Source organism: Lycorma delicatula, chromosome 4 (assembly GCF_047948215.1).
Source record: "Lycorma delicatula isolate Av1 chromosome 4, ASM4794821v1, whole genome shotgun sequence".
Lineage (NCBI taxonomy): Eukaryota > Metazoa > Arthropoda > Insecta > Hemiptera > Fulgoridae > Lycorma > Lycorma delicatula.
The window spans coordinates 33748825-34030973 of record NC_134458.1 but is presented as its reverse complement, the minus strand read 5'-3'; the positions used below and the strand labels follow the sequence as shown (position 1 = coordinate 34030973).

At 32.4% G+C, this 282149-nt stretch overlaps 2 protein-coding genes across 4 annotated transcripts; both read right to left on the bottom strand.

Annotated features, from left to right (window-relative positions):
* Window positions 1-11874: 11874 nt before the first annotated feature.
* On the bottom strand, window positions 11875-45515 carry LOC142323247 (uncharacterized). The gene is made up of 6 exons (XM_075362632.1): window positions 45389-45515; window positions 42116-42193; window positions 38792-39017; window positions 26384-26475; window positions 22966-23931; window positions 11875-12253 (listed from the first exon to the last, which is right to left on the bottom strand). The coding sequence occupies exons 1-5, from the start codon at window positions 45506-45508 to the stop codon at window positions 22987-22989; spliced, it is 1461 nt and encodes a 486-aa protein (XP_075218747.1). The 5' UTR covers window positions 45509-45515; the 3' UTR covers window positions 11875-12253; window positions 22966-22986.
* A 13103-nt stretch (window positions 45516-58618) lies between these two features.
* LOC142323246 (terminal uridylyltransferase 4-like) lies at window positions 58619-191915 on the bottom strand. Of its 3 annotated transcripts, none has more exons than XM_075362630.1 (15): window positions 178218-178270; window positions 164072-164363; window positions 145946-146114; window positions 138266-138382; window positions 131542-131719; window positions 119191-119338; window positions 118713-118905; window positions 114565-114730; window positions 109349-109534; window positions 107958-108248; window positions 104611-104855; window positions 81337-81484; window positions 77037-77230; window positions 70799-71017; window positions 58619-59049 (listed from the first exon to the last, which is right to left on the bottom strand). In XM_075362630.1, exons 2-15 carry the CDS (start codon window positions 164323-164325, stop codon window positions 58870-58872), a joined length of 2688 nt encoding a protein of 895 aa, XP_075218745.1. In that variant the 5' UTR covers window positions 164326-164363; window positions 178218-178270; the 3' UTR covers window positions 58619-58869. The 3 variants fall into 3 exon arrangements, with proteins under 3 accessions (XP_075218745.1, XP_075218744.1, XP_075218746.1); XM_075362629.1 differs by lacking the exon at window positions 178218-178270 and adding an exon at window positions 191746-191915 and having other exon boundaries at window positions 58620-59049; XM_075362631.1 differs by lacking the exons at window positions 58619-59049; window positions 178218-178270 and adding exons at window positions 66817-66908; window positions 191746-191915.
* Window positions 191916-282149: the final 90234 nt, after the last annotated feature.

The following is a 282149-nucleotide window of genomic DNA, read 5'->3' as shown; positions in this document are numbered from 1 at the left end:
AGTATACAGTTCATTCAATAATTCATAACAAACTGAACAATCATGTGTAAGATAGTTTACTGATCAAAAAGAGACTTTATGTAATTAGAAAATTCAAACACTATCTGATTGAAGAACTTTTTTTTTCAGAGATCCATTACTAAGAAATAGAATCTGAATGAAGCAGGGGCACTCAGTTCTCTATTTAAGAAAAAATTCAAGATTCAACTATCAACTGATAAAGCAGCGCTAAAAATCTTTTTGGACAAGCATACAATTAATAACCAGTAGTACTATATACTCGATAAATTGAAGCCGACCAGCGACACTGAAAGGGATAACATCAATGGAGAAAAGGGGTGATTCTTATTTATAATGATTGCCTGCATACTGCTCAGTTGACACAAGATCATTGGAAAATTAGGCTTGCAACATACATCTATCCTATATGCCAGATCTCATCCCATCTGCTTGTTTCCAAATAGCTATTATTAAACAAAATACATCTTTTAAACTTGTAAGCAAGTAATTTTAACAACAATAACATATACTAGTAGAGGAATTGGAAAAGCATATAATTTTTAGCAAGGAATTATCTTGAAAAAAAGCAACATAGTTGAAAACTTTGCTGTTTTGAATAAATGTTGATAAAATATTCTTTATCTAATCTTTCTATAACAGAAATAAATCGGAAAACCAGGAAGTACTCAAAAAACATTTACAAAAAAAAAAATCATTTAAATCTAATCAGTTGCTTGTCAATAATTTGCAATTTTAAAGGATTATTTTTAAAAATTTGAATGGCTTTTCATGATGCAAAATCTGAAGAGAAATTAAATTGAAACAAATTTGATAAAAAATAACTTGTTAAATTTCATTATCTTGATCAAACTTTTCTTTTGTTACTTCTATATTCTGAATGGAGTTTAGCAAAAAATTCTAAATGAAAACAGTTAAATAAAATTTTAACTGACTTTCACACATTTAAAAAAAAAATTTAATGTTCCAACCTCTCTGGGTGAAAATTATTTTTATACAGCTTACTCAATTAGTTTAAATGCTGGTGAAAAATTAAAAAAAAACTATCATCAATGGAAAATATTTAGAATTTTGGGAAGGGTACCCTTCTATGTAATACAGAAGAACCGATACCCAGTGGAATGCCAGATAATTTGTAAGCTTAACAATAAATTATTTTACTTCATTTTTTAATTTATTAAGATTTGATAAACTAATTTTGTGAATTATGTACAAGATTGCAGACAGAAATGTCAGCTAATGTGTATAAAAATCAAAAGATGGATAACTGTACTAACATATTATTATATTACTGGGAGTGAGACAAATACATCGACTGGTGATGAAAATGACTTTTTACTTTGATGTTAAGTGGTACTAACAATGCACTGTATAATTCAAGTTTATTGAAGTCAAAAATATTCAAGTAAACTTTGTTACAAAACAGCAAGTAGAAATTATCAAGAATAATTTATAAAAAATAAACATCTCTAGTTTACTGTTAAGCATACTATTTTCCCCCAGTATATCCAGTTAGCTTGGCTGCTTTGATTCCAAAGCAACATCTTAATTACTGTTTGTTATAATTCAGTTATTAGCAGAATTTGAGGAGAGTGATGGATTAAAATAGCAATGCTGAAATGAAATGGGGTGAATTTTTATATACTGAGCAATAACATCAGTTTGTTATTTGATATGAAAATAAAGCTGATTACTTAGAAAAATTAAGTAGGTTTGTATGAATTACTACTTTTTTCAGTTACGTCAACCAGCTCTTGTTTAATATACTTCCTGTAGTTTAAATTTTCTGGTTTAAAAATTTTAAATATTTATTTGTGCATTAAAGAAAGAAGACTTAGGGTACACATTTCACAGAATTATAAAGAAAATTAACTTACTTGGACAATTTAGGTAAATAAATCGATTAGGCAGACCGACTGATCTGATGCTGACAGAGTCAGAAATTTTACTGCTGTGTATCTGAAGTAATATTGCTATTAGAATTATATCAGGTTAAATAGAATTCTTGATTGTTTTAATAATATAATTCCTTTCAATAAAGTTGATCCTTTTGTTGTTGCGTACATTCACCTTTACATGATGAAACAATAATAATAACTAGTCATCAGGCTCATTATTTCTAGAGTAAATGCCGATGGCAGTAACAATGACCTCAAAAATAAAAAAAGGTCTACACCATGCTGCATAATCAGTACCAAAATGAACTTACGAAAAAATCTATTATACTTTTCTCCTTTATTTAAAGACACAGTATAGTTCACTATTCTCATATATTGTCCATGAAAATAGATGAAATCATAATTTTTAATTCTCTTGGATCCTGTCATGATGAAAATATTTTAGTAACAATGAATAACTAAAAAAAATGCAATTCACTTAATTTAAAATTTACTTGTTTATAAGAGTTCCTACTCTTCAACCGAATAAGTTGCCTACACCACTTCTGTGGGAAAATTACCTGCTGTGGTTTTTAGTAGGCTTATTAAAAGTTATTTAATATATAAGCATACAGTGTCATAAAAGAATTACTGTGGGCAACCTGACACGAGACTCAAGTCATTCACAAAAATAGTGTTATTCTTCAGAAAAAATGAACTTACTGGAGAAGAAAGTGAATTATAGAATTGTTTCCCATTTTTATAAATCAACTTTCCATGCACTCTGAAATTCTTGTAATATTCAGTCTTACTAACAACACTTTCATCCTGTACATAATAGAAAGTAGCTATACAGTGAATATCATTACTCTTAGAAAAAGCAACTGTTGTGCAACTTACATCTCAAATGCAAAAAAAAAAAATGTTACAGCCATACAAAAAAAGAACAAAAACACCAGAATTTATAGTGTAAAGCAATATCAATATATTCTGTCTATGAGAGACAATACATTATGTACAATATTTCCAGTAGTAGGGAAAAACAGTTTCCTGCTTATATGTTTTCATTAAACTATGATGTTATAGTAGTTATTTGGTAAATGAAGAAACAGCAGGGTTGTGCTTTGAATTTTTTGTAAGTGTTTTCCACAAGATGAACTATTTTTAATGAGTGAATGAAAATAACTATTATGACGGCAGAACTTCAAGTTGCTGACTACTATGTAAATACTAGATGATACACTTGTATTTCGACTCCACTACACCAGACTGTACCCATAACTTCAACCCACAAATTATTACAATAAAATCATAATCCACTTACTGAAGATGTGAAAGAACTCTTAATATCCATATGTAAAAAATAATCAACAGGTTCTATGATAAAAAACAAGCCATTTTTATAAGAATAAATTCATTGAAATAAGTGAACAATTCTTACTTTCCCGGCTAACGATATATGCTGCTGTACCAATAACATGAAAGCATATAGATCGGTCAATAAATATCTAAAAAAAAATTGGTCTTTTTTTAAGTTTATGGTACCCTAAGCAGAAATTTAAAAAAAAATAGTTTTAATTAAATTGTAAATATTTGTAATATTCCAGTGCTCCTGAGTCCAAAAAATTATTTTAGTTAAAACTGACATTTGTGCTTATGTATGTTAGCTTGTATTGGGTCTTATAAATCTGGTCTCTGTTGACTGATTTTCTTCAAATTTGGTAAACAGGTACTACCTTTGAGGGTTTTTGGTTTGCTTGGCATTTCTCCTGCCACTATCCCATTTGGTTGCCCTAAAGCATAAGGTCGAATGTCTGTGCCACAAACGGCTACTGAGCCTTGAAACAGTCTAGCAACCAGTGTCCTAACTAGCTCCTAGAGCTAATCTAAAAGCGTGGTACCATACACCACTTGCTTGCGTGTCCCACCACCCACTTATCATATATCAGTAAAATGGGTAGGTGCACCCTGTCAACTATTAAAACATATATGGCTATCAATAATTAAATTTATATTGTCAAAGACAGCAATTTGCTGCCATGCCTAGGCCGCTGAATGCCAGCAAGTACCTGTCCACCATTAAAGTACTTGGAGCCTTAATCTGGCTGGTAGTCAGCCATATCTCTCAGTTAGCTTCTTGCAGCAACACGGTAGGAGTCTTTTCCCTTAGGTAAACTACTGATGTCAGTTAAACAAAGCAACCGCATCAAGGAACTCCCACATAGTCCGACAATGTGGCTCTTGCCACATTGACTCAGACCTTGGGAGTGGCCAATTTTCCCTTGACCACTAAGTCCCACGGTAGCCTGATTTCTGGTCCCCTAAGAGCAGGGCAGTTGAACATCATGTGTTCGTTCGACTGGATTTCCCCGCAGACACACAGCTCATCAGCTGCCATGTGGAACCAAAAAAAATATTGGTTTAAATTTCATGGTTAGAGAGCACTCGGGCTCCCTTACCCTTAAAAACAAAGGAGAGGCGTAACATCCCCAGATCCTGTATAAATCTGTACAAGGACCTTCCCTTAGTCGTGGTGTGCCATTCTTCCATCGCAACGCTGTAAAAGCCTCCTCCAAGGGCGGGAGATGGGCAACTGTTTGAAATTTAGAACCGGTGCATTGAGATCACTGTTCCGCTATGGTACAGGCCCAGTTCAAAATCGCATCCCAAATACCTTGGCCTCCCTGGCTCTTTGCAATTTCCACATGGCTCCCCGAACTTTCACCACTAAATCGATTGGGAGAGCCTTTCCCAATACAGTGGTAGCCTCGTAGAAGTTAGTTTAAAAACACCAGTGCATACAATTAAGGCTCTGCGCTGGGCACTCCTTAAATTTTGAACAAGTGCTCGATTTCTTTCCAACCTATGTGCCCAAACGGATGACGCGTAAGAGGTCATACTTTCGAAGACACCTTGGTACACCATATACAAATGACAGCCCGTAATCTCCTAAGCTTGTGCATCACAGAGATGGCGTCCACCGCTAGTTGCCTAATGTGGTTACTAAACAGCAACTTCTCATCAAACAAAACATCTGGGTACTTATGAACTTGAACTCGGCTGATTACACAGCCTCTATACTTAATGCAGGGGTTACAACTGCATGATAATTTGTCTGCACCCTTGAGAAGCATAAACTTCGTCTCTGGCACAGAAATCTTTAAATTTTGAATATCCATCCACTCCTCTGCGGTTGACAAAGCCGCCTGCACTCACTCTTCCAGCTGTGGTTGTGAGTTACCATGAATTAATAGGAGACAATCATAGGTGAAAGCCTGGTTCATGATTCCTTCTGGGAATGTCAGTCCCAAAAATCCGTTGGAATACCAGGTTCCACAGCAAGGGACCGAGAATGGAGCCCTGTGGGCCTCCCCTGGTGATGGATTTCTCCACAACTAGGTGCGTATCCTTAAACAGAGCCGTGCGATCAGACAGGTAGACATGTACTATGGCCTGCAGGGTTACATGAACTCAATTGCAGCTTTCCAACTCATAGAGGACATAACTCCAAACAAGGAAGGAAATGGTGCCTCTATGTCAATAAAAATTACCAAACATATTTACACTCTACTACCTTTGGGGGAAAAGAACATATTAAAATTTTGCAAAAATTGGAAAATGGGGATGCGGGTTCTTTGGTGGAAGTAAAATTTAAAATTTTTATTGGGGCACTTAGCAAAACATTTTCTCACAAAAGTTGAAGGTTTTTATCAATATTACAAATTACAAAAAATGACTGTATTTTTCTTTTTTTTTAGCTACATCTTGCTTCAGAAAAAAAGTTAAGAGGAATTTTTTTGCATCTATATTTTCTAGATCAATATACTTTCAAACCACTATAAAATGTTTTTGCCCACCCCACTCCAATAAACTGTGGTTACAAAAATTATTCTTTTAATTAAAAGTATGTATTTAAAATTTAAATGCATCTTGTAAGTTAAACAATGCATTTAAAATATAAAAATCTAAGTTTTTTTGATAGTACTTTTTAGTATTTCAAAAAAAAAAAATTAACAAAAAATTTCACCCTTCCTAGAAAATTACAACTTTGTTATTTAGAATTATGGCTGTACTTTTAACAATTTTAAAAAGTTTTTTTTTTAATTACACCATTTTGGGATTATTTTCTTAAAAAAATTAATTTTACCTGAATGCTTCCCCTTGAGTAAGGTAGTCTTCAAAATGAAAACATTTTTTCAGCAATCTCAAATTTTGATAAAAATATATTTTGTAAAAAATAACTTAATACTCCTCCTTCCCCTGGCTGGGAGCTCCCAAATTAAAAAAAAAAATCAAAAACATTTTAAAAAAAATTTGATTTTAATTTATTTAAATTAAATTTTAATGAATATATGAACAATTATGAAAGCCTTATGCATCAGCTCCAAGTTTTCAAAACATATTTTTTGAAATTGTGGCACTAATATTAAACATTTTAGTTACTGCTTTATTTTGTTGAGCATATTGGCTCCAAAAATTAAAAAAATCCATAACATTAAAATTTATTATGATACATTTTTTAAAAATATTTAAATGAAGAATAATTGAAGCTGATTAATTGAACATTTTTGAAACACATTCGTACGTCATATTTTTATTTTGAACTTTTATACTCATAAGATACAAATAGAGCTAAAATAACTGAATGAAAAAACTTTCTGGCTACAGAATCACCAGCCAGGGAAAAATTCCAATTCATAACTGGTAATAATCACAATTATAAAATCAAGAGGGACAAATCCTTTCCTCAAAAGGAATATTTTAGTACTGATATTCTCTTATATGGATCAGTAAACTACAAAATAATGTATAAAAAAAAAAGAATTATGAAAAATGAAGAGGATTTGTTAATGGAAATACAAGGGTGAATAATAGAGAAGACAAAAGTATTGCAGGTGAGAAAATTTATCAGCTTATAGGTAAATCTGTAATAACATTGTGCTGTTGTTTACTGTAAATATTAAGTTGTAGTTTTTTAATCTAATATAAGCTTACTATGTCATTGCAGCATGTGAAGCATCCATCCAACTGTTCTACAAGATTAACATATTTTCTCAAATGTATTTTATTTATTTATTAATGTTAAGAATAATATATTAATAGTAAGTTAATATACATCTGAAATCAATCACAGTTGAAGGTCACACCTCTTTTTTCTCATCTCTCCAATCTTGCTAATCGATCTGTCATAAATTTATAATTTTGTGATCCAAAAATTTAATTTCTACTTACAAATAAATAATATTTATATCTGACTGCTATATTAGAGAAATCAGTATAATTTTATACTTTTTAACCTAATAAATATCTGAAATTTAATACTGTTACTTTATTTTAGTTTTTTAAGTAAATTAAAATATTTTATATTTTTAGGCTATTCTATTTGAAGTTCAAGATACTGGACTTACTGCTATAAACAGCAATAGTACAAAAGATAATCTGAAACAGTTTACAATGATATTTTAAATATTGTTTATAATTTAGACAGATGGTCACAAGGATTATTTATTTTTTCATTGAAGACTTCCTCCAACAATTAATGATGTGAGCAAACAATTGAATGTAAAATAAGGAACTAACTGCACTCTAGCTAAGAGAAAGGTACAATTTTGTGCCTCTTGTATACATATAAATAAATATCCATGAAAAAAAGCAATAACATGAATCAGATAATGACTAATGCAGGATTACAGTATAATCCATAGAATCAGTGAAGATAAGAAAACCAAGGTAGATAAAAAAAACTTACAGAGTAAAAAAGAATCTTTTATTTTTGAACATTAAAAGATTAAAATAGTTATAAAAATAACAAATATTAAAAAACTTATCATGAAAAATGTGTCATAATGTTTAAATAAAAAATATAAATGAAAAAATCCAACAACTTAAAAATAACAATTAAGTTTAAACAAAAATAAGAATACAAATTAAATGTACTTGCTAATATAAAATGCTATATAGATACAGGCAATGTGTGCACATAATTTTGAAGTAACTGTGGGAGAAAGCTGATTTGCAAAATCATTTTTCTGCAGTGCACATAACGAAGAATTAAAAATATTATTGCACTGATAACTCAAGTATATACTGTATCCTTATTCTACATTTTCTGAGAATGTTTGAGCACGCATTACATAGTTATGCAATTATATAAAATGTACTGGTGAATGGCACAAATGTCAGTAATTAAAATGGAAATAACTGAAAAAATTTAATAAAACATACAAAAGCAAAGTATTAAATGTGTAAAAAACATTTGTATATAGATAATACAACTCTACTGTTAATAAATTAAATAAAGATAACTACTGAAATTATTCAGTATTAATGACCAATTTCAATATTTAAGCTGAATTGTTCATAGAGTTTTTCCTCAAGAACAAAAATAAAATTATAAAATGTATAATGAATATAAAAAGAGGCTATCCAATGGATATTCAAAAACTATTTCACTTCAATAATTTTCATCAAATGAAGTCTCTATAAACACAATATGAGCGCGAGATAAAACAATATACTGAAAAACATACATACACATTAAATTACATAAAAAATGGAAATTATTATCTGAAAAATTAAAACTATTCCAGGATTATTACAATTAAATCACCAATATTGTAAGATATTTGACATCAGCAATAAACCTCACTTCAAATCGATCCAGAAATTTTCCCTCACACTAAATGGAATCTATAAATGCAACATAAAAAAACCCAAACTAATGTGGTGAATTAATCATACAGTCAAACCTCTATATAATGAACCTTGATATTACAAATTTTTTTTACTGCACCATGACATTTTAATAAAACTACGCATAAATTTACCTCTGTTTAACAAAATGGTGACACTGCATATTAATATAATGCAGAATGTAGTAACATAAAGTCATTTTTACAAAATGTTTTTAAAAAATTACATTAAATTTAGTGCTTTGGACATCTCTACGAGTTTAATGTAGTTATTCTTTTGATTTCCATAACTAAATTGTACCTGTATACAAAGTATTGACAATAGTCAAGAATGATTATTTATTATTGAACTGGTACAGCAAAAATTCCCAAGATTCTCTTATAACCCATTAACAATAAAATTCTAATAAAAGATTTAAACACGTGTTCTGCAGTTACTGTCTGCATATACATTAAAGTTGTGGAATTTCCCAAAATCCATTAACTAACACAGAGCACCAAAATTACTGTGCAAACCTTTATTCATTTATCTACAGTTGTAGACCTAAATAAAATAATTAGAAAACATTTAACACATGCTCCCTCTATTGTTCAGTGCATACATATATGCATATTCGCAATAATTTTTCCTGGGATTCTCGATTTCATTATGTAGATGTATAAATATATAAATATTTATATATGTATAAAACCTTTATTGTTTACAATTTTAAATAGTTTTAGTTAATTATTTTAATTTAAATATTAACTTCAAGAATGGCTGGAATATGTAGAAACAAACGGTAGTCAAGCATTATAAATGTCTTGTGAAATATAGTAAAATAATGTGACATACATTTTGCGACCAATTATTTTAATTTTAGGGATGAGAAAAATCCAAAATGCACAGCAGTTTACGATACGAGATAATCCCAACAATGTACTGGTGCAATTTGTGTTTCAATTGTACTTCAATTTATAAAGTTCTATTTTTGTAATAAAAAGTATAGTTGAAGATAAAAAAGTATGTAATTTTCTTAAGTAGAAATATATATTCTTTAAAAGATTAAAAAAAATCTCAGAAAAAAATAATTTGGATGTTTTTAACATCGATTAACAGAAGATTTTTCTGAATACATAAAATCAATTTAACTTCAAAATTTTCTCATTAAGAAAAAATCACACACACACACACACACACACACACATATTAATTGAAGTTAAAATAGATATTTTTAATAGTTAATTACTTTATATATATATACATACACACAAATATATAACTAGCTTATGATACCAGAATCATATTTATAGCAATGCATGTCACCTTTTAAACTTATTAAAAAAAAATTATTTTCAGGCACACAAACTTAAATTTTAATTGGGTCATACTGCTCTAGTACAAAAGACACAGGTGTCTTTTAGCTAACTAAGCATACAGCTAACAACCCTTAAAATTTCGATTTAGCACTTTATTGTGTGCATGTTAATGTTTAAAGTTAATTAGATTATGTAGACAGGTTATTAATTGGCTTAGTTTTGTTTTTTAAGGGCAATCATTAAAATACATGATTAAACAGAAACATACACGCATTAATTGAATAAAGTCAATGGTTTGCTAAGGTTAAAAAATACAGCAATCATGGAGTAGCAATTTTACATTATATATAAACAATGCGTTTGCAATGCTTTCAAGTAAACAATAACAGATGGTTAATAACATCTCAGAAATATAAATCAAGTAACCTCCAAAAATTTAACAAAATTAATATTTTTCAACTAATAAGCAAATTTATTAACATATACAATAACACAACATGCATAAAATAACAAATTGGTAATAAGAATGTAAGTTTGACGAAGTAGACAAACTTATATATGTATTACTTCATATATACTTATTTGTTAAAAAACGTAATGCAAAACGAGCTCTCAAATATTAAAAGTTATTTGTTTCATTCCATTATAAAATAAATATTTATTACAAAGAGTAACTTTATAGTTGTGAAAAAAAAGACACAATTTGGTAACTTTTACTAACTTTTAGTGGTAACTCTTACTAATGGAACCATATTTCCAAATCAAGGAAATAAAACTCATGAGTCACATTTTTATTAGAAAAAACAATCTGGCAATAGTTTTGGTTGATATGTAAAATAACATTTTAATTTCGTTGTATTCAAGTAATTACTTTTTACAATGTTGACTGCTAAATATGTTTAGAGAATGACAAAAATTATGTCATATCCAGATTATTTAATAGAAATATAACATTTTCTATTCTGTAGAAAAGACATATTGCATCTTATATGATCTTTCAAATAGTAATCCTTTTTAAAGTAAAAATATTGATTTCAGTGATGTGAAACAGATTACAAGCATTTTTTTTTGCAATTAATAAACATTTAATATATTTTCCATTCATTTTGTAAAATACTTACTTTTACACATCCCAAATAACAGAAGACAATGGAAAAAATATAGAACAGGTCTAACCTCAGATAAATATTGAATAATAAAGTAGCAATCAATAATATGTCATGCCCAGGGCTTAAGAGTAAAATGAGGATTTAGGTGATATTGTTAAGCTTTGTCTACAGCAATATTTGATTCTATGATGCTAAAAATTAAATAAATTAGTAATTTGTTTGTTTTCCTTTAAAATTAGAACCACAAAAGGCCTCTTGCCATCACTTATTAACACCTTTGATGATTCATTTCAATCATTTTAATTTATTAATTAAATATATAAACCCCAAAAATGGCAATGGACATAACTGCCAGCAGCTTCTAACATATTATGCTGACACATCAAATAGTAAAATAATAATAATAATAATAAAAAAAATGAATAAAAATGCTTAGTTTAATTCAAGAACTTATTAAAAATGTCTATTTCAGCAGTCAACAGTTAAAAAAATAGCACATTTTATTAAAATTTGATATAGATTATGGTATCAATAAGTAAAATTTGACTAAAAAAATTTGTTAACATAACTAATGCAAAGTTTCAAAAGAATGAAAGCCTATTGTCAAAGTCTAGAACTACTAATAATTTTCATAAAAAAATATATTATCATTGTTTAACAAAAATTAGTTTTAAAAACATTGATATTAAATCTAGATTACCATATACTTGAATTAGATGATAAAAAAAAAATATATATATTTTTTTATATTTATAAAAACAATCCTATGTAATAATTAGCAATAATCAACATACTGACAATTATTATTACTTTTTTTTTAATAGAAAAAAATATACTCAAAATATTTTTTTCTATCTTCAGTTAGAAATTAAAATAATAACTTTACTATTTACAGAAACAGCCATTAAAATTAATTTGCGTTGTTCTTCAGAAAAAGATGTATGGGTGAACATTACAGCTAAATTGGCTGTTTAATATTTTTTTAGTGGTAAAAAATTATGTTTTTTGGAACCTAAAAACCTGTACACATGACGTGAATGTGTGCATATTTATTATATAATTTTAGCTATATACTTATAGATTTTTACTTCCATTTATATATATATATATATATATTTATATACTTTTTTGTCAAACAATAAAAATTATTTCTACTTGTCTATACATAAAAAAATCTTCTAAAGTATACAGAAAATCTTCTTCTGAAATATACAGCAATTTTATCAGAATGTTTTACATTCATGATGTATTTACATATCTGCAAAAAAAGAAAAGAAAAACATTTCAACACAAACAGATTAAAACATATCTGTCTATACCATTGCACATTACTGGATAGAGTGGTGAAAAAAATACTACAGTGGAATTCCTATAACTCGAATATTCAAGGAAACAAAAAAAATTTGACATATGGAAAATTTGAGTTAGAGAAACATACATGTTACGAAATTACTACCCACTGTAAATTCACTTACGTAAAATGTACAGCACTATTTAAAGGAATATTGCTTTTTTTCCATACACAGTTTTATATCACAGCAATATTATTACGTGACATGATTCAGCGTTATAAATGCAGTATACAGTACATACTACGGATTAGTATGCATGTAGTTAGCAAGTTAAAATTAACTTACCTGACGAGTATTCATTACCGCTGAAGACACTAAACAAAATGTAGCCTAATAAATACACATGAAAATACTGTACATTAATCACACTTTTTCTTTATTGCACAATCGTTAATGAATGAAAAATACAAAAGGCTATAACTTAATATGAATAGTAAAACATATCACTGTTGTGTATAAAACACGGTTCAGTTTTAAAATCAAGGATTGTGTTTTTAAAAGTTTCAGATAAAACAAAAATGACATTAAAATTATAAAAAAATAAAATAAAAAGTGATGGATTGGCTCTTTTGTAAAATTATTGTTGCTAGAACAAAGATTTTTACTAATAGTTTGTTCACATTCTGACAAAATAACGAATTGTGGGTTTTTAAATCCAGCTTTTTTAAAACAGTTAAAAATTGTTAGTTCAAGTCACATCATTCCAAGATTTTATAACTTACCATAGACAATGAACAAAATTAATTTCTTTTAACGTTTTCATTATAATCCTTTACCTTAAAATTTTGTATAATGCCCTGATCCATTGGTTGGAGTTTAGAGGTAACATTGGTGAAAAGAAAACATATTTTATCAATAATAATTCCTGAGGAAACGATTTTGGATGTGGCGGCCAGTTGTAAATAAATAGAACATTCTTTTTTTTTTTGAATGATAATAATGATCTGATTTGAATAACCAGTTTTCAAAAATTTCAATAGTAACCCATGCTTTTCTATTGGTTTTGTAATGAATAGGCAAAAGTTTAACATTAGCGAAACAATGCGGATTTTTCGATTTACCAATTATGAGAGGTTTCAATTTTTCTGTCCCCGACATGTTTGCACTTAAAAGAACTGTGATACAGTCTTTACTTTGTTTCCCACGGCAGCATTTATCACCTTTAACAGTTTAAGTTTTGTCAGATAAACATTTATAAAACAGTCCAGTTTTGTCAGCATTAAAGATGACCAAATCATTGTATGTGCTCATAATTTCTTTTAGTGTACTGTTTATCCAAGTATTACAAAATTCTTCATTTACAGTGACACTTTCACCACAAATATTTTAAAAATTATTCCATGCCTATCTAAACTTATTAAGCCAACTGAACTAGCTTTGAAATCTGTAAAATTAAACTGTCTTTCAAAGTGCTCGGCTTTTTCACATAAATTTGATCCACTGATAGGTAAATTTCAATCACGACTATAGCAAATAAACCCAAACATACGAAAACTATGCATATGAGCTGGATGGTTATAAAGAAACACTGACAGAAACTTCATATGACAAACAAGTTCCGGTGAATATTGATGTGTGATGTATAAGATTTCGCTTCCCTCTTTACTGTATGTTGAATCTTCCTTTTTTGTTATTGCATAGTAATGGAAGCGAATCATGCTTGTTTCACAATTTTGAACTGAAAATAAGATCAGTACTATAGGCCTAATGTTAAAATTGTTTTTTGTAATAACTAATCAAATTTTTTACTTTGACTTACAAGATTTTAGTTCGAGTTAAAGGAATTTATTTATGATAACGTAATACAATATGGCCAGGAATTAGAATAAATTTCAAGTTGTAGAAATTTTCAAGTTATAGTTATTTGACTACATTTCATAAAAAAATAGATTTAGATGTTTTAAAAGTTCATTTCCTCCTCTATGAATCATGAGACCTTGCCGTTGGTGAGGGGGCTTGAGTGCTCAGGGATACAGAGTAGCTGGACCGAAGGTGCAACCATATCGGAGAGGTATCTGTTGAGAGCCAGACTAAGGAATGATTCCTGAAAGAGGGCAGCAGCTCTTTCAGTAGTTGTTAGGGGCGTGAGTCAGGACGACTTAAACGGCCGTATCAACATCACTCAGTCCTCTGAGTACTGCGCAGCTGAAAGCAATGGAAAACTACAGCTGCTTTTTTTCCAAGAAAATGTGGCTCTGCATTTTCACATATACAATAATGGAGGCGCCTTCCTTGGTAAAATATTCCGGAGGTAAAATAGTCCCCCGTTCGGATCTCCGGGTGGGGACTACTAAGGAAGGGGTCACCAGAAAATTAAAAAATAACATTCTACGAGTCGGAGCGTGGAATGTTAGAAGCTTAAAAAAGGTTGGTAGGCTAGAGAATTTAAAAAGGGAAATGGATAGGGTAAACGTGGATATAGTAGGAATTAGTGAGGTTCGGTGGGAAGAGGAAGGCGACTTTTGGTCGGGTGACTTTAGAGTAATTAACTCAGCGTCAAATAATGGGCAGGCAGGAGTAGGTTTCGTGATGAACAAGAAAATAGGGAGGAGAGTGGAGTATTTCAAGACGCATAGCGATAGAGTCATTGTAATAAGGATAAATTCAAAACCTAAACCGACAACGATTGTTAACGTCTATATGCCTACAAGCGCCCATGATGATGATGAGGTAGAATGTGTATACGAAGAGATTGATGAAGCAATTAAACACGTAAAAGGAGATGAAAATTTAATAATAGTTGGAGATTGGAATGCAAGCATTGGAAAAGGCAAGGAAGGAAATATAGTGGGTGAATACGGGCTGGGCAAAAGGAATGAAAGAGGGGACCGACTTATAGAGTTTTGCACGAAGTATAATTTAGTAATTGCCAACACCCAATTTAAAAATCATAATAGAAGAATATACACTTGGAAAAAGCCAGGCGATACTGGAAGGTATCAGATAGATTATATCATGGTTAAGCAAAGATTTAGAAATCAACTCGTTGACTGCAAAACTTACCCTGGAGCAGACATTGATAGCGACCATAATTTGGTGATAATGAAATGTAGATTGGGGCTTAAAAACCTGAAGAAAAGGTGTCAGATGAATCGGTGGAATTTAGAGAAGCTTGCGGAAGAGGAGGTAAAGAAGATTTTTGAGGAGGACATCGCTAGAGGTCTGAGTAAAAAAGATAAGATAGAAAATGTAGAAGAAGAATGGGAGAATGTTAAAAAGGAAATTCTTAAATCAGCAGAAGCGAACTTAGGCGGAATAAAGAGAACTGGTAGAAAACCTTGGGTTTCAGACGATATATTGCAGCTGATGGATGAACGTAGAAAATATAAGAATGCTAGTGATGAAGAAAGTAAAAGGAACTATCGGCAATTAGGAAATGCTATAAACAGGAAGTGCAAACTGGCGAAAGAAGAGTGGATTAAAGAAAAGTGTTCAGAAGTGGAAAGAGAAATGAACATTGGTAAAATAGACGGAGCATACAGGAAAGTTAAGGAAAATTTTGGGGTACATAAATTAAAATCTAATAATGTGTTAAACAAAGATGGTACACCTATATATAATACGAAAGGTAAAGTCGATAGATGGGTGGAATATATTGAAGAGTTATACGGAGGAAATGAATTAGAAAATGGTTTTATAGAGGAAGAAGAGGAAGTTGAGGAGGATGAAATGGGAGAAACAATACTGAGATCTGAATTTAAGAGAGCATTAAAAGATTTAAATGGCAGAAAGGCTCCTGGAATAGACGGAATACCTGTAGAATTACTGCGCAGTGCAGGGGAGGAGGCGATTGATAGATTATACAAACTGGTGTGTAATATTTATGAAAAAGGGGAATTTCCGTCAGACTTCAAAAAAAGTGTTATAGTAATGATACCAAAGAAATCAGGGGCAGATAAATGTGAAGAATACAGAACAATTAGTTTAACTAGTCATGCATCAAAAATCTTAACTAGAATTCTATACAGAAGAATTGAGAGGAGAGTGGAGGAAGTGTTAGGAGAAGACCAATTTGGTTTCAGGAAAAGTATAGGGACACGGGAAGCAATTTTAGGCCTCAGATTAATAGTAGAAGGAAGATTAAAGAAAAACAAACCAACATACTTGGCGTTTATAGACCTAGAAAAGGCATTCGATAACGTAGACTGGAATAAAATGTTCAGCATTTTAAAAAAATTAGGGTTCAAATACAGAGATAGAAGAACAATTGCTAACATGTACAGGAACCAAACAGCAACAGTAGCAATTGAAGAACATAAGAAAGAAGCCATAATAAGAAAGGGAGTCCGACAAGGATGTTCTCTATCTCCGTTACTTTTTAATCTTTACATGGAACTAGCAGTTAATGATGTTAAAGAACAATTTAGATTCGGAGTAACAGTACAAGGTGAAAAGATAAAGATGCTACGATTTGCTGATGATATAGTAATTCTAGCCGAGAATAAAAAGGATTTAGAAGAAACAATGAACGGCATAGATGAAGTCCTACGCAAGAACTATTGCATGAAAATAAACAAGAACAAAACAAAAGTAATGAAATGTAGTAGAAATAACAAAGATGGACCACTGAATGTGAAAATAGGAGGAGAAAAGATTATGGAGGTAGAAGAATTTTGTTATTTGGGAAGTAGAATTACTAAAGATGGACGAAGCAGGAGCGATATAAAATGCCGAATAGCACAAGCTAAACGAGCCTTCAGTAAGAAATATAAGCTGTTTACATCAAAAATTAATTTAAATGTCAGGAAAAGATTTTTGAAAGTGTATGTTTGGAGTGTCGCTTTATATGGAAGTGAAACTTGGACAATCGGAGTATCTGAGAAGAAAAGGTTAGAAGCTTTTGAAATGTGGTGCTATAGGAGAATGTTAAAAATCAGATGGGTGGATAAAGTGACAAATGAGGAGGTATTGCGGCAAATAGATGAAGAAAGAACCATCTGGAAAAATATAGTTAAAAGAAGAGACAGACTTATAGGCCACATACTAAGGCATCCTGGAATAGTCGCTTTAATTTTGGAAGGACAGGTAGAAGGGAAAAATTGTGTAGGCAGGCCACGTTTGGAATATGTAAAACAAATTGTTAGGGATGTAGGATGTAGAGGGTATACTGAAATGAAACGACTAGCACTAGATAGGGAATCTTGGAGAGCTGCATCAAACCAGTCAAGTGACTGAAGACAAAAAAAAAAAAAAAAAAAAAAGTTCATTACTGATTTCTATTTAAACAAATAGTTATTACTAAGGTTACCTGCTTGCTGTCTACGTTAGAGATAATTCTTTCAATAATTATTTAGGAGTAGTGAAGGGAAGGGTTGAAATTCTATATGCAGAATGATTCAGGAGGAAAGGAAAAAAAAATTGGGAACTGACTCTAGAGCTTGAAACAAGAAAGAAGTACATATAAACATTTCAGAAAAAGCTTTGTTATCAAGTTACAGCTTGCAAAAAAATTCACCTGGATTTCAGTTCCTTCTGGTGAAATAAAGTCAAACTGAAATTTTTAAAGAATTATATAAGGGGTAAACTTCATGATTTTTGATCTGAAAGATCGAATAAAACAGGTTACAGAACTGTATCTCCCTATTTTTCATGATATCCAACGCAAAACTGAAAAATTTAATGACAGTAACAGGTTTTTATAAGTTTGAAGTACAATAACTTTATTAAATGACTAATAAACACATAAATTTTATTATAACTTATAGAGAATTTAATTCTGAGAAAATTAATGTAATAAAGTTTATAAAAAAAAAATCAACTTTTCTTAATAAAAACAAAACTTAACAGAAAAATGTTATGAATTTGTAAGACTTAAAAACAGCTGTTTTTAGTACAATAAATATAGACCTTTGAAAAGTTAAAGTACTCTTAATTTACTTAATATATATATATATATATATATATATATATATGTACTGTGGTTTATACAGTATTAATTTAAAATAAATGTTTGAAAATTCCACCACTGGCATCTATGCACTTTTCAACTTGTTTCCTTTCATTTTCTGATGAAAACCTAATGATATGTTTGCATTTCCTAATGAGGACAGTAGCACTGAGAATGTGAGCTATCAGTTCAACATGTGTGTCTTTCTATTTCCTGTTTAGCCTCCGGGAATTACCATTCAGGTATTACTTCGGAGGATGATATGTATGAGTGTAGTCTTGTACATTCTCAGTTTGACCATTTCTGAGATGTGTGGTTAATTGAAACCCAACCACCAAAGAACACCGGTATCCACGATCTAGTATTCAAATCCGTATAAAAGTAACTGCCTTTACTAGGACTTGAACACTGGAACTCTCAACTTCCAAATCAGCTGACTTGGGAAGATGCATTCACCACTAGACCAACCCGGTGGGTTCAACATGTGTCTACTTTTAACTTGTATAACTCAGATTTCATCTATCTCCATAAACAGTAACCTAAGGGAGTAAGGTCTGGTGATCTAGGTGGCCAATTGACTACGCCTCTACATCCAATCCATTTACCAGTAAATTTTTACCAGTAAATTTTAAGAATTGTCTTACTTCATTCATTAAATATGTTGATGATCCAACAAGGTGGTACAAGTTGATAGTACATTTCAATTAGTTTTACCAATAAGAAATTTTCAGGCACTGTCAGAAATTCATAGCTTAAAAATTCCAGGTAATTTCTGTCCATCCCTAATATGAAAAGGCCTATTCATTAGTTGTTGATCATGCCACACACCAAATGTTCACAAAAAATTGTTGCTGGAGATTTGATTCGACTACGACTACAGAATGTGGGTTTTCTTCGACCACTGATGTGAATTCAGTGTTGTTTATGCCATTACGGGTAAAAGTAGTTTGTCCGAAAATAGTAAGAACAAAATTAAGTGGTAATAATTATTGCTAATCCATTGACAAAACTGCTATCTTCTAGCATATTCATCAAGGTGAAGGTATTGAACTTTCTTAACATAATTACACATTTTGTGAGCATGTAATGTCCTCCATACTACGTTGTGGAATGTTGAGTTTGTAGAAAGTCTTTGCACATTCATTCTAAGACTAAGCTGTATCACCTTTTCCCTTTTTCCCCTTTCAACACCATATACTGGTAGATGTTACATCAGCTCAGGGAAATGTACCATTTTCATGAAGATTATTAAAACTTCTGCAAAATATTTTATAATTTGGAATTACTCATCCAGGATAGCTACACCTGTATTCTTCCACTGCAGCTGGAGCACTTCCATTGCAAAAGCTGTACACAAACATCATAACAGACTGTGAATGAGTGAAGATGTGGCTTTTTTATAAATAATTCAAAATGGAACTTTACTTTTTTAAATTCAGATTCAATCAAAAAAATATAGGCACAGTTTAGAGTACAACAAACAAAAAACACTGCATACATTAATTTTCAAAAATAATTAAACAATCAAAACTGGGTTAAACAACTAAACCATCTATGTTTATGATTATCATATAACCACAATTTTATGATAATAATGAATATTCAAATTTTTTTAATTCAATAATTTTTGTATTAAAAACAGCTGCTTTTAATTTTCACACAATCTTAATATTTATCCATTAGTTTTGTTTTTGATAATAAAAGTTTATCTAGTTTTTTTTTTGTTTCTTATGGACTTTTATCACATAAATTTTCTCAGAATTAAATTTTCTATAGGTTTTTATAGTAAAATTTACACATTTATTAGTCATTCAACAACACTATTGTACTTCAAACCTAAAAAAAATGTGTTTAATGTCAGCAAAGTTTTCTGTTTTATGACGGTTATCATGAAAACACAATGAGATAGAGTTCTGGAACCCATTTTATTTGATTTTTCAGGTCAAAAACCATAAGAAACCATGAAGTTTATTCCTTATATAATGCCTTACAATTTCAGTATGATCTCATTTCATCAGAGGCGGAACTGAAATCTAGACACATTTTTTCACTAGCCGTAACTCAACAACAAAGCAGTTTCGGAAATTTGTTTGTATAATTTTTTCCTTATTTCAAGCTCTAGAATCAGTTTCCAAATTATTTCCTTTTCCCTCTGTATATATATTTTTATTAATGTTTTGGTACATAGAAATTTTATTCATATCTTTTCTTTGTATGATGTAGTAATCAGAGTGACGCTGATACAGCAAAATCATCAAAAAATGGCCAGCCCAAAAGAAAACAGAAATGGACAGAGACTCATTGATCTCTGCAGAAACCACAACCTAATCTCGAAATCCACATATTTTAAGAGGAAACCTCAAAAACTGGAAACACCCTGACTACAGTGAAGGAGAATGGCAACTAGACCAGGTAATCATGGACAAACACCACCACAAGGAAATTTACAGCATAAAAGTCCTCCGAGTAGACACAGGCTCATATCACTATGTAGTCAAAATTAAAATTAAATTTATTTCCCAAAAAAAGAAACAAAACCAGGCTCTGAAAACTAAAAGAAAAATGGACCCTACACAACTAATCAAGAATGAAAATTACCATAAAGCAACCAAAAAAATAACAATCACAGATAAACTCAAAGATCTAGTTAGCAACCTTAAACAAATTGCAGAAGAATTATAGCCCCCAAATCCTGTAAAAACATCAATGGTGGAATAACGAATGTGACGAAAAGTGAAGAAAAGAGATCGAGAGTGGCTATTTCACCAATCCCAAAAATCATAAATCTTCTGAAATCTAGTAAAACAAAGGAAAAAACGACCCGAACCCTACACAGAATAAAAAGACATACTGAAGACTTTAATAAAACAGTTGAGAGCCTACTACAAACCTTCAAAAATACAAATCCCCAACCCTAGTAATAAAGAGTGAAAATGGTAACTGGCCCATAACAATAAAGACAAGATGGAAATCCTAGCTAAATATTTCAACAAACGCCTAAACTTCAACACCACCACAAAACATCAAACCTCCCACAATAAAAAAAGTCTACCAAGCACTGGGTGAGATGAAGTTACAAAGCAGCAGGAGAAGATCAGACTTTTGTAGAGATCTGGAAACATGCACGAAGATCAGCAAAAATTGCCCTTCATTAACAGCTTGTTAACATCTGGATGTCCAGTGTTTGGAACTACCAAACACTGGACAACAGCTCTCATCCATCTGCTACATAAAAAAGGAGATAAAACAGACCCTAACAATTACAGGGGAATCTCACTCCTAGACACAACATACAAAATTCTTTCAAGAATCATCCTCAACAGGATTGGTTCACAACTCGAGAAATAACTAGAATACCAGGGAGGTTTCAGACCCTGTAGGAGCTGTCCAGACCAAAACATGAGTCTCAAGCTAATAATGGATTACAACAGGAAAAGAAACAGAGACATGGTGATTACATTTGTAGATTTCAAGAAAGTGTATTACTGCATCCATAGAGAATCCTACTAAAAATTCTAAGACATGTCAGACTACATAACAAATTAATAAAACATGATAATTCACCCTCACTCAAAACAAACTGTCTTGGCTTCGATGACGAATTGGGACTGCTAGCAAAGGATATCAAAAAGCTAAATCCAGATACTAGAACTTTAAAACATTACAAATAAAATTGGCCTCAAAATATTATCCAAAAAGACAGAAATAATTCCTCAAAATCCAACATGATTAAAAGAAGTAAACATAAATAGTAATAAAATCAAAACACTAACCCAATTTTAATATCTTTGAGAAATAATAAAGAACAACCTAAATGAAAAAAACTTTGATCCAAATAAGAAGAAACAAACTAGCTAAAGCTCAAAAATTAACTTGGTTCACTTACAATAAAAATGCCTATCAATAAATGCAAAAATAAGACACTACAACATAGTTATAAAACCAGAAGCCACTTATGCAGCAGAAACACTTTTCCACCTGAACAATCAAAGACAGACTCCAGAAAATCAAAAGAATTGGAAAAACCTACATCAATAAAAAGTACCAGAAAGACAGGGAATTGTGTTATGTACAACAAAATCATATACAAAGAGTTAGAACCCATCACTGATACCATGCGTAAGAGGAAACTAGGATTCTTTGGACATATCATGAGGATGCAAGATTCAAGACTTCTGTAACAGCTAGTACAGTACAATCTCAACTGGAAAAACACCAAGAGAGGATGCAGATGGATCAGAGTAATAAGAGAGGATCTGAAGGAAATTTGCTTTACACCAGAAGACATCACAGATAAAATAAAATTAAACAAGAAAATCAAGAACAAAAATACTTGTTTCATATTCACAAGATGAACATTTTCAATGCTAAAAAAAGGCACAAAGAAAAGAATGTATGAAAAAGTACTGGGAGAAATGCAAGGCCTGAACAGTTCCATTGAAGAGACTTGGATAATGGACTGACTAAAGTGATCCTATGCAGTCATAAAAGATAATAATATATGTACTGTAAAAGTACATATATTAAATCATTTATTTTCTTTTTGCATTTTTGCTCCCTTCATAACATTAAACAAATAAAAAATAAATTAAAACATGTTAACTTTTTAACCCCCCCTTCATAAATGACTTTATGTGGTGGCTGGCTCCCATTACATTTGTCACAGAGATTTTACTGCATTAAGTATAAAATATCTAATGTTAAATAAATTAATGAACATGATATATATACCTTATTTACAAAGTGCTGTTCCTATTTACTTATGAGATCTCTATTTTTCTTAATAGAATTTGTTTGTTTTACATTGCCGTTTACTGCTGAATTTCTTTCTGGATGTTGTACAGCATTATTTCTTATGGTCTGTCGATCAGATGGTATCTGCATTGTGGAATGAGGAACTGGACCCATATTATATTCACTCCTATCATTAACTGCTATGTAAGGTCGAGGACAGTTTGATGATCGAGCATGACTAAAAGGTGGTATTCCGACAGGTCTCACTGACGTTGGCCCAAAATGATATTGTATAAGTGGTGAACCACTTAACATTACTGAATTTCCTGGTCCTCTGTACTGTCTAAGGTTATCTAATCGTTGTGGTGGTGCATTATTAAATCTGAATTGTTGAGGAATAAGTGGTGGTGGTGTATTACTACAATATCTAGGCGAACAAAATTGTCCAGGTGTGACAGATTTTAGAAGTGGTGGAATAAATTTTTGAGGTAGACTGACATTCTGTGGTGGAGTAGGATTAAACTGTACATTTTTCATCACAGTTGACTTGTTTTGTTGGAATCCTGGATGGTCATGATTTCTCTCTGTTAAAGTGACTGCATCAGAGGAAGAAGTAGATTTATGGAGCTGGCTTTTGTTTAATTCTTTTCTTGTCACTTTTGTCTGTTCATTGGATTCTTCACAGGCCTGAGGTTTATTCGGCTTAGTATGTACATTTTTCTTATGTGTTACATCAGTCTTATAAGGTTTATTATCTGACCCTCTAAAACAACTGTTTTCTTCATTAATCTTTCTCTCTCTGTTTTCATCTTTCTTATTTTTACCTCTTTTCATTTTATAACGACTGTGACGTTGCTTATTTTTTGAACAGTCTCTGGCTAAATGTCCAATAACTTTACAAATGCGACAACCTCGATCATTAGGAGGCTCTCCTTCTGGAACGTATGAGTCAAAGAATATTTCCTAGAAAAAATGAAAGAAAATACATAGTTTATAAAAAAAGAAAAGAGTACCAATTATAAGGTGAGAACAGAAACTCTTGATTCAACATTAAGTAGCTGATGACTGATCAAAATGCACTGCATAGAAGCAGGGAGCTCTATGTTCATGTGCTGAGTGCCTAAAACTGTACATCAGATAAACAGTTTCATCACTAGCTTCATAACCTTTCCTTAAACTAATTGATTTTAAAAAAAATTATGTGATGAATCTAGTTTATTTATTACTGGAATATATGGCAAAGAAAAATGAATAATTTTACTGGCAGAAAACAGTATATTGTAAGTAGACGTTCTGGCCAATTTATGGCTCTGCAGTCTTATAAGTAAAGCAGCTCTTTTAACAATTTTATAAAAGTTGTGTTAGGTATAAATCATCAAACTTTTTAATATTTATTTTTTTGAGGTCACAATAAAGTGAGTGACCTTACTTTGACAGCAATATTAGTGGGTAGTTGGGGAAGGAAAAATTTACTTACACATATACAGCAATCCTGTGTCACTAACAGATTTTTTATATGAAATTTTGCTAGATGGGAATTATAGAATAAATAAATTTAGGTATCACAACTGCTTTAAAAGATACTAACTGCAATGGAGTAAATTTTAGAAATTTGTTTATTGCAATAAAAAACTGTGGAAATTTATTCATCTTATGTTGAAATAATTATAAAATAGATTGTATTACCTAAAAAAATTATTTTAATTAAAGAAATAAAATCATCTACTTTAAATATTGTCAAAGAAACTACGGAAAAGATGTTGTTCAAGTCATTAGAATAATAGAATGAATAGCAGATTACTACTGATGATGGAAATCATCATTACACACAAGGTTAATGGCAAGGGATATCAAGAAATTCATAACAATGATATTACACAATTAGAAAACTGAGGGATATCTAGAAAAACTTTATAATGGATTAATCAGATGATTTTAAATTATAAAAACGAGTTTAAACCAGAATTCACTAAAATAAATAAATCTTTTATTTGATTGGAACACGATAATACATTATATTATGTAGATCACATTAAGAGTGTGAATGTCAAGTTTTTATTTAATTTATTTAAATGCAAACATGCTATTCTGTTAATTTGAATAATCAGGTGGAACACAAAATACAGCTGTCAGCAACAAGTAACAAATTCATTGTTAAGTAACTTAAACTTATAGTTAACAAATACCATTTTATGCTCTCTTTCTTATTAATTTTTCCTCTTTTCTGTACAGGTTGCATAATTGGGGAAAAAATAACAGAAGTCCTTTAAATGAGAAATTTCTTCTAAAAAAGCAATAGTAAAAAAAAATAATCCTGTAAAAAACATGAAAGAACCTAGAGATCCTTTTTCTACATATCTATAATTTATGGTTTTCACATTCAAACGATTGAGAACAAAACCACCATGAATAAGCAAAGGATTACTGAAGTTGTACTGTGGTATTCAAAAGAAACAGTTATACAGATCAAGGCTATAATTACATTTGTAAAATAAATACTTGAAATCATCAATAAATAATATTAACAAGTAATGGGTTACAAATAATTTATTGATAGTTGTTAAATAAATACATGCATCAAAACATACAAACAGTGTGTAAGATGTCTTTAAATTATATGCGAAGCCATATATTCATTTCATCCCAGTTATTGGCATGTCAGTTCTAAGGAGGTTAAAAAACATAAGATAACACTGCTATACTATATGCAAAGAAAGATAAAGCCTGGTTTTAGAACTGTCCATGCAAGTGTAACAACAAAACAAAAAAAAAACTGATACATAGCTTACTTTAAAGCTTATTTTCCGAATAAAACAGTATCTGATTTTCTGTTTGTTTTTCATGTAAGTTATTTTTACACTATATGTGTAATTTGCAGTACATAAAATTGCCCTTTGCTGGATAGCAATTATTGTGTATATTTTTAACATTCTAGTCATTTCAGTTTTCAAGTACAAGGAAATAATAACATATAGATAGAAGCTACACCGCTACAATGTGCTAAAAGAACAAATATATTTTTACTAATGACACTCCTATTACTAAATGTAAAATGCAGTAAAAGAACAATGTTGAAAGTTTCACAATGCTGCAACTACATAAGCGGAACTGAGAAGCTAAGGCAAGGATTTCCAGAACAGTTTCATTACTAGTGAACACCTATATCACTTTTGTAATAGGGTGTTTTTCTGTTTAGTTCTACGTAGCTCTTGACTTAACCAGCTGCAGACAGCCGCACCATGATTCTTCTTTTTTAAAATTCATTTTATTGTGTGCGAGTGTATGTATATATATATATAGTTTATACATAGGTATGCATAGGTTTATACATAGAGATGTAAGAAAGGAACATAGAAACACACATATGTGTTGTGCACTCAGCAAGACTAGGAAATGAGAATTAAAATAATCTAACCTCAAGTTTATTTTCAGCAGGGGCTGGTGGTGGTAACAGTCGTCCAAAATGACATCTTGCACCTTGAAATTGCCTCAAAATATGTATATTCACTGTAACACAGATATCAAGAAAATTAACATATCTCTGAAAATTAGCAGCAATGATTACCACTTCTGTTTGTACAGTTAACAAAAATTAATAGGAACATGTTCTAAAAAAATCTATTTTTATATAATTTTGCTAAGAAAAGAAAGTTTACAAGAGTGCAAAATAAGCCTAATAGGGCTTATGTTGCACTTACGTTGTTAGACATATTCTAACAGTTTAAGTTATCTTAAAATGAATTGTATATATAAAAAAATTAATTTTACACATCTTTTATATATTTTAATATAGATTAATTGTTAAAAAAAATTCATTTTGTCAAAAATCTTAATACTTTTTGCTTCAACTTATTATTGCTAAACCAACATTCAGAAAACCGTTAGATTTCATTACATATATTCCTAATATACTGAGTAGGATAGCCACATTAATATAGCAGATTTTTATTTACATTTTTGAATAACATATACAGGCACTTTTTCCTGTAGAAAAGATTAATATTTAAACTGACATAAGAAAGTCACACGATGATAAATTTTTTTGGTAGTTATTTCTAGAAAAGTTGGATAAAATTTAATAAAGACTTTATTACGTTCTGTGAAAGAATTTTTTAAATCAGTCTTCTATTCACAGGCTACAAAACATTGCTATTAAAAAATCTGTTTCGCTCAGACATATGTGCCCTTAAAAAAGAATCAGACATACATGCCCCCTCTTAAAATACATTGAATTTTCTTTCAGCACTACTTGCTGTTTAGGTGAAAAAAAAACAAAAAACAATTAGTTTAGTTTCTTAGTGTTATTTAATTCTGAATTCCGAATTAAACCTACTACACACTTTTATAATTAGTTCTGATGTATAAATTTAATGTATGCAAGGGTATATTTTGTGAATAACTGAACATTAAAAATTTCATTATAATGAGTTGAAATGATTTCTCTCTCAGTAAATTAATTTAAAAAAAATTAAATTGGTAAATTAAATCCAATTTTATCAAAATTAACTTACTACAAAATCCTTTCTTAGCTGAATAATAGAAATAAGAAATGAAAAATATTAACAAATAAAATAATAATAAAATATATTAACAAATCTGAAAAAAAACAAAGTCGCATGGAAAGGTAAATTTATTTTAAAATGATAAAATTAAATGTGCATCGAGCACCAAACATTGAGTCAAGGGAAAAATGAAGAAAACCTAGGGAATAAAATTTCATTTTATGTTATTTATGGACTGACTATATCTGTGAATATGAAAGGAGGGATACGGGCTTATGTTCATATTTATGAATGATTACAATATAAAAGATTTAAGAAATAATGATTAGGTAAAAATATTAATCAGTTGTAAATAACAATAATAATAATTGAACAAAAATAGTATTTTTTCATATCTGCTATGTAAACAAATGTCTTTTTATAGATTATTTTTTTTACCTGTATCAGAGTTATGTAGTACTAAAATAGTTGTGGGAAAATCCCATGTACGATGACACAATTCTGCCTTTTTTTTCATTCGCAATGAGTCGGAGAAATGCCATTTATGTCTCCCCTCATAAATGGGGGAGTGTCAGACTCGCACCGGTTCAGCTAGACGTTATTAAGAGCATATATATTCCTGAACCCTACTGACTAAAACTCCTATCTCATCGTACCCGCCCACCCAAAGCCAGATCAACATTTAAGCAGTTACTCAACTCTGGGAGGTCCTGCCTCTAATCAGCAAGGAGTAGCTGCTCCAACCAGTGTTGGGTCTTGGTCTTTTCTGCTCAAGGGGTTAAGAGTCCCACCGCTTCATCGTCGCTGCCCATCCAGGAATGCCCATACGAACAACTCCATGGAGGGCTATCCCAACCCCCCTCGCTCCCTTCACTTTTATCTGTATTTGGCGTTAATCTTCACCCCAGTTTCTAGCTTGATCTTACTTGGTCTTTAGTATGTCAGTGGTAACTTCGACACCTCCTCCCACTGAGCTCGTCCTCTTAGCACATATATTCAATGATATTATCTGGTGTCAGCAACCCCAGCCCATAAAGATGCCTATTCTGATCCCACCTATGACAGTTGTAAAAGGTATGTTCAGCTGTATCTTCTAATCTGCAGTATTAACAATAAAGTGTCCTCCTTCTTTTGAACCTAAACAGGTAAGAGGAAAACCCCCAGTATCCCGTCAACAGTTGTGCATGCCAATAAGTGGGTTCACTATGTTTCCTCCTCATCTATGGCAAGAGCTGTGGTATTAGGCGTTTAGTCCATCTGCCCTTATTCGTCTCATCCTATTGCATCCGCCATTCCCTCAGCAATTGCTCCTTGATCATTGATTTGAGGGATTCCCTCTCGTCTCCGCACCACCTGTCTAGCCCTTAATGTCACTGGGGGTATCCCAGCTATAACTTCAACTGCAGGTCCGGATATAGTTTGATATGTGGCAGTTATTCCTATTGCTGTTCTTCTTTGCAGCAAGGTTAGACGATTTGCATTCCTCTTTTTCTCTAACATTGAGGACCACACAGGGATCATTTACAAAATTATTAATGTAGCAACAAATAATGCTAATTGCCTCCAGTTAGCATGTGGACCCCTTCTAAATGAGAATAACTTACTAAGTTCAGTTATCCTTCTCTCTGCATATTTCTACATTTCTTTCACATGGGTAGAGAAGAGTCCAGACCTTTATACCCATACTCCCAGGTAATCTGCACATCAGGAGCCGTCCACTATCATCACCAACTCCTTCACTTTTCTCCTGCCCACTACAGCAAGTACAGACGTCTTGTTCAGGGCCAGAGATATTTTCCTAGTTCTAAGTCACTCACTTATTCTGCATACGGCACTATTTGCAGTTTCCTCCACCTCATTTTCATTATGACCTGCCACCAACAGTCCCAGGTCATCTGCATATGCAAGCATGCGACTCTCACCCGCAAGCTCAGTTCTCAAGAGGCCATCATATACTGTGTTCCATCAAATTGTGCCCAATACAAAACCTTGCGGCACACCATCATACATATTAAATTCAATGGGCCCATCCTCAGTGTCTGCAGTCAACTTCTGTTTTGACACGTAGCTGTTTAGTGTTGATAGCAGGTATTCACTGATACCCCTGTGCCTCAATTAATCCATAACAACTGGCCATGGTACACTGATAAATGTGTTTTTCACGTCAAGTAAAATTATCAATGGTATCTGCCTACTGCGCTGTGTGCCCAGTCCATCACATCTATTACTGCATCTACGATGGACTTCCCCTTAGTGAATCCATATTGATTTGGGGATAGCCCACCCTCAGCATCAAGCTCATCCCCTAGCCTTTCAACAACCATTCTCTCGAACAACTTACCTAAAGTATTAATTAGACACAGAGGTCTGTAAGCAATGCCCTCACTTGTTTTTGTGCTCGGTTTTGGGAGGAGGATCAATCTGGCCTCCTTCCAGCATCCAGGGAACTTGCAGTCCGTTAATGCAGCATTCATGGTATCAAGAACTGTCCAAGGGCACCTTTCAACTAGACCGCTTTTCACTGCACCAGGACCACCATCAGGTCATGGGCTCCTTTTCTTATTGATTCTGGCAGCAGCCCTGTTCAAGTTACCTATTATAAAGCACCGATCATGGGTGCAAGGAATCTCCGTTCTTTCTGTTTCCTCCAGCAGAAAAAGGAACAGTACAGCCCTTAGTGTCTGGCCCCCAGAGAGGTTTGGGAGTCGCCTACCAAATTTCTTTGTTAAAATCTGGTACCTTTAGTCCACGGCTTGTCATCTAACTCGTTAATGAGTTCTTTCCAAGCATCGGTCTTTGCTTTCTTTATGGCAGTTCCAAGTCTCTTTCTGGCCATTCAGTATTCTTCAGTCTCAGCCTCTGCGTTTCCCCATCTGGTTTGTTGCATAATTCTCCTTAACCACCATGCTGATTTTCTAAACGAGGCTATCTCCTCTGTCCACCAATACGCAATCTTTTCTATGAGTCTCTAACCCACAGTTTCCCTCTGACATGCATTTTTTACCAATGCCTTCACATCTTCTGATCAGTTTTCCTGTGCTGGCCCAACTCCACTGCGACATGATCAGCTATCCTCTTAATCTGAACTTTGTTGGGCCTCCATTGGCTTGAACGTAGGCAGCGCTGTTGATCACATCTGACAGGTAAAACTATTGGTATGTAGTCAGAATGTAACTCTTTGTCCAAAACATGCCACTCTGTTATTGTCAGAACAATTCGTTCTAAAACAGCAGTTACATCTACAACTGAGCCCTTACCTCTACCTATACATGTTGGCACTCCTTGGTTGTTCAAAACTTCCATGTCCATTTCACTAAACACATTGTTCCATATGTATCCTCTGCCGGTAAACCTGAATCCCCCATAGTTCAACACACTATGCATTCAGGTCACCGGCAAGAATCACTGCCTTTCTTGAATTCCTGATATACAGCTCTAGTTCAGCTATAAAATCTTCATATCTTTCTAGATCACAGTTAGGCGATATATACCCTGAGATCAACATATATTCGGCAGTTCTAGAACTACGAAACTATCTCTTGCTATTACACAATGAACTACATGTGTCCCAGAAACAACTTCTATAGTCGCATATTCACACTTACCCACTTGCCATGATCCTGTGGAAACCATCCTCCTGTTCGGTTCCACCACTATTAAGAAGTCAACTCCACTTGCCAGTGCTGCAGCCCAAACTAAATTGTGGGCAGCCACACACCTGTTCACATTGATTTGGAGGCACTTCATGTTTTCACCTTACAGACGCGGCTGCCCATCTGATGACTGCTTTCATTACACACCAGACATTTGATATATGTTCACTGCAGTTCACTTATTTGTGTCCCTCTGCTCCACAGTTAAAGCAGCACTGACTGCAGTCCAGGCCATTACAGTTTGAGGAGTCATGACCCATCCCCCAGCACCTGTAGCAGTGCTCATCAGATTCCCTGAGTTGGATCCGGCAGAACACCCACCTGATCTTAATTCTATTTTCTATTAGCTTCCTGGCTATCTTCATGGAAGTGATGACCGTGGCATTCAGTCACACTGAACACTGGTCTCACAGAAGTGTCACTAAACTCTCCCACATCACTAATGACCTGAGGAACCACATGCCAAACCTCATCCACTATTGTCCCAGCCTCTATATCCTTTATTTGGACTACTGCCCTGCGGCCTACCCTTGACCACAGATCTACTTGTAGTTCCCCTGACTTGTGTATCACAGTTTTAAGCTACTCAGCTTTTTGGGAACCATTAACCCATAATTGCAGCTCATTTTTGGAGCCCTTTCTGAAGAACAGGATCTCCCCTGCATCCTCCATGGAGACAGTTTGTTTCACTGTTTTAACTAGTCCATGTAGGATTTCCCTGCTGACTTTATTATGGTGCCACTGTCCTTCACTGGTGGCGATTTTTTAAGTATACCTTGTTTCTTTTTCTTTGTCTCATGACTTATCTCCTAGTGTGCTGATGGTCTCTCCCAATCGACCAGCGGGGATAACAAAGGTAATTCACTTGCCTTCCTTAACAATCCTCCTCAAGGTCACCAGAACATGTCAGGCACCTCTCCTTCTTGTTCTCACTAAGCCAGTGTATAGTGTACTTATTTTTTATGAAGTTGGAGACATCATCTCCTAACAAAGCCAAATTTTCCTTCATGATTACCCCAGGTTTAATGACACTGCTTAATATCCCCCTTTGGTGAATCAGAATTATTCCTCATAGTGACCAAGTCACGAAATTGACAGACATCATCAGCAGCAGAAAGATCTTTCACAACTCGTATAGTCTTAATCTCAGCAAGCCATCTCCTTAGGGCTATACCTACAATCTCTGCATCTGTCAGCTGACCTTCTAACAATAACCGGATCTTGCTTGCTAGATCACTCTCCATCATCTGGGAATAATGGTCAAGGATATGCCTAGCATAGTCCTTCAACTCCTGGTTACCTCGGAGGTGGACAACAAGACTGAACAAAACTTGAATTTCCTCCATTAATTGTTCCAAGTCAGAATCATCAGATACATCACAATCTGTGTTAGATTTCACATCTTCAACCTTCCATTTTAATGACATCGACATATCAATCTCTTCTGTAGCTGCTGTGTCCTCCTTTGGAGTCGCTGGAGATGGGGTTTAGGGCATGTCCACCGGCCTGATGATTGCCCTCGTGCCGTCAGATGTAGAGGGCCGCAGATTCCTTCAACCAGAGCTGCCCTCTTCACTTCCTTTTTACTGGTCCTCTTGCTTGGTAGAATTTCCGACATGTAATATAATAATGATATAGAAATTATAGTAACCAATAATTATAATTATCAAATAATAATCAATAATCATAATAGAAATTAAATTCTATTATGACCTCAGTAAATGTAGCTTATTTAATCAAGCTACTAACTGAAGCTATCACTCAGATAACACTATCAGTACCACCAAAATATGGAAAATAAAATTAATAATTAATTTTATTTTCTCTCCAGATAAGATAACACTAACTTATTGAAATGCTGTTTATAAATTTCAAACGCAAACAATGTTATCAATAGATAACCATCATTGCCCTCCAAACTTGTATATAATTAATCCACCCGCGCAAGCATGGAAGTCTAGCAACAGGTGACAATAGCCCATATTACCAAAAGTAATATTAATAAAATCGATAAAAAAATCAGTCCATTAACCAAAAAACTAAGTTTATAAAAAAAACGCTTCCGATAAACCAATCACAATATCCGTCGCACAATCCAGTAAGAAAAAGCCAATAAATCAATCAAAAACATGGAAAAATGCAGAGTGCAATAAACACAACCTCAGTCGGCACAGTCCAACTCACTTTTCAAAAGTCTGCCTGGACTCACTCGAATGAAATAAAGTTTTAGTACTGATATTTTTAACTTGGCCATCAGTGAAGAAAAAAACCAGCATGTATACATATTATTGGAAAAGAAATGTCTATGTCAAAAGTGTAAAAAAATTCATCTAGAAGGGTAAATCTTATCTAGGATTGATTAAAAATTAAATCTAAAGAGGCTTTCTGAAAGCTGATTTAGTAGTAATCATACTTACAGCAAAAAATTGATCATGTTTTTAATAAAATATCTTTTTTTGTAATCTCTGTAATACTGTAAAACTGGTAACATTAAAAAAAAGTTCTGCTAATTCTTATTATTGGCCTGAGTAAATGTTTGATAAAATTAAAAAAAAATTAACCTATAATTAACAATGTGGTGTAGACTGTATATATGGGTCAAAATCAGAAAGGTGAGCACTTTCAGTTATAAATTTTCAAATAAACAAACTTATGTTTGAATATTAATTTTAATTTACAAAATAAGCACCATATATGTTCTAAAATTATTTTGAAAATGGTCAAGCAAAAAAGTTATTCTTTTATAGTAATTGCATAAAATTGTGAATGTGGGACAAATATTAGTAATTTTGGGAACGGTTTTTAAAAATTAAAAAAATATGATGTTTAGAATGTAACACTAAATAATTATTTAAAATTGTAAAAATGCAATTATTAATCAGAGAAAATGGATATTGAAATATAAAAACAAATCTGTATGGATTTTTGTAAAGCTAATTTCGTTAAGTTATACTTAGTAGAGCTCTGAGATGTAACTTTGATTTGTTTTTCACCATAAGAGGCTAAGTATTTAAATCATTTGTAGAAGTTGTAAGTTGATAAAATATTTATTTATCTTTTCAGAAATTTTAACTGATATGTTAATAAATACTGAATTACTTGATTTTTTCCAAAGTTCCTGTAATTGACAGTGAGTGATGTTCCCTCAATGACGACAGCATTCTCTGAATGACAATTATGATAAACAGTTAAGATTGTAATTTTAAATGGCACAAATAATATACATCTCTGCAAAATCAAATCTTTATTGTACTTAGGAGACACTGGTCAATTGCAATATATAAATAAAACTAATAGAGATCGAAAGTTGACATCAGTCTTACAAAAATAGAGTATTACACTTTTACACTTGTACAATCTAATAAACTATGACAGTTTTTTAATATGTGTATAAGTATTTTTTAAACATCTATTATAAACAAACAAAATCCTTAAATTGGTAAAGGATTAAAAGTAAACAGAAATCAAAAAGTGTTTACTTCTCAAAAATACCAATGTCTTCTTGAAAACAGTAAAAATCACATCTACCTTTTTTCTGTAATTGAGAGTCAGAAGAATTTTCACTATTTGGTCAAAAGCAATACACAAAACATATTTTTGTTCAATTTTAAACATCTTGGCCAAATTACGCTGGCAATATAAAATGGTGACTTTTACATCACCATCTTCATCAACTGAGGTGCTTGCAATTGCAGTGTATCTATATGTAATGGTTTTTTTTTGGTCAGTACGTTTATGAACAAAAATGTAATAGGGCAAATTAAATTAGGATGTAAATTTTCCTTATCCTGGTCATAGGTTGTATCAGCATGAAGTTCGTTTTCATGTTAATGGAGTTGGTCCGAAAGCGTTTGCAAATCTTCATCTGAGCTGCTGGAACCATACACATCATGGAATGCTTGTTCTATTGAATTTCAAAGACAGTAGTTCTTGAGAAACATCCATGTCTATCTATAGGAACTTATGGTTCTTTATTTTGGATAGTCCTTGCAAAAGCTTCCAATTTTACTATCTTAAAAAATCTTCACATGCTGATACAATGATATTGATACGTCTGATGCTTTCTGCCACGTTATTCAGGTTACATTCATGATTCCAGGTATGGCATCCAATTTTTCAGCTACTGAGTTCTTCACAGCCACACTTTCATCATTGGTAACTTCTTGAATTAAAACCGCTGACTTTTCAAAAAATTGATAAAATCTGCAGCTGTTTGGACATCTTTTCCTTTTAAAACTTAATCATCAGCTTTCTTCTTTAGTAAGCCACATACACCATCCACGGCCATTTACTTTGTCCAAGCTGCGGATGTAATTTGTGGAAAATGGTCTATCAGAGTTTTTATCCATAAGTAAATGTTTGTGCGGTTTTGATGCTGCAAGGTAGGACCATCTAAAAATATATGAAGAATCAAGACACCTTCTCTTGCACTTATGTTTCTGTAGAAAAGCTTTAAGTGATCCCCTAACAGCATAGGTCTGATGGTCAAGATTACTGCTCACAGTTGCAAACGTGCCAGTCTATAAATTCATTATTTTTCTATAAAAGCCTGTGTGGATGATAAGTTGGCCTTTAGATGCTTCAAAGTGTGTAGACTGTATTTCTTTCACATATTTAGTCATATAATTTTCAGTAAAATCTATTTGTACCGTAATCTGTGTCTCATCTACAGCACCTTGAACTTCTTGTTTTGTCTTAAAATTTTTCGTTCATGCCATAAACATGTTTTTTCATATCAAAGATATCTTCAACTATGGATTTTTTCAAATCTTTCACTGAGCTTGTAACAGTGACTTTTTTTAGTAACTTCAAAACTTTTTTCTCTCCTTTTATTATTCTGTCTTCTTTTGTCGCTTGTCACTGACAATAATCTACTGTATCTTCATTGCTGCCGCAGTCCAATTCAGTTTTTCCACAAATCAAACATGTACTGAACATACAATCATACGAGGCACCTTCACAGCTGTATGCTTGAATCAATGTTGATGTAGAATTGTATTCCAGTTCACTCAATCTATTCAGTTTGTTCAGTTTGAACTGAAAATTTTCATGTTTTATGCATAACCAAGTGTCGCGATCTTTTTGTTTGGAAGGCACAACTCAATATGGCTTTTCTTAAAAGAGTAGCATAGGACAATTTGATTGCCGTTTCAGTGACAAATTTAGCATGTAAATTCTTTACACTCTCTAAAAGCAAACGCTTTTTGTTTTCCTCTTTTGACAGTCTTTTTTACCAGGACACATACTAACGTCATCTTTAAAAAAAAAAAATACTTAATTTTCTCATAAACACTTTAGATCAGGAACGTTGGACCACTTTGTCAGAAACTAAAATATCTCTATTGTCCTTGACCTTCGACAAAAAATTTTGGGCTGCTCTATTAAAGCGATATTTTTTAATTCGATTGCCACTCATGCACTTCTGAAATACCTCCATTTATTTAGATCAACGTTTTTCTTCGCTTCTCTCTTCGCGTGTCGTTTATTTCTCGTAAGTTTTTTTTTGGCAGACTATGTTTCATTGCATATTGCTGATTTGAGTTTTTTTGCTGTTTTAAGTTCTGTATGCCTAAAATTTATTTTCGTAGTTTTTCTTCCTAAACTTCTTTGTGATGCATAAGAACCAGGATTATTTTCGGTTTCATTGTTAGTTTCTCAAGGGCTATTATTTAATATATTTGCCAGCAATCTTTTTTTTCCTTTTTTTAAAATAATTAATTTTTTTATATTTCTGTGAATTTTTCTTCCATAGTTTTCTCTGTTGCCTTTTCTATCTTTCAGTCATTTCACTTATAGATTTTTTTTTTTGGCTTTTTTTCTTTGTAGTATTCTCTGTCTTTTTCTTTTCATTTCTCTTTGCTAGGATGTCATTTTATCTAGAAATTTGTGTTTGGCCTATTCTGTAATTTTAATTTTAATGAAATAGGTAAAAAAAATCACATCTTTTATAAATAATTACAATAACTTAAACAGATTTCTATTGCAATATCGATTTTTAATTTGCAAATATATATTTTAAACATAAAGTGTATGAGCTGTGTGCTTTTTATAATTTTAGTTAAAAAAATAAATATATAAAACCACATACTCCTACAGTTAAGTTTCATAACACATTTTTGTAATTGTAAGGCATACCTCAGGATTTTAGGTACAAAAAAGGAACTAATCTTGATCAAAAGATGCAAAACAGATCACAACTAAAATATTTGATCACTGATTTACAAAAACAGTATGTTCCAGAAGTTTTTGCCTAATTGAATCAATGTGACTTACAATTTAGGGATAATTTACCAGCAAGAAAAATTGCTGCTGAATTTTGTAATTTTATCATACTTCTGTGAAACAGAGTTAATGAATGAATGATTTAAACTTGTTTTACATAATAATAATTTTAAAAACAGAATAGTTCACTAATAAAAATAAAGGACTGTACGAGTATATAAAAGTTCCAATTTTAATTTTCAAGCAAAAATCTACAAAATAGGTCTAGTTATAAAATGAGCAAACTTTCATGTATACAAAAAAAAAAAATAAATTTCAGTTGTATAAAGAAAATTATGTCAGTTACTAAAAAAAAAAAAAAACTATGTAAGAAAGTAATAATGTTGCAATAAAGCACAAGAAAGGTAGTTTACTTCCATTCATAATTAGAAATATGTTGACATCATTAGGGATTTTGAAAGAAATGTCTGTTTTTAAAGTTTTGACATTTTTCCTTGTTTGGAATGTGAAAATAAATTTGACTGCTACATTCAAAAACAAAAAAATGTACAGCAACAGTACACTGTGAAGAAAGTTTAGAACTAAATACAAATTTTAATCAGGAATAAAAAATGTTTCAGTAGTTTAAGCCTTTACTAGTAATAAAGGTATTTCAGACATACTGGCCAAAATACAATAGCAGTATGATAATTTGCAGATTCTGAGAATCAAAGGAATTTGTTTCTCCTTTGGAAAAACTAAAACTGCAGAACCATCAAATTCAATTTGATTGTTTTATCAAATTAAATTTTTTATCTCCAAATTTATGTTTCTGGTAAGTGTTTTAAAGCCGATGTGTTTACAGCAATATTGATACAGTATATTCATAGTTTAGTACTTATTTCTAATAATTTTATTTGAAGATTTAGTTCTAATAAGAAGTAACAAAGTACGCTTTAGATTATAAGGTAAATCTCAACTTCTACGGGCAATTAGAAAAAGGGTGTATGTGTGTGTACACACTTCCACAGAAGTATGTTGTAACATACTTCTGAGGTAAAGTGCAGTGTATTATTTTAAGAACTTTGTATCAATAGGATCAAGTGGAGGCATGTACTGTATTTCATTGGCCAATCTTTTTTTTCATAAAAAAAAATAATACGAACATGTGTTATTGGGTTTATCAAATGGAAATTGCATGCGCGTGTGCATGCACATAAATACACACACAAAATGTGATAAATACAAATTAAGGAGTTACATATACCAATAACTGTACACCAGCTAATTCATTAATGTGAGTAGTAACAAATTATAGCTGGAAATGTAAGCAACCTTACTAAAAATACATAAATAACTGCAGTTAAGTCATGAGACCTTTTTATAAAAATAATAGTATTTTCTCATCAACTCTGGCAGCAGTATAATAAAATAAAAAAAAAATAATAAAAAAAAATGTTAACTTACTACTCATCGATAAAGCAGATCCCAAGTTATGAGAGGAATTAAATGGATCTTCTATTGCAATGTTCATTGTATTGAAATTTTTGTTTTCTTTAGTTACTAATCTAGAAGTCCGAATGGAAATAACATTATGGACAAAATCAAATTCTTCAGTATAAAATCTTAACATCTCAATCCAGAGTTGACCAGCTGTTTTTATATTTTTTCTAAAACCATTCCATACTTTATGCTAAAAAAAAGCAAAAATAAAATAAATATGGTTGTAACAATATCTTAATATGATATCCACAGTCAATTCATTTAGTAATAAAGAGATTTATTAAAACTATGAAGGAAGACAAATTATAACACACAAAGCAGATATTAAAAATTCAAAATTTATGTAAAAAAGTAAAAGAGAAGCACAGTATAGCTGAGAAGATAAACCAGTCGACTGAATGATGACAGAAACCATTTAGTAATACACATGAAACAACCTATTTACCGTTCAAACATTTTTTTTGCTCTGTTTAATGGAGAATTTAGGTATTTTAAGTTGATCTTTTCTAGCAACAACTAAACACTTATCTTTTGAAATTTCTATTTTATAAAATCCTATTTAACAGTATTTAATCTCTTATGACTTTGATGAAAGCTAATTACAAATACTGCCTGAAATTTATGAAGTAAATAAGGAACAATCTTGTATATATGACATTACAATCACGATTTCTAGAATAGTTTTGCCCAGGTAAAATTTTAAAGAAATATATGTTTGTTACTCAGAAACATATCTCCTTCCTTCTCAAATCCAAACTGCTGTGTGCTTTGAAAACATGAATTTAGTTAGCTTCTGTGTGACTAATAACTGTTTCCACTTGCTCTGGATTCTTCACTATTATGTTCTATCTATGTTAATACATTTTTTACAATTTTGTTATCATCCAAAATTTTAAAATCCACATACATTTTATCAGTATTCAACAAATTCTTCACCTCCTTTACTTTGGTTATTGTATGACATTATTATAATCTGGTCACATGTAAAAATAAGAAATTCATTATCATTTGTACTAATTTGTTCCTAATCAGTTTCTATATTATAGTCTAATTCAAACAGACAACGTAGTTTTTTCTGATCTTGTTATATTTGAATCAGAAGCTAAACTCATGCATGCAATGAGCGAATTGCAGCGATGCAATTCGCTGCTGCATACTCTTCAGCGATTTTAAAAATGCCAACTTTTATTGTGTATCACTTTCAAAATTCTTTTACGCTTAATTCATTTTCTACTGACAAAAACTTTTTAATAACATTTGATGATTTAAATTGCTTCTCAGTCCCATCTGTTGAATGGACTGCTGTGTTAACAAGAAAGAAGTGTCCAGTTATTCTGTTATAACCTTTTAAACTGTAAATCACAGGAACTTTATCCAACAACTGCTTATTAAGGTAAACACTTTGATACTAAATGTGATCCATACGAGTCACAAAAGTTTAAAACTGAACTTGAAATATCTCTCAGTTCATAGACATATTCTTTTGTGAACAAGAGATACATATTAAATTAAAAAAACAGGAATGGCATAAAAAATATTGCTCTTTTTGTTCTGGTTTGGTTCCATCCTGATTTTTTGTGTTATACTAATAAATACCCAGTTTGAATTTTAAAAATAGGAAGATTGGCTTTAGATATAACATTTCCAAATAAGTGTAATCTGTTAGATAGAGAGCAAACCTGATGCATGCAAGTTAGCCTTCAACCTACTAACAAATATCCTGTTTCAATTTTGAAAATTGGACGATTGTTTGCAAGAAATTATAAAAGCACCCCACTGCACCTCCCAAAACAGTGCCCCAGGGGTACCCTGTTTGTTACCAGTTGATGATGAATGGTCTAGGCCTTGCATCACCTAATTAATCAGTCTACCTTAACAAGCAGTCCCCCATGGGAAGCCCATTATTATTAAGAGATCTTTATTAAACAGACATTTTTTAAATTTATTTAATATTTTATTTAACATAAATTTAATTCTGTTATTTTTGTAATATTATTCATGTGATTGATTCTAATCATTCAGTTCAAACCCAGCTGACACAGTGATAGAAACTCACAGTTCATTGATTCAATTCATAAAAATTTAAGCTTCAACTGGCAAATCTCCACTACTACATGTGCATTTATATATTTATATACTCATATATATATACATATTTATATTGCCTATGACACTCCTGGTAATGTAAGGATTCCAATGTGGGGCCATACATCTAATTTGGTTCAGCTGTTGAGCTGCTACAGTGGAATGAACATAATACATACATACATACATATGTACAAACATACACCCTAAATATACTATACTCCTTTTTAGACAGTCATGTAAAAATACAACACAGGTAAGCACTTAAATTATACAGAGTGCAATAATGGGTACCAAAATAAAGGGAATTTGCAGACAATTTTGATGATTAACAGAATCTGATGTATACTAAAGTGATGGCTAAAAGAATTTTTAATGCACTTTGTAAATTAAGCTTAAGTAGAACATACACTTAATATATGTATGTCAGATTGTAAATTACTGAACTACTTTGATTTTCAAAGTTAGAAATTTCTGTTCCAACACTACTGCTTATATATTCAAACCCAGATTACTGTTTGTTTTATTTTAATGTAAATAAACACAAATACATGTACATTTACAAACTTTTAACATCATACAGTACTAGAATATAAATAAAGAATGCACACAAAAATGCAGTGATTGAAGTATAAGAATCTAAATATCTTTCAATAAAATGCTAATGAATATTTATACTTCTTTTATAACTATTATTTCTTATATGAAAGGATAAAAAAATTAATTATTATTAAAATAAGCTAATTTTTAACAGAATAAGAAATGCTCAATTGAACAGGTATTAGCACTAAAATTAAGTATATGTTGCTGGATTATGATGTATAATGGACTGAAATAGATAAAACATAATTAATGTTACTTCCCAGTACAACAAAAATATTATAGAATAAATTCTAATCTTATAATAAGCAACAGTTTCACATATAGACATATGTACATTATTAACCAATAATTTAGTCTATACATTGTATGGAGTAATATTAAAAAATAAGTGAATGCAAAACAATTTATCTGTAAATAAAATGTTAAACAGATATATTTAATACACACATGCATTTTTGCTATCTTTATACGAAAAAAACAGATGTATTGAAACTGAACTCATGCATTCATAAATAATTATTAAGACCTTGATTAAATGAAATTTTCCTAGACTATAACTCCCATGTAAATCATGGAACTACCTAATAAGATTATACATACCAAATTATCAAGATCTTGAAAAAAGTAAACATTACAGCCCTCAAGAGTCCTTTCAGTAGCAGGAGTTCCATCATCTAACTGCAAAAATAAATAAAAAGTAAACTGAACAGTAAAAAAATGATACTCAGCTATAACAATGGAACTCTGACGAGAAGTTACAGAAAATAAACAATATGTTCCTCATCCTCTTTTATGTGAAGGCAACATGTTAATTTTAACAACCATTTACTACTTCACAAAGTAGAGTGCTATATTACCAGACAAAATACCTGTTATGATGAGGTTCAATGGTGATAAATAATAATATAAATTTTGTAGTAATGGTCGAATTTGACATTTAATGACCTATTATACATTATAATGTAATGTTCATGAACATAATGTTGAACTTTGCTTGCATAAATATAATGTAGCACATCGAGTTTGCAATATGACAGAATGTATATATATGTGTTTGTTCAATATCAGTCAGATTAACTACAAAAACAGCATCCTGAAAATTAAGTAATTTATTTTGAATTTTATAGAAAGTATTTCATAAATTCATCAGTACAAAACCAATCCAAATCAATTTTTAAAACTTACATTTTTTACTGTGTTCATTATAAAATATTTTTGTCATTGCAGTCCATCTCGTATTTTATTCATAAGCTACTCATGCTGTTAGGAATACACATGTAAGCAGACAAGTAGAGTAACATAACAAAATGTACTGAAATTTTGTTATGTTACTCTATCATACTACTCATATGTAACTTTGAGCTGCTTTGAGAGCAATATACAGAAGTGTTCAATTTAAATGAGGCTCCATCACCAAGTAGTTTATACTTTATGACTACTTTTGTTAAACAAAAAAATATATTGGTGCGAGATGGGTAAAATAATGTGGAAGATATTGGTATGACTGGAGCTGGAGTGGAGAGGACTGTATACTACAAGCACATTTGAATATTGCCAGTCTGTGTTGACCATTGGCTTTTGAACAAGGTTGTGTAATTATGTGTTATTTGTTAAAATGCGGTTACCTGTTGAAGAATGTGTATTTGTGATGGAAACTTATTTAGAGATGAAATCTCATGTTGTGTGTTGGTGAAAGTTCAGAAAGAACTTTAAAAAGGAAGTTAGTTAAAAAGATTTGTGAAACAGGTTCGGTGTTAGACCAGAAACAGGTGCCCAACACAAATCAGTTTTAACGACACAGGTTGAAGAGGGCATTACAGTGACCATTATAAGATCTCCTCATAAATCTTTGCAGAGACTAAGCTTGGCAAGGAACATTTCACTAGGTTCAGCCCACACTGCAGTGAGGAGAATGCTGAAATGTTATCGTTTCTAATGTGTATTTTCCATGAGCTGACTAATGCTGATTATGCCAAAAGATTTCACTACTGTCAATGGTTCAAGAATGTCATTAAAGGTAACATTGGCATTCTAGATCAAGCACTTTTTAAAGATGAAGCATGGTTTCATACCACGTGGATCTGGGGTACTGAAAATCTGCACATTTTCATTAAATCTACCCTACATTCACAAAAAAACAGCCGTATGGTGTGTGGTTTCAAAGTGACGAATAACAGGACCCTTGTGTTTTGAAAAAATTGTGGATGCTGGTGTCTATCAAAAGATTATCCAACAGTTCATAGCCTTACTGCAAGGGGATAAACATGAGTACTGGTTGCAACAGGAAGCTGGTTGCCACTTGCCGTACAGCTCGATCTACTATGGAGATGCTCAAGGATTTTTTCAGTGGAAGAATCATTTCTAAACGATTTTGGCCACCAAGATCCCCTGATCTGACTAGTCCACACTTCTTTCTGTTAGGTTACTTAAAAAGAAATTGTTTATAGAAGCAATCCCCACACCTTGGAGGTGAAAACAAAAATTACCAATACCATCCAGGAAATAGATAGGATACAGCTAACAAGTAACCAGGACATCATCACTAGGAATCATTGATGCTGTGTATGACATCAATGATACTGAACACATTAATCAGAAATAATAAAACATTTAAAAAAACTAATGGCCTCTTAACAGAAAAGATCCTGATGTAAGAATTGCTAATTTTTTTTTTTAGTATTTAACTAATGATATGATTTACATTACATTGTAAAACAAAACAGAAAATCTGTATAAATTAAACCAAAACTAAAAAAAAAAAAAAATAAAAGAGAAAATGTTAATTGCCAACTTCTTATATCATTAAGGCTTTTCTTTCAATTGAACAGTAAACCATCATCTGATAAGCATCGTCAAAATAATATTTTATATTCATACTATTTTATGTAAAAGAAATAAAAATAAACTTTAAAAATAAGAAACACGAAAACCGCAAGGAAGAAATGAGCATTTTGAAAAATAAGTTAAAAATTGCCAGGATAAGATAATTACTTTAAGTGATGTAGAAAAAACCTTTCTGAGTGATGGGACAATATCAACTAATCCAAAAGACAGCTGTCTGAGCTCAAATAACAGTAATATGAAATATTATAGACATCTGGCATGTCAATAAGTCATTAGTGCTCAAGTTTTCAAAGATTTAGCTAATTTATAATGAAATCCGTATATAAAAAATATTTAACAAAAAAAAAAAAAAAAAAATAATAATTTAAGTCCATTTACGAATATACTATCATTTAAAGATTGTTTAAGACCATTTCAGCCCATTTTATACCTGGATTTTCTCTTCTGCTGCTACACCTACACTCTCCCAACTGTCCTTTCTTGCCCACTCTAAGGATTAAGGGAAAATCTCCACCATACCAGTGCCAAATGTTCAAATTTACCACCCCTGATGAAGGTGCAAATTTCAAGTGCCAGGAAATATACAGTTTAGTCTGTGCTCATTTTAGTAGAATTTTTGATGTTTTTACAGATGCAAGCTGAACTCTACCATCATTGAAATTGACCTCAAAAATATGACTTAATTCTCACTGTACAGGTGATATATAGTTCTGCCCATTTATTATGTTGTTGTAATGTTGATAGGTATATGTTTGACTAATGTTGTCATATGATCTGATGTAGCTGCTGGATAAGCTGCCAATGGTCATCTGTTTGGTTGAATATGGGCTAAGCCAGGTGTATGAAATGACAAGGGTTGCTATTAGGAAATGAACTGGAGTTTGTGGACTCAGATCATTAGATAATATGGTAAAATGTCAGGAGTTTACACAGGCCTCAATCTTAATTAAGAAAGTCTCTAGTTAGTTCATCATATAAAAATTTTCATTCTCACCATTTGGTTAAGATGATAATTCAATGTTTTTGTACCTGCTTCCTATGAACCACCAGTGCGGCAAGCGAGGAAGAATGAAATGCCAGTTTACACCAATGAAAACTTGTAGTTGATGTAGTTGGGTCTTGGAAGAGAAAAGTTGTTGGAAGGCTCATAATTCATTCTTTGTTCCCAAGTTAATTCTATTATCAGAATAAATATTTTCCTTATTTTGACATCAAGAAACCATTCTTTTATGAAATTTAAATCTAGAATTTTTTTTTGGAGAGATCTGGAACTAGTTCTAAATGTATAGCTTTCATAGCCATTCAAATAAATAAAATTACATATGCCTTGGCAGGAGAAGATTTATGCTGCAAGACTGTTCGATACAGAAATGATCTGTAGAAATACACACCACTATTTATGATTGGTAAGGAAGGTTTGAATCCTTTCCTTCTCCTATAAATTGGAATAATGTTCTTGTGGCCAGAAAAGGAGCTGACATAGTTCCATATGTAACAGTTGTGAATCTGTATGTATTCATAGATTCAGTTTTATTATTACACCTATGATGCACTGAAAGTCTCTTTGGTTATCTTCTACTAGTATTTTCTGACACATGTACTTAATATCCAAACTGCATACATAAGTATGAGTACAAAGGTTACCAATATAGTAGTTAGATCTCACTAAGCGGTAGGAACAATCATGTGTATGTAATTTAAATAGTTGTTGATAAATGTTTTTGCTTACACATCAAATACTACTTGTAGTCTACTAGTAGAATTGCAATTGATTATAGGATGATATGGCAAATAATAAGCATGGATGGCTCTCTTTCTTCTTTAATTAATCCCATCTTGTCATTCTTTAAATACTCTTTTAAAAATTCAGCATAATCGTGTTTAAGTCTGAATTTTAAGCAAATATCTGTTGTACAAAGACAACAAACACTTGACAGCTCGGTCCCTAGAATTTCCTAAAGTTGTAGTTGGGACAGAAATAAATGGTAACTTCACAACAAATTTACCATCTGGTAGGCATTTTGTGTTTAACCCATAAAGCTGTTCACAAATTTCTTCTTCGTATGATTTTATTGTCTTGCAAGGAATCTCTTCTATCTTCCAAAATTTTGGGGATGAAATCTTCTACATTGTTTTCAACAGAAGGCTCAAGCAGTGTTGCAGTTGCTGAATAAATCTTGAGTGGTACAGATAGAAGTGATCGTTCTGCTGATCACCTAACCAAAGATTGTGTCTTATAACAGTAAATTAACTAAGCTTCACGTCTATCTCTTAAAGTATTGTAGAAAATCTCTGCACTCAGGAGTACATCAATTCCTCTACATTGGAACAAATGTTCACAGACAAATTATTCAGGGGATGTCAAAGGTTATATTTATTTATGGAGGAAGCCAGTAGATTATTTACAATTTTCTTTAAAACTAACAAATCTAAATCTTCATAATCAGAGAATCTGGTTTTAATTGTAGTATATACTGAAAATTTAGATGAAGTTCCTGTATTTACAATACTTGACAATAATGCTACCATTCTTGATTGTTTGAGGCCAAGATTGAATGCAAGTGATAAGGTAATAAAATTAAACTGACTTCCACTGTTTTAATAAAACATGACAGGGAAAAGTTGGGCCTTGAGAGTCTAATTATGATAATAGCAGTGACAAGAATTACTTCATTGTTATTTATAATGGTAGCAGTAGTAGGCCTACTTTTTAGGTCTAAAGGCTTTGGTAATGAGTTTGTGAACTGTCAATATACAATTTAGAATGATCTAATTTATGCGGTATTTACAAAAAATGGACTTTGTTTGTATAGTTTTGTTTTCTGGTTTCATGCCATTTATTCAGATTATGTTTTTGGATTTGCTCATAATCTTGAAGAGTTACAGCTTGTCAATTGAGGGTACGTACAGTAGCATGATCTTCGTTACAGACAGCGCAAATGTACTTTGAGCTATTTAATTGTATGGCACAACATTTTATTTAATGAAGCAAGGTATTTTTTGTTCCCATGAAACAACTATCTCTAAGCAGAAGTGTTATAATACTGGCTGTCCTGATGAACTTCTTAATTTGTACATTGTTCATATAAAAATTGCATGCGTGTGTTGAGCAAGAAGAGTCTAGCCTGAGAATTAAATGATTTAGCATAAGTCACCTCATCCAGATTTGTACTTCCATTGTTGATATACAGTCTTGTTTCGTAAGCTTCCCACTGGCCACTAGTTTCTGAGTCAAATTTTTTGGTTATTAAAAACACTAATAGCATACATTCATCAATAGGCTCACGTAAATTTTTTAGTGCAGTACAGTGGTTGGAAATTGTGTCATAAGATTTTTTATTTTGAAAGCTTAAGGTTTATCTAACTGTTTAAGTTTAATATTCCCTATATATGAAATTTAATTATTACACTTTTGTTTTGGAATCGTCTTATAAGAGTGGTCCATGTCGAGTTATAATTAGCAGCTGAAACTTTCATCTTCTTTATTGTTTTAAGTATTGGTCAAACAAGATTGTAAATAAAAGAATTTTTGTTAATTTGGTTAAATTGTGCATAATTCAGACAAAAATGTCAAACACGTCTGTAAATTCATCATATCTTCTGGAAAATTTATGTAAAGGTAAGGTAGAGAATTGCAAATGATCAAAGATTGATTTATTGTGAAAATTGTGGAAAAGAATCAGCTAATTTGGTGGTGTCTTATGTGGCTAAAATACTTACAAGCTTAAATTTCAAAATAATCGCTCTACACTTTAACATATACTGCCTCACTAACGTCACTGTCTTCTCAGGGTTCTCCCAAAATTTTGAAAGTGATTTTCCCAGACTTTAACCAACTATTTTCAGAATTTTCTCAGATTCCGAGAAATATTCTCAGAATAACCATTATTTAGATGATATCTAGCAATATTTTTCCAAACAATGTTTAAAACAGCTCATAATTGAATTATTACTTCAAAAACCCACTATGTGCAATGACATTCATAAGAGTTTTTGAAATGAACGATTCAATTATTATGATTTTTCAACTTGGAAATTCAAAAAACTAGTGATATTTTCCCACATCATCAATACACAATTAATCTCAATGTAATATGAAAAATATATTTCACAATAGAAGTGTTTTAATTTTATTCACAAAAATAATTGGGGATGGAGAATAGACAAGTCTTAAAATATCTCTCAGTAAAAATGTTTCTAAATGCCTCTACTTGATTCTAAAATACTCTCACTTGACTAGAAAATTACTCGAGACCTTTAAGTACTCGCACACCCATAATATACATATATATTACACCAGCATGAATACTTATTCGTTGTGCAAATTGTTAAGATATGTATTTGAAATTTGCAGCCCTGCTTAAAAAAATCCATTGAATCTAGCCGATTTCATTTCAATGGAATCGGACCTTTATCTAATAGACCTTTATCTAATTTGAACAAGATTTGGTTGGTTGCCAATTGAAGAAACATGTTGAATCCACCCGAATGTTTTGAAAAATCACTAATTAAGGCTAGAACACTGTCCAATTCAATGAGATTTCAATAACATTTGATTAGATTCAATGGCATTTTTTAAGTAGGGAGTAGAACTCTTAATTTGTAGAATTAATGTTAATAATATAATAATAAGATTATTTTCCGATGATTGAAGCCTCTTCAGTAAGGAAAATAAATAGTCATCTTTTAGTAATTTTTCTGCTCAAATAAAGTTTTTCAAATTTTCCCTGACATTTTACAAATTTCAATAATTTCTCCAACTTAAAGTGATTTTTCAAAACCTTCCCAGACTTTCAAGGCTTGGGGAACCCTGTTTCTCCTGAACTGACTGGATTTCAAATTGAACTGCAATAAATTGCAAAATAAATATGTTGTACAATCAAACAAGATTAACATAAAAAAAAATCTGGAATTTCTAAGAAATGGTTTGACATTAATGAATGTAAATTAAAATTTTTAAGTCAAAGATTTATCAACAACTTTCAAATAGCAAGAAACAATAGTAATACTAGAATTAATAATATAGCACAGAATTAAAATTAACTTTATATTTAAGGCATACATAAATTGATATATATTCAAAATACTTAATATGTTCCAAAATACAGTAATTAACTCGTATAAATATATATATTATTATCTATAAATATATAAGAAATGAACTAAATAAATAACATTGATTAGATAAAAGTGAAATAAGGAGAATGCCAACTCTTGTGAACTGTTGACATCTTGTTGAATGGAAATTCAATTATAATCTAGCAGCAATTGACCAAATTACAATAATGATTTCGAAAACCCAAAACATATTAATAGCCTAATAATGATAAAAAAGTACAATTAAATAAAACAAAAATATTTTTTGAATATGTAAAGCCTAAAGGTAATTCAGTTTCAATATTCTAATATAATGAAGTTACAGCTTGTAAAGTCTTGATTAAACTTAATTGAATTACCTTAATTTTATTAATGAAAAATTAATAACTTACCTTTGTCTTAATTTCCCTCAGTTATTTTTACAAAGAACTAAGTAAATGTTAATATATGTAGTGGTATACGTTGATTAAACAGATTAAATAAAATATTAAGACAAAAATTTAGCATAATAACATATACCTAAAATACAGTATTATATCCCTGATACATCCAAAAATATTAAGCGAAAGAAACTAAACAAATAGCTTACAGTAATAATAATTACAAACTAATAATTAAAGAGGCTTGTGTAAAATCAGATACTGATTCCAGTACTGAATGAAATAAATGTTTACTTACAAGAAGACTGATGTTATGAGTAAATTATTTACATATTAGTAATATTTGCCTGTATATTGAGAAACCGAACTAGACTATGGGGATGGCACTTGTAGGTCAGTGAAGGATTTTGATGTCAAAACTGATAAGTAGCAGACACTTGATGTGTATGATACACCCTGTAGTTTCAGAAAAGCTATAGAATGTTTGCACTTAAGTAAAAATTTAACACTGCACAGTTTTTTATATACATCATACATAAGAGATTTTACATTTAAAACAAACAGTTTAATGCTCTTCACAATCTCGTCGCAGTCACCAAATGATTATGTTCAGAATAAAGCTAGTTAAAATAAGTTCATTTAGCTATTGCATATTTATTTAACATACATTTACAAATCTATTTCTTCAAAAATTATGAAAAAGTAAATAAAGTACAAAAGCAAATGTTTGTTATACATTACAAGGAATACAAATATTAAAAATTGCAATTAATTGTTTCATTTAAAAGAATTAGTTACAATTGTAATGTAATCTGTATATAATGTATACAGTACCAACACTAAGCTAACCCATCTTACTCATACACTCTAAGAAATTGGAGAAATCCCCACCACATCAGCGCTGAAAGTTTAAAGATGTTTATTGCTACAGCAAGTATTCACTGTTTTCTGAAAACAATTCTGTACTATATGATACTAATACATCTCGATTCCCCCCCGAGGGGAGAAGATCCTGCCAATGTCGCTCTACACCACCCCCTCCATTCCTTGCCAGTAGTGGCTTTAAGAGAGTGTACTGTATGATACTAATACAGTCAAATTCCTGTAACTTGAAAATAAAATTATATGATTAATAAAATAAAAAAACCAAGTTCAACATTAGGCCTATAATACCGATCTTATTTTCAGTTCAGAAATTTGAAACAAGATGATTCACTTCTTTTACTATGCGATAACAAAAAGGATGAATCAACATACAGTAAAGAGGGAAGCGAAATTTTATACATCATGCATCAGTATTCATCGGAACTCGTTTGTCGTAAGAAGTGTTGGTCAATGTGTCTTTACAACCGTCTTAGCTCGTATGCATAGTTTTCATATGTCTGTTTGGGTTTGTTTGCTACTGTAAAAAAGGGTGTTCTTATTCTTTCCTTACAACAATTGTTATGTGTTTAGTTTTTGTACAATTAGGTTCAATTTGGTTTGTTGTATTTACACTCTTTCTATTCTTTTTTTTTAAATGAATAGAAATTTAAAAACACCATAATTAGATGATAAAATAAGGCTCATAATGGAAGTAGACAAGGGAAAAAAGAAGAAAAACGTGATTGCATCGGGATTCGGTTTACCACCCAATATGCTTACGATTTACAAAAACCATGAAAAAATTTTGAAAGATGCAGCCTTTGTAACAGGCGTTATCAAAATGGTAAAGTCAGTCAGGTACCTTGTTGAAAAAAGCATTTTAGAGTGGTTTAAAAACATTCGCCATCAAAATTTACCTATCAGTGGACCAATTTTACATGAAAAAGCAGAGTATTTTGTGAGACAGTTCAATTGTATGGATTTCAAAGCTGGTGTTTTGAGTTTGCTTAATAAGTTAACTTTTTGGGTTGGTTTAATAAGTTTAGAGATAGGCATGGAATAATTTTTTAAAATGTTTGTGGTGAAAGTAAATGAAGAAGTTTGTAATACGTGGATAAACAGAACAGTAAAAGAAATTATGAGCACATACAACGAACCGAACATTTTTAATGCTGATGAAATTGGACTTTTTTACAAATGTTTACTTGGAAAAACTTTAACTTTTAAAGGTGATAAATGCCATGGTGGGAAACAAAGTAAAGACCGCGTCACAGTTCTTTCAGGTGCGAACATATCAGGGATACAAAAGTTAAAACTCTTCTCTTAATTCTCTTAATTGGTAAATCAAAAAACCACATTGTTTTGCTAACATTAAAGCTTTGCCTATTCAGTATGAAGCCAATAGAAAAGCGTGGGTTACTAGTGAAATCTTTGAAAATTGCTTATTCAAATTGGATCACTATATCATTCGAAAAATAGAAAGATTGTTCTATTTATTGACAACTGCTTGACACATCCAAAATAGTTTCCTCAGGAATTGTTATCGATAAAATGCGTTTTCTTTCTACCAAATGTTACCTCTAAACTCTAACCAATGAATTATAAAAATTTTAAGCAAATGTACAGGAAACAGATCATAATGAAAACGGTTAGAGATGGTTGAAAAGAAACAAAAAGCAGAAATTAATATTCTTCATTGTCTATGGGAAGTTAAAAAATCTTGGAATGATGTGATTCAGCCAACAATTTTTAACAGTTTTAAAAACCCACAAAAAACCGTTATTTTGTTGGAATATGAACAAACTAGCAGTGAAAACCTTTGTTCTAGCAACAATGGTGGTGATGACGATAATAATGAATGGCAGTTACCGATGTTTTGCAAGTACCCAGTGATGTAACTTTTCGGGATTATGTTTCTATAAATGAAGATTTGGTAGCAGCCGAATACCCTACTGACAAAGATATTGTAATCAATATAATTAATGCAAAGGCAAATGGGAATGACACCATAGGGGCCGATTTGGATAGTGACAATGATGAACTACCCTGTGTATCGCCCCCAATATTAATGGAAGTTATAGATAATGTTGAGTTTATTCGAAAATTTGTTTACTCAAAAGATGATGTATCAGAATCAGTTTTTCCACAGTGGCAGATAAAGAATAGTGGTTGACTACAATGTATCAGAACAAATGTCAGACAACTCTCAATTTTTTTAATTGATTTTAATTAAATTCATTTTTTTTACAAAAGAGCCAATATTCTTCACCTTTTACTTTATTTTTATAATTTTAATTTTGTTTTTATTTTATTTGAAAAACTTTTAAAAACACAATCCTTGAATTTATAACTGAACTGTTTTTTTTTTATATACAATACAACAGTGATATTTTTTACTACTCATAATAAGTATAGAGTTTTGTATTTTTCATTCATTTACAAATTTCGTGCAATAAATTATCAGTGAGAAAAAATGTGATTAATGTACAGTATTTTCATGTATATTTATTAGCCTATATTTTATCTAGTGTCTTCTGTGGTAATAGAATGCTCTTCAGGAAAGTTAAGTTTAACTTAATTGCATATATACTATATATATGTACTAACCAGTAGTACATACGGTATACTGTATTTATAATGCTGAATCATATCATGTAATAATATTGCTGTGATATAATAAGACTGTATATGAAAAAAATGCAATATTTTCTTAAATAGTGCTGTACATTTTACATAAGTGAATTTACAGCGGGTAGTAATTTCTTAACATGTACATTTATTTCTGTAACTCTAATTTTTTCTTTATTCCCTTGAATATTCGAGTTATAGGAATTCCACTGTATATTCTTTTTTTTCTAAAATGAATGACACTACGAATATTTGTTTTTAATTCTTACACTGCTTATTTCAAATATTTATAAAAGTGATTCATATAAAATAGTTTATCATCTTCGATTTACATGGACTAATATTTATCACTTGGAAGTTATAAACAAAGTTATTGACAATCGCAGATTTGATAATTAAAAAAAGTTAAAATTTTACCCAACTTGCAAGTTTTACCAAGTTACCTTAAAATGAACAGATTCATTACTTAAAAATTTCCTTTATCAGAAATTGTGATTCACAAATTGGTTATCTAAAGACTTGAATAAATGTATTTTAAAATTTTATAAGGAAAAGTTACTATGAGAAAACCAATTGTCACAGGTCCATTGAACTATAGAAGAATTTGATTTGTTCAGGATAGGAATCACCTGAGAGTGGAAAAATTTTCAACACCCATAATCCCTACACACCCTTGAATTACATATGGAAAAAATTTATAAAGGATATCTGAACTGTTCTTTTTATCAAAATATGTACATGAGGAGTCCCCCTAGGGATCCGCTTACCCGCTACAAATGGGATCAAGGATTTTTAGCATCGTAATAACCAAAGGTGAAATACTGCTAATCATAAAATATAAAAAAATGCACTTTATCTTAAATAAATTTAAAGTTGTAAATTTGTATTTAGTTTTCTGAAATCTTTTCAATTACTGAAAAAAAGCTGATTCTTTGCCCTCTAGGGCTTCTCCCTAGTCCCCTCTGTAATTGGGTATCAAATCTCTGTAATTGGTGGCATTCACATGTTTCAAGTCTCTTAGCAACTTCAATTTACAAAAGTGAAATATTACAGATACTGCAATATCCTTGAAAAATATTTGCAACATTCTTCAAAATGTTTTTATGTCTAAAAAAAACAAAATGATGTCTTACTATTGTAGATGTCTCATGAGGATGGATTTGGGGCACTTAGCTCCCTCCATTAACAAAATAAAAGCACTGTAAGACAGTTTGACAGTTTGTCTTTTACAAACTGTCTTCTACCTTCAGTAAAAAAAAAAATAGGTATTAGCCTCTTTCCCTATAACAACCACTATCCTCTCTCAATTACAACAAAATTTCATTTGTTTTTTCCCAAGCATGGACATGTTTTTAACATTCAAACTAATTTTTTTTCTTCAATGCGATATAAAAACCTCTATGAAATCAGATGTTGAAAACCACTTGTCATCGTACATTCTCAATTAAAGAAAATTGAAATATTTTGATCTTTTACCACTGTTTCTCAAAAGTTCTATTTTTGAATGCAAGCAACAAAAAAAAACTGTCGCACGATGTGGTCCTAACACCTTTTGATATTGGAAGCTTAAATTTTGTATAAAATTATTAGAGATGATTAATTATTAATGTGTAATTTATGTATATATTCCTTTCAGTAGTATTTTCATGCTTTACCATAAAAAAAAATCCTGTTAACTATTTGTATTTAATTCTGTACTATTTTGATAGTTAATTTTTTGCCCATCGACAGGGTAACAAATAATATAATTTGTGAGGAGTTAATTGAACATTTACAGGAGGATCCATAAAAATGCTGTGATGTAACTTTCTCCAACTAACAGTTTACACATGATTCTTCCTGCATGTAATAAATTTAATTAAAATTAAATTTCTTAGTAATGTTTTATGGGGAACAACATTTATTGCTTCCATGAAAAGGAGATAATAGTGCATGACCATCGCCTAGATGAAACCAAGTACTCCAGCTAGGTATAAATAAAGATTCTTACAACGTTAAGCATGAGATATACTGAACATAAAAATTGAAGTGAAAGAAAAGAATGAAAAGAGAGGGTTCAATGTACAGCTTACTCAGTTTTCTTTTCACAGATGTTTCCTTCTGTTCAGTAGAAATGAAAGAGAGACAACATACCTTTGTCATGTATGTAGCCAGTGATGGAATCAAGACATTTGACCAAGACACTCAGTATTCATTCCTGATATTTTAAGTCAGTGTTCTCAACCCGGGGGTTATGGTAATATGAAAGGGAGGGGGGTCGCAATATTAGCCTATAACTACACATGAACAATAATCATTTTATGAAAAAAAAAATCATTTGATACAAACATTTCACTTACATTTATAAGTACAAATGTAAACAAAATAAAGAGATGGTTGTGTTTGTTTTTCATTTAAAAATTTCTCTATATGTGGATCTATGTTAGAAATGCACAAAAGCAATTATTTTCAAGTTATAAAAGATGATTCCTACATTTAGTTTTTAGTGTAATCATAGACGAAAAACACTTTTCAAACAGGTAAGATGTGGTGAAAGGGATTAATATTTTTAATGCTTCTTTGACTAAATTTCCATATTCACTTCGACAAGCAAGCCAAAACGTATCTAATTCAAATGTATTCAAACGTGAATTGTAGTTGTAATGTTTAAAGTCAGACATTTCGTTGAGCTGGTCATGAATCTCAACTGGTAACTTAGCAGCTGCAATGTTTTCACCAAATGGATTCAGTACCCATCTCTTCGAGAAATTTTTTTATCTTCTGGGAAATACTGTCAGTTAAATTTTTAGCTCACACAAATGCATCTTCATGATATCAAAACTTTGGTGAATAGTAGTGTCTTCTTCATCTAAATTTTTCTCATTATAATTGGAAGTGAGTGGAAACTTTTGAAAATTTTTGCTTTGAAGGCAAATAATCCAGATATCAAGCTTCTTAATGAAGGCATGGATTTTGTCTGTCATTAATAGAATGTTTTTGTCATGTCCTTGTAAATTCACACTCAAGTTGTTTAAATGTGAAAATACATAGCTAAGTAAGCCAACAGCAACATATACTCATTATTCTATAAAGCATTGAGAATGGCGTTTGTTTATCCTGACTTCTGTATGGAAAAGAGATTTTTTCTTTTCGCCCATTTCATTGCATAGTTTCGCAAACAGCCTTTTCTGTAATGGTTGACTTTTAACAAAATTAACCATTTTTACAGCTTAACAAAGAATTTTGTTGGGATTTCCAGCATATTTTTTGTGACAAGAGCATGTCTGTGAAGGAAGCAGTGCATCCATTCTGCCCTTGGCTATCTTTAATTTTTTCAAGAATCCACTGTTCTTCTTGTTATTGTCTTTGCACCATCATTACATACTGTAATACATTTTGACCAATCTGTTATATTTTTAGTAACTTCATAAAAAAAATCAAAGACACTGTCCTGTTGCATGACCATGTACTGATTTGCAAAACAGCAAATTTTCTAATTTGATTAATTTGTCCCTATCGTATTCATAACTCACAGAACATAACTAAGAAATGTTTGTCACATCTGTTGATTAATCAAATTAAATACTAAAAAATTCACTTGAACTCTTCCTGAATTATCTGATCATAAACATCAACAGCTATGTCATCAATTTGCCTTGATACTTTGTCATTAGAAAGTGGAACCTTATTCAATTTTTTTGCTTCTTCCACGCCTACTAAAACACTGATATACCATTGCAGCAGGCAATATGAGGTTTTCTGAGATTGTGTAGGGTATGGACGTCTTAGCTACTCTTAATGCTGCGAGATAAGACGTTTCATGTATACTTTAACCAGTATGGCTTGATTCACAAACAGAAGCTTGTTGATACCTCAATATATGTAATTTTCTTTCAAAAAATTCCAAGAGTTTGCTTTTATGAACAGGATGTTTAGTTTCTAAGTGTCAAATTAATTTTTATAGCCTCAAGCTTTCATCACAGAGGAGTTGAAAGCGAACAATACATTGTGGCTTTCCATCCAATGAAGTGAAAGCATAATTTAAATAACTGTCATTGTACAATCTTGTCTTTTTACCCATTGATTCACTGGATGTAGATGACTCACTTTGTTTTTTCACAAATTTTCTACTTTACAGAAGAATCTAATTAAAAAAAAAAACAAATAACAGTTACACCATTTGACCACATACTAAACAACCAAAACCTCAATTATCTTCAGCAAACTACTCTTTTAAAAATTTAAACAAAAGTACCAGACACATGCTTCACATCTGAAACTAAACTGATGTTCTGCAATCCCTTACGGCACTTTTATACTGCTGACAGCACAATGTGTTCAAACGTATCACATGCATGTTTCAACATGATGGTCTCACAGTGAATATTATGCAAGCAGATCAATTAATTACGAGGAGCATGTGCACATCCAGTTAGAACCAGTAAATTGCTCATATTTGTTTACTTCCTGTATGCATGTTCATACCATTCGCTATCAACGCAGCTATAGATAGTTTTAACTAGGTTTCATTGGGCTGAGATTGGGGAAGATCGTGAAATAGTCATTATATAATTTTAATTTTTTGGGGGTTGTGGAGTTAAAAAGGTTGAAAATCACTGTTTTAAATGATTGATGACACACACAGGTGATTATTTTAAGTCGTATGAAGTTCATTTCTATTAGTTTTATTTCACAAATTAAGAGGCATCCTGACATTTACTAGAAAGGTTTAAACCCTTTTGTTAGAGTGGATTCAAATACCTTATCTCATACAATAATGGAGTAAAAGTCTAAAGATGTTTAAATTTTGAAATCTGATGTTAAACACATAAAAGTTGTTACCGCACAGAAAATCTGATGTTATAAGCTGTATTCATTGTTCAGACACTGTAAGGCTTTACTTGAGGGTAAAGAAAATATAAGCAACCTGTACCAATTACAAACATTCTTACTGACAACAGAGGACATGTAAAAGATTGAATGTGACCAATAAGACTCAAGCCTTACAAATTCTTCATGTATGTTCAGGTGATGTGAACCGTGTCTGATGCAAACTCATTTTAGGCTGTCGTCTATCTATATTAATCTTTATTTGAACATTTTGATATAAAATTCATTTAATTCATAGAATCTGATATGAAATGTGTTGACATATTGGTTCCTTTTATTGATCTGATTATCAGTTAAACTAAAAAGTCAATCTTTGGTTATATAATAAAGTTTGAAGTGAGAAAACTCAGAGCAAATAGTTTTGTTTTATTTTTTATTTTATACTGAATAATAATAGGCTGTACTGCATAAATTATTATATTATATTAAGCGATTCTTTTTTTAATAGTAATAGTGTTCAAAACAGATATCAGTTACTAAAATAGAAAATTAATTGGATATGGATGCTGAATCGCTTTGAGTAATCTGAAAGCGATTTCAATTAAATCCAAAGAGTGGGAATAAGATTGTTAAATTAGGATTACCTATAAGGGGTTAAAACACAACAGAGCTGAATATAAACTTCAAAAAAGATAATTCACAGAAACTACTTTGGCTATATAGCATGTTTGTCTATGTTTTTAATGTGAAGTAAGAATGACTTGCCTCTTGTAAAACAGGAAGAACCGGTGGATCACATCGTTGCAAGAAATATATAACCATAATGGTATATCCATATGAGGATAAGCTACCTCTTGATGCATATCCTATGTCACACACTTTTGCAAATTTTTTCAACATAAAACCAAGTATCTGTTTGGAAAAAAAACAACCATTCTTTATTCACTTTATTACAAATTATTATCTTAAAGTATCTCTAATTTAGTTATTTTACAATATATAATGCATATTTATGTTAATATATATTTAACACACTATTTTCTTCCCTGTCACTTTTCATTAGCTTTTCTTAGTGCTTATGAAACATTTCTTGGATAATTTTTTTACTTATGACAGAAATAACTATTTAAAACATTATTACTTCAAAGTTGGCAATAAAATAAGAGCTGATCAACTATGCACAATACTGTATTAGTATTTAAATCATTCTGTAAGGTAAATACATTAAGTATATTGGGTACTGTGAACTGAGCTGTCATTAGCAAAAGTTTTCTGTGAATTTTAGTTTGGCACTGAAGTAATAATAATTTCATCAATAACAGCATCATGTTGGACAGATCATTTGTAGCTGGTATGAATACAAGGTAGTGAACTTATTTCCTGAAGATTGTGAAAAGTTGCAATAATAATAAAAATAATTATTATTAGCATTAATGATAATCCTAAAGCTGTTGTAGTAGAATATGAAATACATTTTCCGAATCGCAGGATTCCAGATCCCAAACAATTAGCACGACTTCATAATCTTTGGGAAATAGGTTCATCACCTAGTATTCGTACCAGCTATGAATGATCTGTCCAGCATGATGCTGTTATTGATGAAATTATTATTGATTCAGTTCAGTGCAGTCCAAGCTCAGTACATGACATCTTTAATCAAAGTTTCACATTCGACAGTTTGGAGACACATAAACAAAACAAGTTTTATCCTATCATAAACAGTCAGTTCAACATCTACACCCAGGAGAAGGTCCATTTCACTTGGAGGGAGTTCTGCAACTGGTGGAATACAAATCAACATCTTTACAAGTATGTTTTGTTTAACGATGAGGCAAATTTCACTTGAGATGGCGGCAACAACTTATGCAATGAGCATATATGGGCAGAAGTAAATTCTCATGAAACAATAGAAGGCAATTTTCAATACAGATTTATTGTCAATGTATGTTGTGGCTTTCTTCACAATCAGCTGTTTGGACTGTTCATATTACCTGACAGCTTAAATGCTGAGGTCTACTTGCGCTTTCTTCAAGAATTGCTGTAGCTGCTTGAAGATGTTCCTCAGCATTCAGACACAAAGTATACTTCTAGCACAATGGTGCACCTCCCCAATTCCCTTGTGTCATCTCTACTCACTTAAATCATTTCCCTAATAAATGGACTGGTCGTGGAGGTCCTCATTCCTGGCTACCAAGATCACCTGATCTAACACCTTTGGATTTTTGCATCTAAGGATGGATGACAAATATTGTATACAAAACAAAAATACATTCTCATGAGGAATTAATTGTCTACATTATGGCTGTGGCTGAGCAACTTAAGGACAGCCCTGAAGAATTAAAAAGAGTAACAAAAGCAGTACAGATGCATACCAAGAAATGTGTTGAAAATGGTGGGCTCATTTTTGAACATTTATTTTAAACTGGTAAATATAATGCACTTTGGTGTAGTGTATCATTTCTAAATAAAATTGAAATTTTTCTTTGTTTTATTCAACTTTTCTTATACCATTTTGTTCAGAATTAAACTCTTTACAAGTTTTGTTTAAAAGTTTTATGTGTTTATTACCCATTTAACAAAGTTATTGTATGTCAAATATTAAAAACAGGGTTTTTTATCCCAATTTATTGATTTTAACTCCCAGATTTCTCAAAAACTACTGCAACTATTTGAAAATAGTTCTGGGAACTATTTTATTTGATTTTTCAGGTCAAAAACCAAAAGAAATCATTAATTCTGTCCCTTAATTAACATTCTAAAAAATTTCAGTATGACCTCACTTCACAGGGGTAGCTGATATCTAAGCGAAATCTCTCACTAGTCATACTTGCAAAGGAAGCATTTTAGGGCACATGTTTATAAGAGCTTTTTTCATTATTTTCTTGAGTAGAGTAGGTTATGAACTTCTTAGAACTTTGTGATACACTTTGTATGTAATATTTTTCTAATATATTTAATTTTGTCATTTTCATTTACTAATTTCTAATACTTCTAAATTTGTGTTAATATCAGAAATAGAATGTTTATTGTTTAATAGATGGTCTGCCATATTAGATAAATCTAAGATATTATTTTTGTAATTTCCAAAATGTTCAAGAAATCTAGTTTTAAGGACATATTTCTTTATCCTACACAAATACCATCACAATCATTAAATTTAATTTTATAAATTCCACACAGATTGTTTAATTTACTATTAATTTTATTTTTAGAATATTTTATTATGTATTGCATGCTGGTTTAAATAGTTTTTTATTGTAAGTTTTACTAATGTCTTCAATGATCTTATTAATGTATAAACACTTTATGTTTTCACTCTTTTGTGACTTATTATGTAATGATTGTAAGGCAGTTACTTTGTTTTGATAGTTGTTTTTTGACGTTTATTTCATTATTTGACTTTTTTTGTTATTATGGGTATATTTGATTGCTCTATTGATTTGGTGGTTCATCAAGAAAATGAATATACTTGAGAAATATTACATTTATGAATATATACAAAAAAATAAATTGATGAACCATCAAATCACATTTGAAGATGATTTAATTAAAACATAAAATACAATCTAATGATTGGCAGTAATGAGATTAGAACAAAGGAAAATATGATGGTTTAAATATTATATCATCCAGCATAGGACAGCAGAATTTATGTATTCGTCCATACTTCAAAATTTATAAATCAGTAACAATTTCTACAAATTTAATAACAATTTATTTTAATGTAATTATACATATACTACCAACTGAAGATATAGGATCCTGCAAAAATTGATTCTTGGGATTAATATGATCATATTTAATTTATCTATTTTGTGTTTTGGTGGTTTAAATTTAATTTAATATATATATTATTTTACTGAAATTAATCTTTTAAAGATTCATATTATTCTTCTGTGTTATTACATTATATTTAAATTCCATTAAATAAATCGCCTTTCAATTTGATAAACCAGTAGAGTGTTTGCGGGAGAAATTCTTATAAAAAGTTCTTATAAAAACAGACAACACTCATGTAAATTAATATATAATTATTATTTTAGTATTTTTATTGTGCAATAATGGAATTATTTCAATCATGATTGAGGATGTGGGATCCCGCGAAAGTACGTTCATGAAAAATTAAGGAAAGATATGTTTTATCTCGATATTCTGTACTAGGTGGTTTATTTAACAGTACCTAAATATATATATATATATATAATATAAAACTTATGTATTTACAGTATTTTGGTGGTTTAAATTTCATTTAATAATAAATTTTATTAGCACATGGTCAATATTTTAATGAATTTGAATTTCAGAAAAAAAAGTATATATATATATATATATATATATATATACACACACACACACACACACACACATGGGCTTCAGTTTTCTGGAACGGAAAAAGATAATTTGAAAATACTTGGATTTTATTAGGGAATTAACCTGATGTTCACGCCTCCACATGGTACACCTGGATAGGAGAGGGATGTAGGACCTCTCTGAAATAAAGGAGAAGAACTCTTGAGTGTTACTACTCAGTTTACTGTGAGAATACAGGGTAACCCACCCTCCTAAATAAACTTCAACCTTTAGGCATCATGGAAAAGTCAATCAATCTGATAACTACTCCAGGGGGTAATCTTAAAGGAGAATCCCTCACCATACATAGTGCAACTAGGTCTTCAGATTCTGGGGAGCCTAGAACCTCATGTTCAGAAGTATCGAAAATACCTGGAAAACCTTCAAACGCACTTACTAGACTAAAAACTAAGATAAATCACTTCCTGGCAACGTTTAATGTAAATATACTCTTACACAGACTGACAAGCTAGGTGCAAAAAATATACATATGAAATATTTTATTAAAATGAAATAGTAAAAACAAGTAAGCACTACAAGAAACTTGATTTAGGGTTGAACTTCATATGGACTCAGGAAATTACAGGATTTACAAAGGAAAACTAGCCATCACAAACAGTGGTGGAGTAACCAATTTAGGAACAGCTTCTGCAGTAAGAAAAAACATCACAGGAAGCATAATTAATTTTTCATCTGTATCAGAAAGATTTCAACACTATCCTTCAGGTCAGGAAATAAAGGATATACTCTCATAAGTGCACACATCCCAGTGAATAAGAATAATAAAGCTAACCCAGATAAAGTAGAAGTATCTTGGGAACAATTAGAAGACATTACATCTAAAATTTCACATCACATCAAAATTTTATTAGGTGATTTTAATACCCAAGTAGGAAAGGAAAAGAAATTTAGGAACATAGTGAGAGACTATCCAGCCCACAGAAGAACAAACAAAAACAGGGAGACTCATCGGCTTCTGCAGAATCTTTAATCTGTAAACTGATGACAATGCACTTTAAAAATATGCTTAAGAACAAGACATGGGTCGCACCTACTTCCAAAATAGAATTTCAAATGGACCATGTCACTATAACCAGGAAAAATCAAAAAGAAATAATGAATACCAGAGTTAAAAAAGGACTAAACATAGATTCAGATCACTACTTAACAATAATTAAAGTAAAATTTCAACCCAATAAACCCAAATCCAAACCACTTAAAAAACCAAAATAAATACAGAATAAATAATATATACAGATAAATAAATACCCAGAATACCTCAGCCATAAAAAAGTGTAACTAAAAAGAATAAATGAACCAGAATTAGGAACAGACTGGAACAAGATCCAAGACAATTTAACAAAAAAATCAATGGAAGGAATTGCAGAACCTAAAAGAAAGCCCAAGCACAGATTATGCAATAAATGTGACAAAAGTGCTAAATAAAAGGGTGGAAGCATGGAACTCCCATAAAACAGAAGAAAATTGGAACAATTTTAAGAAACAACAAAAAGACATGACGAGAACTATCAGAAGAATAAAGAGGCAGCACAACATTGCTCAACTGGAAAAGATGAAAAAGACTTCAAGCAGTACAACACTAGGGATTTTTACAAGACCTTCAAAGAAGAACTCTAAGGATACCAACCTGCGAGACTACTATGTTTTAAAAAGGATAACAGTGAACTAGCCTTAAGTAATAAAGAAAATTGCGATATTGTAGCGAAATACTCTCAAAATCTATTAAACTGTACAATCCTTAAAGAATTATTAAATTCTGAACTAATAATAAACCCAATCCAGATTCAGAAACCCCCACAGAACAGATCATTAAGACACTGAAAAACAATAAAGCATCTGGAGAAGATGGAATAATGGCGGAAATGTTAAAATGGGGAGAAGGGAAAGTAGTAAAGATGCAACAAATCTGTGATGAAATTTGGAAAACCAAAAAGTTGCCGGGAGAATGGAAAAGCACCCTCTGCACAAAGGAAACAAAACAGACAGCAATAACTATAGAATCTCCCTCCTACCAGTAGCATATAAAATTTTATCAAAGGCCCTCCAAGATAGAATCAATGAACAAACGGATTATCTAATTGGTGAATATCAGGGAGGATTTAGGAAGGGCAGATTATGTGCTTAATAGATTTCAACCTTAAGAGCATTATAAGGCTTAGAGCGATAACTGGCAAAAATACAGTAATAATATTTGTGGACTTTAAGGTGAATAACTCCATAGATAGAACAACATTATTTTAAATTTTAGAAGAATTTGATATAGACAGGAAGACCTGAAAAATTTCAAAACAAACTTTAACATGTACAACCTCCAAATTTAATTCATGGGCAAAATTTCAGAAGCCTTCAGAATCACGACAGGAGTTAGGCAAAGGGATGGACTATCACCAACGCTTTTTAAGACTGTACTGGAAAAAAATCATCAGGGAATGGCAGACAAAACTAGAAAGAGAATATTGAAGAAATAAGACTGGGACCAAAAAAAAACAACCTAACAGTAGACTGCCTGGCATTTGCAGATGACATAGCACTTCTGACATCAAACATAGAAGATGGATGGATAATGACTGAGAAACTACAGGAAATTGCACAAAAAACTGGACTACAAATCTCAATCGAAAAAATAGAATATATGGAATGGAAACACAAGAATGAAAAATATCTAGAAACAAGATACGGCAAGATCAATAGGTTCAAGAGCTTCAAGTATCTTGGAAAATGGATTCAACCAAATAGACTGGATAAAATGACATATACAAACATGAATTAAGAAACTGGAAAAAGCCTTGGGAAAAGAACTGGTACAACAAAAAAAGTATATCTGTACAAAGGAAGATAAGACATTACAACACTGTCATCAAGCCAGAAGGATTATATGCTGTAGAATGTTTATCCATGAACAGAAAAGGGGAAATTACGGAGATCGAAAAGTGGGAACAAAGAATACTAAAGAGAAAATTTTAGGACCACGGAAAAACAAAGAAGGAGAGTCGTGACTACGGAGCAATGAGGAACTCTATAAGAAAACGAAAACTTTCACAATGATGGCAAGAAAACAAAGAACTAATTTTATAGTCACCTAAAGAGGATGGACACAATCAGGCTGATGAAATTAATTTTTGATATCTTATGAAACTCAGAAACACAACAAACTGGATTAAGGAAATCAGAAATTATCTGGGTAAATGGGCATCCTGGAAGAAGATAGCTGACAGGAATGTTTTCAGGAAAAATATATAGATAATTGGAAGCAATTTAAACAACAAAAAGGTACATGGGACTGATTTAAAGTGAACTGATGAACAGAAGAAGGCTAGTAGTGAGCGCATGAAGAAAATGTGGGAAGCAAGAAAGATGAAACTCATCAAGCCAATCTTCATCGTGGTCCAAAGAAGACCTTAACACTTCAAAAAAAAAAAATTATATACATACATCATTGATCCTTACTGTTTTATATCATTCAGAGCTCAATCAAATTAAGATCTCAGTATACAACTGTTCTTAACTCAGATATTTTCTTTTCTTTTTCAAATATATCATCAGGTATTTTTCTGTCTTCTGCATTCTTACCATCAGTTCTATTTTTATTTGCTTCCAAAGGTTTTCTACTATCTTCTAATATTAACATATTTACGTTTATTTTTCAGAAATTGTCTTTTTCCATATATGATGTTAACTTTTCATGAAAACATTTTTTTCTACATTAAACCATTTCTACTGTGACCAGTTTTCTTTTTATGCTTAAGATCATCAAATTTATTTTAATGCATGCAATCAAAAACCCCTCCCTAAGTTTTCTTGTCACTCATCTTTAGTACTTTTACATTTCCTATATTTACCCATCAATTATAATCTTTTTTCCTACACACTACCTTATTTCTTCCTTAAATCCCTTTACTGCATTATTATTTCTTTTTTTTTTTTTAATTTATCCATTTAAACCAAAATTCCACAACAGCTAAACTACAAACAGTATCTTCACAATCTATTATTTAAAATTTTTGGTCAACCATTTTGTAACATATTAACATTATCCTTTACCTTGTGGCCTCACCTGCATAAGTCTCTTTCATGATTTTTAAGCGGGTGTTTGTATTTTACAAGTTCATATTTTATAAAAACTCTGAATCTTTACTTTCTCTAAAGCCCAAACTCCTTTACTATTCCCCCCTGAACAACAGCATTCTGGTCTCTGATTATTAAGCTATTATATTTTTTTATTGTTAAGTCATTTTCTGCTAAAAGTGGACATACAAATTTGTAGCAATCTGACAGGTTCCAGTTTTGAATAGGTCATAAATAAAAAAAATCTTCTTATTATGTTTATTGCAACATATTTGCTGTTTTACATTATCTTTTTATTATTAGTCCTTTTTCAATCTTTATTAGCTGTTGCTTTCCTGAAAAAAAAAAACAAACTCCTACTCATCTTTTTAGTTTTATCTCACTAATTCCTACTGCAATAAAAGATATCCATTACTCATTTTCAATTATTCAATACACCATTCCTGTTAGTTTTGATATCCTATGCCACATCTTTTATATTTACTAATGACTTCATCTTTGAATAGTCCAAACACTGAGATCCGATCATGGGACTATTCTACCACTAGAATATTCTACTCAATGAATGCTGCTGTATTTAAAAAATGGAAGAGAATGAAGAAAATATTTTGTTGGGAATCACAGCTCTAATTTTCCGTTTTCAGTCACACAGTACTTAAAAGCCTGGTAATGTAAATGTTTAAATTTCTGAATAACCAATCAAATATTAATCAACCATTGCTGTAATCAACTAATGAAAGGCTGCTTCTCTTCTTTAGGAATTTATGCAACCGGCTTCTTCATAGGTACAATTATAACAGCAGGTTATCCGGTCTCTAATTATAACAGGTACATAGGTACCTGTTATAATTAGAGACCGGATTATATGCATTTGCATATTAAGGCCATTCTCACCGGTTACTGCATATTTTCCTTAAAATCTAGTGATTATGCATATTTTCGCTATATTTACAATATTTTTTGGTAGGGGGCCTAGTTAATAAATGAAATCTTACATTGTAGCTGACCAAACCTATTAGCCAGTTGACTCTTGGAGCGCACTTAGCAGCCACACGTCTATTGTTTTGGTAGGATAATAATATTATTATGAGAAACCCACTGGGTTGGTCTAGTGGTGAATGCGTCTTTACAAATCAGCTGATTTTGAAGTTGAGAGTTCCAACATTCAAATCCTAGTAAAGGCAGTTACTTTTATATGGATTTGAATACAAGATTGTGGATACCGGTTTCTTTGGTGGTTGGGTTTCAATTAACTACACATCTCAGAAATGGTCGACCTGAGACTATACAAGACTACACTTCACTTACACTTGTACATATCATCCTCATTCATCCTTGAAGTAATACTTGACAGTGATTCCAAGAGGCTAAACAGGAAAAAAAATATTATGAGGCTAAGTAAAACACAGACTCATGTGAGACAATGACGGACGATACGATATTGTTGATGTGTTGATTGCAACAGTTTAGTTTTTATTTATTTGTGCAAAGTTTAATGTATACCATGCCTCCCGAAAAAAAGTGTCTCTTCGTGGATAGGTTACACACGACGTGAAAAACATTTGCATACAACGGGAATGTTTTATATTGTCGAGTTTACGAGAAAAATATTTCTTACACAATAAAGTTTCAAACTGACCAACATGTCAAGACAAGTCTTCAAATCGCAGGATTGCAAAAGCTCATGACAACTTATAACAGTGGCAAGTAGCAGTGATTTCACTATCAAAGGTAAACAAAAAACCACTTTAGCATGAAGTGTTGCTTACAAGTAATACTCTTCACAAACTTACAGATTCTACCTTCAAACATTTTTTGCGAAAATATTGTTTGAATCAAAATACACCAGATTAATCAACATTGGGTAAAGATTACATATCAAGAATTTACCTACATGTTCTGGAAGAAATACACAATAAACTCAAGGATAGCATTATATAAATTCCAACTGATGGAACTACCAACAGTTGTAGCCATTACATTGCGAATTTAATTGTCTGTGCATTAAAACTAGAGCCTGCTCTTCCTATTTGGTACCCTGCAAAGACTCTGAAAAGACAAATCATTCTACGATCGCCAGATTTGTAAATTAAGGTATTAAAAAAATATTTCCTGAATCTTCTGCAGATGAAAGAGTGTTTATATTTTTTACTATATGATCAGGGCAGCCAAAGCCCTCCAAGTATTTTATTCCAATTTGATTCATGTGACGTGCTTTGCTTACAGAGTACATAGACTCGCTGAAGTATGATCCACATTTGGGAATGTAAATAAACTAATTTCATCAACAAAGAAAGTGTTTTGTAAGGCGCCTGCTCGCAATAAGGCCTATAAAGAAAAACTGCCAAATGTGCCTTTACCTCCTGAAACAATGGTTACTCAATGGGGAATGTGGATTGAAGCTGTACTGTTTTACAATGAACATTTCAAGGTCATCAAAGGTGTATTAAACGACTTCGATTGTGCAGAGGCTATGGCAGTTTGTCCGTCCAAGGAAGCATTTAATGATTCTAGTATAAAAACAAAACATAGCTGTGATTAGCACTCATTTTTCCCACACACCTGCAACTATTAAAAAGCTTGAAACTCAAGGTTTGGCGTTGCCTGAATCTATTCAGTTAATGAATAAAATCTGCCAAATGAACTCTGTATTGCCAGAGGTATTCCTGTGTAAACTTAAAGAAAAATTTGAAAACACTTTGAGCAATAACCTAGGCTTTGATCCTTTGTGTCAGACTGATAGTTTTATTAATGAGATGGATGAACTTTTGCCAGAAACAATAAGTGCTAACATAGCACCCAAATTCAAATACTGCCCAGATACCTCAGTGGATGTGGAGTGATCCTTTTCAACTTATAAAGATATTTTGTGTAACTGAAGGCATAATCTTACAAGTGAACATTTGGAACAATACCCGACTGTTTATGTTTACAAAAGTAACAAAATGTTAACTAATTGTTAATTATATTAAATTTATCGATATGTTATTCAACTACTTACTAATTGTATGCTGATTTTGAAATAAAAAAACTAAAAATGACTATTTTTTTTATTATTTAAAGTTGCATATTTTGATACTTTTCATGCATATTTTAAGCTTTTTAAGTTGCATATATCCACTCTCTAGTTATAATAGTACCATCAGTATGGCTGTCTGCTTTCCAAGACATACACACACACTTGCTCCCTGAATGATGATGAATCTTATGATTTCAAGAGAAAGGTATTTATCATATTAACACTCTCAAGGAGATCATCTTAGCACAAACAGCTTGCATGCAGGCTGAGGTTTGGAGAACATGATTCCCTACTCATATTGACACTGAATATATAGAATCTTGTCTTCTGTAAGTTCGAGAGAATGGTGGTTTGAGGTAGCATCACTATTCAAATCTACTGACTAAATGTATTTAATTACACAATATAACAGATGATCTTTGAGATATATAAACATTACTACATTTTCAATCACAGTTCAGCCTTGCTCTTTTCTCTGTTTGAACAGTGACAGAAAATTTAGAATGAATGAACCTGTGCTGCAGGTAAAAAAATACAGTTACAAAAATAAATAATATTAATGAAATCATGCAATGATTTACACTTGTGGAAACAAACTGATGCTAGATGATTTGAAGTTGCCTTTTTTAATAAATGATGTACAGGTTGTACAATAGTCATACTTAGTGATTGTTTTTTACGAAATATTTATTGACAATTTTTAGTTTTTTAACCTGATTGTTATATCCGATGATATCAAAAATTACGGAGCACTGAAGTCTGTGATAATTATGTATTATGATTACATTAAAATCACTGTGTTTACAGTCGTGAACATGTAGACTAGTCTTAAGTTTAGTCATTTTTAAGAAAAAGTAGTCAAAACTCAACTCTATATCAAAAGCAAAAACATTGTGATTAATATCTGCTTAACACGTAAGTTGTAATATTTATATTGATTTCATACACAAAAATAATAGATTTATAAAAATTTTGTTGCTCTACCTTTTTTATATAAATTCAAATAATAAAAAAATAAATAAATCTATCTGATTTCTAGAGACTTGCAGGAAGAAAATATTTTCTTTAATTGTATAACATAAATTATCATTTACATGCTACTTAAAACGACAACAGTATATAAATTCACACAAATACACAGAATACTATATAAATATACAATATGAGTTATACTTTAATGAACTTCAAAAATTTAGTAAAACTTACAGGTGCACGCTCATCAATTTTTGAGTAAGTCAGTAGAAGTTTGGAATTTACTTGCGCGACTTCATTATAAAGACTTATGTCTCCTTCTAATTGAGTAGACTTATGAACAAATTTTACAATTGGTACTCTAGCCGTAGATATTGGGCATAAATCTTTCATTTCCTTATAATCATGGAGATGTTCACACAGTTTTTTAATTAAATTTGATTTGTCCAACCACTGGAAAAAAATAGTTAATTTATAATTAATTAAACAGAACAATGTTAATAATGGATAATATAAACAGGTTTAAAATTTTCATAAGAAGAGCCATATGAATAAGTTGTCTTAATGCATTCCATATTAATATTCCTTAACTCAAAACCTACTCTATTATTTAATGCAATTTAGCGTATATCATAAACTCAATAATGTGCAAACTACTGACAATCGCTTACTGATCTTTTTAAATTGCTCAGTACATGTTAAATTATACTGATGGACAAACAAATTTTTTTTAATGTTTTTCTAAATGTGATACCATTTCTTGAATTGCTTTTTTGCGTACATTACGGATCTGTAAATGCAATTTTTCTATCACCCTTAGTTTTAAATAAATAATGCTTAAAAAAAAATTAAGGGAAAATATAATTAAAATCTATAAAATTTGTAATTTTGCATGGTCATACCTGTGTTAGAATGATTTTTCTGATGCTTTTTTTTATAAATAGCCTCAGGCACATCCTGGATTAATGTTCAACAGTAATCGGCTAGCGAGTTAGTATTCCATCTCCCTTTATAGTGGCTTTCCATCACAAAAATGTCTTTGTGGAAACATTCACTGTATTTGTCACTTATGTCTCCAAGGTTGTTCAGGAAAAAATCCAGATGCGAGTGGAGGAAATGTATTTTCAAAGAAATATTACATCTCATAGCTCTATATGAAGTAAGAAGTTGATTAACAATATCATGGTAATTGTCGGATTTTTGTTTGCTGAGAAAATTTTAGAAAATATTTTTAAATGAAGCCCAAGCTGCACTTTCTACATTATTTAACATCGAGTTAAATACATAATCTTTGACCAACTCTCTTATTCGAGGACCAACAAATATTCCTTCTTTAATTTTTCCTTCACTTACATTCAGAAATTTCTGCCTTGTGTACAAAAATCTGGGACTATCCTCGCTTTTATAAAATTTTTCATTAGTCCTAGCTTGATTATTATTTCCATCAATAAAGTAGTGAGAAAGTTCTTTCTGTCGGCTTCAAAAGTCAGAAATTTTTGTATTTTTATGAAATAAATTCCAACCTTGCAGTCTTGATCCTAACAGTTCAGCTTGATTTTTTGATAAATTTAAATCCCTAACAAATTCATTTAATTCACCTTGTGATATAAGATGTGGCTTGGAAGTTAATTCAAAATTAATATCATTGTTGTCTTCTTCAGTACTGCCTGATTCTTCATTTCTGCTTTTGAAGCATACATTTACAGGTGGCTCAGGAACTGGAATAATTTCACTGTGAGGTACAGGCCTGATTGCAGATTGCAATGAAGGATATTTTACAGTATGTTTAGTGTGTTTAGAAATTCCAGACACACTTGTTAAACAAAAGTAACAATCGGTTATATGATCCTTTGGTTCACGCCAAACCATAGGTACACCAAATAGCCTTCCATTACCTTTCAGCCATCCTCTTAAATATACAGAAAAATTAGTGCATACTATATGAGGAGCTGATGTCTTATCTTCATCACCAATTTTACACTGAAAGTACAAATGATATGCTTTTTTAATTAAAGGTGTAATGTTTTTTCTATTTGATTTTACAGTAAACTTACCACATACATAACAAAGGGCATCCACATCATTTACACAATTTCAAGGCATTATGACACTGCACTGTTAACAAATTTAAGACGCAATAAGACTGTACAAAATTAATTCATTCCTAAATACAATGCTTAATATAAACAACACAGCTGTGTTCAGCTACATATTTTGATCTGCACAGATATGATTAATCTTGTCCATGAAGGTTCACTCTTCAGGATTAGATATGACGTCATAATATATGAATACGATATGATTTAATTTTTTGTGTAGTATTATTTATAGCTTACAAATTATGTTAACAAAAATTAAACAATAAAAAATGAACTAACAAAATACAATATAGGAGCTTAAAATGCTAACTACATGTTGAAAAATGAAAAACATTCTTTAATTAAAATTAACATTTTTTTCAAAAATAATGGGTGATAGAAAGATTCTCAGTTCATATTTGTTTTCTGCATCCAAAAATAGATTAAAATCATGTATCGCGTGTTAGGAAACAAAAATTATGTTTATCAGTGTTAGGAGATGTAGAAAAAAACCACGCAAATGTTTACAAAAAGTATTTACGTGCACACTTGTAATTACGTGTAAAATTACAATTAATATTTACAGCCATCTGTTACAAAACACTATGGTTAATTTATAATTACACAGAATTAAGTATTACCTAAAAAAAGAGAAGAAATTCAGTAAAATAAACAAAATAAAATTTAGTAAACTCGCTTAGTGTTTCAGTTGTACTAGATGAAAGTTTCTTCCTGTATGAAAAACTACTTTATAAGATCTATGTAGTAAAAAGTTGATATTTTTTTTCTATTGATCTCAAATTCCCTTAACTATATAAGATCTTCATTAACTTGTTTAGGCTGTAACAAGACCGTTTACAGTTTCCTTAATAGAAAAATTCTGTACCAAATTAAAAGTGTTAAGAATGACTGGGATTTGAATACATAAATTTCTGGCTGAAAGGCAGAGTTTATTTTACTGTGTACTACTACTTTGCCGTGGAGATCGGCAGGTCAATAATGATATGTTTCATTTTTTATATTAGTAGGTGCTGTCTTATGTTATGTTACATCAATTAAAACTTCCCATTATCTACATAAATATCAGTAGTATATTTTTCTGCATTATGTACCAACTACATCATGTATCAAATAACAGCCACTTTTAACAGGTTGTCATTAAATGTGCAAGCTTAATGAAACATTAAATCACCCTGGTTTGGAATCAAAATATGTGGCAATAGCTGATTGTTTTTTAATTATAGCTGATCACTGCATTATTGACAAGCGGTAATGTTATAGTGACTTTTAAAGAGAGCATTGTTTGGAATTATTTATCATGGAATGTTGGTCTGTACCAGAACATGTATTTGATGTAAATTTACTAATTAAAATGAACTCAATTTTATCTAGGATGAATTTAAGAGACATTTTAATAATGAAGACATGCCTTCTATACATTGTTTTATTATTGTAAGTTAAAAACTGGCATGAATATAGGGAGAGAGTAGAAGATTCATTTTCCTTGTTAAAATGCACATATATGTGCATATCTGAGGTTATCATTCAAATGCAGTTGAAAAAGAGGCAATAAAAACAGTGGGAATTAATTAATATATATAAATCTGGAGGGTAAAATTGCAAAATTATCTTCTCCATATGAAGCTTTTTTTTAGTAAACAATATTTAAGTTGACACATCAATTGGGTTATTAAGAAGTGCAATTATTAGAAGACAGATTTTGAGTAAATAAATCACACAGTTATAAATGGCTCAAGAAAGCATACACCCAGGAGGACTGACAGATGATTTCTCTAATAAATTTAAAAATCACACATAAAAAGCTAACATAGATTCATTAATTGGTTAAATAGTTTTAAATTGCTCAACAGAATTATTTGGTACAACTGTCTTGAGGATGTGTTGGTTCTGGTTTATGGCCCAACACTGGAGAATACTGCAGAACTTTATACAAAGTTAACTCCTCTAATGGCTGCTCATAAAATACACATAAGAATTGTGAACTTTAGGTAGCCGGCCTGGGGTTAACTGCTTAATAAAGTTAACACATATCAGCAGGAGTTAATCTAATTTTTTTAAATGAGGTTGACTATTTCTGTTTTAATCAATCTGGAAAAAACTGGCATACCAGGATGATTATCTTTATTTATCTTTAACAACCTATTTCAGCAGTGATATTAAATAAATTATGCCAAATTTAGTAAGTTAGTGGATTTTTACTCTGTTCTTTGTTTATTGATGGTGTGCCTGAGAAAAGGCAAATATCCAACTACTGTCAATAAGAAATAAGAGCACATTTCATACGAGGAACATTCAATAATTAACGAGACAAATTGATGTAGTGAAAAAAAAAAAATGGTTCATTCATGAAAATGAAACATTTAAGGGCCAAGTTAGCAACCTTGGGAACCTATTTAATAAGCTGTTAAGCATAATTAATCTAAACATAACCTCTTTTGTTGATTTCAGAATGTCAGCTCCACTTGAAACATGTATGCCGGAAGAGTAACATTTAGTGATATGATTTTTGTTATCAGATGGTGTGAAACTGGTGAAATTTACTCATGAATGTTGAAACAGTATGGTGAAGTGTTTAAACCATAGTAACTTGCATAAGTGGGTGGAACAGTTTAATTTGGGCAGAACAAGTGTGACTGATGTCCACTGCTCTGGAAGACGAGTTGAAGTTTCGACTACTGCGCTGAAAAATCACATAAATTATTTTATTCGTGAAGACAGGTGAGTTAAAATTTCCCAAATTGCTAGTTTGTGCAATATTAGTGTTGGAACTGCGCATTCAATCATTCATGATGTGCTGAATTATCACCAAACATGTTCGAGATGGGTTCCAAGATAGTTAACTCAAGCCCATAAATATACCCAGATTTGCATTTGTTCTGAACTAAAAGAATGGTTTGAAGTGGAAGGTAATGACTTTTTAGATTGTATAACCTATGATGAAATATAGATACACCATTTTGAGCCTGAATCAAACGGCAAAATCTTGAGTAGAAACATCTGGATTTGCCTACCAAAAAAAATTAAAAACTCATGTGTCAGCCGGTAAAGTGATGTTGGATTCAAAAGGCCAAATTTTTAATGATTATTTAGAACAACATACTGTGAACAGTGAGTACTACTCTAACATGCTGCAACAGAAAGTGAGACCCGCAAGGCGCACTCTCAAAAGATGTGATTCTCTTGCATTATAATGAGTGCCTCCACATTGCTCAGAGAATGGGAGAAATGCTCGAGAAGTTGGGTTGGGAGGTGTTGCCACATCTCCTTGCAGCCCAGACATCGCCCCGTTTGAGTTTCATTTGTTCAGGTCGCTCAAAGACTTTTTACATGGCAAGAAGTTCAATAACAAAGTGGTCAAAAAGCAGTTCACAAATGGTTCAAACAGCAAGACTTCTATGCTTTGGGAATCAGAAAGGTGGGACAAGTCTAAATGTTGCTGAGATTATGATGAAAAGTAGTGTTAAGTTTCATTGTCACTGAATAAATAATTTTTTCTCTACATAAATTTGTCTTATTAATTATTAACAAGTCAAATGAACATCCCTTGTATTTGTTGTTTAGGGATGATGTAATTAAAATTTCTCGCATGAAAACAGAATTAAGAGATTCACAATCTAGACAATAACTGTAATGACTTGAATGATCTGTTCGAAAAGTATTTGACAGTATTTTTTCTTGAGAAGAATTTTAATGCAAACAGTGAAACTCTGTATTTAATGTCCATGTATGATTTTTGTAACTTAATGTAGCACATCAGATGTTGTCCAGTAGCTGTTGTGTGAGTTAGTGTAACAAGTACTTTTTGTAGTTATATTTTGTGCATAATGATGGAAGTTGTTAAACAATGTTACTGCAACAAGCTCTGTAAAAGGGTTGGAGATTCTTGAAGCAAATCAATCTGAAAGCTTGGGCAAGCTTTTAGAAACAATGCTATGAGAGTTACACAAATTAAACAGCGGTTTAATTTCTTCCAGAATGACTAAACTTCAATTAGGAGTGTACTGGTAGGACATCAACAATCTGAAATCCAAATATCATTAACAACATCTGCTGTTTGATACTGGAAAATTACCAACTGACTTCTGAGAAACTGTAAATGACACCAAACTTTGTGCCGAAACTGCTATTAAATGAACATAAAGAGATTGATTTTGACGTTTCAAGTGACATACTTACAATTCTATATCACATTTAATGTGCAAGGAAAAAACAATTTTGGAAAATTAGCATTATAGTATATTAAAATCTATAATATACATTAAACACTATTACTACTATTATTATAAATACATTAAACACTATAATATACATAAAAGTAATTACACATTAAGAAAAGTTTTTAAAAATATTACGTACAAAACAAAACTTTTTACCTCTTTTCCAAAATTACACTTAGGAAATGTCAGGCAAATATCTAAGTCTGATCGCTTGAACCCAAACCCATTAACTGATGAACCAAATAGAGTCAGTTTCACACCTACTTCACAAGATCTAACCAGGTGATTTTCTATATTCTTTACAATTGCATATTTCTGCTGAATTTCAGCTTCCGTAGGTCGATATGTATCTAAAAAAAAAAAACATACACAATAAATTTCAAAATTAAACATTCAAATTAACTCTGTGCACCAAATAAAAAATTATGTATTTTGATACCTATTATATATTTTTGAGAGTTCATTGTACAACAATAATGACAAAAGCTATTCCTGTATGATGAACACTATGTACTAAGTACAAATACATAAATTATAAAACTGTTTTAGTTATTCAGTCACAACTGAAGTACATGATTCAACACTCATAATCACTAAAAATCTGAAAGATATTCCAACATAATTTTTATTTACTGTTAATTCTTCACCATCATTTATGATTAAATATTATTTCTAAAAAAAATATATAGCATTTCACAAATATTAAAAACAAAGATTACATAACTGAATATCAAGCTTTTAATGAATATGATTTTTTTTAGTAATCAATAATAAAAGTATGCCTTTTAAAAATCTTTACTTTTCATTTAGGAATAACAAATTATCTTCTTATATTTACTTTTTGCAGACTTTTCAGAAGAATTAAACTGATGATTTGCAGTACTGTGATAGATTTAGCTTGAAAAAATCTGTCTTTATAATGCAACTCAAGCCTTGCACCAAGCTAATTTAACCTCACAAATGGCAACTGCTGGTCACACCAATTTAAAGCCTGCTGCTTAATTGTAACTATTGAGCTATTTACAGTTTTTCTGATCAGACTTTATTAAGTACTGTGCCTTTTAATATATGCAACACTGATTTTTTAAAGTCAAAGAAAGTGAAGTTAACAGCAAACAACCATGTATATTTTCGCTGGCCTCCGTGGCCCGAGTGGTAGTGTCTCGGCCTTTCATCTGGAGGTCCCAAGTTCAAATCCCGGTCAGGCATGGAATTTTCAGAAGCTACAAAAATTGTTAATCATCTCATCCTCTGAAGTTATATCTAACAGTGGTCCTGGAGGTAAAAAAAAATAAAAACCATGCATATTTATATTTTATAAATAAAACCAGAAAACCATATATTTATTTTATAATTTTTAGTATTCTTTTTTAATAATTTTTTACATTTTATTATACTATATAGTTAAGATAGCGAGTAGGTTGTAATTGAGAATGCATTTTAAAGACTTTGTAAATGCAATTATTTACTAGAATAACTAGGGTCGTGCATATTTTTGTAAAATGTAAGCTCAATGGACAGCAAGATGAAATTTGATAGCTTAAAAAATTTATTAATAATGATTTGTTTTCAAATTATATGGAAATTATTTTCCTTGGACACTAAGGCACACAGAACTGTAAAACTTTTTCTGTGAAATAGGTATAATCATTGCACATTATAATGAAAATAAAATATAGAATATAGTAGCCAGTATAAAAATAATAAATTTTGTCCATAACATAAATTATTGTTTATCCATCATGCACACTATTTTAAATATTCATATAATAAACTGTAATGAACATTTAAATATTCATTAACTTAACCAAATATAGTAAATTAAATTATTATATATATGATTTTAAGTACATAAACAAAATATACACAATTTTTTAACACTAGAACAAGAACAGAGTCTTTATTAGTCTGCCACGCGCATTTAGATGGTTCAGATGTGTTCTCATTTCATGAAGGTAGGCTATTACTATTTATCCAGTTTTTCAGTTGGTTTTTACAGCTCAGTTGTGATTAATTTGCCAGTGTTGTAGTTTTATTTCAGTTACAGAATATCTACTATGAAAAGCCCAGATTTTCAAAAGCATATTAAAGCAATTCTTTATAACATGAACAACTATTTTAAACACAACTTGTGTATTCTAAACCCAATATGATAATTTAATTAAAAAAGATTTTTACATCTGCCAAGAAGTTACTGGGACAGTATATTATCTGTCATTATGTATAGTACAGAAGATTTGTGAAATAATTATATCTGACATGAGGATTTTCATCATTTCACCTACTGGAACTACCTAAAATCATACTTCATATATTTTCTAACTTTTATGCTATCAATTATATGAGACTAAGTCAATTATTATCCGCAATTTAGTTATATTTTTGTTTATGTTGGTAGTACTCTTGTGTTGTGTAGATTACGCATGCGTGGTTTAATTGCTGTTATGTCTGTCCAGGTTTGATGCTGCTAGGTTAGTTCCATTATTGCTGCCCTGCTGTTAACCATGGCTGCTCTGCTTTCTGTTTGCACCAAAGAAGAGCAACGTTCAGTGATCCGTTTTTTATGGTCGGAAGGTGTATCAGGGGCTGAAATTCATCGAAAACTTTCAGTACAGTATGGGAACAGTGTGTTGCCGCAATGGAGTGTCAACAAATTGAAAAATTCAAAAATGGTTGCACAATTGTTACGCACGACGAAGGAGCCAGACGACCGTTTACCGCCACAAATGAGGAAAACATAGAGCGTGCACGTGACATGGTTTTCTTACAGACGAGTAACTATTGATGAAGTGGCACATCGTCTGCAAATTAGTCACGGTTCTGCCTATGAAATCATCCACAACAGATTTGGGTTTCATAAAGTTTCCGCAAGATGGATCCCAAAACAACTCACACAGTCGCATAAACAAACACGCTTGGACATCTGCCAAAAACATTTGGATCGCTATGGTAATGAACGGGACATCTTCTTAGAAAGAATCATCACTGGTGACGAAACATGGATCCAACATTACGAGCCGGAGAGTAAACGATAGAGTTTGGAATGGAAACATCCAAATTCACCCTGCAACAAAAAGTTCAAGACCCAACCATCCGTAACAAAACTGATGCTTACGGTTTTTTGGGACTCACAAGGCCCAGTACTGGAACATTATGAGAAAAGGGGCACAACAATAAACAATGCGCGTTACAGTGAGATGCTTACTGCCAAGCTGAAGCCTACAATTCAAAGCAAACACGGAAGACTGCTGTCGAAAGATGTTGTGTTGTTGCACGACAATGCCTGTCCACATACTGCTGCCCACTGCTGAAACGCTCCAGAAACTCAACTTTGAAGTACTGGCTCATCCTTCGTACAGTCCTGATCTTGCTCCTTCTGAAAACCACTTGTTTGGTCCACTCAAAGAGGCATTAAGTTGATTTACCTCGGACGAAACAGTGAAAGAAGCGGTGCATTCCTGGCTCGCAGCTCAACCGAAAACCTTCTTTTATGAGGGCATCAGGAAGCTTGTGCAACGATGGACCAAGTGTGTTGAAATGCAAGGGGACTATGTTGAAAAATGATGTACATGTAAGTTTCCTATTTGTATTGCAATAAAATATTTAACTACATTGTGGATAATAATTGACTTACCCTCGTATTATTTTTTATTCTACATACTATCTCACTCTAATCAGTATTTTTACAATTTCCTTGTTTCATTTCTACTAGTATGTCAGAAAAAACTTGAATACTATATATAAAATACTGTATAACAAAAACTTTTTTGTAACAGTTTTAGTTCAAACTGCTCTTCCTATTCATTAAAGTAATATAATAATTTTCTTGACATCAACCAGATACATACACACAATGAAGTGTAAATTAATAACAATAATGCACCACTTTTAACATTTTTGGAAGGTTATGGAAAGGGTGCAATATATATGAGAATATCCAACACCAACTTATACTTCAAATCTAGTAAAACTCGAACTTTATAAAAAATGACCAATTCATGTTATAGTTCATACAAAAATCTCTGCTGTGACAATGAAATTTGCAATTTTAGGCTTGTTAACTAATATAAAACATATGAATATAATAATAAACATGCAATCCCAAAAGAATTATCTATTAGCTGTGAAATGCAATTCAATTTTTACTGCATATAAACCAAACATATCTTATATAGTGAAAGTCTAAGCATTTTTGCCTATAAATTTCACACTTTTTAATCAGAAATTAAACTTGTATATCGATAATTCTTTTTCATTAAAGAATTGTAATTTCTACAGAAGTTGATCTTTTAATGCAGCATTTATTTCCAGAATACTATTTATGAAGGCCTAAATAGTATCACTAGAAATTAAATTCTCTTTTAAAATTTATTTATGAAAGTCTAAATAGTTAAAAGAACAAAGGATTAGATTACAATCTTAATATGTACAGCCTTATATTATAATCGATCATTACCATAGATTTTGTGACACAGACGATTTAATACATCCAATGTAAAATTATCAATAGGTGGCAATGGATCCAAAGGTGGTAACTTATCGCATGGGCAATCAACACTAATGTGCCCTTCCTTTCTACATCTAGTACAAGTCAAAGGTAAGGTCTAAAAAAAGAGAAAAAAACCAAAGTTCATAAAAATGAAATAAACAAGTGGACAAAAAACTGATTACTAAAACAAAAACTAAATGAACTCGATAATATAACAACTTTACAAATCACAGGAAAAACTAATAATTACAACTTAAAATATAAGAAGAATGAAATAAATAAAGGGAAAGGTCATAAATCATCTGTTATTTCATGTTGTTTAATTATTTGGACTCAAATCTTTTTTATTAGATCCTAATTCTTTAATTGTTAACTTACACTAATTATATTAAGCTTTTTTAGTTGCTTCTGTTAATATTTCAAAAATCTTTACTGTTTTTATTATGTAATTTACATTATAAACACTGCTACTTTAGCAAACAGTAATAACGTAAGTGTTTAATTTTATATTTACTAATAATAAAACATATATAAAAACTTATATTTATGTTTTTAAAATAATTTAGTTCTTTACAAAAAGTAAGGTACAGTATTCAATATGTTTTTCTATGTTTACTTATTTACACTATTTAAAAAGCATTCTTATATTAATCAGCCTTATTTTTTCCAAAATGCATTAAAAGTTTTACGTACTCCACATATCTGCATGGGTAGTGTCAAGAAAAGTTCATTGTATTATATTCCTTTTAGTTAGAAAAACATTTCCAAGTAGTTAATAAGCTAAATAATTAAAAATTTGATGACTCGACTTGCCAAGAAAAGTACAGACAGGACCTTCCAAGATATGAGTGGAATGAATGGAACATCATGGCAGGGCTCTCATGATGGTAGAGTCCAAAGGGAGTTATGCAAGTGTACAAACCAGTAAAATTCACTTGCTTGTAAACAAACTAGTTTTGTTAATAAGCTTATGATTCTGCATCTGCTCTGTTACATAATACTAGCTAATGGTATTAATAATATATATAAACGTTTTAGCGATTTAAACCCACAACTTGTAAATTATGAAATTACATCTTGGTGTAAAATTAAATGAGATGAAATATCACAGTTTTCAAAGTCTACAAAGATTTTACTCAATTTATAACTAATCTATTAAAGGAATAATTCAAATGAAAGTAAAGAGGGAGAAAATATCAGGGTTCCCATTAAATTTTAAGATTTGTTTTTCCTGACCAATTTAGTAAAACTTTCCTCAATCTCATTATTATGCTTTCGCTGTTTACTCTGCAAAATAAATAGATTTTTTTTTGCAGCATCCACCATCCCTATTATTACATTCATTTTTAAAGTTAATTTTTTAATTATTTTTTTCAATATACATGTAAAATTAGGCTAGTTTTTGTGATAAATTATTTCAGTAAATTTCATTGTAAAATACAAAAAACAATATTCAATAAGTTTCTTAAAAAAAGTTTCGCATAAAAATGAACATCTGTGTAACTAAAAGTAACACAGATAAGAAATAAAAACTAACTAAAGCAATTTTTAAAAATAATTTACTTGCACCTAAGATTGCTAAATATTTTTCACAAAAACTGGCCTACATCATTTTGCAATGTAAACAAAAAACAATGTTTAATAACTTGGTTTGCATAAAAATGCTAATAAACACAGATTTCAATTTAACAAAAAAATTTATATATATATATCACATCTAATGGAAAATTAAAATCATTGTGACCAAAAGTAATACAGATAAGAAAACTAGAACAGACACCTCATTTTGTATGGAAAACAAACATTAATATTTACTTGAAAAATATTTGTCATTATTATTCTAGCATTATAAATCTGTTATAAATAGGTAGTGCAAATTAGCAAAAGAAGAGTGGATTAAAGAAAAGTATTCAGAACTGGAAAGAGAAATGATCACTAGTAAAATAAAGCATTTAGGAAAGTTAAAGAGAATTTTGTGGTAATCTCATAATGTGTTAAGTAAAGATGGTGCACCATATCAGAAGATAATACGAAAAGAGAAGGTTGATAGGTGGGTAGAATATACTGAAGAGTTATATGGAGGAAATAAATTAGAAATTGGTGTTATAAAGGAAGTCAAAGAAGATGAAAAGGAAGGTACAATACTGAGATCTGAATTTAATAGGGAATTAAAAGATTTCAATGGCAGAAAGGCTCCTGGGATAGACTGGATACCTGCATAATTACTGTGCAATGCAGGTAAGGAAGTGGTAGATAGATTATACAAACTGGTGTGTAATATTTACAAAAAAGAGCAAGTTCTGTCAGACTTCAAAAAGAGGGTTATTGCCATACCAAAGAAAGCAGGAGCAGATAAATATGAAGAATACTGAACAATTTAGCTTAACTACTTATGCATAAAAAATCTTAACTAGAATTCCGTACAGAAGAATTGAGAGAAGAGTGGAAGAAGTGTTAGGAGAAGACCAATTTGGTTTCAAGAAAAATATAGGGACAAGGAAAGCAATTTTACTGCTCAGATTAATAATAGAAAGAAGATTAAAGAAAAACAAAACTAGCATACATGGCATTTGTAGACTCTGAAAAGGCACTTGATAACGTAGACTGGAATAAAATGTTCAGCATTTAAAAAAAATTAGGGTTCAAGTATAGAGGTAGAAGAACAACTGTTAACATTTACAGGAACCAAACTGCAACAGTAATAATCTTGAAGAACATAAGAAAGAATCATAAGAAAGGATGTTCCCTATCCTATCACCAGAAATCGTAGCATCTTTGTTGCTACGATTTCTGGTGATATAGTAATTCTAGCTGGGAATAAAAAAAGATTTAGAAAACAAACAAATGAATGGCATGGATGAAGTCCTACACAAAAAAATAAACAAGAACAAAACAAAAGTAATGATATGTAGTAGAAATTACGTAGATGCACCACTGAATATAAAAATAGGAGGAGAAAAGATTATGGAGGTAGAAGTATTTTGTTATTTGGGAAGTAGGATTACTAAAGATGGATGGAGGAGTAACAAAAAATGACAAATAGCACTGGCGAAATGAGCTTTCATTCAGAAATATAATTTGCTTACATCAAAAATTAATCTTAACATCAGGAAAGCATTTTTGAATGTATATGTTTGGAATCTAGCTTTATATGTAAGTTAAATTTGTACAATCGGAGTACCAGAGAAGAAAACATTAGAAGCTTTTGAAATGTATTGCTACATGAGAATGTTAAAAATTAGACAGCTGGATGAAGTGACAAATGAAGAGGTGATGCGGCAAATTGATGAAGAAAGAAGCATTTGGAAATAACTAAAAAAAAGACAGACTTATAGGCCACATTTTAAGGCATCCTGAAATAATTGCTTTGATATTGGAGGGACAGGTAGATGGGAAAAATTGTGCAGGCAGACGTTTGGAATGTGTAAAACAAATTGTTAGGGACGTAGGATGTAGGGGGTATGCCGCAATGAAATGACTGGCACTAAATAGGGAATCTTGGGAGAGCTGCATCAAACCAATCAAATTACTGAAAAGAAAAAAATTCTAGTGTATTTGCAGAATGCCATCAAAGTATGGTGCAAGGCCATGATTAATGACATAAGAGCATTTAATAGCTACAAACTGTTATTTTGACGCTATACAACTATCAGGAAACACAATTTCAAAAGTTACACCATCTTCACATGAGCTTGATAACTTATTTTGTCCAACATTAAGAACCCACATAATCTCCGCCTTAGAAACATCTTCATAATGAAAAGAGGTAACCGTGTTGTCATTTTACATAAATGAAGTCGAGGATTTAAATATATCATTTGCTGCTGAAATGCTATAACTTTGATCAGAAGATTCAGGCAAAGAACATACAGATGTATCACGACCACCATTATCACAACTGTTGATCAAAGTTAAGTTATATTTTAGTCTGCTGAGTTGAAGTACCAATGGGAGATAAAAAGGTTTTCAGTTAAGGCTGATAACTCCTTATCTTCATTATTTCATTATGCTACTTTCCTTTATTGGCCCATACTGCCTAGTCCAAAATGTGTTTTACACACATCAGAAAAAGCATGATACACGTCTCTACCTCTTCTCAACCGACTGAATTCTGGGTGTAAGTTTATATCTAACCACTGGTCATTGAACAGAGTCTTTTTAGATGCCATTTAAAAGCAATTAATTACCTAAAATACAAAAAAAAATTCATGGTGGTTTGAGAAAAATTCCAAGAAAACAGTCAACAACCTTTAAATTTTTAATAGTAACTTTTTGTTAAAATTTCACCAATGAAAAAATTAACTACAATTTGGAATATTCCTCCTTTAATATAAAATAATAATTGAGGAATGTAAGTAAATGTTAATTAAAGGCTGCTTGAAACCTTTAATTAACACATGTAAAGGCTGCTTGAAGACATTCATGGTACCTGTGGGAACCATGAATGTCTTCTGATTGTTAACAGTATTAAAGTAACATGTAATCAACTGTTACATTAAAAAGAACCTAACACATAAAATTTATATTCTCTTTCAGCAGATACAAAGCACAATAAATCACACTATGTATGGATTGTTTATACCAACAATACCGGCAAAATTATGAATTAAAAGATAAAATTAAAAAAAAAACAAAACAGTATATTAGTTCTATTTTACATTATTTCAATAATGTAAATCATTATTGATTTACTTACTCACTTTACACTTATTCTTATTCACTTTCTTCTTTTCCATTTTAAATAAATAAATCTAACAATAATTTTTTTTAAAGAATGCTGAATTAACCATAAAGTTTCTTCAACAAAGACAGTACCCAGAAAGGTACAAACAAACATTTATTCGTAACTTTTGTCTGGATTAACAAAAGTTACTAAACATAACCATAGCTATCAGGAAAGTTGCAACAATGTACCATTATCATAGTTCTCACAAGATGTCATATCTCTTTAGAACATGCTGTGCATGGAACTTACTTTGGTCAGACCATTACAACCTTGTTTAAAATATTATATTTTACAGAAATATACATAGTGTATGTTTCTGTATCTTTGTAAAGTAGATAGTAACCATATCTTACACTATAATATAGAGTAATTTAAACAAAGATTGATTCACTGAAATGATCAAAAGTGAACCTAAATAGAATAACAAATCTTTCATAAATTAACATCCTACATATTAAATACCTATCACACATTCCTGGATATAATCAAAACAAGAAAAAATTCTGAGCTTTCAAGATAGCAAAACAGTCATCTGTTTTCGCAGGAGTTTAAACTGGACAAAGACTCTTTGTTTCCAAGCATTCTTTACAAATTTGCGTTTAAAGCACTGATAGATAATATCATAAGCAGTCAGATATTCAGGAAGGATTACACTTTGGAGTGGCCTGATCTCTATTTTTAGTAGTTACTCCAATTGTTTTTAGTATACTTGTATGTCTGTATTGGTTAATCAATAAAAAAATTCTATTGTGAGACAAGACTCATACAGCAATTAAATAATTTTTCATTGTCTTCAGACTGGTTTGATACAGCTCTCCAAGATTCCCTATCTAGTGCTAGTCGTTTCATTTCGGTATATTCCCGACATCCTACATCCCTACCAATTTGTTTTACATATGCCAAATGTTGCCTGCCTGCACAATTTTTTCCTTCACCTGTCCCTCCAATATTAAAGTGACTATTCCAGGACGCCTTAATATGTGGCCTATAAGTCTGTCTCTTCTTTTAACTATATTTTTCCAAATGCTTCTTTCTTCATCTATTTGCCACAACATCTCTTCATTTGTCACTTTATCCACCCATCTGATTTTTAACATTCTCCTATAGCACCGCAAAAGTTTCTAATCTTTTCTTCTCAGGTACTCCGATCGTCCAAGTTTCACTTCCATATAAAGCTACGCTCCAAACATATACTTTCAAAAATCTTTTCCTGACGTTTAAATTAATTTTTGGTGTAAACAAATTATATCTCTGACTGAAGGCTCGTTTCGCCTGTGCTATTCAGCATTCTATATCGCTCCTGCTTTGTCCATCTTTAGTAATTCTACTTCCCAAATAACAAAATTCTTCTACCTCCGTAATCTTTTCTCTTCTTATTTTTACATTCAGTGGTCCACCTTCGTTATTTCTAAATTTCATTACTTTTGTTTTATTCTTGTTTATTTTCATGTGGTAGTTCTTGGCCAGGACTTCATCCATGCCATTCATTGTTCCTTCTACACCTTTTTTACTCTCAGCTAGAATTACTATATCATCAGCAAATCATAGCATCTTTAGCTTTTCACCTTGTACAGTTACTCCGGATCTAAATTTTTCTTTAACATCATTAACTGCTATTTCTATGTAAAGGTTAAAAATTAATGGTGATAGGGAACATCCTTGTCAGACTCCCTTTCTTATTACAGCTTCTTTCTTATGTTCTTCAATCATTACTGTTGCTGTTTGGTTCCTGTAAATGTTAGCATTCTTCTATCTCTGTATTTAAACCCTAATTTTTTTAAAACGCTGAACATTTTATTCCAGTCTATGTTATTGAATGACTTTTCTAGGTCTATAAATGCCAAGTACATTGGTTTGTTTTTCTTTAATCTTCCTTCTACTATTAATCTGAGCCCCAAGATTGCTTCCCTTGTCCCTATATTTTTCCTGAAACCAAATTGGTTTTCTCCTAACACTTCTTCCACTCTCCTCTCAATTCTTCTGTCCGGATTTCTTATTAAGATTTTTGATGCATGGGTAGTTAAGCTAATTGTTCTGTATTATTCTTCACATTTATCTGCTTCTGTTTTCTTTGGTATCATGACTATAACACTCTTTTTGAAGTCTGATGGAACTTCCCCTTTTTCATAAATATTACACACCAGTTTGTATAATCTATCAATCGCTTCCTCACCTGCACTGCACAGTAATTCTACAGATATTCAGTCTATTCCAGGAGCCTTTCTGCCATTCAAATATTTTAATGCTTTCTTAAATTCAGATCTCAATATTGTTTCTTCCATTTCATCCTCTTCGACTTCCTCTTTAATACCATTTTCTAATTCATTTCCTTAGTATAACTCTTCAGTATATTCCACCCACCTATCGATTTTGACTTTCGTATTATAAATTGGTGTACCATCTTTGTTTAACACATTATTAGATTTTAATTTATATACACCAAAATTTTCCTTTACATTCCTGTAAGCTCTGTCTATTTTACAATGTTCATTTCTCTTTTCACTTTTCTTTAATCCACTATTCTTTCGCTAGTTTGAACTTCCTGTTTATAGTATTTCTTAATTGTCGATAGTTCCTTTTACTTTCTTCATCACTAGCATTCTTATATTTTCTATGTTCATCCATCAACTCCAATATATCATCTGAAATCCAAGGTTTTCTATCAGTTCTTTTTGTTCTGCCTAAGTTCGCTTTTCTGCTGATTTAAGAATTTCCTCTTAAACATTTTCCCATTCTTCTTCTAAATTTTCTACCTTATCTTTTTTACTCAGACCTCCTGTGATATCCTCTTCAAAAATCTTCTTTACCTCCTCTTCCTCAAACTTCTCTAAATTTCACCAATTCATCTGACACCTTTTCTTCAGGTTTTTAAACTATAATCTACATTTCATTATCATTAAATTATTATCGCTATCAATGTCTGCTCAAGGGTAAGTTTTGTATTTGACGAGTTGATTTCTAAATCTTTGCTTAACCATGATATAATCTATCTGACACCTTGCAGTATCATCTGGCTTTTTCCATGTGTATATTCTTTTATTATAATTTTTAAAGTGGGTGTTGGCAATTACTAAATTATACCTTGTGCAAATCTCTGTAAGTTGGTCCCCTCTTTCATTCCTTTTGCCCAGCCTGTATTCACCCACTACATTTCGTTCCTTGTTCTTTTCTAATACTTGCATTCCCATCTCCAACTATTAAATTATCATCCCCTTATATGTGCTTAACTGCTTTGTCAATTTCTTTGTATACACACTCTACCTCATCATCATGGGTGGTTGTAGGCATATATATGTTAACAATCGTTGTCAGTTTAGATTTTGATTTTATCCTGATTACAATGATTGTATCGCTATGCATTTTGAAATACTCTACTCTCTTTCCTATCTTATTGTTCATTATGAAACCTACTCCTACTCGCCCATTATTTGAAGCTGAGTTAATTATTCTAAAATCACCTGACCAAAAGTTGTTTTCCTCTTCCCATCGAACCTCGTAATTCCTACTACATCTACATTTATCTTTCCATTACAAATGATAATTTTTATAAAACTTAGAAATTTGATGCTATAAAAACAAAAACTTATGTATACTCTACATTTGTATAACATTGAAATTATTTACAAGAATGTACCTTCATTTTTATTCAACTTCATTGTTTCTATAATATTTAATATCTTTAACATCTCTAAAAATATTTGAAAAAAAAAATCACCCTGAGTCAGGGCATTTATGTTTTATAAGGTTCATAAACCTTTTTTCTCCTTGATTTATGAAATTGGTCTATATTATAATAAATTCTTTCTTTCCTAGTTTATTACAGAACACAGGTTTAAGATGATCTCTTCATTAACAAACACAGATTTAAGATGATCTCTTCATTAACATTAATTTTATAATATCATACAACACTATTTCGACACCTGATATTTAATATTTTTCTGAATCACCATCAGTACTCAATTTAAAGGTGAGTATTGATCCAAGTTCAATGACTTAATTTTGATTATACAGAAGTACATTTCCTATAGAATAGGTATTTTCCTATTTGCTTTAATGACTCCATTAGCCAAAGAGATTAAAAATCACACTATATTAAAAATGTATGGTCATATCTCAATGGAAGCGATGGTTTTTCATTACATGTACAGCTGCTGTACAATAATTCTTGTCTGATCTCCATGTATTTTCTGACTCAAGACAACAAAAAGTGAGTAGTATATAGATTACTTCTTCCTATAACATCTTCACTTCACATACACAAAAAACAAGTGATATATAAATTACCTCTTCCTATGACATCTTTACTTCACATATAACAAGCAGTTTATAAAAACAGTCTTTAACACAAATAAAAACTTTTATGTAACAATATAAATTATAAGAAAGATGTTAGATAGTTCAATTAAAATTTTTATATAACTTGACAGTAAAATATTTTTACCAGATTCTGCAAAATATTCTGTTTCAAAAAGATCTTAATGTCTATTACATTTTAAACATCCTCCAAAAGGTAAGGGTGATTCTCGGTTCTATATTCTACACAGTTCATATGATACTAAAATGGCTAAGAGGCCTACTTAAAATCAATACATACAGTATGTCTGAAAAGTTCCCAAACTAAATTAAATAAAAATACAGATTTAAAGATATTTACATAGAACCCTTCTCTAGTTTAACACTCATTGCAGCACCAGTAGAGCCCATCATACGCACTGGAGAAATAACTTTATGGAATCGCCTTCAACTGCTCAGTGCAAGCCCTTTGGATGGCCAGAATATTGTTGAAAAAGCAGCCTTTCATCTTCAACTTGAGTTTTGGGAACAGAAAATAGTCTGCTGGAGCCAAGTCGGGTGGGATAATATGGTGGATTTGCAGCATAATAACATGGTAAAACTGTTGCCATGTGTGCCGGGGCATTGTCAAACAAGAGAGTCGAACTTCCCAGATCCTAGTACTCAGGCTGGATTCGATGAATATGATGCTTCAGGCATTTCATTACTTCCAGATAGAATTTAGAATTCATGGTTTGATCAGTTGGGGCAAATTCATTATGAATCAGGCCCCTTGAGTTGAAAAATGCAATCAACATCGCTTTCACTCTTGATCTTTGCTGCCTGACTTTCACCGGTCTTTGTGCTCCAGCACTCAACCAAACAGCAGATTGATGCTTCATTTGCAGATCATACATGAAGCACTAGCTTTCATCCCCAGTTACAATTGTTTGCAAAAAATCTGGGTCACTATCTGTTTGGTTTAAATTCAGACACTCAGCGCTGCCTTTGGGCAGCTTTAGTATTAACAACATTCAGTATTCTTGTTTGTCGGAGTTGAACAGTGTTAAGAGTAAACATGCATGCCAGTACGGCCTCTGCATCATAGTAATATAGTTTAGTATTGTTAACCTTATAAATATAGGATAGTTAGTTCTCAATCAGTATGTAATTATTTATTTATACAGTTCATTATTTTGCTATAACATACAGCCTCAGCTATACATATTGGTCCTCCGCCCGGATATTTTTTATGTGTGTGCAGAACATAGTTTGCGTTTATGTTCTTAATTCTAGACTAGTGCGTAATAATATCAATAAGAAGTGCGGTTAATATCCATGTGTAATACAGTAATTACTATTACAAGGGACAGTCTTCGCGGCGCCCGTCTATTCGACTTGGAATGCAGACATCAACCTCAGTGCTAAGTAAACAGCCACTTTGTCATGACCTTCAAGTCAGGTTAGCTGCTGCAAGTCTCTTATTTTAATTGTTTCAGATAAGTAATAACAAATTGGGAATTATCAGCTCCTTATTTACATTCCTATCTTTGATATAGATTTACATCTACATTCCTTCATCATTCACATTATTATTTCTTACTTATTTATTCCATCCATATTTTCGATATTTTTAATAAATATTAGTTCCTTATTTTCCTAGAAATCTTTAATTTACGTTGATAGTTATAGACCATATCTTTAAGTATTTTATAAGAATTATCATTATGTCTCTTGAAGTAGAAATTACAACTTTGAAAAAACAACTAAGAGTATGTAAGGCTCAATTAACATGCATAAAATCATTTAGCGATAAATGTAATAATGAGACACAAAAAAGTAATATTATAGTTAGATATGATGCAATGCCAAATATTTTAGATAATTTTAATAAAACACAGAGTTTGCTAGAAGTACAGGACGAGAAAGATTACGATACGCATTTAGAAGATAGGTTAGATTTTGAAGACAATTATTATGAAATTAGGGCGCAAATGGAAGAATATTTAAAGGAAACATCAGTTTCAGAAACCCAGCACTTCAACTCACACCACTCTTGCATTAACGAAAATAAACCTTCAGTAAAATTACCAACGATCAATTTACCTCGTTTTAACAGTATGTACGAAAATTGGATGCCTTATGCAGATGCATTCAAGGTATTGGTTCACGACAATAAAGACGTTAGTCCAATTCAGAAATTCTACTATCTGAATTCTACATTGACATATGAAGCAGCTCAATTAATAAAAAACTTAGCTGTTACTGATGCTAATTACCCCGTTGCTTGGAAATTGTTACAAGACCGATACGAAAACAAGAGATTGATTGCATCAGCTCATGTTAGAGAAATAATTAATATTAAGTTAGTTAGTAAGGAAGACGCCAACGAATTGTGTCAGTTCATCAATACGGCGATTAGTAATTTTAATGCTCTCAATGTTCTAAATATTCAAACACCAATTCATGAAATAATTTTAAGTCAACTGTATATAGATAGATTAGGTGCAAAAACCAAACGAGAATGGGAATTAAAAAATTCTACACAAGATTTTCCATCTCTCAAAGATCTTTTTGAATTTTTGGAAAATAAATGTCAAGCCTTGGCGGCTTTAGCCTCTTCAAGCAGTAATAAACAAAAAACAGTGGATGAATGGCAAAAATATAAACCTGTTCGACATTCTAACTCGTATGTTGCTACTGAGTCCAAAGTATGCGAATGTTGCACTCAACCTCACACTTTATACAAGTGTTCGAAGTTTAGTAATTTAAGTGTTTCTGATAAATCTAAATTTGTTAAGGATAAGAAGTTATGTTACAATTGTCTTAGATTAGGTCATTTAGTAAGGAATTGTTTCCCTAGAGGCTATCGAATTTGCAAGCCAAACATCACACCTCATTACATATAAGTTCACAAAATAATTTGTTTAAATCTAATAGCAATAATGATTCAGATTCAAACCAGAAAATTTCTAGTTGTTCGCAACACAGTCCAGCTTCACATCATAGCTCTTCTAACACATATTGTTCGCTCAAATCAAGAGTGCAATAGAATATTCTTCTTTCTACAGCGATTAAGATCCAAGATAGTCAAGGAAGATTACAACCATGTAGATCCTATTAGATTCAGCTAGCTAATCAAACTTCATTACTGAAAACTGAGTTGAATGTTTAGGTTTAAGAAAAATTCGTCAGTCAGTTCCAATTATGGGTATAAATAATACTCCTACTAAAACAAATTATAGTGTAGACGTACAATTATTTTCTACTTATAATGCTTTTAGTGCAAATATTTCTTGTTTAATGTTATCACAAATAACTAGCAATATGCCATGCAATGTTATGAACTACAAATCATGGAATCTGCCTGCGAATTTAAAATGATCTGATCCGGAATTTTATAAACCAGGAAATATTGACATGTTAATAGGCTCTGAGCTATATTTCCAAATTATGAAATGTGTTAAAAGGGTAAGACCAGGTGGGTTTCCAGTTATCTTTGAAACTGAATTAGGATGGATTCTATCAGGAAAATACCTCTTCAAGTCCTCAAACCACATGTTTAACATTAACAAATGATCAGCTGCAACAACAGCTTAAATAATTTTGGGAATTAGAAGAGTTGGTTGTTCTATGCAAGGCTAAGGAACAAGACGAGTGTGAACAGTATTATCGGAACACAACAACCCGAGATTCTTCAGGTCGTCTTATCGTCAGACTTCCTCTAAAGCCAGATCATTTACCTTTAGGAAACTCATTCGATCAAGTGCTAGAGAAAAGGCTTCAAAGGAATCATTCACTTCGTCAGGAATACTCAAAATTTCTTCAAGAATATAAGGAACTCGGTCACATGAAGCCAGTGCCTCTTCAAGGAAATGATTATAAACAACAGTTCTACCTTCCTGCCGTTTTTAAGCAAAATAGTACCACAACTAAACTTCGGGTAGTTTTTGATGGTTCAGCTAAAACATCCATGGGAAGTTCTCTTAATGACATCCTAATGGTTGGTCCTACTGTACAGCAAGACTTATTTTCGATTACGGTAAGATTTAGAACCCATGGCATTGCGTTTACAGCAGACATTGAGAAAATGTACCGCCAAATTAAAATTCATCCAGAAGATTGCAACTTACAACGCATTCTTTGGCGGGATTCACCAACTGATCAAATTCAATGCTATGAGCTTCAAACGGTTACTTATGGCACTGCCTCAGCTCCATTCTTGGATACAAGGTCCCTACAACATCTAGCAGAAGAAAAACACACGTACCCAACTGCAGCCAGAATTTTATGTCGTGATTTCTACGTGGATGATTTAGTTTCTGGAGCTAATGACATCAACACAGCTCTGGCAATCCAATCAGAGTTAATAGAATTGTTAAGGTCTGGTGGATTTCAACTGAGAAAATGGAGTTCTAATCATAAATCACTTTTAAATTCATTACCTTAAGAACTTGTAAATACAAAAACATCAATTCAGCTTGAGAAAAAAGATAGCAATCAAACTTCAGGCTTTAAGTGGTTTCCTCAACCAGATGTGTTTTCTATTTCTTCCAAAATTCCACCATTTAAAGACGTAGTAACAAAAAGAGAAGTAGCGTCTACAGTAGCTTCCATTTATGATCCAATTGGTTTCTATTGTAATAGAAATCCAGTCCTATTGTAATCTCTTACAAAATATCTTTGCAACGATTGTAGCTTAGTGGTATTGGTTGGGATGATAACTTACCATCATCATTGCTCCAGAAATGGCATGTTTTGGTGTCACAACCTTCTTTAATTGATGATATTAAAATAAATAGAAGAGTTATTATCAATAATCCTATAGATACTGAAGTTCACGGTTTCTGCGATGCATCACAGCATGCATTTGGTGCTTGTCTGTATTTGTGTTCTGTCAATTCTGAGGGAGAGATTTCAGTTCAACTACTTTGCTCGAAATCTCATGTCGCACCAGTGAAAACCGTCAGCATACCATGGTTAGAGTTGTGTGGCGCTTTACTGTTGTCAAAATTGTTACGAAAAACATTACCAATCCTGAATTTGTCGATTGAAAGGGTTCATCTTTGGATGGACTCCAAAATCTGTTTGGCATGGATCTCAGCTCCCGCATCGAAGTGGAAAACGTTCGTTGCGAATCGAGTTTCGCAGATTCAAGATGTAACAGACATCAATCACTGGAAATATGTCGCTTCGTCAGACAATCCTGCTGATCTCATTTCCAGAGGTTCCAATCCAGAGTGTTTAAATAAAGGCATCTGGTGGTGTGGACCAATCTGGTTGTATTTACCCTCCAGTTCTTGGCCTAATTCAGACAGTTATGATGTTCAAGATATTCCAGAAGTACGACAAACGGAAACTAGTTTGACATGTGTTTTTCCACCAAATGACGATTTAGTTTGTAAGTTTTCAAGTATTTCTAGATTAACACGAGTAGTTGCCCTATGCAAGAGATTTATTTATAATTGTCGTAATAAAAAGAAGAAAACAGGAAATCTTAATACTGCAGACATTCAAGATTCATTACAAACATGCATCTGGATGGTACAGCAACAAGTATATTGTCAAGAAATTAATGATCTTCGATCAATTTCTACCGTTCCTAAAAAAGTAAGCTTCTTAATCTTCATCCTTTTCTCAATGATCGTAACATAATTCGAGTTGGAGGAAGGTTGAATAATGCTGATATTGCGTATGATATTAAACATCAGATTATTTTGCCACCAAAACACCATCTTACGATGTTGATCATCAAGGCTGAACATTTGAGGTTATTGCACGTTGCACCTCAATTATTGTTAGCTTCACTAAGACTCAAATATTGGATACCACGAGCTCGAAAGGTAATTAGAAGTGTTATTCATAACTGTGTAAGATATTTTCGATTTAAGGCAGCCTCGGCTAATCAATTAATGGGTCAGCTGCCCAAACACAGAGTAGAGATTAGTCGTCCTTTTCTTAAGAGTAGACTATGCGGGACCATTTCAAATCAAGTATGGGAATCCGAGAAGTAAAATATAACAACCAAATGTTATGTTGCAATTTTTGTGTCTCTTGCAACTCATGCTATTCACATAGAGCTAGTCAGTAATCTTACATCACAAGCCTTCCTCGCAGCCTTAAGACGTTTCACTGCAAGAAGAGGTCACGTCGCCAACTTGTATAGTGACAACGGCACCAATTTTGTTGGAGCCAACAGCGAGTTAAATTCATTGAGGAAACTCTTTCACGATAAAGAATTTAATACAGACATTGAAAATTATGCTGCCAAGTCACGGCTCAAATGGCACTTCATACCAGCTAATTCACCTCATTTTGGGGGCCTGTGGGAAGCAGCTGTGAAGTCAATGAAATACCATCTCAAAAGAGTCATAGGTAAAACTTATCTAAATTTCGAAGAATTTTCTACCCTTTTATCCGATATAGAAGCAAGCTATCCTCAATTCTAGACCTATTTCTACTTTATCCGATGACCCTAGCGATCCATCTTACTTGACACCTGGACATTTTCTTATTGGTAATCCTTTAATAGCACTACCTGAACCCAATTTGTTAGATATAAAATGTAACAAGCTTTCCAGATGGCAGCAGCTTCAGAAGATACAACAGAGTCTTTGGTCACAATGGTCTCACGATTATCTTCATGGTTTGCAGCAGCGCAGCAAGTGGAAGTCACCCTCCGAAAACCTTCGACCAGGTCTAGTAGTGCTAGTGAAAGAAGACAACTTACCACCTCAATTTTGGAAAATGGCTTTAATGGACAGTGTTTTCCTAGGTAAAGATGGTCTAGTACGTGCAGTTCAGTTGACAGTAGGCAGCACGTTTTTCAAGAGACCTATTACTGAACTTGTGCCATTGCCAATAAACTGAGACAATGTAATTAATATTGATCAAAGATCAACCTGCGGGGAGTATGTTCGGTTTAAATTCAGACACTCAGCGCTGCCTATGGGCAGCTTTAATATTAAGAACATTCTGCATTCTTGTTTGTCAGAGTTGAACAGTGTTAGAGTAAGCATGCATCGGCCTCTGCATCATAGTAATATAGTTTAGTATCGTTAACCTTATAAATATAGTATAGTTAGTTCTCAATCAGTGTGTAATTATCTTTTTATACAGTTCATTATTCTGCTATAACGTATAGCCCATTACACTATCAAAGTTTCAACGATGTCTTGACGGCAAGAAAGACACACCTGTTTTTGTTCTTTGGTTAAGAAGTGTGGAATGAAATGAGAGCACACCTTTTGGTGGTTTATTTTTTGTTAGAATTGTACGTACCACATCTTTACAGATGTTTAGCTCTTCTGTTACAGCCCAAAGGGTAAGATGAGGTTGTTTGAGCAGGAGCGCACGCATTTTTGTCGTGAACATCTGTTGACGGCCTTCCACTTCGTTTGCTGTCGCCCAACAACTCTTTAGTCTTTAAATCGCTTCAACACGTGTATGTTATAGTACGAGATGCGGCTTCATCACCAAATGCTTGCTGCATCATGGAATAAGTTTCAATAAAAGTTTTTTGAAGTTGAACATAAAATCTTATTGCACTACTCTGTTCCATGTTGCAAGCTCGCAGAAGATCACATGAACACAATGTATAGGGTTGAATATAACTCAAGACTGGAGTGACAAAACATGATGAAATTTTGTACACACACTTGTCAGACATCATTCTATATAGTACGTTGGTTGTCAGAGAAATGGCGCTACTTATATCGACTACAAAAATTTAGTTCACAAATTTTTTAGACCTATTGTGTATGCTTATATATATATATATATACATATGTACGAACACACACAAATAAACCATAATCTTAGTTTATCATTTTATATTTTGTTAATATCATTGTGGAATTATGAATATGACCGCCATAACTGAGGCTGAGAAAGCAGCAAATGAAACAGTTCAAGAAATATGGTCAACTGTATCACTTGCTGCCTTCTCAGCTGCAGTTATGGCTAAAACGATATAAGTCTCTGTAAGTTATGGTTAAGTAAACAATGCTATGTCAGGAAAACTTATCAACAATTAGTCACTACTGAAAGGAATAAATGTATTTTGTAGATATGGAAAAAGCATTTGATTATGTCAAAATGGACAAGCCTGTGGAAATATTAAAAAGTAGACTGGAAAGATAGCAAGATTGATAATTGTACCTGTTTACGCCATTGCGTAAAGTTGCGTTATTTCCAATGAATTCAAAGTTAGGGTTGGGTCTTGCTGTTGCTACAGGCTTGGTAAATTTATTACTCTGTTTCGTATGGGCTTGTCTCTTGTATACTCTTATAATAGGCTTGCTTTGGTTTTTGTTTTCGTTTTCGACACTTCTGGCGCCGGCCAGACTGTCTGTTTCTGTCATTTATAGTATTCATATCTCGCATTATTTATTGCTGCCTTCACACACCCTTTTTCTTTCGCTCTCATACTAATACATTCACACATCTCTTGTCTTTTACACACACTCTCTCCTGTCCACTGCCTAGGTTTGGTTTCCCCCTCTTTTCATTCACACCATTTTTTTGGTAGAGTAGATCAGACATTCACCATGTGCGGTCGACTGTGACCTTTCTCTCTCATACTTAATGTTTAAATACTTTCATCGTATTCATACTCACAAACGTTGTGGTCATTCTCTCTTGCTCTTCTTCTCGTCAGCTTTTTGTGGATTTCGCAGATTCCTATGTTTCGTCTAGCCTCATCTCTTTGATAAGTTAATTTTCAAATTCAGAATATTACATCTCTGATGAAAGTGTTTCAATTACTACAAACCAGCCAATTCCATCAACACCGAATCTTCTCCAGCTGCCTATTACAATTTTATCGATGCAGAATTTTCTCCAAACTCATTACTGAGACGCCACTCATTATCTGAGATGCCACGTCCTGTTCAACTTCTGTATTCTTGATATGCCATTGGAGACTACGCCTAGGATTAACTGTATGTATTCATATGTACTTTCATTCACGAGTTCATCTTTTGCTAATATTTATGTGTGATACAGGCAAGTTCAAATTATTCATTATTATTTATATTAAACAGTTATGTTTTTAGTAAAATCAGTGAAATACTCAATTTATTGTACATTTTATATTTGAAATTCAAGACTGACTTATACAACCATTTCTTCATTCAAGTATAGTGACGCCAGGTGGCTTAGTTAAAGGTTATGTTATCATTTTTCATGTGAAGCACATTTTATATGTTAGTAAATGCCAACTATCGTTATTATCAAATCTACTTGAAATTAAACACTACTTCAGAATTATAAAACATATGTCTGACATATTTCATATATTATTATTAATAATATTCTGGTTGTTCATCAAAAGTTTATGTTCAAACGTCAGTTACTGAGAGTAAATTACCTTTACTTGAAATGATTATTGTAATTAACTCTATCATTTAATCTAATGTAATTTGTTAATCGCCGAGATTAATTCTTATCTATTCATGTGCTGAATTCTCATTACTCTTCTTATATTAATCTAAAAATTATATCTCCTAAAGTGAAGTCGTAATTGTGGGCTTCTCTGTAATTATTGTAATAATGTATTTAGCCACGTTTTTTAATGCGATATTTTCAAATTGATTATTTGAAACATGTATATTTATGTTTTTGTCGCTTATTATTAGAATTGATATATTGTTTCAGCCGATATTATTCGCATAAATTCTGTATAGACTTAAGTTAAATTTGCCTTGTAATTTCATCTTATTTCGTTTAAGTATATGATTGTAACAAAGGTGTTTTATATTCCTTTGTTTTTCAGGCTATGTTCAATTGTAGATTTTCAAATTGATTATTTGATATATGTATTTTTATGTATTATTATTATTCATATGTTGAGTTAAATTGATATTTCTTGTATAAATTCTGTATAGAATTAAGTTATGTTTATAGCATATTTGCATTCAAGTTTTTAAGGTTATGAATCATAACCTCCTCTATGAATCATGAGACCTTGGCGTTGGTGAGGGGGCTTGAGTGCTCAGTGATACAGAGTAGCTGGACCGAAGGTGCAACCATATCGGAGAGGTATCTGTTGAGAGCCAGACTAAGGAATGATTCCTGAAAGAGGGCAGCAGCTCTTTCAGTAGTTTTTAGGGGCGTGAGTCAGAATGACTTAAACGGCCATATCAACATCACTCAGTCCTCTGAGTACTGCGCAGCTGAAAGGAATGGAAAACTACAGCTGCTTTTTTCCCAAGAAAATGTGGCTCTCTGCATTTTCATATAGCAATGATGGAGGCGCCTTCCTTGGTAAAATATTCCGGAGGTAAACTAGTCCCCCGTTCAGATCTCCGGGTTGGGACTACTAAGGAAGGGGTCACCAGAAAATTAAAAAATAACATTCTACGAGTCGGAGCGTGGAATGTTAGAAGTTTATAAAAGGGTGGTAAGCTAGAAAATTTAAAAAGGGAAATGGATAGGATAAATGTGGATGTAGTAGTAATTAGTGAGGTTCGGTGGGAAGAGGAAGTGATTTTAGAATAATTAACTCAGCTTCAAATAATGGGCAGGCAGGAGTAGGTTTCATAATGAACAAGAAGATAGGGACAAGAGTAGAGTATTTCAAAATGCATAGGGATAGAATCATTATAAGGATAAAATCAGACCTAAACTGACAACAATTGTTAACGTCTATATGCCTACAAGCGCCCATGATGATGATGAGGTAGAGTGTGTATACGAAGAGATTGATGAAGCAATTAAACAGGTAAAAGGAGATGAAAATCTAATAATAGTTGGAGATTGGAATGCAAGCATTGGAAAAGGCAAGGAAGGAAATATAGTGGGTGAATACGGGCTGGGCAAAAGGAATGAAAGAGGGGACCAACTTATAGAGTTTTGCACGAAGTATAATTTAGTAATTGCCAATTACCACCCAATTTAAAAATCAGAATAGAAAAATATACACTTGGAAAAAGCCAGGCGATACTGGAAGGTATCAGATAGATTATATCATGGTTAAGCAAAGATTTAGAAATCTTTGCTCGTGAAACTCATTGACTGCAAAACTTACCCTGGAGCAGACATTGATAGCGACCATAATTTGGTGATAATGAAATGTAGATTGGGGTTTAAAAACCTGAAGAAAAGGTGTCAGGTGAATCGGTGGAATTTAGAGAAGCTTGCGGAAGAGGAGGTAAAGAAGATTTTTGAGGAGGACATCGCAAGAGGTCTGAGTAAAAAAGATAAGGTAGAAAATGTAGAAGAAGAATGGGAGAATGTTAAAAAGGAAATTCTTAAATCAGCAGAAGCGAACTTAGGCGGAATAAAGAGAACTGGTAGAAAACCTTGAGTTTCAGACGATATACTGCAGCTGATGGATGAACGTAGAAAATATAAAAATGCTAGTGATGAAGAAATTAAAAGGAACTATAGACAATTGTGAAATGCTATAAGCAGGAAGTGCAAACTGGCGAAAGAAGAGTGGATTAAAGAAAACTGTTCAGAAGTGGAAAGAGAAATGAACATTGGTAAAATAGACGGAGCATACTGTAAAGTTAAGGAAAATTTTGAGGTACATAAATTAAAATCTAATAATGTCTTAAACAAAGATGGTACACCAATATATAATACGAAAGGTAAAGTCGACAGATGGGTGGAGTATATTGAAGAGTTATACGGAGGATATGAATTTGAAAATGGTGTTATAGAGGAAGAAGAGGAGGATGAAATGGGAGAAACAATACTGAGATCTGAATTTAAGAGAGCATTAAAAGATTTAAATGGCAGAAAGGCTCCTGGAATAGACGGAATACCTGTAGAATTACTGCGCAGTGCAGGTAAGGAAGCGATTGATAGATTATACAAACTGGTGTATAATATTTATGAAAAAGGCGAAGTTCCGTCAGACTTCAAAAAAAGTGTTATAGTCATGATACCAAAGAAAGCAGGGGCAGATAAATGTGAAGAATACAGAACAATTAGTTTAACTAGTCATGCATCAAAAATCTTAACTAGAATTCTATACAGAAGAATTGAGAGGAGAGTGGAAGAAGTGTTAGGAGAAGACCAATTTGGTTTCAGGAAAAATATAGGGACAAGGGAAGCAATTTTAGGCCTCAGATTAAAAGTAGAAGGAAGATTAAAGAAAAACAAACCAACATACTAGGCATTTATAGACCTAGAGAAGGCATTCGATAACGTAGACTGGAATAAAATGTTCAGCATTTTAAAAAAAATAGGGTTTAAATACAGAGATAGAAGAACAATTGCTAACATGTACAGAAACCAAACAGCAACAGTAATAATCGAAGAACATAAGAAAAAAGCCGTAATAAGAAAGGGAGTCCGACAAGGATGTTCCCTATTTCCGTTACTTTTTAATCTTTACATGGAACTAGCAGTTAATGATGTTAAAGAACAATTTAGATTCGGAGTAACAGTACAAGGTGAAAAGATAAAGATGCTACGATTTGCTGATGATATAGTAATTCTAGCCGAGAGTAAAAAGGATTTAGAAGAAACAATGAACGGCATCGATGAAGTGCTACGCAAGAACTATCGCATGAAAATAAACAAGAACAAAACAAAAGTAATGAAATGTAGTAAAAATAACAAAGATGGACCACTGAATGTGAAAATAGGAGGAGAAAAGATTATGGAGGTAGAAGAATTTTGTTATTTGGGAAGTAGAATTACTAAAGATGGATGAAGCAGGAGCGATATAAAATGCCGAATAGCACAAGCGAAATGAGCCTTCAGTAAGAAAGTATAATTTGTTTACAGCAAAAATTAATTTAAATGTCAGAAAAAATTTTTTGAAAGTATATGTTTGGAGTGTCGCTTTATATGGAAGTGAAACTTGGACAATCTCTGAGTATCTGAGAAGAAAAGATAGAAGCTTTTGAAATGTGGTGCTATAGGAGAATGTTAAAAATCAGATGGGTGGATAAAGTGACAAATGAAGAGGTATTGCGGCAAATAGATGAAAAAAGAAACATTTGGAAAAATATAGTTAAAAGAAGAGACAGACTTATAGGACACAGACTAAGGCATCCTGGAATAGTCGCTTTAATATTGGAAGTACAAGTAGAAGGAAAAAATTGTGTAGGCAGGCCACATTTGGAATATGTAAAACAAATTGTTAGGGATGTAGGATGTAGAGGGTATACTGAAATGAAACGACTATCACTAGATAGGGAATCTTGGAGAGCTGCATCAAACCAGTCAAATGACTGACGACAAAAAAAAAAAAAGTTATGATTTATGAAAAAGTCTAGTTGTTTTTTCTATAATTAAAGTCCAATTTCTTTTGGCAAATACGAGCTGTATGTTCTTTTATTTTTGTTAACTTTACCCAACAGTACCTAAATCAAAAAACAGCTATGAAAATAAAGGATGCATGAACAGAATGGTTTTGGACTAGCAAGAAGAATAAAGTGAAGGTGCTCTACAACCTTATTAAATACGTATGTTAAAGGTTGGTTAAAAATGTTCTTTAGGAAGATGAGAAAGGAAAATAAATTGTAAAAGGTTAACAGTAATTCAGGAGATGTAGCACAAACACACTCAACAGATAATTTTAAAATTAAAAAATGTTATGACAGAATATGAAAACTAAAGTAATGAGGAATAGAAAAAATAATCAACTAACATCTCCATGAAGGAAGGAATATTTAACAAGTAACTGTATATTGGAAAATGTTATCAGAAGATTATAAAAAATATCATGCAGAAATATAAATTACTATTAAGAAAGGTGGAGTTATACCTGAGGAAGCATCTTTTGAGTAATAGAAACATAAGTTTCTATATGTATATGAAATATAAATTCTATGAAAAAGAAAAGCTGAAGCATTTCAAACACAGGCATATAGGAGATTGGAAAAAATTAAATGGACAGAGAAAATAAAAATGAAGCAGTGAGAAGGATAACAAACACAGAAGCTTAATCTGACAATTCAGAATAGAAAAGACAACTGGTTGATATATATTGTAAGAGAGGAAGGGTTGATTAAAACTATGCAGAAGATTACAGATAATCTAAAAGGAAATAGGAGCTATCAGGAACTCAAATTTTAGCTGGAAATAAAGAATAAGTCATGCTGGTAGGGACTTGCCTCATGGTAGATAATCATATGATGATGATGTCAATTACTTCTAGTCAAAGATTTCCTACCTGAAGCCCTCAGGTAATTACAGACACACATACAAATTACTTAAACAGCACTAGTTTTTAAGCAGTGGATTACAATACATTATTTTAAAATGAAAAAAATAGTTACCGCGCCATTTGTGAAATTCATTGTATTAAAATTATAATCAAGAATTTCTGATTTTACAGATCCAAATAATAATTCAGCACTCTTTTTAAAAATGAACATCTTTGAATACAAATTTTTTTTATCCAGGGGCACAGATTTGGATTTATCTACAATTTGGATGTTTTCTGAAACGATGTCAAAAGGATAAGGTACTCTCTGCATATGTCCAACACTGCTCTTCAATTCTTCTGCTTTCAGATGATAATCTAAAAAAAAGAATAGAATTTGTTAATTTTAAACTGGCTGTAGCACTTTTAACATGTTCTTCATTACTTCTCTGCTTAGCAGATAATATGCAGTAAGAATGGCTCTATATGATGTATGGCTATTAAACAACAAGACTAATGCTGCTACAGAAGAACTGTGCATGTGCCAAATTTGTACGATCGACAGCTGTGTAATGTAAAGCCTTCTCTTTCGATTGTTGCCACTCCAGTTTCTGTAGACATATTAAGTCTGGCCATGGCCTTTGTTTGGATAACATCTGTTTTTTTTGTTTTGCTGAAAAAATGATAAGTGTTTTATTAGAGCAAAGAACTGTTATGAAATTTCATATGAAACTTGAAAAAACCGCTACTGAAACTTATCTTTTATTTAAAAAAAACTATATAGTAATGAATGTTTATCATGAGTGTGGTTTTTGAGTGGTTAAAGTGTTTCCAAGATGGCCAAGAAGACGTTGAAGATGATGTTCATGTGAGTTGCTGAACATCAAAAATATTGAAAAAATTAGTAATCTGATCCGATCTGACAATCGGTTAACTATTCTTGTCTTTATTCAAGGTCCTTGCTGAACTCTGTGAAAAAATAAGAAAAAACGACCTGAATTGTAGAAGAACAAGTCATGGGTTCTTCATCAGGACAATGCACCGGCTCACACTGCACTGTCTCTCAAGACGTTTCTAGCCAAGTATAACACCCCAGTGTTAGACCATCAGCCTTATTTGCCTGACCTGACACCATGTGACTTTTATCTGGTCCCCAAGATCAAATCTACATTAAAAGGAACAAGATTTCAGACTGTTGAAGCTGTGAAAGAAAAAGTGGCATGTGTCATGAAAGTGCTCACAGAAGACCTCCAGCACTGTTTTGAACAATGGAAAATCGCATGGAGGGTTGTAGGGATAGAGGAGGGGTGTATATTGAAGGGGATAACTAAATATTTATAAATTTAAAATAACATTTTTTACAGCACTAGTCTTGTTATTTAATAGCCACACCTCGTATGTCACTGTCATAGCATAGTTGACATTTACACAAAAGCAGATGCTGGTGTATATATTAAACAGTGGTGGAAATTTCAAGAATTTGTTTTAAGTCCCTACACAAAAACAAAGAATTCTATCTTCTGTTTCTTTTTTTATTATACAGTATTTTGAATTTTTGTTTTGTCTTAATGAATGAGATAAATATAGGTATGTTCTGTAATTAGCCGTTTTCCCCAAGATGTGATTTTAATAATAAATTAGAGGACTGACTTAATTTTCTTTATTTTTCATTTATGACAAAAATTTAGTTTTTAATTTAAGATAAAAAAGTACTTGAAGAATGTAATATTCCACCATGTTCTGTTTTCATTGTGGTTTAAAGCTGTTACAAAGATAAAAATTTTACCCTCACTTCTATTAATGAATGTGTTAAATGAATACTTGCTGCCTTTTATCGGCTCCAATACCTGTATTGTTGGATTTAGAAATAAATAAGAACAAAAAAGGTCTAAAATAATGGATTCTACCCTAAAATTCAGAAAACATCAAAATAACAATTTTTCCCCAAAATGCAGTCATTATTTATTTAAATTGACAGTAGCACTTGTAACATGTTGTGTCTTTGTTGTAGCATCGGAAATGCAGATATTATTTATTTATGAGGGATATCTCTAAAATAAAGACCGCTGGGAAATTTCTCTGCTAAGGTTGGCGAACCTGTGTTGTTCATGGACATGCTAGTAATGTACACACTGCGTTGTTGTCTGCAAGTTGTTGCGTTGTAGTATCTTTGATGACGTGTGAGTTGTTACATTATAAAATTAATAGGCAAATCGATGTTGACGCCGACTGTGAAATACGTGGAGTTATATGTTTTTTAGACCATCAAAATGTTAAGCCATCTGAAATTCATAGGCAGTTGGTTAGTTGCTGTGTACAATGATAATGTAATGAATGAAAGAAACATCTGAAAATGGTGTGAAAGGTTTAGAAATAACAGAATTAATGTACATGATGAAGATTATTTGGGGAGGCCCTCGATAATCACCGAGGATTTGTTGAAACATGTCGATGATGAAATCAGAAAAGGTCGTCACTCAACAATTTCCGACCTGGCCCTTCTTTTTCCTGATGTTTCACAAGCTGTTATTGGTCGCATTGTTCATGACCATTTAGGCTTCAGAGAAATTTGTGCATGTTGGATGCCACATGTCTTAACAGAACATCTCAAAAAAATCCGAATGGGATCTGCTTTGGGATTTTTGACATGTTACACAGAAAAAGGTGATGAGTTCCATAATTCAAGTGTTACCGGCAATGAAACATGGATTTTGTATTACACACCAGAGAGAAAATGGCAGTCAAGTGAATGGTGTCATCCTTAATCACCAACCAGACCAACAAAGGTCAAGCCACAGCCATTTGGACGTAAACTAATAGCCACAGTCTTTTGGGATCGGTTTCATGCCATGTGAAACAATTATAAATGCAGAAGCCTACTGTGAAACTCTACATAAGTTATGGCGTGGACGGCTTACCGATGGTGTTGTCTTGCTGCACATAATGCACGTCCACATGTTTGTAAGTCCAACACATGATTTACTGAAAACATTTGGATGGGAAATTTACAATCACCCACCAAACAGTCCGGACGTAGCTCCTTCTCATTACCATTTATTTGGGAAATTGAAAGAATTTTTGAGTGGTAAGCAATTCGCGAGTGATGATGTACTTAAAAATGCTGTTAATCAGTGGCTAAATGGACTGGCGGCAAAATACGAAGAGAGTATATTGAAGCTGGTGTATCACTACAATAAATGTATTAATTCATGGGGTGATTATATAGAGAAGTAGTATAAGGTAAGTAGTTTAGGAGAAATAAAAAATATTTATAAAGTTTTCAGAATAAATTTTTTTTTATAATGATACGGTCTTTACTTAAATTAGAAGTAAGAATTTTGTTCTAAAATTTTCTTTGGTTTGCCTAAAAATATTATATTTTATAAAACTTCCACATAATAATATAATATATAAGTTTAATAACTCTCCATATGGACAGAGTACATATTTCCTGAAAATAAAGAAAAAAGAAATAATTACATTCATGTGAGTAGACTTCTTTCTTTAGTATTTCCGCAGTTTCTCCAGAATATAAATGTTTGTTAATAGCAATGATTAATTTCACAGTCCAATCCATACAATCAATATATGGCATAAAATAATCTTGTTGAGGCAAGAATGAATCTGGGAGTATGTCGCCACATACTGGCCCGCTTAGTGTCTGTGGAATGTTGAAATATTTCCAAGTTGTTTTCAAACAGTGCTGAATGTACTGTAAACTTTTCAAATTATTTACACTTTTAGTGAGGTTTCGTTTGGGAGAGAGTGGATCTGTAATAAAAAAAAAATAGTAATAATAATTATGTGAAATGAGCAATAATATAAAAAGCAGAACCCAGCTTAATTTTAACTGAAATGAATAAAACATTTATATGACTAGCTTAATTACACAAAACTTCTGTCAGTCTTGATAACCTTCCTGAAATAACAATGTTTTTTAGTTTATGCAGGCTCTATTATTAGACTAAATCATTATATATAATGATTTTTATGCATTTAGATAAAAAATATAAAATAATAAATATTAAATAAGCCAAATTCAATCATTTATCTGCTATTCTGGAAGTTACCATAACTGATACAATAAAATAAAATTTCTCAAAACATGAACAGAATCATAGTGTCATGTAGAATAGGGCAAGACCTAGCTGATGCATAATAGAATTCAATTCTAAGATTTAATTTGTCTTATAAATTGATGTTGAAATGTGATTCTGCACATAACAATATACACAATAATTTACATTAACCAATATTTACATCGCTTAACACTATAGTATTTAGTCATTAAAAAAAAACCTGTTACCAACGAGTATATCTTATGGACCACATGATGGAAACAATTTAGTTTTACACTGCATTACACCTTACTCTTTTCTGCAATACATTAACAATTAAAAATAATGCAACAAAACTGATGCATTCTTAAATGGAAATAACCAAGGAGAAAACCAATAATTTAATAGCAAATTTTAAACTGTTTACAGTTTCTAGTTAAGTCCAATGGTATGAGCTGGTCTGAAAAAAAATTTGTCACATGCAGATAGAATACAAGTGGAGATAAAAAAATTAATCCAAGATCTAAAATCTGTTTTGTCAAATTAAGTATTGCGTTGCTTTGACATGAATAAAAATATTTTGTGACTTTTTATGAATTTTTTTGTTTTACCAATATTTAAAATTCAGTTATTATTAATCTCTTTTCTTATGTAATAACCTATAAATACTTATTAACAATTTTATATAGAAATAAGACTAATTAACAGGAAGGTTCTTCAGGGATGCTAATCTTGACATTGTGCATATAGCATAAGTCAACTAAAGAGATATGTTAAATTTTACATAAAACATGATGAAAAAATAATACATACCAATCACACCATAACGATGAAGGTTACCGAACCAGCCTTTATCTTTACGTAAAATAACAGCCTTTTGATTTATAGCTACAACTCTTTCATCAAATTCATAAGCATAAAATTTTAACATGCCACTCCACAATTTTTCAAGATTTGACAAATTCAATTTTTTCCACTTCCCTAGCAATAATTTTACTACTGTAAAAAAAAAGAAAAAACTGATTTATAATATTTATAAAACCTCTAGTTTTGAAAAACCTGTCTGATAAGACCTAACACATAAATAAAAACATTAAACTAGTCAGTTAAAAAAAAAAAAAGCTATAAAATATGTATTAGTAAAAAGAAGCCCCGCTTTGACCAGTAAGACCATAGCCTTAAGTTTACCTTTTAATGCGAATCACTGGACAAGAAAGTAAGACCCTAAACAACTCAAAGGGCAGGTTAATAGAAGGTGCAACAGCATGATACTGCATACTGCAGGTGGAGTCTGAATGGCAGACAATTGTGTCTGAATGACACAATTTCCATGGCAACTGCTGTAGGAAGGTATAAAGAAGGAAAAGGGAAATGGACCAGTCAACCAATCAATATATTGTAGAATCCTTGCAAGGAAGTATAAAAAATAAATTATAATCATAAACTAAACAATTTAATTTCAACAGCTTTAGTTTTGAGTTCCAAAACATAAAAAAAATGAGTTATTTTTAGCTGTTTCAGCCCTTTATGCAATGCAAAAGCAGATTCAATTTTTTTTATCACATTAAATAGCTGGATCAGTTTCCATAATTTAAGTGGTTTCCTGGTTTGTTTTGATTCTGATACTATATGGTCACATTTTTCTCCAACAAGCTTTTAACATGTTTATTCCGATTTTCATCCATGAACATTTTATATATTGAACGCATTGAAAATATTGACTTATTAGATTTTTTAAAAGAAATTTGCTACTAAAACGAGCAAATTATATTTTATTTTGAATGCTGAGTAAAATGTCATCAAGAACATTCTAGAACTAGATAGGAGTATTAATGATAAAATCACATTTTATTTTCATAATGAATGAAATCCCTGGGACATAAATTTTCATGATATTATCTATTCATTTTATGTATACAATTTAACACAATATTATAACTTTATTCAGTGCCGAGGCCTGCCAGATGGCAAAACACTTATCATCACCTATGTATCGAGGCATATTTACTAGGGGTTTCCTTCTTCCCTTATATCACCCTTCCCATACTTCTGTTCTTAAACCCCCTCCAGGATCTTTGCGTCTAGAGTCCTTCTGGACCCCGACCCCTTCCCCGCAACATTTTTTGGACCCCAAAAAATTTTATTGGTTTTTTGGAATATATAAATAACCCCCTGACCGCCATACCACGGCTTGTGGGGTGTCAAAATACTAGGAATGTAGATTACCGTAAAAATACAGGATGCAGCTTTGGACCATAACCAAGGACAGGGGATGTGAGCAAAGCTCTTCTGGGGTTCCTGAGGTGCCAAAGCGGATGTTAAAGGCAAAAAACGTATTCATCAGGTTTCATCCGAGGAGGAAGAGCAATGGCAGGTCTGAAGGAACTTACTAACCATTTAGGATTGGCCCTACTAACACTGAAGCAGAACCTGGGTTCAGGTCTTTCGAAATACATCCACTAGTCACGAGAAAGAAATTGCTGCTGTTTAGCTCAAACAGCTGTCAGAGGTGTCCCTGCCATTAACTATGGTTACCCAGGCCACCCAGACTGATGTACATAGGGAGACTGAATTAGACAATATACTGAAGCATGAATTGACGGACGCAGTTACTAGACTTAAATCTATGTAGGTGGCCAAATGTGCTTTTAAATAAAGTCAGACAAGTTACAATACTTGAAGAAGAAGGCGGTGATACGTGCCACTTTATTGACTTAGCTCGTTCTCAAAGAGCTGATAATGACTTGGAAGACCTCTCGATATAAACCTGGTGACATGGGTAGAGATGTATCTTCTATTATGGGGGACGACATTGAGTCTCAACATAGTAAATATAGGGTTTACTACAATGTAGCAAATGGTGATCGTGAGACTGCTGCATCTATCTTGAAATCATTAAGATGGGTATTGACTAGTTCAGCGTGCCAGTATTTCTTCTGTCGAATGGCCCGATTGGTACTGCAATTAGAAAGATGCTGTTATACTTGTTTCGTAAGAATGAGCCGGCAGCAGTTGTGACGCCGAGAACTGATACTTCAGGTCGAGCAAGGTTGAGGTGTTCCTCTGCAAGGAGGTCGACGCCTTCGGTTGGCGACAGCAGGGTGGTAGTGGTGGTTTGCTCCCAGGGCAAATCCTACGCAGATTTGCTGAAAGCTATGAAGACATCCATCACAAAAGAAGAGGCTGGCGAAGTCCTCTCCCTGAGAAAAGGGAGAAACTTCAGGTTTGAATAAAGGGACATCAACAGGCAGAGCAGTTTTCTGCTACACTCCGCAACAAGGCCGCCGAGCTCCAAGTGGATATGCAAACCCGTGGCAACAGAAGAGCAGTGGTGGTCCACATCAAAGACATTGATGTGGACACTACCGGAAAAAAAATCAATGATGTGGCTGCTGATATAATTGGCAGACACAAAGACTTTAGAATAGCATCAGTTTGGTGGGTGTTTGGTGATACCAGAAATGTTACAGTGGTCACGTCTTTTAGGGCAGCTACCAGACTGATTGAAAGAAGAGTAAAAATTGGCTGGGTCCATTGTCAGGCCTATATTAGGGTCAACAGTGGTCGCTGCTTTAGGTGCTGGGGCTCGGGGCATCGTGGTTGACTTGCTGATTCCTACAGAATCTAATAAGCATATTGTTGCCAGAAATAACTGGTGCGCAGATTCTAATGAGTTGTCTCTATTCAGGATGTTAGTGGTCAATTTGGGTGGCAGTTGTTTCGACGCACATCATGGATAATTGCTGTTGAACTGGCACATGCAATGGTTATTGAATGTTACATATCACTGAATTGTGATTTACTTGAATACGAAGAGTTCATTGGATGGATGCATGATATAGTTAATAAATCTCCCAAGAAGGTTACTGTATTGGGAGATTTCAATTGCAAATCTGTCTTGGCGGGTAGTCGGTAGAGAAATCGCCGGGGTGAGACTTTGGCTGACTTCATTCAGTCGGCTAATCTGTACTGTATGAACCCTGACCTTCAGGTTAGAGGTCATTCCACTGTCCTTGATCTGACAATTCTAGATGGCCAATGGGATTATAATTTGTGTACCTGGAGCGTTCTGAGTGACGAGACAGTCAGTGATCACTTTGCCACTAATTTGGAAGTTGCGGATCCCTTGTTCCAAAATATCAATCGAAGACCTTTGCATTACACACAGCGATAGACAGACATGATAGTTTTGAGTTTTGAATGTTTCCTCGATGATTTGTTGATGATTTTTGGCCAACTCCAGATTTGCTGCAAGAACTAATTAATCAAGAGTTGGCGAAAGTCCCTTATCGCAATATTGGGTTTCAGCCAGCTTATTGGTGGCAACCGAGATTGCTGACCTATGACTGGTTTTCCAGCACCACAAACCCAAGAAGCAGACACTTAGGCCTCATGGTGGTGAGGCCTATAAAGCCGCAGAACTAGCTTTCCAAAGTAGATGTCAGCTTAGTTATAAAATCAAATGTGCTAAGAGGCACAAATGGCGGGAGTTTTGCCATGATCTGGATAATGATCCATGGGGACGGGCTTACCAGATAGCAATGAAGCGTTTTAAGGCACAGGCAGCTCACCAGGTTGCAAGATTGTTTCCTTGTGTACCACAACAGGTTACAGAGATGACAGAATGTGAAGTTAGATGCTTCACTCTTGATGAATTGGTCGCTGCCGTTAACAAGCTAATAGAGAAGAAGTCCTGGTCAAAATAGAATTTCGGCATCAATTCTTCAGAGCCTAATTCTCAAGGTTCCTTGGCAAATGCTGGAGATTACAAACTATGGACTGGTGACAAAAATCTTTCCAAAATGCTGGAAGGAGTCTTGGCTTGTTTTTTTCCAAAACCCAAGGAGAGAGATCTGCTGGTAGAGTATCGACCTCTGTGTTTGATTAATAATTTCGGGAAGGTGGTGGAGTAGATGCTGGTATCCTGCATAATGGATGAACTCAACGTGGGTGCTGCCATACATGATAATCAATTCGGGTTTTGGCCAGGGAGATCAGCAACACAGGCTGTATGCAAAGTGGTGAAATGGGTGTCACAAGTTGATAGTGGCACATGGAGAACCCCGGCGCATACCCATGATGATATTGCTTGATGTTAAAAATGCCTTCAGGTCCTTGCCCTGGGATGTCATCATGTTAGCTTTAAGACTGAAGGGCATCAGTGCATACCTCCAGATGCAAATCGGCGAATACTTAAATGAAGGTTATCTGTGGATATGGATGCAAGTTCAATCAGATTCCAGACCTTCGGTGGAGTCCCACAGAGCTCTGTTCTTGGCCCACTATTGTGGGTAATTGTATGATGAGGTGCTTAGATTAAGATTACCAGGGAGCACTGAATCTGTTGCATACGCAGATGATCTTGCTGTCCTAGTGGATGGCAAGACTGAAGAGATTCAGACTCAGGGTAATGAGGCTCTTGCTATAATTAATTTATGGATGGAGGAACATGGACTCTGTATGGCACCTGATAAGTGTGTATATACAACACTGACAGGAAGGAATAATTAGACCAATTGATCTTTGTCTCGCTAACACACCTATACAGCGCAGGGACAAGGTGAAGTATTTGGGTGTTATCACTGACAAATCACTCTTATCAGATCAGGGTTGTAATAACTCTGTGTTCTTAATAATTTTTATTAAGAACATATGTAATAATATTGAAAATTTTCATATTATTATATGGACATATTCATGATGGCACTAATAACTTACCACTAGTAGTCCCCAATTCACTGGTGAATCATTGCCTAGCATACCTGACTGTTAGCTATATGAGTACTTAGGTTTACTAAATAATAAATCTTTCTTTGCTTATTTATTTTGAAAACAATGAATAATTACAGTGAAAAATTAAATTATTAGACATTTTTTACATGTTTTAATGATGAAAAAATTTAAGAAAAAAAGGTCTTAGCTAGGTATAGCAAAAAGAGATATAAAAATAAATTTATAAGTGGAAGAGAAAAAACCTTTAAGCCTGATTACATAAGGAAAATAAGGATCACAATTATAATTTTATTAACCTTTTGAAGAATCCAATTCATCCACTTTGCCTTCAAAATATTCACACAATTCTTCTTGTAATACTGGCAGAACAGGAGGATCACACTGCTGTAAATAGTGTATTGCAATCAGGTATAAAGTAAATCCGGGCCATGTGCCATACTTAGGAGAATCAACCCTACATATCTAAGCAAAAAAACAAACAATGTATCCAAATAAAAATTATTAAAATAACTAATAACATTAACTGTAGATAACATAGTCTTTAACCAAATTTGATATTGCAAATAAAAATATTTCACCACTGTTCAACACTTAAAGATACTTTCTTCCCTATTCCTGACCACTACAAATGATTTTCAGACACATCTAACAATGGAACTATTATATATAACATTTTGGATAGCTTTTTAAATTTCAAATTCTCCACTTTCTGATGAGTAATTAGATAGGAATCTTTTATATTATGGAAATGGATTCAAAAATAAATTTTATGAAAAAAAAAAGAAGAATCTATTGGACTATTATTATCCTTTTAGGTTTTGAAATTCCTCTTGCATATAATATGGAGTTTAAATCTTTATCATCTAAATAATTTTCATTATTGCATCCACTTCATATTATATTTAACAAATATTTTCATCGTTGGTAAAAAACAACCATCTGATATTTTAATGATGGTAATATACACAAAAGCAGAAACACCATTAGTATTTTTACTGTTATAAATTGAAAAAATAAAAATCACTATCTAGTAGCAGAAATACAAAATACATTATTCTTGGAATTCCTTACATCCTGTCAACAAGTGGGCTCTATGTACTTATAAAAAAATTTAAATGACTAGCTAAATAGGGTAAAAAAAAGGAAAAACACTGAAACCTGCTGAAAATCTTTCATTACCAAAATACTATAAGAATGGTGAAGACCGGGTCAAATCAATGACTACTTTTTTTTAAAGTCACTAACTACCAGATAGATACTCAAATAAATAAATAAATATAACATAGGAGGTGATAAAATTCTGCATAGACATAATTTAAGTAAATTACATGCTCTAGAAATAATCATGTTGCATTACTGTATGTTCATAATTAAGATTAAAGCCACACACTGTCTTTTGTTAAAAATTGAAATTCCTGATTTTTTACTTTACCTTAAGAGCGCAGAATCTCTACTACACTTGTGTTTTATCAATTTACCTAACTGTTAAATCTATAACAGTGGTTGGTGATAAAAAACTCTGTGATCAAATGGGAAATCAGATTCTTTTACATATGTAATAAAAAAAAAGCAGAAGGAATAGTCTATTGAATAACAATTAAATTTACACTTTGAATTATATTCCAGCTGGACAGCAGGAGAACTACTAATTGCACAGCATGTAATAAAACAAATAATAAGTACTGCATTATGTTATTGTAGTTTAAACATTTTTATTTTACATGCAGTTAACAAATAAAATACAGACATCTCTCTTTAAATAAATGAAAATTTATATTAAATAGAAAATAAGTACTTAAAAGTTGTACCATTCTATTGGTCCTCATAATAATAGACACTGCTGGAATCAATTTCAAAAGATTTTTACCCACTTTAGCATTTCCAGCGAAATGTTTTCAATATCTTTCTTTATACTATGCATAGTATAATTCAATGAAGATGGGTGGTTTTGCAATGTAGAAACAATTTCTAAGTAACCTCACAGAAAAAGGTCAAGAGGTAATATATCAAAACAGAGTGGCCGATTCACATCATAAAAGTATGGTCCTTAGCATCTCTGCTGTATGTAACGTTTTGCTGAAACTGCATATTCTCTCAATTATGTATAACACTGCATTTTGGGGAAAAGAATTTAAGTAGATCATCAAGACAATGAAAACATGACCTCTTACCTGTTTGGGTGCATAGGGTGAATATGAGTAGAGCACTTCTTCAAAATTTAAGGAATGCCCAGCGCAGAGCCTTAATTGTATGTACTGGTGTTTTTAAAACAACCTCCTACGAGGTTACCACCGTATTGGGAAAGGCTCTCCCAATCGATTTAGTGGTGAAAGTTAGGGCAGTCATATGGAGATTGTGAAGAGGCTGGGAGTCGAAGGTGTTTGGGATGCGGTTTCGAGCCAGGCAGTAATGGATTGGAACGGTGATCACAATGCACCAGATCTAAATTTCATTCAGTTGCCCATCTCTTGCCTATGGAAGAGGCTGCAGAGCCTCGTGATGGAAGCATGGCAGCTGGAATGGGACACCACGACAAAGGGAAGATCCCTGTACAAGTTTATAAGGGATCTGAGGGGATGGTATGCCTCGAGTTCATTTTTAAGGGCAACTCACCAACCATGTTAATTTGAACCAATATCTGTTTCGGTTCCACCTGGCAGCTAATGAGCTGTGCATCTGCGGGGATGTTCAGTCAAATGAACACCTGATGTTTGACTGCCTTGCTCTTGGAGGGGGGGGGGGCAGAGACTGGGCCACCCTGGAACTTAGAGGTCAAGGAGAAAATTGGCCACTCACAAGCAACAAGTCAATATGGGGAGAGCTGCATTGTCGGACTGTGTGGGATTTCCTTGATGCGGTTGCTATGTTCAACCGACATCAGTAGTTTACTTAAGGGAAAGACTTCTACCGCACTGCTGTCGGAAGCTAACCTAGAGATATATGACTGACCACCAGCCAATTAAGGCTCCAATTGCTTTAATATGGTGGACAGGTACTTGCTGGCATTCAACGACCTAGGCGTGGCAGCGAATTGCTGTCTAGACGAAGTAAATTTTAATGAATGGATGTCATAAATATTTTTAATAGTTTACAGGGTGCGCCTACCCATTTTAGCAAATATATGACAAGTGAGTGGTTGGGACATGTAAGCTGGTGGTGTATGGCACCACGCTTAGTCTGCTCATGCTGTTAGGTAAGCTCTAGGAGCTATGTTAGGATACTGGTCGTTAAACTGTTCGAGGCTCAGTTGCCGTTTGTGGCACACACATTTGGTTTTATGCTTTAGGGTGACTGAATGAGGTGGTGGCAGGAGAAATGCCAAGAAAACCAATCAAGACAATGGAAAAACGTTTTAACAGTTAATTTCAGAGTATGCAAAGATTTAGAAAAGAAAGGCTTAGAAAATTAAATCTACGCAAAGGTTGCTGATGAAGCTGTAAAGGAAATTTCAACAGCTAAGTAATAGAAATTCTACTTTCAAACCACACAAAGATGAAATTATGGTTCACCAGGGAACTTCAGTATTGTCCAAAATTTCCGGGTTGATTTGCAATAGTTGCACACAGAGCTATTTATATCTATTTGTAGATACAACTACATTTGCAGGAAGGGAAATTTAACTCTGTAAATATCTTAGAAAAGTTTGGTCTTTTTTTTCTTTTTCCTGTTTAGCCTCCGGGAATTACCATTCAGGTATTACTTCAGAGGATGAATGAGGATGATATGTATGACTGTAGTCTTGTACAGTCTCAGTTCGACCATTCCTGAGATGTGTGATTAATTGAAATTCAACCACCAAATAACACTGGTATCCTTGATCTAGTATTCAAATCCATACAAAAGTAACTGCTTTTACTAGGAACTCTTGACTTTCAAATCAGCTGATTTCAGAAGACACGTTCACCATTATACCAACCTGGTGGATAGAAACATTTAGTCTGGGCAAATTCAAACTCACAGCTTCCTTCAAAAAGGTTTTTCTTGGACTTTTAATAGCATCATTTAACACATACTGGTTTCATCAGTATGACAAATGTAGGTTGAACTGTTGATTTTTTGAGTCTGAAATTACCGAATACCAATGGGCGCAGACCCAATCAAACTGCTCATTTTTTGTCAACTAGAGAACATACTGGAAACCAGTCATTCATTCAAGAGCAGAGCTTCTAAACAGAGCAGTCTACAAAACCCACACAGAGTTACTGAGAGACTTTGTTGCAATCACACTATTTAATCAGACTTTGAAAATATATTACAAATGTGCAGAAGCTACCACTCAGTGATAAATTACCATTATATGGCTATCATGCCATATAATAAGAAACAAACATGTGAATATATAGAACCAAAAATGTTTTTCCTCAATCCTACTTATTTAAATTAAAACAAAACAATAAAAGCAGGTAAAAAAAAGAAATGAGACATTTTTTAACTTATTTGTTACCTTGCCCCAAAGACGAAATAAGCAAATTATCATACAGGCTCGCTCATCAATTTCGGTATATTTTAATATCAGATTGGATACCTGTGCAGTCACTACTGTACTAGGACTTATTTCACAAGATAAGCCAGTTTTTATATCAACAAATTTCATCTTGATGATCTTGTTACTGGCACTCCGTGTGACTACAACATCTCTAAAAACAATCAACATATAGAAATTAATATAAGCAAATAAATAAATCTTAAAATCAAATTTCAGTTAACAAGCCAAGATTAACTGATAAAACTAATAAGGCTATCATTTCAGCAAAAATCTCCAGTTTTCTTTACAATTAAGCAATCAGAAGGAAAAACTACACAAATTACAAATAACAAACAGGCATCTTATAAACATATGAAAAAAATAGACTTTTCATGTAATCATATAATTAAAGCAATGTATACTTTTTAATTTAATTAATAGAATGTTATATACTAACCTAAATTTATTTTTATCAGAATCTATTAAAGAGTGAACCAATTCAAATGCTCCTTCCAGATTTGACTGGGACTTGATCAGCAAGTTAACCTCACTATCCTTCAGTCCAAGCCCATGTAAAGATGATCCATACAAGGATATTCTACAATCTAGAAAAATATATAAACAATGAATTTTAAAACACTGCCATTTACATTACAAGAAAGTGAGTATTACTACCATGTCTTCTCTTACTCAACATAAAAAATAATAAAGTAATCCAATTGTCTCAACAAGACGCAAGTCAAACTTTTAGATTGTCACCAGTTTACGCCTACACTAAAAACTATGGTAAATATGCTTTTCCAAGGCAAACTAAGCAGTTATTTTTAACCCCATTTTAGACTAGGATCTATATATATGAAGACCACTATATTTTTTCAATAATACCATGAACTGATATATCAGATTTTCATCATCAATGCCATAATATTGTTATTCTTAAATACACTCACTTAATGCACGTTTTTATCATCAAAATAATCAGCAATATTAAAATAATGCCCTGGTATAAATTTTAATTAGGTTAACAAAGTTTCTTTGTTATATTTGTGCAGTGTGTTACACTACACATGCTAATTTGCTTTATCAGCTGTTTCAGCAGTGACCTAACCGTGTGCATAACCCGAGTTATGTATGTCAGTATTCAACTAATTTTTGTTTATTTTCTTACAACATACTTTATTCTAGTCAAGTGTAATTCACAAATTAAAAGTTAAAAAAATTATTTAAGTGCATGTAAGTTAGTTACATTCTTTTTTTTTTTTTTTGGTCTTCAGTCATTTGACTGGTTTGATGCAGCTCTCCAAGATTCCCTATCTAGTGCTAGTCGTTTCATTTCAGTATACCCTCTACATCCTACATCCCCAACAATTTGTTTTACATACTCCAAACGTGGCCTGCCTACACAATTTTTCCCTTCTACCTGTCCTTCCAATATTAAAGCGACTATTCCAGGATGCCTTAGTATGTGGCCTATAAGTCTGTCTCTTCTTTTAACTATATTTTTCCAAATGCTTCTTTCTTCATCTATTTGCCGCAATACCTCTTCATTTGTCACTTTATCCACCCATCTGATTTTTAACATTCTCCTATAGCACCACATTTCAAAAGCTTCTAATCTTTTCTTCTCAGATACTCCGATTGTCCAAGTTTCACTTCCATATAAAGCGACACTCAAACATACACTTTCAAAAATCTTTTCCTGACATTTAAATTAATTTTTGATGTAAACAAATTATATTTCTTACTGAAGGCTTGTTTAGCTTGTGCTATTCGGTATTTTATATCGCTCCTGCTTCGTCCATCTTTAGTAATTTTACTTCCGAAATAACAAAATTCTTCTACCTCCATAATCTTTTCTCCTCCTATTTTCACATTCAGCGGTCCATCTTTGTTATTTCTACTACATTTCATTACTTTTGTTTTGTTCTTGTTTATTTTCATGCGATAGTTCTTGCGTAGGACTTCATCTATGCCGTTCATTGTTTCTTCTAAATCCTTTTTACTCTCGGCTAGAATTACTATATCATCAGCAAATCGTAGCATCTTTATCTTTTCACCTTGTACTGTTACTCCGAATCTAAATTGTTCTTTAACATCATTAACTGCTAGTTCCATGTAAAGATTAAAAAGTAACTGAGATAGGGAACATCCTTGTCGGACTCCCTTTCTTATTAGGGCTTCTTTCTTATGTTCTTCAATTGTTATTGTTGCTGTTTGGTTCCTGTACATATTAGCAATTGTTCTTCTATCACTGTATTTGAACCCTAATTTTTTTAAAATGCTGAACATTTTATTCCAGTCTACGTTATCGAAAGCCTTTTCTAGGTCTATAAACGCCAAGTATGTTGGTTTGTTTTTCTTTAATCTTCCTTCTACTATTAATCTGAGGCCTAAAATTGCTTCCCTTGTCCCTATACTTTTCCTGAAACCAAATTGGTCTTCTCCTAACACTTCTTCCACTCTCCTCTCAATTCTTCTGTATAAAATTCTAGTTAAGATTTTTGATGCATGACTAGTTAAACTAATTGTTCTGTATTCTTCACATTTTTCTGCCCCTGCTTTCTTTGGTATCATAACTATAACACTTTTTTTGAAGTCTGATGGAAATTCCCCATTTTCATAAATATTACACACCAGTTTGTATAATCTATCAATCGCTTCCTCACCTGCACTGCGCAGTAATTCTACAGGTATTCCGTCTATTCCAGGAGCCTTTCTGCCATTTAAATCTTTTAATGCTCTCTTAAATTCAGATCTCAGTATTGTTTCTCCCATTTCATCCTCCTCAACTTCCTCTATAACACCATTTTCTAATTCATTTCCTCCGTATAACTCTTCAATATATTCCACCCATCTATCGACTTTACCTTTCGTATTATATATTGGTGTACCATCTTTGTTTAACACATTATTAGATTTTAATTTATGTACCCCAAAATTTTCCTTAACTTTCCTGTATGCTCCGTCTATTTTACCAATGTTCATTTCTCTTTCCACTTCTGAACACTTTTCTTTAATCCACTCTTCTTTCACCAGTTTGCACTTCCTGTTTATAGTATTTCTTAATTTCCGATAGTTCCTTTTACTTTCTTCATCACTAGCATTCTTATATTTTCTACGTTCATCCATCAGCTGCAATATATCGTCTGAAACCCAAGGTTTTCTACCGGTTCTCTTTATTCCGCCTAAGTTTGCTTCTGCTGATTTAAGAATTTCCTTTTTAACATTCTCCCATTCTTCTTCTACATTTTCTACCTTATCTTTTTTACTCAGACCTCTTGCGATGTCCTCCTCAAAAATCTTCTTTACCTCCTCTTCCTCAAGCTTCTCTAAATTCCACCGATTCATCTGACACCTTTTCTTCAGGTTTTTAAACCCCAATCTACATTTCATTATCACCAAATTATGGTCGCTATCAATGTCTGCTCCAGGGTAAGTTTTGCAGTCAACGAGTTGATTTCTAAATCTTTGCTTAACCATGATATAATCTATCTGATACCTTCCAGTATCGCCTGGCTTTTTCCAAGTGTATATTCTTCTATTATGATTTTTAAATTGGGTGTTGGCAATTACTAAATTATACTTCGTGCAAAATTCTATAAGTCGGTCCCCTCTTTCATTCCTTTTGCCCAGCCCGTATTCACCCACTATATTTCCTTCCTTGCCTTTTCCAATGCTTGCATTCCAATCTCCAACTATTATTAAATTTTCATCTCCTTTTACGTGTTTAATTGCTTCATCAATCTCTTCGTATACACACTCTACCTCATCATCATCATGGGCGCTTGTAGGCATATAGACGTTAACAATCGTTGTCGGTTTAGGTTTTGATTTTATCCTTATTACAATTCTACATTACTAACAAGTTACATTCTAACAAGTACAAAAGTTGCAGTACAGCCTATTATTTCAGAAGTTGTAAACAAAATGAAACATTTGGATACACCAATGTAAATTAGGTATGGGGGCCCACCTTTGGGGCATAACATAACAATGGCTGCCATTTTGAATCGCCGTCCATTTATTTAAATGGGAAGGGGGTCAAGTGACGTATCAAAACAGAACAGATTGAGTTTTTACCAAGAATTCATTTCTGCAATCAGATTTCACATAACTTTTACAGTGTAGGAGTTATTGGCATCCAAAAGTTTGAAAATCTTATTCTTTTGCAGGTAACATATAATGGCTTTGACGAATTGAGGTGATCCTGATGACTGATGAACGAAGCAGTCGAGTTGTAGCAGATTTCAACAGGCGCCACCCTGAGAAATTGGTGTTAGTTGTTCCTCCATTCTGTGTATTCTTCATAGCAACAAATGGCACCCATTTAAGATGAAAATGCTGCAAAAATTTTCCAAGGATGACTCAGACAGACATATCGAGTTCTGTATGTGGGCATTTTGTCAATATCAGAACAATCCTACATTCCCACAGAATATCCTATTCAGTGACAAGGTAATGTTTTATGTCAGTGACGAGGTGAACTGGCAGAATCATCAACATAGGTGTGATGAAAATCCCCACTGGACTGACCCATCCAATGTTAAAATGCTTAAATTATGGTGTGTGGGTTATGGGGTACCCATGAAGCTGACCAGTCTTCATCGATGAAACCCTTAACTCCAAGCAGTACTTGGACATGCTGAGAGACACTGTCTTTCGTTTCCTTTTAAATGAAGATGGAACATTCCCTTCATTTTTTCAACAAGATGGTGCTCTGCCACACTTTGGGTTATATGTTCATCAGTGGCTCGATGTCCAATTGCCTGGACAATGGATTGGTCGGCATGGCCCAGTGCAATGGCCACCAGGTTCACCCTACCTCACACCTACGGACTTTTATTTGTGGGGACATTTGAAGCAACTTGTTTAGGCAGAGAAGATTCATGATGTTCACCGTCTGCAACAAAGAACTATGCTGTGCTGCACGGAAATCGCACCAGAAATGCTTCTGCGAGTGTCTGCTGACTGGAGTTATGCATTCAACAAAACGATCGATATATTGAACACATTATGTTGCCCTCCAGTGTCAATTTTGGATGCCAATAACTCCTACACTTTAACAGTTATATTGTTTTGATATGTCACATGACCCCCTTCCCATTTAAATAGATGGATGGTGATTCAAAATGGCGGCCTTTGTTGTGTTATGCCCCAAAGGTGGGCCCTCATATCCAATTTACGTTGGTGTATTCAAATGTTTCATTTGCTTTACAACTTCTGAAATAATAGGTTGTAATGTAACCTTTGGACCACTTTGTATATTTGGTTCGACATAAATATTTTGTTGTTTTTCTTGATTTTAAGCCTATGTACTGTAATTATAACCAACTTCAAAATAGTTTTTATTTATAGTACATTTTTAAGGTCAATGTAATAAAGTTCTAACAATTTAGAATGATTCAGAGAAATGGGAAATTTGTGTCAGAAGCCCTGAGTGGTTGTCAGCACTGAATAACTCATAGAAGCCTCACACCATCTTTCTATTTAATTATCATGGCTGCTTGAAATGGTGCATAATCAGCTTTTGCCATCAAAGCTTTTTATAAAAATAATAAAAGTGTGGAGGCTGTGCAGAGTGAAATTTACTGTCAATTTAATTTAGGATGCTACAATCATTTACCATCAGCACATGAAATTAACACATAGCGTATATAATTTTGAGGAAAAAGGTTCACCAATAAAAAAGAAACCTCCCGGCAGTGTGCTGACTGTTCCTACACCAGACAACATCAAGACTGTTCAAGCTGCTATCATAAGAAGCCCACACCATACAATTCATCATCATCAAGCAGTATCTTTACAATTCAAGTGTTTAAAGAATACTTTGTTGCAGGACTTACTTTACAATCTGTACAAGTTGCAGATCTTCCAGGAACTGAAACCAAACGAACATATAGTGTGCTATCAAATTTGTGAACGAATAGTTGTAAAGATGAATGAGGACAGTGACTTGGTTAGTAAATAAACTGTGGATATTGGATGCAGTCCATTTATACCTTAATGGATTTGTTATTAAACAAAATTTTTATTTTTAAGCACAACAAAACCCTACACAGCTACACCAGTGCCTGCTACACAACAACCAGGTAATGAAGCAACCAGGAATGAATGTGTGTTGTTCTATGTCGGCATAATAGGCCTTAATTTTTTTGAAAACTACATTGGTCTAATGACTATAGTCACATCAGATCAATAAGTTATCATGCTGAAAAGCTTTGTTGTGGAAAAACTACAGACATTTCCACAAATTATAGACAACGCTTGGTTTCAACAAGATGGATCAACATCACACACAGCACGAATAATCTTGATGGTTGTTGTAGACCAGTTGTTTGGCAACTTTATAATTTTGAGAAATGGTGACATTCCTGGCATCCCAGGTCCCCTGATTTGTCAGTGTGTAATTTCTTCTTGTGAGGTCACCTTAAAAGCAATGTGTATAGTAGTCGATCTGATATTAAAGAACTAAAAACCAAGATCAATACAGCAACTGCTGAAATTCCTACTGAAATTTTGCATCAAACCTGCAGAATTTGACTATGAGACTGCAGGAACGCCCTTGCAGAGCACCTGTAAAATGTGATCTTAAAAAAATTAATTTTGTGTGTATAGTCATAAATGCCTTGCTTTTTTTAAATTTAAATGTTAAAAATAAATTTAATATATTTATTTAAAAGAATACTTAATTTTCAAAATTTCCCATTTCCCTTAATCACCTGTATACATGCAAGTGTGTATGAAATCACAAGATTGATGTCACCCACTACAATTTCCCCCCACAATAAACCTTTTCTATGGCCCCTGTTTAGGATGAAAAAGAATTTTTTCTGTCTTATATTTTTCACTGTAACAAAAAATACTAATCTTCACCTTTTTTTTATTGCAAAAAAATCCCTCTTTGACAAAGCAGCTAAAATGTCTTAAACTATACAAAAAAAAAAAAAAAACAAAATGCGGGTTTTAAAAGGGTTAAGCTATTGATACAAAATTGAACTTGCATCACTCTGAGACTCTGGGTTAACCATTTAATCATATGTACGCATTACATTGTACTACCTTTAACATAACATCCTTTTTAAATTGATAGTACTTTGTTAAACTGGAGGGAAAAAAAACAATTTTTTTTCTTTAGGATAAGAAAGTATGGCATTATTATGATATAGCAGAGTATATTAGTTATGATCAAATAAAAGTTAAAAAAGGTTTCTGAACAGGTATCATCCAGTCATACATTTTACTAGACACAGTAAAGAAGAATGTTCCAAAAAGTTTACCTTTGACATTATGAGCGAGTGGTAATCCTCTTGTTAAAAAATCTTTAGGCTTTCCAAGAATTCTGATACTTTGGACAAAATCTAATTTTTACAAACACTGACACTTGATAACATGTAATTTGACAGCTAAAGGAAAAAAAGATGTGGTTTTAATTTGTTTATAGTGTAATTATGTAATTTGACAGATAGTTTTAGTTACATTATGTTTTAGCCAATGAGTTTAAAGATTGCTGATGATAGTAATAATAATAACCCTCAGGGATGGTTTTATAATTTGATAGGAGGCCCTTAAATTTGTTGATACTGGTGACCCAGGTGAGCCGAGCAAGTTGGTTCTGTGCCTGGATAAGACATCCCAAGTTTCTGATGTCCACAATCTCTTTCTAATTTGAAAGCCATCTACACTTTTGTTTACGGACATGAAGCAGGACTGGTGCACACCAGTAGGTGTGTCAGCAGCTTATCAATGGTGAATCCTTTGCTCAAATAACATACAGTAAGGCGTCAAATGGTGTATCAGTTACTGAGATCACAATCAGTCCATACACATAGTGGATTCCTTCCGAGGATGGGAACAGCTGTACCCCTCCACAGTAGACTGATGAGTTGCTACCTGGATCATCTTTATTTTTACATGTATTGTTGCTTGCAACTGTTGGGTGACCATCCTTGCAGAATGTGGTCAGAAGAGATTTGAATGGACAATGAACATACTTCCTTTGACTTGCCAAGTTTTACATATAGATATTTTTTGTAGGCAATTCTAACGCTAGAGATTTTCACAAAAGGGGTACTTATTTGATCCCAAAGATTTTCTATGCATTGGATAATTCATCAAGATATAGGCCTATAACCTGCCTTGTACTATTTATAATATACTAATATCTATCCTGCAGGCCAAGGTCAATGAATATCTGTAAGGCATCAGATAATAGTGGAGGATCAAAGAGGAAGGTTGCAAAGTGATATGGCAAAGAGGAAAATTGGCTGTATATGGCATATGTTGATTACAAGCGTGCTTTAGACTCAGTCTCATACTCTTGGCTTTTGGAGGTGCTAGAGGTGTACAAGGCTGTTCCTGTCATCATTAAGCCTTTGGGTAGAATTATGGAGAAATGACAAACATGTCTTCAGCTGTGCACCCCGAATAATGCCCCAACCAATATTGGAGATGTAAACATATGCTGAAGAATTTTTCAAGATGATGCCGTCTTGATTTCCCTTTGGTTTTGCTTGGAACTAAACCCGTTACTCACACTGTTGCCAACTGTTAATAAGGGTTTCCAGTTACGCCAATTACAATGTTCTCATGTATTTGGATGACATTATGCTTGTCTTTGACAATGATGGAAATTTAAAGAGGCTTGTTAAGCTGGTTGTACGGTTCAATGTAGATATACACATGAGCTTTGGTTTGGACAAATGTAAAGCTGGTTGTATGGTTCAATGTAGATATATGCATGGCCTTTGGCTTGGACAAATGCCATGTCAATGCAATAAAGATCCAATAAATATATTTGCAGTTCTACTTGTTACATATAATTCTGGTTTTGTAAAGTGGACAAAAACGAATCTTGAGGGCCTAAATTGTATCTTGCAGATGATGTTTACAAAGTTCCTTGTGCACCATCCAAGGAGCCTGATTAATCAGTTTTAATGATCCAGGAAGAAATGTGGTAGAGAGTTTTTGGTTTTCTTGAGTTAATGCAAAATAGCTGCAGAACCTCAGGAATTTCTTTAGAGAAAGCAGTGTTGTCCTTAGCTTACTCCACAGGAAGGTGTAAGAAGTGATATTCCCTTAACTCCACTACAGCTAAATGAGGATGATTTCCAGCCCTTGACCAAGGCCCACACAGTTGATGAGAAATTGGATGGATAGAGGAAAAGAGCACCAAAGTAGATTCATTGTATGCCTCATGCATTATGATTTCTTTCAATGGCTAGAAGGTGAAGGTTGTTTGCCGAGACCAAGAGCCATGTACTTGCTACACATGACAAAGTTGTCAGCACCCTCAGTAACAGGAAACATGTAATGAAAGGCCCTATGGTTACCTCAGAGCTTTGCTGTATGTGTGGCAAAATGAATGAATCCACTGCACATAATCAGCAGTTGTTAGCTTTGTCACCAAGATACTAAACAAATCATCAATGTGGCCAAAACACTACATCAGCATATACTAAGATTCCTGAAAATACCTGATTCTTTAAAATACTTTAACCTGACTTGATACTTTTAAATTCCGTCCAGTACTTCCCATATACTCCTGTATCTGTGCTTTAAAACATTAGGTGTTTATTATAACTGTGATTCTCATAAGTCAGTGGAACATAATTGATCTGACAGACAAGCAGGTAAAGATTAACCTGGTTATAGATGTCACTATTCCACTGGAAAACAACTTGAGGAGGAAATATTGTGAAAAGTTGAGTTACAGAGATGTGGTAGATCAAATGAAGATCTGGGACCAGAAAGAGGTATACATTGATCCTGTTCTGCTGGGTGTGGTTTCATACTTGTTTCATGAATCATTTAAGACCCTCGGTATTCCAGCTAGCTTATTCTTACTAATGCAGAAGGCTGTCCTCGTGAACATCTGTAATAAGTAAGGAGAAATATAACATCTGATCCTAGCAGCTAGCTTGTAGATGATATGAAACAAGAAAATTAAGCCTAAGCATAATGTGATACCTCTTTTTGGATAATTATTGTCTCATGTCTCTGTAATACCATAAAATTATAAATGCAATAGAATCGTTTTAAGCCTTACAATGGGAGGTTAAAGTGCTAAAAATTGGTTATAAACCATATGATGGTGGTGTAATAATCTTAAAGACGAATACGAATAGTTTTATATCATTTTCTCCCCTTTTCTCTTAACCAATGCAATATTGTTTTATTTCAAGAATTAGGTTTTTAAAAAATAGAAGCATCCATTTTTATTTTTTAACCTGAGTTTTACATGAATGCAAAACAAAAAATATTTTAATATGCCTTGTTACCTAATAAATCTTTTTCTTTGTTCCTGTCCAATTTGGGAATCATTTGTTTAAAAGGATACAAATTATTTCCAAGTAATAGCCATTTTGGCCAGGAATGGTTACTTTTAAACATTGAAAAAGTTTTTTTTTGCGAAGTCGGTAAGAAAATCTTATCCTAATTGCTGCCAGAAAAAGGTTGAATGACAACAACCAAACTCTTTTGTTGTGTTACATAATGAATGTATCAATTTTTTTAACATATGAAATGTTCAAAATAAAATGCAGGATTTTTTCTAAGCTTTAAATACACACAGCAAACAAAGGGACCAATAACTTCAATTTATTGCACTATTAAAATTATCTATTAAAAGCATGACTCTTATTTCTACAACATACTGGGAAAAACATAAAAACTACAAATGGTAAACGAACCACTGAGTATGGGGGGGGGGGGAGGATAATCTAGAAATAATTCCATTATCCATTTACCTGAAGTTTATACACTTGTAGATATTTACATTTTCTCTTTTGATAAAATATTAGTTGAAAGAATAATAGGTCAATATAAAGGAATTTTTGTAAAATTAATAAGCTGGGATTATCAATAAAAAATAATTCTAAAAATTTGCATGTTTTCCCCACTTACTAACTGACATGGAAGTATTAACTTATTTATATACATTCAGTTAGCAGATGATGTTCAGAATTAAATGCTTATGTATAATTTGCTGTTTTTTAACTGTAATTTTACAGTGAAATTATTTATTTATCCAAAATTAATTTTTGCAAATAATGCCATCATCTGAACTTGGACCATGGAAGTTAGCATCCTGAAACTTATGTAATTAAGTAGTTTGTACAGGAGTTTCAACTATCAAAGAATTACTCATTTTTAACCATAAAGGAACAGTACAATCATTCCTTTATGATTACTGTTCACACGTTTTAAAATATCATCAATTAAATGGGTAAGAAATTTAACAAATGGTACTTTCAAACCTCAAGTAACTTAGGTTGCGTGTGAATTATAACTACTAAGGAATTTAATATTTTTTAACCACAATTTGTAAGTACATTACAATTTTTTATTGCACTCACATTTTACAAATAAAGCAATGTCCAAAAGAGCATCAGCTAACTGAACAAGGAAATTACCATGTGGTAACCAAAGTTTTTCAGTAATTAACTTTGTTTGAATTTTAACTATCAAGGAATTTTCAATTTTTTAACTGTAATTGAATGATACAATTAATTTTTTTAATTTTAGAATGTTTTTGAAACATTTAGTGTAGAAAATATAATCCGTTAACTAAACAACGAAGTTCGGAGATGATAATACAAATCTCAAACAACTAAGGTTACATATGAATTTTGACAGCCCATGAATTTACTTTTTTTAAATCATAATTAATCAGTACAGTTTTAGTTTTTATATTTTTACAAATAATCTCATGTTGAAAACTTCATTCATCTGCTAATTGAATATGGAAATTAGTAGGCAATATCATGAGATCTTGAATAATAATGGTTTGCAATAGCATTTTAACTATTCAGTAGTTTCCCATTTTTTAACTATTTAACCATTTACATGATTGGTACAATATATTATTCGTTTTTTCTTCTAAATTTAATTTTGAAAAGATTTCACTCATTTACTTCTTGATTCAGTTAGCAGATTTTATCTTGAAACTTAAGTTAATTCTGATTGTGTATGAATTACATCTATGTTGTAATATCATGGCTTTTATCCATTATCTAGCCTTACATTTAATTTTTTAACCGTCAAAGTACCAAACAAATTTGTTGGTAAACTTATCTGTTAACAAGGAAGTTACAAATAGTATTTAAAAAATCTAATTTAATTATGATTGTCTATGAATTTGAACTAATGAAGAATTTCCTATCTCTAATTCATTAATACATTTTGTTTTTTTTTTATCATCTTCATATTTTGAAAATAGATTTCTGTTGTAAAGATCATTTTTTAGCTTGCCAATGCTAATTCCTAAATTTTGTAATTACTCAGAGCTTTCTATATATTATAAATATATACATAAATATTTTACTTTTAAGTCATATTCTGAAATGTGATTAGTCTCACAGACAGGAAACAAATCTATATATCTTGATCAAATAAATATAAAGTAATGGAATTCACTTTCTGTTCTCACCACTACATTAAACTTGAGAAGATATGCTAAAAACCAAGCATGGGATAGAATTTGTTTCATGGACTCATCAATTATAAATAGACCAATAAATTGGGAATCAAATCATCTTTCAAAATTTCCATTGTTTTCTTGATCAGAATATTATATCAAAATATATTAAAACTTAAATAAATTTATAGAACCTCATTTTTCAATTTATTCATCCAGATCAGTTATTTTTAACACAAATAGTGATGGTTGTTGTAATTTAATTAATCCTTTTAAAAACTCCTTTGTTAAACTGTAAATAATTAAAACAAAATCATAAAGAATCACTACGCATTAGTTCACTAATTATTAAAAACCACAATAATAATATCTAATTATATATAAAATCACTACCTTGCATTTTAATAAAAACTATACTGCTGATGTAATCACAAATATTCTTTCTATCTTGAAAATTGTTACTGCGTATGCTATGAAGGTGGTACATGTCCTCTAAAACAGTACATAATTTTTGACTGATCACAGCTGGTAATTTTGGCATTTCCTCAGCAGATCTTCTTGAATAATGTTCCTGGAAAATGACAAAATGTTACAGTTGAATATATATAAATTGGTATCAATAAATGAATGTCCAATACAGAAATCAATGGAGAGGTGCTTTTTGATTCTTACATCATATTTAAAAATATCCTGTATTGTACCATGGTGATATTGGATGTTTTTAAACGTGACAACAGTATACACATGCTGGGCTGATGTCTTAATATTTTTTGACTATACATAATTTTAAAAATGTGTATTTTATAATTAAGTTTGCTGATGATAGAGCTGTTGCTCTGAAAGTACTTCAGACAAATAGATAATTGTTCTTGTTTTTTATGAACTGTATCTGGTAGTATAAAAGTAGTATGAGAATTACTTAATAATTATTTGATGCAATGATCGTAATGTTCAATAAAATAATAATGTAAACATTTAACACAATAACTTTAAGTCTTAATTAAACTCAAAATTAAGAGAAAAGAAGACCTACTGATCAATAGAACCTCTTAATTTGTGAACACTGTTTACTCTTTACACTAGTTGAAATTCATTTATTATTACCACTCTAATAAAATGTAGTGGATATAATGTTTAAATAAAAATTTATACACAAGAGAGAGTAATTTATAAAGTTACTGGCATTAATGATTTCCTGCTTTTAATGATATTTTTTTAATAAAATTATATTCTCATAAAATAATATACTATTATTAAATATACTACTATACAGTTGTTCGGAAAGTCTGGAAGTGGCTTAATTAAAGAAAACTGAGTGTTACTACATTACCAGAATAAATGTAGTTGATCACTCTTATCAAAGAAACTGCTCTGAGTTGTGTTTGAGATTATTGTTGCCATCTTAGATCTCCATTTTAAATTCAACTTTATTTTTTTACATGGCATGGTGGTCATATTATAGATGATTTCAATGTAGATTTAAACAGGAAAAACTTTAGTGAAAAACTCGCATCCATAGATATTCATATTTTAGATATTGACAATTACAGTGTCCAGATTGGGGTAAAACAGCCACCACAACCTCTATTCCAGATAAATATTTTCGGTAGAAAGGAGGATAACTCCATATCATGCAACATTGAAATTTCATACTAGAAATGATTCTGCAAATTGTTTTCCAAAAGCTCTTCTAATTTCTTAATTATCCAATATTTATCATTACAATATTCCACAACAAAATTCTAAAAATACGAAAAAACAACTGATTCACTGCATTTATTTATTTAAGTAATTATTAAAAAAAACCTATTTTTAATTATTTACAAAAATTATTTTTTCAAGAAAATTAATAACATAATAAAAACATTCTGAATGTGTATTAAAATCGCAACAGATGTTCAAAGTGGCCTCCTACTTGTTGATAAAATCCTGTATGCATGTAAAAATTACATACAGCATTCTGAATTGATTTTCATGAGATTTCAGCAGATTCAATTTAAATTCTTTAGTTCTTCCAGATTCTCTGAAATAATTTTATAAATTTAGTATTTCAAATTTCCCCAGAAGAAATAGTCTAATGGACTTAAATCTGGTGATCATGGAGGCCATTTGATTTGTTCTCTCCTACTGATCCATCTGACTGGAAAAATATCATTCAAGAAAGTGCGAACTTGAAGAGAATAGCGAGCAGGAGCTATTTCTTGCTGAAACCATGAATTTTAAAATTTTGTCATAATAATTTGATTTCAAAGCATACCTTCATACAAGTCAGTAGAGCCCGTCAAATGCTCTGGAGAAATCACTTTGTGGGATCGTCTTCAACTGCTAGGTGCAAGCCCCTTGGATAACCGGAATGTCATCGAAAAAACAGCCTTTCATCTTCAACCTGAGTTTCAGGAACAGAAAATAGTCTGTTGTAGCCAAGTCGGATGAATAGAGCAGGTGGGATAAGACGGTGATTTGATTTGCGGCGTAATAATGTTAAAACTGTTGCCAAGTGCGCCGAGACACTGTCGTGCAAGAGAGTCCAACTGTCCGGATCCCGCTACTTGGGCTGGATTCAATGAATGCAACGGTTCACATGTTACATTACTTCCAAACAGAATTTAGAATTCACAGTTTGACCAGTTGGGGCAAATTAATGATGAATCAGGCCCTTTGAGTTGAAGAATGCAATCAACATCATTTTCACTCTTGATTTTTACTGCCTGACATTCGCCGGTCTTTGTGCTCTAGGACTCAATCAACCAGCGGATTGACGCTTCGTTTGCATATCATACATGAAACACCAGCTTTCATCCCCCGTTACAATTGTTTGCAAAAAATTTGGGTCACTATCGGCTGTTTCAATGAAGTCTTGAGCATAAGACACACCTGTTTTTGTTCTTGGTCAGGAAGTCTGGAACAAAACGAGAACAAACCTTTTGGCGGTTCATTTTTTCTGTTAGAATTGTATGTACCATATCTTTACCCATGTTTAGCTCTTCTACTATGGCCCGAAGGGTAAGATGAGGTTGTTCGAGCAGGAGCACGCACACTTTCACAATAATTTTGTCACTAACAGCTGTTGATGGCCTCCCGCTCTGTTTGTTGTCATCCAACAACTCTCTACCATCTTTAAACTGCTTCCACCATGTGTATGTTGTAGTATCAGATGCGGCTTCATCACCAAATGCTTGCTGTATCATAGAATAAGTTTTAATGAAAGATATTTAAGTAGAATACAAAATTTTATTGCGCTTCTCTGTTCCACGTCGCGAGCTCACACAAGGTCATATGAACACAACGTACATGGCTGAATATAACTCGAGACTGGAGTGACAAAACGTGATATTTTGTAGACACACTCGTCAGACATTGTACTACATAGTTCCTTGGTTGTCTGAAAAATGGCGCTACTTGTGTCAATTATAGACATTTAGTTTGGGAAGTTTTCAGACCTACTGTGTATGTTTATTGACATTTCCATTCAGCATAAAAGTACTCTCATCTGAAAAGACAACAACTGTTATGAAGTTTGGGTTCTTGATAATCCTGTTCATTGTAATTTCACAAAATTCAACACACTGATCAAAATCATCTTCCAATAATTCCTGATGCAGCTGAATTTTGTAAGGCTTTATGTGGTTGTCAGTCAAGACTTCATCGATGGAGGATTTGTTCATATCAAGGTGCCTAATAATCAAAATTGAGATGTGAGGATTCTCCGTTACCTTTAACATGACATCTAGTTTTACATCTTCATATAAAGTGGATTTAGGTCTGCCAAATTTGAAACAATTTTATATAATTCCATATCCCTCAAATATTTGTACTATTTTGTACACTGTTGATTTTGCAATCGGAACATGATCAGGAAAAGTGTCATTAAATAAATTTCTTACTTGGTCATACAATCTTACTTGATTGCCATACCCATGCATCATTAGAAGAGTTATCTGTTCCTACTCACCGAGTTTAATTAGCTTGAAAATAAAATAAAACAAAAAGAAACATGAATTACAAAACTAGATAAACTAATTAATTAATGAAATAATAAACATCAGAAACACTAACAAGAAAACAAGATTAACTAATTCATAAATTCAACAAGGAAACAGACATCACACTTACTGCTCACCTATTCTAAATGAGAGAAAATGGTAAAATTAAACTGCACAAAAATGAAGCTGTTGCCAACCATGCAAAGTAAAATTTTTGAGTTTAATTTTAAAATAAATATTTATTTAATAAAACACTTCAATTTTTATTTCTGAAATAATTATTGTTTAATTAAAATTATGATGCATTCTTTCAATAATTTTACATAAGTCATCTACCATCTTCTCTAATTTCAAATAAATAAATGCAGTTAATCAGCTGTTTCTAATTTTGTTATCAAATATCATAATGATAAATTTTGAATAATTAAGTAATGAGAAGAGATTTTGGAAGATGGTTTGCAGAATCATTTCTAGTATGAAATTTCAATTTTACATGATATAGAATTATCCTCCTTTCTACCAAAAATATTTATCTTGAACAGAGGTTGGGGATGGCCGTTTTACTCCGATCTGGACAATTTAACAGTCAATGTCTAAAACATGGATAAGGCTATGGATGCGAGGTTTTCACTAAAGTTTTTCCTGTTTAAATTTACATTGAAATCATGTATAATATGACCACCATGCCATTTAAAAAAATAAAGTTGAATTTAAAATGGTGGATCCAATATGGCAACAATCTCAAACACAACTCAGAGTAGTTCCTTTAGTTTCTTTGATGCAGTTATCAACTACATTTATTCTGGTAATGTAGTTACACTCAGTTTTATATAATTAAACAGTTTCCAGACTTTCTGGACACCTGTTTACTATATATACATATCTTTATGAAAATTCAAATAATTCATCAACGTACTGGACCACTGTGCCAATTAACCTCAAGCAACAAATTAACCACCAAATACAGCAACAGAAAAGCGTAAAAAATTAATACCAAAAGTCAACTTTCATGGGATCCCAGATCATCAGTCAGTACATAATTCTACAATTACATCAAAAAACAAATAAAAATTTAAGAGAACATAAATCCTAAAACTTTGTTCATATTTTTTGTTCGAAGAAAAACAAAAAATATAAAATTAAAATAAGAAATGCAATTTTTTCTTACCAAAGGTAGGTTTCAGTTTCACTTTAGTATATGTGAAGTAATTTAATTATTCATGAGTTCTTACACACTTGAAATCCAATTTGAGCAACTTGCTGATGTTTTGTTACAGTAATTTACAGGTTGTTAACTGATCTAGATGATTATCTTACTTGGTAGAAGATGAAATAGAAAGATAAAAAGTGAAAGCTTCTGAAATTTTAGGTGAAAAAACCAACTTTTTATTTTCAAAATTATTACTTTTAATAAAAATACTACAAACCTTTCTCATTTTTTCAATGCTTTAATTGAGGAAACTGAATATATATTTTAATCAGCTATCAGTATAGCCAACTAATAAAATAAAAAATTTTCTAAAATAAACTTAATTTTTCACATTTTTTTGAGAAGCTGATTTTTTTCTTCAATTTTTTGTAGTATCAAAAATACTGATTGAAGAAGGCTTGGTTTAAAATACATTTTCTTTTCCTGCTTTGATCTGTTTCATTTTACATAAAAAATATTAATCTTAAACATATATTTGTTTTCAATTGGCTTTTCTTGTATCAATTTCCTCAAAATTAAATTCTCTACAAATTTTGATGTAAGTTTTATCTGTTTATTGGCAATTTAAAAAGTCATTTTTTTATGTCAAACCTAATAATGTTTTCTGACTTGAATTTTCTTGGCTTTACAATTTTCTCAGAAGCTACAAGTGACATATTTTTTAGATTAGGAATTTATATCTTTTAAAAATAGTTTTGGTAAAAATTTTCAAACTCAGTTAACTATTTTGATTGTCTCAGTTAACTATACAAACTTTTGCTTTTTACCTTTTTTATTTTGTAAACTTAAATTATTTTGTACACCAGATTGTTTTTTGTATCAGGACTGCATTACACCATCTCTCACTAGCCAGCAAAAATCATTGAGTTTTGATATAGTGGACTGGCTACTTAGTGTAGTTTTTTATGATTTTATAATTTATACATTCTTTGTAACTTAATAAATAAAAATATATGTAGAATAACGATTTTTATTTAGAATATAAAATAAGTCTTAAATATGAATGAATAAATTATTTAGAACAAAACCATTAATAATTTAATAACTTCCACATGATGGATCTTTCTAGGTAAAAAAGTTTAATTTTGAAAAGATCATCAACTAAAGTTGATCTAAGAATAGAAAGACATCTCTTGAAATGAGAGTTCTGTTTATTACTACATTATTAATTTTTTTTTTTTTAATTTACACATATGCATTTATTTTCTCATATAAAATGCACCATCAAACCTAATGCACGCCACCTTTTTTTACACACAAAATTAAAAAAAAACAGTTTTCTAAGAAAGTTATAGAAAATTCAGAAAAAAATAATTCAAACGTCTTTAATATTTATATTCAAATACAAGTAATTATAAAAAATGATTTTTAATACATAACAAAAAATTTACCCGGTATTCTTAAAAATATTATGATATGTACAAAATAAATCAGTCTTTAAATTATAAAATGATTTGAAATAAATGATCAGATGTACAGATAGTCTTTTCTTACTCAGGAATGTAATCTTCTGAAACAGATTTAACACAACATTGTCGTAAACACTGCTACCATTGATTATGTCATCCTCAGCATTATTCCACAGAATGTTGTCTTCTGTTGTATCCAGTGTATTTGAAATGCAGGATTTTTTTTAAATAATTTTTTAACTGAATAAAGAGGTTGAAAACCAAAGTACACATTGATTCTAATGCGTACTCCAATTTTTTAAATTTAATATTTTTTTAAAAAAAGGTGTACACTATAGTTGAGAACGCACAGTAGATTCTGGGAAATTCAACTAAAAATGCATAATAAAAAACAAACTAATATTATTTAATATTTTGAATTTGTTCTTTTTAACTGCTGTTTCAGAACAAATCAAATATGCAATACAACTAAACATTGTAAGGAAGAAGAGGATCTACATAAGTAATACAATTACCTCCAATTTTAATAAATGGTTTTTATTATTTATATGTTGCTTTATAGTGTTATAATCACGACAGAAAGTTCTGCACAAGCCACACTCTATATTTTCATCAGGAAAGTTAATTTTTCTCTGTAACAAAAATGAATGCTTTATAATATAAAAAATATGAGGTGTGCTATTAAATAATGAGACTAATGCTGCTACAGAAGAACTGCGCATGCGCCAAATTCATACAACCGACAACTGTGTAGCATGAAGCCTTTTCTTTTGATTGTTGGCACTCCAGTTTCTGTAGACATATTAGTCTGGCTGTGGCCTTCGTTTGGATAACATCTGTTTTTTTGTTTTGCTGAAAAAATGATGTGTTTTATTAAAGCAAAGAATTGTGAAATCTCACATGAAACTTGGAAAAACCGCTACTGAAAATGATCTTTTATTAAAAACAAGTATATGGCAATGAATGTTTATCACATGAATGAGTTTTTGAGTGGTTTAAGAATTTCCAAGATGGCCAAGAAGACGTTGAAGACAATGATCAAAATTCAAAATGATGATTTTTTTCGATATTCATGGGATTGTATACCTTCACTGGATTCCTGAAGGTCAAACCATTACTACCTTGAGGTCCTTGCTCAACTCCACGAAAAATAAGAAAAAATCACCTGAACTGTAGAAGAACAAGTCATGGGTTCTTCATCAGGACAATGCACCGGCTCACTTTGCACTGTCTGTCAAGACGTTTTTAGACAAGTATAATATCCCAGTTTTAGACTATCCACCTTTTTTGCCTGACCTGGCACCATGTGACTTTTATCTGTTCCCCAAGGTCAAATCTGCATTAGAAGGAACAAGATTTCAAACCACTGAAGCTGTGAAAGAAAAAGCAGTACGCGTCATGAAAGAGCTCACAGAAGAAAACGTCCAGTACTGTTTTGAACAATGGAAAATTAACATGAAAAAGGATAGAGGAGGGGTGTTTATTGAAGGGGATACCTAAATATGTATAAATTTAAAATAAAATATTTTACAGCACTAGTCTCATTATTTAATAGTCACACCTTGTATATTTAATTTCCTTTTAAACATAAGTCTTAATTTAATACAATGCTTTCTAAATATTTCTACCAATAAACTAGAATGCACTCAAGTATGTACATGGTGTTACATGCACAATTTAAAACAATTTATTAATGGCAGGTGAAAACTGCTTTTTCTGTCCAACTAAAAGTGCAATTAACAATAAATTCAAGAGGCAAAGAAATATTCAAACTGTTGTGCGTATTACCATCTTTCATGCTATGACAGAGTGATTAAATCTAATAATGCTGGACCCCTTAAGTGTTATGTTGTGATCAACCCCCTCACAATCTGGAAGTCAATGTAATTCAGTTATTGATCGTGATTTTCTTACTCAACTTCAGTCACTTTGGAATAATATCAAACCTCAAACAAAAAGGATTTATCTACTCATGTTGACAAGCTTGAAGTCAACATTATGGATAAACTTTTCAAATCACAGAGAATACAAACAAACATGAGGAGCATATTGTTGATGCCTTTAAGAGAATTAATATAATTAGCAAAAAAGTGGATGTCCAAAGTGTTAAAATGGAAGACATACTTCATCTGAACTATTTGAATATAAGCACGGAGAAGAAAATGCGATAATTTATAATGTTCCAGAATCACAAACCATAACGAAGACAAGATTAGTTTGTTAGCTTCACTCGATGATGCTCCATACAATGCCAATCAGATTAGTATTTATTGCCTTGGTGTTGAAAATATGAATAGGATTCATCTGCTTACAGGTGTTCTTAAATCAAAAGAGCAAGCATCATGGATTTTAATTAACTCTAAAGAAATTGACCAACCAAGTACAAAATGTATACATGCTAGAACTCCAAGGTAGTGTGGTTATTTTCAAAGATTGTTACATGAACTAGACAGAAGGAAGAATTCTGGAAAATCCAAACATATCATCAAATACATCAATGGAATTTCAAAGATTATTGAAAAGAAAAATAAGCCATCAAAATCAACCAAAAAAGGGTCAAATCACTTACAGAATAAACTAAATATCTATTAACTGAATGTACACAGTATTAAAAATAAGCTAGCAGAATTCAAATCCAGTTTTTATACATGTTCAATTGAATACAATATAATTGCGTTTACTGGAACCTGGTTGGATAATACAGTTACTCAGAATTAGTCAAAGCCAGTAACAAAACTTATATGGATAGAAATTTTAGTTCTAATAAGTGTCAAGGTGGTAAACTACTACTTTATGTTAAAGTGTCTCTTCAAAGTCAAATATGTCAAGCAAATAATCATGGTGCTGAATCTATTTTCCTCAAACTAAACTACGTGGCAAATAAATTAATTTTTTAGCTTAGTGTATATGCCACCGTCTGATCAAAATAATAATGATGTTTATTTAGACACTTTGAATTATTATTAAACCCTTGATGCAATTTACGATGCACATTCTGATTGTTCATTTATCACAAGTGGTGACTAGTCTACCACTATTGATGGACTACAAAAAATGATCTAACTGTTGCTTAAGGCCAACCTACATCAGAACTGGATAATCAGAAGAGCAGCTTACTGATAATCAGTAAGTTGTGTTGTGGAAATTGTGGATAAGTGCCATTATAAACAGTTAATTACATATGCTAAAAGAAGTTGGGAATTTTTTGGATCTGTTTTTCATTGACATTTTAGATATTAAGTATGAAATCTGTTTAGATCCACTTTGCATTAGTGATAGTTTCCACAATGCTTTCTCAGTTTCTGCTTGATTTAATGTCTGTTCTCCTTTGTTATTTAAAGAAACTGTTTTTTATTTTTAAAAAATGAATTTAATTGGTTTAACAAAAAAATATCTGAAACTATTAATTGAAATGGATTAAAGTTGAATATTTCTTCTAGCCAGATTGATAAAAAAGTATATAAATTTTACAGTATACTTTATGAACTTATAGCTTGCTGCAGTCCTACTAAAATAATTACTTCTTCTAAATATCAATGTTGGTTCAATTCAGAATTAAAAACAAGCAGTAAAACTGTAAAAAAAACATGATATTTATAAAGAAAATCCATTTGAATATACTTATAGAGAATTTAGTATCTAAACAGCAATTTGGAATAACCTTTCCAACCTAGCCTTATAAAATCTACATAAATAAAAACAAAAATGAGATTAAATGTAATCCAAATAACTTTTGGAATTTTCTGATACCAAAAATAAAAACAGTCATTTTGACCTGACAGTGTTTGTTACTAAAGTAAAATTTCTGAAAATGGATTTGAAACTATTTGCGGATTACTATACTCTAATGAGTCATCCAACTCTGTTACTGCCAATAGTACAAGCGAATGTGATGATTACTTATACAGTAGCTCAATGTTGATGAGTTTTATCAAACTAACCAAAGAAAAAAATATTATGAAACTGCAACATTTAAATGAAAGCTTGAGCACTGGCCCTGATGGCAGTTTATTAAGTAGTTTAATACATTTATCAAACCTCTTTTACTCATTTTTAATGAATCACTTCTACTTGGACAATTTTCATTTGCATTGAAATGGTCTTTTTTTACTTCTGTTTTCTAGAAAGGTGACTACAAATTCTGTAATTATTGTTATATAATATTTAATCTTATTTTTGCTACTTTAATTTTGTTTTATTCAACACTATTGTTGAAGAAGATTTATTGCACTTTTTAAGAAATATTATTTCAATAAAACAATATGGGTTCATGGTCAGTCATTCTATTTGTATAAATTTAATTGCATATACAGAATACATTGTAAAAAGATTCAATTCCAATATTCAGGTTGACTATGTTTATACCAACATGAAATCTGCTTTTGATAAAGTCAATCATGATTTACTTTTAAAAAATATTCAATTAAGGAATTATACATACGGTATTATATTGGACAATCATTCTTAAAAAATTGTGGAAGGTGACCCACTGCATCACTGTCGTCGAAATTGCATCAGAGGTGGGCACAAGTGTTGGGAGTGTACATACAATGTTGTCAGACACTCTTGGATACAACAAAGTGTCAGTGAGGTGGGTTCCAGGGTCATCTCACTGAGGTACAGAGAAATGTCTGGAAAGACACTGTCAACGGCTTCTGAATCACTTTGAGGAAGATACAGGTATTTTTGGACTGTATTGTGACCTGCAATGAAATGTGGATCTACTACTATACCCTGGAAAACAAGAGAACAATTATGGTGTGGAGGAAAAGTAGAGAGGAGGCACAAGCAAGGCCAAGAAACACTTATAAGCTGGAAAAGTTCTGGCAACTGTTTTGGTACTAAAATGGTGTGCTGCTGATTGATTTCCAGCAAGAACAAAGGATGGTAAATGTGGCATACTACTGCCAGTAGTTGGAAGACATCAAAGCTGCTTATTGCAACAAACGATGCCAGCAACAATTTGCGATGTCCTCCTCTACAACACAAGGCTGCAGACAGCAGCTCAGATTCGTAAACTCGCTAAAATTCATTGGACACCTCTTGAACACCCATTGTACAGTCCAAACTTGTCACTGTGTGATTTTCATATGTTTGGTTTGCTGAAAGAAACTTTAGGAAGGGAAAAATTCAATGATTTTGAATTTTATTTTGTGCACGTATTGCCACAGTCAGGCAATACGTGCACAATTGGTTGCTGGGGCAGCCATCTTGTTTTTTTTAATGAGGGGATCAGGAAGCTATCCAGTGGAGAAAATATTATTTCTGTAGAAGGAAACCAGGTAGAAAAATAAGATAATTTATTGTAATTTATCTAATATCAATAAAGCTATATAAATAGATTCCGGTTTATATTTGAATGACTCTCACGCAAAACCTTAGTAAAGTTTATTTTGACATGCTTTGGAAATATGGCCCCCGAACACTGAAATATCAAATTAAATGGGAAGGGTTCAACACAGATTTTTCTGAATCTATTCCTATTGCATCAGGAGATCTACGTGTTACTTCGAACATAACTTTACTGAGATTTTAAAAATTCTGAACTTTTGTACTATTAAATTATATTAAAGATCTACTATTTTTATTCAAAATTGTAAAATCACAGACTGAGTCATCAGAACTGTTAGGTTTTATTAATTGGCATGTAACTGCAAGATAATTAAGACCAATAATATTATTTTTCATGCAAAGTTAGATGTGATGAATTATCCAATAGATGTTTTACTAAGATTGTGTTAGTACATTCTATGTGCAGCGACACTGACTTTATATGTCATCCTTACAATCTTTCAAAAATGTAATATGAGTTTTTTCATTTGGATAACCAATACTTCAACTTTACAATGTATTAATTATAACTTTATACATATTCATAAGTTTAACTATACTATTTTGATATACAAATCAAATTATATGTAAAAAGGGGTATTCACACATATATTCTTCAAATAATTAAACAAATAACATAATATAGTAACTTTATTTCAGTGGTATTTTATACAGGAAGAATACTTTTAAGAGTAATATTTTTACTGTCATAAACAATACACTATTAAACATGCTGTAGTGTTTCAGCACACAACTACCAAAAAATCATTCAGCCAATAAAATACATAGCATACTGTACAGATTTGTTGGGGATGGTCTTTTTGGTCATTGAAACTGAATGGGAGCTAATCATTGTCAAGAGTTTAATTAAAAAGAAAAGTTAAGAAATAAATTAAATATTAAAAAACACGACAGCTGAAAAAAATAAAATTGTTGACAAATATTGCTCTTTTAATACAGGATAATCGAAGAGGATGCAGGTGACAATTTTTATATACATATATATTTTACAAATTCTTTAAATTTATTTAAACATATATATATTTATACAGCCTATGACACTTCTGGTAATGTAAGGATTCCAAGTGTTCATACATCTAAATTGGTTCAGCTGTTGAGCTGCTACAGTGAAACAAACATACATACATACATACACTCATTTTCAGGCAGTCGTATAAAAACACTAGTTACATGAATAAAATTGATCATTTAATCTATCGAACGATAGACTTGAAAAAATCTATCAGATGAATGAGTCGTTTTTGAATAACTCACATCTCAGTGCTTCATTCTGAATGATTTGGAAACCTCGTATCTCATACATGAGATGAAAGTTATTCAAAAACAACTCATTCATCTGATACATTTTTTCAATTTTTTAAAATTTATTTAAGCATATATACATACTTATACAGCCTTTGACACTCCTGGTAATGTAAGGATTCCAACATGGGGTCATACATCTAAATCGGTTCAGCCGTTGAGCTGCTACAGCGGAACAAACATACATACATAAACCCTATATACATTATACTTCTTTTTGGGCAGTCGTGTAAATAAAAAAAGGGATTATTAGTAAATATTTAGCAATAAAATTGTGGTGCACTGGGTGATTGCACACGGCTCGCTCTATGACTTTCTCCTGCTGGAAGCAGTCCATTGCCAATTAATTTATAGACATTTAATTTAATTTCTAAGAGTAGATTATTTTTATTTATTAATAAAAGAAAGGGATTATTAGTTAATATTTAGCAGTAAAAAGAACATGCTTACATGATCGAACATATTGCCAATCAAAAAATCATAAGATTTTTCTTAAATGTTTATAAACAATAAATAACAACAGTAATGATAATTATAAAATAGATTTTCCTACCATAATTCATTCATTCATTATTGTAGCAGATCTTTAATACAACTATTTTCAATACAAATAAATCAATACTGAAAATACTAAAATCAGTTTGGCCATTGAGCTGCTACCGTGAAACAAACATAATTACAAACATACACCCTAAAAACATTGTACTCCTTTTTATATATCTTTTAAACTGATAAATAATTCAATAAAATATTTAAATGATAATAAATTTACACCATGGGATAAATTTAACATGAGTAGCATTTATATAATTGTAACTAAATATATATCAGTAGACTAATAGATAATTTAAACAAGGATTTTTACATTTGAGAGTTCAGAAAAATAAATCTTTTTCAAATGTTGTTTATCACTTCACAATAGTATGCAATAAAAGTTAAGAGAATATCTAGAGATAAATAAAAATATTAATGTGTTAAACATTTAAAATATTACATTTACAAATATCAACACACTTATAAATGAACAAGTAAATTTTGAACACAAACTATTTAAACTCCTATTTAAACCTTCTTTTATTTTTTATTTTTAACCTCTGTGACCACTGATGGGTATTACTTCAGAGGATGAGACGAATGAAAATTTTTGTAGCATGTGAAAATGCCATACCCAGGACCTCCGGATGAAAGGCCAAGACGCTACCAATTGAGCCACAGAGGCCAGCAAAAACTGACTCACCTGGTTTAATTCAATTGGTCATAACAACTACATGAATTTACACACAGTGATGGTTATGAGTAACCTAGTATAGTATTTTATGATAGACCCCCAGATTCTAAAAGATGACATAAACTGGCATGTTTGTATTAACCTTGTTATTTTGATGTGTTTGTGGGTGGATTTTTATTAGTTACAACACAATACATAAATAAATAAAAAATACACACGTATAATTACATCTTTTCACACAAATAATGTCCAGACATAACCAAGTACCATGCAGCAGCAACAAACAACAGCAAAACAACAATAATAAAATTACTTGTCCAGTAAGCGGCTGTATACAGTGTACTCTCTTTATGTACTCAAATCTAGGATCATCAATACTCTCAAGTGAATCTTTACATGTTCTTATGTTCCTACCGGTCATCTTTGTGGAACGATTGTCTTCATTATGGAATTGTTTTCTATTTGTTTCTCTCTGTACTGAGCTGAAACACAAAAAAATATTTTAATTCATTAAAAAAAAGACCAACAAATTTATACCATACACAAATGAACATGTTGAACAATTAACAAGTAAGTCTTGCATTAAAACAACAAACTGGATTCCTTTTGATCAGAGGTTCCACATGGAAAATTTTGCAGGGAATATAGTGCTTTGGGAACAGAAGACTATGGACAAAGCATAAAATAAAATAATCATTCTGCAATCAAACACAGGCATATTCCGTACGCTTAGTATAAAACATTCCTTTATTGATTCTTTTCTTTAAAAAGAATCATACATATTTTCAACAGCTCTTTTTTATCAATTAGCATTTAATTTATCATTGTTAAAACACGGTATTTAAATTAACAGCAATACTGCTTTGTTTCTTAGAAGATGATACAAAATGATCAATGTTTTTTTGGAATCCAAAAATAATGAGGATCCATTTATTCTCCTTTAGACTGAAGGTTTTCTACAGGAATCTCTCGAAGTAAGAAATAATCTTAAGACATACACTAAAAGTTTATAGTAACTATTTTTATCTAATTACAACCTGCAATATGAAGGACAACAATTCCCACTCACAGATGCTTGAAGAGCATTTTTCACCTTAATATCATTCCACTAATGATTATGTTAAAGAATACTTAAAATACCAGTTATCTACTTTTAAGTCTTTATTGTTCTTTAAAACAACTAGAAGGTAGAGTCGGGAAACTATAATAACTGAATTTTTTTCAGAGTATGATTGATCATCAGGCTGAGCAGATAATTTCAATATTATTGGTGAAAAATGTACTGGAAGTATATATAAGTATCTACATTTCTATTTTTCATATTGCTGGTTTGTAATTAGCTACAATATAATTCCAGTACTCCTTTATTACATGTCTAGGTTAAAAAAAAAGTTTTCCATTAAAGTTATTTCAAATTTTTGATCCTAACTTTTTTTTCAGGGATTTACATAAAATGAGTTCTGCGCAAGTAAAGCATGGACAGTTTTGTCAGACAATTGGGAAAAAGCAGTAGTATCCCATTTGGAATTTCAGAAAGTATTACAATGATTAAGTTTATGTATTTTAATTTAGCAGTTTTCATTGTTTTGTTTAAATGAATCCTGAATAATTTGAAAAATTTATTAAAATTTTACAGTGGGGGGCATGGTTAAATTGATACCACTGATTTTTTAGCCTTTACTCACCTCCAACAACAAAAACTTTTAAAAGGATCACACATTTTGATCCACAGTTAGCACCACACATTTTTCTTACTTTGAAAAGGGGCTGTGATAGTAAGGGATCCTGAACCAATTTGACATCACAGAATCTTTTACATGTCATATGTTTTGAAAATAAAAGTTTGACATGACAAATATCAATAATAGAAGTTAGGAAGAGGGCTTAGGATACCTGTCTTCAATGTACTCAAAATTATGATATTATAAATCTCTTTTGTAGCCCCTAGGAACAGACCAAAGAATGGATTGAATATACCATTTGTCAATTTTTATTTAAAGGAGGCTAGAGGCCCTGAGACTCAATTGTACTTGAAAACCTTTAACGCCATATAGTCTGAGTTTCTTACTTATCTATACAGATAGAACATTTTGGAAAAAGAACTGTTAATAATGCCAATATTTCAATATCTTTTTGTTCATTAAGGAAGGCTAGGAGAGGTAGAAACCCTGAAAATGAAGGCGGTTTTGAAACTTGCATTAATTTTCCTTGAAAGCAGACTGCATTTTGAAAAATAATGGTTTGCATAAAGATTTTGTAAATTTAATGTACTTAGAAGTCTAGGGTGCCTGAAGGTGCAAGGGAGCCATAATTCTGTAACAAATTTGAAATTCTTACTGATGCACAAAAGCAGAAACATTTTTAAACAAACAGTTTGAATGTCACAGAATATCAAATGTTGATAGTTTTGAAAGGTACCATTCCTGTACCTCTTCCTATTTAAATATATTCAGACTGGAAACATTTTATTTATTAGATATATTTATCATTTACGTTGTTAATAGTTCTCAAATAGTTTATAATATAGTTATTAGGTTTAAATGTTCTATTATAGTTCTTCATTGTTTATTTGTTCAAGTTTCTGTTATTTTATTATTATATTTATATTTAAAAAAGTTTTTAGTTTCCTTATCATTTAAAATTAAAATTCATTCATTCATTAATTTAAATTTAAAATTCAATTTTTTCCTTATTGTGCAATGTTATCTTGTTTCATTTTTTGATTTTCTGTGATAGTACTTATAAATTAATTCTTATAACTGTTTAGCCACTTGATTTAGGTATAATAGTAACAAATTCAGATTTAAAAAATATCACTTATATGTCTAACCCATTATATGAGAAGTGGATCAAAAAGTAAGTTATATCCTTGCTGTGTGGTTGAACTGAAAGGATAATTTTTTGTGGTGGCAGCACTGGTTGTGTTGTCTTTACCTTCCCCCAGCAGCAATTCTGTACAACATTCAGTACATGTGTAGTGTTGTTATTAATATAGCGTGTCCTCTAGAGGTTTTGTCCAGCACAGAAGTGCATTCTGTAGTCTGATTTTTGTGAGCAAAAAATTACAATTGCTGTGACATTTATCACCAAATTGTTGAGGTATACAGTGAGAATCAAGTGTCACACCTCATGATCACAAAATGGTGCTAAATGTTCAGAAACTGAGAACAAATGTATGCTGGGCATCCTTCAACTGTAAACACGACGGGTAATGCGGAACGCGTAAATGAAATGATCTGGAGTAACTGGCGCATTAAAATTAGAGAAATTGAAAGTGTACTTAACATCAGTTGTGGTAGTGTGTTTGCGATTATTCACGATCAGCTTGGTTACTGTAAGATGCGTGCACAATGGGTGTCACATCTGTTGACTGACAACCAGAAACATGAACATTTTGCATCTGCTCTTTCTTTTCTTGAAACAAGTCATCACAAAGGATGAGAGCTGGGTGCTTCATTAGACTATTGAGACTAAACGAGCATCACATAAATGGAGACACAAAAATTCAATGCAGCCAAAAAAAAAGTGAAAACATCCTCACATGTTCGAATGGTTAAGCTGACAGTCTTTTTCAATTATGAGGGAGTTGCTTACAGTGAATTTATGCCCCGAGGAACAACAATCAATGCTGAATCATACTGTGAGACTTTAAAAAATTGTGTAAAGACATTAAAGATCGAAAACTCAGAAGATTGAGTGATGGGGTAGTTTTTCTTCATGAAAACGCTGTGTGACAAAGGAGTTACTGCAAAAATTCAAGTGGGAAGTGTAGTCTCATCCGCCTTACATCCCTGATCTAGCACCCTGCAACTACTACCTGTTTCGTCCTCTCAAGCAAGACCTAGGAGTGGAACTTTTCATTAATGATAATGAACTGAAGGAAGCAGTTCTTAAATGGTTGAAGAAAATTGGACAAAACTTTTATTAGAGTGGAATCGAAAAACTTATGACAAGGTATGAATTGTGTTTAGAAAAACTTGCTGATTATATCGAAAAATAGATAAAAATTTTTTGTTCAATAATAAAAAAATTCTTACAAATATGTTTTTTTCATAGAGGGGGGTGTAACTTACTTTCTGATCGTACCTCGTAGTACATATTACATGTACCATATGCCATGTATTGTTTTTTTTTCCAAAATGTTGCATATATATTTCATGACAGATAAACGTACATAAACAGTATTATGAATACATAATACTTAATTTGAAAATAAATATAATTTCCATTAGTGACGTTTCTGATTATTCTAATTATGTTGTTAACAAGATAAATATTTTCACAATTGCTAATTATTTTTTTATTAGCTCTTGGGTTTTGGGTGAATCTTGGGAGTACTCTCTTATTGTCACTGCAAACCATTGTAGTTGTATTGGTGGTTTATAGGTTTTTTATTTTCTTTATTAACTCAAAATAGTTATATAATTTTATGTTTTAATTTGATTTACGTTCTTAGTATTTTGAACATGATTTTGGTTGAAACAGCTGATGTTTTAAAGTTTATTAGAAGCTGTAATGGCATGGTCCAGTTTATGTATTTCCAGTAAGTGTGTAAGATATGAGGCTTACGGTCAGTATGGATTTAACCTTGTGATTGTTTTTTTTTTTTTTTTAATATTTACAGGCATCGACTACTAAGGTCATTAGCCCTCATCACATTCTTAGAAAGAAGTTAGTATCACCATCAGGATCGTCATATGTAAGGGTGTAAAGGGCCCTTACATTTTATTTAAAAGCACAAAACTACACAAAAACATTAAGACACAAACAACAAAGACAAACACAACACTTACGGGGTGTAAAGGGCCCTGATATTAAAATTTGAGATAAGGTTCTCATAAGACCATGAAATTAAAAATACAACTTATCAATACCATTTCCTTCTACCAGTCTCGTTTATAGTTTGTTTAAGCACCCTTGGGGCGACCAGAACCGCCATTGAGCAGTATATCAGTCGCGTCAGGGCGCCGTGGCAGTTGACTCCTCCTTATAAATAGGCTACAGGCATAGACCACGCCCACCCATGGCTCGCGCCCTCAGTTTACCCTTGAGGGTCCCCCATGCCATCATTGGACACACCCCGACTCACTGCTCTTGAATGCAGACGAGCCAGGACGGCCTAGGCAAGAGGGCTACCTCCCGTCACTACACGTGCCACGCTTCGACACTCCCATATACATAATGAATTCCACTTAGAGATTCTTTACACAGCTTTAAAAATTTTCCAACTTTTACAGACTTCTAAGAAGTCCACTGGCGTGTAAAAATGCAACTATCTTTTCTTCATTTCCATTGTCCAGATCAGCAGTAATGTCACTTCTTAGACGGAACCTCTTTCTGAGGCCCTCATATATTGTACACTCTTCTATTAGATGCTTAATTGTAAGTGTTTTATTACAAACACCGCACATTGGTCTCTCTTTGCCGGTTAACAAATATGAATTTGTCAATCGCGTGTGACCGATTCTAAGTCTGGTCACAGCTACTTGTTCACGGCGAGTCAACTTAAAGTCGCTTTTCCATTTATATGGAGAAGTTTTCACTGAGTTTAATTTTGTATTTAAACTCCTCCAATCAGTATTCCATTTGTTTCTTACGATGTTTGTTAGACAGTTTTTAACATCTGCCACTCTTACAGGAAATGCATCCAAATCATCGCAGATTGTTGCCTTTCTGGCAGCTTCGTCTGCGCTTTCATTACCTGTAATACCAGCATGCCCTGGAGTCCATACAAATACGCATCGCTGTCCTCGTTGGTTTAGAACATACAAAATGGACAGGATGTTTGCAATTAGGACATCCTTAATGTTCTTGTTCCGAATTGCAACAAGTGCACTTAGAGAATCGGAACATATTAGCACTCTCTCTTCGCAATAATATTCTATGTAGTGAAGAGCTTGCTGAATGGCAGTAAGTTCTGCCGTGTAGACACTGGCCATATCTGGCAGTTTCCAACAATGTGCTTCTCCATTTATATATATGGAGCATCCAACACCATGTTCGGTTTTAGAACCATCAGTAGAAATTCTAATATGTTCTTTGTAACTACTGATGGTTGCCAAAAATTCCTGTTGGATGATAACTGCTGGCTTCTTTTTTATTTCTCCCTGAGAGAGATCCAACCTTGTATTTACCGCTGGCAAAAGCCATGGCGGTATTTCTCTAGTAGAAATTGCTAATGTCTCTGGAATAGCAATTTCGTATTTCCTTTTTAATTCGTGGTACCTAATTCCGGCTGTTCTGGAATAGGTAGCACGACGTTCGTATAATGCAGCCATAAGATGTTTGTTGAAAAGTTTGTTATTTATATGGGCAGGAAAAGCCCATATATTTGCTGCGTATCTTAGCAAAAGGATCTCTCTTCTATAATGCAGTGGCAGTATTCCGGCTTCAGACAATAGACTAATCGCCGGACTTGTGCGGAAAGCACCTGTCGCATATCTTATTCCGCTATTTTGAATAACGTCTAACTTTCTCAAATGCGACTTCCTAGCGGATGAATATACAATACATCCGTAGTCTAGTTTTGATTGAACCAATGCCTTATACAATGTCAATAATATCTCTTTATTTGAGCCCCAATTAATGTTCGATAAACATTTAATAATAATGTTTAGGGCTTTTTTGCATCTAACACTCAAGTCCTGTATGTGTAGTCCCACGTAAGGGATTTATCCAATACTAGTCCTAAAAATCTCACGCTGTCTTTATATTGTATTGGACCATTGCTAATTTTCAACATTGGACTTTGATGAGGAATTCTCTTCCTACAGAAGTGTACACAACACGTTTTTTCTGGTGAAAATTGGAATCCATTATTTCTCGCAACTTCATTTAGAGCGTTAATCGCCCGTTGCAATTTGTACTTCACCATAGCAGTCTTGTTGCTGGCATACAAGACTGCTATGTCTTGATAGATGATTTGGCAATTGCCAAATCATCAACATAGACGCGTTTGCTGATTTCTACTGGAATGGCTAATATCAATTTATTAATGGCGATGGTAAACAAGGTACCGCTCAACAGCGAACCTTGTAGTATGCCATTTTTCAACATTCTTTCAGATGAATATTCATTTATTGACACGTACTTGGAAGGTACAGTAATTCACACAGTTGCTGAGCAATACTGGCAGATTCCCACAAATGCCCCATTCATGTATCTGAAGCATTACTCCATGTCGCCAGGTCATATCGAAAGCCTTCTGAAGGTCAAAGAAGACTCCAACACAATATTTTCTTGTAATAAAGCTGTTATATATAATATTCTCTAAGTTGATCATTTGATCGGTGGTAGAGTGGTATTGTCGAAAACCTGCTTGATATGGTGATATCAGGTTTTCTTTTTCTAAAACCCAAACGAGTCGACTATTAATCATTTTTTATAGTATTTTTCCCATAGCGCACGTCAAGGAAATAGGACGATAGCTATTGGGATCTGTTAAATTTTTCTTTTTCTTTGGTACTGGACAAAACATGAGCCTTTTTCCACTGCTGCGGTTACATTCCATCCTGCCATATTTGATTATACAGTTCTAACAGTCTGCGTTTTGCAGTGGTATTCAGCTGCCTAGTCATATTATAATGGATTTCATCCGGACCAGCAGCTGTGTTGCCTGCTTTCTCCAACGCTTTCATGAATTCTTCCATTTTAAATGGTACATTATATGAGTAATTATACTCAGTACAGAAATTTAGTAGACCTTCAAGTTCTTCTTTTTTCGCTAGAAAATCTTCTTCGTAGTTAGCCGTTTTGGTGGCTTTCTCGAAGAGATTGGATAATAACTGCGATTTCGTTTGGAGTGTCCTTAATTTCGTCTTCATCTTGAAGGCTAGTTATGGGTGCAAAATTTTTACGCCTACAAATCGCCTTCACTTTCCTCCAAACATCTGATGCAGTAGTGGTTCTGTCGATGGATGACACGTATTGCTGCCAGGATTGTTTCTTCGAGTCTATCATGAGGCGTTTTGCATATGCCCTGTATTTTTTAAAGGCAATAAGATTCTCTGTGGTAGGACGTTTCTTAAAAGTGTTATACGCCCTTTTCTTTCTTTTAATAGCTTCACTTATTTCATCGTTCCACCGTGGAACGGGTCGTTTCGTAAGTTTCCCAGATGTTTTGGGAATGAATCTCGATGCCGACTCAAGTATTGCATTTGTTATAGCGTCGACATCGTCCCTGATAACTCCAGTTGTGTCAGGGAGTATCGTTCTAGCTGTGAAGCTCGTCCAATCTGCCTTTTCAAACAACCATCTTTTAGAGATGGGATATATTTTTCTTGTAACATCAGTTACAATTTGCACCGGGAAATGATCGCTTCCATGCAAATCGTCTAAAACATGGAAGCTGTACCTCGGTGCTATCGATCCGCTTATAAGTGCAAGATCTATACAGGACGTCGATCCATTTCTGGCATTGAAAAAGGTTCCTGACCCGTAATTTAAAAGAATAAGTTCAGAATTCATAAGAAACCTTTCCAATTCTCTTCCGCGGAGATCTACTCAATTCGATCCCCAAAGAGAATTATGAGCATTAAAATCACCCACCAATAAGACAGGTGGGGGAAGCTCAGATACTAATCGCGCTATGTCATCCTCCTTCCAATCAATATTCGGTAAGTATATGCTGCAGACAGTGACCTGAAGCGGACGCTTCATTCTAATGGCGACCTCTTGTAGGTTTGTATTTAGAACAACCGCTTCGGTGGTAGCTCTGGTCGATGTTAATATGGCTACTCCACCTCTAACTCTAACATTTGGCAGTTGATCTCGCTGAAATATGTTATATCCTTTTAATTTAAAATTTTCATTTAGGCTTAAATGTGTTTCTTGCAGACATATACAAATCAGGTCTACATTATGTACCAAGCGTTGGAGCTCATGGATGTTTGAAGAACATCCATTGATGTTCCATTGTACAATCGACTCGCTAAGTTTAAATTAAATTATAGTCTGGGTTTGCCTTTCGGCCATCCTTTTTTCTTTTTTTTCTCCATACTGCGAACAGCATCGTGTTCGTGGAGAACGTCGTCGCCCGTATAGCTTCCAGTCTTCTTATCAGAGACAACAGAAGCCGCCGAGAACAACGGGCATGGATTGGTGCCGGTTTCAGGCGCCGATTGAGAGGCGGCAACCTGGTCAACCCCCGACATGGGAGCAGCACCGGTCACCACCTGTGGAAGGGTGGACACTCGCCCCCCCTGTGAAATTTTTTGTTGCCTCTGTGGTTTAGAGGCCACCTCAGGTTGTTGCTCAAGGCCTGCGGGCGTTAACAATCTTCTTTGCTTTGAAGTAGCTGACCTTTTGCAGGGTTTTACTTCCTGTACAGCTACCTCGTCTTGGTAGACAGGACAGTTCCTGGATCTACAAGAATGTGCTCCCTTATAATTGATGCATGTAGGAGGCTCTTTACATGGCTCTCCCTCATGCAACTCATCGCCGCACAAACATATTTGTGGTCTCTCACATCTGACAGCTGTGTGGCCAAAATGTTGGCACTTGAAGCATCTCATTGGCTGCGGGACAAATGACCGCACATCCAGTCGATGTATTCCCGCTCTTACTTTCTCCGGCAAAGTAGGCCGGTTAAATGTAAGAACATGAGATGCTGAAGGTAGGACTTCGCCATTCCTTCTCATGTTCAATCGGCGACACTCTATTACTCCTGCGCTGCTAGTTCTTCAACAATTTCTTGCTCCGAACAGTTTAAAAGATCCCGACAGACAACAACACCCCTTGAGGTGTTGAGTGTGCCATGGGGATCAACACGTACAGTCAATTCTCCTATTTTTTTCAACCCTAGGATCTTTTGCGATTGAATATCATTTACAGTTTCCACATGAAGTCCTGTGAAGGTTTTTCTAATTTCTTTAACAGGGCCTCCAGCACATTTATTTATTTCTCGAGCAATGAGGAAGGGACTCACTTCAAGAAATTACCGTCTTCCTTTGTGATTATCAAATATTTCGGCTTCGGAATGTTGCTCTTGAAAAAAGCTTTTTACACGCTTTTTCTGGCCGCAACTTCTATTCTTCAAGATTCTGCACTCTTACGACGTTTCGCCTCGGGCGAAACAGCCGGTTCTAAACGAGGGTGTTTTCGTGAACCCTCTGCCACGTTTGATTGTTGTTCAAGATTACTCATGTTGTTTATCCCTTCTGTAGCAAGGCTAGCCGCCGGGGTACACCCCCACTCCAGGGCTACCAACCTTGGAGGTCCAATCTGGTACTCTGGTGGAACTGGCATATGTCCTGGCAGAGAGTGGATGCGCAGTCTCTGCACTGACTCCAGGCTCCTACTCACCAAAGCTTTCAGAGCTCCCATGCACCGACATACATGGGCACCATTGCCACATGCTTGCCATCGCAGGGGGCATGTGGACAACGGAAGGGTCTCTGTTACACCTGCAATAACATTGACCCCGGCCGCCACATCACCAGCTCTAAATATGGTGTGAGTCCATTTCCAAATCATTAGTAGAACATATCCTGCAGGTGGCCGTAAATTCCAATCCATATGGTGACCTGAAGGTGAAACAGGTCAAAAGAAAAGCATATCCGAGGAAATTACTCGGAGCCCCGTTAGCCAGCTATATGTATTGTACAAAAGTACAGCTGTTGCCGCCCTGGACATGGAACGTAGATGTTGTGTTCCAGACGTGAGGATTATCTACCTCAGGACATGTTTTATGTTATTATAATTAAATGTGTCTTTATAAGTGGTTAAATTTTTCACTATATAAATGCATTTGTTGAATCTACTATTTCATCAACATTACAAGTACTTATTAACTTCATTAATATACTTTTCAGTGTACATAATTATGGGTGTGCCTGTTTTTATTCTTTCAGATTAATGCCATAAAATGACATTATCTATTATTTGTTTTTTAATCATTCCATTTTTAAGTTTATATCATTTTTATCTTCTAAGTCTATATTTATACTGAATGTTTCATTTTACAGTGTAAATTTATCTTTTATCAATGTATTTAAAATTTACTAGTATAACATAAGCTAGTATAACATCTTTAATAATTCTATTATTATTTGACTTTAAACGAATTAATCAGAATTGCTTTATAAGTACTGTTGAACTTAACAGTTTATCAATAATGTTAATATTTATGACTTAAAAATTTTTTTTTTTTGTAATACAGATAATTTTTATTAATATCAACCCATCAACAAATTCATTATCTCTATATTTCTTATAAAGTAAATTTTAAATATTACATGTTTCTCATAATTACATATTGTTTGACTAGGTATGTTAATTATCTACATGGAATTTAAAATTTATAATAGTCTTTTCATTAACGGGTGTTTATTACTTCTGTGTAGATCTAGGCAAAGAATTACTTTCCTAGATATAATAATCTATCAAAAACTAAGAAATCAGAGTTTATAGGAAATAAATAAATAATGTTACAATACATAGTGTCATACTGTTAAACTGTCTCGAAAAACAGGAATATATCATAACATGTATCATCAAGCATATATGCATATAAAATTAATTATTTTTAAAATCTGAATTTGGAAACCTAACACATAGAACAAAAAGCTAAACAAAACATTATTTTTATTTATAAATAATGAATACAGAAATTATGGTAACATTTAATATAATAGGACAACACAAGATGAAATGTTGAAATATAAAAGAAGGTTAAAATAAGTACAATAATAAATCAGACAACTCTGTAAAAAAAATAAAAACCTACTTTTTTAGTCACTTGACTGGTTTGATGCAGCTCTCCCAGATTCCCTATCTAGTGTCAGTCATTTCATTTCGGTATACTCCCTACATCCTACATCCCTAACAATTTGTTTTACATATTCCAAACATTGCCTGCCTGCACAATTTTTTCCATCTACTTGTCCCTCCAATATCAAAGTAACTACTCCAGGATGCCTTAATATGCGGCCTATAAGTTTATCTCTTCTTTTAACTATATTTTTCCAAATGCTTCTTTCTTCATCAATCTACTGCAACACCTCTTCATTTGTCACTTCATCCAGCCAACTAATTTTTAACATTCACCTGTAGCACCACATTTCAAAAGCTTCTAATCTTTTCTTCTAAGGTACTCGGATCGTCCAAGTTTCACTTCTATATAAAGCTATGCTCCAAACATATATTTTCAAAAATGTTTTCCTAACATTTTTAATTTTTGATGTAAAAAAATTATATTTCTGACTGAAAGCAAGTCTTGCCTGTGCTATTCAGCATTTTATATCACTCCTGCTTCATCCATCTATAGTAATTCTACTTCTCAAATAACAGAATTCTTCTATCACCATAGTATTTTTCATTCTTTTTTATATTCAGTGATCCATATACTTCATTTGAAGCAGCAAGAGTGTCACATTTTATGTCAGTCATAAGCTTTTCAAGAGTATTTGGTTTGTGAGATGATATTAGTTGATAACAGTATACATATTACATGACTGTCTGGGATAATTACAATTCAGTAATGAGCCCACAACATTGCACCTAATAGCGATGTATAATCTTAACTAATTTACTTCTTTTTGCATTGTATTCATTCATTGTAAATCCCAAGTTGTGATTAGCATGTAGATAATCTGCAATTTCACAAACGTAGTGACATCAATCTATTAATTTATTAACATGTGTGACAAGCATTGTTAGATATGAGAAATGCATTCTTCTCTGATGCAGAGAGTTGTGTGTATTGTTATGTCTATATGCTATTGTGTTTGATTAACCTTTCTACCAAGCTGTTCATTTTTTTTTGTCTTCAGTCATTTGAATGTTTTGATATTGCTCTCCAAGAATCCCTATCTAGTACCAGTCGTTTCATTTTGGTATATCCCGTACATCTGTAACAGTTTGTTTTACATTTTTTTCATCTACCTGCCCCTTCAATATCAAAGCAACTATTCCAGGATGCCTTAAGATATGGCCTATAAGTCTGTCTATTTTTTAGCTATATTTTTCCAAATCCTTATTTCTTCATCAATTTGCTGTAACACCTCCTCATTTGCCACTTTATCCACCCATCTGATTTTTAACATTCTGCTATAGCACCACATTTCAAAAGCTTCTAACTTTACTCAGGTACTCCAAACATCCAAGTTTTACTTCCATATAAAGCTGCGCTCCAAACATATACTTTCAAAAATGCTTTCCTGATGTTTAAAATAATTTTTGATGTAAGCAAATATTATTTCTGACTGAAAGCTCATTTCCTCAGTGCTATTCGGCATTTTATATTGTTCCTGCTTCATCCATCTTTAATAATTTTACTTCCTAAATAACAGAATTCTTCTATTTCCATAGTATTTTCTTGTCCTTTTTTATATACAGTGGTCCATATACTTTTATTTCTACTACATTTCATTGCTTTCATTTTGTTGTTCTTTATTTTCATGCAGTAGTTTTTGCGTAGAACTTCGTCCATGCCATTCACTGTTCTAAACCTTTTTTACTCTCAGCTAGAATTACTTCATCATCAACAAATTGTATCATCTTTATCTTTTCACCTTGCACTGTTACTTCGAGTGTAAACTGTTCTTTAACATCATTAACTGCTTCTTCTATGTAGAATAAAAAGTAACAATGATACGGAACATACTTATCTGACTTCCTTTTTTATTACTGCTTCTTTCTTATGCTCTTTGAAGCATAAGAAAGTAAATCCTGTAAATGTTAGCAATTGTTCCATCTCTATACTTGAACCCTAAATTTTTTAAAGTGCTGCACATTTTATTCCAGTATACATTATCAAATGCATTTTCTTACTCTATAAATGACATGTATGTTGGCTTGTTTTTCTTTAATTTTCCTCTTACTATTAATCTGAGTGCTAAAATTGCTTCCCATGTCCCTATACTTTTCCTGAAATCAAAACAATATAAAAGCACAAAAGCTATATAACATGGCATTTAAACCTAAGGAGTATATTATTATGTATCTGAGACCTACTTAATAATATAACAGAAAAAATGTATAAATAATAAATTGCTATTCATAAAATAAAGTTCAAGAAAAGTGAATACATGGAGGGAAAACCAACAAAGGATATTTGAAGCAAGAAGCAAGATTTCTAAAACATATGAGGAATACAAAGCACAATAATATAAGAACATATTAAACATAGCTGAATGACTAACAAAAAAAAAAAACACATGAAAGGGGAAATGGAAACTTTTTAAGTAATAGAATTAATGAACTCACAGGCACAATATAAGAGAATCCTTTGTTTAAATCAGTGAAGAAAAGACAATAGATCTCATTCTAAAAACACTATTATAATGAATGCTGATAATTTAATTAGATCATACATTAAATTTTATAAAGAAGTATACCTTAAATTTTAACTATATTTTGTAATTTATTACAGTGCATTCCATTTAACTGGTCCATACACAATTTGCCCCAATTAAGCAGCTGTCACTTTTATGCAGTTATATGCATATTTATAGTAATAGATTCGGTAGCTGTTATTATACTGTATTAAAAATAAAACACAAAATAGTAATTTTGAACTCACTGTTTTCAATGAATAAAAACTAAATCTTACATGAATCTTATATAGTACAGTACTCTACAGTTCAGAAATACATATAATACAATACATAATTACAAAAAGTACAATACATATTTACATGTGATTAACGTTAACATACGAGGTGCTACCCAAAAGTTCAGGGAATTTGAATTCCACGCGCGAACCATTGCGGGTACAACCTGCTGCTGCTAGATGTGGCTAACAGTACTCTTTGTGAATCAGTATTCCAACAGCTGTGACGGTGAGAGGCTGCATTGTTAACTTTCATTAGGTAGTGTAACGTGTTTTACTGCTTCGGCAAAGTTCTAAATGCAGATTTTAAAGAGCAATGAACCTGCATAAAATTTTGCTTCTTGCTTAAAAAACTGGTGCAGAAGCATTTGGTGACAATGCTATGAGTAAAAGTAAAATTTTTTTGTGGTACAAACGATTCAAAGATGGACGAACGACAGTCGATGACGATGAGCGTTCAGGAAGACCATCAACAAGCACAACAACGAAAAACATTGCGAAAGTGCGAGAGGCTATTGTTGCAGATCGTAGACAAGCAATCCATGATGTTTGTGCAATCGTACAAATGTCACATGGGTCCGTGCAACGCATCTTGTCGGACAATTTGAACATGAGACGCAATGCTGCAACATTCATACTGAGACTGTTGATAAGCGACCAGACTGTATGATAAGCATACCTGTCTGCAGTGAATTGAAAAATTCAGCCAAAAAATTCCCCGCCCACCCTATTAGCCTGCCCTTACCCTGTGCGACTTTTTTCTCTTTCCGAAAATAAAATTTCAATTGAAAGGCCATCATTTTAACACAATTGAGGAGATTCAGGAAGAAACGCAGGACGTGCTTCGAACACTTACACCTGCAGACTTACAGGGATGCATGGAATCATGGGAAAAATGCTGGGATCACTGTATCAATGCCCAAGGGGATTACTTTGAAGGAGACAGTGGAAATTATAAGTTATGGTAAGCTATTTTACTTTTATGGTAAAATTCCCTGAACTTTTGGGTAGCACCTTGTATGTAAATGAAGATATAATACAGTACAGAAATACTATAATAAAAATTAACACCAACTCTATCTGTTTAAAAATTACAATATAAAGTAGGCATGTACAGTGTACAGAAAGAACAAAAATTCAGTATACTGAAAATGAAATCTTAAGTGCTAAGTGTTCACATTAGAGTACATATAAACTATACAGAGATGGTTAGGCTACTGAAATTTATAAAATTATAACAGTCAATAGAAAATTTACTTACATGCTACTGAACTTTTTTGAAAAAGTAATATAATTTCATATGTTACCTTACATAATTACATAATTTCATATTACCTTACATTGAATGTTAACAAAATCAGCACAGTCATCCAATACATGCAATGGACTAGCCTCAATTTCTTCTTGCATAAAAAATTGTTGCAACCCACTGATGATAGCCTCCTGGATAGTTACTTTCTCCAACTTGGGTTCAATGTCATCAACATTACTTTCTTCAACAATTGTATTTACATTTTTGGATTTAATTTATTTAATTATTGTGTCCTCACATTCCTCTTCTTTGTAATAATTAAGGTTTCCATAGATGTGAGAAAAATCATCATTATTTGTAACAAAATGCAACTCTGTAGGTTGATCTTCAACCATGAATTGATTTGGTGTTTCAGAATCGGAAAGCTTCAAAGCGCAGTGCACAAAGCAGTTATTAAATGTAATGCTGCTCATTTGTCACCAACTACCAGCAGCAAACTGTATAACTTGCAGAATGTTAATTTTTACACCGATTTCTCTGGCAATTGACTTCGATTAAAAAATAGTTGCTTCAATTTTTTTAACAATGTGCCTAACTAATCTTCTAAGATACAGTGATTTTAGACGCTTCATGAAATCCATATCAAGTAGCTGCATCAAATTTGTATTTGGTGGGAGAAAATCTAACTCAATGTTTTGTAAACAGTTTAAATTTGGATGTCATGAACAGTTTTCAACAACCAGAAGAATGTACGTGAATTTCTTTTTAATTTGGCATACTAATTCTTAAGCCATTCTGTGAAAACTGTGCTGGTTATCCATGCGTTTTTATTATAAAAATATTCAATTGGTAACCTGTTAATTCAAAGTCCTTTGAAGCAGCATGGTTTTGATGACTTCCCTACAAGTAACAATTTTTCTTGTCATTTCTGGACATATTTGCGCAATACAACACTGTCAGATGATCTAACACTTGTTTGATTGTGAAAGTATTGCATGTTTGATAGTCAGTGATCTGTCTGGCATAGCCCTATGATAAAGCTCTGTTTTATCAGCACTGTAAATGTCATCTGCAGAATATTTTTCATGAAATCCAGCTAGTTTTGTTAACTCCCAATCTTCAGCACTTTCTACAGTGCAGTCTTAAATTTAACGTTGTGCCTACGCTTCCAATGGGACAGCAATCCATCTGTAGCTTTAAAGTCATCGTAATTTCATTTTTGAGATAATTTTTCTGCTTTACCCCGAAGCAATGAACCACTAACTCGTACATCTCATCTGTTAGACTCAAAACCACTCATTAAATCCTTCCTCAACTTCTGGATCCTTACCTTCCTGCTTTTGTTTCTGAGATGTACCCAGCTCTCTTTCTTTTCAAGGCCACTCTTCTTGTATTTTGTCTGCATTTTGTAATAGACGCACGTTGTTAATTTTGGAACTCCAGTAATCTCTGCCAGCTGTCGTTGACTGGTGTTTGATTTTTTATTAGTAAAGAAACTTTTTCAGCTAATGTCAGATCTTTCTGTGGCATATTCATAGTTACAGAAGAAAAAAAACACAAATTTTAAAGTAAAAATACATAATTTACACAAAACAAAAAAATAATGAAGCGTTCTACGAAAGAGTATGAAAACAGCATGCACTAAATAAAAAATATGATTCCATAAAGTAAAACGATAAAAACTACGTTATTCCTTAAATACAATGGCGACAATGAATACGATACAAACAAAACAAAAAATGCATGTTTCTTAGTAGGTGGCAGTCATGAAAATTCATGAAATGTCACACCTCACATGTTGTTTGTTAGTTCATTCACATCATTCTTTCTTGACACTCTACTCTATATATCTTACTGACAACAAACTTATTAGGATTCCAAACAATCTCTGCATAAAAATACAAGTGACATTTGGACCGATTAATCAGCATGTTGCCCTGTAAAAGTGAAGTAAATAATCATCTAATTTGATAAATTGTTTGTTTTTTTAAATTTTGCCTCATTTAATCGGAATGCACTGTATATTGAATTAGTAATTTTTTAAATTTAATAATTTTACAAAAGAACTGGTGATAGTGGTACCTCTGAAAATACTTCATCAATTTAAATAAAAATGAAACATTAAAGGTAAAAATAGCTTCTCCTTAAATGTTTAATATATAAATGAGTAAATCTGGATAACATTATCAGCATAATTAACATCATATGGAGTAAAATTCCTACTTACAAAATTATAGGCTCCTCTGTATGCCATATTTAAGATATTATTAATATACAAATTAAAGACAAGATTTCTTTTAGTAACTGATTAACAATCCTTAATTCAACATTTTAAACATTACTGGTCAAGGAGAGATTTAGTTTTTTTCCCTTTGAGTTGATAATAAATAAGACTTTCTTATACAAATTTAAAATTAAGATTTTTATTGAATTTTGTATTTTTTATAGTATTACTGTGTAATGCAACAATGATGTGAAACCTCTTAACACAAAAACAAAAAGTTAATTAAATAATCTTATTTTTAATTATTAAAAATTCCTTTGTTTAAAGATGCAGCTTGCCATAAAAAGATTGATATCACATAATAACTAAACATTTAATTGGGCATGAGCAAATTAATAACAGCAAGCAATACCTTTCACATCTCTCTGAATTGTCATCTTCGAAATTTTCAGAATTTTGAGAAAAATTATTATTCATAGTCCTCTTAGGAACTGCTCCAGTCTCCTGGATTCGTAAATGTTTTATCAGTGCATTCCCATCTCCAGCAGAGTCACCTGCTTTATTAATGTTATTAGATTGTCTACTTTCACCAGAAGTTTGTCTGCCAGCTTCATTGAAGCCTAGTAGCATACCATTCACAGCAACACCATGTGAAGCAGATGCCATTCTTTTTTAAAAGTGCCACTGCCTTTAATTTGATACAACTGTAACAATAAAAATAATAACAGGTTTATTTGCAAAAAAATATTAATAAAAGGGTTATAAATAAATCTTATTTTAAGAGAAAATAAAAAAAGACAAGACTGCCCAGCTGTAGAATAGTCCTTCCCTTAAACATCTAATTATTATTTACTATAAACAAGAAGTGCATACTAGCGAAAAAAGAGTGGATTAAAGAAAAGTGTTCAGAAGTGGAAAGAGAAATGATTACTGGTAAAATAGACGGAGCAAACAGGAAAGTTAAGGAAAATTTTGTGATACATATTAAAATCTAATAATGTTTTAAACAAAGATGGTACACCAATTTATAATACAAAAGGAAAGGTCAATAGGTGGGTGGAATACATTGAAGAGTTATACAGAGGAAATGAATTGAAAATGGTGTTATAGAGGAAGAAGAAGTCAAAGAGGATGAAAGGGGAGAAACAATACTGAGATCTAAATTTAAGAGAGTATTAAAAGATTTGAATGGCAGAAAGGCTCCTGGAATAGACGAAATAACTGCAGAATTACTATGCAATGCAGGTGAGGAAGTGATTGACAGATTATACAAAACTGCTATGTTATATTTATGAAAAAGGGGAAGTTCCGTCAGACTTCAAAAAGAGTGTTATAGTCATGATACCAAAGAAAGCAGAAGCAGATAAATGTGCTAAATGTGCAGATAAATACAGAACAATTAGCTTAACTACCCATGCATCAAAAATCTTAACTAGAATTCTGAGAGGAGAGTGGAAGTATTAGAAGACCAATTTAGTTTCAGGAAAAGTATAGGGACAAGTGAAGCAATTTTAGCGCTCAGATTAATAGTAGAAGGAAGATTAAAGAAAAACAAACCAACATAATTGGCATTTATAAACCTAGTAAAGGCATTCAATAATGTAGACTGGAATAAAATGTTCAGCATTTAAAAAAAAATATGGTTAAGTACAGAGATAGAAGAACGATTGCTAATATTTACAGGAACCAAACAGCAACAGTAATAATTGAAGAACATAACAAAGAAGCTATAATAAGAAAAGGTAGTCTGACAAGGATGTTCCCTAACCCCATTACTTTTTAATCTTTACATAAAACTAGCAGTTAATGATGTTAAAGAACAATTTAGATTTGGAGTAACAGTACAAGGTGAAAAGATAAAGATGCTATGATTTGCTAATGATATAGTAATTTTAGCTGAGACTAAAAAAGATTTAGAAGAAACAATGAACGGCATGGATGAAGTCCTACACAAGAACTACCGCATGAAAATAAACAAGACAAAAAGAAAGTAATGAAATGTAGTAGAAAGAATGTAGATGAACCACTGAAAATAGGAAGAGAAAAGATTATGGAGGTAGAAGAATTTTGTTATTTTGGAAGTAGAATTACTAAAGATGGATGAAGCAGGAGCAATACAAAATGCCGAATACCACAGGCAGAACGTGCCTTCATTCAGAAATATAACTTGTTTACATCAAAAATTAATTTAAACATCAGGAAAACATTTTTGAAAATATATGTTTGGAGCGTAGCTTTATATGGAAGTGAAACTTGGATGTTCGGGGTACCTGAGAAGAAAAGATTAGAAGCTTTTGAAATGTGGTGCTATAGGAGAATGTTAAAAATCAGATGGGTGGATAAAGTGACAAATGAAGAGGTGTTACAGCAAATTGATGAAGAAAAAAGCATTTGGAAAAATATAGTTAAAAGAAGAGACAGACTTATAGGCCACATATTAAGGCATCCTGGAATAGTCACTTTAATATTGGAGGGAAAGGTAGAAGAGAAAAATTGTGCAGGCAGGCAACATTTGGAATATCTAAAACAAATTGTTAGGGATGTAGGCTGTAGAGGGTATACCGAAATGAAACGACTGGCACTACATAGGGAATCTTGGAAAGCTGTATCAAACCAGTCAAATGACTGAAGACAAACAAAATTATTTAATTGCTGTATGAGTCTTCTCACAATAGAATTTTTTTATCGATTAATCAATACAGACATACAAGTATATTAAAAACAATTGGAGTAACTACCAACAATAAAGATCGGACCGCTCCAAACTGTAATCAGCAAATCTTATAAACAAAATTACAATCTATATTAATTAATTTACAATTTAAATTCATGGCTTTAATAAAAATCTAATAAATGGGACTCTAATTTTCTATAATTAAAAGCAAATGATAGTAAAACAATTTGACAGTTTCTTGTTGTTTAGATATTGCATAAAGCTTCTGGTTCTACTGAACCCCGACCACATAAGCCTAAACTCTGAACTAACACTAAGCAAATGGCTACATAGCGGTAGAAGATGATCTCGTAAACAAATCGCTTTCTGAATATATGTAAAATAGAATCCCAGAAAGTACAAAAATATTTGACTTGCTACTCCAATCTCAAAAATGTACTACATAAATCAGAGTAATTTTAGGAAGTAACAAGTTTACTTGTTAACACTAATTATTTTAAATGCACTCTCACAAACACCATGTTCATAAAGATAATAGTGTAATTACAATGATATTAGAAGATAAATATTAAATGATTTTTTTTAAAATTATTATCATCTCTTATTAAATCAAAATGAATTTACCCATAGAGATATCTAATTTCCCTTTAACATGTGTAAGATATAACAAATGTAACTAGCTAAAGATTGTAATTTACAGCTGTGTGAACTTTGAAACTTTTGCAAAGTGTAAAAAATGGAAAATAAGTTGGTCACAATAAGTTAGTTATCTTATCACAAAACCAGCTATCTGTATATCTTTCCCTGAAGATTTGTCTGTCATTGAAATATAATGAAAGTTTTCATTTGTTGTTTTAAATGTTTCACTGTATAGAAGCATTATCTATATTCTCAACAAAACCTTGAGAACCAAAACCAATCTACAAAAAAACTACCATTACCTGAGCTCACTTATTGTCACAACGAAGTTAAATGTTTTATACATTCAATTGTTTAGAGGAAAGATTTGAGGACTTCTGAACACAATAAAAAAAAAGTTAATCTTTTGTGGCTTTAACATTTTTTGTTTTTACAGAAAAGTAGATATTGCTGCAGTGTTTTTCCAAGAGACCTGTACTATCCACATCAAAGAGTCTCATCAATAACTTTTGCAAAATGTAAAGGATAACCTTTGCCACTTTTAAAGTTTGCCAATGCTGGCAGATCACTGTTTACTTTAATAATGTGCAAACTGCAGCACTTAATAAAAGTTTTTTAACTGGTCTTTGCTGGTATTAATTATGGATGAGGTAGATGAACTTAAGACAGCTTTTAACAAAATACTATTATATATATTCTAGTGCTTTTTCCAAAATAATACTGAATTTTTTCAAAAATAATACTGAAAGAAATCCTTCTTTCTGTCTGGTCTTCCAGTCATATGATCAACTACTTTTCTACCTACAATAAAGTTGAATCTGGTACATATGACAGAATAACTTTTATATACTACAGAGTGGAGGATCCAATGCTTTGTGACATTTTTTCCTGTTTTCTGCCTAATAGTTCTAATTTAATAAAAAGCTTAAAATACCCTTTTTTCTAATAAAGTATAATGTAAATGTAATTATGTAACAAAAGGTTTTATCAAAAGATATGTGGAATTTTTGTTTCCTCTCAAAAAATCTTCATTTATTTATTTATCAATACTGATTTGGCCACCTTTAAAGTACTCCTTTTTAGATATAATAAATTTGTGCCAACGCTTTTTCCAATCTTCAAAGCACCTCTGGAATGCAATTTCCAGTATGGCATTTAGCTCCTTCGGCGACTCTGTTTTTATCTCTTCAATGCTGGAAAATTATTGTCTTTCATGGCTTTTTCCAGCTTGGAGAGTAGGAAGAAGTCACAGGGGATCATGAACAGCGAATAAAGAGGCATCATAACAATGTTGTTTTTGGCCAAAGATTCATGAACAAGCAGTGAAGTGTGAGCATGTACATTATCATAAATTGTTTTGCTACAAATGCAGGTGTTTAAGTAATTCTTATCGACTCTCTTATAATGATTTGGTGATTGTCCATAATCATTTTCCACTTTTTTGACACTTGTCATCGGTTGTTGATGTGCTGGGAAGTCCAGGGCGCTCATCATCTTCAATGTCTTCACGATCCTCTAGGAAACATTTGTAACACTTGTTTTATTCATAGAGGAATCATCAAAAGCAATATTCAAGATTTCCAATGCAGTGCTGCACTTTATTTCATTCTTAAGGCAAAATTTAATACAAATTCTTCCATTTTTTCCACAAGTTAAAAATCAACGACCATACCAAAATACATGTAACCTTTTGACAGCCAGCAATAAACTAAGAATCCAATATAACATATGTTAGGGACAGGTGTACCAACACATCAATAAAAACATTGTAACAATTGGACTTATAAAGCCTGGAGAATTAAAAAATTCAGCAGATTTTTTTATTACCTAATACCTAAATACATATTCTGTATAATGTAAAAATCAAATTGTACTGTATATTTACTGAGGTTAACTGATTAGATTAGTCATAATTTTATAGTATTAAAAATAAATCTATATGAACACAAAAATTAATATACTGTATAAAAGAATATTGAATAAGTTAAATATTTTTCTACTTAAATTCATATATAATTATAATAATATATATATATATACACCCATTTACACTATATCCTATTGACCATGCTGAAGATAAATTTTTCTCAACATATAATTATGTAAACACTTAAAATAAACATATATAAATTAAGGACTATGGTAATTAAATTTTCTGTCCTTCCTAACCTTAACATTTCTGACTGGACTGAATAAAGTTTCATCCACACAATCTCATGAGTCAGGCCATGTGTATGACTGTGGTCTTAACATGTTGGTAATGTGAAACAATGTATTAGCAGCAAAATAGAAAAAAAAATAAATTTTTTTGGGGATTGCATATCTAATGTACCATAAATCCCTTAAAAATACAAGAATGAATACATAATTTTATGAGGTACTTTATACTTTAACAAGATGAAATACAGAAACGGAAACATTTTTTTAAACATTCAAAAACTGAAAGAGAATGAACAGAATAAAAAATAGAGGAAAATGCTACGTTAAAATTTTACTATAAAGTAAAATTGTATATAAAATAAATATTATTATAAAGTTATTTTTATTCAGAATCATACCACAGACGATAACAAATATAATTTAACAATAATGACAATGTCTTTAAAATTTTCTACACTGAAATGGCTGATTATTACACAATTTACACAAATGTACGGTCAGAAAACTGTGCAATTAACTAACTTGTAGTACTTGTAAACCAGCAGTAATGAAAAATTATATTGGTAATTACAATCTCGTGCAATAAGCAAAGTTTAATACAGAGGAAAACATTTTATAACACAAAATGACTGGGATGTCATTTTATTTATGATAAAGAAAGAAAGAGGGAGGAAGGTGAACAGTATGTATTGTGTACATACACACTTACATATGAACAATTTGCTTAACTCTTTTGATTAATCTTTTGGCTGTGAGTGAAATGGGTTTGAACCAGTATAAATATGAGATTGGGGCTCACATTGTTCACAGCAAGTCACAAGCATTCTGAAACATATTTTAAAATTACAAACACAGTATCGTTTGTTCTTAAAACATTATACTACATTACAAACACAGTATAAATATACTGACATGTTTTTTGACCTCAAAGTGGTTGACCTGACTGAATAAATGAATGAATGACACATGTGATTGGTAATGAAAGGAAGGCAATTTTTTTTATGAACAGCTTGTGGGTGAATACGAGCTGGGCAAAAGAAATGAAAGAGGGGACCGACATATTGAGTTTTTGCATGAAGTATAATTTAGTAAATGTCAACCTCAGTTTAAAAATCATAATAGAAGAATACACACATGAAAAAGCTGGTCAATACTGCAAGGCATCAGATAAATTAAATCACGGTTAAGCAAAGATTTAGAAATCAACTCGACTGCAAAGAATATCCGGGAGCAGACATTGATAGCGACCATAATTTAGATAATGAAATGTAGATTGGGTTTTAAAAACATGAAGAAAAGATGAACCAGTGGAATTTAGAAAAGCTTGAGGAAGAGGAGTTAAAGATTTTTTAAAGAGGGCATTGCAAGAGGTCTGAGTAAAAATGATAAGGTAGAAAATATTGAAGAATGGGAGAATGTTAAAAAGAAAATTCTTAAATCAGCAGAAACGAACTTAGGTGAAACAAAGAACTGGTAGAAAACCTTGAACATCAGAGAATATATTGCAGCTGGTGGATGAACGTAGAAAGTATAAGAAGGCCTACAGACAAATAAGAAACACTATAAACAAGTACTGCAAATTAATGAAAGAAGAGTGGACTAAAGAAAAGTGTTCAGAAGTGGAAAGAAAAACGATCATTGGTAAAATAGATGGAGCGTACAGGAAAGTTAAGGAGAATTTTGTAACTTGTAAGTTAAAATCTAACAATGTGTTAAATAAAGATGTACACCGATTAATGATAAGTGGGTGGAATATATTGAAGAGTTATATGGAGGAAATGATTTAGAAACTGGTGTGACAGAGGAAGAAAAAGAAGTCGTAAAGGATGAAATCGGAGATACAATACTGAGATCTGAATTTAATAGAGGATTAAAGGATTTGAATGGTAGAAAGGCTCCTGGGATAAACAGAATAACTGTGCAATGCAGGTGAGGAAGTGATATATAGATTATACAAAACTGGTGTGTAGTATTTACGAAAAAGGGAAAGTTCCATCAGACTTCAAAAAGATTGTTATTATCATGATAACAAAGAAAGCAGGAACAGATAATTGTAAACAATTAGCTTAACTACGCATGCATCATACATTTTAACTAGAATTCTGTACACAAGAACTGACAGGAGAGTGGAAGAAGACCAATTTGATTTCAGAAAAAGTATAGGGACAAGGGAAGCAAGTTTAGTGCTCAGATTAATAGTAGAAGGAAGATTAAATAAAAACAAACCAACATACATGCCATTAAGAGACTTAAAAAAAGCATTAGATAACGTACACTGGAATAAAATGTTCAGCACTTTAAAAAATTTAGGGTTCAAGTATAGAGATGGAACAATTGTAACATTTACAGGATTTACTTTCTTATGCTTCAAAGAGCATAAGAAAGAAGCAGTAATAAAAAAGGAAGTCAGATAAGTATGTTCCCTATCATTGTTACTTTTTATTCTACATAGAAGAAGCAGTTAATGATGTTAAAGAACAGTTTACACTGGGAGTAACAGTGCAACGTGAAAAGATAAATATGCTACAATTTGTTGATGAAGTAATTCTAGCTGAGAGTAAAAAAGGTTTAGAATAGTGAATGGCATGGACGAAGTCCTACGCAAAAACTACTGCATGAAAATAAAGAACAACAAAATGAAAGCAATGAAATGTAGTAGAAATAAAAGTATATGGACTACTGTATATAAAAAAGGACAGGAAAATACTATGGAAGTAGAAGAATTCTGTTATTTAGGAAGTAAAATTACTAAAGATGGATGAAGCAGGAGCAACATAAAATGCCGTATAGCACTGACGAAATGAGCTTTCAGTCAGAAATAATATTTGCTTACATCAAAAATTATTTTAAACATCAGGAAAGCATTTTTGAAAGTATATGTTTGGAGCACAGCTTTATATGGAAGTAAAACTTGGATGTTTGGAACACCTGAGTAAAGTTAGAAGCTTTTGAAATGTGGTGCTATAGCAGAATGTTAAAAATCAGATGGGTGGATAAAGTGGTAAATGAGGAGGTGCTGCAGCAAACATGAGGAGGTGATGAAGAAATAAGCATTTGGAAAAATATAGCTAAAAAATAGACAGACTTATAGGCCATATCTTAAGGCATCCTGGAATAGTTGCTTTGATATTGAAGGGGCAGGTAGATGAAAAAAATGTAAAACAAACTGTTACAGATGTACGGGATATACCAAAATGAAACGACTGGTACTAGATAGGGATTCTTGGAGAGCAATATCAAAACATTCAAATGACTGAAGACAAAAAAAAATGAACAGCTTGGTAGAAAGGTTAATCAAACACAATAGCATATAGACATAACAATACACACAACTCTCTGCATCAGAGAAGAATGCATTTCTCACATCTAACAATGCTTGTCACACATGTTAATAAATTAATAGATTGATGTCACTACGTTTGTGAAATTGCAGATTATCTACATGCTAATTACAACTTGGGATTTACAATGAATGAATACAATGCAAAAAGAAGTAAATTAGTTAAGATTATACATCGCTATTAGGTGCAATTTTGTGGGCTCATTACTGAATTGCAATTATCCCAGACAGTCATGTAATATGTACTCTGTATTCTGTTATCAACTAATATCATCTCACAAACCAAATACTCTTGAAAAGCTTATGACTGACATAAAAAGTGACACTCTTGCTGGTTCAAATAGTATAGAAACTGGTTCATAAACTCCTTAATGTTAGATCATGATAAATTAGTGACCTAATGAATGATTGATCAGCCAGATTAATAAAAAAAAAAAAAACAACTACATAACATCAATTTAGTAAAGAAATTAATATTTTAAAATGCAATGTCAATGATCACAAAAAATATAACATATGCATAAAAATCTACGATATTCCAGATGACAGTAAGAAAATTATTTCTGAAAATTTCGGGAAGGTATTTAAACTCCCATGAACTTGCAAGAAAACTAATATTGATGTCTCAAACGAGGATTGCATCAAACAAGGATTGTTTGACACATGTCAGTAAAGTCTAAACACATCAAGAAATTTAATCTCAAAAACCAATCATAGAAAAAACTGAAAATGCAGGTGGGCTGATCGTACCTCGTGTAAAAGTAAAGCAGTGAGTGGTGGTAGTGATTAATTCTGATAATGACCTAATAAACTGGTTAAAAAGTAATGAAAGTGCTGCTGGTGTAATGTTTTTCTTCTATTTTTGATTCAATCCTCAGTGAAGTATGCAAGCTTTTGTTACACCATTACGTTCCTGACATCTTAGCTCTAGAACTGTGTTCCAAGAAGGAAAGTATGGTAATCAGTCAAAAAATGGATATGGGTTTTTCATTTCTCAACATTTCATGATCCAGGGACTCAAAAAAAGAAAAAAAGTGCGGGGGGGGGGGGGGGGTAATGTGTATGTATGCATGTGCATATGCTATTCTATAAAATGAGTGAAAATTTTAATTGTACGACTGATAATAACAAAGTAGTACATGGTACTAAAGAGACAAAATAACACTGATAAACATAATTTTTGTTTCCTAACATGCGATACACAATTTTAATCTGTTTTTAATGCTGAAAATGAATATGAACTCAGAATCTTTCTATCACCCACCACTTTTGAAAAATTTTTAAATTTTAATTAAAGATTTTTTTCATTTTTCAATGTATAGTTAGCATTTTAAGCTCCTATATTGGATTTTGTTAGTTCATTTTTTATTGTTTAACTTTGTTAACATAATTTGTATGCTATAAACAAATAATACTAGACAAAGAATTAAATCATATCATAGTCACATATTATGACATCATATCCAATACTGAAGAGTGAGCCTTCATGGACAAGATTAATCATGTCTGTGCAGGTCAAAACATGTAGTTGAAAACACAGCTGTGTTGTTTGTATTAAGCACTGGATTTATGAATGAATTAATTTTGTTCTGTCTTAAATTTGTTAACAGTGCAGTGTCATAATGCATCAAAATTCTGTAAATGCCTTTTGTTATGTGTGGTGAGTTTACTGTAAAATCAAATAGAAAAACATTACACGTTTAATTAAAAAAGCATACAATTTGAACTTTCACTGTAAAATTGGTGATCAGGATAAGACTCCATAGGACTCAGGATTGGCTCCTCATATAGTATGCACTAATTGTTCTGTATATTTAAGCGGCTGGTTGAAAGGTACACAAAAGGCTTTACCATTTGGTTTGGCGTAAACCAAAGGATCATGTAACTGATTGTTACTTTTGTTTAACAAGTGTGTCTGGAATTTCTAAAAACACTAACCATACTGTAAAATATCTTTCATTGCAATCTGCAATCAGGTCTGTATCTCACAGTGAAATTATTCCAGTCCTGAGCCACCTGTAAATGTATGATTCAAAAGCAGCAATGAAGAAGGCAACAATGATTTTGATTTGGAATTATCTTACAATAAGCCACATCTTATAACACAAGGTAAATTAAATGACTTGGTTAGGGATTTAAATTTATCAAAAAATCAATCTCAACTGTTAGGATCAAGACTGCAAGGTTGGAGTTTACTTCAAAAAAATACAAAAATTTTGGGCTTTTGAAGCTGACAAAAAGAACTTTCTCAGTACTTTATTGATGAAAATAATTTGATTTATTACACAAATATTGGAGCTTATGTTGCACTTAGGACAAGTTCATAAAACTGAGGTGCCTTTTCATAGATTTATCTAATTATAGTTTAAAAGTGGTTCTACTACACAACAGTAACAAATATCCTTCGATACCAATCGCTCATGGTATTAATTTGAAAGAGACATACGATGTGATGAAAGACGTTCTTGAAAAAATAAATTATAAAAAACATGGCTGGAACATATGTGATTATTTGGAAGTTATAGCTATTTTGTTAGGCATGCAGTTAGGCTATACTAAATACGTGTGTTTTCTTTGCAAATGGGGCAGCCAAACTAGGGGTAAACATTAAGTTACCAAGAGTGGAAGAAACGAGACAGCTTAACTCCAAATGGGAAAAGTATTATTCATGAACCTGTAGTTGAACCCCAAAAAATATTTTTACCCCCTCACCATATCAAGCTAGAACTAATGAAAAATCTTGTAAAAGCAATGAAGAAGAATAGTCCCAGATTTTTGTACATCAGGCAGAAATTTCTGAATGTAAGTGAAGGAAAAATTAAAGAAGGAATATTTATTTGGTCCTCAAATAAGAGTTAGTCAAAGATGATGTATTTAACTCAATGTTAAATAATGTAGAAAGTGCAGCTTGGGCTTCATTTCGATGTTTACAAAACATTTCTCAAGCAAACAAAAATCTGACAATTACCACGATATTGTTAATCAACTTCTTACTTCATACAGAGCTATGAGATGTAATATGTCTTTGAAAATACTTCCTCCACTACCATCTGGATTTTTTCCCGGACAACCACGGAGACATGTGACAAACATGGTGAACATTTCCCAGACATTTTGGTGATGGAAAGCTGCTATAAAGGGAAATAGAATACTAACATGCTAGCTGATTACTGTCAGACATTAATTCGGGATGTGCCTGAGGCTATTTATAAAAGAAAAGCATCAGAAAAATATTCTAACACAAGTATGGCCGTGCAAAATTATAAATTTTACAGGTTTTAACTATATTTCCTTTAATTTTTTTTGAAGCATAAAAAAACGCGTATTAAGGGCTTACAACTACTGAGGGTGATAGAAAAATTGTATTTACAGATCTGTAATGCACGCAAAAAAGCATTGCATGAAATGATATCACGCTTAGAAAAACAATAATTTTTTTGTCTCAGTATAATTAAATTAAATACATCTTTTAACACTATTTTCGAGAGGACATTTATATTTCTTAGACCTAAATTCTATCATATTCTTCTTTTAAAAATTATGGAATTTGCTAAATATCTGCCATAATGGTTGCTTTCTTTATCATCTTTAGTGTTAAATGATAAGTTTAATATTACTACTCAATACTGGTTATGGTTAAATTATTGCCTTGTTTTTTGAAGTTAGTTCAGTACTTAAAAAAATTTTTAGTAATTTAAATGTTGAAATGCTTGCAGTTAAATATGAGTGTCTGAAAGTGTGTGTTCATTCTCTTCCTGTTTGGTATTCTTACATTATTATTTTACCAAAGATTTAAATTTAACTCTAAATTGTTTGCTACTACTTTATATTCACACTTATTTATAAGCAGTACAAATATACACTTATTTTAACTAGTAATGGCTTCATTTACCTAGATATGTGTATTGTAAACCTACATGTTAAAAATTTATTAAATGTATGCAGTGTTCAATTTTAATAAATAAATAAATTTTCAAACCAGTCTGCTTTAGAATTCGAGGAAAACGACTTCAATATTCTGCAAAAGTCAGAAGTATCACAATAATTTCCTACTCTAGTGATGTACAAACAAGTAACTAAACATCTCCTTATAAAAGAACTTATTTGTATAGAGTTCACACTCAAAATCAAGTGGAAAAAGATAACAGTATTAGTTAATTTACATTGATAAATAGCTGATAGACAACACTTTCCAGAAAAAAATAAAATTTAAGTATGTAGTAAGAATTATGTGACAAAGTAAATGACTCATAAAAATGAGGATACTAGTGAATGTGATTGTGATAGAGAAAAATAGAATAAGAATCACTTGTACTGCATATGCAATTCACCTATGTTCACATATTGCTGCAGTTATAGGTGGAGCTGTCCTACAGGACAACATTGAATTTATTAATATTATTGTTATATAAAAACAAAGCCTCAATATTACTAGTTATCAAGAAGGGAGATTAGGAGACCTGGTTTTAACTAACAGGCAATATAGTCATTAGGCTAGCTGTACAGGTACCAGGACCAAAGATTAAAGTTATATAAGATCACAAAATTCTCCTGACTTTTTACAAAATGTTCATTAGTTAAATATTATCATAAATTAATTAAGTTGTTTAAGGTAGAAAACTGCTTTATCATATTATCAATACCAAATTTTACCAGATATGAATAAAGCACCACATTTATTTTAAACACGGAATAGATATATTTTTTACAAGTCTTTTACATTCTACTCCTTTATAAATACGGTTCATTAACAAGTTTAGTTAACTTTTCTCATAGTTAATTGAAATAAAAATACAAGATGTAATATATAATGATAAAAATAAATAATAAAAAATTAAAGGCTCAAGAAAAACAGCTCATAAACTAAAAAAAGCTTGTCATTTATTTTCCAGAATAAAATTCGTAACAAAAGAAATCATCATACGCAAAACAGACTTGTCAAACAAATACATGCAAACTAATCTGCTCAAACTAAAGAAAAAAAGTTTTACATTCGGCAAACATGATATGGCTTCAAATCAACAGTTACAAAACCATCTCATATAAACAAATTACAAGTGCAGCATCTTACAAGCTGTATCTGTTCGTTCAATGTCAAATGTTTTGCACGTGGAGCAGTTTAATTTAAAACAAAAAGGTACAGAATATTTAAAAACATTCACATTCTAATCTGATTAGATGTGGTGACAATCATTAAAATAATAATGTACAATAATTTCACCTACAAAGCCATTAGAAGTACCTGGACTGAAACGTGGCAGAATCTTGGATTAAATTCATAGTTTTCAAATAAATTTGAGTAATTTATAAAATTATTTTGCATATGAAGAGTAAAATGAGGGTCAACTTGATAAAATCTTTACAAAATCACGACTTTCAGGAGCCTCAGTTTCTGTTTTAATAATTTTTGCAAGTATAAGTCAAAATTGCTAACTCCAAGTCAATTAAAATATAACTATAGGTTAGAGAGAATATTGACAATCATTTGCTAAATTTGAGTAAGCTAAGTAATGACCTACAAAAAATTGATTTATTATGCAATAAGAAGGGGGCGACTTAGTTTTACCTCAAAGTACACAATGACAGGTAAGCTGTATGCATAACTTGTTTTCTGACTTTTACTTATGTTGTAGATTGCCTGCAGCAACTAGAATATGTTTAATAGAATGGAAGATTACTAAAGTAGCCAGTGGCATGCAGCAACCATTAGTACTCAACAAAAATGAATCTAAATGATGACTTTACCTCAATGCTATTTGTTCTACAATTTTCCTTTTCATTTTTTATGTTTTTTCACCAGCCTCCGAGACTATAAGCAATCATCATTAATCAAAATCTTTATTTAAATTTCTCCTGTTCCTTTACAAAACATTTTTAAAACTTAATCTTTGGTGTATTTTATTAACACTATAAACAGTTTACATTTCAAAAACTTATCTTCTAAACTACATTCCTAATTGTTATACTTAACGCAGTATGCCATCATTTTTATGGTAAAAATATCATCTATAGAATTCTTAGAGATACATTATACAGCTTAATAAAATAATGTCTGATTATTGATATACAAAATATTAGCAAAAGAGTTATCTTAAAATTATTCTTATTTAATATGTATTCATACTTAATATCTTAACATCAAATAAACAATTCATATCCCTTGGAAACCACAATACTTTTGTAATAAAGCTATTAAATACTGCATTTTTTGAACCCAAAAATTTCCCATCAAACTAGGGTGGCAACCATTGTGGAAAATATTTTTGTAGCCTACATGAAAATTGAGGAATTTTGCACAAAAAAAACAATTCTTTGAATAAAACAAAAAGTTTTAACATATTGTAATAACAACAAACAATTATTAAGAAATACATTTTATTATTCTACTAATATTTTTTGTTGTTCTGTATGTAATTTCTAGGCAGATAAGCTGTCATGTTTTTTTAACCTGAAAAGAAACCCCTATAATACATTTTATTATTTTGGTTGCCAGATAAACGTTGAAATTAGTGTTTTTATTTATACATATAAAACCAATAGTTATCCATATTGGAATATTCTTTCTCATTTGAACTGCTGCTATCTGAGGACTGTGATGACACTACTTTAGGTTCACTAAAAGTAGAATCGCTGTTCCACAAAGCATCATCCTTGCAGGCATCCAACAAATTTGAAATTCCAGTTATTTAAAACTATTATGTACACTTTCCATTGTTATGGAGTCCCAACAGTTCTGCTGAAAGATGGTTAATTTTACCAGTTGCAATGAATTGGTGGTCTCCGCTTCCGATCCAATTCACATAGACTGTGTAAATTGTCTTTGAATGGTTTGTTCAAACACACATCTACGAGTTGAGAAATGGATGCAATATCACCGGGGATGATTATTTGTCTTGTTATTTTCTTATAAGTTATAATTCATCAATGGTGCAACCACAGAATCTGTCATTACTAGAAGACGTTTTAACTATGCACCTTGTCTCATATTCCAGACTAATTTAAACCACTTAATCATGTGTTTGGAATCTATTCATCCACCTTTTTGATTGTGTTTCAACAATTTAAGACCCTCAGGCAACGTCTTTCATTTGAAAATTATGAAGGGTGGTAATTTACTTACATCAGCTGTTACAGCTAGAAATTATGGTATAGTGTAACTTTCATTACTAGCTGTTCAGACAGTTACAGTTGGTGACCCCCCCTTTTTACAATGGATGTGTTATATAGCATATATCGAAATACACAGTGGTCTGATCTGCATTACCTATCTGTGATAATTCGTATAAGTAGCTTCTTATTTGTGTGAAACAAAGCAATGAAATTTCAGAACTTTTTCTGTATAATCCTCCGGCAGGTTTTCGCATAGACATTCATCTTCTCAGATAAGTTGTGCCGCCACATAAATCTGTGCACCCAACCACAACTTCCTTGGAATAATTATTCAGAAATGTTTTTACTTCTTGCTACTTCGCGAGCCTTACATTACACATCATATTATATGTAATGCAGAAACCATTATTTCTTAATTCATTAACATAATTAAACTTCCACTTCTACTAGTCAAATTTAGCCCCTCTGAAAGCATGGCGGAAAACATTCATGTTTTTTAATTTGTCTTTCACTTTTCACCATCCTCTCACCAACTTTTCACTAACAGTAAACTGCCATCTGGTCACTCTGTTACCATGTTGTTTCAGCATAATCAATAGCAGACAGTTTAAAACCAGTAGTATAACTGAAATACAACTATTTCCCCATTTTGAAAGTTAGTGGTAGTTGCAGGACACCAGGGCAAAACACTATAATCAAGCAGACAGACAGGTTGTTTACAGCACAAAACATACTGAGAAACTGACTGACAACTGAATAAAAACAGAATGGTTTTGGGTGTCAATGACTTTCCTGGGAATTTTACAAAAACTTTGCTGTATTGATTAGAAGTTATTTGATTAATTATAATTTGATATAACTACTGAAAATATTTAGTCATATATTATTTTTATTGTAATTAAGCAGCAAATTACAGGTACAGGAGTTAAACTATAATTACTTTAAAATACATTAGATATGAAAAAACAGATTAGATTTCTGGTATATATAAACAACAGAACTTTAAAATAAATGTAATGTTTTCCCTACTTTGAATACTACTATGAAAAATACAGAAACCATAAAAAAAAATATGAAAACATTGATCTAAAACAACAAATGTTTGAGATAAGGAATTATTTTGAAAATAAATACATAAAGAAGATTGAAGAAAAACATTAATAATATTAATTTTACTAACTAGACTGTGCAGCAAACATTAATTTCAAGTTATCTATAAAAGTTTAGTATATTATAAAGCATACAATCTGTAATTTTAGTTGCTGAAGATCTGTAACACGTTATTGCTTAATATCCTGTTGATTATGTTATCAAGACACTCTGCATATTATGTTAATGAGTAAAAAATTGATGGATTCCCTAGTATTCTGGATGCAGGCCAACAGCTATAGTATGAAACACTTCTATTATTTAATTAATTTTCTGAAAATGATATCAATTTTAATTAATGAGTAGCTGCCTTATATTTTGTTTGTATTACGTACTTTACTTTTAATTGTTTCTTAATTTTATAGTTGCATTTCATATTTTAAGATTTAAATGTATATTTTTATATATTTCATTATAAGTGATAATTATAATCATGCATCATGCAATCACATGTATTTTTGTTTGTCTGTACTTTGAATTTAACAGAAAGCCTTATCCATTTATTTTTGCTAATCTTTATTTACAGATACGGCTTTGTTTTGTTATTCCTATTTATCTTTTGGCTTGTTTAAGTGTGTTATCATTTTTATTTTCTTGTTTATTTTATGTATCTCATTTATGTTATATTAGATATAAATATTCTCTTCAATATCTATACCTATCCTGTTTCTATTTTCACAAATACATTATACTATTATGTTAATACTATAGTTCAAATTCTATTTCTATGGGGATTCTCCAATGGCAAAATAAACTGTACAGATCAAACAAAAATACAATTAAAAAATAGTAAAATATATTTATAGAATTTTTTTTAAATTGTTGAAACCGTCTATATTACATTAGAGATAGAAAGACACCTTTCTAATACTTGATATGACTTGGACATAAAAAATTTCCACTTTAGTATATCTCCATTTTAAAGAGGTATCATTTCACGTAATGGAATTGTAAAAAAACTAAATGTCACTTACAGTTTAGTTTGTACATTTTATGTACAATTTACAAACTATAACCTGCAAGGATGAGAAAAAATTTTCCTGTCAAAAAATTGCATACTTCCCTTCATTCAAACTATATCAAAACAATTTCTAATTTAAAAATGAAAATACTTTCCACTTCATTAAAGAACTGTACATTGTTAAGTGAAAGGGACTTGGAATTTTTTGTTGGCTTTCGTTATTACTTTAAAGTTGTACTAAATGCATGCATACATATGTGTATGTGTGCACATATATATATATATATATATATATATATATGTGTGTGTGTGTGTGTGTGTATGGGAAAGTCTAGTGACTTACCTATCCCTAATGCTGCACTTCCAATATACCAAAAAGCTAAAGCTTGGCATAGGTATTCCCAAAGGATATCAAAGAAAACTAACAAAAATATTCTTTTGTTAATAAGTTAACAATCACTAGAGTTAAATAAAATAGGGCTTAAAGAAAGGTTGCAGAAACTAGAAAAACAGGGAGCTTGAAATCTGGCAGGTATGTTTTCCTCAGGGAATAAACTACTGTATAAAATCATCTGTAAGGCTAGAGCAGTTTGGAATTCTTACTATGTCCACATACATAGAGCAAATAATAATCTGTTCAGTCCATACAGAACCACAGAATGTTTAACTTGTAATTTTTAATGCAAGTTTAAAATTTTGTATTAAAGAGAACATACTAAGGTCTGGGGAAATGTATTAAACAATAAGGCTATATAGAATGTTATTATCACATGAGAACCTTACAAAATAACTAAGAAAATTAGTTGAATATATAAATAAATGCTTTTGACATTCTATTTTCTTTAGCAGGGCATTAATTAACCAAGGAAAAAGGAAACCATTAACTGGAAAAAATTAATTGTAACAAAAGAACAACACATGTGGCTCAAGTAAGTGAAAGTTTTAATTTCAATAAAAACTGGTTTTTATTGAAATTTTTAATTTCAATAAAAACTGGTTTTTATATTACAGGTTAACTATAAGAACTAGTTAGTATCTTTAAAGATGTCTCTGGCCTTGTGGTCTTCTAATAGTTAGTGTAGTAGCCACTAGTCTGGAAACCAGCATACTGAAGTGATTAATTACAGCTATGTTTAAGCTGTATTTTGCTTATAGAGAAATTTAATTAAAGATTTTGAATTTATTTACTGAAAATAAATAATTCTCCACAGATTTTTTAAAAAGAAAATAAAAAAAATCATTTATAAGGAATTAAATTTTAATAAAATCTAAACACGTTTGAAACCACATTTAAAAACTGATCAGTTAGTGAAAAAGTTAATAATAAGTTTCCAAAAATACTTAATTTTTCAAACTTATATTTTATATACAAAATAATCACAAATTAGTAGTTTTTGCAACCCGACTGTATACTTCAGTAGTGTTTGATGTACGATCATCATCATGAGTGTAACTGGAAATATCTGTTGAACTGAAATTAACACATTTACTGCTGACTTTTCATCAGTGTATTAACCCTCGGTGCTAAATTACTTTTTTGTTTTTAACTCATTTAAGTATACTAGTAATCAACATTTATATGTCTTGGAATAAAATACATTTGAAAAACCTGACTGCACCGCTAGCACGTGGTGCGCACAGAAGACCTACTGTTCGTAAAGCACTGGATTTATAATGTCCATGCAAACACTTACTAGCGCACAGTTGAGCGTATTTGTAAACTTCTTACTTGTTTATGCCGGTAGTTTATTTTAACTAATTTTCTAGTATTTTAATTACATAAAAATGATTTATTTCTTCGTTTTATGATAAAAATAAAGACCTAAATCTGTGGGTTTTACTTATAAAAAGTCTGTGTTAAATCTACATGCAATAAATCCTCAATTTATTCCACTTATCGGTAATCAATTTAGAATATTTTATTTTACTTCTGTATGAAGTAGTTAGATTAATTTATAGTTTATTTTCATCTGATTTTATTTGTCTAACTTGTTAGACCTGATAATTGGTTCTTATATAAATTCCACTGAACGTTTTAGAATACATCAGACAAATAAGCAAAGTAAATATACATTAATGTTTTAAACACATAATGAAATAATGCATTGAATATTTTAACATTTTTATTTAAAAGAACAATAATCAGATTAAAAATATTTATGTAATGTACATTTTATTATAATGGATACAAATAATTGCAAAAATATTAATTTAAAATTAAAATAACAATATCGATGTAAAATAAAAGTAAAACATAATTGTCTGATCAATACTAAATGAAATACAAATAATTTATAAAATAAATCTATCCTCTTTTAAAAGTGATGTAAGTTGATGCAAATTCAAAATTCCACCAAAAAAAGCCGGTTCACTGCAACTAACGGTCACATAACTTGCTGACCACCACCAATAAAATCCAATGTACTACATGTATGTGCATGGTCAGTAGGTTGTATGTATGCATAGAACACACGGCTGCAAGTGTTCAGCGCTGAACATATTAAAAGATGTAGTAGTTGTTGATTGTAGTTGCAAATCAGTGTGTTACTGTCACTGTGTAACTGCTAACAGAGTTACTAGAAGTGTCAGTCGAATTAAAAACAGAAAAATGGAAATGAAAACATTTTTCTCTTCAATGTTAAGAATATTTTTAACTAACCACACTGTTTGCATTTAGTTGCATTATAGCTAGATCATTTTTTTATGTTATGTATTCGTCAGATGTATGTTTACTCTTGCAGTGCTAGAACAGTCTTATAATTTTCCATCTGATAAATCATTGTCCATAACTTGGGAGTTCAGTTTCATTACTATTTTGATCATCTGATTGTGTGTAAAATAAATCAACACTCGGTAAGAAATAATCAGCTTCAAAAGAAATCACTTCTTTCTTTGTTTTGTAACAATTTGATCCTTTAGAAACAATTTATCACAAGATAAGGCCATGATGATGAAGCTGTTATATTTGTCTCTCACATGAAAAATAGTTATTTTAATCATTCTTTCCTTGTTTCATTTCATTGTCATTTTCTGAAATAGAACAAGTCATTTAATGATTAAATACATTTTAGAAAGGAAATAATGAAAAAAAAATTGATGAGTTCCCACTTTTAAAATTACAATCACATTTATTATCAGATGTTTCAATCTTGGAGTAAAATGAAAAGTAAACTTTACAGAACTGTGCTATAACCTCATGTTTTTAATTATGTTTCTTAGGGTTATAAAAAAAGACCTATATTTCATCAACCTCAGGTAGTAATGCAGTTCTCCCAAGATTCCTGTTTTTGAGACTAATTTTAAAACAATCTGATAATAAAATATGATCATATCTTAAAATTGGTGATTCTTTATGACATTTTTTTAAAACCATAAATTAGTTCAAATAAAACGATTAATTAATACTACATAATAACATTGGTACTAATGAATTAAACCATATTACAAGTTTCTACCCACTTCACAGGTCTTCAGATCTCTTGCGTATGCATTTTGAATGGGAAAATCTACTATAGCAACAATATGTACTGTAATATGGTATGAATTATAAAAAATGTTTTATTATGCCACCTCCAATAACAAAAGAATGACATAAATGTCAAATGTTTTACATGCTGCAACATTTTGTATTTTAGCACTATTGACGGTAGGCACTATAAAACTAAGTGTCTCAAAAATAATGGCTCTGTATTTTTGCTACAAAAAGCACTTTTCAGTCATGTAGTTTCAGATCCAGATTACAAATATGTTGTACAAGTTCCTTAAAACAACACACTCAATCTTCCTGGACCACAGTGCTTCCCAGGTACACTACTATTATCACTACTTGTATTAACTGGTGATGAAGCTTAACAACTAACGATCTACCTTATTAAACCATACACTAATATAAATTTAACACCATAGAAAACTGCATACAATGACAGATTATCCAGATCCTGAAAATATGCAGAATGTGCTTTGGGCTTACTTCATTCTAAGCAACAGATTTTAACCAAAGAAATAGAAACTAATGAAGATTTAGCAATATCAGTCATACAAGCAGCTTGTATTTTGCATAATTTTGTAAAAAAAATTCTGATGGCAACAAAAATCCACATTTACAAGAATTTCCTTATAATAAAGCAAATGACAAATAGCAAGGAATAATCAAAGTATCCACAGAAATAATAGCAATGGTGCAGGCAAAGAATTTTCACACAGCCTTACAAATTATTTCAGATAATCTAATATTTTAATAATCTACTTTGGGTAATAATAGATAAAAAATAATTTACATTATAATTTCAATCTAATCAATTCTTGTTTTACATTATTCCAACAACGAATCTGTAAAATAAACTATGCACTCTACATGTACTGAGCTTTACTTATTTTCATCAAGCTAGAACATAAACTGTTCCAATTCTCTGCTGGATAGGGAGCATACTCTTCATTTACAGTTTACGTTTTGGAAAATTATTGCCACCAAATTGTCTTGGTTTTTAAATTTAAGGCCGACATGGACATTCTTTCACCATGGTTTTACAGGGTGACAATACTTTACCTTTAATTACTACAAAGCCTTGATTGCAGAAGGAAAGTGGATTAGATTTTTTGAAAATATTATTCAATGTATTATAATCATCATATATTAATACGGTAAATTAAATAATCTTTTGAAATTTACCCCCCTGAAATTTTATGATAATATGAATGATATATGACAAATCATACATATATCAACATAACCTAAACAGACATAAACCATCCTAGCTTCACTCATCTAATTAACGTTAAAAATACAAATTATACAAATATACATTGGTGCAACCTTTAATGATGGGTAATAAGTTTGTTGGATTCTTATTTATGTGAATTTCTATGGTGTCACTGACATAAGGATGAGGAAGATTTGTTCAATTTTTTATACTTCAACATATTAGACAAGTTTCATCCTGTGGTATAATTAGTTTAGTAAAAAAAATAAGTACTGTATTGTGTTCATTAAAGTATTTGTAATCACGATTTATAATAAATTATGTTTAATTATACTTTCATTTCTCCAAAATAATTTTATCTAATCATTAAAATATATGCAATTTTAATAAATTATGATATTGCACAATATTACTAGTATATATCGTTAAAAAAGAAATAGAAAAATTATGGGGGAGGAGATTCTGAAAGAGTACTGTAGATTGTACAGCTGTTGACACATTACCCAGTTACTGGCATGAATTAACAGAATTACACTCTTTTGATTCTTAATAAAATCAATCAATGTTTAAGGAGTTACAGCATTTTATTTGCATAAATAAAATTTTTTTGGAAAGCTTTCAAATGTTCTTTATTTACGGTTGTAAATTATTTGCCATACACAACTCCCTAGTTGATCGCTGTCCAGAAATATCTATGACTTTTATAGTATTATTCCTGGCCAAACAATTAACACCAGCCTCTTTCAAACAATTCAAAACGTACTTCATTAGGCAAATAATGGTGTCTGCAGTTTTCTCATATTTGGATTTTTATCTCGGCAAACTCCTCATAGCTTTGGTAAATACCACTATTCAATTTAGCAATATCAGTGAACACAATAGAGTATTTTGTAGTGGTTTAGCAATTGCATCTTGTACTAGTTGGCCAACTGGTGTGACAACACAACTGTCTTATCTCATTCACTCTGTATCTTGTCTAGCTTGTTCTACATTTTGGCATCACTAACAATTTTCCAATTCAATCTCAAGGCTTTGTTAGCAGTTATCAACCATCTACTGAAATTATCTGTTCACAACAGAATATTACCTGGTCTTTTGCAAAGATGGCAGCACACTCTTTTAAATCCAATGTGTAAATTTAACAGCTTCAGGTTTTTTAGAATGTGATTAGCATATAGAAACCCAGATCAGAAGTGAAAATATTAAATGGATGCAATTAGATGGACCTTAAAGGAAGTCAACTGAATTAGCATTGTTCAATGTGTCCAATTAAACTTCCATTCTTCAGCTTACTTGTCTTTTTGGTGTGGATCTAAATATTCTACAATATCATGAGCTTTAAACCAAAATTCCTGTCCCATTTTCTTTTGTAATTGCTATAACATAGCATTCTAATATAGTCAATGGGCAAAACTTAAGAATGCTATTTTTCTTTTCCCTAAAAAAAATATTAATCATAGTAAATGTCTTTATATACATATAATAGACTGCCTGTACTTTTGTAGAAGCTGTGTAATCTGAATACATTAAACAAGTAGTAGCATTTATTTGAAACACGTGTTGACCTACGGCCAATATTTAACAGAACTAAAACATTATGTAAGAAGATTTACACCACCGTTTTGGTTTAGTGAGTTCTACAATTCCACTAGTATAGTGACAAGCAAACTCTGTATCAAGGCAAAATAAAAATATATTTTATATTAAGGACTTCCTTAGGGGGAGAAAATAATTGCACAGCTTACACTCCTAGTCTTACAAAACTATATTACTAGAAATGCTGAGGTAAAATATAAGTAATAATACTTACTAGTAACACTGACTTTTGGGCCACCTCATCCTATAGCTTTTCAAGCACTCTGCTGTGGTGTTGAGGATGTGTTAATTGCCTGACGGCAATCCTGCTATGAACGTCCAAAATTATGTCGCAATCAATCCATTTTTGTAAAATCCCATCTATATACTTAAAGGGTAAAATGATCTTTCCTGAAACATTTTTACCTAAATCTCTGAAGAGCCACAAAGAATCCCAGGAATAGTAAGCAATAGTTGTTTTAACATTTCCCAGGGTAAAATTAATAATGGATGCAGTCTTAAAAAAGAGCTGGATATTTGAAACCTGATATGAATTTTCTCTAAGGAAATAAGCTACCTTTAAGAAAGGGGTTTTCCTTAATCACCCATGTAGGTGAAAAAGGGGTACAAACTTGAATTCTGCAAACACGATAACACCAACACATGTGAGAGTTTCCTTTTTAGTCACCCTTAAAAAGGATTCTTTGCTCAACAATCAACAAGACAGACTGCTAATTATAGTTATAACATTATTAATTTTAACTTTAGATTAATACTGATCCTGACAAAAGTTAGTAGTATAAACAAAAGTTCAGTAGTTAGATAGAAGTTTGGATCAAGATATTGCATGAAAAGTTAATAAGGATTTTTACATGTCTGAAGGGAGTCGCAACATACTCCTCTTTTAGTGCAGCAAACAAAAAACGATAGTGTACCTTTTGGAAACTTGAAATTATGAGGTAGACAAAATGTATAAACAAATTTTCAATGGAAAGAAAACGGCACACACAACTAAAATAAATAGGCACAGTGATAAATAATCAGAATATCATTATGATAACGGCCAAAGTTGAGTACATACAAAGAAAATTATCAGGTAACACCTGTAAAATAACTTTGAAACACCATGAACTGAATTACAAATAGATGCATGGTAGAAAGAAGTAATAAATAAAAAGCACAGAAGGAACAGAAAATTGTCAAACAAATGAGGTTGTTATCATCGGGTGTAATTATTCATCAAACAATCCCAAACAAGGGTTAAAAGGACATACATGATTTCTTAATTTGCTGGCTATTTGTAATATATTAAACAAAAATAAAAATTTGGCATGAATCCTAACTAGAAAATTCTGTAAAAATGGGACAGGATTTCCCTTTAAACCATCCTTATACATTCTGTTCACTGATCAAATTTCAAACTCACCTGATTATAAAAAATTAAAAGATTTATAGGTATGTCTTAGATACCAAAACATCAAAAAATATAACAAATTACCTTCAGAATTCGGTATTCAGTACTTATTGTGAATAAAAAGTTCTTTAACTAGATATTAACATTAACCACCAAAAAAGAATGGAGAAGTAAGTCATTCATAACTTACCTCATATAAAACAGTAACATTTATAGGTACTCATAATCAGCTGTTTGCAATTAAAACATGAATAAGAATAATGTACAATAATATGAAAAAATTGTATTGTCAGATATTAAGAAATGCTCCTAATGTTATTGATAACAATAAATGACAGTTATTAAAAATATATAAATGTGCGTGCGCGCACACACACAGTGTATCTGCCAATTTCATTAAGTATTAATAGTTTTAACGGCTTATACAGTAATCCATTAAAATTAGATTCGGGTGTCTAGTCTATTTAGTTTCTGGGAACTAACCCACCGGGTTGGTCTAGTGGTGAACGCGTCTTCCCAAATCAGCTGATTTAGAAGTTGAGAGTTCCAGCGTTCAAGTCCTAGTAAAGCCAGTTATTTTTACGCGGACTTGAATACTAGATCGTGGATACCGGTGTTCTTAGGTGGTTGGGTTTCAATTAACCACACATCTCAGAAATGGTTGAACTGAGAATGTACAAGACTACACTTCATTTACATTCATACATATCATCCTCATTCATCCTCTGAAGTATTATCTGAACGGTAGTTACCGGAGGCTAAACAGGAAAAAGAAAGAAAGTTTCTGGGAACTGATTCTAGTGCATTGTGGTTTTTTTATTCATACTTTACTATGCTATACTTATATTTTCAATAAAATGGCGAGTTCATATCTTAGCAATATGAAATGCAATTGCCCTTAAGAACATTGCTGAATCTCAGTTTGAATAGATGCATGATAGCTACTGATATGGATATTATTAATCATGCTTCATCATACAGTGGTACTGAAAAACTGTGCTTATAATGAAAATGAAATGATTAGTAGGAAAACAGTGGGAAAGAAAAAAAAATTTCCTGCATTTCTGTAAACATACGTCATAAAAAGGGTTTAGATCAACAGAGCCAAACTTAATGATTCATAATTTTTATAAATTTCTACTTATAATGGGGTGACAAACATAATTTAGTGTTTAAGATTTAAACAATCACCACTAATAGTGTACACTGAGTAAATTCAGATTTAAAAAAGTTCTCTAAGTACCTATAACACTGTTATTATATGTACTTTAAAATTACTATATTAATAAAACAAAACATTTCTAGTTTTTTTTTTAGCTTTATATAAGATTAAGCAAATCAACAGTTGAAATATCCAATCATGTTTTAAAAGGCACAATCACACTGAAAAAACCCCTCAGGAACACGATTATGGCAGATACTATTTATTCTGAAAATCTTAGTTGGTATATTGTGTTAAAAAACACAATAATATTGATACACTTAGTAATAATAGTCATAAATAGGATTGATCATATTGCAAAGGGTTCAGTAGACAACTGCTTGTACCAGTTTCGATATTCATTTTTCATAAACAACTATCGATGAAAATTAATATTGGTTTATTTATTAATTTTGGTTCTTTTCATTATATTTTTTATATTTATTTTTTTAATAGTGATTTTATTAATTTGGTTTTGTTTGCTTCTTTTACTAAAAGTGCTCAATTCCCCTTTTGTGTTTGGTTGCCTTCGGCTATGGCAGTAAATGTCCAATTTGATCCCCAAATGATAACAGAAATGTTTTCATTGCATTGACTAAGGTCACAACAATACTTAGCAGAATACCATTATGAAAAAAGATTTTCTAATAATTTTACAGAACTAGTACAATGAGCTGAACTAGAAACGACGATTTTACTTCGTCACAAAGTTTGAATTTATAAACAAATAAGACGTGGCAGAAATAACATAACCTGCCAAGTAACGACTTGAAATTACAAGTGGATAAAGTTACTAACATAGTCATTGTTACAGATACATATAAACTAAAATAGTCATCATATAGAGTACAACTACATTTTTTACGGGTTATTTATTTCTATAACCAATAAAATCTTGTTTATATACGGTCAACCGATCACATAACTTCCGCCATCTTGGAAATGAGTGAACATACACAAAGAAAATGCTCTAGGAGAAAGTTCGGAATTAGGACCTTATAATAACGAAAATAAAATCTTGAACAATACAATTAATATGCAGTTACCGACAACAAAAATAATTTTAAAACTGGAATAAGTCTTAGGATGGTTATTATCAATCACGATTGATAGCAACGAAAAGAATTGATAATTAAACGAAAAGAAATTACTTTTAAACTTACCATTCAAAATGACAAAATCACTGTTCATTACATCTGATAATGGATACAGCTAGATATATAGAGCATTACTAATAACACTAAAACAAATACAATATCCACAAAAGCCTATGTACAAGTACCACACAAGAATCACAGGCAAGGTGTATGTAGCACGCTAGGGAAACGCGGGAAGTTGTATATGATAATGGAAGTAAGAGCTACAACGCCATCTACTTTTTACAATTAGGACCACAGTTAATTCAATATAAAAATATAAAACAAATCCGGTTATATTTAATAGTAACATTCATGAAAATTAAATAATTTAATTAATTATTAAAAATATAGAACATTGCTTTAAAATAACAGATTTCATTTGTCATCAAATATGTACTTCCACTAGGTACAACTAGAAAAATAGCGAAATTATGGAATAATTTTCTGGCAAAAAATGCACATTTTAAATAAAAACAGTAATTGAAATATTACTCAATATTGATTTTTCAATAACAACTTGTAGAAATGTGTGACCGTAGAGACCACCAATAACTAAGAAAACAAATTTTTCTTATACTTCGTATGAAGTAAATTAACGTTTTTTGTTACGCAAATAGATTCTTAGTGATCGGCAGGAAAGTTATGGAAAAAACATTATTTAGATAAAAATAGCCCTCAGAAAATTAATGTATTTTAACAGGCTCTAATTTCATTTGTTAGTTTTCCAATGAATCTTGGCCTATATAAAATGACATATATTCAAATGTTTTTTATAGAAGTAATATTACTACTTTTTTATTACGCAGTCCTTTTCGTAATTAAAATTTAGTTTACAACTGCTAACAAAAGAAAAGTAGTGGGCAAAGAAATATAGATTGAAAATTATTTTAGAAACTGTTCCTCATAACGACTATTCTAGGCTTTGGTACTATTAAGGGTTAAGCAAAAAAAATTCTTGAGATCGTTTCAATCAGCTAACATTAAACTATTTTATTTTAATAAAACTATTTTAGCTTTTATCCAGTTTAAAAACTAATCTCATAAATAAAATTTACATAATATATTGTCATAGTATAAAGTATAATTATTTAATCAACAGAATTCCCGCGCGCGCGCGCACACAAACACATCTTATGTAAATTACTTTATCTTCTTCCATTACAATGTAATCACTTACTTCTTTTTTTTTGCTGCAGCTGATTGAAAGTTTTGCATATTAGTAATATTACTACGAGGAAAGATCCTAAGAACTTTCTTGTTAATTGTTCTGAAGAATTAGAGAATGTATAAATTGAATGCCATAATATATGTAGATTTCTGAAGTATGGAAATGAAACATAAATATTTCAATTTTACCACAACAGCTTAATTCTATAAATTATTGATTATTCATTCAATAAAAGTCAGATAATGAAAATAAAATTATCAGCAAATAATTGCAGAAAATATATTTCAAGTTGATGGTAGAAAGTGTAAATGTGTCTCACAATATGAACCTGTTTGAGATTCCAATTTTTTTGCAGTAAAATTCTAAGTGATCATTGGTTGTTCAGATGTTCATTAAAAATATGGAGATCATGAAAAAATAGCATAACTAACTTATGCAATAACTTCCATATTAGATATCAAATACACATTTACAAAAGTAATTAGAAAAGCTGAACCTCAATATCAATACTTAATTAACAAATTAAATACAAATACAACCTAAGTGATAATATATGGCACAAACATATATAAAAACCAAATTTGAGAAAGTATACCATAAATTTAAAAAAAGAGTTGGAAAAAATATAGTTATCAGAATAGAAAACAAAACAACCCATTACACTCAAAACACAGCCACCTAACAAAAAAACTCCAAAGAAACATATAGACTAGACTTAATGTTCTGGATTAATAAGATGGAACATGGCTTGAAACAAACATTTAATGTAACTTAAATCTTAACTTAATCGTAACTTAATCTTAATAGTAACAGTCAACATTTGTGAACCATGTCAGATTCTATGTCATGTGACAGATCAATAAACTATTCAATTATAATCAATCAACTACATATATCAATAAACTATTAGATCAATAATCTATAATAATGTCATAGATCAAAAAACCACCAACTTTGATAAAATCTATATTCTATATTCAAAAAAGAGAATCACATCTTAACATATTCAAACATTATGAAAAATATAAACACAGATCAATACACTAAATGAACAGAGAAGATTCAAATCGAACACATTTTTCAATCTTATTCCAAATACATGTCTGCCTAACTCAAAAAATCACCAGTAATAAAAATTTTAAAACTACCACCAGTCACCAAAGATGGCCAGAAGACCAACAGAAAACTAAATGAACTGATGTAAAGTCGCTGTAATCATTAAATTTGGTTGAGATTTTGTTTAAACAGTTTTAAATAATTTATGTTGCCAGTTGTCATGGATAAAAACATAGCGTGCATAATATAGCTTAAATTGATAGGTAGAAGATGAATTACTATTACTTTACTGACTATACTGCAACTTACTGTAGGTAAAATCACTTAATGGAACTTATAATATCAACCGTGTTGATATACATAAGGTTTCTGATGGATATATCAATTCTGTTCTTAAGAAAAACTTGATACTTTTATGGGTGTCAACTGATTACAATGGATTAAAAAAAGTTATAATTATCACTACTGAGCTAAGTGATCCTAGCAGTACTTTATATTTGAAATCCCTCATAAAAATTAGTTGTAATACTTTTGAATTAGATTTGATGTGTGACATATTCATTGCTTTGGTTGTCTTTAAATTTATTTTATTTTGTGTCAGTGAGTGTGCTATTATATCAATTTGTGTATGCTAGATATTTTACAGCACTAATTCTTCTTTATGGTCTTCAGATGACATTGGTGTGATGAGTAGTCTTTGGATTGTACTTCTAGAAAAAGATATTTAACCTGAGGTTGGAAGTGTTTATGATTGCTTGTTGTTTGAATGTATTTCCAATTTTTAATTCACTGCATTTATAAAATTGTGTAGTAAAGGAAAATTTGGCTTTATTTTGAATTCAGCTGATGCTATCAATATCGATGCTAAAAGTATCTTAAAAATTTAATTTATATTAAGCTTTATAAATGTATTAGAAATACATTTCTAATAAATTATTGGTGGGAGTAATTGATAAGAATGTAAACCCCTTTTAAAATCCAAATCAGAAAGGAGTTGGAGTATGAAAATTTTACTGATACATGCATTTTTGCTTATCGTAAAAGAATACGCTGTAAATTCCATTGAAAAGTTAAAAGAAACATCATCTGAAAAAGCAACTAAATCTGTAAACAGGTGAGATTTGTAAGTTTTTCTAATATTTTATCATTTCAACCTAATTACTAGACATTTATTAAAATTTTTCCTCAAAGTGAACTATTATCAGGTTGAGAAAAATTGCAACACTTATGACCTTACCCTCAGGTAACATTCAACCCTTACCTACCAAAGTGATTAACTACAATAAATGGTTACCTTATTTAAACCCTTTCCTTCTGTGTAAGGCAATACTATATCTCTATAATGGGGATCTAATTAGTTTTTCCAACTTTTTATTCTATTAACATTAATTTTTTTTACCATTTTTTCTTGATGTCGCATTATTAGGATGAAAATAGTTTCTAATTTCTTAATAATAGTTAGAAACAGGAGTAGAAAATAATACACCTTACTCCTAAAGACAGATGTTCTAAAAAAAATTATCCAACTATACTATTTCTACCTATTAGGTTGAAACTTTATTATGCAAACTATATTTTATCCATGATGGTTGGCAACATAAATTATTTAAAACTGTTTAAACAAAACCTGAACCAAATTTAGTGAATACTCTGACTTTAAATCATTTCATTAAGTTTTCAGTTGGTCTTCTGGCCAACTTTGGTGACTGGATGTGGTTTTTAAGTTTTTCTTGTTGGTGGTTTTTTTAGTTAGGTAGGTGTGTATTTGGAATATGATTGAAAAGTGTGTTTGATTTTAATCTTGTCTGTTCATTTAATGTATTGTTCCGTGTTTATATTTTTCATAATGTTTAGATGTGTTAAAATGTGATTCTTCTTTTTAAACATAGAATATAGGTTTAATAAGATTTGGTGGTTTTTTGACCTGAGTCTACAATACAGATTATAGATGTTGGCTCTGTTAGTAAGAAATGCTATTAAGTGTTCATTAAATGTTTGTTTCAAGCACTGCCCATTTGATTAATGTAGAACACTGAGTGGTTGGAGCAGTTCAGTCTATATATTTCTTTGGAATTTTCTTTTGTTTGGTGGTTACGTTTCTTTTTAAACCTGTGAGATTTTTTCTGAAATTCTGTTTTTATATATGGTTGTGTGACATATTCATTGCTTTGGCTGTCTTTGTATTTATTTCATTTTATAGTGTTATTTCAGTGGGCATGCTGTTATATCAATTTGTGTATGCTAGGTATTTTATGGCACTGAATTCTTCTATGTGGTCTTCACATGGCATGGGTATGATGAGTAGTCTGCGAATTGTATTTCTAGAAGTTATTTAATCTGAGGTTGGAAGTGTTGTGAATAATGTGCAGACCACAGTTGATTTTTTAATATTTTGAAGATGCTTTTTGTTACTTTTTGCATTGATCAGATAGAGAAGATTTATTTGTTTGTATTCATTTCAACTGTATTTAATTTGCAATATTTTTTGTCTATGTATTTCAATAATACTTTACGCTGACTGTGTTAACTTGATATAACAAGATGTGAACCATTATGGTTCAACAATGCTGTGAACCATTTTATCGTATCAATTAGGTAGGAAGGTAAAATGTTAGTGGCCAAAGGCATATTTAATTAATTGGTTCCTTTAAATCATTGAAGTTAAGAGTAATAGTTACAGTTCATGTCTGCTAGTGGCATTTTTTGTAATAACCACAGGACTTGTGCCATTTAAAATAAAAAAAGGGAGATAGTGTAAAATCCAATCTTTAATGAGCTGTCAAAATATCATGTACATATTTGAATTAATTGATATGAATAAGCTAAAATATTATTTCTTTTAAGTTATTTCTCATTATATGCTAGATGAAAATTGTAAAAAGCATGCGGTTACCTGACCAAATGGACACTGTATCCATCATTATTTAATATAAGTGATCTATGGGAACCATTATACTCAAAGCCAGAAGTATGTTTGAATGTTGATATTTTATTTTCAGTTAATGTAACAAATGTAACAGTAAAAATTCCTTTCATGATCAGTCAAAACCTCTCATAAATTTTTTTTTTTAAATGGTGATTTACACCATATTATTTAAATATAGTTTGCATTCATATTAATGAATGGAATATTTTCATAGTGTTAGGAAAATTGGCCAAAAATGACATTTCACACCATAGCCTTTTTTTTTATTTTAGACAGCATCAATTGGTGTGGTAATTTTTGAATGGATTTTTAAACTTTTAACCACCATGGCCAAAGGAGAACTAAAAAAAAACACCCAAAAAATTGCAAGAAAAGTGTTTATTTAATAATATAAACAAAAATATATAAGGTTATATTGCAAGATTAAAGTTAAATAATTTAACAATAACTTAGTTAATTTAACTTTTCAATTCTGTTAACTGCCAATATAATTTATATAGACTACAATTTCTCTATTTCTCAATTAAACAAGACCACTGTACTTTAAAATAATGTAAATACAGAATAGAAAGCAATATTAGTCAGAAATGCAGACTCAGATGTTTGATTTAGTTTTTAACTAGCTGACCCAACAATGCTTCACCATTGCTAGATCTGAGTATATAGATTAAATGACACAAATGAAAGTTTGATAAAACATTAAAAAAATGAACATTATGGAACTTCACAAAATTTAACCTTCCCCTTTTTTCTTTCTTCCTATCTTCCCTTTTTTGCATCTTCCCTTTTCCCCTTTCTTCCAGTTTCCCTTTTTCCATTTTCTGCAAAAATATTTCTTTTTATGTAACTAATATGTATTCTGAATATGAGCCAAATTGGACCATAAATAAATTTTTTTTGAGATATCATGATCCCGCGCCACCTAGAGTCTAAACTAATTCAGAAACCGGCAGGTGTGTGTGCACAACAACTAATGAAAGTTTCATCGCAATTGAATAAATGGTATATGACCCACCAGGTTGGTCTAGTGGTGAACGCGTCTTTGCAAGTCAGCTGATTTGGAAGTCGAGAGTTCTAGCATTCAAGTCCTACTAAAGGCAGTTATTATTATATGGACTTGAATACTAGATTGTGGATACTGGTGTTCTTTGGTGGATGGGTTTCAATTAACCACACATCTCAGGAATGGTCGACCTGAGACTGTACAAGACTGCACTTCACTTACACTTATACATACCATCCTCATTCATCCTCTGAAGTAATATCTGACAGTATTATTCCTGGAAGCTAAACAGGAGAAAGGGATGAATGGTATAGGAACGCATACGGGACAAACATTCATATATATAAGATTAATTCTTATATATGATTAATCTCTAAATTTTTTTATCGGGAATTGACTTAAACAATATTTTGTTGCCTTGTAAACAAAGTTTTATTTTCAATAATCCTAGATTCTATTTACATTATTTATGCAAATTCTCAACTGTAAACAAAGAAATGACATTTAAAGTTTATTCTTTAATGTGTCAATTCCTTTTTAACAATCCTTATAAATTAATTTGTTTTTACTTTATATCACACATGATTACATCCAATCCATACATGGCTTTTTCTAACCTTAGCCCTCTCTACAGTGTAAGCAGAACACTGCTCTATGTATGCACAGCGTGCCAAATTCAGTATTAAAGAAATTTAGTTTCTTTACATCTCCCTCCATGGGGAAGAAAATTTACATCAAAATTTTCACAATATCACCTTTTTCCATAGTTTTCTTTTTGTAGTGTAGTGATTGGAATTATCTTTGTGATTGGAGAAGGTTTGATTCAGCCTTCTTGTGACCAGTGTTTATCCTGTATATAGATTTCAAAATTTTCTCAACAAGTGCATAGGGTCCAATCATTAACTCACCCAATTTCTTCCTGTTCAGTTCATTGCCATTTTCCACGTATATCAAATACCCTACGTAAAACTCATAATGTTTCTGATTCTTGTCAAATAGATTCTTGTTGTAGTTATGTGATTTTATAGTATTTTACAGAGTTGTTTGACTACCTCTTATTAAGTTATTCTCAGCTACTTCTTGTTTCAGTTCACTTGGCACAATTGCGACATCTGTGCCATTCAATGAATAATTTGGTGTGAAACTACTAACTGAATGCTCAGTGTCATTGAACATATCTACACATTCGTGGGCTATTGTTGTCCAATTAATTTTTCTTCCATTTTCATTTATTTTGCATCTTATTTTGTTAACTAATGTTAGATTGGCTTTTTCCAACCATAGCTTCATCTACCATGGAAGCCGGTCACTACTCTATCTATGCACAGCGTGGCAAATTCAATATTAAAGAAATTTAGTTTCTTTACATATATATATAAGATTATTCAGATTTAGTCTTAATTTAAGTAAAGATTATTCAGTTTATTTATTATTATAAAAAATATCTGCGATAAGTAGTTGAAATGAGACATCTAAAATTTTGTAATGAATAATTAATTTCCATTTTATGCCTAATATTAACTGCAATTTAATTTTAAATGGTACCTTTGGAGTGTCAGATATTTATGGTCTCCTTGCGGCTGGATTAAACAGGGTATCGGAAAAAACTGGTCAAGCACAACAGACCACTGATTAGGATGGAGTTCATCTCATTTCGTGATTTTCCATGGATAGATCATCACTTCACATTGTCCACCTCCTTCTATTATCCTTGGATCTTTCCTACTTCTTTACTAAGTACTCATTTACTAAGTACTTAGGACAAAGGAGACTTTGGAGATACAGTACCCTTGAAATTTATGTCATTACATGTATTGAATCTACCTATTGACCCATTCAGTGTCTCTGTTTCCTATCCAATGGCTGTACAAAAATCTTAAATTGGGGCTGAGGTGCTTATTTAGTAGAGTTGAGTCTCCCGATTCTTTGTAACAATATAATGTTGAAAGATTTTATGTAATTTAAAATTTTAATTAAACTAAAAAACATTTTTCCATAATAACTTTAAGTGTAGTCTGTAAGATCAGACATATTATTTTTATCTATGAAGAATTCTGAAAGAATTTCTTAAAGAAATATTCTTGTATTGTACCATTACTATAGGCATAAACTTACATTGTTCATGAATAAATGTGGTTCTTTTTACATCATTATTATGCAAGATGTAAGGGAGGATTAAGTAATGTTTTTAAAAGATTTGTAGAAAGTAGTATTACATATATGACATAAATTTAGGTTTTGAATGTCTGATTATAACAGAAAGTGATGGCTACGAAAGTAATGAACTGATAGATTTGCACCAGGTGACATTGCTCAGTAACAGTGAGGAGTAAGAGGGTAAAGAATATTAATATAATTACATTTGCATTGATGGACGAATCTTTACAAAACAACATTTTTGGTATTATCATATTCATTGAATGGATCTAAAGAAATTACAGTGTTGAATTCGGCCAACTAATAGGAAGAGGAAGCCTGTGAAGAGTGTGGAAAAAGAATGTGATTGAGGCCATGTAGGAACATAATTTGGAAAAAAACAACTTAAAACGAAAGTGTTTGGAGATTATAATGTGAGAAATGGCTACAATGACAGTAGAAACCTGCTTAAAAAATTTAAGTTGATTGTACAATATTTTGCCAAAATATGGTTCATGATTTTTTTAAATTGTAACAATTTTAGGAATACTTTCTAGAGAGTTTTGAGTGACAATAATTATTTTGTTTATTTGAATCCCTGAAAAGTAAATTTGTTGCTAGTTAATTGTATATATCAAACACAAAGAAGGAGCTATGCAGAACAGTTATTGAAATAAACTGTAAGAGAATGTTCAAAAGCGTTAAAAAAAATTTCCTTCGTGTTCTTTTTTTTAGTGTTTTCTTGTTTTTCAATTTATTTTAGCATAGCTCTCTTTGTTTTCAAAATTACATTAAATACTCTTGAGTTTAATATTTAAATAAGTTTCATAAGTCGAAGAAGAAGAAGAAGCTTCTTCATTTCACTGGGTACTAATTTTTTAAACAAATCCAGGAGGGGAAAATTTCTATAAAATTTATTTAACTGAGATGGCTATCTTGTTCTAGATTTTAAGTAAATTTTCTTTTTTGTGAACAGTTTTGAGCAATTTTCCTGTTTTCCAAATAGTATATATCATACTTCATTAATGAAGAATTTTTACTATTTGTAAATACATTTTATTATTATTAAACATTTTTGTAAAACTTTTTTTGTAATTTTTTAGTGGATATGTAAATATAGTAGAGCCGATAACATGCAGAATTTGTAAGCAAATAGCAAGCAAATGTTTGGTTAGGAAACATTAGTCTACTTTAAAGATGAAGTGAATCTACTTTAGATGTTTACTAAGATTTAGAAAAAATGCAAATGTAATAAGTTATTTTAATTTGTGGTGAATTTAGAAAGTGAGTTGCTTAAATCTTGACAAAAATATCTAAAATAATGTGTTTGACAAAAACAATGCATTAGGTTAACTAACACATCACAGACCATGGTGGAGCTGAATAAAATCTCTCAAAAGATCTTTGATGCCTTTTGCCAAATTAGAAAGTGAGACACTGTAGCTTCATTTATTTTTTTCAAAAGTTTATTGGACATTTTATCAAGTACCACTGAATTCACTAGGATTATTAGTTAAGTACATGTTTTAAAACTAAATATATGTATCGATTAGAACACTGATAAAATATGATTCATATCAGAGGGTTTTAAACTTTCTTCAATTAATGTATAGTGCGTACAATGAAAATAAAAGCTGTGTTGAAGAAGATTGAGACTGCATTACTCCAGAAGCTGAAAATACTTACACTCATCTAATAAGACAACAACAACAACAACAACAACAACGACTCTCTTGTATTGCTAACTCTTCTTTTTATATTGGACAATTTCTAGATCTCGCTGAATGATTCCCCTGACAATTGACACAGACAGGTGAATCCCTGCATGGGCAGTCAGGATGGAGTGGTTCACCACAAACACAGATCTGTTTCCTAGTGCAACATGCCGCTGTATGTCTATACCACTGACATTCAAAGCTTCGCACTGGTGTTGGGAAAAACGGATGGACATAATTCAATGAAGAATCCTACTGCAGTCTTCTTTACATCCTTTGCCGGTCCACCAGCAGCTTCCGTGATACCACGAGATATCACAAAAGGTCTAGTTTTCGAAAAATCGCTGTCCTTTATGACTAAAAATTTTGGTACTAAACCACTATTCTTTGGTCTAAACTTACGAGTTTCCTTCCTCTTTTGAAGATCTATAAACTCTTTTTTATCACTAAATTCTACATTCAATTTCTTTTCGTCTGCAAAGATAAAGGCTCACCAGAACGAGTGTTTTTACGTGGACCCTCTGTCACGGATGTTGTGGAAGTTGAAAAATCCCTAGCCTATATTTTTGCCAGTCGGCATGCCACAAGGTGCGGGTGGAGAGGTTGGGCGTGTTCAGATCATAGACCCTACCTGGGTTCCCCCAGTTCGCCGCCTCCCACAAATTTATCCCAAGCCGGGGAGTCAGGTACTACCTGATCCATGATACCGACATCCTAGGGCTCGCATGTAGCAGTTAGGGCTCCGATACCCTTACCCATGGGGAAATCCCTGCCAAGGGCCGAAGCGACTGACTCACACTAGGCGGCGCAAGACTGTGGCAGAGCAAGCTCACAGTAGCTCACTCTCAACCTGGTTCACAACCGAGAAGAGGGATGGGCACTCCCTGTCCTCACTCCGCTCAGCTTCGGCAAGCAAATCACGGTCATGCCTCCCATCCCCGTTACGAAACAGCGAAACCGGGAAGCACAAACGCAACCAGCTCGGACAACTCGGGACCGCCAATCCCGTACTCCACAGGGATTTTCTAAGCAAGACAATTTCTCCGTTGGCCGAGATAAGTGAGTGATAAGTGAGACGTGTGAGTAGATGTTATTGCACGGACGTGGGGTTGGATTTATCCGAGGCATTATTATTTAAATTTTTTTATTTTTTAAGTTTTCGGGCATCGACTGTATGGCCAGTAGCTCCTTCCACATCAAAAAGAAAAAGAAAAAACATACTTTTCCCTTTCGGTAAAAACAAGAGCGACATAGTCAGTAGACTTGTCATGGGACTAAAACCCTAAAAAAATGGCAAGGGTGTAAGTGGTCCTAGCCACTTAAAACCAGAAACCATTTCTTACAAAACGTTGTCAAACAATCAAGTTTACATCCAGTAAACACTGTGCAAATCACTATACAAAAAAAACAAAAAAAAAAAACACTAATATAAAACAAAATAATGTTAAGGGTACAACATAATGACAAGGGTGTAAAGGGCCTTTGCCACTTAACATTATACATCACTAATAATAGAAGATGTTCAAGGAAGATAAAAAAACACATCGTAAAACTTTTATGTTATACAAAAAAAAAAACACAATCTATATTAAAATAAATTCTTCAAAAAACATAAAATCAATCTCTTCTAAAATTCTATCGCCTCGGTTTCCCTTTCAGCCATTCTTTTTTGCTTCTTTTTTTCATCTTCCTAAAGGCCTCGATGTCCATGTTATCTGAGGCCTCAGAGATGGAGTCTTCAGCTCCTCCGCCATAAGTCTCTGAGGAACTCCTACTGCCGGCACCGGATGACGCTGGCTCTGATGGCGCATTTAGAAGTACATCGCAGTCCAGACTGGATGCACTCACCGCAAGAACGTGTGGGGCGGCCGAGTGTCTCGCCCACTCAGCTAAAGGCGTCCGTGATTTCGGAGGCTCCATTGTAATTTTTCCTATATCTTCCTTTTCTAAAATGAAGATTTCTTGTTTCGCAGGTCCCGAAGTTGGGATTTTTTCAGTCTGAACTTTAGCTGCAAGCTCCTTGTGCACGTTTGTCTCAATTTCCTTCGCCTTTGCACTGGTTGAAGGATCATTCTTTGGTGGAGTAGGACACTTTTGTTTTGTTACGTCTCCTTTCCTCGACGACTTTGGGATACTGTCCCTAACTGTACAATTCTTCAATTTCTTATCGATGATTGGTTCCACTAACCTCGCTAAGGCTGGTGCCAATTCCGTTACCACGTCCTTTAGTTTGAAGGAGGCGGCAGGAGCAGCAGCAATCTGAGTATAAGACGTGGCCTTTGGCGTTCTACTAGGCACGATTTTTCTTGCTTCATAGTAACTGACCTTCTAAACGGTCTTTACCTCCTGTATAGCAATTTTTTCTTTATATTTTGGACAATTTCTTGATTTTGCACTATGTTGTCCATTACAGTCAACACATATCAGTGGGTCCCTGCACGGATCAATCAGATGGAATGGGTTACCACATGTGAAATTCTGTTTCCTTGTGCATCTCGATGCTGTGTGTCCGAATTTTTGACCTCCGAAACACTGCAATGGTGTTGGGATGAACGGATGCACATCCAGCCTATGAAATCCTGCCTTCATTTTTTCAGGACATTTAGGTCTATTAAACGTTTCCACACGCGACGTAAAGGGTAAGACTTCTCTGTTTCATCGTGTGTTTAGTTGTTGACATGCAATAACTTCCTGTCCATAAAGTTCATCTACAATTTCATCTTTGGTGCAGTTAAGCATATCTCTGCACACAACTATTCCTTTACAGATATTAAGAGAACCATGTGGTACAACCTCAAATTAATAAGTGTTTTTTTTTTAATAGTTCACCAAAATGGTACTTTATTTTTAAATTTCTGTGTGATTTGATTATGTCATTCGATTGTTGTTTTAAAATTGCTTTATTAAATGGAATATTGCTCTTTTCTAACCAATTAATCATGCCACTTTTCCTATCATTTGAATTCGTAGGCCCCTCTAGAAGTGAAGTGTTGTATGACGCATTATCGATAACAACCACGGACAGGGAGGGAGAAGACCAGGAGTTAATTTTTCAGATGCCCACTTCATGAAATTGTTGTTGTTGATGCTGTTGTGATAGTCACCACTTTTTGAACTCATTTTCCAAGTTAATATTGCGTTCAGAATGAATCCCATTTTTCCTCCAGCGTGGATTATAATTAACCAATCACCTTTATTAATTGTCACTTTTACTTCTACACCACTGTCATCTGACCATGATTTTATTGTCAAATGGGACATTAAAATGTACAATTCGTCCAAATAAACAATTGAAGAATTTTCTTTTTTGCAATGTCATTTTTCTTAAATATTCCATTCTCTTTGGTGGCACCTGGTGATTGAAAAAATCACCAGGTGATTTTCTCAATCAAAAATTTCCTATTATTATCAGTTTTACATCACTTAACTCATTCAGGATAGCTACTAGTGTTGTGCTAGAACCTTTAAATTGAATACTCTTTTGAAGTTCTTCATGTAATTTATTTAATATAGGCAGTTCAATATATTTTGTATGAAACTTGTTAACCATTCTTCTTATGACGCCTTGATCAAGACTCTCTAATCCAGTAACTGGTTTTGAACATTGTTTATATTTTTTTGGTTGCTGAATGAGCACGACTGCGATTCAGATTTAAGAAGAAACTACTTTTCTTTTTGGAGGATTTGAAATCTTGAAATTGGAGGTTTTTGCGATCTTGAAATCCCACCAGCTGCAGCTGCAGCCATTATTTCGTTATATTTTTGAATGCTTATTACATGTTTGTCATTTTCTAATTTTCCAGACTTTACAGCTTCTTTCTTCATAAAATCATATACATTATTAAATATTTAATGAGCTTGAGTATGGAGTGTTTAATTCTTTTCATAAACAATGCATACAGTAAATGTTATCTAAAATTTGTTCAGGGCTTCCACTCACCCTCCACCCAAAATTCGCCCAGTCTCCGCCAACTAATCTATTAATACATATAAGTATAATAGTCTATTAATACAAGTATAAACTATTTGTTTTGGTACTGTATACAGTAAGAATTTTTTATAAGTACACTAAATGTTTTTAAGGAAATTATTATCTGAAATTAAACAAAATAATAACAAATTTTAATTGTGGAAAGAATTTTTTGTATTTATGAGAACAGTTAAAAACACTGTATTGCAGATTACTAAGTTTCTTAATGAGTCTAATAACATGAGAACAGAGTAATATAATGCCCTGCACAATGACTGTCTGCCTCATGCAAACAATCTTTTATATTCAACATATGCATTGTACCCTTTTGGAACATATATTTTATCAGCACCCCCACCATGAAGGTACAACCCTACAATTACAACTAAAGTTTATTTTCAGTAAAATCATTTATTTTTTAATAAATAATATTAAACACATTATCAAATAAATAAATAAGTATTAATTAGGGTTTTACAAATTTTATTAATACAAGTACAAATAAATTTTTCTTATGTACATATTCATAGAATTATTACATTACATGTATTATTGTACATTAAAACATCAGGCTACATACAATTTGTTAATATTATAAAACAATACTTATATTTTTTTACATAAATATAACTAACCGCACAGAAAACAAAAAAAATAATATATTTCATATTACTTTTAAAAAAACAATTTAAACATATCTACAAATTTTATGAAATAGAAATTCTATAATAAATCATGAAACGTTTTATTTAAATTGTTTAATAATAAATTAAAATTGTAGTCAGTATAAAATAGTGTTACATTATTTACTTAACAAATTATGAATAATATTAATTATAATATTCTTGTTGTAACAAGCAGTTTAAGATTTAATATAAAAAACTCTTATATAAATATGTTATTAATTTTAAACTGTATACATTTAAGATAAATAATCTTTAACAATAAACTATTATTCAACTACAAAACTGACATCAGCTATTTGTGCTATAGCATTTGTTTTCATAAAAAAAAAATTATAAACAAATCAATTGTTTGATCACAAGATCTTGCAACATATCTAATTCATTTGCTTTTTCTACATGATAACATGATCACATCTCCTGATCAGATTACATTCAGGAAAAGTTTTCTTTTATAGCTTCTGGTATATTCAATGGATGAAAAGGGATGAAAATATGATATGGCTACGGCAGTACACCTGATCTGATGCCTTAGTGTTATCAGATATACTGTACCAGTGCATTTCTTTTCCACTTTTCCTGCACAAAATTATAAATTAATTTGTGAACTTGTCTGTTTAAATTTTTTTCTGCTCAGCAACACTACATTAGCTGAAACTAGAAATAGATTATAAACTAGGAAAAACTGAAACTAAATTAATAACAACTAACTTATTTTACAAATAAAATAAGTAGGTATATAATAAATTTTTAATTAACTGGAAACAATAATTTGAATAATGGTGCACACTGAGAAAAGTAACAACAGACACTATTATTCTAAAGACTGAAAACTACTTATTAAAAAAATATTTTTATATATTGTTGATAGAATTTTCATTTTATTGCTATTAATGTTATCAATATAGTTATTAATTAAAATAGGAATCTCAAATTTTGTAATGTATAAATAAACATTGTAAAGCATGTCGGTATCGATCTGCAATCAATGATCAATATATTTTTAGAGTGAAGTGCTCACTTCATTCTAAAGCATCTGTATCTTACCTGCTCAAGAGCATCGGAAGAGCAATTATTCATTTTTACATAGTATTGGTGTTTGTATCTTTACTTTAAAAAAAATAAATAAATAAATGGTAAGATATTATTTCTTATTATTTACTTTCTTGGTTTTAATATTGATCTTCGATACATGTTTTGAGTGTTTAAAGTATGTTTTGTCTGAAAAGGAAATTTTATTCTAGAAGGTGTTTATTCTAGAGGTGTTTGAAGAGTAATTGTAAGCTGCTTAACAATTAATTTGTTATTTGCTTATTAAAACTATCAAAGCACAGTATTTCAGTTAAAAATATTCTATTTTTTAAATAGATCTCTTGATAATGCGGTCACTGCCTGTACACCACTCTCTAGTCAATCAGCACCTTCTTCCTTGAGTCTTCTAGCAATTGATAACACCTTTTTGGGGATGACTGGTCTATATGATTGTAACTATGTGCTATCATTTGCATATGTGAAATTGATGTTGAACTAAATATTATATCACAATTTACTCAAAGGAAACATTACTTTATAACAATGTAGGAATAGTTCAAACAATTATTGCAATCTGGTGTCAATAATCAGTAATTAAATAATTCCAAAAATACATTTACCTCTTTTGGGTTCCACCTGAAGAATATGTTTTCAATTATTTAAATTAATAACGATAATGTTTGCGTCGATGTATCGTGTATGACGTGACAACAGTCATTCTTGTGTTTGGTTGTTTGTTTAGTGAAAATATCTTCAGGTATGTAGAGAGTCGGCAGTTCTCATTGAATTTACTATTTTTGTAGAAAATCTTAACTGTAAACTTTGGCACCAGAAGACCCACGACACTCCAATCAATCTGTGAATTCTTCAAGTGCCAAGGCCCACAGAAGATGTATTATTTTTTCTTTACTCAAAAAAAAATTCCTTCACTCTAAATACGGGCTTTATATGAAATTTCACAATACATCCCTCTTTGGTACGATACATGAAAGTAGTTTTATTTGAATGCAGTTTGAAATACTGAAGAAAAACCCTATAAACCACAGTTCTGGAACACCTGGAACTAATTTATTCGTAATCAATTTGTGATTTAGATTAATTTTACAGGTAAAGATAATACAACCGACCTTAAAATTATTCAAGAATGTGCTACAAATGTAAACGAAAAATTTTATCACATAATATGTAAAATTAATTTACAGGCTTGCTGTTGTTCACACCTGTATTGTCATAATCGTTTCCATTTGAGTGATAACACTAACAATAATTTTATTCACTGTTGAAGTAATAATTGCATTACATTTAGCATAACTCATTTGCTCTAGCGATCATTTCCTGGCCTAAGACAAGCATATTAAAGATGTATCATACACCCCTGCCATCCTACAGTCAAGCACATATCTCTGAGTGAGATGCATAATAGATACGATTCAGGGTTTCAGAAACACTGGAACACTGAATACTCAGAGATCTTTTAAACAGTGCGCTAGAAATGCGTATTCATTTTTATCAGTTAATTATATTTAAAATCACTTCATTGTATCTAGTAAACAGTTGATGAAAAACTGATTAAAATCAATGCTGGCAAGAAACAAAATAGAAGGACATTACTGCGATTTAAAAAATATAATGCGAGCATTAATATAATATTTTACACTAGCTCCCCATCGCAGCTTTGCCTGTGCTATATGGTTACTTGCGTTTCCCGTAGCGAACAATTCTTTTATTTTATTTTATTTAGTCAAGTAACTGGTGGTAGGTACAGCCAGTTACCCATACAATTATGGTGGCCGTGGCTGTGTTGGTTGAACCATAGCGCCTTCACACCCCTTAAAGAATAGGAATTTAAACAATCCAAAAATGGTTTTTAAATATTTATCTAAAGAGTATTTGCAAGCCCAAAACTACTGAATACCTCGTTTATTATAGTTGGGATTGGGAAAATTTACAATCATTGTTCAAAATGTTTTTTACCTTTCTTCATCCCCTTTCAAGTTGCATTTCAAAACTCTAGAAATTGGTTTATTGACATAAAGATTACACTCACCAAAAGTCAGGTTGATTTCTTCATCTGTTTCTGATAAATTAAAAAAATAATGGGTTTAAAAAATTCAAAAATCCATTTTAACACTTTCAATCTCTGAATTTCAAACAAAATTTAGAAATAAATTTTTAGATATTCATATTAAGATTACACACACCAAAAATTAAGTTGATCTCTACGTCTGTTACCAAGAAATAAAAAAAAAAGAAAAGTAATTTCATTGTTACTCCATTTTAACCCATTAAACTTGGAATTTCAAGGTGGATTTTCTAAGAATGCACTTACCTATAAGGAGAAAGTCTATACAAATTTTCATTAATTTATCTTCATCAGTTTTTGCTGGGCATTGATCACTCATGACATGTTATTTTATATATATATATATATATGTATATAGCATCCCCTGTCTCGGCTTTGCTTGAGATTATAATGTAGCCAACAATTTTTCTAACAGTATTAAGTTGTTAGAACTTCCGGGTATATTATATTTTTTGTGGTGCTTAGATTTTCTGATAGCAGAAGTATTGTCTTTCTGAATCACCAGTTCTGGAAAGTCCAACATATAACTGTCCATGAGAAAAACAGTCTGATCATAAATCAATGCCAATGTGTTTGGATGTCTGGCCTTGAGTTTTATTGATTGTTATAGCAAACGAAAGTTTTATTGGGAATTGAATTGCAGCCTCTTAACTGAAATGCTACGTCTATTGAGATCATTGGGATACAGGGTATAAGAGGAGCAAGCTCTCCTGCAACTGGACCTGTCAAAATAGTAGCTTCAATGATGTGATTTTGCATAGTTTTGGTTTGTAACCTAGTTATGTTACATAACCTTGGAGGGTTAAGCTATCATAGTAAAATAATCAGAACTCCCATTTTAAGATTGAGACTATGAGCTGGAAAACCTGCAGGATTGAGAGAATTAAAAAATTCTGAAAGATAGTGAACTGCATCTTCACTATTGATCACAGAATCTACAGATCGATATTCCTTGCTTTGCCCTTCAACATTTTCTAAAATCATATTACTAATTTCAAATGCAAAAATATTTTGAGAAGTTATGGTAGATCTTTTGCAAAGCCACTCGAACAGTTTTTGTAAAAGCTTACTAATTTCTGGATAAATATTGGAAATGAGATCATCCATTCATTGTATTCATAACGGTACCAATAATTTCATCGACGAAATGCAACCATCATTGCGAGGAAGAGTCCCATTTCCAATGTTTAGTAATTGTAAGGGAAAGTTAGCATTACCACCTCCAAGATTAACTCTCATATTAATTATTAAGTTAATAATGTGGACAAATTTCAATAAGGGTGATGATTTAAGGCATCCCTGAAGAACATCAGCTTTAGTTCCTCTCACGATGGTAGGCATTTTTTGCTGAAAGTTTCTAGCAAACACAAAAGTTATACCACCCATTAATTTACCTCGTGATCTAATATCTCAATGGGATTGTTCAATGGCTTTAATATGAGCTCGATGACTCATTGTGCATTCATCCCACACTATAAGTTTAGCATCTTACAAAATTTTTCCAAGTGGACCATTTTTACGAATAGAATAAACAGATTCTTGCCCAAATGCAACATTTAATGGTAACTTAAAAGTGAAATGTGCACTTGCTGCCACCAATTATAAGTGTAACACCACCAACTATAAGTGTAGCAGCTATTCCCGATGGTGCTACACCGATTGCAATGTTTTCAGTTGAGCAAACTTGTGCAAGAAGCAGATTGATTAAGAATGTTTTCCCAGTGCATCCAGAAGCATCTAAGAAAAAATCTTAGAGTTGTTGCTAGCAATACTGTCATTTATTAGCAGATAACTGACGTTGATCTGGAACTAATTTAGGAAGATTAATACTTACAAATTCTTTCTGTTCATTGATGTTGAAAGAAAGTATTAACATTGTATCATAAGCATTAATAGCTTCTTGATTATCATGTGTTGATGTTGGTAAATTGAAATTGCGTAAGTATTTCTTACTTAACGTAATGACAATGTCTTCAATCTCAGTGAGACCTCTAGACAATATTTCATCTGAAATTGTAATTTCAACGTTATTGGTTTGACATCGGATTTGATATAAAATATCTTTACAAAAATCTTTTTGGAACATTTCTCACAATACCTTTGGTTAGGCAGGATGACAAAAAAATGAACATAATTGCAAATAATTCTCTCAACTTAGACGAGGACTGACAGATAGAAGCATCAGCAAGCGTGTCTTTCCTGTGACTATCATCTTCCAATAAGCCAAATGCAACACAAGAAGCTTTATATGTTTGGCGTAGCACACCAGTAACAGTTTTCAAGTAATCAAATTGTGTAGGTCCTTAAACATTATGCAGTAACATATGCAGATGAAAGCATTCACGTTGGTTCGGATGAATTTCATATACTCTACCCAGAGCAGCATCATTTTTGATTCCAGGAAATCCTTCTGTAGTCTTCTGTGGGTTTTCAAGAACTTGTTGGAAATCTTGTTCAGTGAAATAAATACGTTGATAGTTATCTAAGTGAACCACTAAGTGAACAATAGTGGGATAACGTAAATGTATCGGAAAGTAAAAAAATCGCCAGTTGGCTTCATATGTACATATATTTCTACCATTACGAGTAATGTACTGATTCAATTCATCTCTTTGATTTTCAACCGAAAAAGTTGCTTGATCTGAACCTTTGTTAATATATTTGCAAATATATCAAACTGCTTGCACAGAGTTGCAAAATTCAACATTTATGTAAGCATTAAAGTAACGTGACAATAGTGAACAATGTGGGACGATCAATTTATTATCAATATCAATTACGTTATCTTGCATGTTTAAAGTTGCCGTATGATCTCTGTCCTCTGGACTTCTGCGATAAGTCAGGTTACCGTCATCTGCAGTTTAAATGTTGCAAATGTGCATTCGAGGTTACTATTTATATGCATGATAGGATGACCTATTTATATTACCACATGGTTTGTATTACATATATTTACAAACAATGTCATATAATAATGGGTCAACATTTTTGTCAGGTAGCACATATGATAAGATCAAATTTGTCAGGTCATATTTTAGTTACTAACCATAACAATATGTGACAATGAGGTAGACCTTGTTTTTGCCGTTTGACACTTAATGCATAGCAGTTGACTAAATAAATTACATCAATTTATTTGGTTCAGTTGACTGAACCAAAAATTTATTTTTTGTTAATAAGGTGTAGGAGTTTTTTCATTTTCAAATAGAAAACTCTGGATATAATATCGTGTCTTATCAGTAGATTTTTTTACCAGTGAATAGTTCATTTTTTATTTCTGGTCATTCAGGATTGCATGTAAAAGTTATAAATAAACCTGGATGCCCATGTTTACGCACGTATGTCATAGCATCTTGAAATTTCTCATGTATATACCATGGTGAACCAGTGAAAAATGAGGGAAATATGACACTTTGACCTATGTTGTTAGCATTAATATTGGTATCTTGTTGCACATATCTCAAAAATGAATGTAATTATCAGCATTTTTTTTTGTTATTACAAATAAAGGCTAATCTTTCAGTGATCATTTTGGCCATCATGTCAACACAATATTATCTCAAACCATAAGTCAATAAGCATAAAATTGCATGCAGGAAACTGTTTTATTTTGTTCATTATTATTTAGTGGAACAGTTAGGTAATCATCTTCACCTTTCAAAAACATAAGGGGATATTGTAAAGGATCATAACAGCAATGAAGCTCAAGACACATGTTACATTTGACCGTCATGACAATGTAATATTATATCTCCAAGTCCTTTATCTTCATCGACCAGTAAAACAGCAACTTCATTAGTAGTTAGTGCATTATAATAACCCCTATGCTGATTAAGAGGTATACGATCAGCATGAATTATTAATTTAAAATCTTTTGCGTTACCCAAAGGTGTGTTGTCAATGTTGCATTTAAACTCTCTGAACAAATTATTATGTTCCAGCAAAACTTGTTGGAGTGCTGTTATTAGTTCCTTCTTCAAGTTTGGAACAATATTAGTATGAAGAGAAGTTTGTTCAGCATCAAAAAGGAAGTAAATTTGTAAAAACTGGTAAACAACACCAGCTGCTGGCAATAAACTTCCTATGTAATGGTAAACTTGACCTTGAACTTTAAACGTAGGCATAAAATTCCCTTCTACAGTCTATTTAGCACTGAAAGAAGTCATCTGAAATAAAGTGTTATATTTTCTAACATTATCGAGCAAATGTTTTGACAAAGGATGATATCCTAAAACTAAACTCTTGATTGGTTCTAGCAGCTCATTAAGTGCAGGAAGTGAAATTTTCCCACCAGAACAACCCATGCCAGCTGCATCATCCTTCCATTTTTTTGCAAAACAATGATTGCATATTTTAATCATTGTATCAATTTGTAAATCTTTGCTATTAATATAATCCAAATGAGGATCATGTTCAATAGTAGATCTGAACTTTAAAGTGGCTTTCCTATATTGTATAGCATGGTAAAATATACCCTCACGCTCTTTCATAGTCTCATGTAAACGCGATGTAGACATTCGCCTCGCATTTGTAGATTTTCTGTCAATAACATGTCTCTTCCGTTTCGGCATGATTTTAGGAAAAGGACTCAACAAATACCGCCAAAATAGATAGATAAATCACTCTCTATAAAAAAGGCTGGTGCGTGGGTTTGTTTGTTGTATGTGCTCGCAATTTTCTTTTAGCTGCTATTGGCGCAGAGCGGACCAATGGTGTTGTGCCGGGTGGCTGCACACGGCTCCCTCCACGACTCGCTCCTGCTGGAAGCAGTCCGTTATCAATTAATTTACCAATTTAATTTAATTTCTAATCGTAATTATTTTTATTTTTATTTTATATTTATATTTTTATTTACGTATTTATTAATTTTATTTATTTAATTTTATAAATTTGAATAATCAAATATTTATCGCCTATCACCCAACCAATATATCATTATTACCTGAGAAATCGAATACAACTGCATTAATCCAAGTGCTACACGTAATCAAAGAAACGACTCAAAATTGTCTCATATTCAGTAATTAACAATTATCGGCAGCGTACGCTCTCGTGATTAAGGAGACTGAATTTAGTAGTTGCATGAAGCACAACATGTCCGCCATCTAGCGGAGAGCCAACAAACTACGTACGGACGCAATAAAGCATTATCTTTTTAGCGTGCTTTTTTTATTGTTGTTTTTAATGTTTTCTCGAGGTTTATCGAGATGAAATATATCTATAAACCTTCTCAGTTATGCCAACAAACACGAGTAAAAATTTGGTTGCGATTGATCGGGTAGTTTTTTGTTTATTCCGAACAAAAAATAAACCCTTCCTCTTTATGTAATAGTATTGATAGGCCGACTCATCATTATTCAAAAAAAATAATAATAAAAATAAAATATAAACTAATAATCGATCATTCATTTTCGTTAATTATAAAAAAAAATAAATATCAATAAAACATTTTGCCTATAATCTTGTTAAGACTTAAATGCACTTGTAGAGTAGTTAATTCTACAAGAACTAAACTAAAGTTTTTCTACTTTGGTTTTATAAGGCGATGTAAGTCAACTCAAACTTTTTTTACTGGAGATCTTTAATTACACTGGCAATCAATTTTTCCAAAAAAAATTATAAATGTAGAATGAATATATTAATTGTCAAAATTGCCATCTGTCTGTTAACGTAAACAAACATCATTGTTAGAAATATATTAAACATATTAACAATGATATTTCTGTGTGTTGTTTTTCAATAAGACTTTCCGTCTATCGATTCCTTTAAGACGAATTAAGTCTAAAGAAGAATTACTTTGGAAATATTTCTGTGTGAATTAAAACGACTGAAGCGATTGTATTACTCATCAAAATTTAGAAAGCCTAAATAGACGGGCAGTAATTGTAGTGTGTAAAGTGACACAAGAACTATGAGTAGTAGAATGTCTGAAATAGTGTCGGGGTACAGAGCTAACAGTATGCCGGAGGGGAATATCGTGCTCTGTACGACAGAACTTCGTAGGGATCAAGAAACCAGTCGCTATGATGCACTCGTATTGTTCATTTTTCGTTCTTCTTTTCCACGTTTTAAAAACAGTTTATGTAATGTGTAGACTTATTATTCGGTTCCGCGTTTTATAAAAATTATTTTTCAGTACTAATTACAAACAGTTTTTTTTATACTACTTCTCATTCACACTTTTTTCGTAATGTCGAAGCGAAGATCTAACCGCAGAATAGAAAAGTCAAAAGAAATATATAATAATGAGCGTTTACAACAAAATAACCGAAGAAAATCCAGAAATGTTAGGTTAGGAAATTCATGCTCGCGTAACCGACCTCTGCGGCACGTCTACTCACGCGGTGTATAAAGTTATAACAGAATCAAATTTCACCGCGAGAAAGTGATAAGTTCGGTACGCATACGAATGAAGTAGAAAATTAACGTCGGTAACTTACAAAAGGTTATCGTGTTTAATTTTAATATACGGCAAAAAACATTGCCGACTTTAAAAACGTTATCGGTTTTAAAAACAAAACACCCAGATGTGTAGATAAATTACTCAAACGAAATTTTACGGAAAATTCTAAGAAGTGAGGGCTCTAGATGGAACAAGACGGAAAATAATAGCAAATGTTTGGTAGATAAACAAGATATACGATATGAGTAAAGTATTTAAAGTAAATTACGATTTACAGACGGGAAGATTAGTTATTTTTTCAGACGAGTCGTACATTCACGATAAAAGATTACGGTCGGATTGATGATTCTATTAAGCAGACCGGCAGTGCTACAGGATAAATTCCGAATGGATTTTTAATTTTTAAATCTGAGCATAAAAGCAAAGAGAATATCACAAGAACATGAATAATGAGAACTACGAAAAACGGCTGGAAACAAATGAGTACCGTGTGTACCTTTCAGTTCTCGTTCGGTCGGTATTCGCCATTATATGTGAAATTACACGAGTCGCCGTACTGAAATTTTAGAATAAAGAACTGTTAGAATGACTACAAAGCAGAAATATTCTGTGTTCAACCGATATGTTAAAAACTGAACTGTATGAATGAGGAATACTACTTTGAGAAAATATCGGAGGATTATGGTCGCGACGTATTAAGGTAAAATATAAAAAAAGTAAATATATATTTACTTTTTTTTTGTATTTATATAGTATTTCATTAAAGGTGTGCAAAGATATATATATATATATATATATATATATATATATATATATATATATATATCATTAAGGCGAATAAGTTCGCAGTAGATCGCTTTCACAAGCATGTATCGTGTGTTTATATCGATATATTTTGCGCCTCCTCACCATCCAGCAGTCCACAACCGCTCTGCGCAATTCGGCTTTCTAAAGTTTGACGAGCGATAATAGACTTTACCTTCTACACCTGAATCTCGGCAATCAAGTCTCTATTTTTCCTGAAGCGATTCTGGAATGTTATTTATATCTGATATCGACGAAATAAATTTCTTTTTAATTTTGTCACAAAGGAAGAAAACCACAAATAAAATTTTTGTATCATATCTTAAAGCTTCATAGAAATTTCTGCAGAATCGGAACTATTTGTTGTACATCTTATAGATTCAGTTTAACGAGCTGTTAAGATCTGTACATCTTAATCTTCATATTACAAGCGATTCGGTTCAACGTCTCGTAATCGTCAGCTTCAGCTTCTTTGGCGACTAGCTTTAAAAACTTTAGCCGAGGCCTTCCTCTAGCTCGACGTCTAGTATTATTATGTTTGGAATAATAACCGTAAAGTCATCGCGCCTAAATACATGTCCTTACCGACCAAGCTTTCTACTTTTAATGATTTTAAGAAACAGTACTTTCTTTTCTCGACCCTCTGAAGTATCTCGTCGTTTGTTATTTTTTCCGCTCGATTTATTTGCAATATGTTCTTTTGCGACACTTTACCGCAAAAGCCTAGGTTCTTCTTTCATTTTTTCCCAAGATCTACGTTCTGGAGTAGTAAAGAACGGCACTCCTCGAATACAGCTGTTTTTTTAGTTTTTTTTTTCATATTCAAACCGATACCGTTCGAAGTGAATAATCGTTTGTTATTTGGAAACGCGACCTCGGTTTTCGTAATTCTTGCCGTCTCTATTCTATCTCGAGTGAAAAGACTGCTCAAATACTTAAAATCTGGTATTCGGTCGAGGATATAATTCGTTAGTTATATGTGCTAAAGTACATTGCTAAATATGTTAACGTTAACATCAGCGTTTGAATTTCTTTTAAGTGAATGTCAGTAATGAAATTAAAAGTCTGCAGAATATATGTTAAAGGAGAAAATACATTCATTGGAACTGCTAAAATAAAATTTATTACAATTTTCTTAGGAAAGTATTCCTTTAAACTTTTAACCTTTAACCTTTTACAAGTTCATTTTATCCATAAATTTTATTAATTTATTTCTGTAATATGCCGCTAGATATTGCGAATGGACTTTATCGTATGTTCGCGATGAGAACTTTTGTTACATCTTAATCAACGGTCGAACCGAAGTCGTGCATATGTACCGTGCTCTGTTCAATTTATTTTTCACCGTCGCTATATTTTCATTCACATAATTCAGTGTTTCCTGATGATTTAATAATTTTTCGCCAGAAAAATATCAGTAATTCAGTTTTTAGTCTGTTTCGTATTCTTTTCTAGATTAGTCTCGGTAAGTTTTAAATTAAGATTCTGTAAAATCAGGTATTAAAAGCAAAAAAAAATTATGTTTTATACGCATATTTATTTATAATGGTGAAGTATCTACTAATGTGTATATAACGCATAGGTACCTAAAAAATTTTAAACTAAAACGATACAAATATGATTTACCTCGTAAAACTTTGTAAACTATCGAGAATAATCCTCCTATACGGCAGAAGTAGATTAACTGAATGTTCCCGAACTTAAGTTTGGCGTTAGTAATCTGTAATCGCTGCGAACATCCCAACCCCGGTAAGGGAAGACGCCCACCTTGTGACGATTCCGGTCACCACACCACCCCTCCTAGTCCTGATGGGCTATAACGAGAGAATCGCTGCGAACAGTTAGTATTTTATTAAAGGTGTGCAAAAGTCTTTGACTGTAAGGAAAGGATCGATCGCTCGGCGATCAGGCTTGAAATCTTTTCAGCGGTCAAGGTTCATTTTATTACCGATGAAGAACGCCGACGTATTGAATATAGCAACGCTATAAAATACTTTTCAGTAGTTTAAGAGTCGATCTCTCATAAATAAAAAAAAACTTGATGCTTGTAAAATAAAAATAATATAAATTATTTCTCTGATTTACAGAAAAGAAATAACATTCTTTGCATACAAACTGTTTTCTTTGACCGAGTAAAACCGACTGACTGTGAGCGATAAGGTACGAGTGACTCCATTAATCATTCTTTCATTACACGGTAATCGTCATTACTTGATACCTGAAACGAAAAGAAATATACCATATTATTTTTTAAAAAAAAGTGTGTGTGTATATATATATATATATATATATATAATATAATAATTATATATTTTAAATTATATTTATTTTTATCGTATTTCATTTATAATTATCATATATCAAATATAATTATGATTTTGAATTCAATAAAAGATAAAATCCACCCGTGTTTTTGCTAGTTTTACCGGTTTGGAGTTTTTGGTATTTTTTGGAGTCAACTCGTTGGTGAATCAGCAAATAAATGGTAAGGAATTTATCTGAAGAAATTTTTGAATTTATTATATTTTTTTATAATAACTTTTAACGGTAAAATTTTCTCAACTGTTTTCCTTTCCCGAAAACGGGAATCTACCTCATTCAAGAAGTACGCGTTCATTCCGTTTAAGATTTGAAGTAAAATTTGATTTTAATAATGCAATGAGTTAATAAAAAATCGGGCTGAAAGCTGGACGTTCTATGAACGGATCGGGCTGATTTTTTTTTATTCCGCTTAATCGCTTATTACTTAATCGAGGAACTTTCTGAGGTTATTGCTCACAAGAAAATCACTTTGATGGTCTGTCGATGATGGATGACATATCTGCGGGAATTTCCGAGCAAAATAAAATGTATTTTATATATACAGATAATTTTTATTCTTGTAGTATATTTTAAAATTATTATTTTTTTCATTTCATCCGTTGTTTATTATTTATTTATCTATTGGTAACAGGTTACAAAAATCATACAATATAGCGCCTTTACCATATACGTAAGATATATAAATATATTTATATTTATAGAGATATAAAATATCTCTACGCAGCCTGTATACAACTTAAAACTAATTAATTCCAAACTAATGAAAAATTTGATAATTACTTTACTTATTCGTAAGTTGTGCTTAATCAGTAGTATATGCTCATATTAATTATATACATTCTTTAATTTTTATAGCTTTTATATTAATCTTTAATTTTATTTTAAAGCTTTTTGTTTTTATGTTTTTAAGACTTTCAGGAAGCTGGTTAAAATATTTAGAAGCAATAAATTTGTGATTTTTTTTTGCCAGTTTCTTTATTGACTTCGGATGATTGTAAATTTTTATTTCTAGGTTGCTAGACTTCTACAAAAAAGAACTTTAATTTTTTAAATTATTTTAATTATTAAAAGAAATTATTTTAAAAGTACTTTAAAAATGCATTATAATGATGAGTAATTTATTGTATTTCTATCAATTTTAACTGTATTTCATTATAACTCACGTCGCTCTTAAAGCCTATTTTAATCACTTATCATGCATTATTCTGACAAGTTCATAAACTGTTTTATTTACAGAACTCCGTGCTAAAATTCCATGTTATCACATGTACATATAAACATGTAATATATACCGTACATAATTATGCATACATTTTTACGACTTAGTAATTTACTTAATCTTCCTAGAACGTAGGCAATGTATTTGTTTTTATTAACAAAGGTTTGTGTGCGATAGTCGCATCTCATATCAGAATCGATTATAACGCTTAAGTATTCGGTATTATTATCTCTTGTAATTAATTCGTTATCTATTAATGGTACAGAATCGCGTACAGAATCACAGTGTTTAGAGAACGCGCTATGCAAAGTGTTTTATTAATATTTAAGACTAGTAAATTATAATTTAACCGATTTTTTATGCGTAATAGACTTTCATTTAAAGAATAAAACACATTATCCCACATAATGCCGGTACAAATAATCACAGTGTCATCCGCAAACGATTTGATTTTACAGTTAGTATTTTTCAATAAAAATAAAAGTCGTTCGTACAAATAATAGCGGGCCTAATACTGTGTCTCAGAAACTCCATTAGATATATCGACCAATTCGCTTTTGATATCGTTTACTTTAACTAATTGTTTTCTATCTCTTAAATAAGTTTCTCTATTAAATCGTAATCAAATTGCGGATTTAATTCTTTATTTTTAACTTTCTACACGAATATAATAGCTCTTGTCTGTAATTTTTAATTAATTTTCATACTTTCCACATTTTTAATTATTTTTTTATTTAATTTAAAATTTTTCTCATAATATTAAAAGAATTTATTTCCTTTGAAATTGTTCTTAATAATTTAGTAAAAATAGAAGGCATCATTGAATAGCAAGGGCCGATCATATTTTTCTCTTGAGCGATCACGAACGTATATAGGCCTATATTACCAAAGCGTGCCTATTTGTTACGCTTTGTAGGCGTTTTGCATAGTCCGGCGTAGGCGTTTTGCATGTTCTTTCTCTTTACTGGATTTGTAAAAGTCGTATTATCTTAAAACCTGTATAGTTTTCCATCGTTTAATTAAAACATTAAATGTTACATTTATACCGCTACGTGATATCAAAAATAAATATTTCACAACGTAGACTATGGGTTTTCCCTTGCGATCTTCATTTACGTGTATTTATTTAGTTTTGTTTTTGATTTATTAGCGATCGTATGTTTACATTTTTTTAACGATAATATAAATTTTGAATAACCTAATCTTTAACTATGCGAACGACTGAATTAAGTTATACATCCTTGTTGACGATTCGAACGTAATACGATGAATTCTTGTTTTACTGGCAGCGATGATAGCAGTTAATCGGCGAGGACGGGCAGGTCGGGATATAAAGATTGAAGATCGTAGGGAAGGTGACCGCTGCGGTAAATTAGGGTTTACGTATGTAGTACAGTCGATACCTGCGGTCTCGACTGTATGCATTGTAAGCTACCGATCTCGTATTGTACTCGTAAACATGCCGGCTACTTCTCGCTCTACGATTCGGCTGGTGCACGGTCGGTTACGTATTGTGAAAACCATTAGCGCTACCGTCTATTATGTAACCGCCTGATTCAAGCCGGCTTTAATCGGTTCGACTTAGTTAACGATCGTTATAACGTAAAAAACTTTTGTTACATTATTTAATACAAATTATTAAGATAAAAAATGTGTAATAAATTATATATTACGATCCATAAGAATTCAATTTAAACGAATAAAATGCGCAAAGCGCGTAAATTATACTATTATTAATGCAATAATTTTATAGAGAGTTAAAATGAAACAGGAACAGACTTGCGTGCGGCACGATTTATTACTATATATTTTAAAATCCACTGTTCTAATTTTAAAACCTATACTTCGTGCACAATATCGTATCCTTGCCCGTAATTCTAAATTTCAATAATCGCTTCATACTAAAGATAAAGCTTTATCATTATTCGATATTTAGCGAATCAATATTTACAGCTATACTCTGCAGATACATAAATGTTCGCATTAACGTTTTCCTGATAACATAAGCGACTCGGCGACAGCGAAATTTACAATTCACGTAGTATACCGATTAAATGGCTGTTATCAGTTTTCAGCAAAGCTTTAAAATATTAGCATTTTAATTTAAATATTACTGTAGTTTAACGAGAGCCGACCATAGGCCCATGAATTCTCGCGTGAAAAACAAACTCTCGATAATTACTCGGATATATTTTTTTGTTACATAGGATTTTATGTGAGAAGTGTTAAATTTAATTATATTATGTACCTCCTATATAAGTCTGGCTGCGAATCACGTCGGCTACAACCTTTACGGTAATGGGACTTAACATCGGCACATTATGTGAAATTCAATCGTTTCGGGCTCAAATTAAAGAAAAAAAAACAGTAAAAAAGCAGTAAGAGTAACCTCCTCGTTTATTTTTTATCTCGCTCTTCGTATACGTGCCGGTAACGTTAAGTTCGCTTACTTTTGGAAATAAATATTTCATAAAGATTTTTTAGATTATCCATTCTCAGCGTAAGCTTAAAACTTGTGACCGGAGTTAAAATGCGAGAATTTTATTGCGTATTAAAAATCATAAGTCCGACTAAAGTTGGAACTCGGAATCCCAAAGGCCGATACACTGTCGTTCTCTCCCGCGGAGATCACCGATCGTTATCGTTAGCGTCTTTTTATAAAAAACTACTATTTTCTCTTTATTTGAAATATCGTACAAGAAGCATGGTTACATATACGTAGGTATAAAAAGCAACTAAAATTACTAAACGTCAAGGGAAGTTGGATGACTCCTTTATTTTGAAAAGTTTATCCCGTACTATTCTATCCATCCTCACGTTTAATTTTAGCCCCAAATGATTCTGTCTAATACGACTTCAGGATTCGAGCATGTTAATGAAGTATTATTATAACGGGTTGTTTCTATAGTACTCACAGAACGAATCGTTTTATTTTTTCGATATAACTCGGTGTATTTTTTTTGCCCGGTGTATATTCAAAAACAATTTCTTTTAGATTTGGTACTACATCGGCTGTTTTCTTTTTCTATACGAATGTCATCAGATTTATTAGAAATATTATTTCGTCTCGAAGGTTACGCGATCGAATTATAACGGTACGTCAGATATATTTATTGCAGAACTTCAAGCGGTTTATATTATACATAATTACCAGTACGATGCCTAGAGCTCCTCAAAGAGGGCTAAAAAAATCGTAAAATATTTGGCGAACCCGAATATTTGCCTAGTTTTCTTTTTTTAATAGATGCTATTTAGTTCCATATGCTTGTGTAGGTCTACGCAGAGTACGTTTACTCCTGGCAATGAAATTCCATTGAGAGAAATTTCATCAAAAAAGACGTTAGGTAAGTCTTATTTTGAATATTATAAAGAACGTCGAGAACCGTACGGGGCCAGGTAACCTCTACCCCTATTATATATGTAACCGGGGGGGGGGGGGTGGCGTGGGCAAAGTACGATATAATCGTACCGATAGTTTTACTACTATATTAATTTTTCATAATAAAAGACCCCTCTAACACTTGATGCTGAAATATTCTGAAAACTTCGTTTTAAATATTTATAACGAAACATAAAATCACGGCTAAATCTAAAAAAAAAATCATAAAGCTATATCTTATGGTGCAGTGGAAAAAATGTTTACCTAAAGTCATACAGATTACAGGTTGAAAAATAGTCAACCGACTTCCTTTCAAAGAGAAATAAAATCGACTATAAGACGACGTATCTGTTGTAGCCGATAGTCGCTTAGGTATGATCGATAACGGATGATATTTTTTGCGAACTCCATCTACCTTATATTAGACATGCCTTCACGACTAGACTTAAAATGGAACCGTGGTGAAGCGATTCTCTGAAGTATGTGATTGATAAGTTTTAATGAAATGTTGCGACCGTTGTCCAGATGCGTGAAAATAATGTTAAAGAAATAAAGCTATTATAATAAATTCTTGATTAGACGAATTAAAAATCTCATCGTTTTGGTGAATAGTAAGAAATTATATAGGATACTCGGCATATAATTAAAAATTTTAGTAAATATTAAAAAATATAGTTCCGCTTTAGGTTTTACTTAATACGCAGTAGTTCGGAATTAAATAAGTATTCGAATTTGACGTGCAGAAAATTAACGGCATAATCGTTAGATCTTTAATCGGTGATAAAAAAGTTTCTGTTTTATGATTTATCTGATAAGTAAATATTAAAAAGCTGTCGTTCAAAAAATAAATAACATTGTCGGGTGAGGGAAACGAATCAAAACTTTTACAGTCTACAGGAATTAATCGATTATATTTATTCGATTAAATTAATGAATTGCAAATTATTAAAGTTAAAATTAAAATGATAAACGGCATCGAGTTTAAAAGTGCAGTAAGCGCTTTAAAAAAACGTCCCTCTTCTTGGTTCGTCCAAACCGACTGATAAACTTTAGGTCTAAAATCGTAAAAAAATATCCGTACAGATTACAGCTCTAAATTCTCAAATTTAGAATACGTAAAAAACCACAAAACGTTAGATAATGGAATTATCTTTTCCGAAACCAGGATAAAGGAATAATCGAGCTAACGTTTACGTAAATTTGCCTTTTAGAAAAGAATTCGTTATTTTTAAAAGTATTCTGCTATTATTTGCACCAGGCTGATAGTTTTAGAAAATAGTCAAACGAGTTTTAAAAAATGATGTACAAAAAACACATTACACAACTTTTTCATAGTGTGGATGATATTACAGAAAATTATTTAAGTCGGTAGGTTACAGTTTCGGTCAATTTACTGTGAAACAAACAAAGGTAATAAACAAACAATAAAAATAATGAGAATACTAAGCGAGTCAAGCGTAACGGTAGACGTCACTTCAATTTGTAAAAATTAGTAATAAAGAGAAATTAATTTAAAATAATGGTTCGGCTTTTTTATACGGATAATCTACACTTATTCTATTTTTAATACGACTATTTTTATACGAATTATTTTTTAGACGGTTAGTGAGGCAGAAGGGGATAAAAATTTATATTTTTTCATTAATATTGTCATCTAATTTTTCTACAAATCTTCATTTAATTTGCATCTGAATGATCGTTATATATGTATTAAAAGGTTTCAGCGAATAAAAACATAGAAAGTTTTGAAATTTTTTTCGAAAATTCGGTAAAATAAGAGTGCTACTGGAAGCCATCGCGCTCGAACTTTGATGTATTCAGTAGTCTGCCCTCTATAGTGATTAGTCTAACGTATTTACTTGGCATCTTTTCTACATTTTTGAACGCATCTGTTTCTCAGCGTCGAAGTGGAAATTCACAAATTTCAATTCGAAGTGGAAAATTACTGGCATTTTCCTGTCCAACTACAGATTGCGGATCGTTCATAAAAAATAACTTCAATTTATCTTGAACAGTTCTAAAATTATAAAATACGTATACGCATTCGTTTATGCGCATCCAGTAACAAACATAGTCGCCGATAACAATCAGACCGAACACAGTATCATTATTTTTTTGAATTATATTCCAGAGCACACATTTAAAAGAAGCTTCTTTTCAGTGTTTGTTTTTAAGTATGATCAGATATCGGCTAGTTAAAAATGTGCCACACACCTAGTATCGGTAAAGATTTTATGTTTTGTGATAAATGAATGTTGCGTTTGTAGAATGCTAACTTTCGAACACTTTTTTTGATTTTGTGATATTTAAATTTTTCCAGGATAAGGATTTCTTTCCGGGATAAATTTTTTTTAAGCTTGAATTAAATTTTTTTTTTTAAATCTTGAATGTTAAAAGTGATACTTGAACTGCTCATCGATTGTCAATAACCGGTTGAATTCGAGCTGATAGTTCTACAAGTGCAGAAATGTATTTAAAATAAATTACCAAAATTCAATTTTACGCCTAAAATCTGGGGAATATTTATGAAGAATATTGAAAAAGCATACGAGTTTTTAATCGAATCGATAGTCGTTGCAATAACATCGTAAGGCTGGTAATCTCAATAAACACACAGCTTTTGAACAAAGCGAAACTGTAAGGATTCGGGATAAACAATGATTCCGGTAATAGTATCTCCTACAAGTTCCAACCGATTGGGAGTTTAAGATCTTTTATTCACCTCTAAATACAATGAGAACCAAGTCTATGAACTGTCTTACGTTTAACTGAGCGTTTTTAGATCAGGAAAAGGCATTTGATAATGTAGGATTGAATAAAACTTTACAGAATACTGAACTGAAATAAAGGTAATAATACAAACTATACAAGAAATAGATAGCGATAATAAGAGTAGACAATTATGAAAGGCAAGCTTTGTTTTAGAAACGACTGAGATAAGGGCGTTATCTATTCCCTTTGCTTTTCAATTTTTATACAGGAGCGATACAGGAATTAAAAAAACACATTTGGTCGCGTAATAACTACGAAAGGAGAAAGAAGAAAAACGCAATTCGCTGATCGTGTCATTTTTTCGGCATAAACCGAAAATGATCGGCATGAACTCAATATCCTATTTTATATGGAGCGAGGCTCTTTTTGGTAGCAAAATACTAACAACAGGAAAAGTATAGAGGCCTTTGAAGTGCGGTGTCATACAGGATATCGAAAATCAAGTAAGTCGATAAAGACATAAACGTTAATGAAATATAAAGCTAATTATTATACAGAGTGATTCACGTAATGTTACTGACACTTTTTGAGCTCATTTCTCTAGTGAAAATAATGAAACAAATTCATATAAACGTGGGTCCGGAAACGTTCCGTTAGCGAGTTACGTCTAGCGAAAGATTTCACCCTGATTCCTGGGCAGAGGGAAATAAAATCATACTGAAATTCTAGGAACCCAAATTAAGGAGCAAACTTGATGATTTCTTACGGTTTTTGACCTGAAAAATTGAATAAAATAGGTTCCAGAAACATATCTCCAGTAGTTTTCATAATATCCGATTTAAAACAAATGATTTGTTGCCTAAAAATACGTTTGTAATAAAACACTTTGTTAAATGACTAATAAATGCGTAAAATTTATTATAAGAGCTTGCAGAGAATTTAATTCTGAGAAAACTGATATAAAATAGCCCGATAAATATCAAATACAAGTTCAAGAAATTTGATTTTATTACTAACACTTATCGCATGACAACGAAGGGATTACACGTATAAAGCGTGTTTACTTTCCGACAAAGTGCAATGATACAAAAAATAGTGTTGTATTAAAGATACAAATAAAAAAAACAAAATTAATAAAATAAAAAAACTGTAAGATTCTAAGGTTATTCAGATAATAAAGTTCATGCATCTTTCTCGAATTCATAGACAAACTGAAAATTTGAAGAATTGTGATTACGTAAGTCGGTAAAAAATCAGAAATGAGCCAGCCAGCAATGCATTTTATATCGTGACATCAGTACATCGCATATTCTGCGTTATTTCTGTGTATTGCCTGCACTGAAATACTTGAAAACCAGGTACGGGTGAGATTACTCTTTATTTTTTGTCGTAAAAAAATCGCAAATACAACCAGCGCTTGATTATTTGTAGATAAAAAGGGATGTGATAAAAATTAGGTCTATTCTTATTTCAAAAAGCAGAATATCCGGCGGAAATTACAAAAGAAGTTGTATTTATAAATTCTCTAAAAAATGAATAAAATAATTTTTATAAGTGAAACCATCTCCGTTCGCGAAGGTAGTAAAGGAAGTGACAGTGTTGCTAGGGTAATTTGCTCACTTCAACAAACGGACTTCGTTTGTTTGAAATGGTAGTACTAGCTAACACGTCACTTCCTGTTACGTCTTTAAATGAGATAAGCTCACCTTTTTTTCTCAGCGTGACTTAATCTGAGAAAAAACTTTTATTATGTATTACATAATTCTTGTGCTTATTTTCGTACACCTTTTATTTCATAAATATTAATATTATTATTCAACTAATAAGATTCGAAATAATTTTCTGATCGACTGTAACGTATGACCGAATAAATATCACCTAAAAATAACAATAATAATATAAATAAACATATGTGTGATACATCTTTTGTACTAAAGTTTTTTTTTTGGGGTTGGGAAAGTATATTTAAATCGCAAAACGCCACGATTTATAATAGATCTGCCTCCATACTAACCGTTCTTTGACTAATAATGTATTTTTTAAAATTAATTTTGCAAAAAGCATAACGTACTGTTTATTGTAACGCAGATAACTGTTTCGTGCTATCGTTGCTCGTAGTCAGTGCATGAATTACAAAGTCTTTGCGTGTTATCGTCGATATGAAATGAAGTAATTGTTAAAATCGGTTATTATAGTAGTTTGAATTTTTAATTTAGTAAGGGATAAAAAATTAACAAACTAAAAGTATTTCCTTTCTAAAAATAACCAAAACTTTTAACGGTTATAAAAATCTGATCGAATTAGATTGATACTTTTGAATGATGGCGAAGAAAATTTGTAAATAGAAATAATAAAAAAGTCCCACGTCTTTTACGCTTCTTTCAGTCGGATTAGCAGTACATATTTATGATATTTCAAACTAAAAGCTAACAATAATTAATCTCTCACTGTTCGAAAATTTCTCCCGTTAGTTTATTGGGTTGAAAAAAGTTATTGTTATTATTTTTTAGTAAAGGACAGAATTTTTTATGTTTTTTTGAAAAAATAAAATCTTTATATAGATCTTTTAATTGATTTAATGTTTAGATTCCAGTTAAAAAAAGGAAAGGATATTTTTAAACTGTTTTCTAGAATATATAATACCTGACAGTCTTCAATTTTGTACCGGACTGCAGTACTAGTGTAACGTATTATATTCTGCTTCTGTTGAACTATCGCAGAATTAACCGAAAAAATAAAATTTGGACTTTTGGAAAATACAAAGTTAATTAGCAAAACCGTTAACGTTAAACGCGGTAAATCCTACTGACTGAGAAACACATCAACTCTACGATCAAGAATCATATCGAATAAACTGGCTAAATTAATTTTTTAAATTTAAATTTGGTAAGTCTATAAGTTACTAGAATTTCAACGTAAAAAAAGATAACAGTTATTTATATTTTTCAGAATTTTATCAACATTAAACTAATTTAAAATTCTTCAGATCACAATTCATACAGTGTGATCCAAAACCACATTTAATGGTAAGTAAGATCTAACAAAAATGATCTGTAATAAAAGGGTCATTTTACAAATTATAATTCGTATTACCGGAGCCTTCATACGGAGTAACTATCCCAAGTTACTTGTTTTATAAGTTTTGTTCACATCATTATGCGGTTTTCGTGGCAGATTTTTGTGATTTCTTGTCAGAATGCTGAAAAATCAATTATATTTGTTGGGGATTTCCCTAAAATCAGGAGTGGCGAAAGTCCTATAAGCAAGAGATACGTTAGACAAAATTAACCCGATCCAAATTTCGCTCGTTTTAAGCACCCGATTTTCAGATATCGTAAAGCTATATAAGCGATTAATTGCACCACATTAATATGGTGGACAGGTACTTGCTGACATTCAGCGACCTAGGCGTGGCAGCGAATTGCTGTCTAAACGAAGTAAATTTTAATTTATGGATGTCATATATTTTTATTAGTTGACTGAGCGCGCCTACTCATTTTAGTAAATATATGACAACTGAGCGGTTGGGATACGTAAGCCAGTGATGTATGGATCACGCTGTTAGGTAAGTTTTAGGAGCTATTTAGGGCACTGGTCGCTAAATTGTTTCGAGACTCGGTAGTCGTTTGTAGCACAGATCTTCGGTCTTATGCTTTAGAGCGACCGAATAGGGTGGTAGCGGGAGTAATGCCAAGAAAACTAATCCCTTTTCCTGGTTCTGGAGCCGGGTTTTGGGTGGGCTGGTATAAACTTGCTCTGCCGAAGTCTTGCGCCCCCCAGTGTGTATCAGTCACTTCTGCCCTTGACAAGGATTGTCTTATCGGTAAGGGTATTGGGGCCCTATGGAGCCACCGAAAGCTCAGAGGTATTTAAGTGAGAGAGAGAGAGCGAGAGAGAGAGAGAGAGAGAGAGAGAGAGAGAGAGAGAGATTGAGAGAGAGAGAGAGTGAGCATTTCAGCCGCTCCACACGCTTTAGCGGGGAGAACATCGAGTCTCGACTCCGATGCATCATCACAGCCGGCAGCAAATTATCCTCCGTAATTTATTGTGGAGAATCGAAAGAATCCATCTCCGAGGCATCTTTCGAATTCACCACTGAGGCCTTCAGGAAGATGAAAAAATGAAGTAAGAAAGGATGGCATAAGGGTAAACCTAGACGATAGAAGTTAAGAAGAAATCAGTTCTAATGTGTTTTTAACATAATATTTGACTAGTGTTTTAATTTTATTTTGACAAAATTTCAAGAGAGATGTTTAGTGTGTTTTAAGTGTTTTTAACGAGTTATAAAGTTTTTTGGTCTGTAAGTTTTAAGTGATTTTTAAATGGCAAGGACCCTTTACACCCTTGCCATATTGTGTTTCCTTTGGGGTTATAATCCCATGACAAGTCTATTTATTAGATTCTGAATTGACATGATTAGTCTTCTGACTACTTTGATAGCGTTCTGTGAGGGGGAGAGAAATATTATCTTTTATATTTATTTTTTTTGGAAGTGGAAAGAGACTAATGACCAAAGTGGTCGATGCCCCTAAAATCTCAAAAAAAAAAAAAATAAATAAATACCCATAGATACTTTGCGTCCATGAGAAGAAAACGTGTAAAGATAATATGAAACCGTTGCGTATTTAATTGTTCTTACTTTCACCACGGAAAGAAGTACAGTTATCCGTCTTGTTCCTCAACGAACGGAATGAAAGCGGCAATTTTATCAATTAATATAACCAGGATTTAATCGGAATTGACACGGTGGTGTGGCATATGCAATAGTGCATTCTGCTCGGTAAAGAAGGCTATGGAAAACCGCTTCACTCTTCGCTTTTTTTCGTAGGCTTGACATGGTTTCTGCGTAGGCTTGTTATCGTTAAATGTGATAATGTAATTTTTCGTAGCGACTTGTGATCCCTGCCAGGTCATCATAGGAGTGCTTCTTTTATCCAGGTAATTTAAATATATAGAGAGTTTGGCTTTCTGTTCTGTGAAACGGTCGGCTTCAAAATCATTACTTCGCATTAACGTATTCGTTTGAGGATAAATCTACTTTTTAAAGTATATTTCGCGCAGCGTTTTCATCGCCTTATGAGGAAATAAAATCGTTGGCAGATGAAAACTGGTACCGGTAAGAAAGACGGTCGGACTGTTATTTAGAAATAAGCGTCTAGATCCGATTCCTTCGCTTGTTTTCGAATTTTGGGCTATATATTCTCGGAAATCCGGCGTCGTATTACTAGTAAAAGTTTGGTTAGTAATTTTTCTGAATATCAGACGAATTTAATTTCTACATTGAGTCGTAATTGCGATACGATAACTACACCAAAATATCTGTAATTCAATTTACTTTTGCGGTAGCAGTTTAGTATCAGTATAATCTGATATTAACTGCTCTGTTTAGTATCTTATAATATTTCCTCCGCGACGTTTTAAGTAACAACTTAATATAAAAATGAATATAAATAGGTTACACGACATAATAATCTTACTTGTTTCACCGATTTAAAAACAATTTGTTTTTTTGACAAGCGATTAAATAAATTAACGGAATAAAAGAAAGGTCACAAGACGATGCGATCGATCTGAGCATATAAAAACATCGATTTTTGTTTATAATACCTACGTATACCCAGCTTAATATGTGTGCTGTGAGATTTGTGTGAAGAAAAATATGTGAACAAAGTAGGAATGACGGACCTGGCAGGTAGTAGTAGTAGTAGTAGTAGTAGATAATCTTGTGAAAGGTAGCAGTAAATATAATGGGAATGATGGAATTGAAAAGAAAAAATGTTGAAGCGAAACTAATGCGGCAATAGATAAAAATACAAAAAAAATATAGTTTACTACTTTTAAAAATATTAAGTTCGGTTCACACATAGTATGCAACAAATTATCGCGTGCCCTAACATGCACATTATGTGCATTTTAATATTAAACATATTCAAGCATACCTATGTACCACGCCGATTCCGGACGTCGAACACTTTAGAGATTTCCTACAGAGATCTTTGTATTGTGTGCTAATAGTACTAATAGTTTTATACTGATAAATCATTACAATTTTTGTAAGAAATGTTTAAACGATTTCTTATAATATCAAACTTATCTTCTAAAATAAAGGTTAACTATTATCAAGATTTCACCTTTCGGGTATTTTTTATGCGGCCTCTTGTATACATTTGGATGTTAATGTGGTTAACATTAACAGGATTAAGCTCGTACATTCTTTTATAATAATTTAAAATAAAACGTCGAGTGAACCGTTCAAGAACCTTAAAAAATAAAATAAAAATTTGAAACCAGAGCTCATTTCGATAATTTATTTTACAGCTGAAAATAGCGAATATTAACATAATATTAATAATAAAAATATTTTATTAATCGCTTCCTAAAATAACGTATTCATTGTCAAGGGTAACAAGTCTCATACCGGGTTGACTTTTTCACTGAGCCGAATATACGGTCGCTTATCTGCACGAGAAGCTCATGAAATGCCGGTGCTATTAAGACCTACAAGTGTCATAAACACTCTGTGTACCGCAGAGACTGGCTGCTTAGTGATTATCATTACTTTTATTAAAAGCAGCTGTTTCCAGTGCCTCTTGTATCTCAGGTGCTTTACGTAAATCATACTCATTACTAAGAAAGAGTGGAATAGATTGTGAAAAGCAACAAATAAATGAATAGATACATAGAAAAATGCATTGTGAAACTACGAATTATATACATTCCTTCAATTCTGCAGAGCAACTTAACCTAGGGAATAGAGATATCAAATCCCCACCCTTAGAATAAGAATTCGATTAATTTTCCTACATTTTAAAATTCAATCTATCGATTTGAAAATTTTCGTTAATTTTTTTAAAAGAGCTTTACAGGGTGGAAGTAGTTTCAGTCTTTATTATCGAGTTAGTAGAGAAATTTAATGTTTAATGTACTTAAAAATTAATTTTTCATTAAAGTACTTAAGAATTTTTTCATATGAGACGTTTTTAATTATATTTTATGATAATTTTAGCAGAGTACGATATAAGATTATAAGATAGGATTAAATTCCTAATAATTTTACGACCGGTTTAACAAATCTTCATGGTTTGACCGTTCTTTTTTTTTAAAACATTTTCTTTTAGTTTAGTAAACAGATATATAATAAGAAAGTAAGATAAGCTTTAACGGTAAATATTTACCTAGATGAGCTTCATCTTCGGGGGAAAGAGTGTTCCGGTTTTAATCTTTATGCGAATTCTGAGAAAGTTTAATCGTATCCTCGCCGATTTTAACTCGGACTTTTAGGATTTCGTCTGTTTACGCGGTAGTAACGCGGTTACAGCCGAATACATTTTCTGATTTATGTTAAACTTTGCACAACAGTTTCTAAGTGTCAGGCATTCAACATGAAATTTTTCGTTTCAAAATGGTGACTACTATTTTATTTATACGGGGAAGGAGGTGTTGGAGGAGAGATTCCTATCGGTTTCCGAATCGTTAACACTCGGATTCATCTCAGTTCTTAACGCCACACCATCTATTCCTATTCGTTATAGAGCTCAACCTGTTAAATTCAGCATTAAACGAGCGAGGTCTACTCTGTTAAAATAGTCAATTAAGTTATCGCTATTAGTTAACGGGGAAAAAAATTTAATGAAAGAAAAGTGTGTGGAACTTTCAACTTTGTTACTCGATTATCAGAAAAGAACAAGGCTTGCATTAATATCAACGCCGATTTTTTCTGTTTACTTTTTACGTTGACGTACAATAATATAGCTCCGTTTTTTCCGATTTTATTCTTATTTAAAAATCGGTCGCATAAAACATATAAGAATCATTAAAAAAAAAAAAAACTGCTGAGTCAAGTCATAATTGTGTCGTAATAAATTCAACACGTTTTCGCGATGGGGAGCAGTTACTAAGAGTACTTTGCGTGAATAACGGTGAAAATTAAGAAATGCATATTTGAATTAATAATAGAAAAACTTATTTTAAAATTCTATTAGCAGTTAGTTTAAGCATAATTAATTAAAAGCCAGTAAATATTTTTTTTACGTTTTAAACTTTACTTGTTACGATAAATAAGTTAGTGAACTTCGATTTTAATTTCAGTTATTAAATGCAAAATACGTACTTAGAACGAAGCCAGACAGCATGTTTTAGGGATACGCATACCAATTTTTAATCGGTACAAAAAACTAGCGGCTCGTAACATAATTTTGTATTTCGAAAGTAGGACGTGGATATAGAATACTGTTTTCAGTAAGTTTACGCGCCGCTTTTGTTCGAATTAACGCTTTCCCCATTGAAAGAGAGATAATAAACTTCCTCTTAGTCGGTTGTTAGAACGACCGTCCACAGGCTAAAAACCGGTATAAACGTGTATCGACAAGCCGAGTGATATGTATATTATTTTAAACGTACTGTCATGAAAAACAACGGTTATCGCAACGGGTAAAGTGATATTTGAAATAGAATACGATCGAGTTCTGTATTTTGTTCAAGTGCGGGTGATTTACAGCGTTTCCGAATATACTAATCGTAGCCTTCTTACGGACGGACAGTAATCCGCACGCGAATATCGGCTTTGTAGTCTACTGATTAAGTTCTCGTTGCAGTACTTTCCTTTTTTCAATAATTAATGATAAATATTATTTTATTTCAAATATCATTTCGTCCCCGTCGTGGATAAGAGTTTTAAATTATTATAATTTTTAATATAGCCTGGTTGAAGTATTTATTTTATCAATAAAAAAATCTGAGAACAAAGTTGTGATACATTTCTGGCATCGGTTATTATTGTTACGTAGTGGAAAAGTAATGATACATGAAAAAGTTATATAAGACTTCTTTTTTGGGGTGAGGGTAATTTACGATGAAGTTTTTTTTGTGTAAATTATCGTTATATATTTAAATAAACCAAAAAAAGTATAAAAAAAAAATCACTTTTATTTTTCTATGCTCACTCACTTCCAAAGGTTTTTGCTTTTTCTACGTTTACTATGTTAAATGGAAAGAAGCTAAAAAAAATATGCAACTGATAAAACGTTAACTAAAATTTATTTTTTTTTTTGCGGTGGAGTGGTGAAGAAATTTTCTTATATTATTATTACTAAAAATTTATTATTTAAACTCTTATAAAAATTAAAAGATAACCAAAAAAAAATTTGAAAAATTCAAAAAGTTGGTATTTATAAACTTTGATTGGCTCCCCTACTCCCAATATATTTTTTCAGGTCACCCCAAAGTATTTATGTAGGTTGCTTGCACCACTGCTATCCCTAGGAAGTATTAAAAGAAATCGGTTAAAAAATATGCGATATACTAAAAGGTAGCTTTTTCGATTTTTGGGAAGAGGGAATTTTGAGAAAAATATTTTTAAAAACGGTAAGATAAGCGTGCACGCATTTTTTTTTGTCTTCAGTCATTTGACTGGTTTGATGCAACTCTACAAGATTCCCTATCTAGTGCTAGTAGTTTCATTTCAGTATACCCCTACATCCTACATCCCTAACAATTTGTTTTACATATTCCAAACGTGGCCTGCCTACACAATTTTTTCCTTCTACCTGTCCTTCCAATATTAAAGCGACTATTCCAGGATGCCTTAGTATGTGGCCTATAAGTCTGTCTCTTCTTTTAACTATATTTTTCCAAATGCTTCTTTCTTCATTTATTTGCCGCAATACCTCTTCATTTGTCACTTTATCCACCCAACTGATTTTTAACATTCTCCTATAGCACCGCATTTCAAAAGCTTCTAATCTTTTCTTCTCAGATACTCCGATCGTCCAAGCTTCACTTCCATATAAAGCGACACTCCAAACATATACTTTCAAAAATTTTTTCCTGAAATTTTTAATTAATTTTTGATGTAAACAAATTATATTTCTGACTGAAGGCTCGTTTCGCTTGTGCTATTCGGCATTTTATATGGCTCCTCCTTCGTCCATCTTTAGTAATTCTACTTCCCAAATGACAAAATTCTTCTACCTCCATAATCTTTTCTCCTCCTATTTTCACATTCATTGGTCCATCTTTGTTATTTCTACTACATTTCATTACTTTTGTTTTGTTCTTGTTTATTTTCATGCGATAGTTCTTGCGTAGGACTTCATCTATGCCGTTCATTGTTTCTTCTAAATCCTTTTTACTCTCGGCTAGAATTACTATATCATCAGCAAATCGTAGCATCTTTATCTTTTCACCTTGTACTGTTACTCCGAATCTAAATTGTTCTTTCACATCATTAACTGCTAGTTCCGTGTAAAGATTAAAAAGTAACGGAGATAGGGAACATCCTTGTAGGACTCCCTTTCTTATTACGGCTTCTTTCTTATGTTCTTCAATTATTACTGTTGCTGTTTGGTTACTGTACATGTTAGCAATTGTTCTTCTATCTCTGTATTTGAACCCTAATTTTTTTAAAATGCTGAACATTTTATTCCAGTCTCCGTTATCGAATATTTTCTAGGTCTATAAATGCCAAGTATGTTGGTTTGTTTTTCCTTAATCTTCCTTCTACTATTAATCTGAGGCCTAAAATTGCTTCCCTTGTCCCTATAATTTTCCTGAAACCAAATTGGTTTTCTCCTAACACTTCTTCCACTCTCCTCTCAATTCTTCTGTACAGAATTCTAGTTTAGATTTTTGATGCATGACTAGTTAAACTAATTGTTCTGTATTCTTCACATTTATTTGCCCCTGCTTCCTTTGGTATCATGACTATAACACTTTTTTGAAGTCTGACGCAACTTCCCCTTTTTCATAAATATTACACACCAGTTTGTATAATCTATCAATCGCTTCCTCACCTGCACTGTGCAGTAATTCTACAGGTATTCCGTCTATTCCAGGAGCCTTTCTGCCATTTAAATCTTTTAATGTTCTCTTAAATTCAGATCTCAGTATTGTTTCTCCCATTTCATCCTCCTCAACTTCCTCTTCTTCCTCTATAACACCATTTTCTAATTCATTTCCTCCGTATAACTCTTCAATATATTCCACCCATCTATCGACTTTACCTTTTTTATTATTTATTGGTGTACCATCTTTGTTTAACACATTATTAGATTATAATTTATGTACCCCAAAATTTTCCTTAACTTTACTGTATGCTTCATCTATTTTACCAATGTTCATTTCTCTTTCCACTTCTGAACACTTTTCTTTAATCCACTCTTCTTTCGCTAGTTTGCACTTCCTGTTTATAGCATTTCTTAATTGTCGATAGTTCCTTTTACTTTCTTCATCACTAGCACTCTTATATTTTCTCGTTCATCCATCAGCTGCAATATATTGTCTGAAACCCAAGCTTTACTACCAGTTCTCTTTGTTCTGCCTAAGTTCGCTTCTGCTGATTTAATAATTTCCTTTTTAACATTCTCCCATTCTTCTTCTACATTTTCTACCTTATCTTTTTTACTCAGACCTCTTGCGATGTCCTCCTCAAAAATCTTCTTTACCTACTCTTCCTCAAGCTTCTCTAAATTCCACCGATTCATCTGAGACCTTTTCTTCAGGTTTTTAAACCCCAATCTACATTTCATTATCACCAAATTATGGTCGCTATCAATGTCTGCTCCAGGGTAAGTTTTGCAGTCAACGAGTTTCACGAGCAAAGATTTCTAAATCTTTGCTTAACCATGATATAATCTATCTGATACCTTGCAGTATCGCCTGGCTTTTTCCAAGTGTATATTCTTTTATTATGATTTTTAAATTGGGTATTGGCAATTACTAAATTATACTTTGTGCAAAACTCTATAAGTCGGTCCCCTCTTTCATTCCTTTTGCCCAGCCCGTATTCACCTACTATATTTCCTTCCTTGTCTTTTCCAATGCTTGCATTCCAATCTCCAACTATTATTAAATTTTCATCACTTGTTACGTGTTTAATTGCTTCATCAATCTCTTCATATACACACTCTACCTCATCATCATCATGGGCGCTTGTAAGCATATAGACGTTAACAATCGTTGTTGGTTTAGGTTTTGATTTTATCCTTATTACAATGATTCTATCGCTATGCGTTTTGAAATATTCTACTCTCTTCCCTATCTTCTTGTTCATTATGAAACCTACTCCTGCCTGCCCATTATTTGAAGCTGAGTTTATTATTCTAAAATCACCTGACCAAAAGTCGCCTTCCTCTTCCCACCGGACCTCACTAATTCCTACTACAACCACATTTATCCTATCCATTTCTCTTTTTAAATTTTCCAGCCTACCAACATTTTTTAAACTTCTAACATTCCACGCTCCGACTCGTAGAATGTTATTTTTTAATTTTCTGGTGACCCCCTCCTTAGTAGTCCCCACCCGGAGAACGGGGGACTAGTTTACCTCCGGAATATTTTACCAAGGAAGGTACCTTCATCATTGCTATACGAAAATGTAGAGAGCCACATTTTCTTGGAAAAAAAGCAGCTGTAGTTTTCCATCGCTTTCAGCTGCGCAGTAGTCAGAGGACTGAGTGATGTTGATATGGCCGTTTAAGTCGTCCTGACTCACGCCCCTAACAACTACTCAAAGAGCTGCTGCCCTCTTTCAGGAATCATTCCTTAGTCTGGCTCTCAACAGATACCTCTCCGATATGGTTGCACCTTCGGTCCAGCTACTCTGTATCACTGAGTACTCAAGCCCCCACACCAACGGCAAGGTCTCATTATTCATAGAGGAGGTGCACGCATTTACTGAGCTTAATATAAAGTGGGGTTATATTTGTACTATTTTGAGAAAATTTACCCCAAAAAGCTCCTTACTCCCTGGAGATATTGAACCCCAAACTTTTATCTACAAATCGCCCCGTGTACACGATACTCTGTACAAAATTTCATCAAAATCGTTCTATTCAGTCAAAAGTTATTAAGCTACAAACATGCCGACACGTACATACGTACGTACCAAAGTTACCCCTTTTTTTGTTTTTGATGTCCCTTCATCGACGTCATGAAACGTCGAGGAATGCAAAAAACCCATACCCCATTTTTTGAGTGAATGTTACCATATATACTTCTCTTCTTACAGCATAGCTCTAAAGCTATGATGCTAGGAAAGTAAAAAATGGACGATAACAAAAATAAATCTGTCGATTCAAAAAGCCCGAATCAGGAAGGGTAATGGAAAAATTCAGTTTGTGGGACATACTTATCGATAATTTTTTGTTAGGTTAAAAATTAGTTCAAAAAGAGTTGGTTAATCTAGTATTTCTTTTAAAGAAACATATACCGATAACAGAATAAAATCGCAACTATAAAAAAAAACATCGGGAATTAAAATACGTAGTACGACCAACCTCGTTTTTTTACAGTTTTTATTAAACTTCAAAATCATCGGCTGAGATGCAATCCGATAAGTATTAACATCTCCGTATTTCACATAATCTCTCATTTTATTTTTCACTATGTTTTCTTTCTCTTTTGTTTCTTTAACTCGAAACTCTCTTATTCGAAAAAATAATCGGTCCTTACTATTTTGGATTAAAAAAAGGATGTTTATTACAGTAATTTTTAGCCCGGGGTTCTTGTTAGATAACTTCGTTCCCTTGGAGGAAACTCGTTCGATAGCTGTATAAATTCGCTTTCACTGCAACGTCTAAACCTTTATTTGTATAAACTCAAATTTACAATAGAAAATAATAAATGAATTCAAATGCAAAAAAAAACAAATATCTTTGAGAGGAAGATTTTTTTTATCGAAATAGATATAAAATGTAAGTTACGGCAAACTTATCATCGTTTAACGTTTACGATTATTATTATTATTTGTGCATCTTATTGTCATTTACTGTTATTACGTTTCTAAAATAAGAGTTGACCGAGTTCATTAACCCCGAGAGAATTAATTTTTCCAACTTATTTACTGTTACAAAATTCTTTTGAAGTTTATTAGGGCGTGTAAGGCTTCTTTAAGAAGTAATTTATGATAATTACAATGCGGTGTGGTAATTACAATAAATAATTAGTATTAATTAGTATTACATATTAGATTTTATATTTGATAAACGTAAAGTAAAAAAATTACAATTTTCGAAGTCATATAAACCTTGTGCAGCGTACTAGTAATATTTAGTTTAATAATATTTATTTAACTAGTAATATTTAATTGAGTTATTTTCTTTAGCCGTCATACAGAAATATATATATCATATTTTCTATATTTATAATTACTACTATTCTATTGCAATTATTACTGGAACCTTTTGACAGGTGTATTGTGAATTTGCAGAAATATTACATTACATAGCCGTGCGCGGACGCTCCTTCATAAACTAAAATAAACTGTAGCTATGCGATAAAAAATTTCCTTATAATCTTTGGAAAGGTTTTTTTTTTCTTCATTATCTCTTGCTCCCAATGGACCGGACATACAATCAAGTAAAGCTCAGTCCAGGAGAGCGTCCTTCAACTCTAAGAGGGCCTCTCCCCACCTACTGGAAGAACGTCCGGCGTGGCAGTTCAGCCTCCCCCCCCCCCCGCGGTGGATCTTTTTTATCGCCTGCCTCTAATCTCCGAGAAGAGGTGTACCGGACCCGACTATGTCGGTCCCGGGCCCCTCCTCGGAGACCGGGTCTCGATCTATACTTTTTAATGCCTCACGCCTCTAATCACTGAGCAGGGAGAACCGGGCTTGACCAAGTCTCCCCCGGCCCCCCAACCCAGCAGCCGGGTCTGAGTCTTTTATTTTGCCCCATTTCAGCCTAAGGAATCCGGAGTCCCCGATCGATCATCGTAACCGACACACCTCGGCATGCCGGCCCTCACGACCGGGGCTGTCCGCCCTTCCCTAACTCTAAAATCCATGCCGGCGCTCCTCCTCGACTTCGTTGCGTAGCACTTTAGTGGCAAACGAATTAAAAGCCCTCCAATTTTCATCTGATGTCAAAATAAAACGTATTAGAGTTTCTGGCTGGAGCCCATCCAGACCAGCCTGCCTACTTAAAACGCGCCATTCCTCACACTCGAAGATTGTTTATTTTGCAGTATCCAGCCTACTACAATAGATGCAGCAGAGGGAACTACGTCTGCCGAACCTATGGAAATAATACTCGAAAGTCTCATGACCTGTTAACATTTGTATCAGGAAGAAATTCATTTTGCCGTGACCCCTATCTAGCCAAAGATCTATGTCTGTAATTAGCCGCCTGATCCAATTAGAACCTCCACCTGTCGTCTATTTCATTTTCCAGGAATTTCTCGTAGCCTCCATCGCATCACGTTTTCCCATACCTTCATATCGCTTCATTCGTTCTTTCAGTTGCAGCTCAATTGGCGGGGCCGAAGCTAGCAAACAGGCTGCGTCATATGAAACGGTTCGATATCCACATATCACGGCCAGCGACGAACGGCGATGTAAACTTTGAGACGATTTAAATTTCTTCTAACATCTACGGCGGCGCCCCAAACCGGCGCAGCATACAGAACAGAAGACATAACTGTAGACACTATTAATCTTCTCTTAGAAGCTTTTGGAGCAGATTGAGTAGAAAGCAGCAATCGTTTACATATCTACGCGATATATTAAGAACAACCGGTTGGATTACATTGAGTAGCCCCGGATCTAATAGTCGAGCGATTTTCGTTCTCGCAAAAGTCACATTTTTTATAATCTTTTGTTTTTGAAAAGCGGACTGATGTATAAGATTTAGTGATTTTAAGTAGTGTCGAGGCGGCCATCCAGTGAGCTCCTACTCTCTTGCTTTTACTTAAAGACATTAGGACGTTTTCAGACAACGATACACCGAACTAAAAATGCGAACAATTCTGAGTCGATGAAGGGTATCATTTCCTTTGTTCAGCTATTCGATAGCAGTGTTTTTAAATCGATTAAAAATTCACTTCGTACTCTTTATCGCAAAAATTCATATCGATTCATCTCGATCGGTAGTTAATTCCGTAAAATTTATGATTCGATAACTTAATTAGCACTAGATAGGGAATCTTGGGGAGCTGCATCAAACCAGTCAAATGACTGAAGACAAAAAAAAAAAAAAAAAACTTAATTCTATGGAAAGTATAAACGAATGACTGCCTTAAAATATTTCAAAAAAGAGGACAGAAACTGTTCTGGAACACTATCGGCTGACCTACTCTAGTAATTTCATCGATGTATCTTTGATCAAATTATCTTAAAGTGTATTCTTATAATAATTTTCGGGAAAAAGGAGGTTCGTCTTTATCCGAAACATAGCAAAATCTTGCCTGATGATTTTTCCTGGGAAGAATGCACAGTCCTACAAGTCTCCGTACTCGGCATAGACCCACAAAGGCCTGAGGCCAGATTTATAGAAATAGAACCAGGAAAACAATGGGTTACGGAAAAAGAAAAGGCTTGACAGACAAAAAGAACGGTATCCTTGAAAGAACTGCGGACCGAGACGAAAAACTTTACCTAAAAGTTAGCTTTAAGCCGGTCCAGGCAGAATCGTTCATAATGTTCGAACTGCTTAGGAGGTCGGGTAATCTTTAACCGGGTGGGAAACAGAACAGTAACAACAACTTCATATAAAAAAATTGCATTTCCTCCGAACAACAACCCCAGAAAAAGATCAAGGTTTTTAAACAACCGCACTCCTTCACGTCTAAATCTTGTCTCGTACGGAAGTATCCGATATAACCGTAAGCCATTCGGCCAGACACCGAAAGCAGGGGAAATTTACAATAAGTTAATGGTTATTTATAACTTAACAGCAGCATGCGACCAAAAATACGTAGATTTAAAACAAATCATCAAAACAAATTTACCCGTAGTTTCAACGGTAAAAATAAGTTAAAAATCTAATTTTTTTGTCTTCAGTTATTTGACCGGTTTGATGGAGCTCTCCAAGATTCCGTATCTAATGCCAGTCGTTTCATTTCGGTATACCCCCTGCATCCTACATCCCTAAAACTTTGTTTTACATATTCCAAACGTTGCCTGCCTGCACAATTTTTCCCATCACCTGTCCTTCCAATATCAAAGCGACTATTCCAGGATGCCTTAATATGTGGCCTGTAAGTCTGTTTCTTCTTTTAACTATATTTTTCCAAACGCTTCTTTCTTCATCAATTTGCCGCACACCTCTTCATTTGTAACTTTATCCACCCATCTAATTTTTAACATTCTCCTATAGCACCACTCGTTTCTAAAACTTCTAATCTTTTCTTCTCAGGTACTCTGATTGTCCACTTCCATGATCGTTTCACTTCCATATAAAGCTGCGTTCCAAACATATATTTTCAACAATTTTTTCGTGATGTTTAAATTAATTTTTGATGTAAGCAAATTATATTATTGAAAGCTCATTTCGCCAGTGCTATTCGCCTTTTTATATCACTCCTGCTTCGTCCGCCTTTAGTAATTCTACTTCCCAAATAACAGAATTCTTCTACCTCCATAATCTTTTCTCGTCCTATTTTTATATTCAATGGTCCATCTACATTATTTCTACCACATCTCATTACTTTCGTTTTGTTCTTGTTTATTTTCATGCGGTAGTTCTTGCATAGGACTTCATCCATGTCATTCATTGTTTCTTCTAAAATTTTTTTACTCTCGACTAGATTTACTATGTCATCAGCAAATCATAGCATATTTATCTTTTCACCTTGCGCTGTTAGTCTGGATCTAAATTGTTCTTTAACATCATTAACTGCTAGTTTTACGTAAAAATTAAAAAAAATAACGAGAATAGGGAAAATTCTTGTTGGACTTCCTTTTTTATTACGGCTTCTTTCTTATATTCTTCAATTATTACTGTTGCAGTTTGGTTCCTGTAAATGTTAGCAATTGTTATTCTACGTCTATACTTGAACCTTACATTTTTTAAAATGCTGAACATTTTATTCCAGTGTACGTTATCAAATGCCTTTTCTAAGTCTATAAATGCCATGTATGTTGGTGTGTTTTTCTTTAATTTTCCTTTTACTACGCTTTATTAACATTACTAATCTGAGCGGTAAAATTGTTTCCCTTGTCCCTATAATTTTCTTGAAACCAAATTGGTCTTCTCCTAACACTTCTTTCAATCTCCTCTCAATTCTTCTGTACAGAACTCTAGTTAAGATTTTTGATGCATGACTAGTTAAGCTAATTGTTCTGTATTCTTCACATTTATGTGCTCCTGCTTTCTTTGGTATCCTGACAATAACACCCTTTTTGAAGTCTGACGGAACTTCCTCTTTTTCATAAATATTACACACCAGCTTGTATAATCTATCAATCGCTTCCTCACCTGCACTGTGCAGTAATTCTTCAGGTATCCCGTCTATCGCAGGAGTCTTTTGTCTATTCAAATCCTTTAATGCTCTATAAAATTCAGATCTCAGTATTGTACCTCCCTTTTCATCCTCTTCGACTTCCTCTTCTTCCTCTGTAACATCAGTCTCTAATCCATTTCCTCTGTATAACTCTTCAATATATTTCACCCACCTATCGACTTTACCTTTTTTATTATTTATTGGTGTACCATCTTTGTTTAACACATTATTAGATTATAATTTATGTACCCCAAAATTTTCCTTAACTTTACTGTATGCTTCATCTATTTTATCAATAATCATTTCTCTTTCAACTTCTGATCACTTTTCTTTAATTCACTCTTCTTTTACTAATTTGCACTTCCTGTTTATTGGATTTCTTAATTTTCAATAGTTCCTTTTACCTTCTTTATTTATCACTAGCATTGGTATACTTTCTACGTCGATCGAGCAGCTGCTATATCCTCTGATATCCAAGGTTTTCTACCACCTCTCTTTGTTCTACCTAAGTTCGCTTCTGCTGATTTAATAATTTCCTTTTTAACATTCTCCCATTCTTCTTCTACATTTTCTACCTTATCTTTTTTACTCAGACCTCTTGCGATGTCCTCCTTAAAAATCTTCTTTACCTCCTCTTCCTCAAGCTTCTCTAAATTCCACTGATTCATCTGACACCTTTTCTTCAGGTTTTTAAACCCCAATCTACATTTCATTATCACTAAGTAATAATTTCTATCAATGTCTACTCGAGGATATGCTTTACAGTCAACGAGTTTATTTCTAAATATTTGTTTAACCATGATATAATCTATCTGACACTTTGCCGTATCACCAGGCTTTTTCCATGTGTATATTCTTCTATTATGATTTTTAAATTGGGTGTTGGCAATTACTAAATTATACTTCATGCAAAACTCAATAAGTCGGTCCCCTGTTTCATTCCTTTTGGCCGGCCCGTATTCACCCACAATATTTCCTCTCTTGCCTTTTCCGATGCTTCCATTTCAATCTCCAGCTGTTATTATATTTTCTTCCCCTTTTTTGTGCTTAAGACTTCATCAATTTCTTTGTATACACACTCTACCTCCTCATCATGGGCATTTACTGACATATAATCTTAATCTTTAATATAATCTAATACTGGCATACAATTGTTGTCGGCTTAGGTTTTTGTTTTATCCTGATTACAATGATTCTATCACTATGTTTTTTGAAATACTGTACTTTCTTCCCTACCTTTTTGGTTAGTTTATAATTATTAATTTGTTTTGGTCTAGTTACTTGGTGTTTTTCATTATTTTTGTCTTTTTAATATCAGTTGAGTTGAAGTTTGGGGTAACATCATCTATTTTACATGGCAAGGAATTCCTTTATTTATTATTACGAATCTTACTCCTGCCTGCCCTTTACTTGATTCTGAGTTAATTATTCTAAAGGCATGTGACCAAACGTCGTTTTCCTCTTCCCACTGAAACTCGCTATTCCTACTACATCTGCATTTAACTTACCTATTTCCCTCTTTAAATTTTCTAATTTACCAAGCTATTTTAGACTTCTAACATTCCACGCTCCGACTCGTAGAATGTTATTTTTTTATTTTTTGGTGACCCCTTTCTTACAGTCACTACCCGGAAATCCGAACGGGGGACTAGTTTACCTCCGGAATATTTTACCAAGGATGGTGCACAACAATCAACTCCGATATGGTTGCACCTTCGGTCCAGCTATTCTGAATCACTCAAATCGCTTCACCAGTGGCAAGGTCTGATGATTCATAGAAAGAGAAAAAATCTAATAAAATTCTGAAATACAATTTAATTTAATTTCACAAATTAGCAATTCCCGAATTAAAAAAAATCGCTTTAGACAGATACTGTCTTTAAATAATCTGTAAAAGTATACAACTGCTAAAATATCTTGTACCTTGAAAAATTAAACGATTCGCCTTCAATACCTTGTAATACTTTAAATTTTCGTTTAAATAGAAAAAAATAATAAATCGAATACTTAGATAAATTGAATACTTAGATTCTAACCGAAAAATGAACGGCGGTAGTTTAATATTTTTTGTTTCAAACAAAGATCGCACAGATTAATCCAGCAGTGAAACGGACCTGGAACGCATCTAAGCCATTCCGGTGGAGTCAAAAGTAGCAGGAGTTCTACTGTAATCGTTATCGACAGAGGTTCAGTTTTTACGAACGGTTAATATACCTAGTGTAATTTTAAATCGTGTATTTAACAGTACTTTTCGCTTACCGGAAGGTCTTTTTGTTCTTTTTTAAATTTATTATTAAATTAAACCCGTGGGTGATGGCCGAACGTAGAGAAATTACCGGTTAAACTCGACTGCTAGAATTTTAATGCCAGCATTTGACAGTATATCTCGATTTTACTTTGTTGTTCATTGGTACGAAAAAGACTGTAAACTTAAGTCTGAAGTGAGCGGAAACGTTTCGCTTTTTAAAAATATCAAAGCGTTCGAATTCCACATCGACCGGCACAAAAATATTCTACAGAAACTTTACGCCAGAAGGCCTATAGAACTCAAATTAACTATCAAATTTTTTTTATTTCTTTCATTTACCAACATGCAGGTCGGTAGGACTATAACTCTAAAGGTATTTTGTACAGCATAGTTTTTTTGGGAGGAGATACTGACTAACAGTGGTAGTATTTTTATGAGAATCTTATGAAAAGAGAATTAAGCGGCTTTTTAAAATAAGTAGTCGGTCTAATTTACACTATCTTACGTCATACGATTTGGTAATAAGTTAAGTAACAGTTAACGGTAATATATACCTGTATTTATGTAACTCTAGTTTGAGCTTCGGGAAAAAATAAATTTTCGTATACGACTTATATATTTTGTGTCAAAAAAATCGTAAATAACTCTAAACAAATATAATTTGGAGCTTACCGCTAGTACATTACGGAAAGGTGTCTAAAAATCTATATACACATCGCTTTACGAGTATGTATTTATCCGGTCGTGAAGCGATTCTTTCAGCTATTAAAAAAAAATAATATAAAAATATTTTGCTATATACCATAACAGTTGTAGGCATCCTAACGCAAATCATGTTTATCCCGAAAAAGCATCGACGTTTTTATAAATTATTCGATGCCCTTAAGTGCTTTCCGTTGAATGCTTTCGTCGAATCGAATATGCTATCGCACATCAGCAGCGAAAACCTACCGAAATGCAACCGATATATAGGCTACAAGGAAAATAATATATAACCTGCAGAGAAAGTTAACTTTACTCTGTTAACCGCAAGAACTATCATGCAGATAACATAGTTTCTCAAAAAGTAACACACCACTCAAAAAGGAGTTTTGAGTGGTGTGTTACAGCTGAAATACTGGGGAATATAATGAAAAACAGCTGATCAATCTATTTCGTTCTGTCGTAAAATAATGAATTATATACTGCATCGGTAGGAATCTCGGTGTGAGAAGAGTATTCTACGCAGAATAAATCTCAGTACTGTATATGTACTCGATAATTTTTTTTTTTGCTCGATACAGAATATAACTCTGCATATCGACGCGGTAAGGTTTTATCGATACGACCTGATCCCCGTTTTTGAGAAATTTATCTTTGAAATTTTGGAATGTAATGATCTCGCCTATTTTATAAAAAGCATCTAATCGCATTCCGTTAAGTCCGGTTTAAAATTCCGTAAACCCTATCCTATAAAGCACGTAGTTTTTGTTTTTATTTTTCGAGAGGAGAGTATATCGAAGCAAAACTAAGTTAACAGAATAATTGGTTAATTAATTTTTTACGGATATTTCTGACTGAAACTAAATCTTACAAAACATTTTTTGCTCTTTAATGGATATTTGAAAATCAGATAACTATATTTATATAAGCGTATACTGTATACAAAAGGCCAACAGAAAGTTACTAAATTCGGAGGGACTTGCAAAGTTCTTACGAGATTATTGACAAAAAAATTTTGTATCGATATTCATATTTTAACCGAGTTCTACTGTTTTGTATTTCAACTACGATTAAAATTAAAAATAATCGCGTATCCTATTAAAAAACTTTTCATAGTTTCGTGTCAGTGTTGTATATAAAACAGGAAAAACTCTTTTAAATAACTAAAAAAAAGAAAAGTAATAAAATAAATTTATACTAAGAGTTTTAAGTTTAAGATTTCTAACTTAAATGTGTTCGTTGTCTTTCATAATGATGATGCGGTCGATGTTAGAATAGAAGCCCAAGAGGGGGAGGATTGACGGTAAGAAGAAATTTGATGTTTGATGATTTGATGTGGTGGTAGGTAGGTATGTAGGAATGATAGTGAACAGAGGCACGAATATTCTTCCTCTTTTCCTTCTACCGCGAACTACAAGAAGAATAGAAAAGAGAAGAAATAGGAGAGTATAAGTCGACGTTAGGTTCGTTTAATGACATCTACTCTTAGTCGCACCGACCGACCGCGGTGTACTCTGCGCGCTCATCGCCCTATACAACTGTGTACTGACTGTAGACTGTTATACTGTGTCGAGAGAGGAACGAGGTGAACGGACCGGTTCAATGACAACATTATTCCAAAAGTAGAATAATATAACTCAGACCGAATTAGAAACCGGAAAAGATATATAATCTCTACTTTTAGTACGATACCGGAATAACTATTTAAAATATACGAATTAACTGAATAAGTCGTATTTATTACCGATAAAGGCGATATTAATATTCTACGCGTAAAAATAACAGGTTAATATATTACATACTTCTGTAATCGACTTAAAACGTCTGAAAACCCGTTTGTTATGAATCGAAAAATAGTTTACTGATGATTCAAGGGTTTAATTTATTTCTCGGTCTAAAACTTTAACTAAAATAAGCAAACGTCATTCGTGTGATTAATCCATCTGCAAGAAAGTTCCACCTACAAAATTCCATTCTTCATATATTTATACATTAAATAAAAATAATGATAAATACGGTAGAAAATTATACTTGTGTATATATATTAAAAAAAAACAACTTTTTACAAAATTATATATATTAATGCAGTGAAGAGATTTTTGTACCTTCATTTCATCTGGTGAAATCTTGATGATAAGTATTAAAGTTCGGTTGAGAAAAGAAATAAGATTGTTACTTTGATTTACGTCTTCTTACGATCGCGTAATTCACGGCAGAACTGGCCAGTTTGCAACGCTGCTATATCACTCCACATTTAGAAAATTTTTTTAAAATTTCAATAATGTAACTGTGAACGCTTTCCGAAGCATTTTAGAATCAAATGATTTTTATGTATCTATATCTTAATATTTTTCAATACTTGTGTTAATATTTTGCCGTTTATCATGTAACTACCGTGATTTAACATGTATTATTATATACACTGATACATTAATTCGATGAATTTTGAAGTAAAAACGGAAAAATATCGAAGTCTCAACCGTAACGGTTCTAGGCTACTGGCACAAGTCACAAATCGTTCCCCCCCAAATAAAATTCATAGTGTCTTCAGAAATAACAACTTCCCCAAGTCAGGCTTACGAAGGGAAGTACGGGAAGTAAGGGAAGTAACGGGGTTTCCCGTTGCATTTTTCACTGAATCGAATGTGTACACGCACTATTGCGCCTGTATCGGCCGTATTCACCGGAAAGCAAGTAATATATAGCCCTACAAGTTCACCTTCGTTCTGTTCATCACAGGGACAGGCTGATAAAGAAAATTTCAGAGAAGTCACTTTAACCGATGCCTGTGGTACCTCAGGTGCATTAAGTGCGTCGCAGCCGTAAAAAAAAGGAACAGACAATGTAATGGAAAAATCCAGGTACCATCTTTTTCGAAACTATGCGTTATATACACTGCTTCCACTTAGAAGGGGAAAGTGTAGCGTATCATTCTTTAGACATAAAATGCTGATTACTCAGCACCACCTCTGAGGATCAGAGGTGGTGCTGAGTTTGATACTGCAGCCAAACTGTATATAGAGGTAGACGCCACTTGAACAGGGCCATTAAGAGATCAAAAAGGGATCATTGGTTCAAACTCTGTGAGGAATTGGACAATGATCCCTGGGGCCAAGCCTACAAGATAGTTACTAAGAGGTTTGGCAGGCGTCTGCCTATGTTGAGTGAACGGCAGGCTATGGCACAGTTTGACGAATTATTTCCATGTCCAGCAGAGGCAACTGACATCTTGCCTGAATATGAGCTGAGGAGGTTTACCCCTGCTGAGCTAAGTAACGCTATCGGACAACTCGGTAATAAAAAGAGCCCCGGCACTGATAGAATCCCTGCTGCAATACTCAAAGGCCTTGTAAAACAGCTTCCCTGGGAGATGACTGATATAGCTAATTATGGCTTGGAGAATGATTCATTCCCGCAATGTTGGGAGGGAGGCCAGGGTGGTCTTCCTCCCTAAAGGCGGTGATGATCAAGGTCTGTCTCGATTTAGACCGCTGAGTCTCTTAAATAATTTGGGCAAAGCGGTAGAGAAGATGCTCGCCAACAGAATTGTATGCGAAATTGAAGAAGGCGTGGGTATAAGCGTCAATCAATTCGGGTTCTGGAAGGGACGCTCCACCGTGTTGGCAGCGAAGAAAGTAACTACTTGGATAGCAGATGTCAGAAGAGGTACTTGGAGAACAAGAGGGATTCCGTTACTTGTCTCCCTAGACGTTAAGAATGCTTTTGGCTCCATCAAATGGAGCCATATTCACAGTGCATTATTGGCTAAGAACGTAAGCCCATATCTTAGGAGACAGGTGAGGAGATACCTCTCTGACAGATCGTGCAGAATTGCAACGCAAAGTGGAGATTTGGAAGTCAACATACACGGTGGAGTTCCCCAGGGCTCCGTTTTGGGCCCGTTATTATGGGTTTTAACTTTTGACGGAATCCTGAATTTGGATTATCCTGCAGGATTCGAGGTCATTGCCTATGCAGATGACCTGGTGATCCTTGCGAGTGATAGACATGCACTGGAAGTACAAAATAAGGCTAATTTGGCATTAGAGATGACAGAAAACTGACTATGTAATAAAAATTTAGTGCTGAACATTGATAAATGCAAATTTATCACTTTCACTGGAAGAAGGATCATTTATCGGCTGGATATCAGGATCAATGGTGAACCAATAGCAAAAACTGATAACCTGAAGTACCTAGGCGTTACCTTTCAGAGGAACGGTTCCTTCACCGAACATATAAACGAAGTTTGTAACAGGGCTGACAGAATTATAAAATCTTTAAATATCATTATGACGAACCAAAGAGCGCCTAAGGCGTCAAAGAGAAGGGTCATAGCGTCTTCGGTAATATCGTCCGTGCTTTATGCGGTGCCGGTTTGGTGGATTTCAGTGCAAGTAAAGAAAAACCTGGCACGTATGATCAGGATCCATAGGAGACTGTTGCTTGGAGTGATTTCTGCATATAGGACGGTCCCCTATGAGGCTTTGTGTGTGCTTGCTGGAGTCCCACCGATTGATTTATTGGCACTTTTAAGAGTTGAAAGAGACGAGGGAGTTGGAATTCACGAATCAAGGTAGCGGCTAATGGCAAAGTGGCAGGACAGGTGGAATGAGAATGGCCCTGGAGGTAGAACAAAGAGACTCATCCCCGATATTAAAAGCCGGATATATAGGAAGCACGGGGAAGTGAATTTTCACCTGTCACAATACTTTACAGGGCACGGCAATTTTAATTTTTACTTGCACAGAATCGGTAGAAGAGCATCGACGGAATGTATGTATTACGATCGCGAAGATGATGTTGAGCTCACATTTACTGACTGCCATAAATGGAGAGAAGAATTAGTAGACATCGATCTATTATCTGATGGTAACGGCAGATTAATTAATCACATGTTGCAGAGTGAAGATGCCTGGAAGAGGGTTGATTCAGCTATTAAGAAAATATTAACGCAGAAAAATGAGGACGAGAGGAGATCGGGGTTCTGATCTTAGTATAGGGAAGGGCGGATAGCCCCAGTGGTGAGGACTGGCATACTGAGGTGTGCCAGTTTCGATGAGCCACTGGGGACTCCAAGGGTTTTCTTGATAGGAAAGATCAAAATAAAGACCCATGATTGTCAAGACAATCATGGTATGGCGTGGCGATATATATAGATGGGCATATCAATAGACTCAAAAGAACTGACCGGTGGGCCGACCTGCCATGCCGGACATACAGCCGGTAGGTGGGAAGGCCCATTTGAGTACAACAGGCACTCCCCTGGGTGGCGCAATACCAACCAGTCGGACCGATCCAGGAAAGGAGTCAAAAAAAAAAAAAAAAAATGCTGATTAAGAAATTATGTATGAACTACTTTTTCTGTGATATCTCGGTATGTTATTATTTACGAATCTTAATTAAAAAAAAAAAAAATCGACGGGTTTTTCGCTAGCTACAAATAATATAGTTATCTAGCTTACTATGTTATCTTTGCTTACTATGGATCGGGTAACGAAAGCAAACCTATGACTTTGAGCTGCAATAATATTGTAACAAACCATCGGAAAATATATTATTCATCGGAGAACAGCATCAGATCGGTCATCTTTGATGACTCCTCAAAAAAAAAAAGAAAACAAATCCTGGAATTGTTTAATCGAAGTTATGGAAGTTGGAAATTGTAAGTAACAAAAAAGGGTGAATGACATTATATAAAATAAATATACAGATGGGCGAAAAGTTACGCGATCCTGAATTCATTAATCAACCGAATTGGGAGATTTGCTTTTAGATTGGTACTAATGGATGGGTTGGCGATGCTTGACCTTGTAGCGATAACGTATACAAAATGATTAAGTAATCTGTTCTTATTCTGTGAGCGGCTGGAGTGTTATAAAAAGGCGTGTTTTAAAATCGTGCGTTTAACACGGTTTCAAGTGTATTTATTTTTGATAGTTATTTTAAATCGCAATCGTTTTTAGAGTGCCAGAAAAACTTTTACTGTAGCCTTTCCTCGATCAAACGTACACGATAAGTCAACAATTTCACGCGCAGTGCTCGTTTTTGAGAAAGCGGTAGTGTAGATGAACGAAAAAGTTCCGTGAACGAATCTTTAGAAAGTGTCTGTGCATCCTTTTCAACGATTATCTCGAAAATCAATAAGAAGGCGATCTCAGCTGATCAGAATGTCATACGGAAATATCCAAAAAGCCACAAACAAATTAAAATTACATCCACGTATTATTTACGATGTACAGGAATTCCCCGATTGTGGAAAAAGACACGATTATTGCAAATGGTTTATACGTTTTGTTCGCGGAAATATTCGGATCTCGGATAAAAATTTGTTTAATGACGAGGTACGGTTTCATCTAAGCGGTTAGGTAAGCAGCCAGAACAACTGGTGTGCAGAGAATCGTCACATTTTTCTACGAGATGACATTACATTCAAGAAAATTTGGAGTTTGCTACGTACATGATCTCTCGGAAGAGAATAATGGATCCGATTTTTTTCACGGAAATAGCAACATCTGAACGCTGCCAGCAGATAACTGACTTCATAGTGCTGCTAGAAGATGAACACGATTGCTGGTTGCAGAAAGACGGTACAACAGCCCGTAAAACGAATAACAAAATGACTGCTTCGTTAGTTCTTTAGGGAGAAAATCAGTCTCTGTGATCTATGACCACCTAAGTCGCAAAATTTATCTTCCACTAATATTTTTATTTGGGGTTCATTAAAAGAAAAATTGTTGAGAATAATCGTCTCACAATCAATCTCCAATGTTCCATTTGAGTCGAAATATTCCTTATTAGCGCTGCAACCATTAAAAACGTGGCTGCTAATACTCGTATGAAGAAATGTGTTAATGTCTGCATAATTTCAAACGGAGAACATCTCGAACATTTATTACAGCAAATTACTGTATTTTGTGAAATTATTTAATATCTCTTTCTTAAAATTTAATAAATAATTTTTCATATATTAATCTCCATGAACATTTTTATCCAAATGAGTTGCATAATTTTTCGTTCACCTATATATACTCGTGTTTGTGTGTGTGTGTGTGTGTGTGTGTATATATATATAAAACACTTTTTATCCTTTTTTGTGCTTGAAATTTCCAAACTTTTACAATTTCAATAAAAAATTTCAAGATACACTAAAACAGAATCTTTGTATTTACCCTCACAAAATTTCTGATCTTTCATCCATTATCTTAGCAGAGATAATTAATAAAACGTAGTCATTCAGTTAAAATCATATTTATCATTTGATTTTTTATGTAACTCACAAATATTCTGTTCAGATTTGTTTATATGCTGCAGAAATATCTTAAACATGGTGATAGGTTATTTTAAAAAAGGATTATACACGTTTATTAAAAGCAATTCGTAATGTATCTATTATTGTGGAGCGAATATATACGCTACGGGAAGAGGCACTGTGCCGTTATTTTATAACAAACAGTTGATTCGGTTTTCAGTGAATTTTTATTATTTTATTCAACACTAAAAATTTATGAATGTCGATATTTAAAAAAAAAAACTTTGTAGTTAAATAGTTTTTCACTGATAAACTTGTTTTGATGTGACTGCTAGGGACGGAGGTACTACATTTTTAAGGCCTCTTTCTATTGCCGAAATAATAATCACGTGAAGTGAAATTTTATGACGGGCCATGCTGTTACGAACGAATGTTTTTGTTAAATATATGTATATTCCTTTAGGAATTGTTTTAAAGAACATATAGAGCTCAAAATCTGCATACATCCGAAAGATGGGCAATAAAACCCTACATTTTTTAATGATTTTTTAACGAGATAATCAAAACTGTAGTTTTTTTAAATCAGTGTATATATATATATATATATTTTTTTTAAATGGTGTTTTACAAAATGATGACCTCCTAAACTAAAATGTTTTTTTCTTAGTCGATTCTCTGTTCTTGTATTATACGAATGACATTTTTATATCTGAAAAACTGACCTTTAGAAAGAAATATATTCATAACACTGTATGAAGAAGAGGGTGGTGTTAATAATAGATAAATAATTTAATTAGAAGAATATTTTGAAATCTGTTTTGCGAAAGGACTTAAACTACAACAAATGTAACATTACATGACAAGCATAAATAATACAAAATGCAATAATAATTTTTTTTTGGAAGGGAGGTGAATATGCATTTACGCACGGTGTGTCGAGCTTTCACTGGAGTCTTATCCAACCGCCATCAGCTGATTACCGACTAAAACCAGCTGCCTTTCTAGCAGGACTCGACCCGGAACCGTTTAACATATTACTTTAGGTCGAGTCCTCCTGTCCTAACCCGAGAAGGCCGCTATTTAATTTTCATTTGGCTCATAACTAACCAGGTCACCTTTCTTGGTCCTGAGAATGCTCCCGACGAATCGGGTCACACTCTCCCAGCTCCTTAAGTCACGGAGCATCATCTCAACCACGTTATGAGGGCTCAGTGCTCCGAGATCCACCTCTAGTGTCCCTCGAAGTGCCGCCCATCGAACACATTTGAAAAAGGTGTACTCAGCGTCGTCCCGTACATCGGGGCAGTAGAGGCAGTCGAGGGACGGCGCTTTCCCTATGGAGATAAGCGCAGAAGTATCCGTGACCCCGTTAAAAATGGGCCACTAGTACTCCACCATGCCGCCGCTCTGTCTACGGTCTGACCAGAGCCTTGCGGTTTGTCGTTCCCTCTGATCTCGTTGTTCGATGTTCACGGTCATGCCCTCCGTGGCGGGGGGCATGACCGTGATCTGTTTTTGCCGATGCTGGGCAGAGTGAGGAAGGGGAATGCTCATCCCTCTTCTCGGTTGTAAAGCCGGATTGAGCACGGGCTGCTGTGAGCTTGCTCTACCGAAGTCTTGCACCGTCTAGCGTATGTCAACCACTTCAGATCTCGGCAGGGATTGTCCTTTGGGTAGAGGTATCGGAGCCGTTACTGCTACGTGCGATCCCTGGGATGTTGGTATCGTGGGTCAGGCAGTACCTGACTCCCGTCCCGGGTTAAATTTGTGGGAAGCGGCTGACTGGGGGAACCCAGGTAGGATCGATGAACGCACGACCGTCTCTCCGCCTGAACCTTGCGTCATATTGACTGGTGAAACATAGGGGTATGGAACGTTCAATTTCTACAACTTCCGTGGCAGACGGTCCACGTAAAAACCTTCGTTCTGGAGAGCCTCTGTCTTCGCAGGGGAAGAGAACGAAGAGTGTCAAGTTTAGCGACAAAGAAGAATTCATTGTTTTGGAAAAGACGGATCGAACGAAGTTTCGACTGAAGACTAGCGGACTAATTCCGAAAATCTTGTGATCAAGAAAAAGGAAGGCGATTTTACAAAGATTAGCCCTGTCATGATAGCTCGAGGTATCACGAAAGTCGCTGGAGGTCCAGTAAAGGATATCAGGAAGACCGCAGTTGGATGTTTGTAGAAAACATGAACGATGTATAATCATCACAGTTACTTAAAGCTAAGAAACTTGGAGCACTAGACGTTGAGATCACGCCGCAACGTACATTAAATACCTCAAAGGGAGTTGTTGTAAATAGAAATTTATTTAACTGTATCGAAGAGGAAATCGTGGAAGAGTTACATGTCCAAGGAGTTGATGCGTGTAGACGACTGAATACCCGACGAAACGGAGAAATTGTTTCCTACGCGTGCACGTCCTGACCTTCAATAAACGGAAGTATCCGGAAAAAATTAAGGCAGGATTTCATAGATTGGATGTACATCCTTTTATACCTCCTTCACTGCGATGCTTTGGATGTCACCAATTTGTACATACAATGGCGAGATGTACTAGGAAACAGATCTGCATTTGTGGTGAGCCATTACATCCTGACGACCCATGCAGGGACCGCCTGTGTGCCTCAATTGTCATGGACACCAATCTGTGAGATCCCGAAATTGTCCTACTTACAAGGAAGAAGTAGCTATTCAGGAAGTTAAGACGATACAAAAAGTTAGCGACTTGGAAGCTAGGAAGATTATGATCTGCAGAAAGCCAAAGGTTACGTCATATGAGCATGTTGCTGCAGTTCTTGTAGTACCAAAGGAATTTATCTCCAAAATAGCACCAGCCCTACCAACATGGTCGAACACAACATCAATCAAAAATTGAAAGGACGTCCATCAAGAGGAAATAGTCTAAAACCGACCCAGAAGAAAGCAGATGTTTCTGACGAAAAGGACTCCGTAAAACTCAATAATGAGCTTACTGCTAATATACAAGATAAACCAAAAGAAACAAAAATCGATAGAAAGTTTGAGTCAACTGCGTCTAAAGCAAAGGTCCAACTAGCAAATATCCCCATTAAGGGGTCTGCGAAACCCGAAGTACAGATTCTGGAAATGAAACATTTTCAAGAACGAACAATGGAGCCTCCGAAAGTACGGAGGTCTTTAGCCCAGAGGGTGAGGACTTCGGCTGCTTTACATGTTTTAGCGGTGAGTGCATCCGGCTTGGACTGTGATGTACTTCTCACCGCGCCACAGGAGCCGGTGTAGTCAGATGCTAGCAGTAGGAGATCCTCCGCGATTTACAGCGGGGATCTGTAGATTACATCTCCGAGGCCTCAGATACTTCGGAATTTGACATCAAGGCTTTTAGAAAGATGGAGAAGAAGACCAAAAAGGATGGCCTAAGGGAAAACCTAGGCGATAGGACAGAAGAAGAAACTAATTTTTACGTGATTTTTGACAAATTTTTAGTGAAAGGATATACGTTTAATTTTTATTTGACACGAAGATGTTTTAATCACTCTGATAGAAGTGGTCCTGTGCGTTTGTTTAAATAGCAAGGGTCCTTAATACTCTTGTCGTCATGTATTTTAATATAAGTATAATTTATTTTTTGTAACTGTGCTTTTGAAAATGATTTTGTTTTGAAGTGAATTTGATTTTTTTTGACAACGTTTCGAAAGAAATGGTTTATGTTTTTAAGTTTCAAGGGCCCTTTACACCCTTGTCATCTTTTGTTTCTTTTGGGGTTTTAATGTCCTATGAATAGTCTTTATTAGATGATGTGCATGACAAGACTAGTCTTCTGACTACGTCAGAAGACTACTTGTTAATTGCTACTTGCTACTTGTAAGTGTTTTTATCGGGATCGGAAAACAAATATTTTCTTTTCTTTCTTATGATATGTAAAGGGGTTAATGACCAAAGTATTCGATGCCCCTTAAAACCTAAAATAAAAAAATAATGAAAATCAGTTACAATATTTGTTATACATTCTATATATGAATTCCTTTCTTAGATAGAATTAACTTAATTAATTACGACTAAACAGAGTCGTATCGCAATTTACGAGGTTGTTAAGTTTTCGCGTGAATGAAAATTCATATCGATTAAAACATTTAATGGCACGTGTCTGAAGTTAAACTTTGGTTACAAGATAATGTATGTAAGTTGGCGTACCTAACCGGCATAGCACATTGCAACTGAGACTACGATCTACAAATATTTAAAGTAATAAGATGAATAGGGTACACGAAAAATAGATGAGTTAAAATCGTAGATAGGGTAAGTTGTAGAATGCATTTATTCGTTTACTTTTAAATAAAAATTTACATCTTCGTATTTTATTTTTGATGAGTTTTTTTAAGTTCACGTGTCCTTAAAACCTAATTTTTATAGTTCATAAAATTTTTATAGTTTTTCTTTTTTTATAATTATTGCAGCTTTAAAAATACATCGTTTCTGTTCCTATAATTTCTTTTTAATCTAACTTCTGTTTTCACTGAGATTAATCTTTAATTAAAGATAAAAGAATTAAATGCTAAAAAGATGTGTTAAAAAGTCATTTCGTGTGTTACCATGTATTTTCATAGAAGATCAGTTTTTCCTCATTTTTCTAATTTTTTTTTGCAAACACTAAATTATGAATACGTATGACGTATAAGGTTTTATAATTTGTATGACTGTCCAAGGTCTAATAATGTGCACGTTAAAGATTTAAAAATATCTGTTTCGCATTGCTGCATCTGAATTATAAAATTGTGTGGAAGGTGATCTGACAGTACTTGTACGATCGCACATTAGGTTAAGGAAATTAAAAAAATGTTTTAATTTTTTTTATTCTTCTTACGTTTCTTCGAGGAATAATATAAAGAGTTAGTATAAGAGTTATGTAAATCCTCAAGTGGTTGCTTAAAGCTTTAAATGAGTCTTCTTCAGATTATCAGTACGTACTCTATCAGCTTCTACAGCCTATTTTAACTTTTATTCTGATTTTATAGCATGTTTAATGCTGTTTATGACATCAGTAGTTTTAAGTTAGTTTAACTTAGAATAAAAAAAAAAAGATTTAGAAACCTCTCGTAATGGTGAAACCGGTTCACTAAACGTATTTTAAACAAAAACTGAAAAAATTTAAACCAAAATAAAAAATTGAAAAACAGAAATTAAACTTCACCTGTAACTAAAATAAATTCACTCGTAAATGGCCGAAGCGAATTAGACTAAGGGATTTTCAAACGATGACAAAAGAAAAATAAGATGGTAATCGATGAATGAAGCCGTTATTTGATGAAAATCCATCATACTCATATCAAAAGAAAATAAGCAAAAAATGTTTACATTTTTTGTTTATTTTTCTTTTGAAATAAGATGGTGGCCGAAATATTCATATTTTGTCACATTTACCTTTTTATCTTTTGACGTAAAACTTTTACTATGATTATTTTTTTTAAACAAAATAATATTTATTTATTTACTTTTATTTATGTGGAAATGGATATCAAAATACCAGAAATTTATTAAAAATTTTAATTTCATAAAGCCTCATCCAATTTAATAAACTGTCATTGCCAGTGTGGTATACGATGTAATCGATGTTATACATACAACACAAATACAACCCCCCTAGACCCACACACACACATTCCGTCAAAAATATCTTCAATAACTTCAATAAGTGCTTCATGCAATTCGAATAAATTTAAAGAAAAATTTGTATTTAATATTTTCACTCCTGTAAGAGACAAATTGTAGTGATACGGTTTATTAGAGAATCTTTTTATTGTTCGGTTGTATAGCTAGGAAAAGCGTAATGCTGTTGAAAGCGTTGAAAATTGTATGTTCAGGTTTGCGAGTCAGAACCAGAACCGACAGCAGTAGCAGCAGTAAGGAAGCCAGGTAGGTCATTGTACTGTCAAATATAAATTCGACACTAATGTAATGCGTTCTGGGGCGTAACCTCTTGTTATTTATACTTGTAACAACATTACTGAAAAGTAAGTTGCGTTATAATAACTTTAATTATGCTATGTGTGTGTGCACGCGCGAGCGCGTGTGAGACGGCAAAAAACAACATACATACAATCTGTCAGCTGTCAGGTTTTTAATTATAATTTGGCATAATCCAAGTTCACAAACATAATCTCAAATTAAATTTCTTAACATAAATCAAATAAAATTACCCAAATTGCAATACATTCAATGTTTAACAATTTATAACTTATTGTTCTATTTTATTATTGTTAATATTTTGTTGCACTAAAACAAAACACTTTATATAATAAAAAAAAGCTGTTGCTAATAATAATAATAATGTCCCAAACAAACCTAACCCCACGTCCATGCAATAACATCTACGCACACTTCCGACATGGTACGTAGATGTTATACAAACGGGACTTCGGTATATTCACTTAATGAGCAATAGTCTTGCTTAGAAACCGATTTGAGGGTGGGCTGCTGTGAGCTAACTCTGCCGAAGTCTTGTACCGCCCAGTGTGAGTTAGTCACTTCTGCCCTTGGCAGGGATTGCCCAATGAGTAAGGGTACCGGAGCCCTTACTGCTAATTGCGATCCCTGGGATGTCAGTATAGTAGGTCAGGCAGTATCTAATTCCCCGGCTCGGGTTAAATCTGTGGGAGGCGGCTAACTGGGGGAATCCAGGTAGGATCAATGATCCGGGGCTCGCCCAACCGTCTCTCCGCTCGCATCTTGTGACATACTGACTGGAGTAATAATAGGTTATGGAAACAACATGCACAACGATCGTGGCAGAGGGTCCACACAAAAACCCTCGCCTTGCAGAGCCTCGTTTTTGTAGGCGAAGAGGAGGAAAAGTAATGAGTTTCTGGACATTGAGAAGACGGATCGAACCAAATTATGACCGAAAGGCAACGTAGTGATACCAAAATATTTAGTTATCAAGTGAAGGAAATTTTAGTCAAATAAGTCCTTTCGTGATAGCCCAAGACGTAACGGAAGTAAAGGGTGTAAGGAAGGTTACAGACTGCAACAGGATTGTTCATTGAAACTATCAACGATTTACAATCATTACGGCTAATGAAGGCAAAGAAGATTGGACTATTAAACATTGAGGTTTCACCACACGGTACTCTAAATATCTCCAACGGTTATGTGCAGGGACTTGCTGAACTGCACCGAAGAAGAGGAAATTATCGAGGAACTGAATGAACAAGGAGTTACAGCATGTTGACGATTGAACAACCGAAGAAATGCAGAAGTTTTAGCCTCCGCATCGCATGTTTTGATCTTAACAAGCCGAAGTGTCCAAAATAGATAAAGTCCGGCTTTCACAGACTAGACGTCTGTGCGTTCATCACGACACCATTGGGGTGATTTGAATGTTAGAGGTTTGAACTTACAGCGGCACGTTGCACAAGGAAGTAGATCTGTGTTTATGGTGAACCACTGCATCCTGATGACCTGTGCAGAGATCAACCTGTCTGCATCAACTGTCATGGGAATCATTCGGCAAGAAAGTCTGATGTGTAAAGAGGAGGTAGCAATTCAGAAAGTTAGACAATTCAAAAAGTGAGCTACGTCGAAGCAAAGAAAATCGTTAAAAATAGATCGCCAAAGGTAATGTCGTATGCACAGGCTGTGTCTACTCCTGCAACTTCTTTCAAAGCAAAGGATGTAATTGTGGATCTAGCACCGGGATTAGCAAGTATAGTTGAATGTATTGTGAACAACAAACCCAGTTGTCCAAGCAGAGAAAACAGTCTAAAACGGAGAAGAAAGCAGCAGATGTTAAACAAAAGAGCTCATCTCCTTTGAGAAATAAGAAATAAACCTTTGATCAGTTCCAAGGTGAAGGACAGTGAAAGCAGAATGGACAAGAATTTTGAATCAAAAATAGAGATTGAAAAAATTCCGTAGCAGGAAAGAGAGAAGATAGAAATTTAGATACAAGAAAAAGAAGATGTTGGACATACAAAAATGGTGCCCCAATAACACAGAAGCCTTTAAGTGAGAGGGCAAGAATTTCAGTTACCTTACAAGCAGTAGGGAGGAGTGCATGGAGTTTTTACGCTGATGCACTACTAACCGATCATCAGAGCTGGTATCATTTAATGCTAGCAGCTAGGGATCCTCCACGGTATACTGCAGAGGATTGGATGATTCCATTTCTGAGGCCTCAGATACCTTGGAATTCAATTCCTTGAACATCAAGGCCTTTAGGAAATGGAAAAGAGAAGTAAAAAAGGATGGCCTAACAGAAAACCTAGGCGATAGAACATTAGAAGAAGCTTGTTTTTCTGTTTTTTTTTTAAAATGTTGATGAAAGGATGTGCTTTTTAATTTTTTGTGTGACATTGAAGATGTTTTGAAAAGCTTCATTAGAAGTGGTTTGTAAGTTATTTAAGTGGCAAGGGTCCTTTATACCCTTGTCATCTTGTGTTTAACATTTTTAATATGAGTGTTTCCTAATTTTTTTTGTAATGGTGAAATGTATTTGATAGTTTTGACAACATTTTTTTTTGAAATGGTTTATGATTTTAAGTAACAAGAGCTGTTTACTCCCTAGCCATTTTGTGTTTCTGTTGGGATTTTAATAAACTTTTGACAAGTCTATTTTGAAATGATATTTTTGACAAAACTAGCCCAATTTATTTTATGATAGAGCAAAGTCGACTTAATGAAAATGATGAGTGTTAGGGTGCTGTAGGCTGGCACCTTTTGGATCCATCGTGAAGCTCAGCCTGAGGTAGAGAGTGTTAGAGCAAGTGGTGGCGCTCTATCTGATGGTGCCAAAAAACTGGACATGACATGAGTCATGTTCTGTCTCAGACCAAGGACAGGATAACTGGACGAAGTGACAGCCCCTGTTATTCAAACATCACAGTAAATCAGAATGAAATATCACTAGATGAAAGTATTGCTGGAGCTTTGTCCCAGCCACTGAAACTGGAAAACCCAGACAACACATGGCATGGACAAGAGAAATGAACATCATGGTCATGCTCTGTTACTACACCGCAACCAAACTGGAAATAAACACCACAGGATATCAACCAGAGTTCCAGATTATTCACCAAAAAATACCCAGAACTGATAAACACTGTCACTCCACAAAGACTAGCTGATCAAAAAAGAATTACAATTACCAACAAAAGGCTCACAGAAATGGAAATAAAAAAAAAACAAGGAACAAATCTCAAAGAAAACTAAACACCCATACCTCACAAGAAAGAAGAAGAAAGAACAGGAAACACAAACACAGAACCTATCTTTTCCAACTCAAAATATCCAGCCTCCCGAAATAACAAATCTACCAACCCAGTGGATAGACACACACATGAATAAAAAACATGATAGATATAACTCAATCATAAAAGACACAGTAAACAATGAAATAGAAAAAAAATAATCAAGAGGAAGGGGATTGCCCCAGGCAGCAGGCCTCCATTACCAAAACTCATATACAAGAAAAACACATCCTTAATCATCAATACAGCTAATGCACAACTAGAAAACTGTATAATGACACAAACACACTAGAAGACATACATCTACACATTGCTGCCACAACAGTTATATCACAAAATGGACTGCTTATACAACATCAAACCAACTGCAAAAGAAAGAAAATGAAACCTAAGTAACTAATCAGGCTCAAAAACAAAATAAGCAATATTAGAAAAAATGGACAATATTGTAGAGGAAATCAAACACATATTTTAAAACATATAAGACATATCATAAATATTGAGGCTAACAAGGAAAAATTCACAGAAGCACTAGACATTCTAAAATAAAAACTATTAGAGTATACAACAAGGTTGAAAAGATAAACTGAATGAAGTAGAAGAAAATCACAAAATATGCAATTCAGCAGAAATGAAAAACAATTTTATAAGAGTTGGGAGATACAAGAAAAAATAAGAATCATACCACCAAGCACAGATGAAATAAAAGCATTTTCGAAAATATATGGTCACAACCAAAACAACATAAAAAATAGCAACATGGATCACAGAAGAATAGAAAATTCATATACCACAATAAACATACTATATAATTACAACAAAAGAACTAACTGAAACTATTCAAAAAATACATAATTGGAAAGCACCTGGAATAGATCACATACATAATTTCTGGTATAAGCAGTTCTCTTCACTATATACGCGCATGCATGCTCGCACACACGCCTAGCATGAGAAATCAACAAAATCATTAGAGCCATAATGCATGCCGCATTTCTTAACACAAGGAAAAACATTCATCGTACCGAAAAACCAAGAAACAAAATCCAGCTAATTATAGACCAGTTATATGCTTAACCACATTGTACAAGCTTATTACATCCATAATCAGACATAAGATAAGACAACATGCAACACAAAATAACATACTCACCAAAGAACAAAAAGGATATCGAAAAAATAATCAAGGATGCAAAGAACAAATAATAATCTACAATGTAATTATGAAACAAGCAAGAAAACGCAATGAAATATAACTACTTGCTGCATAGATTACAAAAAAGCATCTGATTCCATTCCGCATAGTTAGCTACTGAAAACTTTGGAAACCTACAAAATCAATCTATATTTATAACACATTTTACAAACAATCATGCAAACATGACAACAATACATTTAAACACCGATCAACAAGAAACACCAATCAAAGACATCAAGATCAACAGAGGAATATTCCAGGGTAATACCCTCAGTGCTTTATGGTTTTGTCTATGCCTCAGTCCTCTTTCAAATATACTGAACAACACATCCTTTGGCCTCAAAATATAACATCAAAACATTTTGCAACACACAATAAACCGCATACTGTTTATGGATGACATGAAGTTACATGCACAAAACAGAGAACAAATGCAGTCACTACTGAAAATAGTAGAAGAGTTCACTTAAGACACATGCATGGAATTCAGTATTAACAAATGCAAAATACTTCATGTAACCTAAGAAAAATCCAAACAAGTAGAGACAGCAGAAATACATAACAATGAAATACTTGAAAACATTAAACCACAGGAAAACATACAAATCGTGTCTTTGAACAAAATACAAGCATAAATCACAAAAACATCAAAGAATGGCTCAAAAAGAGTTACAAATATAGACTAACTGGTATATTTAAACCAAAACTTAATTCCAAAAACATCATGAAGGCAATACCTATGCAGTCTCAGGTTTAATATACTATTTTCACATAATTAAATGGTCGTATACAGACCTGGAAGATCAAAACTGGCTCAACAGGACTAAACTAACAGACAATTGTATATTACATCAAAACTTGTGCATAGAAAGAATTACAATTAGCTGGAAAGAAGGAGTAAGAAGACTCACACACCTAAAAATATTACACAACAAGGAAACAGAAAATCTAAGAACTTATTTTAAGAACAAAAACACATCACTTCAGGAAACAGTTAAAGCAAAAAACCAATATATATTACTCAATCTACAACGAAAGGACATGCATAACACATATACAACTACAGCACAACATAAGAAAGAAGCATGGACAGGAAAAGCACTCCATGGTAATCACTACAACATAATGCAAGACCCAAACATAGACTGAACTTTATCACATAAATGGCTCACAATAGGAGAACTATTCCTATAAACTAAAGGATTTGCACTAGCCATAGAAGATAAAGTAATAGCCACAAAAAATTACAGAAAATACATCATGAAAAAGAAAAAACTACAGAAAATACATCATGAAAGAGAACATAGAAACAAACATATGCATAAAATGCCTAAAATCCAAAGGAACTACTAAACATATAACAGGAGGCTGTAAAATACTCACTGGAACAGACTACAGTAAAGACACAATACTGCAGTCAAAGTAATTCACAGACAACTTGAAGTTAAATATGGACTTAACGCAACACACAGGTCATACTGCAACTACATACTTGAAAGCATACTAGAGAACACAAACTACAAATTATAAACTATACTGGGACAGATCAAAACTTACAGATAAAAAAATTACATGCAATAGATCAGACATCATATTAATCAAGAAATCAGAAAAAAATATGTACATAATAGTTAATGATACTGTATGACAATAATTTAATATTAAAAAAAAGAGAGAAAATAGAAAAATATACTCCACTTGCAATAGAGCTGAAAGAAATCTGGAAACAGAACTTAATAACAATAGTACTGATCATAATATCAGTCACAGATACAACAGTAAAAACAATGATATGATAGCAAAAGAGATTATGTTTTTCAATATAAATTCATGCCAACATATAGAAAGCCATAATTCTAAAAACAACTGCAATAGTCAGGAAGTTCTTACAATAGAAGAATGTGTTACTTGGTACATACCCATAACACAAACTGAATAACCACTACAGTGAGAAACCTACAAATAATAACAATAATACTCGTAATAATAATAATTCACCCTGAGGTAGATAATCCCCATGGCCGGAACATACCTCCTACGTTCCACTTCCAGGGCGGCAACAGCTGTACATAAGTACAATACATATATATTATACATACAATACAAGTATATTTATTATACAGTATATACTGTATTGTGTATTATATTATACAGTACAATACATATATTAGCTAATGGGACTTGGAGTGTCTTCCTTGGAAACATTAACTTTCTTCTCAGCTGATTTACATCGATAAGGACTGGAGTTTCTGGCCACTTGCAGATCATCCACAATCAAAACGATTTTGGAAATGGACTTACACTACCTTTAGAGCTGGCGATGTGGCGGCCACAGTCGATGTGATAGTAGGTGTAACAGAGACCCTTTCGTTGTCCACATCCCCCCCACAATGGCAAGCAAGTACTAAGGTGGCCATGTATTTCAGTGCATTGGAGCCCTGAAATCTTCGGTCAGTAGGGGCCTGGAGTCAATACAGGAGATTGCGAATCTGCTATCTCCCAGGATATATGTCGGTTCCACTGCAGTACCACCGGTGGGCGGTTGGTAGACTTGGAGTGGGGGGGGGGGTCAACCCCGGCGGCTAGGCTTGCTACAGGAGGAATTAACTCATGCAATTTGAACACTCTATCGTGGCAGAGGGTTCACGAAAACACCTTCGATTCGAACCAGCCGGTTCGCTGGAAGCCAAACGGAAGAACAGTGCTGAATCAGGACGAATTCAACAAGAGGTGAAGAGTCTGCAGAGAGCTGCCTTCAAGAGCAGTTCACCCGGACCTAAATACCTTGTGATCACGAAGGAAAATAGATAGTAATTTCGTGAGGGTAAGCCCTTTTATTATCGTTCGTGAAATAACTAATTTATCTGATGGCCCAGTATACGAAATAAGGCAACCAACGACATCCAGTCGCAGAAGATTCTTGCTTCAAGCAAAATAAATGAGTTGTGCGCCTCGATCCTCAGAGTATCTTCAATAATCAAAGAGTGTTGTCGTCTGTCAAGACTTACTTAATCGTTCCGTGCAAGAAATCGTCGAGGAGCTGTTCACGTAGGCAGTGACAGAATGCCGAAGGCTGAACATGAGAAGGAATGGCGAAGTTCTCCTTTCTGTATCTCATGTCACCTTTAATAGATCTACCCTGCCGGAGAAAGACCGTCTCGATGTACGAGCTTTTGTGTCGCAACCTGTGCGATGCTTCAGGTATCAGCGATTTGGCCACACCACGGTTCGATGTGAGAGACAGGAATATGAGTGTGTGGTGAAGAAACTCATGAAGAAGAACCATGCAAGGATCCTCTCATCTGTGTTGACTACAAATGACAGCATTCATGTTGCTAAAGAAACTGTTCTGTACAAAGATGAAGTAGCTATTCAGGAAGTTAAAACTTTACAGCAAGTGTTGATACAGATCAGTTCCTCAGTAACCTTACTCCAACATTAGCTACAGTGATAGAGATAATAACCGATAATAAAATGAAATCTCTCTCTCGAAAGAAAGCTATGAGACCGCTTAAGTTATAGCCACCAGGAAAACTAGCGAGTGAAAATAAAAGCACATCAAAATAGAATAAAAAGTGAACAATTTGAAGTTAAGGTTTATCTACATAGGCTTTCAGATGAATTTGTTAAGAAGGTTTCGGAACCCCGTAAGGAGGCTTTGAACCTTTGTTCTTTTGAAGTGGTTTCACAACTAAAACCATAGAGACCATCTAAAACCACAAAAAGGGAGCCTGTTTCATCCCTTTCCGGTGCGAGGGGGGGGGGGGTGATCGGTGCGATCCTTGTCGTGAGTGTCGCTTCTGTTTCTGCCTGAATCGGCGCCTACACAGAACGCTGCGCCACGCTCGTCGTCGTCCGCCGCTTCCTTGGTCTCCGACTCGGAGGCTGGGAGCTACGTGGGTGATGACATAATTTTGGTGCATGAAGCTGTTTAGAGGATGGAAAAGAAGAGTAAAAAGGGTGACCACAGGGCAAATCGCGAGATTAACTGCCTACTATAAACGAATCGATTCTTCAATGGAACATCAATGGATGTTTGTCAAACATCCTTGAGCTCCAACGCTTGGTAAATGATGTGAACCTAATTTGTATATGTCTGCAACAAACACATTTCCACCGAGATGTAAATTTCAATTTAAGAAGATATAATATTTATCGACGAAATCAAACGACAAATATGAGTTAGAGCTGGAGTAGCCAAATTAGCATTGACTAGAGCTATGACCGAAGCGATTTAAGTAAACACAAATCTGCAAGCGGTCGCAACCAGAATGAAGCGTCCGCTGCAGATTTATGATACTGTAGTATATACTTAGCGAATTTTGATTAGAAGCAGGATGATATAATGTATTTAATTACCCAGCTTCTCCCACCCATAATATTAATGGTGAATTTAATGAACATAATCCTATTTGGGGGGTCAGATCAAATTGATCCCCACGTAAGAGAGTTGGAAAAGTTCCTTTTAAATTCTAATTTTGTATATTAAACAACGGCTCATGAATTTATTTTAATGCCAGAGACGGATCGACGTCGTATATATATTTAGTTTTTATAATTGCATCGATAGCACCGAAGTACACTTTCATAGTTTTAGAAAACACAATTGGAAGTGACCATTTTCCGGTGAAAATTTCAACTGATTTGTCAACGAAAATATCCCTTAAAAATGATCGTTTGATAAGGCAAATTAGACGAGCTTTCCAGTTGATACGAAACTCCCTGAAACAACTATAGTTATCGGAAATGGTGTCGATAATTAATGCTACACTTGACTCGGAATCAAGATATATTCTCAGAATATTCGGAAAATCTAGAAAACCATTCGTTCCATGGTGCATTAATGAAATTAATAGAGCGATAAAAAGGAAGAAAAAACATTTTCAAAAAACGTCCAACATTACAAAATCTAATTCTCTTTAAAAAAAACCTCAGTACGTATGCAAAAAGACTTAAAAGAAATAAAAAACAATACAATACAAAAAACAATACAATTGGCAACAATACAAGTCACCCATTAGCAGAAATACGGCTGCAGCATATGTTTGGAAGAACGCCATTTGCGGGCGTACAAGTTTTACCCACATAATTTGCCTTCACTCTGAAGACGATATAACTGTTTCATCAAATATAATTGCTAAACTATTATCCAATCAGTTCGAAGGACTCAGTAAAACGGTTAACTGTGATGATTGTTTCAAAAACCGAAAAACAGAATGTTAGGTAACTTAAATTTTGGAACAGAAATGAATCTTTCATAGAATACATAGAATATGCCTTTTAAAATAGACGAACTTGCGAAAGCGTTGGAGAAAACGGGGAATACAGCAATCGTCCCAGACGAAATAAATTACATCATGATCAGACAGGTAAACACCACTGTAAAACTTAGATTACTAGAACTGTACAATCAGATACGGCGGGATGGAATGTACCCACGGTAGTGGAAGAAAGCATATACTGACTCAGCCTTTGAAAAGGATAAAAATCCGACAGATAGCAATATTTACCGTCCTGTTTCTTTAATATGTGCTATTGAAAAAACCTTTGAGAAAAAGATAAATAATCAACTCGTTTGAAGTTTAGAAAGAGAAGGTTTTTTATCTTCGTATCAAGCAGGATTTCGATAAAACCATTCGACTACTGATCAAATAATAAATTTAGAAATTATCATATATAAGAGTTTCATTACGAAGAAACAGTCTGTTGCAGTTTTGTTCGATCTGCAAAAGGCTTTTGATATGACTTGGCGTCATAGAATAATGCTTCAACTACATTAATGAAGCATTCATGCCGATTGACCAGGATTGTATGGTAACTAATAAACAACTATAAGTTTCAAGTACGGATTTGTTTTAAGTACTCATCAGAAAACACCTAAGAAAATGAAAAACCACAAGGCTCACCGTTGAGCCATGCCTTGTTCACCATCGCCGTTAATAAACTGATATGAGCTATTTCAGGAGAGCAACAGAAGCATTTACGTCGATGATCTAGTATTCATATATGATTATCGTGAAATTGAAATTGCAATCAGGTGTAAACAGTCTCAATAAAGTTGCAAAGAATAATTGATTCAAATTTTCACCGGAGAGAACGTGCTGTGTTCACTTCTGTAGGAAGAAAATCCACATCATATTTCTGTTTTGAATATTGATTGATTTAATTCATTACAATGATAATGTACGTTTTTTAGGTCTATTAGATAAGTCCCTTACTTTGGGCGTTTCATTTACAGGATTTGAGTTTTAGATGTAAGAAGGCCCTCAATATTATTATATGTTTATCGATCATCAAATGGGGGTTAGATAAAGAGTTTACTACGGTTATATAAAGCATCGGCTACCGAAGCTTGATTACGGGTGTACTGCTTATTCATTCGCTAAAAGGTTACATCTAAGAAAGTTAAAAGTCATAATCAATAATGGAATTAGGTATGTCACCGGCGCTTTCCGATGAAGTCTGGCGACTAGTCTAATGTCTTAAGCCGGGTAATTCCATTACGTTTTGAGAGATTCTACTATTAAGATATGAAGCATATATGTGGCCCATCCTACCCACATAAATTATAAATCTTTTAATAATAATCTGTCGACTGCTTTATATGAATACCGCGCTACCTTTTCCAGATCCAGCCGTAATCTACGGTACTGTGAGTAAGCAATTAAACACGAAATTACTTTCCTAATACATTAGTAATTTCTATATATTATATATATATATATATATATATATATATATATATATTAAAAAAAAGTTATTTTTATTTATTTATATATTTTATTATTGTGCTGTGAAGCCGGTCACACCTTACAACCATCCAAACCTCAATGAAGATAACCTATCTAAGCAGGGAAACTGGGTGACCTGGTCTAGATTTTGAAGCAAGTGTAGTAAGACTATAAGAGAAACCATAGTGTAGTATCAGGAAATAGAATTCTACTTTTCATAATAGGGGTTGTCGGAATCAAAGAACATACGAAAACAAAAAAAACTATAAGCTAAATAAATTAGCCTGAAGAAACATTAAATTAAAAAAAAATAAACCGTGCAAGCTATAAATTATCAATTTCTTAAGAACACAGCAAATAATTGACCTCTTAAAATTCTCTATCGCTGGATTAAAACCATCAGTATCTACTGCACTGCGTACTGTATACTGTATACTGCATTTAATCGTTGACATCTCTCCTCGATACACATCTCACCAGTACATAAAAATATGTTTTTTTATGTTGATAAAAAATTTTTTTCCTGCTGTTCGCATTTGGAACTCGGATCTAAATGTCAAAAATATCAATAATATCAACATAATTGTCGATCACCTTATAAACAGAAAGTACATCGTTAAATACTTTCCTTTACCTTAACATTGAAATATGTTTACGCATTAACCACTGTACGATGAATCACTTTCTATCAAATCTCGACGGTGCGATGCAGATAACAATCTTCTTTGGACTGCTTTAGCCTTAAGGTTTGTCACCCCTCTCTGATAGCTTTAAACGATAGAACGATATTCCAACACGGGTCTTAAAATAACTTTGCAGTATTGTAAGAAGACGATTACATTAGATACCGGCCCGGGTCTGTTATGAAGATATTTGATTTCCGTAAAGGCCTAAAATATATTTTAATAATCTAGAAAGGCATCAAACAGGACAGTGATAAAAAAATACAACCTTACCGACGGTACCATAAGCTCGGCTAATTAGCTATGTATATGGCATACGACAAATCTGTTATCGTCTCGAAGCCTAGATAACATCGCCGATGTCGTACGACATTGAAACCGTTGACCGGTTCCTTCCGTTTCAGAAGAATACATTACCGGATGAAAACGATGAATCATCTTTAAAATAGTTTACTCGGTAATATTAATATAACTTTCAGTGTATAATGATGAGCTAATTAAAAGTACCCTCAAAGAATTTCGCATTCCACGGCGTCCGAGAACACCACACGTAGTATAAAAATAATCCTAATGACGGCCTGATGCTGATTTTTTTTATGGAATATCACTCGACGAGTGTTATACAGCACATAAATAAAGTAAACAGAATAATTTAATGTAAAAATTTTTTTACAGTTTCTTACTGTACATCATTACTTCACTTATCGAGTTTCGCATTCAGCAGTTCTGAATTTACTAATGCACGGGTCTATCTCTTTTTCTGTTTAGCCTCCGGAACCAGCGTAAGATATTACTTCAGGGGGTGAATGAGGATGTTATGTATGAATGTAAATGAAGTGTTACAGTCTCAGGTTGACCATTCCCGAGATGTGTGGTTAATTGAAATCCGACCACCAAAGAACACCGGTATCCACGGTCTAGTATTCATATCCGTATAAAAGTAATTAATTGCCTTTAATGCAAGGGTCTTTCTTTCTTTTAGCCTCCGGTAATTACCTTTCAGATAATACTTCAGAGGATGAATGAAGATGATATGTATGAGTGTGTAAATGAAGTGTAGTCTTGTACAGTCTCAATTCGACTATTCCTGAGATGTGTGGTTAACTGAACCCCAATCGCCAAAGAACAGCGGTATCCACGATCTAGTATTCAAATCCGTGTAAAAATAACTGCCTTTACTAGGACTTGAACGCTGGAACTCTCGACTTCCAAATCAGCTGATTTGGGAAGAAACTTAATGCAAGGGTCTGGTAACTCGTTATCGCACGAGATGGGTTTATCATGGATTTTGAAAAAAATTATTATTAAATGATAATTACAGAATTAAATCGATAAAAGTTAGTTCAGAAATTTTACCTTTAATATCAACAAGTAATTAAGCGCTAAAGAATTACCGCCGGTTTTATGTGTTATCACATAAATAATTTTATAACGAAAATTACAATTTTTTCTTGCGAAAAATTAATAATCGTACGATACATTTCATTCAAGTTACCAAATAATTTTTAACCGACGATTAAATTCTATCGAAGTATTAAATATTAATTTGTAGTTTTACTATTTTAAATAAAAAATTAGTTGAAAACAAACGCATTTGTTTCCGTAAAACCCGTAAATAAGTACTGTAATATCAAGTGGGAAGTACTGTATACAATCGTTTACGGTGTGTGTTGAATAAAGCTTCGTATATGCTTTGGGTTTTTATTATTTTATCGTACTAAATTTAAAATTAAAATCTCTGGGTTTTAATAATTTAATATATTTTAAATTTACGCTTAAAAAATTTGTTTCCTATTTATTTTATTAAAAATAATTAACCAAACACAAAAGTGTTGGTTGTCACTGTGGCGTTATTAAATTAAAAAAAAACACGTACATATAATTTTGCGAATTATATATTTTTATTGCTTAAATAGTAATAAAAAAATTAAAAAAAAATATCTTCCAATTGAATTTTAGAAAACGAGTAGTTTTTTTTTTAACGAGTAGTTTGTGGTGTTACAATTACTATTTGACAACTAGAACAGTTGTCGACTAATTGTTAATTAGAGTATATAATTTGACAAAAGAAAATATTACATTTTGAGGAACCGGCTTAATTCATCATTCGATAATAATTTAATTAAACAATAGTGTTTAAAGCAAGTAATCAAATGTTTTATTTTGAGCCGATCCTAAAAAATTCATTTCTATCATTTGCGTAGTCTATAGCCGAAAACTTTGGGTGGAAAACTGAAAATACCTATAATTTAAACAATGAAAAACGAGGTATTGTTTGATAAAAAAACACGGTTGATCTCAGCTTTTGTCAAGAAATCCATTCAATTTAAGACATCTATATTCACCCCAATTTTAAATCGATACGCTTATAAGGACAGTACAGATAACCGGTCTACAAAGACATTCTTTATCGTGGAATAATTTATTTCTAATTACTGTCAAATGACGAATAATTTTATTAATCTAATTCATTTCATTCTATATAAAATAATATTTCTAATCGATTATTTAAACCGAGAAATAGATAAAAATAACTAGAATCTCTTATGTTAAGGAATTATTTACTTTAAATAACAGACGAACGATAAAAAATACGAGTAATAATTAAAATCGAAAACTTTATTCCGTTCCAGCGTTTCTATGAAAAGAAAAAATCTAAGAAAAGTATGATTTCCAAGACGCTTGGTTCTTCGAGTCTCAAGAGAGGAATCTTATCGACGACTGGAAAGACGGGTTGAGAATCTGGAGTTGCTCTTGGAAGCAACTTAAGGTATGTTAAGCGAAAGACATAAACTGGCTGAGATATTAACCTTCAAAACGCAGACTTTTGGTTACAGAATGCACCGTATCATGTGAGTGCGGAAAGACTCTGAAAGCCTCTTTAAATGAAGATTTAGTTTTAGCAAGTAGTAAAGCTTTTGTGACTGATATTCGGAAGAACCGAGAACGATTCTGATACGGAAAGTAAGAGAGTACGACATCAGTCGAACCTTGTGTTATGAAACCGAGAAAAAAACGAGTAAAAACGTATTCTTAATTCTTGATCGATTGATTTTATGTTTTTGCAAAACCTTAGGTAAATTTATCGTACTATTATAATTAATTATTCACTATACTTTATCGACCGTCGAATTTCTACTTACTTTGTCGTACAGCTTTAAACAAATTTAGTACTTAAATTCATATACAAAGGATGTTAAAGGCAGTTGGCAAAATACGTACAACTGTTAAATTACCGAATAATCTATTTCAAACAACCGATAAATAATTTTTTTTATCAGTTTCTGTGCGAATAAAGTGATAACAAATTTAAACAGAACAATTTACATAAAATTCTAAAAATAAATTTGAAAGACATCCTTCTAAAACCTATTAAAAATGTCCATTTTTTCATAAGCTGGCAATAAAAGCTGATCAACAATTAAGTTTAGTTTCTATTATTTGAATATTCATTTGAGCGGGTGTTTATGCTGTTACTGTTCGGTCAGTCATTCATTGTGGTATCACAGTGGGTGATACCACAAATTTGTTTTCATTTGGAGAGTTGACGGACATGTTGTTAATTTACAGTAATGTAAATAAAAATGGATTGGCTGCTGTACGTGAATGCCGGGAAAATTATCCAGATCGAAGAGTACTGGATGGTAAAACATTAGGGGATTTGTAAAGGTGATTTCGAGAAACAAGTAAGCTTAAACCGGAACGATTCAATGCTGGTCGTGAACGTTTTGTGAGAAATTTCAACGTTGAAGAAGCAGAATTGAATGCGGTACAATTATCTCCCACCTCAAGTACAAGAAATTTTCACATCGCTTTCATGTTTCGCAATCAGTTGTGTGTCGAATGTTACGGAAGCAAGAATTATATACCCTTTCCATACAACATGTGTATAAGAGTTATTTACCACCTGATTTTCATAAACGGATGAAATTCTGTCGATGATTAATTAGAAAATGTGAACGTCATTCCGATTTCCTAAGTGATATTCTAATTACTGATGTCTCCTGTTTTACAAGAAACGGTATTGTACATTATCGAAACAATCGCATTTGGGCCGAAAAAATCCCTATGAGATTGCTAGAAGTTATTCCCAACGCACCTTTTAATGTGTGGTGCGGTCTTCTTGGTGATAACCTCATAGGTCCTTTTTTCTTACCGCCATGGCTCAGTGGAGAGCGGTGATTGATATTTAATAATTTTTAGAAAAAAACCAAAAGTATGTGATTTTTATTTTTTAAATCTATTTTTATTCGCTTATTTCTGTTATTAATAAGTTTTATATTTGTTTTCATTTACATTATGTTATTTATCCGTTACCGTTTTATAAAAATCGGACAAAAGGTATTGTGAACAAATTTAAGCGCTTTTAAATATTCTACGGAGTAATTTCTAAATACTGACAAGATGTCGAGTTATTGCTACAACAAATAAAAAAAAAATATTATTAAAAAAAAATCGCAACACGGTCGGATTTAGGCCTATATTCCCTCACTCGTATGACTTTCTCTCTTAAGTACACGAGTTAGACTCTGGATCGCCATGAATCTGTTCTTATTTGGAAATTAAGTAACTTGCCTATTTCCTTGTCACTTGCATTTATATGAGACGCTCTTTTATCGGTAGACAGCAGTCGTTCCTAAAATTCCGTAACGTTTAGTTACGTTAGTTAATTACGTTTTCCTAGTTAATATTTAATCCGGTAGTCGAGATTCTAACCGAACGATTTATAATTTAGCCGGATACTTCCACAAGGCGCATTATTCCGAGTCGGAATAAAGATCCGGCGGATCTAAAGTATAAAAAAAAAGAGATTTGTTGAAACGTATATTCAAGTCGATCGATGAATCGTTGATCGGTAATATGCTACTCCCGATCCGGATAAATATCACAGATTTCTGGAACGACTGGATTTCTGGAGGGTATCCGAACCTAAAACACTATTGTTATTGTCAACACTGATAGCGTACGATAAAAGATTCTTAGAGTAGAACGTTCATTATTAGGTAAGCCGGTTAATCGATAAAAAATGCTATTAAATAGCTCGTGGAAAAGAAACTTTTATGAATCGTAGTTTTCAACGTTATAAAGATTTTCAGTGATTTATTAAAAATAAAGAATAAAGTATATGAATCGAGATCTGTAACGTTTAAAGTTAGAATATCGCGGTAATATAAAGATTAATATTACAGTAATTTTCAGAAATAAAGATTGCATTTTATTATAAATAATTAATTATTTTAATTTTATTATGAAGTATAACTTTAATGGAAAATGTTCATCAAAGTCTTTCTTACATTAACCGGTGATTAGGGTTCGGTGAATACATTTTTTTGTAGTACCATCACCCTAAGCAGCCTAGGATGGACTGATTGATTACCGTACAGAAATAAACAAGGTATTTCATTTATTTGTACGTATACGTATAAAATCAAATTTGTTTATTACATGATGTTTTGAGGCTTGAGTAAACAGAAAAACAAAAATATTAGACTTGAGATAAGATTAATAAACATCAACGACAACGACAACACACACACACAGCTAATTATTATTTATAAGCCCCTTCGATGAGATAGTACATTATGTCCATACTAGTTTTTAAATCGGTCGCAACATAAAATAATAATAATTTTTTTTTAAATAATTTACCGTTCGTAGAATAGTAAGCGTTTTGCCACCTCGCTTTAAAAAGATAATCAGAATTATTTTATTCATACGGTTCGAATAAGGTAAGAAATAATCAATTTCAGCTCTTAAACCGCGCGAAACACATACGCTGATTTCTAGTAATACCTAACGCGGTGAAAAAACTCGGCGGCAGAATAATCCAGCTAAAAGGGTAATCTTCAGAAATATTTCATTCGATATGAGTAAATCGTTTTCAAACGATGTTGTTTATCGCCGAACGAATTACAATAAATTCTTGTCAAATTTTGAAGAACACAGCAGTAGTTTTGTGACAGTCCTAAGAACCACTTCTTGACATCTATTAGGGTGACGATCGTCTGTTTGTAGTTTTTAGAAAAAATGTTCTGTGCCGATTGGCGGGTACTTATCCAGAGTATACGATTCATAGTAGACTTATCGTTGTACCTCGAATACCGGCTCGCAACACATAGGTCGTTCGATTATTTTTATCTTTGAAAACTTTTTAAGACTAGGTAAAATTTATTTTCTAGTCAGAAATATCTGAAATTACGCATAATCTCGTAACGGAGCATCATTATACTTAAAGGTAAGATGCACTGCATCGAACGAGTACGATCGCCTAATGAACGATAACTTCGAAGGCGAGATAAAAAGAATTATGCAATTTGTTTCTTTATTAACAGCTATAAAACGTCAATAAAAGTATCATTAATGGTTACATAAAAAGAAAACACCTTAACCTTTCGTCCAAAAAGTCTCGGGTTTGAATACCGGTCAGGTTTGACATTTTCACACGTTAAAAAATTTCTATATCGTGTTCCCATGCACAAGTACCGTGCTTGTGGGGAAAATTAAATTTCTAAAAAAAAAATAATTACAGAATATGCGTCTTCCTATATGAATATGCATCTTCCTGATGCGTAGTCATCAGGAAGATGATTATGCTATTTTTCGCACGTGCAATATATGTATAAGAAAATTTCACAGCTCGAACATCGCTACAAAGCTTAGAACGAAGTGATACGTCACGATATACCGATTTCCCCGGTATATCGTACTGTTCTTCATATCAGTACCTCAAAGTAATCGTAATAATTTTAGAAAGTAAAGTTAAAAAGATCGGATGTAGCGAGATGATATCACAAGCGAACAAGAATAGTTATATTAAACTACTGTAATACAAGAAAGAAGAATATTGCAAATAACCTGCAGAAAATAAATCTAGACTGTTATAGGACTAATTCATTCAAATATATTTACGGAAAAAATACGATTCCCGTTACGTTTAAAAGATAGATTAACGTGTCACTACTGCCGTTAAAAAATCGTGAGATTTACCGTTGTATACAAACGACTATATAAACTACGTTAATAAAGGTAGATTCTGTATCTACTGTCCGAATACATTTTAGTTAACTTAAAATATAAAAGGTTTTTATATAAAAAAACTGCTCAAAATAACGTAATCGTAAAAATTCATTGTATAACGATAATAATCTTATTAATACAGTGACTATCCCGAAAAATTTCCGGCTGTTAAACATGTACACATATACTGCAAACGTAAATGGAATCTTAAATCATATCACACTGAGATTTAGTTTAAAACATTGAACATGTACGACAGTAAATCCAGAAAAGCGCAGAAAAATTTTGAAATGTTTACGTAAAACAAAATTAGAAGAAATTAAGCGGGTTAAAAGTATAAAATAAAGTTCTAGGTCGAATTAGAGAAAAAAAGTTCCCGAAGCTATTAAAAAGTAGTCACCCGATAGTTTGTATCTTAAATTATCCGAAATAGTAAATAACTATTAAAAATGATGAAATTTAAAAAAAAGTTTCAACTATTAAAATGCCGTAAACAACTGAAATTCTATTATACAAATTAAGAAATCGAAGACAAAACGCATAACGAATAAATTTAAATTAAAAGATTCGCGTGCGGTAATAGGAAGTAGGTAATGTTCTAAACAAGACGAGGCCGACCGAGGGAAGAAAATAAACCGATTGAAACTAAAAACTTTTGCGTCGAGATCCATTTTGCTATACCCGTGAGTTATTCATATATTTGGCGATGAGCATGAAGCGTAATAATTTTCTCGATAATAGAGTAGAAAAAACGAGGATGATATTATTTTACTCTCCGATCACTTTTCTGTTAACCTATACACGATTTACTTTATTACTGAAATAAAGAAAAACACTCGTTTCATTGGTGATTTTTTAATCTAACTCGAGTTGAAGGGAGATTTATTAAGTGAAAAATCTTCTAAACCGATACAAAAATTAATAATTACTGCAGAAAAAAAAAGTTTTGTAAACGGTAAATAGAAATATAAACCGCATATCTGATATTCTGGACTCTTACTGCGCTTATCGATTAACGAATAGAGGTTTTTATTATTTTTAAAAACAACCGTTCCTGATTGAAATACTTATTACTTCATAAACATCTGGTAATTAGAAAACTCTCAGTTCAGAAACGCCTAAACCGGATTAGGACGATAAAAAATGATTTGGCAGTTAATACTTTTACAGTTTGTTACGACGGGCGTAAAGTGGAGTCGGAATGATAAAAATTCTAAAGGTGAAAACGAATTTCAGCAGTCGAATGATATCGTATAGAAATTCGAAGAAAAGAGCTCGAGGAATAACATTCGGCTATTCTCGATTTCTATAATAAAGCGAGTTTTTAAACTTCACACTTGTCGGCAAGATTGTAATACTAAATAATTCAGTAATGTAAGGTGATGATAGTGGTGTAAACCTCGTGTAAAATGACATTCGTACAAGTACAACCCGTATGTTAAAACTGTAAGCTGTGATGATTGTCTTTGCTTCCGACAACGGTCCCCTCGATCCTCTCCAGATAAAGCCGTTAATTAAATCCCATCGGCATATGTATTACAGGCGTGCTTTATCGTTTAAGTGTGAAATCCTTTATTTCACAGAAACAATAATTAACGAAGTGTAACGGTTCCGTAAGGTATTTAGTATACAATTTGTTTAACTTCTTCCTAATTTTGACTGTTTTAATACGAGCAATCGGGATTAAATCCGTTAGTTTATTTCTTTACATGTATGATCTACCATAACTTACATAATTACGAACGCATTTCTGTATACTATTTGGACAGTTTAGTTACGATAAAATATTTAAAAAAATTCTCATGTGGTGTCGAATTTATACAGCTAGCCACTGGAGTTTTGAAGAGTAAGTTAAAAATTAATATAAAGAAAATAAGAAATTCAATTATTTTACTGAACAGCGATGATTATTCTATGTAATAACGGAATTATTCAAGCTATCACTCATGTACGCGTACGCGCACACATGCATTTACTTTTTATATACGAAATTGTTACATATAACATATCTGGAAAAATATTACTATATCTTAAACTTGTTGTTTGAAGTATCAATCTGATGTAACCGATATTTCGTTATGTTGAAATGTAAATCTATATATTGTAACAGACATGTATTATTTTTGCATAATTTCTTTTAAAATAAATTGGAAGTATGATAAGATGTAAACGGCAGTTTTTTTATTTTAATTTAATAGCTCCAGTTACATTTTAGAAATATTCTACTGTCAGTTATATCACACCGTGAAAACTAATTTCTGATTTTAAAAAAAAGCCATTTAAATTTAATAATATACATCAAATGAATACTTCATTTTTTCTTTAAATTTAATCTGAATTTATGTAGTTTTATTATCACTGGTCTTTTCCGATATACGGATAATAAAAAAAAAAGAATGAATACAGAAATAAAAAATGTACGTATACCGCACTGGACAGAGATTCATAACGGCAGTGTTTCCAGCGGATAAAAAAGTCAAAATGTACTTTCATTAAAATGCAACTGATTTTGAGAGTAATAGTTTTTCATAAACAAATAAAAT

Coding starts and splice junctions, on each gene's coding strand:
- LOC142323246 (XM_075362629.1), bottom strand. CDS start 164,325: ATGGCATCTGCTTCACATGGTGTTGCTGTGAATGGTATGCTACTAGGC. Junction 131,720..138,265: donor ACCATTTATTAAAATTGGAG/GTAATTGTATTA, acceptor GTCATTTTCCAG/GAACATTATTCAAGAAGATC. Junction 118,906..119,190: donor TCTGATAAAAATAAATTTAG/GTTAGTATATAA, acceptor GATTGTTTTTAG/AGATGTTGTAGTCACACGGA.
- LOC142323247 (XM_075362632.1), bottom strand. CDS start 45,508: ATGAGCCTTCCAACAACTTTTCTCTTCCAAGACCCAACTACATCAACT. Junction 42,194..45,388: donor TGGTGGTTCATAGGAAGCAG/GTACAAAAACAT, acceptor TTATTTTTGCAG/TTAGATGATGGAACTCCTGC. Junction 23,932..26,383: donor CTGCTGAAAATAAACTTGAG/GTTAGATTATTT, acceptor CATTTTTTCTAG/GAAATATTCTTTGACTCATA.